Source organism: Sinohyriopsis cumingii, chromosome 6, assembly GCF_028554795.1.
Source record: "Sinohyriopsis cumingii isolate HCF-2022 chromosome 6, ASM2855479v2, whole genome shotgun sequence".
In the NCBI taxonomy this organism is placed as follows: domain Eukaryota; kingdom Metazoa; phylum Mollusca; class Bivalvia; order Unionida; family Unionidae; genus Sinohyriopsis; species Sinohyriopsis cumingii.
The window spans coordinates 145,731,155-146,019,512 of NC_142966.1; the positions used below are offsets into that span (position 1 = coordinate 145,731,155).

At 35.6% G+C, this 288,358-nt stretch overlaps 4 protein-coding genes across 5 annotated transcripts in view; 2 read left to right on the top strand and 2 right to left on the bottom strand.

The window, feature by feature from the left end:
- The first annotated feature begins 26,343 nt into the window (after positions 1 to 26,343).
- On the top strand, positions 26,344 to 182,329 carry LOC149798207 (protein inturned-like). The gene is made up of 20 exons (XM_089960852.1): positions 26,344 to 26,564; positions 32,716 to 32,781; positions 137,224 to 137,286; positions 142,242 to 143,086; positions 143,906 to 143,991; positions 149,892 to 150,113; positions 157,988 to 158,100; positions 159,255 to 159,344; positions 159,693 to 159,933; positions 162,159 to 162,212; positions 163,486 to 163,548; positions 167,821 to 168,045; positions 169,092 to 169,141; positions 169,738 to 169,839; positions 170,936 to 171,063; positions 172,838 to 172,944; positions 173,396 to 173,493; positions 179,509 to 179,692; positions 180,080 to 180,222; positions 181,999 to 182,329. The coding sequence occupies exons 1-20, from the start codon at positions 26,344 to 26,346 to the stop codon at positions 182,111 to 182,113; spliced, it is 3,216 nt and encodes a 1,071-aa protein (XP_089816978.1). The 3' UTR covers positions 182,114 to 182,329.
- Positions 182,330 to 188,473: 6,144 nt separating this feature from the next.
- LOC149798208 (cell adhesion molecule CEACAM2-like) lies at positions 188,474 to 203,447 on the bottom strand. 2 transcript variants are annotated; one of them, XM_089963293.1, is made up of 6 exons: positions 203,288 to 203,447; positions 201,827 to 202,099; positions 195,954 to 196,232; positions 193,564 to 193,863; positions 192,793 to 192,846; positions 188,474 to 192,374 (listed from the first exon to the last, which is right to left on the bottom strand). In XM_089963293.1, the coding sequence occupies exons 1-6, from the start codon at positions 203,340 to 203,342 to the stop codon at positions 192,280 to 192,282; spliced, it is 1,056 nt and encodes a 351-aa protein (XP_089819419.1). In that variant the 5' UTR covers positions 203,343 to 203,447; the 3' UTR covers positions 188,474 to 192,279. The 2 variants fall into 2 exon arrangements, with proteins under 2 accessions (XP_089819419.1, XP_089819418.1); XM_089963292.1 differs by having other exon boundaries at positions 201,827 to 202,135; positions 203,288 to 203,446.
- Positions 203,448 to 236,420: 32,973 nt separating this feature from the next.
- On the top strand, positions 236,421 to 279,950 carry LOC149798209 (uncharacterized). The gene is made up of 4 exons (XM_089963297.1): positions 236,421 to 236,524; positions 274,643 to 274,804; positions 275,404 to 275,448; positions 276,244 to 279,950. Exons 1-4 carry the CDS (start codon positions 236,487 to 236,489, stop codon positions 276,482 to 276,484), a joined length of 486 nt encoding a protein of 161 aa, XP_089819423.1. The 5' UTR covers positions 236,421 to 236,486; the 3' UTR covers positions 276,485 to 279,950.
- LOC149798210 (ran GTPase-activating protein 1-like) overlaps positions 279,873 to 288,358 on the bottom strand; it is a 110,902-nt gene continuing 102,416 nt past the window's right edge. The window contains exons 16-17 of the mRNA XM_089963296.1: positions 284,782 to 284,906; positions 279,873 to 281,979 (exon numbers count right to left, since the gene is read on the bottom strand). Coding sequence (XP_089819422.1) covers positions 281,910 to 281,979; positions 284,782 to 284,906 — 195 coding nt within the window. The 3' untranslated portion in view covers positions 279,873 to 281,909. The remainder of the gene's footprint in view (positions 281,980 to 284,781; positions 284,907 to 288,358) is intronic.

Consider the following 288,358-nt stretch of genomic DNA (forward strand, 5'->3'; position numbering starts at 1 on the left):
TGCATTACTACATCCACAACACGAAGAAAAGTTCTGGAACAGCGATATTTTACAATTTTACAAATTTAGCTTGTACACATCATGCCTGAAATTGTGTACTTTTTCAAAATAATTACTGTATTTGTACGCAAATGAAGAGATTTTTCTTTTTGTTATTACGATTATACGGTCCTACACTAAGAATCCAACAAGTTTTGCAAAATTCAACAAATAATTTATTTCCCTCGAATACAAAGTGGAAAATTTAAAAAGAACTTACAGTAACGCGAATTAAATCCCAAATAGCCCAAAATGTTATATCACCAGTCCTAATGAATAAAGTTCTAATTAAATTCCAGTGGTGTTAGATACGAAGGGATTAAATTTCCATGCAGATTTTGCGTGCATGTATGTGGTACCCTAAGCTGCTTGAAAAACGACATGAAACCCACTCACATCTATCTCTCTCTCTCATGAAATTTACTGCGCTCAATTCAGTGGAAAAACTGCAGCGTTCGATTATATCAGAACCTGGTGGAAAAAACATTCGGAAATTTACAGTGGTGCCACGAAAATTCAAAGTACTATATATTACCTACGCAAGCTTCGACTGGATGAACATTCCCGCTGATGCCTACCCAGAGGCTCGGGTTCAAGTTGCTGTTACGCTGTTGTTAAACATGATGGGTTGACTGAGCGGCCAGTGTTGTATCAAACCATTTGAGGTGTTCCTTAAATCGCACGAGGATAAAGATAAATCATTTTGACACCAGCTCTCCTCTCCTGCAGATATGATTATAACCTGTCATAGCACACGAGAGTTTTATTAGCTGCTCATTACCACACCTGTGAAGGAGATTTCGACTCCACCAATAATAAAGTACATGATCACTAATACATTAGTGGTGCGCACAGAGGAACCGTACACAACGCATGCGATATTCATTCGGGAATATCCAAATAAAACAAAAATCTCTGTGGTACTTCGTTACCTGCGTGGGTATGATGACCATCTAAATACTTAAGGGGTATCAGCAACATGAAATGCGCCATAAAGTGCAATCGTCAACAATATGTAAAAGTACATGACATTTAGACTGAAACAGCTGCAGTTCATTGTGTTGCTGCAGTTTTTCAATTCCAGCCTGTACAAACTCGTGACCATTCTTGAGAGAATGATAATGATCAATGTACAATCACAAGATTCAACGTTCAAGTTAATCACCCGCAAAGGAATCGATCCCTGTGAGTACATTAGCGACTTGAACAAGTTTGCTGAAACTCAGTTTGCAGCGATTTTGGCATTCCTTTCGGCGTTGTATTGCAAAGTATTTCTGCCAACGACTGCACTCCTGCCAAAAATGATTTGTAATATCTTGGCGAATATCACGACCTCTATTCGAGAACAGGTGTGCTAATGCTCGCGAATAAGTTTCAGACTTTCCGTGATACGGCAATGAGGGTATACAAGCTAGATCCAGCTCACTAGGGATGTCTTGGGAAGTACTTTAATAGAAAACAACGTCAGAAGCTGAAATTGTTAACGGATACTGATCAACATTTGTTCGTGCAACGTGTAATTTGAGGCCGGATTTCCATGGCAACCCATTGCTATGCTCACGTTTGTAATCCGCTCGTTGACGGATACGACTCAGATCAAACGTACAGTTACAGCATGTATCTTTTCGCAAACAATCGCTATGAATGGGTAACGATACAACCCATGCCGATAGAAGTTTTACATGGATCTCCCACGATTGTGGATATGCAAAAGTATATATATGGGTGCAATCATAACAGCGTCATCGGGTACGTTTATGAAGTTGATCTGGACAATCCAACTCTATTGTATCCTATACAGTTGCTGTCACCATACCAATGCAAAATCGTCAATGCAATCTGAATACGTCACGCTCTTCCTGAATCTGCGTTGCATGGTCAATTACGAAGTTCAAAATTCGAAACTTCCAGCTCTATTTATGGCTGGGAATGCATGTCAACAAAGCTATCGACAGAACGGCTGGATAGCCCCATACGCAGAGATAATCACGTATTTTCGTATTGCCGCATTTAATGAAGTTGAAAAAGACTTCTTTAAACTCACGAAGACACCGCGAAAGCCAATCTGCGAAGACCTTGCTCATAACAGCGAACACGATAAGCTTCACGTGCTTATTGCTGACCTTGCGTTCGAGTGCCGGAAGATTTTTTGTGGTAGACTCATTGCCGTGCTTAGTTAAAAAGGCCAAACCCGAGGCAAACGAATCTTATTTACGCCTGTTGGACTATATTAGACTTATCCAAATTACAAACGTACGAGTTTTCTTTCGAAGATAAACCGATGTACGGTGAAAAATAAAGATATTGTAAATGGACAAATACTAATTGTTAATGCATATCACAACCGTTGACGTGTAGGCAGATATGGCTGAACCAAGTCTGAAAAATGAATTTGATACCAACGAGTACCAGACAGACCACAAACTGTTCAGCAATGAAAAGTGTTTCAAAAAACTTTTAGGAAAATTCAAGGATGATTGTGCGGGTGGGCCTATCATGAATAAGTGAGGTTCGCCCCATGTGCATTCAATCGTGGTTGATTCAGGTAAACATTAAAATGGAAAGGAGCTCCACAGGTTGTTATCGCGACGGATCTCCGGCACGATATATATATATATATATATATATATATATATATATATATATATATATATATATATATATATATATATATATATATATATATATATATATATATATATATATATATATATATAGAAACATTGTATGGGCGTACACCCTTGCACCATGGTGAATTTGTTACCGCTTGATAGCAAACGATGGATTATTCCTGATGAAACACAATTTGCGTGACAGCAGAACTAGGCGGAAGTTCATTATCCCAGGAACGACTTGTAATACCTCCCAGACAAATGATATACATGGTGGCTTTGCCTAGTGGTCATCCTCAGGCACTAAATGGCGACGTGTTGATTTCCACGTAAAATTAATCCAGTCCGACATCAATAATGTACAGATGGATCATTTCCGGGTCAGTGGCACGATGTTGTCCGCCTTCAAGCCGAACGATATAGATTCCGGGTCGGTCTAACAGGGATGGTTGCAAAATCGTTTTATGCGCAACGATGACAATCTCTTGTCGAATTGCATCAGCGGGTTTTGTCTGTGTAGTTTCATTATTCAGCACTGATATGACTGACTAAAACCGTGTTCAAAACTCGCGAGATCGTTTTTCACGATTCAAAAAAAAATTTGCTGCGAGTACTGATGCCCAGATACCCGCACGGTTTAACATTTCCACAACAGCCTGCTCGCAGTCTATATTAACACGTCTAACATAAACCAGTATCTAATGTGTCGGCAAAATAAATCAACGACACCAACAAATTATTTGCCTGTGTTCATCTTCAACGTGTGGCCATGTTAGCGGTGAACGTGTGTACATACGTTTAGCTCGTCTGCGACATTTTCGGAATCTTCGACGTCAACAGTTCCATTTCCTTATATCTACTAGCAACATATACAATGGCTAATGCGTTCTTATATGTACGTCCAAGTACCCGATCAAGTGGAAGAAACGAAAGAACGGCCTGGTGAAACTCATTAGGGTTTCTCACGTTCAAACCTCCTATGATAATTCTTTATTGTGGCGGGCAGGTAAATCTACCACATTGCTTGTTTGGCTGAGCATGCTTGAGCAATTCTTTGGTGCCTTTTTCCACACTTGCTGACTTTTCAACGCCAGCTTCACCCTCGGAATGTAATATATCGCGCCTGGTTTCATAGTTTTGCCTCCAGTGAGCGGACTTTCTCTACCGAGTGCAATCTTAGCCTTCACATTTACTATGATGATCCATCTGGTGATTGTTTTCTCCAAGACCTCGCCCCGCTATCGCTCTCAAGTCCTAGCTGAGATCTACATCAGTACTTTGAAGAGCACGGAGATCACTTGCTTTCTCGGTAACATGCAGCATCTATGCGGTTTATAGGCTTTGTCCCAGCATTCGGTAGATTGTTATAATCCAGACGTATATCCATTCATGTCTCAACCCTGCAATAAGTGTATCCTATGATACGTTTTCAACAGGGTATCTGTTCCACAGTATTCCCGGTAGCTGCGCTAATGCATCATCGATATTACCGTCAACCTTTTTAGCCCACCCACCCCCCACCCCAGTGTGTGCCCGCCCATAAACACGAATCTCTGCGTATCATTTCAGATTGCGGATCCACCATTACGTAAATGAAACCACGTTAGATTTGCAGTACAAGTTTTCATTCGGAATCGCATATAATATGAATGCATGGTTATGTAATACAACAATTGATATTTAATATGTCATCACGAAAAAGAAAATCTGACTTTACCATCACTGAATTTTGTGCACAAGCAAAGCCCAGACAAAAATAACACGGTGACTTATTTCCAAACTTAGTTCGTGCGTTGAGTGTTGGCCAGGCTGGATCTGGGAAACCCAAATGGTGGTGAATCTAATCATACAATGGTTAACGATAGTACAGGATTGCACCATTGGCGGACGAACAACAGTGTTATGATGTACTCATATTTCACGAAAGCACGTGCGTCATCAAATACCTGGTCATCGTCCACAATTGAAGACACCGATGATTTATAATACACTGACTGTGAATTCTGAAGTGATCTTTTGCACAATCAACGCTGAGATGCACTGAGTTATTGCAATACAACTCCGAGAAATACCTCGATGATTATAATCTCTTCAAGGAAAGCACTCTTTACTGCATTATTTTTTCTAACGCCAATCCCGCGCCCTCTAGATCTTATTAGCATCTTTGCGCATTTGTCGTAACTGTCTTATCATCCCATCGACGCTGTTTTATGGTTTCAACGTTAATAACTCGCTAGTGTTCTCGTCGGACTCGTGGGGAATCTTACATGTTGTTGAAGTTCAAATGAACGCATACGAAATTGAATCAATCAACGATGAGATCCGTCGTAGGATCACATTAGTGACTGGCAGTGACCTTAAGGATTTCGTACGCGAACGTCAGCCCAGACTTAGTTCTGCCATCCCAGTTAAATGTCCAGTTATGAAGTTGATATTGCACAGTTGTTACTGAGAATAATCTGTCGCAGATTGTACAGCCAGGTGTAAAAACACTCAGGCACTCTAACTACAACGATGAGGTGAAGTTCATCCAAAAATCCATCTCAACTGCATCCCCGTTGATTACGTTGCACCAAGATTGACTAAAAACAAGAAGTGAAAATATTGACTGTTATTCCACAAGGACGCACAGATCCGTGTGACAGTTCTTGGACGAAGATGAGAACGATCATTTCAGACACATTCAATGTCGTGATCATTATTTTTCTAAGTGAATGTGGTACCAGGCCCCAAGGACGCGCAATCGCGGACGACTTCAATATTACCAAGGCAGATATATTACATGATCATATGACAGGTGTACCAGTTAAAAAAGGTCAACTTGTTGGAAGTTGAGTGTGCGTGTTGTTCCTGAAGAAGGCAAGCTTGTCGAGCAATTATACTTCGAGAGCACATTATTAATAGAAGAATTTTGATAAACCCTCAACATTATGGACGCGAAAAATAATCGAGGCATAACAACAGCTGTGACCGCCGTTAGCCCATTTTGATCTCGTTAACACCAGTCATTTCTGCAGTCAGGACTATTCGAATAGCTATCAATATTGCATGCAGTGCTGGTAAAATAATATCGTGACGTCATCGTTCGTGAATACGTGTTTTTTCGGAACTTATCGCGGCAGAGTAACACAGTATCAGTACAATTACCAAGATGTGCTCAACGGATATTGAGAATAAAAGCGACAAGCATTGCTGAGTTCGAAACCATGTTGTTGAAAAAAGAAAACTACCAACATCTCCGAGTACAGATACGTAACCGATGAGTTTGCAACCCAAAACAAGTAACTGATTTACAGGCAATGAAAATTGAATAAATGTTTACCAGTGTATATTAATTAATGATGTTTACGCCCGTTATAATAAGGCAACATAATAAATACCTGTATATTGTCAACTTACACCTTAAATAAAACTGGTAAGTAACGTTCAATTGCATAAACTAAAATTTCCTATTCCGAAATATGGAGTCAAAAACATAACTGAGATCGAACCAAAAATTATATTATATGATAGTAATCACACAAAAGGTCACAAATTGACGATTTATGTGTGTAAACGTTTCCATCTGTAGATACAACAAAATAGCAAAAGAACCTAATTCCTTGCATAATGTAGACAATTTATATGTTTGCCTGCGTAAGTCTAAAATGCCACTTGTTTAGCTTAGCCATTAACATTTATCTTTATTGGCAAAATGATGCAAAACAAAGGAATATAAAATTAGGCTTATCAACTTGGCATATTTCATATATACGGCTATATTCCGTCAAGCGCAAACTTGCACAAGCCCCGTGTGTATTACTGCACGGATGCGCGGATGCGTTAAGAAGTGGTGCGTGAATAATCCTTTACGTTTTACATGAGTTTTACTGGACACTGAAGACCAATATTTGCAATACAGCTTAAGATGTATGAACAACTGGAATGATCATGAGACAGGCTAATGGGTCATTTTATCTTAAACCACTTATCGGTGCAAAATGAAAAAGACATATAACACAGAAAGTCATCAGTTGATCACACCTGCAGATGTTTTCCTTGTATGTGTTGTTTAACTATTTTGCTTCTTTGGGTTTGCCTATCTGTGATACACCAAACTCAAATGCCTTCGACTCTTGTGACGGCGCTGACATGTGTCAATTTAAATAACGTTTAGAAAGAAACAAAATACCCCAAACATAGGTGTATTCTCTATAGATTATACTATGAATACCATTCTGGGATTGCAAACGCTTTATTGTCTAGTTTGTTGACTGAAACTGCCTTAAATACGGTTGTGTTCATCATTCCTCGTGCTCAGTTTCAATAGCTTGATCTACTAAGGACCTTCGTTACAAAAGACATTCTTAAGAAACCGACCAACCTTTAGGAATATGGTATATTTTCATTTCAATTTAAAAATAGAAATTAATGTTCATCGGGTCACTGAAAGATATATGTTTCCCGAACCTGTATACAAAGATAAAGTATAAATGTATTTGGATGTAACATTTTAAAGAATTACAAGTACATAATATAATTTTAAAAGCGCGTGATTCACCGTATTCTAAAATTGGTTAGGGTCGAATTATAAGATAAAAGATGAAGACATAGTAGATTTTTAAATATTTAAGGAACGTCAGTCAGATATTATTAATTCCGTGATTCCAAGACCGTAGAAATTAGTTTCAGACTCACTGGTTGCGAACCAGTAGGCTTGTACTATCCTGATTTACCATTATGTCCTCGTCGCACGTGATACTGCGCGACTAACAGATAAATAAACACAGTTCCGAGGAATTATATGAAAACAAGATGATCGTCAGAATTTTGAACAGTTTATTGAAACGACAATTAGAATCAGAAATAATATGTTGTATAATCGAGATCAGTACAAAACTGAAATAAAATAGAAGGAGATAAAGCATTCATTACACCTTTGAATACTGAGGGTATTTATATTTACACACGTGATAATATGTAATGTGTGAATACCTTTACAACCAGGTTGTAAAATATACAAATTTGTCTACGATGCGATATATTAGCACTTACTCATCTATACTGCTCTTCTAAAGTCTTGCATCACCATAGCATGTTTTACAACACGCTACAATTAACCAACAAATGAAACTACTAATATTACAGCAAATGCTATAAAGGCTTCTGTATGTAGCACAGAAACACATTATTTGCACATGTTCATAATTCATCTTTAAAATCATACCATTCAACTAAAACTTCATATTCGAATTGCAACCTTTAAATTGGAATGGCAAGCGTCCCATTTGAATGGCAAGCGTCCCATTTGAATGGCAAGCGTCACATATGAATGGCAAGCGTCACATATGAATGGCAAGCGTCACATTTGAATGGTTTTCTCCAGAATGTGTCCTTGCGAGAGCTACATGATATCCATTATGACTCAACTGTATTATACAAGTTCAATATGTTAATGTGTGTGTGAAAAAAACTATTGTAACCACATTAATAATAATAATAATAATAATAATAATAATAATAATAATAATAACAATATATTTTTACAGGGCTACAAAGAAAGCGGATCGAACAACAAAACGAGGCAGTTCAAATGTGAGCTCCCTATTTCATAGTAATTGCGGATTGAGTCTCTTTCTGACTACCAGCGATCACGTGACTTTTACTCTTAAAACAAGGTCAATAGGCACCAAATGCGTTATCTAGCAACGACCACCATTATGAAAATTAGAACATAACATTGTAAAAGACAGAACATCCGCATAAACCAAGCATTGGTCGCAGACCTGTAGGCTTCTTCTCTGGCCAGGTCCGTATAAACCAAGCATTTTTCTAAAATTTTGTTAGACATGCGAATATTTAAGTACTGTATCACAGTGCATCAACATAAACAAAAACGGAAATAAAAATATATTGCTGCAAACTGAATATTCAGATAAATACATGCTTTACTGCCAACTGACTTATAATTATTAATGTAATTATTAAATTTCCATAGACACATAATTATATATTTCCACTTATATATATGATGAAACATTTTAGCATTGAGTCTGGCACACACGAAGACAGTCTGCTCAATACGGCATATCTGGAGGATACTCCACACGCGTTTGATTTCGAATTTTGTTTTACCTCCCACATCCGAGGCGAACGCTCAAACCACTTAGTTCGATGTTATTTAATTAAGTTCCTTGAACAAATATATTTATATGCTCTAATGTCTTCATTTTCTGCCTTGGTCCAATTGTTATACAGATATTTTTTTTCTGTGTTTAATCGCATATACTTGGTTTCGCATCACATTATACCATCATTGAAATCCTATTCTAAAAGGGATTGCATTACTCGTGGTATATAAAGGTGAGCTCAATAACTAATTTTGTTGACTTCATGGGAAATATATTTATTTCTGGAAGCATGTATACTGCTACTGCTGCTGTAAAAAAAAAAGTTAAAATTATTAGAGACACTTAGTGACTTCTTTATCAGTGAATTCTATTCTGATGACCCTAATCATTGCATTTTGTGTTGGATTAGCTTCTAGCCTATTTATTTCTTTGTGACATTCTTCAAACTTTCATGTATAGGCCATCTACCTTTGAGACTGAAATGGGTGGGCGATTCCCCTACATTTCAAAGTATGAGAAATTTAAGGAATTTTAGCTAAATAAATAAATAAACAATTCTTGCATACGCAAATATGGATCCCATGTTAGTGTTGAAGTTCTGATCGATTTGAAAGTTGAAGAAGGTGAATATGTTAGGGATCGCTATATGGCAATCGAGTTAGAAATTATAAATAAGTGAAACAGTAAAATCTAAAATAGAGACAAACAGTCACATATACAATATTTTTATAACGGTTACACAACATATCAATTTTTTTATTAACATTTTATTTTATTTTATTTAGTGCCTAGTTATTAAGGAATTTAGGATACAAAGTATCTAATTTATGAATCCATTAACTTTATTGTATCAGTCTATTCATGTCTCCATATACAGTATATACTGACATGAAAGAAAAATAGAGCAAAGAGTAATTATTGGTATTAAAATGTGTTGAAATATTAGAGGAGAACTGAGGATCTCAACATTGTTTCAATGAAAGCGATTATTATTTATTCTCTTAGAAACTTGTTGAAGTGTTTGTCCAACATATTGCAAGTTACATTTTTTTACAGGTTATCAAATAAATTGCATGTTAGTGTTATAACGTAGAAAAAATACTTATTTTGTACTGGCGCTATTAAAATAAGTACTTTTTCTTATATTTGTACATTGAGAGCACCGATGTCTGTTACATTTAAATGACGAAAAATATCATTTTTAGTTTCTGTCTGTTTAGTTCTAATTAAAAAATTCTTGCAAATTCCTGGGTCTTCTATAAGGAAGGATTGGTTTATTTTTGCAAAGTGTTTTTACGCTGTTTGTATTTGATAAATTTCGCAGACTCTAATATTTATTAATTACAGGGCCTATATTAGGTAAAAAGGATTATATTGTATTGTGAAGTGAATTATGTGTTTTCTCTATTGTACATTTTGCTTTGTTTAAAGCCTCGTGTTGAGAACGATTATGGACTTTGTTCAGCGCAGAATCAATTATATGTATTGGATAATTTCTATTTTGGAAATATGTTTTTAATTCATTCATTTTTGCAATTGACAATCTTCTGAAAAAAATGCGTCGGTATCTATTGGCCTGGCTATATGGTATAACGTTTTTACACGACATGGGATGACATGAAGAATATTTTCCTCATATTGGTGGATATTAGTTTCCTTGACATGAACATTTGTAAAGAAAGTATTATCAATAATTTTTTTATTACATTTGCATCTAAAAACGATACATGCGTACTAGATGCAGTATAAGTAAATTTAATCGTCGGGTGAAACTGATTTAGACGATCAATGAAATTTTTTCAGTTCTTCTTCTGAATGGTTTTAGATCATAAAGATGTCATCTAAAAATCTAAACCAAACAGATGGATTAAACTTTTCGTTTTGAAGAAAAAAAATTCTAAATTAACCATGAAAAGGGAAACGTATGAAGGAGCCTTTACCATTGCCGTACCCTTTATTTGGATGTAATTTGTATTATTCAATTGGAACTAATTATTTTCCAAGATAAGTTTTGTTATTCTACAAACATCTTTACTAGATAGTGTGCTATTATTAGAATTGTTATCAAGAAAATATGTACACGCTTCAATACCATCTGTATGCGGTATGTTGGTATATAGTGATCTAATGATACCAGGATTGTGTTACCAGACAGCTGTGGAATAGACTTTAACTTTTTATTGAAATCATTAGTATTTTTAATGTATGAAGGAAGTGATTTCATTAAGGATTAAAAAAAAAACTATCAATAAATTTGGATAAGTTTTCAGTATTTGAATTAAAACCTGAAGTAATGGGTTGTCCTGTAGTTTGTATTGTTTTTATCCAAATAAATAAATTAATTAAATTAGTCAGTTTTGTGCATTTTTTAAACATCCTTGATGGTATGCCAAATACTCTCATGCTCAATTCCAGCTATAGACTGTCGAATACTCGATACTAGCCACGTGATTATCAAATACTTTCATACTCTATGCAAATATTCTTATACACGGTACTAGACGTGGCCTGTCAAATACTCGAATACTCAGTAATAATCACAGGACTATCAACCCTCTCATATTCAATATTAGTCACAGGACTGTCAACCCTCTCATATTCAATACTAGTCGTAGGGCTGTCAAACCCTCTCATATTCAAAACTAGTCATAGGACTGTCAACCCTCTCATATTCAATACTAGTCGTAGGGCTATCAAACCCTCAGATTCAGTACTAGTCACAGGACTGTCAACCCTCTCATATTCAATACTAGTCGTAAGGCTGTCAATCCTCTCATACTGAATACTAGTCGTAGAGCAGTCAACCCTCTCAGATTCAATACTAATCACAGGACTGTCAACCCTCTCATATTGTATACTAGTCGTAGGCTGTCAGTCCTCTCATACTCAATACTAGTCGTAGGGCAGTCAACCTTCTCAGATTCAATACTAGTCACAGGACTGCCAACCTTATCATATTCAATACTAGTCGTAGGGCTGTCAAACACTTTCATGCTCAGTGCTATTCATATGCTGTCACATATTCAAATACTCTATTATAGTCATAGATTTTCAAATACTCTCATTCTCTATGTTAGCCATAAGCCGAAATACTCTCATACTAAATAATAGCCATAGGCTGTCAAATACAATAATACTCTATACTAGCCATAGGCTGTCAAACACAATAATAATATATACTAGCCATAGGCTGTCAAATACTCTCATACTCAATACCAGCAATACGCTGTCATATACTCTCATACTCAATGTTAGCCATAGGCTGTCAAATACTCTCATACGCAATACTAGCCATAGGCTGTCAAATAATATCATATTCAATACTAGCCATAGGCTGTCAAATACAATAATAATATATACTAGTCATAGTCTGTCAATTACTATCATAATCGATACTAGCAATATGCTGTTAGATACTCTCATACTCGATAAACAATTTCTTTACCAAAGTGTGACTTCAGTCCACAATAAGTTTTAGCAGATCCTTTCAGTTTCTTATACGATAGTTATTTTCTAAACTAAATGAAATAAAAGGTTTTCTTATGATATATTTGGCCAAGAGATTTACTCGTACTTGTATTCACGAATTCTGTACTAACAAAAAGAAAAGTGCACCCATGCTGAGTTGAAACATTTGAGTAATAGTTTTTTTTCATGATGGGGTCAGAAATGTTAATTCATTGATTCACTGAATCACAAAAAGGAACATTCCAAATAACAATAATAATAATAATAATAATAATAATGATCCCCGTCCTTCAATGTTTTCGAACACGTAACTGTACATTCTTTGTCGTCGCATTGCACATCAAAACAAAACTCCGCATATACTTCGCATACACACATAGACTTCGAGATCGCTAACTGGATAATAATGTATTGGTAAAACGCATCACGTTCACATAACATTCCAACATGCATTGACAGTCTCTGTGAAATTCACAGTACCTGCAGATATCAGCATGTTGAAGTTTAATTTTCGGAGACTGATTTCGTGTAAATACACATTTTAAAGGTAAAGATGTCAAAAGTATTACATGTTAGCCATGCAAACAAGGAATTCCTTTATGGTGACTGCGGCCAAAATTTATACAAACGACAACGAATGGGGGGAATGATGCCAAAAGATGAGGCTCGGTCATTTAGGATATACCAGATGAAAAGGCTTTCTTAAGCATATCGAGAGACTGAAAGAGGTACAGAAACAACAACAGTTCATTTAATGACAGATCGATACGCTGTATAACATTTCCTATATACAGATCATGTTTGCATTACAATATGTACATGCATTAATATACACGCAGGCATATGTATATATTACAAATCTATCATCTTAAACTATATAAAAGAAAAGAGCGAAAGCCATCCAGTTTTGTAAAATTCAACAAAAAATTTATTTCCCTATTAAACAAAGTGAGAGAAAAAAATCCACGGCCGAGTCATACCAAAGACTTAAAAAATGGTACTAACAGTTGCCTCGCTTGGCGCTCAGCATTAAGAGGTTAGTGTTAGGACTGGTCGGCCTGGTGTCAAGATAATATGACTGGGTGGGTTATCATGCTGCTTGTCTGCGGCATGATGCCCTAGTGCTAGATATCACAACAAACAGTCACACTGCAGATATCGTAGAGATGTGACTGAACATTTGTTAAAGCTACGTTAAAAATCCAAATCACACACACACACACACACACACACACACACACACACACACACACACACGCAAAGTGAAATTGGAAACGAACTGAGAGTATTGTGAATTAAATCCCAAAAAGTCCTAAAAGTTCTGTCATAAGTTCAAATATATGAAGTTCCAATTGATTTCCAGTAGTATTACAAATAAATGTCTTTACTGTGTTAATGTGCTTTTAGTCTCGAACGTGCTAATGTGCCAATAGCCTGGAGTGTGTAGATGTTCTAATAGTATTTTGATGTATCACAATAATATATTCCAAAATGCCCTTGTCCGAATTCGCTATTATTCCAAATTAATGTTCTGCCCAATAAATATTATTGAGCGCATTGTAATTCCAGTGAATAATGCTTTGAACAAGTAATTCCACCTAAATTAATAACTGAACACATCAGTAAGAATGATGCTTCTTCGTATGTTAAGGCAAGAATCGCTAATCTCAGGTAAACAAGCTTATATACCCCTCTAAGTGACCTTGGTCGCAATAACCATTTTCTGAAAATACATTGTCAACTTAATGAAATATTACATTCTAGAAGTTTCTAAGGACAGAATCAAGATTATCATTTTACTTATATTCAGTTAAACATGTATACGTCAATAATGATCTGAATATTTAATCCACAATCATATAAAACATGTTAGCTTGGAATTATGTTGCCTACAAAATAAATGTTACTGGTCTGATACACCATGGACATGATTGTGGGCAACGTTAAGTACAAAATACGGATGTGCATAACACATAATCATTATGAAATCCAACAAATAATACAATGGATGGATAGATAGGTCAGTAAATATATTAAATAATAATTTTTAATTAGAATTCAGATTTGCTTTTGTTGTCGTTTAATGTCATATTTCAACGCGTATGCTATACAAGGCGGCAAGTATAAATGGTGCAGTATATATGGTGCAGCAAAACCCGAGAAAACACCGGGAAGATTCATCAAACACGGGAAACTACTGGCAGGCTTATTCATATACTCACGTTGGTCGAACCGAGACTCGAACTCAAGCTGACAGACGTGAGATGTGTGAGTGATCTGTAAAGGAGAGCGCCGTAGACCACTCGGCCACCAAATTCAGATATGCAAAGTTAAGAGAAGAATTGTGATATATATTTAGATAGATATTTGTTACATTTCTTTTCCTGAAAAGTTATATCTGAAACTTGATGGATTTTGTAAATATTCTGGCATTTGTTTCTTCAAACAACACTGGTAAGGATAAAAGCATTATAACAAGAAACACTATATGTTGGTGTGACAAGATAGATAATATGAATATAATGCGAAGCATAGCATCCAAGGCAGTGGCAACGAAGATTCGACTGTATGTAAGACGCTGGAAAAACAGTCAGGTTTAGCAGCATGGTGCTTGTAGTCTACATCTTCACGTCTACAGGAGTAAAGAACAATAACAAGAAACGTCAGAGCAACACGTCCAGGATTGCTGATAAGAAAGCATTGGAACAGATTCTCTCCTAGGTACTATTAGTGAACCTAAAATGTATCAATGAGAAAAGGTTGATGTTTTCTTTGTTCATTTTATGGTGTGTAACGGCATATCAATACACTGAAACACTATACGATCAGGGCCGTAGAGAGCGATCACAGGCCCTGGGCTAAGAAACACCCGGGCCTCTTCTAGTTCTTGCTCAAACAGAACAATTAATAAAATTAAAAAGTAATGTTTGGCCAGGGTCTCCTTACGGGATATATCCACGGTTGCCCCACCCCACCCCAGTGTGGGCCTGTGTATGGCGCCGAAACAATTTGAGTCAGTTGTCTTGCCCAGCCTGGTCTGCAGTTCTGACACATCTGGTAGATGCTCGTGAACTGGAGAGCAACGAAGTTCAGGGATAAGACGAAAAGAGCAGAATGGACGGAAAATATGACAGCGCGTTTGGTAATGTGGTCGTTTACACGTTTTCTGCGAAGCCAGAGAAGAGTGTACATCTCTAGTACACGTAAAAGTTGAGAGACATTAAGCAGGTTGATGAAATGGAAGAAACGTTGTTGGAGAGAGAAAAACTATCGACGAATGTTGACTTACCCAAGGGCCACAGCTATGCTGTCTGTAGTTTGGGCTATTACTTAGAAAACCGGGGCCAATAAACATATATAAGACTGCAATATACAACGTGCAGCAGATGGTGATCGCATTAGCGTGTTCGTCCCTACGTCATGTGAAGTATGGGCACTCTTTCCAACAGATTACAGAATTAAGCTGCCCTTAAAATTGCTGACTGAGAAGTTTACGGCTACAGTGACTAAGATATTCATAAACCATAGAGACTCAGTTGACCAGGTGGTCCCCTAGGATGACATCATTGCCACAGAGACTTAGCTGACCAAGTGGTGCTCTATGATGACATTTTTACCACAGAAGCTCAGTTGACCAAGTGGTCCCCTAGGATGACATCATTACCACAGAGACTTAGCTGACCAAGTGTTGCTCTAGAATGATATCATTACCACAGAAGTTCAGCTGACCAAGTGGTGCTCTAGGATGACATCATTACCACAGAGTTCAGCTGAACAAGTGGTGCCTTTGAATGACATCATTACTACAGAGAGTCTGCTGATCAAGCGGTGCCTTAGGATGATATCATTACCACAGAAGCTCAGCTGACCAAGTGGTGCTCTAGGATGACATCATTACCACAGAAGCTCAGCTGACCAAGTGGTGCTCTAGGATGACATCATTACCACAGAAGCTCAGTTGACCAAGTAGTGCATTGGGATGACATCATTACCACAGAGTCAGTTGACCAAGCGGTGCTCTAGTTTGATGTGCTGTATTGTGATGCGATATTTGGATTTTTAACGTAGCTTTAACAATTTTTCATTCATATCGCTACGATGTCTGCATTGTGGCAGTTTATAGTGATGTCTAGCACTGGGGCATCATGCCGCAGACATGTAGCATAATGTCCCACTCAGTCACATTATCCTGACACCAGGCCGACCAGTCCTAACACTAACCTCTTAAGGCTGAGCGCCAAACGAGGCCAAGCGAGGCAACTGTTAGTACCATTTTTGTAAGTCTTTGGTATGACTCGGCCGGGGATCGAACCCACGACCTCCTTCATCCGAGGCGGACGCCCTAACCACTAGGCCAAAATGTACAGAAATTTATCTGACGTCACGGTAGAAAGGGATTTCAGTATGTATACTGAACTGTCATGTAGTAATGTCAAACTGAAAAGTAAATGGAATATTTGCATGTTGAAATGGCAAGGTTATATTGGAGTTAAGAATACATTCATGCGTGAAAACTGAACATTTTTAATTTGCAATTTAACTTGATTCTATATACGAATTGTATACTTGTGAAAGAAAAACATTGGTAATGAGCTGTTGGCTCTCTTTTGGGTAACACGTAATACCATGAATTCATTTATTTTCGTGGTTTTATTGAAACTTACGTTTAGTCGAAACTTAAGTTTGTACATTGTTCAATAAGCCCCATGGTTGCCGCGGAAGAATTAAGGCTCGTGCGTTTTAAATTTGTCTTTGGTATCAGTCATGAAAACCACGAAAATTGGTACCGCTTGCAAATAAGCTTACAGTATTATTTTTCTTTCTTTATTATAGAATTTCTACGGTAGTCACAACCATTACATTGTAAAAAAAACTGCACTGAAATGACCCACACCATTCTGCAGTACAATAGACACTAACTGCCACAAAAGAAATATCATTTCACTAAAAACCATTTTTGTTTACCTTTCTTCTCAGGGTTATATCACCTTTTGCCTACAATATGTAAATGAGAAGGCAAGGTCTTAGTATCCAAAAAAAAAATAAATCACTTCGCACTACTTTTATATCTTAGGTTGATACCAACTGTAACAACATAGACTGCTGCATTTTTTTTTTTTTTTTTTTTTTTTTTTTGTATTCTGTTTGTTTTGCTTATTTCGTATTTGCTTAAACGTAGCAAATTTACCTTTTCTCAAGTGATCTGTTGTAAACGTATAATTTTTGTTGTTTTGTTTCTGGGTTCTTTTTTTTTTTAATGTTACAGCGATTTCTGACCTGAAAACCTCAAAGGTTAACAGTTTATGGCATGAATAAACTTCATAGGTTAAAGTTGTTTACTGTGGTGGAGCTGTTTGGTTGTTTGTTTATTTTTTAGCTTTATTCAAAAGACGATGTTAAAATGACATTTTGCAAACGAGATGAAACCCGTCGTTAATATCAATTCCATATCATAGCCATTAACGTCAGACAAGCTGGCGACGAGAGATTGCAAAACAGTAATGAAATATTATTCGTTTAAACTTAATGTGATAGACTATAACTACTCGTACGAAACTAAAATTAAAAAATTCAGCGAGTTAAAATATGAAGCAATGATATGCTCATCAAGTTCGTACATTTTTGGGCTGACTTTGCTTTCTCTAGTGTTATTAAAAGCTATATGTAATGTCGGTGTGGGACTATGACCACCATACCACTTTTGTAAGTTTCCTTCAATTGCACGTTTGACATGTTTTCACGTGTTTAATTGTTATTTCCATCTATTGAATGGAACATAATGACCAAGAATAAGTGATATGCTTTTGTATTCGTGTTTATTCGTCACAATATGCATGTAGTGAAGTTACTACATATACAGTGAGTCAACGTTTTTTAACTTCCAAATTTGACAGTATGTTCAAATATGAACGAAAAAATTAAACTGCATCAATTCAAAAACTAAAACAGTATTTACTTTATATTAATTGTGTAAAAGGTTCAAAAGATGTGCGATGTACTTTTTAATGGTTCTGATGCTGGTACAAATAGGCATCTTAAGATTCAAGAAAAACTAATAACCAGTCTTGATTAGCTGTCAAGTATTCTTACACGTGTTTGAACGGTGGATCCAGTCTATAACCAACTCTTCATGATGTTGTTTTCTACCTGTATATACAACCTTGACTTGTGTCCCAGGTGTATATGGCATATATCTCAGTCAATCAAGTTATTGCACATTTTGCAACCATCTGCATTGTGTTCTCTCAGTTATGTTTTTTTTTCTTTCTTTTTTTTCTTCTTCTTTTCATTTAATTGGGCAATATTATTAATCCATCTTAAGATAGCTACGTTTCATTGAATCATGGGAAATCAAAGCGAACAAACTCTCGTGAGCGCAAATAGAGAGTGGGTCAAACATAAATATGCCCACTTTTTATTTGACCTATTTTCATCTTTTTATGACATGCGTTACAAGAGGAGAGTCGAAATCAATAAACTAGGATGTAGTGTGGACAAAACTGGTAAAACATTATAACTGGGAAACTTATTCAGGAAAGGATAATGACAAAAAGAACCATGCATATCTTTTGCGCATTTTATAATTAATTTGAAAACAATGAAATTATGAATTATACAAGTGTGACGAACTGATCTATTTTATCGAGATCTTCTGTGCCGTCAGAAGCCCGCGCTGTTTGTCAAAAATCATATGCCACAGTAACAGACACGGAGGTTAAAGATGTCTCGAGATAATTTTTCTTGTCATGTTTGCTGAAGATAGCAACTTAGCATAGTGAGGTTGTAATTTGGATGTTCGGTTGATCTTACCTAGGGAGACCGGCTATATTTGAAGGAACTCCGTGTCTATTATGAAAGCACAAAACGAGACGGGGGTCTTTAAAACAAGTGAAACAAGTCGACTTTTTCGATGCTAGTGGTCAGGCCTTTCATCACACCATTGACATAATCAATACCCACCTCGCAAGATACTGGGAAACTATCACTAAAGTCAAGAGTGTTTTGTGTTATACCTTTGCACCAAGTCAATATCAAAGGCGATTTTATGTCTAAGAGCGTCTGATAAATTTGTAAATATTTGAAATGTGTAGATACAGGTAATAAATGGAGTGAGCAGGAGTCGATTAGATTTTATTATGTCAATCAAACGTTATTATTCCATTCATCGGCACATTTGAAAGGATATATTCAATACAGAAGGAAATAACTATAAGAACGTACATACGGTGGTGGGTTTCCTTTTGATGAAGTCTCTATTTCTACAGATATAATATGCCGTGCGTCTTACCGATAATGCAGCATTAATTGCGGTTCTAATGAGTAGGTTGGTCCAGGCAAAATGAACTGTGCTGTAATGCAAGAGACAGCTCTTCCTGCGTAACTGATTACTGAGACTAAGGTGTATGTCAAAACTACGTTGCCCATTTGATTTAAATGGGAGCTGTCAATCAAACAATTAGACATTTTTCAAATTGAGTACTTTATTTGTTTGTTTGTTTGATTGTTTGGTGGGGGTATTTGTTTGGTGGGGTTTTTTTCTGCTTGACTGGTATAAAGTTTGAGATATGTCGAGTCTCCAATCCATTATGAAAATTATTTATATACGAGTGTCAGTCCTAAATACATCGCCTCTAGTTAACTTGTCGAAGAAATTGTGTACATGACTCGCGCACGTAAAACTGTTGAAATCTTAGTAGCTGAGCGGAGATATAAAATCATACAGACTGTATAAAAGGAAGAAAAAGAGATATAAAACGATCATTTAGTCACTTACCCCATAAAAGTTGTTGAAGAAAGATCCTACCTGGAGATAATATCAAAACTGATAAACTGTCTATGATTGACAGATAGTATACACACTATGTAGCAAGATATATTTTGCCAAGTAATAAATATGTTTGTAAAGAATGTGTATGAAAAAATAATTAATACATCGGAAATATTGAGGAGTACAACATTCAGTGGAGTTTTCATTCCGACTTACAGATACATGAATGGACTCACTAAAATATAGATTTGAACTAAGAAGCCGGTAGAAAGAGTTTGATGACGTCCAAGTAATACTTAGGAACAGGTAAGTACATATCTTTTAATATATTAATAATGTTTATATATCCATACGTATGTCTGTGCATTTATGATTATGCAAGTATGTAAACGAATAGCGTAAAGTTTTAAAGTTTACTTCATTTCTATTCTTCTTTCCTTTGAACATTATTCATATATTTTTCCAGTTCTTTGTAAAAGAAAGCTGAAGCCTCATTCAGCGTAGATTTATATAATTTTGTTTATTTCTTAGAAATATATAATCACAAATACCAGTAATCCACAGCCAAAATTTAAGTATGCAAGAGTGATTTAAATTCAAGTAACTTTTGAACTGATGTCTGTTGCTTAGAACATCTCGAAACGGAAGCAAAATAGTGACTCAAGAGTTGTCGAAAACTTATTCATTTGAGAAGCATAACAAATAGCTAACCTTACGTAAAGATCAATCAATATTACTACTGTGTTAAAAGGAAGATTCTTTGCATAACAGAACTCGTATTAACTTTATTGAACATACTCTGTTATGTCGTTGAAATCACAACCAAAAGAGTAGATCCTGCGAGCTTGAACAAAATTGAATCGATATAAGATATACAAACTTCAGTTTAGCATAAGGAAGAATTAGTACTTATCAAAAACCGATAGAAATCCTACAATGGCCAAAACGTTGAAGAGTCTAAGATTATCTCCCTTGTCAACTTCTCTCGGGATGAGATGTTTTTATCTGAAATAAAACTTGTAATTTTGTTTTTATACTGAAACCATCGAAACTCTGTGAAATCAATTGCTAGTGTGTATTAAATATCCACCAAACAATACTGTCTTCTGAAGTTGTCTCAAACAAGTTTCAAGCCTAACTTAAAATTCTATTCAGACACAAAAGATGGAAGTTAGTGTAGATTCTAAGGTATTTGCATACTGTATCGATATGCTTACATTTGGTAGAAATTGGGCCATTATTCTTTGAAACGTTTCAGTACCAGCTTATATCAATACAGATGTAAATAGTTCCAAAATAGTTCCAAAACATCGATCCCTATGGTACAATACTCGAGAGTTATTTGGAAAGAAAAACAGGATGGTAAGACAATGTTGAGTTGTTTAGATCAGTTGTGAGAGGATTACAAACGTCAGTTAAATTTCTTAAAATGTATTTTAATTGATTTTTTGCAACAGATATTTAGGTCAAAGATACCCTGATAACTTAAGTAACTCTGGTACATTCAGAGATCGATTGAAATCAAGTGGCATTTATGAAACCTTGTAACAAACTGACATTACTCTGAGCGCTCTGTTAGCATTAAATGGGTGCATAACCGTAAACACTTCTGCCACAAATGCAAAATATATCCATGCAAATACAAAGCGAAGGTCTTTAAATTTAATAGTGAATCTTAAAGGTGTAAAATTTAAAATCTTATTCAGAGGTAAATAAATATTTAATGTATTTCTAAGTGCAATTACGATATATAGGAAACTTTACATTTTAAATTCCAGTCATGACTTGAAACATGCATTATTGACTACTGAGTCACATATCACAGTGTGAAAGCTTCTGTTGCTTTCGAAAAAAAAAACTGAGGTTGTTAAATTGAAAGGAATTAAAGCTGTATAAATTACTAATTATGTTAATTAACTTTTTTAATTACCTTTTGTCATTACAGTCACTGACTTTATTTACCGACGAATAAATTCAACAAATGAAGAAAAAAAATGTTAACTTCATTTCACGTTATGTTATTTTACATTGAAGCACACATGCATACGAATGGGTATCATTCTCCACCCACCAACCCACTCCAAACAAATCAGATATGATGAACGAAGAGAGTTCTTTCTTTTAGGAATATGTACTGTGAATTCACTTATTTTTCGTGAAAATAATTTTGCGTAGTTTTGTGATAAATTACATTTTCTTCAGCACCTAAATACGTGGATTATAGATGGTGTCCGCTACTTTCTAAAGAATGATAATCGTGCGTTGAGTCTGTGAATTCGTGAACTGCAACAACAATGAAATCCACGAAACTTTGTTCCAAAAAAAAATTTGCGAATTCACGGTACGTGTTATTAAACAAATTATATTGGTAATCGAAAAACTGTGATGATGCGCTTTATTTATTTTGTGAATTCAATTAAATTTAACTTGTAAATCTGTGTAAACAATATTCGTTTCTTTTAATTATATCACTGAGACATATTCAATGTGAAAAATATTGATCTGTTAGGGAAGGCCTATGTTCCACCAGTATAAAAATAACAAATTTATTTTCAATTCCACAATTAAAAATTTAAATCTTCTACATTTCAATGGAGTTATGATTGCTTTCCAAAACAAAATATAAATTAATATATCTACCCCTCTCTTTAAAATAACCTCAGGTCAAATATAAGAGCCTTATCACCAATTAAAGTCTATATAATTGGCTCGCAATGTCAAAGTCTCGCATCGCGTCAAAATGCCCGTAACAGCTTCCTTGGCGTCACCTTGAGAATGCATCTTTTCCGGTGTTTTTATCCCAATAGTGTCAGTTGCAACACATCAACAACAACAACAACAACAAAAATAAACAAAAAAATAAGTTGCATTGAACTCGGCGAAAGGTGATCACTCTTACACTAGCAAAACAGTTTATTGGAATACTTGTTTTCTTTAGCAATTTATCGTATTAATTCACTTCGGTTAAATTTCAAAGATAACTTACATGTATTTTGTCTAGTTTATTCCAGCATACACTGAATCTTGCATATTCCTGCCACGAGCAAAAGAAAATCTTTTGCAGTATAGTTTTCTTTGGGGGTTTATGTCATTTGTTACACATTTTACAACAGCTGCGTAGTCAAAGAGCCATGCATGTCGCATCTACAGTCACTACTAACTGTCAGACAGATTTAGATGCTGTTATCTAAGGATTCAATGGTTATTTTTGGTAAGATTTCACTGCAGTATAAACAGAAGAATGAAAGCTGTTCAAAACACTGTATGATCTGCGAACTGGGCTATACCTTTGCTTGCACGGCGTTTCTCGGCTGATGCTTCGATGAACGTACAATAAAAATATTGGAAAATCTTTATGATCAAATTTTGCATTCAATAATACCCCCCAAAATGAAAATTCTTTTCGATAGTGTTTCAAGAAGACCATTCTAACCTTGTTTATCAAGTCTATCCTTAAAGCTAAAGCAAGAGGACTGTTTGTGATTACTGTTAATAAAGATTGTTTTCTTAAACAACAACAAAAATCCTGTACGAGTCTCCACAATAAATTCCGATAAAGTGGCCACAATGCATTTTAGACGTACGTATTATGATCGAAAATATCCATGTGCGTTTGTGTGTGTCGACATATGTAGACATGTGTGTGTGTGTGTGTGAGAGAGAGAGAGAGAGAGAGAGAGAGAGAGAGAGAGAGAGAGAGAGAGAGAGAGAGAATATGACACTGGAAGGCTGCAAACTCGAAATAAGTATATTTTAACTTTATGAAAGATATTCTGCTCTTGTCTTGATCTCCACAGATCCATTCACCCAGTTCATATTTCACTTCCCTGCTGTATCTGGGTCTATCCATATTGAAATCTGTCCAAAACCACACTTACAAATAGATGCTTACTGTCTCTGTAAATCACAACGCCAGCTTCCGACATTCAGTTGCGAGGGCTCGTTGAATCGAAAAGTCATCAGTCCGAATAGGGCCCTGATGTTTAGTGGTTCGAATGTGCATTAGTCAGAAGGTTCATTATTTCGAAAGAAATGTTCAATAATTCGAAGGTACGTTAGTTCAAAGATTGAAATGGAATGAAAGAATGGTCAAGGTTTTGAATGTTGGAACCAATGAACCCATTTTCAAAACCTTCGGACCAATGAACCCAGTTTCAAATACCTTTGGAGCAAAGAGCCTTTCGACCTTTTCTTTCGAAGATACGAACCCTAGGATCAACGATCCTTCGGAATATCAAGCAGCAACCTTTTCTAATCGCGAGGCGAAATTAATCGTCTGTCCTGCCCCAAACATCGACTCATCCGGACCATTTGAGATGTTAAACTTTATATAATGTTCATGTACAGAGATAACATTAAGAAAAATTCGGAATGGCAAGTCTCTCTCTCTCTCATTTTCATCGATCCAGTTTTCAGATTTATATGTCCGAGTTTTAAAATTCGATTTGGGATTTTCTGTGGGTGGTGTGGAATATGTAATTCACAACATTGTTGTTGTATCTATTTTACAAATGCGTAAATGTGACCGTAAATGGGCGGTGGGATGGCGAAGGGGTCGTGTTATGACTGTATTTACCTGTACGTACCAGAATAAAAAGTATACTCCCGAACTTCTGTGTATTTTATCGGTTGAACTAAATAAGTATTAGTGAACTACATTCTTTACATTTATCATTTATCCAAGACTATTTCTTTCCAGATCTGATATCATCAATAAATAATTAAATGACACAGTGTAATAATTTTTGTTCCTGGGTAGTAAGTGTTATTTCCTAATTGCTTATGCCTCAAAAGTATAGAAAATGGATATTATTCCCCACAAACTTTGCTTCTGTGACAAAGACGGTGATATTTTTTTTATTTACCTATTTTCCAGAACATTCCAGATAGATTTAGGGCTGTGTAAACTTGGAGTAACGTCGAGAACTTTATAGAACTTTCCAGTAATATAAATAGTAGTATAAATACAGGGGATTTAAGCCCACCAGTTCAGTTTAGTTCCAGCTGCCTAAGTGGATACATATATATGTGAGGCCTACAAGGCATATTTCGGCGTGCCTGCCGGGGATCAAGACAAACCCTAGGCATCTCATTTCACCTGCAAGCACTGCACACACAAAATCCAGAAGGTAAGATGGACAATTGTTGCTCGGAATTTTATGTTATGACATTTTTAACATTTTTAAATTGTAAAAGTGTTTTATTTTTTGATGTTTTACAAGTTTCAATGTTATTGAAACAATATATTATATATGAAAACTGCTGAGAGAATCTCTTACATATTAGTCATAGAAGAAACAAATGTATTTTTATAGGATGGTACAGAGGGGAAAAGATAGCCATGAAGTTCGCTATCGCAAGAATTCGGCGGGAACCCATTGACCACTCAAGTAACTGCTACTTTTGCATGGTGGACCCTTCCAAACATCGGACTGGCAAGAATGCACCTGCTATCACGTATCCGTCCCTTCCTTCATCCATCATGCCGGTGCCACACTGCCCTGAGCTCCCCTGAGGAGAGAAACCCATACTACCCCAACCTAAAAGACCTCAACGACTTCATCAGAGATCTTGGTCTCACCAAATCCAATTTCGAACTTTTGACGTTTAGGCGCAATCAGTGGAACTTGTTGGATGAAAGTGCGCAAGTCGCAGATGTGAGGAAGCGTCACCAAGCTTTTTCCAGCTTCTTCATCCATCAAGATGGGCTCTGTTTCTGCCACAATGTAACCAGTCTGTTCGAGGCAATCGGAATCGCCTGTAACCAGAATGAGTGGCGCCTCTTCATTGATAGCTCATCCAGGAGCCTCAAAGCCGAACTGCTCCATAATGGGAACAAATACCCGTCTCTTCTCCTGGCTCACTTGGTGCACCTCAAAGAGGGTCACAACAGCATTAAGACCTTGATAGACGAATTGAAGTACAACGAGTACAGCTGGGAGGTCATCAGAGACTTCAAAATGGTGGCATTCGTGATGGGTCTTCGATGCGGTTTTACCAAGTTTCCCTGCTATCTTTGCCTTTGGGACAGCAGGGACACAAAGGCGTACTACCACAGTCGGGACTGGCCACAGTGGACCGAGCTCTCTTTGGGGAGGAACAACGTCAAGTGGGAGCTACTGGTGGACCCCCGGAAGGTGCTGAAGCCACCACCACTGCACATCACATTGAGCCTTATGAAAAAATTCGTCAGAGCTCTAGATAAGGAGTGGGCAGTCTTCGTGTACCTTCAAGACTTATTTCCTAAGCTGTCTGAGGCAAAGGTCAAAGCCGGTGCCTTCGTCGGACCATATAAAGACGATCCTGGAGTGCAATGAATTCCACAAGAAGCTCACTAGTAAGGAGAATGCGGCTTGGAACAGCTTTGTCGCAGTGGTTCGGGGCTTCCGGGGCAATCACAAGGCCGAAAACTATGTGGAGCTGGTTGAGACTGATGAAGAACTACGGCACAATTGGCTGCAGGATGTCCCTCAAAGTCCATGTCCTTGATGTTCATCTTGACTCGGAGGAGCAGGGCGAGCTCTTCCACCATGATATACTGGACTTTGAACGCTGCTACCAAGAACAGTAAAACAAGAACATGATGGGAGACTACGTTTGGGGGCTGATTCGTGAAAGTGATTAACAGTATAATTGTAAATCTCGAAAAACTACTCACTTCTAAATCTTTTGTGATCATTTTTGTATTACTTTAGTATAAATACATGTTAATTTGATTCATATGTTGTTGTTTTTATCTGAATTTATGTGAACGAAAAGACATCAATTCGTCCGTTTTCTCATTGGAAATAGGTAACTTTTAAAATATCAGTGTCCCGGTCACAGACGCAATGTTTGTGGGGTATAATAGCCATTTTCTATACTTTTTAGGCATAAGCAATTACAAACTAACACTTACTACCCAGGAACAAAAATTGTGTTTCATAGTGTGGTCGGCACAAAATGATAGTTCACATATTAACAAAATGTATCTCGTTGCCTGACACGATATTTAATGCGCCGGCTTGTTGCATGACATATAGATTTTTCTAACCGACGTCTTACTTCAATGACATTCATCATTTGTTTAGGTAGTTTAATATATTCAGTGTCATTCATGAGTATATCTTGTGTCAAGTCAGTCAATCCTGGCATTGTATCAGATAAATCGACATTTATCACACAGTTCAAACCACACGACCGATCAGATTTATGAATTGTGTCAACCGTTTGTCATAAAGGATGCTTGCCAATGATAATTAGAGACCATCATGTCTAAACAATTCAATAATTTTACTACAGCATGGTTACGTCACTTAGAGCGTGACTGAGGATTATGTAGATTCTCTCCTGTAAAGATTTAATGACCCTGGTGATAACACCTCTCCCCATGGGGGGAGGGGGCTCTCTTTCACATTCGCAAGGTTTGTGTACTAAACAGATGAATCAAAGGTTTTGAAAAAGGGAAAATAAAGAGTGAGAAGAAGAAAGTGGGCATTTAAATCATCAAAACAAATCAGAGAATAAAAAATGTTTTATTTAAATTTAAAATGTCGTACCTTATGGATATATAATACAAATGGTCCCATACAAAAAGTTTGCTTTTTGTATCATCCAAAGATAATTTAATCTTTTACTGCAGCCTGTTTTCAAGCTTGACGCTAAACTCTGGCGAGGAAAGCACCTGCCAAATCGTGATGAGTTGTTTATCCCAGCATTTAAAAATAAAATTCTTCTATATCAGTGCTATATTCATCGATGATAAATGTAAGACACAACTAGATCCATGTGTGTTTCTTTGAAAGTTTCCCATTTTCCAGCGTATATCTTTAGTACGCACAATAACAGTTAATCTTCAGTTCAGTTCTATACGCGTCATATCAAAATGAAAGTTAGAATGGTTTATACAATCTCCAAACTGGTACCTGGACACTTTCATCTTGGTTCAAAATATTAGAATGACTGAGAGGCTGTGAGATGTGAATAGCAACCTGATAGCATTATTGTCAACACCTTTCCCTTGGCCGATGTCAGTCATGACAGCGAGGTGATATGCTGACAGGAAGGAAGCCTGGATGATGTATTATAAGTATAAAACAGTTTGGAGCGTTTAATAATAAGAAAAGATCTCCCGTTTGGCGTTTGTAATTTTTGTTTCTTAATACAGTATTCCAGATTATGTGTTACTCCATGCTACTATCATATGTGCTACGGAAATAGTGCGTTTAAGGGAAGCTTGGAGATCTAATTATTCTCAATCGAGCATTTTAAATAAATTTAAACTTCACTAAATATAAATATGTCAATCGTTATTTATGTTATTTATAACGGTTTTTAAATATGACTTGTAAATGACACTGAAAACGGCCATTATGGTATAACGGTACCAATTGCGCAAGTCCAGGTGGGCGGAGCTTAAGGTGTATGGAACATTGTATTCAGAATTAAAGAACAAAACTAGCTGTGATTGGTGCATTATGTAAGACTTGTACTTTCTGTTTGGCTTAAAAAAAAGTTGAGCCTCTTGGCAACATGTGAGTTTGTGTTAATTTCTATCTAGATCATATTTTGTATTTTTTATGATTTTTTTAAAATATGGTACACATGCCTGAAAATGTGCTTGTTGTGACTAGATAACTCTTACCCCTGTCTAGTTCCAGTAGAGTTATCTCTCTTAAATGCAATGGAGTACCTGGTTATGTCATTGTCAAATTGACAATCTAGCATTGTTCTATATGACAGCGTGTGACATGCATGCCCAAGTAGGACAGAAAGTATATTTATTTCACAAAACATTAGCATTGAGGTATATGGAAAAACAATTGGTACCGTGATACCTAAAGGAAAGAATAGCCTCACAGTGTTTCCATAGAAACGCATACATGTGGGCGGCATTTATGAACTATACTAGTTTGATGTAGGAAAACAAATGTATGCTGAACACTTTTGGTCAAATATTGAAAGTTCTTTAAGAATAAAATGTATGAAATCTTTAGAAAATAGCACAAGATGGCTTTGGATGGGGACTTTTGATAACTATAGCTATGATAGATATAGACTTGTGTTACCTGATGCCTTTATGTATGTGCTGTTACCTCCTAGATTGGAATGCATGCAACAAAATAAGTTATGTAAACATAATATAGTTGATTTTGGCCAAATATTGGCTATTGTACCTGCAAAAGATGAAAAATCATGTGTACAAAAACAACTATCTTGTTCTTGTAAGGCATGCCATAAACCAGGATAGAGAACATTCTAAGTACACTTGTAGATAGATCACTTGTACCATGTGGGATGTTCTGGCATGAGTAATTTTTAGGTAATTTATTAAGGATTTGGTATTCCTTCCCATTTTGATTTGAATTGTCCTGCTCTAATTGTCCCTTTTTTTTTTTTACACTCTCCTGCTTTGAAATTGTTCATGTAGTTAGTTCAGTTCTCTTGCATTCCCTTTTGTTGAAGTAGCAGTGAATACCAACAAACAAGAACAGTTTCCTTAAGTCAGCATTTCCCATTGGCACTTGTATAAGCCCAATTATAATCTACTATTGACTTTCAATTAATCCTATTTCTTTCTGTCAAGCTGCTCCTGTGGAATTTCCATGTTTGGTCCAACATTACAGAATGATAACCATTTTAGTCACACAGTGCGTATTCATTCCATTCAAATCCACACTGTTCTTGAAACTTTGCATCCCATCGCAAGAATCCAAATTGGCATGAGATGATATCTGCATGGTTATGGAAGGCTGCACTCTACATGCCGGCATTGTAGAAAATATGAACTATGTGATATGAAAGAGCTGCGTCATCTTAGAAATTAAAATTACATGACTCTTGAGGTCTCCACTAAACATAGGAGTCTAAATGTTAGGTTCTCACTTTGTCAGTAATGTATTTTGAGATAATTTAATTGCAATGAAGTTAATACAGGTTGTTGATGAACTCATCTATATTACATGGATAATGTATTCAAGGTTACCACACCTTATGTGTATCATTCAGTTATCTCCCTTACACCAGTCATAACATTTCAAGGAAATAAAATCTCACATTTTCAGTGACTGATTATGAAAATAAAGAGAAGATTTGTGAAGTATTATATTAGCCCTCAATCTTGATGCAAATGTAAGTAGAAGCAATTTGATAATTTCTCACAGTAAAGTTTACAAGTTTAAAAACTGATAAGGTATGTTCTGCTTGGCTCTGAGATAAGTTTCTCTCTATCTTATGCCAATTATTATTAAATTCTTATGTAGAAGAAATATACTTTATATGTATCTATATTATCTAAATTATTCACCCTTTTATATTAGATGGAAATGAACACAACTTCACTTGAAATTTGGGTCCTGTAAGGGATGTTATAGCACAGTTGCCTTTGGGCTGTCCTTGGACCTGTTGGGCCCTGCCCCATATATTTGTCCAAGGTAAGGTCATCAAACTTTCACTTCTCATTTTTCGCATTGCTGATTTTGCCACCTTTAATTCCTTTATCATAAGCTACCTCTCCCTTTTAGATAAACACTTTCCTCCTGTTTTTAACTCCATTTGATGTGCTATACTTAGTGTTTATATTTGGCATTTTTCTGTATTTTATTCCCCTAATTTCACCTCCCAATCCAAACATAACCACTTAGAAGCTGCGATTTACTATATTTGGTGACTGACTGGCTTATTGAAACAATTTTATTCACATTACAAAGGAGGAAAGCTTACTATTTGTGTTACAAAGAGGATGGGTAGGTGGACCTTTGTGTGAGGACTGGTGGTTAGTAACCTCTTGTATTTGTAGATAGTGTAAAGTGGTCAAAGCTTATACTTTATAATAAGATTGGGTCATGTCCACCTGTCTCTGATGTTAAGTTCTGCACCTACCAAACAAATATAAATTCCTTTCTTTTAGGTGAATTGTACATTTTGAAGTAGGACAGGTGCATACTATTTGGTACATTGACCTTTGACCTAGTTATTACATAATATGATATAATGTGATTTATCCCATATCACCTATGTGAAGTTCAATAATTGCTGATATGAATAAGATACAACTCATAGTTGAAAGAATTCATTTTATTTCAAAAGATGATTTTGATGGTGAAGCAAAAGTATGAAAACAATAGTTCAAACAGCTCAATGACATTTCTATACACATTCATATAAGACATAGGTTAGTACCTCATCAAATTGTTTTTCACAAATGAGACTAAGTATATTTGTTACTTATACAGTCCCGAACTATTTCACAGATTATTGGAAAAATTAAGGTTTGCTATAGGTATAACGGTACCAATTGCGCAAGTCCAGGTGGGCGGAGCTTAAGGTGTATGGAACATTGTATTCAGAATTAAAGAACAAAACTAGCTGTGATTGGTGCATTATGTAAGACTTGTACTTTCTGTTTGGCTTAAAAAAAAGTTGAGCCTCTTGGCAACATGTGAGTTTGTGTTAATTTCTATCTAGATCATATTTTGTATTTTTTATGATTTTTTTAAAATATGGTACACATGCCTGAAAATGTGCTTGTTGTGACTAGATAACTCTTACCCCTGTCTAGTTCCAGTAGAGTTATCTCTCTTAAATGCAATGGAGTACCTGGTTATGTCATTGTCAAATTGACAATCTAGCATTGTTCTATATGACAGCGTGTGACATGCATGCCCAAGTAGGACAGAAAGTATATTTATTTCACAAAACATTAGCATTGAGGTACATGGAAAAACAATTGGTACCGTGATACCTTATCAATGCACTAATTGTTTGATGCGGGGGCCTAAAACTGAGACAAAATTGTTTTCCAAGATAGGTTCTTCGGCAATTTTCTATATGATTCTTTTGCACAAATAAGTCGTGTAGATAAATCGCTATATTTTCTCATTAACAGTTTAAACGAACGTTTGGATATTTCATTGATGTTTATTTGAGGATTTCGTTTCAAATAGGACACATAAGGGAAACAAAAGGGAATCAGCACGGACATTTTTTCCTTTAACAGGTATTTTTGTGACGGCACAGTCTGCCATTATCATTAAATCACAATTGACACTTTTCTTGAAGGTTTCTGCAGATATTGCATTATTTTTAATGTATTTTTTTTTGTTCTTTAGTCCTTAGGAAGCAATGATACTATATGATAACGCTTGCAAGCACTTTAGACGTTAGAGATAAATTTGAAATAACAACCATTTTTACGGAGTTATGTTGAATAGAGTGTGCATTGTATTGTACACACACAGTAAGTTCCTGAAATATAGATTGTATAAGTTTCAATTCTGGGGCAAATGTGAATAATGTTCATCATTCCTTTTCTTTGGAAAGGACTTGCGAAACGTTGATGCACCACTGTCTGTTCCCAATTCATGGAGGAAACGACCGTTTCCTTATAAAACTAAACACTATCAGAGAATTTGTCGACGGAACTGCGTTCAGTGTTCTGTCTGCATCTGCTCTTGTCCATTTTCTCACAGTTTGAGAATGATACGACATGAGTTTTGCATCGTATGGATTTATTCGTGCATTCATATTATTTAGACTTCGTTATTTTCACTACTTGTCACGTGACATTATGCTTCTTTCAAGGATATTTCTCTAAAAACCCAATTCACTAATAGGTTTTTGGATAGAAAAAAAAGACTATATTCGAAAAAACCTTCACGTTACCATTACTTATAGCGCTGAGATGTCATGAATGTGCCTATCAGCTAATTTCGTACTCAATAGATACTATTTTTTTCAGTTTGAAGACAGAACACACCTTTGTGCTGGAAGGCTGTCACGCCGCTGTGATAGATATGCTTTTCAGGTACGATTTGTATAATTGCTGAACTGTAAACGGCGCAGGTTTGACACCGATCACATTTTTAATAAAATCTCTCTTATGCTTACGATCGCATTTGCTATGCAGGCGAAACGTGTTGCTAAAAGGAAGATACTTCTATAACAATATTGAGACTTTCTTGACAGGAAATAGTTAATACGAGTTTTGTACTCAGTGAACCGACACGGATTGCCTGTGCTCCAAAGAATAACTTTGCTAGAGCCTTGTTATTAAGTTCATTTGTTCTCTACAGATCAACTACACATCAGAGTGACGTAAAATAATTACATCGCTCTTCAAATTAAAGCATATGAAACTATTCCCATAATATTTTCGGTGTAAGCCCAATAGGAAAACATCTTTTGGGCTTAATGGCGCTGGGAGGTGAATTTTCTGACTATTATTTGCCCCCAGTCTTGTACCGTAAGTTTCTTTGGCCATAGGATTAAAATTCCGAAACTATATACAAACTCGATTACTGATCTCTTGAAACAAAAATTGTAGAAAATGGTTTTTGACAACTTTAGGAAAAATGTTGTCTTTTCTTTCATTCAAAAAGTGACCGCCCATTTTAATTACAGCACACAGAAGAGGATTAAATAAATCTACTCGATATTGATAAGGAAGCCCCGAACTCTACCGATCTTAACCTATGGAAATTGTTGGTTCTTAAAGACTATATTCAAGTACAGATGAAGCTTTGCATTCTGTATGGGAAGGTATTATGGGGTGTGGTTGTTAAATAGGTACAATCAATAAGTAATTGATTATTTGAGATATATCGGCCCCTTGAAAGGACATGAAATCATTTTAAGGTTCGCAGGCAACAATATGTACCTTTCAAACTATATATTAAAAAGTTTTTGATCTGAATAATCAAGATTGCCTTAAGCGTAGTCTTTAAAAAATCCATATATATATATATATATATATATATATATATATATATATATATATATATATATATATATATATGTAAGCTTATAAGACGAGTCAGACTGCAAACAACAAAATTCATGATCAGCCGTAGTATAATGCGCCTGCAGATCTGGGTCTATATCCTATGTTCTGCTGATCACTTCTAACAAACTGCACAGACCCAGATAAGCAGGCGCATCAAGGACTTAGACTCCTTTTATAAGCAAGTATATACCGCATGTTATATCACATCCTCTCCCGTTAAGATCGGTTCACTAACATATCGAAGGTTAAATTACATAATATACTCCTTATCATAAATAATTGTTATTAATACATTAACATGTATATATTTACATACTAAAATAATAAAATAAAATAGGGACAGCCAGTCATGCATCTAATTATAGTGTTATAAAGGATATACAATTTATCAAATTTTATATATAAAAAATTATACTATTGTATATAGTGCATTGGTATTAAGACCATTAGGATATAAAGTATCTAAGTTATGAATCCAGTAAGTTTCTTTTATGAGTCTATTCATGTCACCATGCACAATATATATTGGCATGAAAGAAAACTCGAGTAGAGAGTGGTGTTTGGTGCTAAAGTTTGTTGAAATATTAGAAGAAAACTGAGGATCTCTATAAAATATTTATATGAAAGCGATGATTATTCGTTCTCTTAGAAACTTGTTGAAGTGTTTGTCCAGCATATTGCATGCTACATTATTTTACAGGTTATCAAATAAATCACATCAATTGATATGCATTTAGTGTTATCACGAAGAGAAAATACATCTTTTGTATTAGCGCTACTGAAAGAAGTACTTTCTCTTATGTTTGCACATTGAGAGCACAGGTGTCTGTTGCATTTAGATAACGAAAATTGTCTTTTTTCATTTTCTGTCTGTTTAGTTCTAATTAGAAAATCTTACAAATTCTTGGATCTTCTATAAGCAAGAATTAGTTTATTTTTGTAAAGTGATTTTACGCTGGTTTTATTTGATAAATTTAGGAGACTCCAATATTTATTAATTATAAGGTCTATATTAGATAATGAAGGATTATATTGCGTTGTGAAAGGAATTATATTTTTCTCTGTTTTACAGTTTGCTGTGTTTAAAGTCTCGTGTTGAGTAAGATTACGGGCTTTGTTCAGCGTAGAATAAATTGCATGTGTAGGATAATTTCTATTTTGGAAATATGTTTGTAATTTATTCATCCCATGTCACGTAAAAACGGTATACCATATAACCAGGCCAAAAGATACCGACGCATTATTTCTGATGATTGTTAATTACAAACTTCGTTGAATAAATTTTGCTCATTTAGTCATAGACCACAATTAACAAAAAGGAAGATGGTTTGGTACAGATATTGATGAACGAAAATGAAATCTATGTTTTTCGAAAGAGGTACGACACGAATGTCATTAATGTTTGATTGTTTTACTTTTTCCGCATAAAGAAAACAATGTATCCCCGAATTTTATTAAAAGATAAACGAATGTGTTACAAATGAGAGCCGTGTTTCAGAATAGTAGTAAGAAAGTGTTGGTAAACTAATGTAGATTCATAAAATTATAATAGAAAAATGTATTCCGCCGTCAAATGAGTACATTCATACATACATACATACATACATACATACATACATACATACATACATACATACATACAACAGTGTGTCATTCAGCAAATATGACTATATCAACCTTTGTGCCTACCGTGTATATTCATTTTTAGGTCCAGTCCAGCTGCAAATAACTTTGACACCGAGCTATAATGCGCCGGCATATCATGATCCATGTTGCTTGTTATACTGGCTATTTCTAACAAACGATACAGATCCAGATATGATGGTGCATTATATAATGTCAGATCTGGATCTTTATAATTTTAAGTTGGAATCCACTTATAAGTGAGTTTCATACAGAATGTAAGTAGATATTACGCCCTTAGAACTATTGATAATGTGTTGAAGAGGGGGCCATATACATGCTTGTTATCATTTACTTTGCATCTTTTCTCTCATGCATCATTTATATTGTCATAAGAGGAAATAAAGTCGACTGAAGCGAATAAAAATTGATATTCAAGCATTTAATTGATGAGGCTACTCGATAAATGCGTTTTTCTGCCTTTCTTTTGTTTATTTCTTCCTTCCTTCCACTCTTAAAATGTCACCACTAACAGTTGATCTCACGAAGCCCCTAATTTCTAACACATTCTAAATAATATTGTCACTATCGCAACATAATATAGTTCTACAACTTGTTCACTTTGTAATGATTCGCAGGGAACGACAAATTGGACATCATTTCATAGACACGTGCGTGCCTGTGTTGAGTAACGATGCCGACAGTTGTATTTATGTTCATATTCCATATATATGGAATGTAAATCTGACAATTAAAAACTAACCTAATTATCTCAGATGGACAATCGATCGTTGTAAACCTCCCATTATAATATTTGGTAGATTGCATTTGCATATGTACACGAGACAACAGGCAACGAAATGAAACGGTTGACGCAATCAGCGTTAACAGGAACGGATCCCAGGGCCTGCGAGATGGCAGAGCCAGCACGTTCTCCCCATCAGAACTAAAACAAATGTTTCGTTAAGTAAGCTTTTCCTGCAGTTAAAATGATTCACTGCAATAACAAACAAAAAAGAAGATTCATATGGCTTCCACGCCACCCAACCTCTACAGACCCTTCAATACCTGTTTACACCCAGTCTCAAAGATACTAAACAAATGAGGTTTTCTTTTTGAAAATGTGAAAATATTACTATCAAATAAAGGTTTATGGTAAATGCAGTTACTATTAATAAAATATGTGCATTCGATTGTAGATTTGTATTCACCTCTTATTTCACAAATAAGGGCATTCAGTTGTACCGTTATACTCATTTCTGATATTACACAAATAAGGGCATTCAATTGTACCGTTATACTCATTTCTGATATTACACAAATAAGGGCATTCAGTTGTACCGTTATACACATTTCTGATATTACACAAATAAGGGCATTCAATTATACCGTTATACTCGTTTCTGATATTACACAAATAAGGGCATTCAATTGTACCGTTATACTCGTTTCTGATATTACACAAATAAGGGCATTCAGCTGTACCGTTATACTCATTTCTGATATTACACAAATAAGGGCATTCAGTTGTACCGTTATACTCATTTCTGATATTACACAAATAAGGGCATTCAATTGTACCGTTATACTCATTTCTGATATTACACAACTAAGGGCATTCAACTGTACCGTTATACTCATTTCTGATATTACACAAATAAGGGCATTCAGCTGTACCGTTATACTCATTTCTGATATTACACAAATAAGGGCATTCAGTTGTACCGTTATACTCATTTCTGATATTACACAAATAAGGGCATTCAATTGTACCGTTATACTCGTTTCTGATATTACACAAATAAGGGCATTCAATTGTACCGTTATACTCATTTCTGATATTACACAAATAAGGGCATTCAGTTGTACCGTTATACTCATTTCTGATATTACACAAATAAGGGCATTAAATTATACCGTTATACTCGTTTCTGATATTACACAAATAAGGGCATTCAATTGTACCGTTATACTCGTTTCTGATATTACACAAATAAGGGCATTCAGCTGTACCGTTATACTCATTTCTGATATTACACAAATAAGGGCATTCAGTTGTACCGTTATACTCATTTCTGATATTACACAAATAAGGGCATTCAATTGTACCGTTATACTCGTTTCTGATATTACACAACTAAGGGCATTCAACTGTACCATTATACTCATTTCTGATATTACACAAATAAGGGCATTCAATTGTACCGTTATACTCATTTCTGATGTTACAAAAAAATGGCATTCAATTAGACAGTTATACTCATTTCTGATATTACACAAATAAGGGCATTCAATTGTACCGTTATACTCGTTTCTGATATTACACAAATAAGGGCATTCAATTGTACCGTTATACTCGTTTCTGATATTACACAAATAAGGGCATTCAATTGTACCGTTATACTCATTTCTGATATTACACAAATAAGGGCATTCAGTTGTACCGTTATACTCATTTCTGATATTACACAAATAAGGGCATTCAATTGTACCGTTATACTCATTTCTGATATTACACAACTAAGGGCATTCAACTGTACCGTTATACTCATTTCTGATATTACACAAATAAGGGCATTCAATTGTACCGTTATACTCATTTCTGATGTTACAAAAAAATGGCATTCAATTAGACAGTTATACTCATTTCTGATATTACACAAATAAGGGCATTCAATTGTACCGTTATACTCGTTTCTGATATTACACAAATAAGGGCATTCAATTGTACCGTTATACTCATTTCTGATATTACACAAATAAGGGCATTCAGTTGTACCGTTATACTCATTTCTGATATTACACAAATAAGGGCATTAAATTATACCGTTATACTCGTTTCTGATATTACACAAATAAGGGCATTCAATTGTACCGTTATACTCGTTTCTGATATTACACAAATAAGGGCATTCAGCTGTACCGTTATACTCATTTCTGATATTACACAAATAAGGGCATTCAGTTGTACCGTTATACTCATTTCTGATATTACACAAATAAGGGCATTCAATTGTACCGTTATACTCGTTTCTGATATTACACAACTAAGGGCATTCAACTGTACCGTTATACTCATTTCTGATATTACACAAATAAGGGCATTCAATTGTACCGTTATACTCATTTCTGATGTTACAAAAAAATGGCATTCAATTAGACAGTTATACTCATTTCTGATATTTCACAAATAAGGGCATTCAATTGTACCGTTATACTCGTTTCTGATATTACACAAATAAGGGCATTCAATTGTACCGTTATACTCATTTCTGATGTTACAAAAAATGGCATTCAATTAGACAGTTATACTCATTTCTGATATTACACAAATAAGGGCATTCAATTGTACCGTTATACTCGTTTCTGATATTACACAAATAAGGGCATTCAATTGTACCGTTATACTCATTTCTGATATTACACAAATAAGGGCATTCAATTGTACCGTTATACTCATTTCTGATGTTACAAAAAATGGCATTCAATTAGACAGTTATACTCATTTCTGATATTACACAAATAAGGGCATTCAATTGTACCGTTATACTCATTTCTGATATTACACAAATAAGGGCATTCAGTTGTACCGTTATACTCATTTCTGATATTACACAAATAAGGGCATTAAATTATACCGTTATACTCGTTTCTGATATTACACAAATAAGGGCATTCAATTGTACCGTTATACTCGTTTCTGATATTACACAAATAAGGGCATTCAGCTGTACCGTTATACTCATTTCTGATATTACACAAATAAGGGCATTCAGTTGTACCGTTATACTCATTTCTGATATTACTCAAATAAGGGCATTCAATTGTACCGTTATACTCGTTTCTGATATTACACAACTAAGGGCATTCAACTGTACCGTTATACTCATTTCTGATATTACACAAATAAGGGCATTCAATTGTACCGTTATACTCATTTCTGATGTTACAAAAAAATGGCATTCAATTAGACAGTTATACTCATTTCTGATATTTCACAAATAAGGGCATTCAATTGTACCGTTATACTCGTTTCTGATATTACACAAATAAGGGCATTCAATTGTACCGTTATACTCATTTCTGATGTTACAAAAAATGGCATTCAATTAGACAGTTATACTCATTTCTGATATTACACAACTAAGGGCATTCAATTGTACCGTTATACTCGTTTCTGATATTACACAACTAAGGGCATTCAACTGTACCGTTATACTCATTTCTGATATTACACAAATAAGGGCATTCAATTGTACCGTTATACTCATTTCTGATGTTACAAAAAAATGGCATTCAATTAGACAGTTATACTCATTTCTGATATTACACAAATAAGGGCATTCAATTGTACCGTTATACTCGTTTCTGATATTACACAAATAAGGGCATTCAATTGTACCGTTATACTCATTTCTGATGTTACAAAAAATGGCATTCAATTAGACAGTTATACTCATTTCTGATATTACACAAATAAGGGCATTCAATTGTACCGTTATACTCATTTCTGATATTACACAAATAAGGGCATTCAGTTGTACCGTTATACTCATTTCTGATATTACACAAATAAGGGCATTCAGTTGTACCGTTATACTCATTTCTGATATTACACAAATAAGGGCATTCAATTGTACCGTTATACTCATTTCTGATAGTACACAAATAAGGGCATTCAATTGTACCGTTATACTCATTTCTGATAGTACACAAATAAGGGCATTCAATTGTACCGTTATACTCATTTCTGATGTTACAAAAAAATGGCATTCAATTAGACAGTTATACTCTTCTCGGCCATTACCAAAATATGGTAATTCATTTGTTTATTTATAATCCAACAGTATTAGTTTTACAAAGCAAACCGACTATGTCTTACCCAGAAACATTCATCCGTTCACTAGTTTTAATGTGTGACTTTCTATTAGAACTCCTTAATTTAGACAGCTTTATACGATGACTATCTGGTGACTGTGATAAGTAGTTTTTTTAAAAAAAATTGTTATCCTGAAGGTCCTACCTTCAGAAGAATTCAAATTATCTGTCTTTCAGATGTATGTATGTATGCATGTATGTATGTATGTATGTATGTATGTATGTATGTACATATATGCATGCATATAAACATAGAAACATACATACATACATACATACATACGTACGTACGTACGTATATTTTAAAAGCATAAACAAATAAAGAATAATTGTTCCTTTCCACTTTCGCTATAAAGATGCGTGTCATATTTTCTACAGTAATGAAAACAAAAATACTATTGACATTGTGGAATTTGTCAATGTCCATACATTAAAATGAAAATAATAATAATGACATTGTAAAATGTGTCAATGTCCATTAATTAGAATGAAAATAATTATCTTGACATTGTTCAATTTGTCTACGTCCGTGCATGCAGAAACTATCAAAAAATAACAGAACATTTGCATTTTATCACTTAAGTTTAGAATGGGTTGCACATCTTTTTGAAATAATGCTATGTCCGTCCACAATTTAATTTCAAAATGAAGTTGTCACATAGCTCTGAGCCTTAATATAGTTTTGGCATGGATATCCCCCCCCCCACCTGTTTATCTAAGTACAGAATCGTACCTAGGGGAGTTTTCTTTTGTCGTGTGAACTTCCTTTTATATAATCATGTCCGTCAATATAAAAACTGATTGCAGTAATTCAGCACGATACTAAATACCGTATATACTCTCGTATAATAAGACTGAAACTGCAAACTGCACAGACCCAGCTCTGCCGTCGCATAACGCCCCGTCTGATCTGGATCTGTGCAGTTTGTTTGGAGAAAGCAGCAGAGCAAACAATGTAGACTTTGATTGTGTGCATTATTCGACGACAGATCATGATCTTTGTTATTTGCAGCTTGACTCAGCTTATAAGCAAGCATATACGGCACTTCAAAAATCAAACCTACAATCTCTCAAGGCTATAGATGTACCACGCTGAGTGATCATTACATTTTTGTAAGCTTCACACTCAGACAAAAAGACTCAGTACCATAAATTCAATACAATTTACGGGGAGTAGAACTTCCGTAGAAAGCTGATTTGAGTGTAAAAAAGGATTACTTCATGGCCGACCAAGCTTGATAAGTCTTTTAGGATGAATCTACCATCTGTACTCGCGTATAAGTCAATCTAACTGCAAACCGCATACACCTAGATCTTCCGTCGCAGATCTGGGTCTATGCAGTTTCTTAGGAGAAATCAGTAGAACAAACAATATAGATTCTGATCCAAACGTGTATTATGTACCATCAAAACCAGAGTTTGTGTTGCAGTTCGATCCGTCTTGCAATCGAATTCAATCGGTAATGATCGTTTTTGCTTATCTGCATATTTGCGTGCGGTGACCCGTGTTTTTAGTGCAGTGAGTTTAGAAATGTTTCGGAGAAGTTTAAGAGTAACTTCGTTCAAAATTTAAGTTTAAAAGAAATTTCTCTTACATGAAATGTACGTCTTTAAAACTGGGAAATATGATAGTATTATTGGTAGCAAAGATTTGCATTGTGTACTTTCAAATATAAATAATTATAAAGACTATTATTGGGTGGGGAAACGTGTATTTGGTGTGCGTACGTTTCTATTCTTAAATCGCACTTGCGCTTTTCGTCTTGATAATATATCATTTATTTTTTGCATAATGTTCAAAAAAGATCCGGACATGTGCATATTTTCAAGTTACCTCGTGCATTGAAGAACAATGCAAGATTGTATTCGATTTAAAACTTTACTTTCACCATTCTAAGTACGACAAAAAAAAATACATATCATTAAGTATAAAGTGGTTAGGAAATCAGCTTGAAATAGATTACAAAATGCATAAACAAGGACGTTCGCCCCATGTCACATTTGAAAATGTAATCTTTGTCCTATTTCTATATCGGAGGCGCTTTTATTTTGATCATAACTGCGATATGGAATGCATAACAGTGGTTTCGCTGTCTAAATGGGATCAAATTAATACAGATTTCTATCAAGTAGCAGATGAAAAGAATGAAAAAAAAAACAACTATGGAGCTATAGATTACTGTATTTCGAAACATAGACAAGACAAACAAATAAAACAGAAAAACGGCTATGTTTGCGAAACTGTACATGGCTGTTTCTACAGGAATTCAGCTTTGTAACTCTGTGTCAGCTAGTTTATTTCAGCTTGTTGCTGACACTGGAAAATATTTGTATTGACCTAGAAATTTAAGAGCAATAACGACATCTGTTATTTTATGTAAATTTATGTAAGCGTACATTATATCCCGGATATTTCATTGTTGTAGTAGTCGTAGTCTATTAAGCAAATTTAGAGAACTATTTAAAAGAAAATGTGTCGGCTGTAAAAGATAATTTTATTTGTGCATTGTTGTCTTTTCCTAGTCTTCTTGGTTTAAACCGCTCGGTTTCAATGTTCTAAGGTAGCGTATCCAGTAGGATTCCTTTTCTTTCCTGGTTTTGGGATTCCAGTTGGGGTTGTGAGTAATTGCAGTAAGTGTTATATTAGTGAAAGTGTGGCATGGGGAAGAGAAGTGTTCTGCGACCCGACTTCTATACAGCATTTTTTGTCATCCAATCAGATATATGAAGGTTGCTCCTTTTGTGTAGCTTTTCAGTTTCTCCGACATACTGAAGGCTACAGATCTTACATGTGATGATATAAACGACATTCTCTGTTTTGCTCGTTTTGTTTGGACCATGTGTGTTTAATTTTTCTCAAGTCACTGTGCTAGAAAATGTCCTGGTCTCTATCATATGCTGACAGGTTTTGCACCTTTTATCCCACAGGGGCTAGATTGACTAGGGTGGTCTTGATTAGTGATTGCCGTTAGCTTCGCCATGACTAGGTTGTTCTTGAGGTGTGTTGGTCTCCGGTAGGCGACTACAGTTTTGTTAGACAGGATTAACGTTAGTGCGTCCTACGATTTCACGATGAGCCAGTGTTTCCCGACGATTTTACCTACTTTTGGGTTGTCTGGATGGTAGTTCAGGATAAATGGTATCCTATCAGCCTTTTCCTTATTTCCACATTTTAGTAGGTCATCGCGGTTGTTTTGTCATTGTTTTGTATTTGCCTTTGAAAAAGACTGATTAAAGAGTCGAAAGCGCTCAGGCTAGCTACATACTAGCTTCGCACTGTTCGTTGTCAGTTTATTGCATATATATATATATATATATATATATATATATATATATATATATATATATATATATATATATATATATATATATATATATATATATATATATATTGTTGCAAGCCAGGGGTCTTTACTTGACCGAGCGGTAATTTCCAAAGACTTCTATACAACTTCAGTTGTAAATTAGAAAGCCCAACGTGTCCGTTTTATACATAAATGTTTAATCAATGCAAGACCACAGATAAAACAATCTGCCAAATATCTATCAACCGCACATCTGCATGGTTTCTCTTCATCAGGTTTCCGTACCACCAGCCGTTCACGCCGTAGAAACTATACGAGTATCCCCTAACACTGGGAACTATTTTAACTCCGCCATCTTAGGCCAGTCAATGTATGCTTTCATGCACATTTCGCCAGTATAACTGCACCACTTTTGTCACCATGGCGACATAAACGGTATATGCCGAGTCCCTTCTTATTTATTCCTTTGTGTAATTTACCGGTTTCCTGCCGTAAATACTGCCCCTGCAATAACACCACCAATGTACTCCACTAGATTTTAATATGACTATTTTACGACAGGGACATTCATTCGGTTTTGGCCTGAATTCACTACTAGTGAACCATGGCATCATGGAAACTCACTAATACTTCACTCCGTGACGTTTGCTCCTAGGAATTGGCTTATTATTTCGGGCAAAGGACTATCTCTATTTGCTCCGAATTCCAATAATCAGACAATCATAAAAATCTAAGAATTCCTTAAAACAGGGCGCTATAACCAAATGCGCATACTCCATTTATTACTATATATATATATATATATATATATATATATATATATATATATATATATATATATATATATATATATATTATCTTTACCTACTTTACCTTTTACAATACAAAATTTCTAGACATACACACACACACACAAATATATATATATATATATATATATATATATATATATATATATATATATATATATATATATATATATATATATATATATATATATATATATATATAATCTTTTTACCTGCTTTACCTTTTACAATATAAAACTTGTAAACATAAACACACTCGAGTGGATATATTACAAGACAATTTGTATATCTAAGTTTACAAACAGTTCATTATGACATAAAAGGGACATATAGATAGAAATATTTTCCATAAGGGTTTAGACGGGAGAACCTCCTACTGTTAAGAACAAATTTAATTCGAGAACAGATATTGTGTCGGTTCGGTGCTCGCTTTCATACTTAATGCAGCCAAGACTATATTCATTACAAAATGAGACACACAATTTGACGGTTTGGTACAGAATTGGGTTGAGGTACGTGGTGTTTTATTCACCGCTTAACTGTGAATGTTTCATTTACCAAAATCACCGATCTGGCATAGGTGAAAAGCAAAATCTATCTGTAAAATTTAAAGGGATTGCTTACGTTTGGTATCAATTCATAGTGTATTAAAATCTTGTATATGCATAACATCAAAAAAGAAGATCACTTTTAAATAGCACTGCTTTATAGAAATAACAAAGTACCTGTTTACCTGCGTATTCCGGTCATCCGCTCACATATATTTTTCAATCGTAGATCATAGGTTCACCGATATATATATATATATATATATATATATATATATATATATATATATATATATATATATATATATCACTACACATTGTACTTATGTTATGTACTAACTCGAAATCCATTGCAATACATATCAAAATCAGAATCCTACTTGTGTTATGTACTAACTCGAAATCCAATTCAATAGTTATAAGATCAAAAATCGCAAGGACTCCCTTGTGTAATGTACTAATTTAACCTATATAAAACAAATCAGCAAATTAGCATTTTCTAAAAATAACTAATATGAATGAAATTACTAGAATGTTTCGTGCAGATGACGTTTCCTAAACCGGTCGAGTTACGCATATTTATTTTTTCGTCAGAAACAAAATCCAATCAATCCAAGAGGTTGAACGCAATACATGCTATTTTTAATTAATTTTAAGTCTACATTCTATGTGAATGCAAAATATAAAAAAATAAAATAACTTGAAAGAAAGTCTCCAAGAAATAATCAGAGGATAAATGTTAACGAATCTCCTTGTTATTTTTTATTGTTAAAGAATTCTGAGTTTTGCCATTAGTAAAGACTAATAATACGAGGTGTTCTGATATTAGCATATAAAGGAATGATTTAAATAAAATAGAAGTTCATCATCACCATACCAAATATTGTTACAATATTAGTCCCTTCTCCCTGTCATTAATTTTCAACATTTAAATGTCATTCAGCCATAAAACAACTTGTTTAGAGGATGGTTTTGTGTATTTTGTACTAAAGAATTCACCGGGTGTACATGGGCGCCCGCAGCATTCGTTAAGGGGGGGGGGGGGTCACGGCAAGTTTAATCATGCAAATTAAGCTGAAAATATGTCAAAAGATTCTGTTCAAAACGCTTAGTAAATATTAGCTTTAGTTTCAAACCGCTTACTCACGGAACTACGCAAATAACTCTCCCGGCCGTGACTGACTGACCCCTCCTCCCGCAAAAAAAAAAAATCCGAGGGTGCCCATTGGTATGTATCTTGTAAAAAAAGTACAACCAGCCGTTTTACACCACGATACCAAATGATGTATGCCACCACATGCTGATAGAACTCCACTGCAAGTTGAAGGAACTGTGGTTCTGTCGAATTTCCTTCGGATAAGTAGCTACTCATTGCATATTCCACCCTTGCCTGATAAAGAGTGCTTTGAGGTGTCCATTTTAAGGGACCTTGTTAAAAGTACATATGTCCGAGTAAGTTAAACTATATATCCTGTAGAAACTGTGCACGGACAATCTAATTTGTAAATGGGTACTTTATGCGCGAGCGTCCAATCTGTGCGCCACAAAATAATTTCATTACTTTCATAACAAAAATTATTCTGAAATCTGATTGGCTGAACAGGTCACATTCGCTGAACAGTACTATAGCGCATTAGTTTCCACAAAGTGTCTTCAGCTACGAAAATCAACGTGTTTTTCTAATACGTACCAACTTGTAAAATTAATAAAACAGTAACGTTGATTTTATTTCGATCAAAACATTGTTTTATTGGGCTTTGAAGCATAGATACTGGTCTCCGCTTTGCGTCATCCAGTATCATATTTCACAATTCAATAAAGAGAGGATATTTGCTTGCTTCGAGATAATATAACCGATACATTTCATCGAGTGGATGAAAATACTGCAGTTTTTACCCACGAGATTACGTTATTTTACGCTCAAACCTATTGGCTAGTCATTTGTGTAATAGAGTGAAGTAGAAGATTTAGTACTGTATCCGGCGCGATAAAGTCAGCGGTTTACCGTTTTCATGTCCCGTTTTGTTTTGTGTATATACGCACAGAAAATATAAGTGGTAACACAATTCTCCATCCTAATTCAAGGTAAAACAGCACATAAAAAAATGTTGGATTTGAACCCGGATCGTCTGCATTGCGATTTACCACTTAAGCGTCTTTACATAGCTCCAAAGTTTCTTGGTCGTAGTATTACTAATAGTTATTTTAGGGCAGGGAAAATTATTTATCGCATTTCACTCCAGTGAATTGTCAAGATCATTTCTCTCTGAAAATGTAGTAATTCATGGCCTAACATGAAGTCAGATATTGAAGCTCAACAAAATCCCATATTTATACTCCACCCACCCACCCAAAATATAGTATTTGCACCCTTTACATTGCAATCCTTTCCATCAAAGGAATACCTTTTCAACGCCCAGCAGCGTACTAACGGGGAGGAGAGTGGGGGGGGGGGGAGCCGATGAGGGTGGTTGCCCCTGGTGCCACAGGTCACGGGGCGCCAAAATCCCGGGCGACAGAGGTTTCGGGGCACCAAAACCCCTTTGGTGCGTCATCGTCGCCCCGGGAGCAATTTAGCCTTAGTACGCCACTGTCAAAGCCCATGAGAGTACATGCAAAGGACAACATGAAACAGTTAGATACGACATAAATATGGATCCAAAATTTATTTACGAAATACATTGTTTAGACGAAATGTGTTCTTTACACCCCATGCCCCGCCCGAACATAACAAGGACCAATAGAAGATTCACGAACCTTATTGGAGCAAATCCTCTGCTGTAAGTTGAAATTCCGTTTAGTGAATACAGAGGAAACAAAGTTCTACATAATTTTTAAAGACGATGTCGACATTTTTTATACTTAACTCCCAGGATTCTTATAATCACTGTCTAACCCACTAAAAAGATAAACTTCTATTAATAAGTCAAGATTCCATGTTACAAAGTGTGCACCCTTATTTAGGAAACATTATTTTCTTGAACTGGATCTACTGTGAAATAAACTCGCGAGTACGCGCGGGCATTCCGCAGTTTAATCATGCTGTTATTTATGCAGCAGATCAAAGAAAAAATGCAATTGAAGTCATTGTATGTGTCTGCAAATATGTGTTAAAATATATATAAAAGACATATCAAGCACATTGTTTTTATACATTAATACTGCTACATTTAATGTCCTGCTTACAAGAAAGTAAATTCCCAAACATTTTGAATGATACACTGACAATTCTCTGATATTCTCAGTGACAGCCCTGAGAATAGTCACAATATTACGTATTACTCAAACAGACTCCAACATATAGTGCAAATTAGCATTTGACACGTATATATCTTTAACATATTTCAACAAATCAAATTGTCACGTTCCTCGTATACTCCTGTACGGATGCATATCCAGTATCTTCGACAGTATCAACAAAGAGTGCGTCCAAATAGATAATCGTCCTTTACAGTCAGTTTGATTCCTACTTTTTCGCTTTCTCAAAATTCACTTTGTGATGGTTTGAATACCACAATGGCTATTTTCAAATAGGCATACATGTAATAACTAATGTTTGCATGCTTTATTAATGATGTGAAACTTTAAAAATGTGTTTCCAGTCAACCATGTGAGTTGCCAAATTCCTAACACAGCCAAGTGTGACCTTGTACAGGTTGGTGTACACATACCGCGACTTTCGTCTTCTGTACTGGGACCCGACGTGTGAACGCTGTAATTCCCTGCAGTAATACAGTGCTTGGCTTGTGTTGAAGGCAAATCGACACCAGATATTAAATATTAATGTGGAAAATATATTTTCTTCTTCTTCATAATCCTTTTTCATTGTGCTCCCCTATATTGATTTATGCACGCAAATACAATGAGTGCATTTTACAACATGTTATTATCATCAGCCTCGTTTTTATAACTATATCTGTTAATTACCCTGTCTACTTTTGAAACGATTCCGACCATAAATAGTACAGTGTACTCATTAACCCAACTTGTTGCTGCTAAAAGAAGATAAATATTGACTGTTCAGAGAAGCAAACGTAACCCACGTAGACAAAAGGTATAAGTATTGTTAATTTAAATATAGATCACAAAGAAGGAATAGTGCGATATTATTTATGAAAAACATTCATAAATGTCCTGGCTAGATACATGTACTAACAGTAAGGACGTTGAGATCTATGAGACTTTACACTTCGACAAACTGATTAAATGTTAAATAATTGGCGTTTTATAGGAGTAAAACATTGGAATATAAAGTAGTACTGATTGATGTACGTGTCATTTAACTGGGCCCGTTTAGCCAGACAAAAGAATATCAGCGATTGAAAATTTCCAAAAACAAGTCTTTTGGTTTCATTACAGCGAATTTTTCTGTGCAGCGGGACAATGGAGTCGTTATATGTAATTTGTATATCAATAACATGGAAGGGAATACTGGAAAAGTAGTTTATAAAACACATATGTTAGAGTAAACGCAATTGTGGCTTTAAGTGTTATAAATGCCTTTGTTCCCGAACAGCTCTTTGGAATGAGTATATCGAACATATAGATTTCTTTGTTGCATATTCTGCTCCGATTTCTCAGGATCAATCAGCTGTTTCTGCCATTGTCACGTCCTGAGGTTTAAGTATACGTTTCATGTATCTGGGGAAAGAACGGTTTTCTTGCAAATTATTTAGGAATTGACGTTTTCGAAAATAGGTGACTTGTTGGTTCTTTGTAGATAAGTTGACACTGACAAGTTGGAATTATTTTCTAAAGTTACGATTTACACTACAATATCATTCTGAACGGATATAATTAATTAGGTTCACAGACATAAAGATAAATACCTCGTACTGTTTCAGTAATGTGTTTTACAGAGGAATAATTAGGATCCCGGTTGTGGTTGGGATATTTAATGTTATGGAACGAATAGAATCGTAGACATCTTCGTATTAACAATCCATTTTGTAATAGTCTTTACAGTTAGTTTGATATTCTTTTTATCTTGAGAACAATCAACACAAATAATTGCCTTATACAGTCTATTCCTCAAAAGAGGAACGAATTTATGTTCCTGGACACATAATAGGGTACGTTAAGTAAGGAATTTATAATCATGCAATTTATACTCCATCAGCGATATGGTTTTAAAGACACGTTTAATCACCACTGCAATTTTGTCAATATGCAAATTGCTTAGCTGCCTACAGAGCAATTTCCAAACTCCGTGTACTATGTTGACATGAAAATGTCTGCTCGAAATGAAGCATTGCATGTCATTCTTCGACCTCATAATGAAAGTAGTATCTAATTCATGCTTGTCTTTTTTTTTTTTTTGATGTTGATAATTTTGCACAAGAAATAGAACAATTAATTTAGAGGATGGGGTGGAACTCAGAGAAACAATATATCTTGACAGAAGCGGAGGTGTGTGTGTGTAAAGAAAAAGATCATAATCCGGCCGGAAGAAAATTACAGCCACCTCACCCCACCCGCACCCAACGAAATGGTCGGTCTCTAAGTGAGCTACGTACGTTGACAACATACCATTTAGAAACTGTACGCAAAGCATATCTGCTTTCTCCACTCGTGGGCAGGTGTTTTTAGGCGATGCATCCGAAGGTAAATGGTTGTCATTCTGAGAGAAAAAAAAAGATTTGCAATATGATAATTATAGCATATCATATACTAGCTTGTCAGGAACGGAGTTTGTTTTCTTTATTCTCCTAAAGTTTTTATAAGAATGGTATCAGTGTCTGTGCTAACTAAACAAATCTACTATCAGAAATATTAGTGATGCAAGAATCATTTTACTTTTTGGCACGTATATTCCATGCCAAAAGAAAGTTGTTTTGATCGAATGTTGCAAACGAAAGTCTTTATTGTCATCCAATCCAATCCAATCGGGTACTGGGACAAAATTCTTTGAAGGAGCAAAATTTATGCTGCACAGACTTGCGACTTACACAAATACTTGCCAAATCAAAGATGTTATAATATGATGCTGAATCTCAACAATTATAATGAATCCAAGTACAAAGCAGACAGTGTCTGATTGTTATAATTAAAATGTGTTCCAATGTAATGATTTCCAAATGTTTACATAGTGCCATCCATAGATCAGATAGCAAAGACTTGACCTGCTGTTATAAAACTCATTACAGTTTAGACTTTAATAAAATGCCTGAAATTATTTAGAAAACTGCCAAGTTATAGGAACATCATGAACTAAGGCTACCTTTCTGCAGTCACACAGTATGTTTCTCATTCAAAGCTTAATTTTTTATGTCAAAAATTAAATTTGGCTGTGGTGTGGCACATATTACGGTTTCATCTAATTCTTATAAATATGCGCTTACTCCTTTAGTTTAAGTCCAACCTTAATTTATAAAGCGTATCATCTTGATAGGCACACATTGAGAAGTACTGTAGTTATAAATAATGGTGTAAATACACAATGCCGTAGTGTTCAAATATGTACAACGTTTATGGTAATCATGTTATCCATTAGTGGATATTCAAACTACATTCCGACCCACTCTTTTTCTCTTTGTACTGAGCTAAATACAATTTTTAACTTCTCAGTTTTTAAGATATCAGCAGGAAGATTATTAAGGATCAAGTTCACGTCAAATCATTGACAACATTTTGAGAAAAGGCATTATCCTGAAAAGTCAAAATGGTTAAAAATATTTACAAATTCAAGAATCCGTGTTTTGTTTTGTTTGTTTTTATTTTTATTTCTTGTTGTTCGAATCAAATGTGTGGTCCCTCTTAGCACTGGCAAGGATATTTAATATATTTATTCATATCAGTTTTATGCTGTATTCGTGCTTCTCCATTTTTCGTTAAGCAGTCATTTTCCTTTACACTATACCGATTCATATGGTGTACTCATTTATACTGCGGATTCACTGAGTGTACTCCTTACACTATACAGACACATCAACAATATTCCTTTGCACTTACATATTCATACACTGTACGGATCCATAAGATGTTCTCATTTATTTATACTGGATTGATTCATTTTTATCTGTATATTCATTACACCATACAAACACATCACATATATGTACACTTTACGATTTTACAGCTGCACTCTATTACACTGGATTAATTCATTTGATATACTCTTTCCACTATACAAACACATCATATATTTATGCACTTTACGAGTTCACAGCTGTACTCCATTCCTTTGCACTTACATATTCATACACTGTACGGATCCATAAGATGTTCTCATTTATTTATACTGGATTGATTCATTTTTATCTGTATATTCATTACACTGTACAAAACACATCACATATATGTACACTTTACGATTTTACAGCTGCACTCTATTACACTGGATTAATTCACTTGCTATACTCTTTCCACAATACAAACAAATCACATATATGACTTTACATTGTACGGATTCATACGCTATACTTTTCCACTGTAGGGAATCATACGCTATACTCATTTGCAGCTTGCGGTTCAACCAGCGATACACTTTACCATTTTTTATGATTTTATATGTGTTACCATTATCTTTTAGTTTATATACATTGCACAGTCTTAATATATTTACCGTCTATATTTTATCTTGTACATTTCAATCTGACATTTTTCGAACTTAACCTTTAGCTGGCACCATATAGCCAGTAGTGTGCTAAGATGCTCCACAAACATACATACATACATACATACATACATACATACATACATACATACATGCATGAATACATACATACATACATACATACATACATACATACATACATACATACATACACTTTACTTATTCATCAGCTCTGCTGTGAATAAAACGTAAAATAACACCTTGAATCTTTACATTAAGAATCCATATAACAATGATGTATCTGGTACTCAGACAAAATATGAATTTAACCTAGTCATTCAAACACAGTCACGTCACGTTCCTGATTTTTGTTTTGTCCACTACGTCTGCAATTAATAATCACTTTAAACTCTAAATCTTCCCACACAATGATACATTTATAATCACTTTAAACTCTAAATCTTCCCACACAATGATAAGACACTCTTTACTTTATATTTGCATAAATATATTCAGCTGGACTCAGATGTGGGCTAGATATAATCAGAATCATATCACAAATCACAGACAAGACTTGAACAGCAAAGGTTAATGTGGTTAGATGTGACCGACGGATATGTCTGTAAACTTGATCTATAGAAGGTTGGACTTTAATATCGAAGCGAAATATCTCTTTTGTGATTTATAGTTGTCACGGTAATAATATAAATCCAATGTTATATACTGACCAATTATCATGTCTCATGTTAGTCATCTGATTTTCAACGTTGGTTATGAACTGTATTTAAAGGCATTAAGAAGAAACGGTTAAATATGTGTAATAAGTCAGTTGCCATCTACCACTGTTGATGTTCTCGGGACTTTCTTTGATCTTTTGGGGGGCTTACGATTTATTTTTGTTGGTTTTTATGTTATCGTGTGTGTGTGTGTGTGTGTGTGTGTGTGTGTGTGGGTGGTGCTGCTAATACGCATGCCTTTATTATTGTAACCGACACCATTTTTTCAGTAACGTTTGGCGAATTTACTCAGGTTTATAATTTCTTTTTTTAGAGTGAACTCATGTCAATATTAATTAATATAATTTACATTTACGAAAAATACAGTAATGCATTCAAAGCATAATGAAAAGAGAATATTGTATTCATAATTTTGGAAGTAAGACAATTCTGAGACCGATTCCTTCTCAGTTCATATTTCTGACAATATCTACAAATATTGCCAGATAGTATGATTTTGTTTTACCAGTATTCGATGGAATAAAAAGTGGGTGTGTGTTCGACTGATTGACTGGTTCGTGTTTGTTCTGTCGGTGATTGCAAAATAAGTTAACAGTTCTTTTGACAAACAGGCGCAATATGTTGACCATTTCATACCTTGTGGCCGTTTTCGTAACTATTCGAAATACATTTTTCTTCTCAACCCTGTATATTAATGGTTATTGTTAGAGGTGCGCAACATTACCAGTATAAACATTTACTGCGGTATTATTTTTCAGTAGTGTGTGTACCGTCAGTACGAATATTCAGAAATTCACGAGTAATCTTATTACGAATTGAATGACATTAACATGATGTTTTCTTTTTTACATGACAAAATAATTCAAAGCAATTTTTTTTTACAAAACTTTTGTATTTGCCACAGATTAATTTGAATGTTACAAATATAATTACCGGTATAGGTACGGTCCTTTAAAATAACTTGTTGGACACCTATCACGTAAGCGAACACGGTGGCCAAATGTTATGTTGTTTAAGATATTCCTGCCAAATCCGAATTGTTAGTTCTCTATTAACATATATTAATGTGTTAAATATACGTATTCCTATATAGAAATGTAAATCATCCTTAGATTTTTATCAGACCAGTTGATTTATTTTAACTCTATGTAAATTTTCAAGATCCAGAACTTTTTTGTGTCTTAGATAATTGTGTTATACCGTGGTACTATAGCAGTATCGGTCTACCGTGGTACGTACAGCATTATATTCAGAAATACAACGGTATACCATGGTACGTACAGCAGTATATTCAGAAATACAACGGTATACCGTGGTACGTACAGCAGAATATTCAGAAATACAACGGTATACCGTGATACAAAATTGTTCGTGTTACCCAGCTCTAGATAATGTCACTGAACGATATTTTTACTTATGTTGTAAATAACTGCTCACGTGCAAACAAGACTGTCAGAAATAATGTCATATTAATCGTTTCTGAAACGTAGCCACAATGTCACATAGTATATAGCGACTTTTTTCTTCTTTGTGTCTTTATTGCTTAATTTCAGTTATGGAACATAGGAAATCTGATCATCCATAAGTAATCAACCAATTTTTGTAAAATGTCTTTTTTAAACCTCGGGTCCATTTGATGATTGATCAGGCGTACCTGTCAATCATATCCAATGCATACAAATACACTATTCTTTAGACGGTATTTAAGTGCGTCAAATAAAATACTGTTAATTTAAAGCAGTCTTCTCTGTGTTCTCTCTTGGGTAAATTCCAGTATAGGCTGAAATTTTTGGAGTGCATTCCATTAAATAAATTTAACTTTTTTACCATTCTGTTGCATGCATTACTTAATAAAGAATGCCATTAAAGGAAGGAGAACTAGCTTGTCTCTCAACGATCATTATTACACATACATGATCAATCAACATATATCAAATTTCTTAAGAATGGTCCCTTTCGATTGAAAATTGTTTGTAACAACTATCCCTATGGACATGGACCATTCTTAAGAATAGTCCATGTCGATTGAGAATTGTTTGTAACAACTGTCCCTATGGACGTGGACAATTCTTAAGACATTTGATATATCTTGGTGCATCATACGATTAATTAATTTATATTTGGTCATTTAATTTGCAATTAGTTCAGAAAGCTCATAAATTATTTGGAAATGATGATGACAAGAAAAAGGCACTTCCCTTGAATTGATCTGCTGGAATAAAGAATATTTTACAACTTGTGAGGGTGAATGTAGACAAATATAACAGAATTCGACAATGGTTTCGGTGTGGTAAGAAAAATACTGTTGGGCTTCTTCACATGTTATGTTTCACAGGTTTGTTCATTCCGAAGGCAGATTTCCACATTCACCAGTATTCAGTATGTGAAATATTTGACTTGACACATAGTTGATGTCTGATACATATACAAATAAGTAGATCTGAAAACTCCCAGACTTTTATTTTGAGAGTAAGTTCAACATAAAATTCGAAGTTAGGGCGCATACTATATGGATTTAAGAATGAGCCTGGGAGTGTTCCCCTATTGGATGTAGTCTTGGCTTTGACACATTCGCATTAATCCTGCCCACTTTTTTACCAAATCCGAGTTTGTTTTACTATGTGACCGGTTTAGTGAAAAAGTCATTCAATTCGGGCCATTAACAAATCTTCAAAGAACGGAACAAGATTTATATGACCCTACTGAACTGGATCATTTTCTCTATCAAATAAAAGCGATTAAATTCCACAACAGGTTTGACATGTTGACATCATGGGGATTTTCTCAAGGGTTTTGTGGTATCTTATGGGTTGATAGTGAGTGCACACTGAAAACACCGGGTGACTGTAGCGGCTTTACGCTAATACCTTAGTGTCTTATTGATGGGCACAATATCGTTACTTCTTGGTCTCCCACATTGTAACAAATAGTAGATGTTAGTTTTAGGGAATACGAACTGTTCGCAACTGTAATGGTACTTTACAGTGTTCCTTCATCGTTCAAAGTTTGCTTTTTGTTCGGCTTATGACATTAAAAAATGCGAGTTTATGTTAACGTTAAAGCTGCCCAAAAACCCTGGAAAACTGTAAACATATCCATAATACACATGAACATTTGAAATTCCTTTGTCTTTGCCCTCAGCAGAATACGTATCTACTGAATATGTCCCCATTTATTTCCTACTGTACTTTATTTTTAAAAAGATTAAAATTGCGATGCATACTGAGAATTCATCTCTAATGATGTATCATTTCACACGGAAGAGGTCTCCCACCCAAATTTAACTGAGTTCATAAGTGTTTCCACCTCCGACCTTTGTAGCGTTAGACTTTATAAGAGGGGAAACAGGATAGAATAAATATACCATAACGGCACATTGATAGGGGAAAACCGGTTTTATACTACCAACTTGGTGAGTCTCTCACGATTATAGCTGCAAACAAATTAAGTGAGAGGCTTCATTTTTCCGTGCCACTCGGCAGATTAATATTAAAAACACTTCTACATTTAACAATGATTAGGTTTCAAAGATCTACAAGCATACAACGTTAGAATGATTATTTTTGCTAATTTGTTTAATTAAATTTGAATATTTGATCTCATTAATATAATCAATTTATTGTCAGATATGAATGGTACTTTTCATCAGTAAGTATACCAAGAGGTTTTCTTACATCAAAATTTTCTCAAAATATCCTTTACTCGTTGGAACGTACAAAAATATAATAAATATTTTGTTATTTCGCGTCATTTCGATGATGGCTTTTCTACTGTGTCTAAATGAATTGTCTTTATTTTTCCGGTAGTCAAAATATAGTTAGTGATTGAATTATTGCTTATTTTTATCCAAAATGTAGCAAAGTTCAGTAATAATAATAATAATAATTGTTTGACTCGTGTCAAGCTATTGTTAACTGGATCTTCGTTTTTACCACCCACTTAGTCCAAGTTGAATAAGACCTGAAAATGGTCGACAGCGGCGTTGATAGCTGTATTTCAGTGTTGTAATAAAAGGAGTTAAGTGACATCTAATTCCACTGGGTTTTGTTGATGTCAAGAAAAGTTCACACTAGTTACCAATGTAGGGACGTAAGTCTTTGATGTTCGGAGACTGGTAAGAGGTAAATATTTATCTAAAAGGTTAGGATGCCGAAAACACGATTCGTTTGCCATGCAAATAACAAACGCCTCTGTTTTGATGTTTGGTAAAAGGGTCGACAAATGATGAGCTTTGAGATGACGCCGTTTAGCAAGGTTCAAAATAAATTAACAAAGGGTCTTTGGGTTGCTTTGAAATTTAGATCACGTGGACGTTTCCTCTATATAGTGATGTCCCCATTTTAATCACAGTATGATGTGAATGACATAAAAGAATTATATAGAATACAGACATCTCACAAGCATAAGTACTGTCAGGTGATTTCGATTTCTTCATTTAAAGAAACAATAATTTTATCATTTCGGACCTACCTACACACATACATACATGCATACACACATACATACATACATACATACATACCCCCCACACACACACACACACATACATACATACATACATACCCCCACACACACATACATACATACATACATACATACATACATACATACATACATACATACATACATACATACATACATACATACATAGAACAGACCGGAACGGAACAGAACAGATCAAGCAATGATAAACAATTAATAACCTTATATCACTCTGTGAAGTATCATTGCATAAATATATTCTGAACTCTCGTTCCTTTTTGTATGGTTTAAGAAATGACTTTTGACTAATTATGATATAAAATATTAAAAACAGTAAACTCCAAAATGGTAATTTCTTCAGTGACGCTCTGTGATTTTATTAATTTATCTGAAAACATATTTTTATATTGGGAAAACATTATTATCGTAATTACTAGATCGTCTTGTTGTCAAAATAAAAAAATCCTGACCATGACTAGAAACGTCGCGTCTCATTACAATCCGAATTTTCTGACGCCAACAACAAGCATTCATCTAGCAAACATGATCGCATTATTGTCATAATAATATATTTGTATCTGATGGGTGTTAACATAAATTCGCATCCTGTTCTTTTTTAACGTTTCTCTCATTTCTTCGATCCACGTATCTATATTTAAAAATATTTCCTTATGAAACAATCACAACTCATTCAGCTATACGGTTATTGCTAAGATGATAGAATCCGAGGGTGGCCGAGTGGTCTAAAGCGCTCGCTTTTCTTGATCACTGCCATCTAACCTCTGTCCGCTTAGTTCAGGTCTCAGCCAATGTGGGTATGTGAGAAAGTTGCCAGTAGATTCTCGTGGGTCGCTGGTTCTTACCGTGGTTTTCCCCGGGTTCTTCATCCAAATATACTGGCCGCTATAGCCTATCTCGCGCTGCAAAATGGCGTTAAACCAAAAACAAAAACTAAAACAATGTAATCAAAAGCAAATAAAACCATGTTGTTATCATGATTTCACGGTGTGTATACAAGTAATTGATACGGTTTTGAACATCTTTAAGTTGCAACGTTCTCACACTAGTTTCTCTTTGTTTTTCTGTCCCTTTCTGCTTTATTCTGTTGATAACTCTTATCGTGTGTTATTTGTTTGAATGCATTTATGGCTTTTTTTATTGTCTTTTATTTCTTTTTGTTTCAACCTTTCTGATCCGAGAAATCAACAACAAATTTACAATGGTTGGTTGTCTGGAATTTAACGCCATTTTTCAGTACATTATAGTCTTCAAATGGAGGCCAGTATATTTGGTGAAGGAAGACCCCGGGAAAAACTGCCTAACGACAGGACGCTATCAACAAGCTTTCTCACACGTTGGTTGAACAGAGACTAGAACCAGGTGAGACATGAATGAGCTGTAAAGGCGAAAGCCTTCGGCTACACGACCACTCGTGACCACCCAGGACCCCTAACAAACAAAAAAACAACCAAATAAACACAAACCCTAACTTTGAACGTCATAACAGCCTTTTCCACCCGATGCACGTCTGTCATTTTGATGCTGTCGTATGCAAGCCGATTTTAAAGTTGTCTTCAAGCAGGTTCTTAAATGCCATTTTCGTATATGAATGATTGAATCACACAGAAAAATTCCTTACAAGGAATTGCCGGCGCCATAGAGGAGGAGCCGTTCTTTATGCGATCTTGTTGGCCGTAAAAAAGGGTCGTGTGGAAAGCTGTCTGTAAATATTTAATAAGGGTTTACATTGCGGTGTTTATAGCTGAATAAAGAATGGATCAATACAAAAATTATACTCTTTTAGTTCCACGTTGTTTCGACAAGGACACTTGAGAGCTTTTATGTTTGCCTGAAGTGGTTTTGAAGGACAAGAAAACCGGAATTCTGATGACAACGGATGACTTCAGACAGGAAACCACTCAATGTTGCATATGCGAAACCTAACACCAGCCTGAGACAGCTTCTCAAATTTTAAGTAAAGTGTAGCAATAATTAACTTGTGTGATTCGTCTTCCAGTAGATCAAGTAACCGTTAAGTTCGCCTTTTTTATCGTTTACATTTCCCTTACCTCTATAAATGTCCATTAGTTTTATGGTCAGTACCAGGCTTTTACAGTTGCTGCAGCATTCTCCACATCTACAACTGACATGCTTCTTCGACCCCTATTGTAAAAAATAACAGTGTTTTGGGTACAGAATCAGAAGCATAATATTATAATATTTCGAGGGAAGGTTACTGAATGGTATCATGGGACTAGTCGGCCCGGTGTCAGGATAATGAGACTGGGTGGGAAATGATGCTGTCATGTTTGTAGCATGGTGCCCCAGTGCAAGACATCACTGCAATGCTGCAAACATCATAGCGATGTGACTGAAGCACTGTTAAAGCTACGTTCAACCCAAAATACACACACACACACACACACACACACACACACACACACACACACACACTATTTACTTATCGGTTTCCTGTTAATTACCGCATAAACAACATATCATAAACACATCATGTGGGTGTTACATTTTCGGTTCATTGATCATGCTTTGAATGAATTTCTGCTGTTCAATCGTTTGTGACGAATGCCTTTAATTTCCGAAAACACCTGTAATTTCCACAAGTTAGGTTATTAACAATTAACACCTGACTCACCTAAAGACGACGACATGCATCACAGCAATCTGTATAATCGGCCAGCTAACAAATTACCTGAGGCTAGGTTAGGATCCTGAACTTCTACGAATCCCGTATTAGTACAAATATCACGATTATTATGTTGTTGATAAGTTAGAATACCAATGTGTATACCTTTTTTTTGACAAGTCTGGCTTCAATTAGTAATGAAACATGAACAAACGCAAAGTTAGTTTTTTTTAGTTACCCGTGGGTAAGTTACTTGGAAATTTGAACTTGTCCCGCGAGTCCGGTTGATTGGAAAACCTCTGGTATCTATGAATCTATAAAGAAAAGCATGTCAAGAATCGTGAGCAGGTAACGCAAGTTTTACACATTTTGATTTCAGTGCTAATGGTCAGTTTTTTCATTAAACCTTTGACATAATCGATATCCAGGTCATAAGAAATTTGACTAAAGTCAAGGGTGTTTTATGACATACCTGTTCTCTAAGTGCGTAACGAAAGCAGGTCAATATCCGATATTGTTTGATAGATTTGTAAATATATGGTATGTATAGAAAAGAGAAACTACGTAGAGTGAACGTGCTTTTATTAGATTTTATTGCAAGATGTTGGCCATTTATTGTTGGAAGTTTGTTGATATATATATATATATATATATATATATATATATATATATATATATATATATATATATATATATATATATATATTCCAGCATGATAAAAGAATTTGTTTTTTGATCACCTCTCCATTCTACTGCTATATAATACGTTAATCGCCCTAAAATATTTCCACATATCGAGTGATGCGCTCTATTTATGGAGGTTATTACCGTGTCAAGTTGTGTGTCTTAAAAATATGTAACCAGTTTAACTTCAAGGAGATTTATTGAATATGAGGGCTGTCAATCATTCCACTGTTCACGTTTCAGGTTATATCTTTTTTTCGTTATTCCTAAAAGAGAACAAGTGTGTCGGAATTCAGTTTATTTAAAATTTCTATTAGAGTGACAAGTCGGATGAACGGAAAAGGGAGCAGAACGTTTCTGTGACTGATTCCATGATTAAGATATACACTCGAACTTTAAGGAATGTTCGTACTTGGATCGATAAGAAAGATAAAACGGTTGATTCAGTAAAACTTAGCAAAGGAATATAAAATGATCAGTATTATCGGCCATTTGTCTTGGGTCAGTCAAAAGGAAAGAAGATTTTATAGAGACAAGAAGTAACAGAATGTCGACAACTGGCAGATGCTTTTACAACACTAAGTACATATCAGTATTAATGGTGGTTATCTAGTATTATATATATGTTATGTGTGTGGCCAAGAAGACTTTTTCATTTTAAACAAATGAACTTCACCTTCTAGATGTGGTTCTGACACTCAGATTTACAAGCATAAATTCTTCACAAATATTTTTGGATGAAAGGTGCTGATAAAGACGGAGTTTTACAATCTGGAATTTGATGGTGTACAGGAGATACTGTAGAACAGGTATGTCATTCTTATACTCTGAAATAGACTTAAATACTCTTGTCGTTCGGAGTCTTGCATATAACAATTACATGTGCAGGGTTTGCGGATGAATAGCTGCTGGGGGAGAGGGTCATGGTGGTATATGGAGAACTCGCCCTGGGAGAACTCGCCCAAACGTATCTGGAGAAGTCGCCCCAGAGTGGTTGGAGAAGTCGCCCCAAATGGTTGGAGAAGTCACCCCAAAACTTGTCATCCAGAAAACCTATTTAATAATTATCTTTGAAATAAATAAATTATTTAAAAGATAGAAATGTGTACCTTAGAACAATACTGTTAGCAACAAAGATGTCGCCACATGGTGTTTACCGCATTCTTTAAATACAGGAATGATGTATCTTATTATCTGGTATTGACTCTCCTGTAAAAGGAATAAAACTCTATACTTGTGAGACTCCAAATGGTTTCAAAAGGGAATCTGAAATAAATTCAGACCCGGAAAACAAGAAATACAACAAAAAAAAGGAACAATGTTTCGCTTCAGTTCATTGTTGAATAAATGTTCTAGATTATATGTTGCACTTGTATCCTAATTCTATTTTATTATTTTTGTCATTCCAACGTAATGGTACAAATGTCATCATAGCAAAGTGTATATTCCTTTTTGGTCATTTGGTAAATTTCGGTAAGTTCATAGATATATGTCGTGATATCAAAATTATTGTCAAATTTGCTGAGATCCTACGTTTCATCGGACATCTATTAAAACAACAGGAACACGACATCTACTAAAACAACAGGAACACTTGTTTAAAAATACAAAAAGTACATGCCGTCATTGTTTTTAACTTGGATATAAACATTTTTGCTCTTAACCCATTTCGACAAAATCTACATAAGTGCCATGCACAACTTGTTTAAATTAATTGATGTTCAAATAAAAGTAATTATTTTTTCAAACGTACTATTAAATAGTCACAGTCATTTTTGTAGAGGGTTCAGATGTCAGATATATCGTTGAATGCCTTTTCTTTGATTGAATATGTTCAGCGCCAATCCGAATACTTTTTTTTTTCGTTCTCTTAGACGATCCTACGCTTGGTACTGAATAATATGGGAAAGATTGCCGTTGTTTTCCATCAGTGTTCATCTCTGACAGTTAAACGGCAAAACTGTTTCAATATAGGTAGCAAAATGTATTCGTTTTGAAGTCCTTACTTTATATTGTTGCCGGACTCTGATAATTATATTGTAAAATTATATTAACACGGGTACTGGAACACTCCTCAATATTTTACTCATTTTTTCCCCATCTTTAAAAAGTATGAAATTATCTACCAATGAAATAACATTAAAGACATGTTTACGCTTTTTCATTCAATGTTTCCAACATCAGTTTATTATTCACCTTTGATTTTGTATGTAACTCCATCGGATGAATTTGCATTTTTCCTCCACGTTCTAGACTGTTTTCCACTCGTTCTATAATAAACCCTTCCTTCCCATTAATGTGGTAATTACTCTCAAACTCGGACCAGGCTGATTCGGTACAAATTACTGACTGATTCGGCCCAGATTTCTGGCTGATTCTCCAAACTTCCAAGCTGATTCGGACCGTGAAATATTATTCAGTTTAGTTCAGGATTTATTTAAATGTGACATTTAGATTTGGTTTTAAAGATGATCTTCTCCTTATGTCCCAAGCACGTCGAGAAGTTCAAATATGCATTTAAAAAACAAAATCTCGTTAGTACGCGTGATCATGATGTTGTTATATATAATAAAATTAACGAAATCTTGTTTATTTTGCTTCAGCAATTTAGTAGTGAGATATTTTTTTAACTTCTCGTTCAACTTTAAATATTTCGTTTTATTGAGAAATAATAAAATTACGAATACTGACAAAAAAGAAGAAATAAACTAAACGATGTGCGTAGTACATGTGAGCTTTCATAACACGTCCGAATTCTGCGAAAATCGCTCCGATTTCCTAGTGGTTAGAGCGTCCGCCTCGGAAGCGGGAGGTCGCGGGTTCGAACCACGGCCGAGTCATCCCAAAGATTTTTTTTTTAAAAATGGTTCTAACAGCTACTTCGCTAGGCGCACAGCATTAGGAGGTTAGTGTTAGGACTGGTCGGCCTGGTGTCAGGATAATGTGACTGGGTTGGACATCGTGCTACATGTATGCGACATGATGCCCCAGTGCTAGACATCACTATAAACTGTTACACTGCAGACATCGTAGCGATATGACTGAAAAACTGTTAACGCTGCGTTAAAACCCTAAATCACACACACACACACACACACACACACACACACACACACACACACAGAATGTTTGCGCATTAGCCATGATTTTGAACTCAGTAGCGACCGCATTTCCAGAGTAGGCGTCAATGATGCTTTTCATCGAGTTCAAGTCTCATTTGTCAATGGTTAGCAATCTCAATGAAAAATCAGATTAAATTGTTCAGTTAGAGAGATGATTCTATAACCCTTTGGCCTATTGACGGTCGGCACCAATTCAGTCGAGTTCGGGTTATAGAGGTCCATGCCATAAAGTCATCCCAGGATGACTTTGGTTATTAGATTGAAACCCTTTCATATATAATATCGCAGACATGCTTATACGCGCTCTATTTTTCCAAATAATATGCATCTAATGATTTGAAGAGCAGAGCGAAAGGGACAGATAACACTTCATTTTCGTTAAGAACAGAAGCGGAGTTGATCAAATGGAAAAGTTGAAAAGTTGCAAATTTTATAGATTTAATAAGTTAGTAATTTGAAGAAAAACAACAATAGATAAAGCCTTAACAACCATGTTGCGACATCTCAGAATTAGTATATATGATCCTTGGGGCGACTTCTCCCGACGCAGTGGGGCGACTTCTCCGACCACCATAGGGCGACTTCTCCTAACATCTGGGATGAGTTCTCCCAGGGCGAGTTCACCATCATTCGGTCATGGTGATCCCATTTTCTGAACCATTTTGTACCAGTACAAACCGATTCCTTCAAAAGAGCTGTGCTTGGACTATATAAGGAACTTTAGCAGGTTAAGGGATGGATAGGAACGAAGTGGCAATTATTATTATGTGGTATCCAAGTGAGAGCTCCTTCAAAGCTATTAATGGCATGGCGACAGCAAACATTTATATCACAAGTGGAAATGTGGATATTGAGAAACAAATAGTATGTCTTTTGATGATGGAAAGTAAATTAAACTGCATTTAACACAAAGGTAAATAAATCTTTCAGCTATCATATACTGCTTCCCAAAAAGGAGTTTACAAAAAAAATGTTAGTTTTTATAATAAATCTTAATGCAAATTAATGACCCTTGAAAACTGCTCACTTTGAACAACAATAACAATTTTCGAGCACACTCCGTCAATTGTTTATTGAAACAAAACATTCAATAGGAACTGTGATAAATCTGAGATCTTTACTGTTACAGTCTGTCCCTATATAGCTGGTACAAATTGTAATATTGATGTGAAATGTTGTTTACGCTAGTGACGATTTAGAAATAGGAAACTACAAGCTGAAAAAATACAAGAAACTTTTCAAGCTTGAAACACAAAGGCAAAAGTTTCAGTATCCTGTACAATAGTCAGATGGCGAAGTTTTCATATCTATGTATTCGCCGTTCTTTAAAATAATAGTGTGCTGTTAGACGGATCACACCCACCACCACCACACATGAAATATTAATACTTTTACATGAATCCAAAATGCACTTTCTCTCTTTCCAGAGAATAAGACAATGTCATCAACTTCATTTTTCAAATTAAAACTTCTTGATCAATATAATCGAGCATAATTCGTGACACAGAAGCTACCCTTTTGTGTGTGTGTGTGTGTGTGTGTGTGTGAGAGAGAGAGAGAGAGAGAGAGAGAGAATAAAATCTAGTTTAACATAATAAAAATTCTGCTTGGATGTACGTTGTAGTTTCACATAAATAATTATAACTGAGTTCCAATTTGGAATGAAGTAGGTCATTGAGTATATATATTGTAATGTTCCTCAACATTAATTAATTATTAGTTAATCATGTATACCTTATTAACAAACATATTTGCCGCACAGTGCCTAATTCTGTAGACGCATTACATTACACACTGTTAGTTATGGTAATGGAAGAAAACTCTCTCGATTTGATACTTAACTTGCAGGCTATAAATCATACATTCATGTTGATGGTGCAATATATAAATTAAGATTCATACATTTATCAATTTATTGTCTCATAGGATGTAATTTTGACATCGAAATTGATAAATTTATATGTACCTAATTCTAATTAGAAAACGAAATCCCTGACTGCCATTATTAGTGATGTCATTAGCCTAATTTTGCTAATGATTAACAAGTCAGTTAAAATCGCTTATAAGTAAAGTCCTACTCCAAACAACATATACTCTAATATGTCGTTCCATAATGTGTTTGTTGTACTGATTACTCCTAGCAAACTGCACAGACCCAGATCTGCCGGCGCATTGTGCGCCGGCAGATCTCGGTCTCTTCAGTTTGCAGTTGGAATCGAAATATAATCGAATATCTTCTGACAGTTATTCTACGCAATTTCAGAGTCTACATGTGTTGCGTCATGGTCTTCTGTAAGAAAAGGGTTAACATGTTATTCGAGACCGTTCCTGTGACCTAGTAGTTACAATGTCCGCCTCGGATGCGGGAGGTCGCGGGTTCGAGCCCCGGCCGAGTCATATCAAAGACTTATACAAATGGTACTAACAGCTGCCTTGCTAGGCGCTCAGCATTAGGAGGTCAGTGTTAGGACTGGTCTGCCTGGTGTCAGGATAATGTGACATCATGCTACATGTCTGCGGCATGATGCCGTAGTCCTAGACATCACTATAGGCATCGTAGCAATATGACTGAAAAATTATTAAAGCTACGTTATTAATCCAAATCACACACACACACACACACACACACACACACACACACACACAACGCGCGCACACACACACACACACACACACACACACACACACACACACACACACTATTGTACCTCTTGTATACTAATGATATTCATGTGTCTATCTAACACCTTGTATTTTGCAAGCACGTTTTCAAGGAGACATTGATTTCTTTTTTAAATCCATTTTTAATATTTGTTGCCACGAATCCCCCTGGTAGAGAAAATGAGTAATTGCCACGGTTCTCTTCCGTCTTTCATGAATTAAAAGCAATACTTGGGAAGCAACCCATGACGTGTTTTTCGTTAGTGTTCTAAACATAAGGACAAGATATGATGCCCTTGTAAGCCCTTGTAAGCCTGAGTATTTTAAAATAAATACCTATTCTTCTTCTTTTGCACACTGCACGAAGGAAACATTGATTTCGTATAATAAAGATTTCCTCATACACATTACAAGACGTCAATTACTGGAGCTATGTCATCAATTATTTAAATAACTCTTCAAGATAAATTTATTGAAACCGTTTTTCGATGATGGACTCACGTGTCGTCGTGGCAAAGTGTTTTGTTTCGTTACTTTTAACAACACTTTTAACGCATCATTTGCGATACCACGTCAACGTGGGAGTTAGGTATGTCTCCCACAGAAACAGCGAGGGAGCCGAACATCGCTCTCCTGAGCGAGTATTGAACACGCGCCACTTGCAATACGAGTCCAAGGCTACATCAAATGAGCTTCCAAGGCTCCCAACGCGTGGTATAGATCACAAGATGGTCAATATTTTTGGATATATTACATTTGGTGCCAAGTGGGGGGGGGGGGGGGGGCGTGTGCTCGCTTACAGTTTTATCCAGTTAAAGAGTAGTTAATGGCAGTTATATGAGAAATGTTGATCTTACACTCTATTGCAAAGAGCCCATTATGCATAATAGTATATCCTTATTGTGTGCCTCTACAAAGAGATATTCCATTAAATCATCATTACGGTGTAAATTCTGTGAAAAAATCCTCTCTCTTTGGGATTTTTTCTTATTATAATCTTCTGTAATATTAGAAAAAATGCGAATTTACCGTTCACTTTTGACAGAGACTATACTCAAAGGTTATTAATTTCACTTCTTCACGTACCAGATCTGCCTTTTTATCTGCCAGCTGTCATTCCGTTGTAATTGATACAGCCCTCAAGGTGGGTTTGTAGGATTTACTGACATGTGTGCAGTGCAGTTTTGACATAAATTGACATTTTGATTTAAAATCGATTCGTTGATCTTGATCCACATAGTCATGCAGGTTAAGACTCAAAATGGGTAGCATTCGCAACAAAATCAGTAAAACCTTCATGGAGAATAGTTTTAATATGAGGTATTGACCATCTAATACAATTTTACTGTATCAAATCTTTAGTCGAAATGAGATTGGGGGGGGGGTGTTTTTTTTTTAATTTAAATTTCCACAAGTCCACAGAAGATATTCACCATACAATAAAGTCACGTGACATTACGATAGTTTCTTGAACAGAAACAGATGAAATAATTATAACGCACTAGTTGATGCTAGGTAACCACGACAGCTTTCATGTTGTATTTTATTAGTCTGGTATAGGTATCCTTTATACAAGTAAATGTTCCAGCATGTATAAAAGACGTTTGCTACAACACATATATATTTTTCCTGATAACAAAATGTATTTCTTTACTTCAAAAATTTGGTACATTATACACATGTATAATGATATTATTACATTGATTTCTGTGTTACGAAAACATTGCTACTTCCAAGTCTGGAACTCAACTAACGTTAGTTATCATTTTGTTATATTTACGCTACAGTAAAATATGAAGGTTGGAGTAAATTGTTTTGCCCAGAGACACAAGACCATAGCCGGAATGGGCAGGGTGCATTCAAAACCCACGCTCCATCCGGAACAACCTAGGCTTTTTCTGAGACGAATATATTCATTAGATGTAGGTCAGCGCAGTAATTGACATAAAATTGGACGAAAATGTATCGGCAAAAAAAGAAACTTCAGTCTATTCGAACTGCCTTGGCTACTTCGACGACTAGATTGACTGTAAGATTTACCACGAAGTACGAATGAAAAAGAAAATAGTTCCGTACATTCCTAGCATTCCTAGGTTCTCGGACAATCATTCGTTTCGAAAATAGCAGAAGTGATCTGCATGGACCTATCGGGATAATTCAAGGTAGGATTGACCTCGAGATTCCGAATGCTCACACTCTTCCTCAGACATTTCCGTCAAGTCGAGAAATGGAATCGGGAATTAGTACTTCCAGTTCAGTACCCACGAATGTGGTTCTAGTCTATTTTTAGAACATTTTTTCCTCTCTCATTTTGGTGGTGATAGAAGAGTTTTATTTATGCATGTTTGGTAGGGATTTAAAGGTAATTGTTTATTCTTGAGAATATGAGCTCAGGATGTGGTTGTCCGTGTGTATTTCGGCGACAGTGCACAGTGAGTAATAAGGTCTTGGTCATGATCCGGAAGTGAAATCTGTGTTCTGTTTAAATGCTGCTCTGTTGACAGTCCAGCATCTCAAAAAAGAGCAGGTCAACCTTTGACAAGAACTTCACCGTGAAATCATCTTTGAAGGTATTTTAGATTGACATATGATTTGTATTGATTGTCACACAGTGGAAAGGCCAGTACTGAGAAACAAATGTAGAGAACATATAGTAAAATTAATTGTGTTATATGGCCAAATTACCTTGGATGTAGTTGTATGATTACAAATATATTTTATGCAATCACTTCAGGCGGACTGAACCACATATGTTATGACAGAAAGGACGACAAAAATCCAATTGTAACTTTGTCTCTTCCAGCCGCGATTATGTTCTCTGTGAATATAAGTAGTTCCGAATACAGTTTTTCAATGGCAACTAAGTTTTCTTTTTCGTTTGACGGAAAAGACAGAGATTATTCCGACTGACCCTTCCTGTCACGGGTTCGAGAATGTCAATTGATTATCCTATTCTCTCCGACCCGCCCGTTCTTAGCTGCCGCGAACAATAAATTTCACATGATGGAAGTTTTGATAGCTTACTGCAAGTGCCGATTTGTAATTAATTGTTTTATTATCTCGTTTTTACGTGCATGGTTGTTGGTTCTTTATCTGGTAATATGTTACAAATATGTTCGGATTGTAAGGGTGTGAATGTAACATAAACGAAACATTGATCAGATTCACGTTGATAATTACACTTTATCAAGTGAATAGCAAACATATCATATATCTTAGCATGAAATTACACGCGTTTTATTACATGTTTCTATCCATTGTGATAAGAATAAGTAAAAAAAATTAGTGAACAATTCCGCCATTAATCTTAAATTTAAAACATTTATAACATCTATAATATTTACATATATTTACTTCATTGATGGAAGATAATTTTGCAGACGAAAATTATTTTGCTATTTATTGTTGTAATCTAGCATTTGTTTTTCGTTCGCTCTTTTGCCAGCCATAATACTTAAACAGTTTATTTCTTTATCAATTATTGATTACATAAAATTCTCACTCACTCCGACACCCCGTATTATTTTCTAAACAATAATGCCTTTCTTCACTATCGATATGAAATGCAGTGAAATTCCGTTACTGGTTATGGCATCAAAAGCATGGTGTCATTATTTTGCTATATGATCTTAGTCATTTACCCGAATACAATACATTTTAAATATCGATGATTTTATTTTATTACGCATACATCATCTAATTTCCACCTACATAAAATAAATCCTGCTCAAATTAAAATCATTTCATTGCAATACGATGTATTGTCCAAAAGTTTTATGATTTTATAACTAATTAATTACCTTTAAATGTTACATAACAAATATAGCCAATCTCTCATTTTTATCATAGAAAGAACACAATATAAACTCGACAAGGTTTGCTGCTTCACTGAGGAGCAGTGTTCTCACACAAACTGGAAATGTACTTGATACACTCTGATGTTAATAATGCGTCATAACCCACCATTCAATTATAAATGTATTGAAAAGAGAATATAAGAATTCAATGTAGCAACAAAAAAATCGGACAATTTATAATTATTAGATCGGATGACATCGGTTTCATTTTCGTTCATCTCTAACCTTTGTCGTTTAATGTTTTGCATACTTTTCACACAAATAGCTATTGTATTGCATTTTCTTTAGGTTATATGAAATCCTAAAAGCATAAATTTGTTGTACCGAGTAACCGAAATCGACACCAGATTTGTGCTTTTCACTTTTCATGTGCGCACCTGATTTGGTATTTTTGCGTTGGGTTTAACGCCATTGTAGCACATAATAGCTTGTACACGGAAGACGAATACGAGAAGGCACACGGGAAGCTTCTGGCAAACTTTTTGACATGCCCACATTGAGCCTAGACTCGAATACACGCGTGCTGAGGTGAGATGTGTGTGTGATCTTGCAAACGCGAGCTCCTTAGACCATTCAACCATCCATACACAAATACATAAGACACCTGTTAGCACGTATGTTAAAACCACATGGAGTAAAGGTAAAGGGCTTGTCTACTCTTGTGAAAAACCGAAACAACTACTTTTTTAAAATTTACTCTCGTACTTTAATGGCATTCTGATGACAATAAAGTTATATTTGTGGTTAGTTTTGATTGCAGTGAGGTTGTTCTATTGATGGCCATGAAAATTAATTGCAGGCTTGTAGTGAACCCGTTCGTTAGAGTACTTTGTTTATATATTGCTTTTATGAAAATTGCAAATCATGTTTGTCTTATATTGTAAAACTGCATTATGATTACCTGTACGTTTTACAAAGATACATGACAAATAATAGTGAAAGAAGAATTACAATGTTGCGATAGTTGCAGTTCACTAGGCTCAAATTAGCTAAAACTGTCAAGAGACCATGCAACAGTTTCTATTCACTGATTTCTTATTAGAGTTGTTTGCTTTCATTTAAACATCAGCAATCCTGGATACAAAATCATTTAAAATGGTTATAAATACCCCATACCACTCTGATTATTGTCCGTGTTATTAGAAAAGTCACTGCACCTTAATTTTACGCGGAAACAGATTTGTAGTTCCTTTAGATGATTCTTCTGTCGGAACATGCTTTGAACTATCGAATATAAATGGTTTCAAGTAATCACAGTCTTTGGAAAGCATTAAAGCGCCACCCCCACCCCGTAACTTAAATACCACTCGTTTTAAGGGATCGCAGTATTAGAGAGCAATAGAAGCTTACCAGAACTCGAGTATGAATCGTTTGAAGGGTTCACAGCATTTTACAGAGCAATAAAGCTTCCTATAATTCGAGTATTAACGGTTTGAAGGGAGAGCAGTCTTCTGATATCAATAAAAGCTCCAATAAGTCGAATATGGATCATTTTATGGAAGCACAGCCTTTAGAGAGCAGCAAAGGTCCCAAGAATTTAATTGGAATCGGTATGCTTATAAGCCGAACCCAACGTAAAATGGCGAAAACCTTAATGTTTGTTCTTCTGATTACTCCTAACAAACTACATATGGCCAGATCTGTCAGCGCATTATGTGACGGCACATCTGGGTTTGCGGTGTTTGCCGTTGGACTCGACTTATAAGCGAGTATAGATGGTACGTTGGATGCTAGTTAGTGTCTTATAAAATTAAATTTGTAAATAATGCAAGATGAAGGTTTGCAACATCGATAGCAACCATAACCGGTCTGTAAATTTCAAGATAGTGTGTAATCAGCTATGCAGAGAAAGGGGTATGATCAGAGAGTATGTAGTATGAAGTAGCTAATCGCATATATAATTTGTAGGAGATCAAATGGCTTCCAGACCCTACTATTATCCGTAAGATACTAAAGATGCCGTCATTTTAGCCAATATGTATAACAGTTTACTATGAAGCGGGTCCAGACGATTTGTAATAATTAAACTTATTCTTTAGAAAATTTAATGAAATGTCCGAAACGTCGATGTGCATGAGAGTGAAAGAGAGACAGGGACATTAGGAGTATGGGCAGAGACAGACGGCGGTAAGGCAGACAAAAAGAGAGTTATGTTGGTGTATACCGGATATATTTGAGATTCTTTTTCATACATTACAAGTAATTTTCACTGTTTTCCTCCGTTTATATTGACGCCATCGATAATGGATATTTTCTTACGAGAGTTTGATAAGTAGGATATCTATTGCCAAACATAAATCTTTATTTGAATTCATAAATTAGAAACCATTGGATTGACATAATTTTGCACGTTTTTTCAATTTTCACTTATATTGGTCGATAAGTTTTGTTTCTTTTTTTACTAAACACGCTTTTATCTAACATGGCACTTTCGTAAATTCCTCAAGCTGGCGTTATTGGTTTCGAACAACTTCTAAGGAATTAAGAAATTAATTACTCCATCATCAGTAACAATGAATAAACTGCTTGAGTCGTCAGAGATGAGACCATTTTCAAAATTACATCTGCCCACCCGTTCATGTAGAATTTGTATTATCAATTCTACCGTGAAATGATATTTCTAGTTCTTTCTAGGTGTTCATTCAGAGAAAAATTTTAATCGTGACATAGTAATGGTTTCTTTATGTCTGTTGGATTGGATTTGTTCAGTGAACCGTGTTCTTTCTCCTAGTCCATGAATGGAACGATGAAGCAAGTCAAAATCGGATGTAGTGTCCATATTGTTCTATTTTTAAACTGAGAATAATCAATATTTCTGTTCCATGAGTTGACCATATCTTGGATCACGAGACTCCAGTTGAAAACATCAGTTCACGCTCCATGTTACCATGTCACCTTTTCTTGCTGCCGTGTGATACTTCCTTTATATCAGATTAGAGCAATATATATCTGATAAGCTGTGTGACCTGATAGTTAGGTCATTAACCTAGAAAGCCTTTTAATGCTTTGTAAAATTCGTTTGTGACTATACATTGTATTTATTGTCCAACAAAATACTTCTTCCCTGCCCTAAAAAGAAGTTAATACAACCTTAGATCTTTAAGAACAAATTGAACTTCAAGTCATTTTATTGTTTGAATGGGATCTCGAATTGTTATACTCGAGTTCTTTGTATCTTATTATATCACCTATCTAGCTGATTTGTTAGTATGTCTAATAGGCTAGAGGGGTCATACATTATATGCCTATTTGTCTATTTGTCACCGCTCCGGGTGCCTAGTGGTTAAGCGTCCACCTCCGTTGCGGGAGGTCGCGGATACGAACCCAGACTGAGTCATACCAAAGACTTATAAAAATGGTACTAACAGCTGCCTCGCTAGGCGCTCAGCATTAAGAGGTGTCAGTACTAAACATCACTATAAACTGCCATACTGCAGACATCGTAGCGATATCACTGAAAACTTGTTAAAGCTACTTTAAAAAATCCAAATATCTCTCTCTCTCTCTCTCTCTCTCTCTCTCTCTCTCTCTCTCTCTCTCTCTCTCTTATTGAAGTATTAACTACTTGGCTAAATAGATGTAGTTGAAGTATGTCTATTTGACAGGCTAGTGATTTGCCTCTGTACCCTATTTTTTTGTGGTCACCCTCAAAGCTTGTAGGAGAGACTATTCTTTATTATAAGTGACCGTGTCAGCCAGTAATAGATATAGAGGATTTGTTGCACTACATATTGGTATTTTTGGATTATCCAGATAGCTATCCATTTCAAAGTGATCAGTCGCTTTTTAAAAGATTTAATCCTGATAAATTACTCTCTGACCAGGACCAAGTGCGATTTAGAATGAATTAGTGCTACAAGGTTTTCATTGCATGATCGAATACAAAGGGTGTCGCATCAAGTCGATGCGATGATCTCGTTTTGAAAAACAAATGCCTGGTTGATTTACACAGAACAGAGAATATCCGATGTCGTTTGAACATAAGTTCCATGAAATGTTCGAATCATATGGCTTTGTTAAAGAACGACATAATCATGGTATACCCCAGCGTGCTACGTTTAGCAAAATGTATTTGTGCCTTTTTTGTTCGAGATATCGGGTTTCGAAGGTACGAGAACTAGACCTGTTGCAGTATAAGAAATGTGGTATGCTGGATGACGTTCAGGGGCCGCCCATATAGGCAAACTATGCGGTTGCCTAGGACGCCAAGCTAAATGTGCCGCCAAAATTTGAGAAGTGATGTGGGGGGGGGAGGTGCTGATTGCATGGTTCGCCTAGCGCGCCAGTTGCTAGCAGCTATTCAAGGGCCGCGCTTAATGGCGTTACATTACAGCGTGTAATAGGTGATATCGTCTCCACGATCATAACAACATGGATTGCATGTACAACATAATTAATCTGTTCAACGAAGTTTTAACCACGACTTTGTTTCCCCTTTCCTTCACCCTTTGAGATGTTCAGTTTGAACATTTTTCAAATTTTCAACATCTTGGACACATTATAAATTACTTTCTGTCGTGTACTTACAATACGCCAATAGGCAAGTTAAGTGATACATAGATTGATATAATGGAAGAGGTAAATAAAGACATATAAATCAATTAAATAAAATATTTTTCAAGAGAATAATACCTTACAAGAGAATATTTAGATAACCGAGAAACGCGTGGATTGTAAGAGGAAATTCGTGCGATGTTAGTTAAACTCATTATTTTCTATCTACGTTGGACAGAAATGATACTGATACGTAATGTCGTACCTTGGTACTGTACCCACCCATATCCATCCTGCTATTCACTTAACACAATCCCAAACAGAAAAAAATAAAAGTAAAATTTATTAAAGTACAAGACACCAAGAGCTTTGAGTAGATCTTTTTAAACTAGCTTTCATTAACTCAACTTTGAAGTTACTTGACAATTATTCCGAACTTTGTGAAAATTGTTTAATGTATTATTCATTTAACACATCAAAAAGCATGTAATTTAATTTTTTCAACACAGTTGTGCCTATTTCTGTGGTTAGCTTAATGAATGCCGCCTTCTTTAGTGTTTACTGTGGATGTATTTGCTGAATGCAGAAAAAATGTTAGTGTGCCGTCACATTATAAAGCAATGTTTATTTACCTTACGGTAAAGACCAAGTTGTGCGAAATCTACGATGCTATTACTTTACAACGTAAACCATATATAAGTTTTACGTATAAAAATATTGAATAGTTCATGTTATAGTTTGTAATTCAAGTTTCATTGTTGTTGTTTTTGTGGTTTTAACGCCGCTTTCCAGCCCACGATCTACATGGTGGTCAGCTAAAACTGGCGAAGGAAGAACCCTAGAAAACCCCGGCAAGAACCACCGACCCACGGGAAGCTACTGGCAAGCTGTCTTATATACCCACATGGACGAGCCCCAGACCAGAGCTATAAATATCAGCTTCTATAATCCGTAAAAACTTCATGCAGTGCAACAAGTCATGGGAAGGAAAATTATCAGTTCAACAAAAATCTAAATAAAACGTGTTTTTGAGCCAGACCTAATTTGAAATTGGTGCTCCAAACAAACTTCTTCCAAAATATTGTTAAAGCGTTCGGCCATGTTAATTATTTAGTGCAATAATTGACAATTTCTTCCATCGGTAATTACTATTATTGCCATTTTGACAACATCAGAAAAGTGTAATTAACTGATATTTCCATTTTGACACCAACAAAAGAATTAATTACTTATATTGCCATTTTGACACCATCAGGACAGTGCAACTGTTATTGCCGTTTTGGCAAGATTTAAAGAATGTAATTAATTTTATTGCCACTTTAACACCGTCAGAAGAGTGTAATTATTCTTGCAAATATATTGTTCATGTGACTAACTCAGTATTCTTATAAAAATAATGGTTATAAAAATAATGGTTATAGATATCGTGGTGGTGGTGACAAAAGAGCAGTAGGTTGATTCAGAGGAATGGGTGTTAACAATAAGATTGTATATTAACAGTCTTCACACTTTTTGTACTTTTATGAAATGGCAATATTTAAATATAATATAAATGGTGGATAAAAGGACTGTAATGAAAGATGAAAAATGGGAAGATCAGTGGCTCTCACAATAGGTAAACACACCACGATCTTATGAAAATTATGTTTTCTGATAATTGTAAATTGGTATTTCATGAAATAGGAGCAGCGGTAGCTAAGTTGACAGTGCGCCAGACTTGTAATATAAGGTTTACGAGTTCGATATTGTGCCATTGATTAAGGCACTTAGCTCCAGTTTTGCTGCATTATAAATACAATATAAAGATAATATTGTGTTGAATATGCCCTTAAAATCTTCACCAAAACGACAGGAACTGTATGAACTCATTCATATATCATTTTAGTTTTGGATGTATTGATAATTATCTGTAATAAATATCAATATGTGTTCCTTAATTTGCCATGTTTGTTCAGCACTCCTCTACTAAGAAGAATCAGAACAGGCATGTGGAACTTCTTCCAGGTCGAGAGACGAATAAGCAATATGTAAAGCCTCAACAAGTGATGGAAATAAGCGGATAAAACTAAGTCGCCGATCTAATTCGGTCCATGGATAGAAGGTTGTTGTTGTTGTTGTAGGGTTTAACGCCATTTTTCAGCACACGATAGGCTATACATGGCGGCCAGTATTAATGGGGGAGGAAGAACCCGGGAAAACCCCGGAAAGAACCACCGACCCACGAGAAGCTACTGGCAATGGACAAAAGGTTGCACATGCATGGATTAGAACAAATATTCTTTTTTTTAAATATTATATTTTTACGTAATCTGCAAAGGGGTCTCTTTACCGAGTAAATCCAACACTTTATTTTCAAGGACTTTTCGACAATCACCGTTGTCTACTGGAAGTTCTTATAAAGTGCCAAGACTATAAATAGTTTTTCTCTAATCAATGAATGACTGCAAAATATCCCAAATTCACATTTGCATCACAATTTCACAGCTGCATGGAACCCTCACAAGTGCATGGTTTTTCCTTGTTAGATTTCCATAAAGTAGCGAACGTACTTAAATACCATAGAATACCAATCACGACTCAAACACCATATACAGGGAAATATTTTATATCATCTTATGTTTACCAGGTAAGCATGGAGCGCGTCTGTGATGACGTTAGTACGGGGGGTGTTATTAATGACAAAAAATTATATTTAGGAGTTGGAGAATTGAGCATGGCAAAAAACATAAAAAACAGTTAGCTGTGGCAAAGCAGCGGCGTAACTAAAGAGCATTGTCCCCAGACGCCTTAATAGCCGGTCGCCCCAAGCTCTATCACCTCCAGCCCTCCGCTGCAGTTCACTCCTTAAAGATTCCGACCCTTTGTATCGTAGAAACAAAACTAGCATAGAGGACATATAATTATACATACATACATACATACATACATACATACATACATACATACTGTTTCCTGGACCTCGATCAATATAATTTACTCATGGTTCTTTTATGTAAATTGAATTTGCCTGATTTGTTGGATTTTTTTATTCATTATATGTTATGGATAATTGTATTTTGTTCTTGACCTAGTCCAAAATCAAGTTCATTTTCTTCCTGAACTGAGTCATTTATTTTTTATTCTGTAAACAACTAATACGTAGCTAATATTTTCTCTATGATTATGGGTCTAATATTAGGACCATTATTAATAGAAGTAAACACATTTATCTTGGTCTGGGTCAAGGATATCATGTTCTCCATGTTCTTTACTATAATTTTAGTAACATAAGTTCTAATTACACCTAAGGTTTTGTCTTGCAAATATATAGAACCTTCCAGGATGAAATTTTTCATTAGGTTATAGGTTGGTATTTTTTTTTATTTATTAATTGTGACCTGAGGTCAAGAAGAAGACTATGTGATCTTTTTTTTCTAGAAATTATCACTTCGTATTTTAAGATCTAAACAAGAATCAGCTGTATTGTTGTTGTTCCAGTATTTCATTTGGCTGGAATTTATTTATTCAAATTAAAAAGTGATTGTCTTCTGGAAATAAAAGGTACTAAACAAATAACAGTCTTGGAAATAGAGACTTGGATTCATAGTGAAATTCAGTTAAAGATATATTCTTGGATTGTATTATTGTGATTCGACCAAAGACTGTTGGACTATCACTACGACACAGACCACTGACACACTTAGAGCGTTATTTTAGAATACCACTCAAGTTTGTTCAGAACTGTAATCATTAGAACTTATGTTTGAAAATCTAGGATTACTTGGAATTTATTTTGCAATACCGTAAGTTCGTTTTAGATTTTTCAATTTGTATTCAATGGAAATAAATTATTTCATGAATTTTACAAAACATGTTGCTTCTTACTCTTTTATTTATTTCTTTTAACACCATAGAGTCGTAATAGTGCTTATCTAACCGAATTTATATTAGAAGTAACAAGAATAATCAACACAAAGAATCAATTCAGTGATTTTGAGAAACTTTTAATACGATATGGCAAATACCCTGCATAAGGTTCATTACATCTTCATACACCATGCCTCAGAAATTACTGACACTTGTTACACCACGACAAAAAATTCAAAATGCGATAAATTGGAGGACCGGTGAACTTAGAAACTCTTATTTTGAATTGAAAATGCATTTAAATAAAAGCAGTATGGAAGGGGGAACAATACGTATGTTTAATTTCGTGCGTTAAATGAAGTATTTTTCAATTTATATTTCCATTTGATATCTAAGCTGCCCAACACAAATTCATATAAACCATTGAAAAGCATTAATAAACTATGGCCTCATTTTATCTAACATTTAATAACATAACATTTCTTTCTTTCTTACGGGTTACAAGGGGAGTCACACGAATCGCTTGATAATAAACTGCATTAAAACAACTCGCATCTTGCTGTATTGGAATACAATCCAAGGACAAAGGAAGTAGCAGTTCACCAAAAGCTATCATTTGCTCACTTTTCACTCCGGGGTTATTTTAAACATCTTACTCACAGTGGGTTTTGAATTTGTTCTGTACTGCAAATAAGACTTCAAATTAATTATTATGACCCACGTAAAGAAAGTGTTACAAAAGAGATTGCTGAATCGCCTGTTTTATGTTTATTTTCTCCTGTTTTGTATTTCAGCGGGGAATTATACAATATCATAGTAAACAAGACACGTTCGAAGAAATTGTAATGAAGTTTACGTATATGATATGTTCCTATTTTTACGATCTAAAAAAATCAAAATATAGGATGTACAGTATAAATACCGTTTGAAATTTATCAAAGTGTAGGCCTACCATAATGTTGAAAATGGGCTTGGGACATAAATGGTATAAACGAGACAAATATGTATGGGTGTGTGTTCTTAATATCGAGATCCTTTCTTTTACAACCAAGCATCAAAGCTAGCTTTACAGTGCTTCGATTTATATTCCTTCAGATCACGTCAATATATTGACCATTTGAATGACCGTTCATGTCGGACCATCTGTGACTATACAAAAAAAAAGCAGGTATGGAAGTCACTTAGTGTTTGTTTTTGTGGCACACTATGGCAAAACGGGATGAAGCCTAGCAAATGAGTAAAACTGTATCTCAGTTAAAGGAAATTGGTGTCCTCGCAAACGCTAATCAATTTATGAACTTGAAAAGTTAGCAGCTTTTCATTGTCCCTTCTGTATGTCAATTCTCTACTGCGACATTATCGTCAAGTCCATGGTAAAGGTCAATAAAATAATATCCAAAATGTCATTTTCTCATATGACTTATCAATGACACTGACTCAGTATCAAGCTTTGCGCATACCGTCCAAAAGGTAGAGTTATTCCTGCAATCATGTTGGCAGTAAAACGGTGATGTAAAAAAATTTTTAAGGAAATACCTGATAAGGGTTCGCAGTGCCCCGTTTACAATTCGATAAAGAAAGAATCAATGCACGCAAATTAAATTATATATGTTTCACATTGTTTCGACAAGTCTGTTAACAGCCTTTTACATCTGCGTGATGTGAGGTGAAGCAAACAAGACAGAGGTTTAAAGCCGCTGACGTCGGAAAAAAACCACTTCGTCATGCATATGTGCAACCTAAAGTAAGCGAAATGTAGAAATCAGTATTGTTTATGGTGTCTCTTTTAACAGATCAAATATATTAATGGATCACAACATTTCTTTTTACTGTATTTACACTTAGTTTTTCCGTACATCTTTGCATTCTTGTGGATTTTTTGATCCGCATGATATTTTAAAAACCAGTTACACTATACGGCTCAGATGCAAATATCTAGATAGTTGGTTGAGCACACAAGAATGACGATGCTCGTGTGAGACCTGTGTAAAATAACAAATGTTACAAAGAGCCGCTGTAGCTCATTGGTTAGCATGCCGGGGACTTAAAATTAAAAAATAAAAATAAAAAAGCATGCCGGACTCACAACCGAAAGGGTACCGGTTCGAATTCGATCATCGGACCAGCTTGTATCAGCTACCGTGTAGTGTCCTTAGGCAAGGCTCTTTATTCCAATCAGCTCGGCACTAAGTAACCAAGCTGTGTTGCTGTGGCAAACCAAATTTTGCTATTTTTAGTACAAGCTCAGAAACAAAATTTTACCATTATTTGAAAAATATCAAAAATACAAGAAAAGACGTGATAATATTACGACACAAAAGAAGATCACACTCCTCTTATACGCGTTTTAAACTAATTATGAGTAATTTGACCATAATAAACATATATTACTTCGCATTGGTGAAGATGATTGATAATTTGTGATATCATGCACATAAATTATTGCATAGAGCACGCATGCGCATAAATTATCGCTAGAGTACGCATGGACGTAAATTATTGCTAGAACACACATGAACGTAAATTATTTTGCTAGAGCACGCATGGACGTAAATTATTGCTAGACCACGCACTGATGTAAAGTATTGCTAGAGCACGCATTGATTTAAATTATTGCTAGAGCACGCATGGACTAAAATTATTGCATGAGCACGCATGCACGTAAGTTATTGTTAGTGCATGCATACACGTAAATTATTGCTAGAGCACGCCTGGACGTTAATTATTGCTAGAGCACACATGAACGTAAATTATTGCTAGAGCACGCATGGATGTAAATTATTGCTAGACCACGTATTGACTTAAAGTATTGCTAGAGCACGCATTGATTTAAATTATTGCTAGAGCACGCATGGACTAAAATTATTGCTAGAGCACGCTTACACGTAAATTATTGCTAGAGCACGCATGGACATAAATTATTGCTAGAGCACGCCTGGACGTAAATTATTGGTAGACCACGCGGTATCTTCAGAGAAGTTTAAATCAAAGAATTCTTGAGATCATTTTTCTTGTCAAATCTTGTGATGAGAAATACTTAGCATGAAAACACTGAAATCTAGATATTCAAGCTACCTGATCCATAGCAACCAATTATACGTGCAGGAACTAAGATCTATCACAAAAGCATACAACGCAATGGGGCAAGTGAAAGAAGCCCCACATATTTCGATTTCGTTGTCACTGGTCGGGGCTTTTATTGAACCTTGACAAAATCGATGCCCAGGTCGCGAGACATCGAGAAACTACATTTATTACTAAAGTCAAGAGTGTTTTGTGATATACCTATCTTTCAAGTGTATACCAAAGGTAAGTCTATGCCAAAGACTGTTTGATAAATTTGTAAATACTGGAAATGTATAGAAAAGATAAACTAAATAGAGTGAACGGGATTCGATTAGATTTTATTCATGTTAATCAAATTTTGGCAACCTATTCATCGAACGTTGTTGGGATATATACTACAAGGAATGAGTCTATAATAATATATATATACATAATCCTGCATACTCGTTTTAATGAGCTCTCCATTTCTACCGCTATAATACGCTACCCGCCTTACCTATGAAACAGCGTCATTAATTGCAGTACGGACTTGCGGAAAAGTTCAGGTAAATTAAATGTTGCCATAATTCGAGTAACGCTCTCTGCTTGTGAGTTCATAACGAGCTAAGTTCAGTGTCTGAAAAAATGTGTAACCAGTTTTACTTAGAGGAGAATTATTATGTTTGAGAGCTGTCAAACAGTATACTGTTCTCTTGTCAAGTTCAATATTTTACCTTTCTCGATAGATATGGAGCTATTAAAGGTGTGTCAGTCTTCAGTTCATTAAGGATTTCCATGCGAGTGGCAAGTTAGCTATGCAATATAGAAGCATTGGAGGAGAGGAAAGTATTTGTGACCAGTTACATACTTTATATATGTACTTGATACTGAATGAATCTTCGTGCCTGAGTGGACGAGGAAAAGATAAATGGATTGATTATATGAAAAATAATCAATGTAATAGAAATTGATCCATTTTATCAGCCATTTGCCTCGGGTCGTTAGAAGACGGGAAAAAGGAAATGATTCTAGGCAGCGATACGGAATAATGGGCTGCGGATAATTGAAAGTTGTTTTTGCACACTAATGATGCATCATGATTAATGCACACACTTATGAGATGTTGTGGACATATTTATGACGAAGAAGTATTCATGTGGAAATAAGAAAGTAGTGAAGTCCATCGTCAAAAGGAGCATTGACCCGAATTAGAGATAGACAACAATACATTTGCATTCAATGTTCCAGCAAAGAAGACGTTTGAACGCACTGGGGTTCGAAGGCGTCAGAGAGATATTTAGAAACAGGTAACTTCTGCCGTACATTTCATTGATCTTGTCATTCGTTATCCAATTTTCTTAAGGTGAAGAAGCAGTCATCTAAATAGTCATCTAAATAATTGCGATCAGCGTACAGTGGTCATGTTTACATTAATTTTAAAAAACTCGTCTGATTAGACGGATTAAACGTGTTGTTTTCAAACGATTCTTCCGTATTATATTTAATATTTGAACTTGGCAGACCATGTGGGATACCTATATCTACCACACTTTAATGAAGAGGCTTCTCTTTTGATTTTTTTAAAAATATCTCAACATCAATCCATTTTGTTAAGTGTTATGTTCTGGTTGCTCAGAAAGTAACGACTAATTGACGAACTCTAATGACATTTTTCACAGCAGTTTTAAAACAAGGGATTTTCTATTCAAGATGCAAAAAGGTCATTTTAGTTTATATTTCTGGAAGCATTTTGTAACGCTAAAAACAATTATTTTAAAGGGAGGTATGTGCTAGAAATTATATCTAGATTTTTTTGGGAATGTTAAGGGACGTATCCGAATCAAGTGGTAATCAAGTGGTAACAAATTTAGTATTCCATTCAAAGCGCTCAATGGCAATAAACAACAAACACTTGTATGACAAGAATAAATAGGTTTTTAGTGACAAATAAACATGTTCACGTCTCTGCACTTTCGATACGTAGTTTGTAGTAAATTAATATAAACACAATACAATAGTTAATAAATATTCAAGAATCAGGTAGTGCTATCCAAAAATGGCAAATTATGTTTTCAAGTTCGGTCATACATTTTAGTTCAAATTAATGACCCTTGAAATAGCACAGTTTGAATATATGCTATAATTTCGAGCACACTTGGTCCATTCTAATTTGAAAGAAAGTGTTTTATGGGTACCCTTACGACAGTATATCTTAACTGTTATAGAAAATTACCATAAGTATTTCATCGGACATCCTTTGCTACTATGGAAACTGTTGTTTGCGTTAGTTCCAGTTTGAGAGATATTCTTTGGGTCTTTATATTCGTAGATTGTAGCAACCACAAGAGTAACGAAAATTCATATCTCACGATAAATATTAAATGTCTTATGTAATAATTAAAATTTGACGTATAAAAGTGCATCTGTATCCTTTACAATATCTCACTGGGTATTCATCGTTCTTTTAACACATAGAGGACATAGTGGTGTTGTATTTTGTGCAAATATAAGAAAATTAAGAAAATATTTCACAAGTGAAATGAAAACTTGTATTTTCAGGAGTGCGATTAACGACTGCTTTACTAGATCGAAAAAAAGAAGCTCAGAAATTCCACACTAATTTTGGGGCACGAATTTGTACAAAGTTAAATTGTACACCTAAAGCTTAAATTTTTTTATTTTTGCAAAATTAATAACTTTTTTAATACGAAAGCAACTTAGTTTGAGCCGAATGAGACAGAGAACTTTGCTGGGGTATGGGTGCTGTAGAAACACGACAAAAACAAGTTCAACAAACTTCGGAGTGTAACATCATTTAATAACAGATTTTATCGATTGAATGTTTAGTTTTAAGGGTAAGGTTTCTGTTTTCTTTTAATTTCTCCATTTCGACGAGAATTTTTGCGTGCTGGCATGCTTGCAGTTTATTTAAGTAGTATACACTACACCTAAATTTCGATTGTCACTTAATTTCTGTTTGCAATCGACACTAATCAATGACTGATTTCTCCATCGTTTTCAGGCATGATTATGATTGTGATGACAGTAACAATCGCTATTTAAATAATGTTACTGCTATATGTAATCGAGAGTCTTTCTTAGAAATGCGTAACATTTGTCCTTGTATGTGAGATGTAAACGATACCGTACGGATAACACTTACTATTTAATAGCAATAGGTCAGGTAAGTTCTGTCACTGATAATGCGCAAGATTCATATGGAAAACTAATTACATTTTTTTTTACTTCATACCTATGTGTTGTTGTTTGGTGTTGATGTCTACGACTTCTTGGCGTGGAGCCTTCTCTTTCATTATATAAACAAGTACTAGAGGGTCAACAGTCTTGACACGCGTTAAGATCTATTGATTTAGAGAGAGAGAGAGAGAGAGAGAGAGAGATTTGGCTTTTTAACGTAGCTTTAACAATTTTTAAGTCATATCGCTACGATGTATGCAGTGTGGCAGTTTATAGCAATGCCTAGCACTGGGGCATCATGCCTCAGACATGAAGTATCATTTCCACCCGGTCATATTGTCCTGACACCAGCCCGACCAGTCAGTCATAACGCTAACCTCTTAATTCTGAGCGCCTAGCGAGGCAGCTTGAGTACCATTTTCATGTCTTTGGCATGACTCGACCGAGGGTTAGAACTCGCGAGCTGCCGCATCTGTGGCGGACGCTATAACCACTAGGCCACCGGAGCGGTCGATCGATCGATAGATCGAGGGGGGGGGGGAATAAGCACAAGTGTGGAAATACACGTCCGAATTATATAAATAAGGCAAAGCTAAATGGAAAAAGATAGTTCCAAAAGTGACATCGCCACTGTGGCGATAAAAAGCGATGCTGTTTGTCCCACTGATACATTATAATGACTGATTATGAAATATATGATACAAAATCATATTATGTTGAAGAACATCATATTACCTATAACTATATACATTAATACCAGGTTTATATTAACCCTAATTAAATGCTTTTCCCCTTTGGAAAGTATAAAGCAATATCATCGATTTCACGTCTAAACATATAATCTTCCACAATTATACGTGTGCATAGCTTGGGAATAGAAATGTTTTTGCACGTGTCAAGATTTCATTCAAAATATCTATGTTGGTTGTCTCACATAAATAAGCATAATTGATTTACGGTATAAATCAAGTATTGCATTGAGTTTATACACATACACACACACACACACTTACAAACTTTTGAACAACTATACGATTTGCACAAAATGAATACGGAGGCTACTGACTCTTTAATAAACCTCCTTCCATTGTATACTTTCCTGATAGACAATAATAAAAAGGCAACATTAATCAATTACTTGTGTCATACGAGGGACACCTACAAAATTTAGAATTTTGGTGCGCCGTCCAACAACGTTCTTTATTAGAGAAACGTACCGAAGTACATCATCTCAAAGTACTCCCTATGCCCTACTAGATACTTTCTCAGCCTGGTCATCCAGTTGTTATATGCCCTGTATTTCGATATTTGTTATCTTGTTCACACGTTGCAAAAACTATACTGTCATCCATCGCATGGCATCTTTTAGACCGTCTGCACATTAGCAATCTCTCGAAACGGGATTCAGCAAAAATTAATTTGGAGCTAAATCATGACTGTATGGAGGATTTGTCATAGTCTGTGCTCCTTCTGGAAGTCTGTCAAGGCGGCAGATTAATGCGCCGACGCGTTGTCATTGAGTTGATGCATTGGGACACCGATGCGCGGACAGGTGGTTCGGATATGTTCCACGCGTAAAATCATTTCGCAAATCTTTTCATTGATAAAGAATGTCCAGCGACACTAGCACAGTCAGGCACAGTTAACTGGGTGATTGTGTCTTTTGAATCGAAAATTAATGCGTGTAAAATTATCTTGATAGTCCGGCTATGTCGAGCAATGTGTGGTCTCTACTCATATCCTCCGATCAAAACTTTATTTCTTTTCTCTTGAGTCGGGTTTACAAAGTTAAGTCCATGCTTCATAATCTGTGACAATCTCATTAAAACGTTTCTAAGCACTCTTTTGATAGTTGTCGAGTAGTATGGCAATTTTAACACATATCTATTTTTTACCAGTAGTAAAAAAAATGCGGGACCCATGTTGCACACACCTTTATGGGCATCAAATTACTCTTAAGTATATTACAAACAGCAGACGAATTAATGCCTGTATGTTAGAAATATCTTCCATTGTGTATCGAGTATATTCATTGCGTGCCCATTTCATAGCAGCCACTTCATGCTTACCAATCGCAGACACTTCCAGAACATTAATCAACTTGGACAAATTTGCAACCATCTTTAAAATTATAGGATAGGACAGAGAACTGTATGACATATGTAAATGATTATTATTATTGGTGTTTTGTTGCCTAGTTTTTGTGCCAATTATCAATAAATAAATTTCTCTTTAACTGTACAAGGCAGGTTTTTACTTGATCATGCTAATGACACAAGTACTCTGTGTTTTTGTTGAAGTCCAAAAGTGCTATATACATATGACTTCATTTTTATCGTCAAATTATACAAAACTTTTGTTGTGTTGTACAAGTACTTTTTGACAATGGCTCTGGTGCCTTATTGTTGTCAATTTATCAGAGAAAGAGTGTGATACATAATGCTGATATTGGTGGCGGCACCGACTCATTTTTAAAGATTTCGTGCAAGCCAATATTATCTTTAAATGTCAAGATAATAAATCCGAATAAGACCTAATATAGCTTTCGGTTGAACCATCTACGACTTTATTTTTGCTATAAAGACCCATGTAGGAGACAAAGAGTAATTGTCGCGGTTCCGTTATTTCTTTGGCATAGTCTATAACAACACCTGGAAAAATGGCAACAATCGTGACATATGTTTTTCTCTGATTTTCTGAAGAAAAAATGTCAAGATTTGATGTCTTTTCGTGCATTAGTATATTGTATTTGATAGCTGTTTTAGTACGATATAGAAAAGATATCTTAGTACGATATAGGATAAATATCTTATTATGATATAGGACAGTGCTGTTGCTTTTCAGTTTAATGCTGCGGCCCTCGGCTTCAAGAAAAACATTTTTCAGTGGCCCATGGTGTCAAAGATGTTGGACAGCACTGATATAGGATAAATATCTTAGTATGATATATGATAAATATCTTAGTATAATATATGATAAATATCTTAGTATGATATAGGATAAATATCTTAGTACGATATAGGATAAATATCTTAGTATGATATAGGATATATATGTTAGCATGATATATGATAAATATCTTAGTACCATAAAGAATATATCTTAATATGATCTATGATAAATATCTTAGTACGATAAAGGATATATAACTTAATATGATATATGATAAATATCTTAGTATAATATAGGATAAATATCTTAGTATGATATAGGATAAATATCTTAGTACGATATAGGATAAATATCTTAGTATGATATAGGATAAATATTTTAGTACGATATAGGATAAATATCTTAGTATATGATATAGGATATATATCTTAGTATGATATATGAGAGATATCTTCATATGATATATGATAAATATCTTAGTACGATAAAGGATATATATCTTAATATGATATATGATAAATATCTTAGTATGATATAGGATAAATATCTTAGTATGATATAGGATATATATCTTAGTATGATATATGAGAGATATCTTAATATGATATATGATAAATATCTTAGTATGATATTGGATAGATATCTTAGTATAATATAGGATATATATCTTAATACGATATAGGAGATATATCTTAGTATGATATAGGATAGATATCTTAGTATGATATAGGATATATATATCTTAGTATGATATATGATAAATATCTCAGTATGATAGAGGATAGATATCATAGTACGATAAAGGATATATATCTTAGCATGATATAGGATAGATATCTTAGTACGATATAGGATAGATATCTTAGTATAATATAGGATATATATATCTTAGTATGATATATAATAAATATCTCAGTATGATATAGGATATATATCATAGTACGATAAACGATATATGTCTTAGCATGATATAGGATAGATATCTTAGTACGATATAGGATAAATATCTTAGTACGATATAGGATATATATCTTAGTACGATATAGGATAGATATCTTAGTATGGTATATGATAGTTATTTACGTATGATATAGGATAGATATCTTACTATGATAAAGGATAGATATCTTTGTATGACAGGATTGATTCTTAATATGGTATAGGATAGTTAGTTATCTATATGATATAAGATATATATCTTAGTATGAAGTAGGAGAGATATCTTTGTATCATATACCAATTTTCCTTTCTTGTCAGCACAATGCACGATGGAAATTTGTTCGTTGTTGCTGCAATTAAGGCTCACGCAAATTAAGCAAGTTCTTCAATTACTGGCGCAAAGTAAGCACTTATTTAAATCCGACTTTTGAACACTGTGGATACATTTTAAGTTTAAAGCTCTCTTTGCTGTCATTGCTAGCATTTTTGTGTCCTCCAGTTACGGTATAAAAATTATGTACTAAACCTATTTTTACACCCAAACCAACTCCATGTTGACGGTAAGAATTTGTCTTTGTTATATGACGCCATGAGTTTCTCAATTCCTCAAACGAATTTCCTGTATTTTTAAAACAAGGTGATCTTTGTTCAAGGGAATGTTAATTAATTATATCTATTATTGAATAATTGACGATTTATCTTTCACCTTTGACAGCATCTGTACTTTTTCAGAACTCATATTTGCCATCTAATCGGAGAACTGTCATGCTGTCATAATTAAAGCAACCCCCTAGTACGATTCATAGGAGTTTCTGACATGTGTGGTGCAATCCTGACACCAACTGCCATTTTGAAATAATATTGATTGCGAGTTTGGGGTCTTCTTTTCTGCAGGTACAACAAAACGAGGGGGAGGGGTCCAAAAGCCAAGGGACCCACCGCAGATGTAATATTGAATTTTACAGACATTTTTCATTGCATCGTTAACATGTTTCCCGTGCCTTTTTAGTGATATTGCTAAGTCCGATTGGTGTAGATTTTTACTTGCCAATTAAAACTCCTCCATATGAATCAAAGTAATGTAAAATATTAATATTTGACTCTCAAACAAAACAGGTAAACACTGTTCTCATGTTACTTCTATGGCGAGCCTGACTATAAAGTCTTCATGGTTCAATGGCCATAGGAAATAAAGACCTGCCGAATATTTCTTCACAGCTACGCATGTTGACCATTAAGAAAGAATTACAATTTTAAAAACTCTAAAATACCTGCTCGATTATTTTTTTTTACAAAACTTCCATAATGGTGGATGCATATGTGTGTGCGCTTATGCGCGCGCTTACATCGGTTAAGAATTTAAACTATCAGTAAGGAAAAAAGATTGTTGACAAATGTTTCCCAGAGTACCTCTTCCTCCTTTAACATTTTAAGAAGTTTTCTTTTTATTACCAAAATAGAAAAGAATCATCCGAATATATATATATATATATATATATATATATATATATATATATATATATATATATATATATATATATATATATATATATATATATATATATATATATCACTGCCACAGTTTCTAAAAGCCTTTTCTTTGATCCGTTGAATTAATAGAATGTAACTTACACCCAGCTCTCGTATTATCCTCCCGGCAGTAATCGTTTTCTTTCTATTCAAACCCAATATTGTGAAATTGCATCAGTTGTTAATACATCAAAGCAAGCCATCATTAATGTCGTATGTAATTTTTGCATTGTAAATGCTGAGTGAAATCGAGTATGATGAATTAGAGATCTAGATTAGCTTTAAATGCACCTAATGCATGGACTATACACCCAGGTAAAACACGTCTGCTCACATTAACAACGTTTCGTTGAAATATTATATACTGTTGAAAAACTACGTGACAAAAAATCAGTGTAATTACAGTTACCTGTTATTTTGTAATAACACTAGCACTATTTATATCACAGAAAAACAACACTATATATTAGAAATTAGGTTGAATTCTTACACGTAGATAACACAGCATGTAGACAAAATATCATGACTGCTCTAAATACACAATCTTAAAATATGACAGTTCAGTTGACTTGAAGTATGTGGCAAACATCATTCGAACCCAGCTGAATAACAAAGTCGTATCTTATTTTTTATTCATCCCGTATATAATTGGTGATGGTGGTGGTGGTGGTGTGTGTGTGTGTGTGTGTGTGTGTGTGTGTGAAAATCATACAGAATTTGTATCAAAGGTCTGTCTACTGTCATGTAATTTATTGAATGCATGTTTTGTTTCTTTCCCGCCTCTCCCTTTAGTATTATTTTGACGACTATGAAGTTATGTTTTTCCTGTTTAGAGATTGTAGATAAAATTCTGCTGGTGCGATAAACTCGATGAAATATTTATAAGGAAATTCATAAGGAACCTGTTTGCAGAAGTACCTTATTTACATATAAATTAACATTAATAGGAGTTTCAGAGAAGATGGAATCAATGTCTTGTTATCTTTAAAATGCTAAAATTAAATATGAATCAGATGATATTTGGAAAACCATTTAATGTCAGAAGAATATGTAATTAATCTTTTCATGTGTAATGATAGCAATAATTTTTCAAAATGTATGCAGATTTACTTATTTAGTCTTCATGAGGAAAGACTACTTCCTGAAAGATGAAGATGCGCATATTTAAATGGATACGATTTAACAGCCTAATAATGACTAAATATAAAGTTGTGTACTTTTTAACCTTCTGCAGTATTTTCTGTTGTATGTAAATTGTCGTTTAAGTTTGAATAATGTTTATCAGAAGCTGAAATATCAATCGTTGTAAATGACATGATTCAAAGACTATATAACACATTTGACTATATTGTTGGGGTAAAGAAACATGGAAATACCGGTGTACTCGCTCATTAGTCGAACCCACCTGTAAATTGCACAGTTGTATGAGGCTTTGGGGGGTGCGTGGCCTGGGCCTGACGTCCCGCTTGCCAAAGGAAAGTGAAGCGTCTCTCATAGCCTCTCCTTCCCAGGTGTAGTGATCTCCGCAGGACCACTGTCTCGCTCTGCGGGGCAGGAGGTTACTTGCATATGGCCTCTCCTACACTATTGTGTCCACAGCAGCACCTTCACGCGGTGCCCCCTGTTTTAACAGAGCCTGCTGTGTGGCGCGACCGAGTACCCGGCGGTATAACTGGGTGGGCAGACTGGGCTCATTAGCCTTGGCAGGCAACCAGTCTAAGAGAAGGGAAACTCTGACCCCAAACCCGGGCAGATGAAGCTCGTTAGCCTTGTCAGGCAGTTCATCTAGGAGAAGGAAACTCTGATTCAAAACCAACCAAGTCCCATCCATTGGATTATGGCTCCACTGCCTTGTGGATATCTTCGGGAGAAGGAAAGGCTACGGGAGTAAACCCAGACAGAAAATCAGGAGTGGAGCCCCTAAGGCGGCTGGGGGTCGACTACGACCTCCTTCCGGCAGCTCCTGCATCCAAACTGGTGCCAAATGTCATGCTCAGCATTCCTTTGGACCCCACCAGCAAGGACGAGAGGGGGATCCTGACGTCTGGGCAGCCCAGGATCTCCATATTCCACGCCCAGGCTTGCGCCCTGGAGAGGACACTCCAGTCTCGCTACTGAGTGAGGAAACAACACGGAAGCTGACAGTTTACGGGTTATAAGTCCCACCCGATTGGCGTAGGGAAGGGGCGCCACGGGTCAGCTTTGACGGTGGGAGGGATCATAGTGTCCCACTGGCCAACTATCGCCCGCCTCAAGCCGGGCAGCCCCCGGTCAATAAGGTGTTGACCCGCCATCGTCTGCCTGCTCCAGTGGGTGTCTGGAGCTCAGTGTGTTGTTCAGCATGACAAGCAGACGGTAATTCCACACCAGACAAAAGAAACAAGAAACCAATAAAGAAGACTCCAACTCTTCGATTTGCAAGCTGGAATGTGCGCACCATGTGTACAGGCATCTCCGACGACCTCAGAGAAGTGGACGACACCAGAAAGACGGCCATCATCGATAGAGAACTCACCAGACTAAATATCAGCATAGCTGCCCTCCAGGAAACCAGGCTCGCCTCTAGTGGCTCCCTCAGAGAGGAAAACTACACCTTCTTCTGGAAGGGTCGAGAACCTGAGGAGCCCCGTCAGCACGGAGTTGGCTTTGCCATCAAAAACAATCTCCTGGCCTCGGTTGAACCTCCAACAGGGGGCACTGAGCGTCTCTTGTCCATCCGCCTCACCACTACTTCAGGTCCTGTCAACATCATCAGTGTCTACGACCCAACCCTCACGTCATCAGAAGACGTGAAGGATCAGTTCTATGGGCAGCTGGACGAACAGATCAAAGGATGCCCCAAAAATGAACCACTATTCCTCCTCGGCGACTTTAATGCCAGAGTAGGTGCGGACCATGAGTCCTGGCCTACCTGCCTCGGATATCATGGCACTGGAAAGACCAGCGAAAACGGCCAGAGACTGCTGGAGCTATGCACCTACCATGGCCTGTGCATCACAAACACCTTCTTCAAGTGTAAGCCACAACACAAAGTGTCATGGAAACACCCCAGATCTCATCACTGGCACCAACTCGACTTGGTCATCACCAGGCGCTCTGCCCTTAACAGCGTCCTCTCCACCAGAACCTACCACAGTGCAAACTGTGACTCCGACCATGCCCTTGTGAGCAGCAGAGTGCGACTACAGTCACACGTGGTACACCGCACAAAACCAAAAGGATGTCCTCGCATAAACACTGCACTGATGTCAGTCCCTGCCAAGGTGGAGGAGTATGTGTCTGCCCTGAACAAGGCTCTCCAGGACCTGCCTGAGTATGACGCTACAGCCAAGTGGAACGCCATGAAGGGTGCCATCTACAGTACAGCTATGTCAACGTTTGGCAAGAAGGAACGACCCAGCCAGGACTGGTTCAATGCACACCTATCAAGGATGGAACCACAAATCGAGGAGAAACGAAAAGCCTTCATAGCTTACAAAAAATGCCCTAATGAACGGACGCTTGCTGCTCTCAGAAGTGCCCGAAGTAACACCCAACGCATTGCTAGACAGTGTGCGAACGAGTACTGGCAACAACTGTGTGAAGGGATCCAGCGCAGTGCCGAGTCCGGACACATCCAAGGCATGTACAGTGGCATCAAGAAGGCTCTAGGCCCTACAGTGAAAGGGGTCGCTCCCCTGAAATCCCTGACGGGAGAGAAGATCACAGACCGTGGGCAACAGATGGCCAGATGGGTGGAGCACTACTCAGAACTATACTCCAGAGAAACGTCAGTCACTGATGCAGCCCTCAGCAGCATAAAGAATCTGCCCACCATGGAAGAGCTCGACAAAGTGCCAACCTTAGAGGAGCTCAGCAAAGCAATCGACTGCCTTCCAAACGACAAAGCACCAGGTAGTGACAGCATCCCGCCCGAAGCTATCAAACGTGGAAAACCAGCATTGATTAAACCACTGCACGAGCTACTTTGCCGCTGCTGGGAGGAAGGAGTAGTCCCCCAAGACATGCGTGATGCCACAATTGTGACCCTTTACAAAAACAAGGGCGACCGCAGTGACTGTAATAATTACAGAGGGATCTCGCTCTTGAGTATTGTTGGTAAAGTGTACGCCCGCATCATACTCAACAGGCTGCAGTTGCTGGCAGACCGTGTGTACCCGGAATCACAGTGCGGCTTCAGAGCAGGCAGGTCGACGACAGACATGATCTTCTCCCTACGACAACTCCAAGAGAAGAGCAGAGAGCAAGGTCAACCACTCTACATGATGTTCATCGACCTCACCAAGGCCTTTGACTTGGTCAGCAGGAAGGGCCTTTTTGAACTTCTGAGTAAGATCGGTTGCCCCCCAAAACTCCTCAGCATGATAATCTCTTTCCATGCAGATATGAAGGGAACAGTCCTGTATGATGGATCATCCTCAACTTCCTTCCCAATTAACAGTGGTGTGAAGCAGGGCTGCGTGCTGGCACCAACACTTTTTGGGATCTTCTTCTCCCTGCTCCTGTCCTACGCCTTCGACACGTCCACGGATGGCATATATCTACACACCAGGTCTGATGGGAGCCTGTTCAACCTGGCACGACTGCGCTCAAAGACCAAAGTGAGAGCTGTGCTCATCAGGGAGATGCTTTTTGCAGATGACGCAGCACTTGTGGCCCACACCGAGGAAGCCCTCCAGAGACTGGGAGACCGTTTTGATGTTGCCTGCACGCACTTTGGTCTCACAATCAGCTTGGAAAAAACAAATGTCAGCGTGCAAGATACCACCATTGCCCCTTCAATCAAAATCAACGGTTTCACCCTGGAAGCAGTCAACAACTTTACCTACCTAGGGTCAACCATCAGCAACACTCTCTCGATTGATATGGAGCTGGACAGAAGGTTTGGAAAGGCAAACACCATCATGGCTCGATTAACAAAGAGGGTTTGGGAAAACAACGCGCTGACAGAGCACACCAAGGTCCGAGTCTACCAGGCCTGCGTTCTCAGCACCCTTCTATATGGAAGTGAGACGTGGAGTACCTACATGAGGCAAGAACGCCGGCTCAACTCCTTCCATATACGGTGCCTAAAACGCACCCTGAAAATCAGCTGGCAAGACCGTGTTCCACACAGCGAGATCCTGCAGCGTGCAAGTACCCCCAGCATGTACTCCCTGCTAATTAAACGCCGCCTTCGATGGCTGGGTCACGTCCGACGCATGGAGGATGGAAGGCTGCCAAAGGACATCTTATATGGACAGCTGGCCACTGGCATGAGAAGAGTCGGATGCCCCTCACTCCGTTTCAAAGATGTGTGCAAGAGGGACATGAAGGCATGCAACATTTCACCCTATGGCTGGGAAGAGCTGGCTGAGGACCGAGGCACCTGGAGACTGGTGGTAAACAATGGCATATCAGTCGCTGATGCGAGGAGAGGCCAGTTGGTGGCAGAGAAACGTAAGAGAAAGAAGAACGCAACAGCAACCACAGTAATGCAGACTTCCCAGTATGTCTGTACCAACTGCAGTAGGGACTGTCACTCACGTATAGGCCTGCACAGCCACAGCAGACGTTGCCAACAGAGACAGGCAACACCCCAAGGGCGCTATTCGCATGGTCTTTCGAGACCGAGTCGCCAATGATGATGATGAGGCTTATACTTGAGTATATACGCTTGCACGTTTTGTCTTCCATTTATAACGAAACACCTTCTTACGTGATTATTATAAAAGTAATAAGAAGAATAATAGCAACACTAAGGGAAATACTTGGTCTCAGCTAAGTTCAACCTGTTAATCCTGCATCAGGGTGCTAAAAATGAAAAGAAAAACCTAGTTCTGAGTAAATATTTTAAACATTAATAATCCTGTATGCTGCTTAATTTCAAACTGACTGCTACACAGCTCAGATCATTCGTTAGAAAAGACACAGCCTCCTCCATTTTACGTGGTCGAAGATTTGCAGTTACCTTCGGAATCTAATCTACATTTCGAACCTATCAGAAACTTTTGGCTATATAAAATACCTGTAATTGTGAATACATTATTGATTCTTTATTCATTAAGGCAGATCATCACGAGTAAGAATGCTTGGAAATGGCCGGTTGTCACAGTCACTGCCATATTTGGCAACATTTACTCCTAAATTATCGATTATTGACTGTTATCAGCAGTCATTCTCTCACAATTAAATATAGCTTCCACATGCTCTTAAAATATAGACTTCAGGTTGGAAAAATACATTACCAATGTGTGTGTGTGTGTGTGTGTGTGTGTGTGCGTGTGTGTGTGTGTTAAATATGTCCGTCGTTGTGAGATTAATAAAGAATGAGTAAAACAATAAAATGCTAAATTGAAGAAAAAATGCATGCATTGTGAATATCTGCAATTATATGAATTTATACGAGAGAGAGAGAGAGAGAGATGGGGGATTGGAATAAAACACTTGCGTAGTGTATTGCAAAAGAGAGAAGCAAAGAAACCTTAAAAACTACAAGACAGTTGTAAATTATTGGTGTATTAGCATTCAAATAATTCAAATAGATTTATTTATATTGAAACTTGGTATTTTCATGCAATCTTTTCACAACAGTTATGTAGCTACTGCATCACCAATTAGAAAAAAGTCGCAGAAATCACTGATTGTAGTACATTGTCTTATTAACGGAGGGTATCCGAGTAAAAGCATTTCCGTCGAATTCTCACGTGTTTCCCGTTTGTTAAATGTTTTGATTTCTATTAATCAGTTCTGACCGCAAAGATCATAATTTGTTTTTACAAAGAAATTAAAATTAAAATTAGTAATTATATACTTCTATTATGCAACTTCTCGCAAGAATAGTTCAAAAGGATCAGTCATTAAGGAGTAACTAAAGATCCCGAGGGCGAGTGACCAAGTGGTCTAAAGCACTCTCCGTTACGGATCAATGCCATCTCACCTCTGTCTGCGTGGGTTCGAGTCTCGGATTCGGCTAATGTGGGTATGTGAGAAAGCTTACCAGTAGCTTCTCGTGGGTCGGTAGTTCTTTCCGGTTTTTTTCCTTTTCGGTTCCTTTTCGGTTCTTTCTCCACCATTAATACTATACTGGCAGCCACGGATAGCGATCGTGTGCTGAAAAAATGGCGTTAAACCCTACAGCAACAACAACTACTGTCCAGTAGGTAACAAAACGGTCCATAATTCTTCCCTGTATGTTACAGATTTTAATGTAATGACTGGAGATGTGTGTGTGTGTGTGTGTGTGTGTGTGTGTGTGTGTGTGTGTGTCTGTCTGTGTGTGTGCACTAAATTGATTGGTTAGTTTTAACGGCGATTTCAGTACATTATTGTTCATATGATGCGTTAATGTTGAAACTTTATCAGAAAAATGCTGTCAGAGACAACTGTCAAAACGGGAGAATTATGCATGAGCATTCCAAAACTATTGGAAAATCAAGTATATCTTTTACAAGTAACTTTCTGTTTAAACAAGCCATCTTCTGATAGCATTATGTTTCGTAGGAGAGTTTAAATACATATTCAAAAATATAAATTATGGCATGCATTCATGAAATGTAAACAATTTAATTAGTAGTTTTGTTATTCCTATACATTGGTACTATTATTTTTTTTCTGTTTTCACTTTACGAAATATACACCAAGTAAATGCTGAACTAAAATGTAAACACGCCTCTCGTGTTGCATTTTTCTATTTACTTTAAACTATTGTTGGTCATATTCATAAAGGCACGATGTTACAAGTTGAAGAAACTAAATAATCTTTCATTAATAACATCGAATACGCTGCTTGAAACACTAGACAAGATCTGATTTTCAAAATTATTAACATTAGCCTGCCTGCTAATTGTAATACAAATAAGTTCGTTGACTTGTCATTTCTAGCTTTTGTTTGTGGCCCTTTTATACCTTATGTGTCAATGGTTTCTTTCGGACCCCCCGATTGGATACGCTCTATGAACCTTATTCATATATCCTGTCCATGAAAGGACCGACAAAGAAAGTCAAAATCCGATGGAGTGGTATGTGTTGTATTTCTAAGCAAACGTGATTATTTTATCTCTGCATCGTCATCTCGCCCATATCTTTTTCCGTATTTCTTACCCTAATCCCTGTGACTGCAGTAGAGAACATCATCTGACACATCGCGACACCTTTTCTCCTTGCACTATAGTGCTACTTCAGCAATTATCCACGACGATATCGACGACCTTCATTCCTCTGATGCACTTTTATGCCATACTTGCATACGAGGATAGAGTTCAATTCAGTACAATGGCTGACTACGCTATGCTCGTTTTGATAAAAATTTTACCTCCATTTTTTAATTGACCAGACTCTGTCTCTGTCTCTGTCTCTGTCTCTCTCTCTCTCTCTCTCTCTCGTTATATATAAGCGAAAAGGTTAGATTCGAGCCATTAACAATCGATGATCGGTATGCTGTGTTTAGGGCTAGAAAGGATACGTGCCATGGAAGAATAATGTTTAAAGGTTGCTGTTTTCATCCTATCAGTATATTCAGCCCCGTCATTAGCAAACGCAGGGCTCGATTTGGATCATTTTGGCAGGCCCCCTTGGATTTATGCGCGGGGGCCTCTGCGAGCACGGCATTTGGAAAAATGGACTTTTAAACATGCTTTATATGATATTGAACTTAAAATATTCTTCCATCGCTTTAAAATTACTTTCAATCTATGAAAAAATTACTATTGCGCTGGGTCCCTGTGAGCGAGAGGCCCGATTTCGGCCAAATCGGTCCAATCGGCCTGAGGCCGACACTGAGTTCATTAATGGCAATATACTCCTAACATTATCTATCGTACTCGATCGCGATGTGAAAAGCTTGGAGCACAAATCAAACTTCAGATCATTAAGCTCATAAATTATAATAAAACCGATCATCCAGCCAGCATGCTATCCATCATTGCTTTAAATTTGTTAAACATGGCGAGAAAAAACTCACACCCATAAGCTCCAAATGAATTTAATGGTAATACAGATCGTATATTTTATATATCGAATGCTAAATACATTTGATTTAACCGTGAAAAAAAAAACACAGTCTGGCCCTGACCATATTGGACTTAGTAGGACCTGAAGTTCGGTTTGTGCTTAAAGCTTTTCACACTATGGTCCAATTAGATGGTTATAGCTACCAGTTAATAAGATGACATCATTCTGGATCAATTATGTGTTCGATTTCTTTAGAGTAAGCAAGTGCCCGTTTTCTTTCATCGATCGCATGATAAAAATTCACAGAAATGACATGATCACATGATTTGGCTTCGTTCTCGTACCTCGCGTATTTGAGGTATGAAACCTCGTGTATCTGAGACGAGGATTCACCCAGTTATTTAACTGAAGAAAGGCGATATATTGAATGGCGTTGCCGATATATCGTGCTAAAGGCGATCGCAGCTGGATAACATGCAGGCATTAACTGAATGTAGAATCAGCTGACCTAACATTCTGATCGTGACTAAATTTCCCATTTTGTATCACTTACATATCCGTTCGATATTTTCTTAAAATTTTCAACATCTTAGGACCATTATAATTTGCTTCCTGTCATAAATTTCCAATGTACATGTGGGCACAATAAGAATATAGGCTGGTAAGATGTCAGAAGTTCATACAAGGCGTAAAATACAGATGAAACAGCTTTCTAATTTTTCTCTCATTAGAATCATACTTTAGAATGCGTTATTTGGATAATCAAGAAAAGTGTAAAATGTAAAGAGAAATTTGTACGATGTCAGTTACATTCAACGCTATCATTCATTTCTGTTTTTGTGGGATGGAAATAGTATCGATACACAATGTCGTACTTTGGTACTGTACTCTCCCATCACCATGTAGTTATTTGGTTTATCGTAATCAATGACAGAAATGAACAAAAGTTAAATTAATTAAAGTACACGGCAACACTTGCGTCAAACGCCTCTTGAACAGGTGTTTATTTGCATGTTTTAATTGACTAAACTTTGAAGTTATTTTACAATTTGCTAGAACGGTACGAAATTTAATTAGTTTATATTATTCATGTAACAAATAAAGAAAAATCTAACTTAAATCCATTCAAACACATATGTGCATTTGTGTGACTACATTATCGAATGCGTCCTTTCTTTCATCAGGACATGTTTTTCAAAGGTTATTCACTAATAGCAGCAAGAATCGCTAGGGTCTCTACATGCGATACAGCAAGGGTTATTACACTAGTTTGATCTTCAACTACTTTAGTTCCAGAACTTAAAATGCGCATGTCTGCTCGACCCATTTGAACGAACCGTTAACTGTAGTCTCCAGTCGCTTCAAAATAGCAAAATCGAATCAGTTACTTTTTGGTGCTGTGTTTTCCTCTTTCTGAAAGAAGCTGCGTTACAATTATTTGAACTAAATTTTATTTCATATAGCGCTTGTGCCATTTTCCTTAACTTTTATAATTTACATGATCGGAATTTGTGATCTTGGGATATGTTACTTTGTAAATGTTCTTATGTAAGACAGGAAAATCGAAATTTATTTAATCCTAAATTTGCATTTTCATAATATTCCATGAAGTTCTGTACAAATACGTAAGGTTTTACATAAGATTTTGTCGCATCCGCCAAATTTGAAACACCCCCCCCCAAAAAAAAACCCACATGTTTAAGCCATATTTTTTTTATGACATCACTCTATCAAGAGCGAGTTCGGCCACATTCTAGCCCTACCGCAGACTCTGTGGTTAGGTTATCCACATGTAGGCCAAGGAATACCGCGTGTACTATGCTATTAAACTCCTTAAACTGAGCACGTTGTATTTTGTAAATTAAGAGTATTGATCATGACCAGTGCTTTTGTTTATACAATACAATGTAAAGGTTCGTTAACCCTAAAACGTTATACAATACAAATAAGCAGCGAATGACATAAAGCCGTTCAAATATACTGTTTGATTAATTGTATTAACGTGAAATGATTGGTTGGTTAGTTTAGTGTTTAACGGCACATCAACACATAGCAGGTTCTCGTATGCCGAGGCAATTTGATTTAAGTGCCTTTTCTCAAGGACACAACATGGAAGCTAGACCTGCCTGGTCCGGACAGGATTCGAACTCGCACACTTTTTTTCATGAGTCTGGCACGTTGACTATGTGCACTGGGCCACTGCAGTCCATACTTTGGATAATTAGGAAGGTTTACGTATCTGCTTTACAGTGAGCTTCACGAAATACGAGTTGTTGCTGAAAAATAAGCATCAGAAGCAAATATGTGTTGAAGATTGGATGGGCCAATGAATTTTGATGCCATAGCCCTTGTATAATTTTGTTAGAATCCTAAACCTCCCCAAACACACGCACGCACACACGCACACACACACACATATACACACACACCAAACATAAAAATATTCTATGATTCTTTTCCAAACAAAATATTCTCAAAACCAGACCTAGTGTGGCATTAGTATCTTAAACAAAATTGTTGCAAATACATGTAGTGTTAATGCAAGCATCCAATCATACAACCATGTACAATAAACTGTTCTTGTAACTGTATGTGTTTATTTATTTAGCGGTGCTCTTCAGTCCTGTCATAACACAATTTGCATTGATTTGTGAATTATGTTTTCAACCTCAAATCTTTATTTCCTCTAATCACTGTTTCTGTAATTATTTGCCCCAAATATTTCCAGAATCAGGTGTTGGGAGAGAACATTATTGACCAAGCCTATTGCCCAACCTCAGACTAATTAAAGACTAAAATGTATATTGGAGACTCGAACTAGTAAATATTACACAATCACATTTTAACATTTTATATAAAAGAAAACTTTTATTAATAACAAAAGGATGAGAATTACACTTGTAAACAATCGTTAATTGTGGCGCAAAAATTAAGCCATTGTTTAAAAATGTACAACAGTCACATGGTCTATTTTCAGTACTTCCTAGACGCAGAAATGCCCCTCATTTCTTTACCTGTGTAAAGAGTTTATAGTTTTTGTATAAGTCCCCGTATGTTTGTAACCCCTACCGATTTCAATGACAAAAACCTGCGAGCGAGTCTATTCTCCTCACACAACAAAGTGTGTTAATCGTTTAGTCCACATAAATTAATTTTATGTCCATCTCTAGTTTTCTTATCAATATATGTTATCATCGAATAAATGTCAACGAAGGATTAAATAGTCTATTGATTCGTTTGATTCGAATCATTCCACGCAAGTCTAGATGTACGACCAGATAAATTCATAGATTCTAGAAACTGATCGTATTCATAAAGTAATCATAAAGTTTCCACTACGAATATGCTATGATATTCACAGCTAATAGTTCGAAGGCCATCAGGGGATGTTTATATTAAGTTCATCATTCACAGAGATCAATCATTATTCTGCGCTCTTTTGGGTCATTATAATTAAAACAAATAAAACCAGCGTTGCGCGTATCAACACAAAACAAAAAGGGACTAAAGATAGACAGGACACTTGTCGTGGTCTATCCTGCAACGCCAATTAATTTATTTTTACCGGTAATATTTGACGGTCATATACAACGGAGAACCTTAATTTACTATGCATACCATCACTCTTATGAATTTTTTCCATTTCCCTACATGTATTATTGTGAAAAATGTCTAAGTTTGAGCTTAATTAATATTTTGATGATGTTTTAGGAAAACGGTGTATTGTAATATCCCTTTTCATACACTTCATATTTCTTTACAAATAATATGTAAATGTTACAAAGTGGTCGTAACATTGTGAATTTTGTAGACGCTCTCTCAGCGCATTTCTGCGGTACGTGTGACAAGTAAAAAATTAAATTGACGAATGTGTCTAGGTACCGTGTTAACTCGCTATACTGCTTTTGTTTTAATAACCATGTTTGGAACTTGATTGATTATAATTAAGGATCGTTCGATAACGTCAGACAGATGGACAAGCAAGGCCAATATGGGGCAAAATACAGGAGAAATGACCGAGTTGACATGATGCAGAGACACTGCTTGTACCAGCTGAAATAAGTGTCATAAAATGAAACTTTCAAGAAATCGCATTTTTAAGAAAGAGCGGAAATTTGAGGAGTTACTAAAACCTCGATAGGCGTGTGTTCATTTTCGGCAGTTAGATAAATTTAATCCTGATTGTCTAAGATAAATAATGGGGGGAGGGCGGGTGTTTCCCAGTCGAAATTCAACTTTTTATGTATTCTCCCTCTCAAAATTAGTCAGCCTAAGCTTCTGCGGGAAGGCAAGTAGGTCATAGCTCCGGGAGAGCAGCATGTTATATTTCGTTACAAATTGTCCATGGGATATGTGTCTTGAAGATTGAGAGACACGGAACCTAAAGGTACAGAAAGATGCTGCTACGATAGAACCGAGCGAGTCCAGAAAGCACAAGGGAAATAGGTCCATATATTTCCATATACAGAGAGGGCGGAAGCAAACAGTCAAATGACTGTTGATAACCCGAAATAAGCTGGAAGATAGAGAGGGGGGATAAAAAGGAATATGACGACTCCATCCTGCCACCAACGTTGAATTTCAAGTGATCGGCAAGCAACTGGGTTATGCAGATATGCTGTACAACTGAGTTCGATCGCTGACTCGATGTCATGATGAAATTTTTCTTATGGGTATAAACAAACAAGTAGTTGTATGTTTATTAACTTGGTGACTATTTCTAAGAGAAGTGTCTCGTTCAAATGTCTTTTAAATTTCATTTTGTTTATATAATTAGCTAACTTGTAGTGTTTTGCATATCGATGATGGGCTCATATTGCTCAGTTATATACCTCATCTCAGGTTTTCATTTATTCCATTCGTAAATTTTTGGTTTCATTTTATTATTTGCTCGATCAGGGCATTTACATTGTGACTGACCATCCTATAGATAACAATAAACAACCCAACCACCAAGTCATAGTGGTCTCTACCAACTGATCTATTAATTGTACAAAACCATTTTTGGAGGAAAAGTACTGGTTATAAAAATGAATTCCTGATCTTCAATAGTATTTTAATCGTTCAGCAGTATTGGTAGGTATAGCTGTGTCTATATTTTGCTGGAATGGAAACAATTACATTATGAAGAAAAAAATTGTTGATTCAAAGAATGCATTCAAATGCAAATCATCGTGAGTTTAATTGATTGAGGATTTTCTCTTTTTCTACAGCTTGTTGGGAGAAAGCATGATATTCAAGCATAAGCTAAAAACAATGTCAGTATTGACTATTTTGAAACAATAAGCGAGTGGCCTAGAGTAGGACCTTGACGAGCTCCTTTAATCGAGAAAAATGATTAATGGTGCGTACGCTTTACTTTTATTCACCTAGTACAATGAATGTGATAACCTCTCGGGAGTTTTCGATAGCAAGGAAATTATCTATGCTCATCTTGTGTTGAGGAAGGCCGTATATAATTTCTGTTTCTTGTGGGGTTTTATGATTTGTTTCTTTATTTTGTTTCTTTATGTTTCGTTTGTTGCTATTTATGTTGCTTGTCATTTTTTTTTTTTTTTTTTTTTTATTCTTTGGGTTTTTTTTGGGGAGTTGGGGTGGTTTACACACTGTTTTATATCTCGATAACTCTAATGAATATGTATTTGCCAGTTATCAGAATGAACATCATAATGTTTATAAAAAACGAATATTTGGTTTTAAAATCGTCTAATCTATATAGACTATTTACTTCAGAAATTTATTACTGAGCAAACGATATTCCCATATATTAATGCTGACGATTTAATATTCCAAACCTGCAAACTAGCAGTATACAAACTCGGTTCTATGCTACTAAAGAACACCGAATCTCTAATTGTCATATACATTATTTTGTAATATATTGATCTTTAAAAACAACTTTATTCTGAGATACACACACATATTCGATCACCCATCCCTAACTTAGCTTGACACACATTTATTGATCTGAATAACATTAAACTGTTTTTTTTTTCTTTCTCATATACATTTTTCCGTAGACACACATTTATTGATCTGAATAAAATTTATAAAACTTTTTGTCTCATATATATTTTTCAGTAAATGATGATATAAATATTCCATACGCCCTTTTCTTTTGTCGAAGACTAAAACAAAATAAATTGCCCCGGTATCGTACAATGAAAAATTTAAAAAATATAGCATGATTGATGCCTGCCTCTCTCTCTCTCTCTCTCTCTCTCTCTCTCTCTCTCTCTCTCTCATGTCTGTTTAATATGACAGGTACGTAGCAGATAATGACAATAAATTATGTTCGTTAGTGTATGTTCCATTTCGTAATAAGATTTTACAAATCTATCATGCTGACGGAAGAATATGTAACACGTTGTCGTCAATATGATCAGAAGGGCATTCGTTAACATAGTGATGTCAATTTAGACAGAATGGCATTCGTTAACATAGTGATGTCAATATAGACAGAATGGCATTCATTAACATAGTGATGTCAATATAGACAGAATGGCATTCATTAACATAGTGATGTCAATATAGACAGAATGGCATTCATTAACATAGTGATGTCAATATAGACAGAATGGCATTCATTAACATAGTGATGTCAATATAGACAGAATGGCATTCATTAACATAGTGATGTCAATATAGGCAGAATGGCATTCATTAACATAGTGATGTCAATATAGACAGAATGGCATTCGTTAACATAGTGATGTCAATATAGACAGAATGGCATTCATTAACATTGTAGCGTTATGAGATTGTCCTGCGTTCATGAAAAGATAAAACTAATTATAACGATTCCGTACACTGATTTGCTAAAGCGGTTTATTATTTGCAATTGTGGACAATGTCGTCTTTTCTCGGCATAGCGTAATTACTCCTCATATACTTTTGACACCAGCAAGACGGTATAATTATATTTATTCCAACACTCCCTTCATGACGGCATGTTTTAAGTTGTTATTCTTTTCAGTTTAAACTTACAGGTTACTTGCTAATATATTGATTATGTGATTATCTAGTATTCTTATATGAATTATGTTTATAGACATTTGTGGTGGTGGTAACAAAAGAAAGGTAGGCTGATTTAGAAGAAAGATTGAAAACAATAGAAATTCATGCTTGTAGATTGGCCAATTTTTGGCCTGATAGCAGAAAAACTTTAATTAGTGATAAATGTTTTCGTTACTGAATAACGTAATTCCGGACATTCGGACGGACGAAAGGGAATCTAATCCACAGTGCGTGATAATTCACTCTATGATGTAAGTATTTAAAAGAAACGTGTTACGTGCATTTGTTTTACACCATGACATCTTTCATCCCTGTGCCTTCTGATCTTTGTCTTCAATATATTTCAGCTGTTCTCTTTAACAAAAGTACTAAACAGTACTGTATATTTACATAAGCACGGAAACATAGTAGTAGTAGTTCGTGTAGTAGTAGTAGTAGTAGTAGTAAAAACAAGGATGATGATGATGATGATGATGATGATGATGATTTATCCAAAACCTGTCTGCAGTAAACAATGGTAAAGTTTTTCCTTACCAAAACCTTGTATCGTAAGGAGACTATGTGTGTGTGTGTGTGTGTGTGTGTCTGTGTGTCTGTATGTGTGTGTATGTGTGTGTGTGTGTGTGTGTGTGTTGGATTCTTAACGTAGCTTTAACTATTTTGCAGTCATATCGCTACGATGTCTGCAGTGTGGCAGTTTATAGTGATTTCTAGCACTGGGAAATCATGCCGCAGACATATAGCATGATGTCCCACCCAGTCGCATTATCCTGACACCAGGTCGACCAGTCCTAACACTAAACTCTTAATGCTGAGCGCCTAGCGAGGCAGCTGTTAGTACCATTTTTATAAGTCTTTGGTATGACTCGGTCGGGGTTCAAACCCACGACCTCCCGCATCTGAGGCGGACACTTAATAGACCACCGGAGCGGTCGTAAGGAGACTATTATATCACTATCAGACACGCGTCTGTATGAATGGATGGATGGATGGATGGATGGATGATGGGTGGATGGATGAATGGATGGATGAATGGATGGATACATCCATGTCCGTCCATATGAACGTTTGCATATTTGCATGTATATGTTTGTCGATGAAAATCATATCTAATCAAATTAGTAGACAATGATGTGAAATTTGCTGTCTAAAAAACTTTTTTATCGTTACATTTATGAACCCTAAAGTTACTCTGCAAAATTAGTCCTAAATGACTAGTTTCCTATTTGAGTTTCTCGTAAGCGAAAAATATTTTATTTAGATTTTGTGCAAAGAGGTAGAAACCAAGTTCTGCATGTTCAATTAACATAACATGAGAACTACACTTGTAGTTCTAAAAATTTGGGAGAAAGATGATCCTGTTGTGGCTATGATGTGATACAAATTAACTTGAATTGTTGGAAATGATACAACGCTTTTTGTCTAGGAGAGCTTTTTCACTAAGGGGCCTCGAGTGGTCAAGTAGTCTAAAGCCCCGAGTGGTCAAGTAGTCTAACGCCCCGAGTGGTCAAGTAGTCTAAAACCCAGGGTGGTCAAGTAGTCTAAAGCCCCGAATGGTCAAGTAGTCTAAAGCCCCCAGTGGTCAAATAGTCTAAAGCCCCGAGTGGTCACGTAGTCTAAAGCCCCCAGTGGTCAACTAGTCTAAAGCCCCGAGTGGTCAAGTAGTCTAAAGCCCAGGGTGGTTAAGTTGTATAAAGCCCCGAATGGTCAAGTAGTCTAAACCCCAGGGTGGTCAAGTAGTCTAAACCCCCGAATGGTCAAGTAGTCTAGAGCCCGGAGTCGCCAAGTAGTCTAAAGCCCAGGGTGGTCAAGTAGCCTAAAGCCCCGAGTGGTCAAGTAGTCTAAAACCTGAGTGGTCAAGTGGTCTAAGGTGATCGCCTTTGCAGATCACTAACATCTCACCTCTGTCCGCGTGGGTTCGAGTCTCTGACTCGGCAAGCGTGGGTATGTGAGAATGCTAGCCAGTAGCTTCAGCTAGGATGGTGGTTCTTCCTAGGGTTTTCCCGGGTTTTCCTCTCCAAAATATACTGGCCACCATATATAGCCTATCACGTGCTGAAAAATGGCGTTCAACCCCACACAACAAAACAAACTTTTTTCTCTCTCGTTTTTCTGAATCATACATGCCATTGTCTCTACCCATATCTCGTCTCCTGTCGGTCCCTCCTGACATGTAGCATGAAAATGTCACGCATAGGATCCATTTGGGCTCCACACGTCATCCTTTTTACGCTGCCTTTCTATAAGTAGTATACTACATTACTGATATGTGCATGCTCGCATCTTTTTTCGGAGTGGGTTGGTGTGGGTGGGGAGGGGAATTCTCTAGAAATGAGTACACGATGAAAGGATGCGTTGGGTAAAACGAGTAAGTTTGATGAAAAAGACCCCCAGAAAACACCAATAATTTCCGGACCAGAGATTATGTAATCTTTATGAAACGTCACGACGACTGTAGTGAGCGAGTTCCCACATAACATAAAATCATTTGACTGAAACTATCAATAGTTTCAAATTACGAATACGCCAAGAAATAGTTTTATAATAACTACAAATAAGTTCAAAAAGAACACTAAAACTCCGACTGAAAACCATGGTATTGTAGAAGAAGAGCAGCCACATTTTCTTTCAAATATGTCAGAACACAGACTCCGTTGGCCTAGTAGTTAGAGCGTCCGACTCGGATGCAGGAGGTCGCGGGTTCGAACCCCTGCCGAGTCATAACAAAGACTTATAAAAATGGTACTAGCAGCTGCCTCGTTAATCGCTCAGCATTAAGAGGTCAGTGTTAGGACTGTTTGGCCTGGTGTCAGGATAATGTGACAGGGTGGGACATCATAATACATGTCTGCGACACGATGCCTCAGCGCTAGACATCACTATAAACTTGTCACACTGCAGACATCGCAGCGATATGACTGAATTTATTTTAAAGCTACGTTAAAAATCCAAATCTCTCTCCCTTTCTCTCTCTCTCTCTCTCTCTCTCTCTCTCTCTCTCTCTCTCTCTCTCACACACACACACACACACACACACACACACACACACACACACAGAGAACAAGGAAATGCCACCTCGACCTTCTTGCATTTAGAAATCATCATTTTCTCTCCTTACCCATTTTGTTTATAAATTTTCTCGATAGACATTGCAATGCTGGCTAAACGAGAACGTCATTTTGGTGAATCAAAACTATACGGTGTATGATTACAGTATGTAATTTGGGTTATAGATTACACTGGTCAACAGTGAAATCATTACTGACTTGAAAAGGCCCTAATCTGTAGTATTTTGGTGTGCCGAACACGAATATAACCGTGAAAAATTTGTATTGGCTCTCGTTTTGAAGATATTCATATACCTCATTTTCTATGTTTCACTGTGTAAATTTCTCCAGTAGGACTGCAGCAACATCCGGAATAATGATGTAACATTGCATAATACCATCATGCTCACATCATCCACAGTTGATTGCATCATTTTCTGATGCAATGCAATACTAATGCCATGCGGCTGCTGAAGTAAGTTGACGTCAGCAGTGTACTATACATGTGTAGGCCTATTATACTAATGCCAGGCGGCTGCTGAAGCTGACGTAAGCAGTGTACTATATAAAGCCCAATCAGATAGGTTCAGCATTTAAAATATTTTAGACGTTGTGCGAGACAGTTCAAGCTACTGTTACATAAAACTTATTATTTTATCCATTTACGTACAATAAAGAACAGTAATGCCTCGAAAGTGTGTTAATACCGCGGACAATTTTTGCTATATTTGTGGGGAAGTGACATTTGCCAACCAGAAGAAAAGTATCAATTCTCAAGTGAAGAAGGCATATCATCTTTACTTCGGATGCAAGGTTGGTGACCAAGACACGCCTTGGGCTCCGCATATATGCTGTGCTACATGTACAACACAGCTTTCACAGTGGCTGAATTGCAAAAGGTCATCAATGCCGTTTGCAGTCCCAATGGTGTGGAGAGAGCCAAGTAACCACCTAAATGACTGTTACTTCTGCTTGGTTCCTCCTCTTTCCGGCGGAATAACGAAGCGAAAGAAGTCGAGAATAGTCTACCCAAACATTCCGTCTGCATTGAGACCAGTTCCACATGGTGAGGGACTTCCTATTCCAGAACCTCCAGCAGAATATTCTCTTGATTCATCTGACGAAGACAAAGGTGAGTCGACCTGTTCTTCTCCTGGTCCATCAGCATGCAGTGATCCAGATTTTCACTGTGGTGCATCATCAACCCCACACAGAATAACAGACGAAGAACTAAATGACCTGATTCGTGATTTGGACTTATCAAAGAACAAGGCAGAATTGCTAGGATCAAGACTCCAACAATGGAATCTTCTAGAAGAAGATGTCACAATTACTGCATATCGAAAGCGCCACCAGCAATTGGAGCCTTTCTTCAGAAAGGAAAGTAATCTGATATTCTGTTCCGATATTGAGGGCCTCATGAATGCTTTAAAAATCACTCATGACCCACAAGAATGGAGACTATTTGTGGACTCTTCGAAACTGAGTCTCAAGGCTGTGCTTTTGCACAATGGAAACATTCTTCCATCTATTCCAGTAGCGTATGCTGTCCACATGAAAGAGACATACGATAACTTAAGGCACTGCTGAATTCCATTGAGTATAACAAGTACAGCTGGCACCTCTGTGGTGATTTGAAGGTAGTTGCCCTTTTAATGGGACTGCAGCAAGGATATACAAAATACATGTGTTTCTTATGCGAGTGGGATAGCCGAGCAAGGGAAATGCACTACATGAGGAAGGAATGGACTCACAGGCAGAATGTAGCCATTGGAGAGAAGAATATCCAACACCCAGCTCTGGTTGAGGCTCAGAAAATCTTGCTACCACCCCTTCACATCAAACTAGGTTTGATGAAGAACTTCGTGAAAGCCATTGACCGGACTTTGCCAGCATTCCGATACCTGCATGAAAAATTCCCTCGACTCAGCGAAGCAAAGATTAAAGAGGGAGTTTTTGTGGGTCCTCAGATTCGAGAGCTTTTCAAAGATGACCGGTTCAACAACTTGCTGGAAGGTGACGCGAAACAAGCATGGAATGCTTTTCGCCTAGTTTCTACAAACTTCCTCGGAAATGTTAGGGCAGAAAACTATAAGGAACTAGTAGAAGACATGTTGATGAAGTATAAGAAACTTGGCTGCAATATGTCTCTAAAGATTCACTTCCTTCATTCCCATTTGGATTTCTTTCCTAGCAACTGTGGTATTGTTAGTGATGAACACGGCGAACGTTTTCATCAAGATATCGCAACAATGGAACAAAGATACCAGGGAAAATGGTCCACTACAATGCTGGCTGACTACTGCTGGACACTCCTCAGAGATGCTCCCGAACAGCTGTACAAGAGACAGGCGAAGAAATCTAAGATGTAGTCAATGACTTGATTTTTTATAGGTAGGCTATTACAGTTGACCTTTTACTATTGGAATGCATTTCGTTATGTAAACATTAATTTCTTGCAGATTACAAAAAAACTAGAGCCAATTTTGCAATTTGACTGTCATATTCGTGTTCAGCACATAAAAATTGATAAGAATTGACTAATTTTATTTCAGTAACATGACTTTTGTAAAAATTTGTTGTCCAGTGTTATAACGGGTGACCTTACTTCAGCTGTGCACCTATTAAAAAAATTGCTTGTTCCAATTGGTTATTTTCGCGTCCTGGACTTCAAAGGCGCTCTGCACCATTGATGCTAAGTAAGAACTCAGATCACAATTCTTTTTCCTGTATTTTCTCTACATTGTGTCTCAGTACTGAACTTTTCCCAATGTCCAAATCCTAATAAATCATAGTTTGATTTAAAATACCTTCAAAAATGAACTCATGGTGCATTTCTTTTCATAGGTTATCGGGCGTTTTCTTGCGAGGCTGGACTGCAATGGGTTAAAGATTTCACTTCCGGGTCAGCATTAATGCCTCATTACTTATTGTGTACGATCGTCGAAATACATATAGACAACCACATCATAATGTTCATATTATAAAGAATAAACAATTACATTTAAATTAATACCAAGAATGTATAAATCTATCTCTTGTATCACCACCAAAATAAGTGAGGAAAAAAATGACATAAAATTTGCCTTTGCCTTTAATCGTGAGTTTTGAACTGAAAGTAATAATTGTGACCTGAGTCTGTAACCACCTTTGACGATTTCTATCCAACATTGGATATTATTCCTACTCGGAGGTCACGTCTGTATGTTAAGAGGGGCAATATAGTTCCAGACAGACGGCCCCATTACTTTGCTTATTTTATGATCTGCAAGGGTCAGTCTATTATATCTCTTGATTGTAATTTAAACCCTAGCACAGTTCTTTGTTTAAAAAATATGTTAACCAATGTTTTTGCATAACGTAAAATTACCCATGCTTATTGGAGCAATTCCGCTGTAAAATCTTCAGTTTCGGAGATGCGTAGTTTTGTACATTGTTAAGCTCTTTAATTTCAGAGGTAATTCAATACTGCATGTAATCCGCAATCCTATAATGCCTGAATAGAAGTGATTGGTTTTTAAATACATCGGAAAGTATGAAGTTTGAATCAAAGGTAAATTGTAAATACCGATAAAAATGTAACTTTTACATATTTTGAAACTCATTCATCGCACTTTCCAAATTTGGTATTGCATACTCTGGCAAAGTTCGTTTTCTTTATTTAATCACCTGCAAAAGTAAGTGCCCTTTGGACTAGTTCAGGCTTATTTGTCGAGGAAATGGGAGATGGGCAGTCATTTTGATCAGATTTGTAGTTAGATCAGGCACGATTTCCACAGCTACAAAAAGGTAAAGAAATTTCAGCCACAGTACATTACAGTAGTACAGAGGTCTGCCAACAATTTTTCCGTGAGTATACTGCAAATGCAAGCAACTTCGCCTTAACACCTGTCACTGTCAGAAGTGCATGCTATCTGTGGAGCTCCCCTTTAGGTCTCAAAAGTCAGTTGACACTGAACGACAAACATTCCCGTGGTATGCTAGACACTGTTGAACAATTTCTTTTAGACTTTTAAGTGTAGCAGTGCATGTTTCTGATATATCGGCATTACTAATGGGACACCCCTTGCTATCGATTGATGATAACCAAAGGATATTTAGCGCGGTCCGGAAAATTATAACAGCTCCAACGAATTCACAAACATCATTTCAATTACCGCTATTTTACGATCTAATCCTGATTAAATGTTTTTGCATGTTTGTATTCTACATTTAGCCACCCCTACCCACCAGCACCAATAATAAAATATGCACTTTTTACATCACTATATATTTAAACCAAAACATTTCACATTTTCACATTTTATCATTATTCGAAAAGTTTTAAATCTCGCCTGCGTATCAAGCATTTAAAGAATATGGCTAAAAAGAAGAATTGTTGCACATCCATATATATATATATATATATATATATATAATCTAAGAATTGGTGGATCATGATACTCAAAAGAAAAATTATAAACCAATTTAAACCCATAGCTTTAGTGTACGTGTCTTGATCCACGGGGATTCCATACTTAATAAAGCACAACGCTTTGAACTCACTTACGCTTGTTTTACCAAAATTAAATTACTGCAGTTATAAATCAAGAGATTGGACAATATCTATTGAAAATCAAAAATCCTATTTTAATTCTATATAAACGTGATGTACGAGCTTTGTATAAAGGTGAAATTTAATTGAACTTTCGTGCAATACTACCGATCTGTGAATTCTTTATATGTTTATGACATTATAACGATATAAGATTGGCGAGAATATTTTCAATGCCAAAGGAGAGGCATGTCTTTACTTTAAAGTTCGATTTGGTTATCGAGCCTACGTACGAACATTTAGATCAATAATTTACAAAACTTAATATAAAACCTTACTGATCCATAATATATAACATTTAAATAACGCACGGCCTTCTTTTGTTTGTTATGGAATTTGAAAAGGATTGTATGAATTACTGAATAATATAGTGAACCGAGATAACTCGCACCATGTTGTATTTAAATATGTTCACAGGACAAATGGAGTAGCTATTCACCATTCACAACTATTTGTTCAGCTTTTCTCTGAGGATAATGTTTATCTCCAGCACGCAATGAGTTCAACATTTCAGAATATGTGAATGACTTCTAATCTAAATAGGATTTTGCACCAATTGTCATATTTTTGATTCTACATAAAGACTGGAATAAAAACTCTGTATTGCCAGTCTTCTGTTTATTTTTCTTAACTTAAACATCTTTGCAGTAATACTGGTAATCTATACTCAAGTTTTAAAAAATGTTGGCAACTGTTCCCTCGCAGTTTATCGCATGCCTTTTAATGAGATCGGGACAAAAGAAATTGCATTGTACAAAAAGTAGAAGAAAACAGCACAATGAGATGAATGCGATGTAATGACCGATAATGTGTGACCACCTATACCAACTGTGGAATGCTTTTCATTTGGGTTTTCCTTCAACAGAAAAAGGTAACAGTTGTTAATTAATAAAAAGAAAACTCGATTTTGGTCAAAGATAATTGCGTCCTCGCTTATTTCATCCATTAACCGCAGACAATGACTTCACTGACATTTTATGAATTGTACATCTGTCAGTTTGACATGCGTATCGATACCACGGCTTTAATATGATTTTCAAAAGCCGTTTTTCACGTATGGCTCGTAAAGCGGCACATGAAAATAGTTGGTAAAGACATGCTCATGTCATAGAAGTTATCTGTTTACAGATATGGCAAATTAACTAGTAATGTAAAGTTGGTCAAAGGTCATTTGTTGTGTATTGAAAGAAGACTATGTATATGGGGTTTTTCAGCATTATGTGCATTGTTCTTTCTAGCTGTGGACACACAAAGTGATAATCCGGGAGCGCAGATTTTTCAACTGTTGGAAATGACATTATTTAACTTGATATTTATTTTGAAATCTTGCATTTATGGTTTATATTTATATTCAATATTTATTTAGCAATCGAAAATATTACGAGCCATAATACTTGTAGTATACTACTTTTATTATATTTTTACCGAATTTGTTTTTATTAGCTTTCTAGAAATGCGGAAATTTTTCCTTAAATGCGGGGAGGGGTGCAGGGTGCGGATTTTTCTCATAATGTGTCTAATCGGTCCATATTATTTGCATTCAGTCGGAACTTGGAGAGGAAGCTGACAACACATATAAAACCAATATTATGACAAATTTAAAATGGGAGGATCACAGATCAGAGTCAAGAGTAAATATGTAGTTCATAGTAAATACTAATGTATTAGCCATTATTATTGGGTACAGTGGTACACCAATCAGATCATGCAAAGCTTTTGAATTTTCACGAAATTTACTTCAACAAATTATATATATATATATATATATATATATATATATATATATATATATATATATATATATATATATATATATATATATATATATATATAAAGAAACCTAGACGGGAATTTGAAATACTCAATACTTTGACTTTGCTAGTGGTCCGGCCTTTCGTGTAAAAAAAAACCCGGTCTCATAAAACATTTGGATGCTAACACTAAAGTCTTGTCTGTGTGTTCAAAGTTCGTATAATAATCAAGAAAATGCCACAGACGGTTTAAATTGTTTGTCGTAAATATCTTAAATGGATATATGTGAGGAACCCAGTACAATTAAGATGGTCATTTAAAATATAGTCAATCAATCAAAGATGGTATTGTATTCTTCAAGCATTTGAAGGGTATCAACTGCATGAAGCTAGTATATGGTATGCGATGTATGTAATAGCATGTACTGAGATAATTTTTTTAAGGAGCTCCACGTTTCTACCTGTAGAATACCCTACTCGTTTTACCTATAAAATCGCTTCGTTAGTTGATGCACAGACCAGTAGAAACGTTCTGGAAAATAAAATGGTGCCACTATTTGAGTGACGCGCTGTAATTGGAGAGTTGATAATGAACAGTGCGTGTGTATGTCAAAATATATGTTACAAATTGTATTCAGGGACAGTTCTTGATTCCGCAAGCTGTCAGTCAAACTATTGTGACAATTTAAATTGAATATTTTACTTTTCTTTGGTAGATTGACATAGAGTCTCGAAGAGAGTGGAGGTGTGTCGGTGCTCCCATTCACTAAGAATTTCCCTAGGAGTGAGAGACAAACATACATCGAAGCAAGTCAACCAATCCAAGGAAAATAGAGAGAAATGCAGTTATAAAAAATGTTTAAGTAATGAATTGAGTACTTTTAAAATACACGTGAGATTGAACCAAAACGATCAATGTTACAAAGTGCCTCAGGCAAGTCACAGAAGAACCATGATTCTACCTGCAGATATTAATTGATGAGCTGTCAATAAATGACAGTTATTTTGCACGCTACTGATATATCAAGATGACCTGTATTGATATATTATAATTGATGTGTTCGGGAGGAATTGAAAACAACAACAATAAAAAGATCTTGTGAAGATTGGAAAGGTTGCTTAATTTTCCTTGCGACTTTCGGATTCACTTTAAAATATGTTTGGATTAAAAGTCCCAGTCAAGAAGGATTTGAGAACCCCAGGGTTTGATGGTGTACAAGCAATCTTTAGGAACAGGTATGTAACATTTACCTATGAGATAAATATTTTTTTACTGTTGTATCAGAATATGGTATTTGTAAAAATAAGCAGCAATCAGCTACAAAATCTCTAAGTGGAATAGTGCTGTTGGACAAGTTGACGTTGGCTATCTCACTATCCAACTGTCCATATATCACGTGGTCTAATGTAAGTAGGCATGTTGGTATCTGTTTAGGTAAGTGTGAAGGTCGATTATTAGGTATGTAGGAAGCCATATAGGCAGATATATTATCTTTATTCATTCCAAGAGCATAAGCAGGCTGTGTGGATACAGTGTATTCGATTAATTTAATTTAATTGAATGGTGTATAGCACCATATACATCAATGAATAATCATGTATTGTGGTCAATATACAAAGAAAACATTATATGAAATAACGAAATTACTTATGCATGCAGATACAGATCAAGGCAAATGAAATAAGCAGATTAGTAGGTAGAAAGGGAGATCTACTTTATTAAGGTTAATACTATGAAAATAAAATCAGAAGTTATATTAATGTTTAATTAATGGTCAGTCAAACATGATTACAAGATACCTCAATATACGACTCTATTTCCATGATTAAAATCTTTATAAATGTAAGTAGCCAAATTTAAAAACAAAATAGTATATATGGTTCTTCGATCTTTAAATAACGAGCATCTTCAAGGAGATTTATAAAGAGAACAAAGTCTCCCATAATTTGATTTATACGCTCTCTTCCATCTACCGACGTCAACTTTGATTCTGCGAGAGGATAATCTAAGTTAGCAATTCCATTCTATATTTCAAAGAATATATGCTTTAGAGGGAAAGTTTTGATCCGACATTTGCAATATTTACATAAAATAATGATCGATTACTGTTTCTAAAATGATCCATCCTATTTCGGAAATAATTGTCCGATAGCCTTAATTTTTCAAAACTGTATTAAACAAAATATGTTGGTGTTACGACCCCTTGATTAATCCAAACTTCATATAATCTTAATTTTGGCAATAAATCTTTAACTAAACATGTCCTTTTTTGATTTTTTGGGGTAGAGCTTATAAATCGTTCAACATCATTTGGTATGTGTATTTTACATATGTGTCATCTTTTGCATCTAATTTCGAAAGCCAGTACTTCACAAAGTAATAAAATATATTTGCTTTCATTGTCGTACGCCCTAACTTTCCATAAATAAAATCATCATGTGTTGTCTTCTTCACTTCTAATATCTTTGTTTGCAGAAATGTAAGTGCAATCTTTCAATGCAATATGCAGGAATATAGCCCCAAACTTGGCAACAATAGGTTAGGATAGGTTTTATCAGGACCAAAGTAAGATCCATGACATGGCTTGCTTTTAAGAAGGTAAACTTATAAGCTTACTTCTTAATGTAAAAATATTCCCCGTTTCTGCTTGCCCCGCCATTGTCGTCCGTGTTACGGTAAATGAAAATTTGTAACATACCAATATCCATACCTTCCAAACCAATCAGAACAGCTCTTCCTCTAAAAGTCATTTACAAATAATGAAAAAAGAAATGGTGAAGTACAATCACCTTGCCGGACACCAACAATACAAAAGAACTCATCACTTAACATATTATTATGTTTAACTCTCTACTTTATATTTTATTATATTTAGAATATCTCCCTTAAACCAAGCTTTATCAGTTTATATCATACGTTATCCCTAACCATGTAATCAAACGCTTTGGTGAAATGAATGAACGCACACATGTTTTTACCTTGATTAATAATTTATGAGATAAGCCCATGTAAAATAAGAATATTGTCAACTGTATTCATGTTTTCTTTTCCTTCTAAATCCTGCTCGTGCTTCAATAAAGATAGGACAATTTTCTGCGCAGTCGTGAAGTCTAGTATTGAGTATACGTGTCAATAATTTATATATTCAATTCAGAAGCGTTATACCTCTATAATTATGAACATCTAAATTGCCCTTTCTATGCAACGGTATAACTACTCCTTCAGACCAAATTTCTGGAAAGTGACCACTTTCAAATATGCGTGCATGAGTAGATCCGTAGTTTTACGCGACGAAAATGTTTGCTTATTGGTCTAATTGGATAGGTTATATTACACTTTGTAACCAGTCAACGATAGGCTTACATACTCAACCATAACACAGGTGTATCTTTGTACTGTGTGGGCTATATATTTTGAGCAATTACTGAAATTTTCCCTCTGGTCATATACGTTTGAGTCTTTTTCATCAATAAATGTACCTCTTTTTAATCTCACATACTACTACTACTGCTGCTGCTACTACTACTACTGCCATCTTTATTTATCAATAAATATAATATCTGAAATTGTCTATAAAATGGCTTATGTATGGACCCACGTTAGTAGCTATAATCCATTCTTTGTTTTTCTGCAAAATCAGTAAAATTACATGAATGCTTTGTAACCATATTATCCCAGATACAAATAGTATTAGACATAGGGTTTGCAGAAAAATCATCGCTAGTGGTTATCTTCGTACTTTTCCGTTTAGAAATTTATGTCTGTAAGTTTGATGTTAAATTATATTACTGTTGTTTACTTTCTTTCATCTGCGCTTGTATATATGAGAGAGAGAGAGAGAGAGAGAGAGAGAGAGAGAGAGAGAGAGGTGCTATTAGAGTTGTAGATTTCACTTTATTAATCCCATCACTAAAAGACGGGGTCTCGCCCACTTGTGACCATATAATTCTTTTGTCAGAAAACACTCTCGTTCTCACGTTCCAATGTCCCCTGAAGAAACCTGTTATAATCTCTTTGTCAGCGCCTTCAGAAGTTAACCATCGTCGCATGCCCAGGGTGATAATCCGCTACGCTCCTTTATCGCCCGTAGATGCCTTTGCTGAGATTTCCTCTTTTTTTCTCCATGAGTATGCACGAACAAAAATATATCATCATCAACAACACACTGTATCAATATACTAAACGTCAATGAATGTGCCGGTTTTATCGATCGATAAGTGACTGTGCTTGAAAGAGAAATTCCGATTGGTTCAATTAAACAGCGTGAACGGTCACGTTGGGTTACAATGGCGAGAAAGATTGCAGTTATTGGTGAAGCATGCTTTTGCATTATCACGAGAAACCTCCTCTCAGGCGCCCACTGGTGATAAAGGAGCGTAGCGGATTATCGCCTGTGGCTTGCAACGGCAGTGAAAATTTCCCAGGAAACGTTTTCCCAGCGTAGCAAGTACAATCCACCTACAAAGATTTCTTTACATTTTCACAGACTAGTGAAAGACTTGGTGTTACAATGGTAATGCGCACCACTGATTTAATATTTAGATCACGAAAAGACTGTCATTCTTGTTTTTGTATTGTCACTTATTCTCGATACGATGCCAATCACGATACAGAGATCTAGATACGATGCATATCACTGATACATATCCTATGATGCTTTGTGTTAACAACTTAAAGTGAATTTTACTTGTTATAAACTTATTTTATTGCATGAATCATAGACTGACTTTATCATCTCAACATTTTCTCTCCAAACACTTCAATCAGTTTTTAAGTGTTTGTTGTGAAAGCTAACTGTAATAATGGCCTATTGAAAACAAATAAAGATCAAAGCAATATACAAATGTAAAACAGGCTGCAAATTTAATCATATTATTATTGTATTACATTCCAGTCTTCGTGTTCTTGTATCGCTTGACAGAAGTGCTGTACGTACGATATTTCTTACATAAATATATTGATTGATTGATATCCCTGATACATATCGCTGTAGACACACACACACAAACACACACACGCATACATTCATACATACATACATACATACATACAAACGTACATACATACATACTGTAACGTCGCCCTCTTAGTAAGAGGGGTGGTTAAATGGATTTGACTGGCGTTATCTAGAGGATGACCCCCCTCGATATTACAGCCCAGTGGGAGTGGAAAGATAGAATTCAAACAGAGAACTGAGCAAGAATATTGGAAAGAAATGATACAATACGAACCATCTTAGACAAGAAAAATAACAAATTTAATCAAAACAAATTAATAGCGGCAATTCAAATTCAGTCTAAATTATCTCAACAGAATTTAAGAGCAGTGTCTAATTTTGGATTTATTTCATTATAATAACGAGTGGTGAAAAGAACACAATGTTCACGACTGATTACATCACCTTCCTGCCGTGACCGTGTATCAACGTCTTCCTGTCTCCTCGAGCCTTCCTATTCTCTACGCTTCACCCCTTCCTGGATTTCCTAGTCCTTTATTCTGAACTCTTCACTTCTTTTCCTTGGACTTCCGTCTTCGGTCTCCCCCAGAAAGATGTTCCTTAATGTTGCTCTCTTTCAAAAATGGTGCATCCTAACACTGAACCCTGTCTTTTCTTACAAGACAGCCACATCGTCCCCTTTTCTTGTTTAACGATTAAACACTATTCTTTCTAGGCTTCCTCGGAGTAAAACTACTCTCTGGATTTTTAGACTAAAGAATTTCAATTAAGGTCGTCACTTTAAATTTACATTACTTCTAAAGTGTACGCCTTAATTTACTCTGGCCAATCGTAAGCAGCGGTTTCTAATTTTTTTCCACAAGATAGTCATTTCTTCCGTCAGGTTTCAGACAGCATAGACTCTGTGAAGTAAGGGGCATATCAACTTCCCTTTGAAAATGATAAATTGACACGGGATCCTAACAGGCGGTTATGGTTGGTAGCTCAAATGCTTACTTTCTCAGGACAGCGTAGCAAGGCCCTGTCGAATCTGACTTAGTCATACATTCTAGCCTTTCAAGTTTAAACACTGACATGGGCAGAAAATGAAGAAAGGTCGAAATGACCCTTCACTAAGACTATATATATATATATATATATATATATATATATATATATATATATATATATATATATATATATATATATATATATATATATATATATTCCTACAAGTTTCTGACCTGTACGTATGACGCGAGTTGTTCAAACGTTTATGAAAGTAAGGGTCAGAATAGTAATATAACTTGTTCATAGCTTCTCAGAGAGTTTAAAGAAACAAATAAGCTTTTGTTTGAAAGAACATCATTGAAATTCGCCGAAGGACTGATTTTTGACTAACATAAAATTGATAGCAGGTATGTCCGTATATGTTCGTGGTTCAGATTTTTGGTCCCAGCATATAACGCCACGGCTGATCAGGGTCTATGCTGTTTGCAGTTGGACTCGAGTAATAAGCGAGTAAGGACGGTGCGTTACACTCTACCAAGATGGATCACTTCAGTTAAGAATAAAAATAATATATATTTTTTGCTTGTAAACATAAGTCGTTACAACTATTTTAAAGCTATGTTACTGAGATGCATTTTTCATGTAAAGCAATATATCAAAATCACTTTCATGTACAATAGTAGCCTAAAGTAATGCCCTTTCCTCGTGCTCCATTCTCGATTATTATCAAACAATCTCTTCCTTTATATGTTAGTTTTTTTATGCAATTAATATTTTGCAAATTTGCAAGTGTTCTGTTAGTTTTAATCAAGGATGAACCTCCGTCTGCAGGCTTCTACAGATTCGGTTTAATTCCACCAAAGCGACAGTTCGCAGTTCTCTATTCTTTTCTTCTGTATTGGAAAATACGTTGATCTGAACGAGAGTATACAAAAAAGCATACAACAACATTCACACAAGTTTTAGACTAATTTAACTCAACATGCACTTACTACAAACCTTAGGGAAAAAAGAAAGAAAAACTGCTGACATCAAACAAGGATCAAAAACGCATCACAATTGTCCCAATCGTTTTCCATTATCATGGAAATGTGCATGCAAATGTCATGGAAATTTGCATGAAAATGTCATGGAAATTTGCATGCAAATGTCATGGAAATACTCGGACCAACACGTTGGTTCCACAGAGAACATGATTTATTCACGCCTATGTTTCCCTAAACAAATGAACAGAATAAAGCCCGAGTGTTCAAAGTGTTCTCCGTGTAATTATGAAACCTACCTACCTTCACCAACCTCGAATCATACTCCTTAAAAATCATTTACCGTAACAATCACTGAGAGTATTACGTTCAATAACAAAAAATATTATGTTTAATAACAAAAGGGGTGTTGCAAACTGTTGATACATTTATTGCTTTGTTCATGACCGCAATTTCACGGTGTATAACACGCGTTTAGCATCACCATCGACTTTAGAAAGAAAACAGAGTTTAACTACCGCGTGAAATGATGCTATCGCAAACGAGTTTACTTGACAAAAACTGATGTTATATACCAGTTGGAAGCGGTCCGAGCGAGCGATTTGTCCTAGAACAAATCGGAATTTCAATCTAAGTGCAATTTGGAATTTTCCTGGATTACATTCAATCATGGAACACAGTTTATTTAAAGAGCAAACAATATATACACATCATAAAAACGCAACGCAAATTTTACCTTTGCATCATGCTGTGCTATATAACTATACATGTGCATAATTTCGGATTTTTAAAAAAAAGGCTCTTTACGTGTGTCAAGGTGTCGTTCAGTTAAATACTACTGTAATCTTATATTAATAAATATTACCAAATTAACGGTATTTGCTAAATTAAGGCATAGAACACACACACACACGGAACATTTCGGTCTGCATCGTTGCAGGTGGATGCGCAATGCATACGAATACGTGTGGTAATCATTTAATCATTCATTCCGACAGTCGGACAAACACCCTTTTATATAGTGGCCAATTCTTGCGGAATACAAGTCTATTTTGACGTTGAAATTAAAACCTTTTCGCTAATGTTGAATGTGATACGGAAATACCCAGTATAAAAGGATGTAATAACTCGAACCATAACTTCACTTATTATCCCTGGATCACTGCAATTTTCAAATATGAAGTCTTTGAGCGCGTGCGTCTTTAAATGGGGAGGGAAAAATACCCAAGACTAAACCAAACGATCACTGTGACGCAGTTATACTGTGTTGTGTCACAATTAACAAGAAGAATGTTGCTGGTTTTTTTAATTGTTTTCCTTCCTGTTTTTCCCCATTATTACATCCATCAAAGTAGCTGTCATATGTCATGAGAACTTAACCCCATAATGAGTAGTTTAACGTCTGACATGCTTGTGTTTACCGAATTCCTCTTTCAAACAGATAAGGGGTGGGGTGGGAGCGTTATAGGTGGAAAGTTCAACGCGAACGGTTCTCCCTTTTCTTTGTTTTATTTTGATAGTATTGTTTAAAATAGAATGCTTTCCCCATTACAAATGTTTTCTTCCGTTTTTCTGGTAACGAAACTTGTATGTCCATTTACACACACACGCGCGCGCGCGCGCAATTGGTAATTTACTTTCTTTCGTAATGGAGTCAGGAGTCGAAGAGAATCTACGGTTACCGTTCTGTATGCGTGACCGTAACAGTGCGGATTTGAATCCTACTATCGGATTACCCCAGGACCACGCTCCTCGCATAAGGCCTTTTATTAAAATTGCATCAGTACTAATTAATATATTTGTTTTACCATAGAACACCAAACCTTTGTTTTGTAGGAAGAGATTTGCAATGCATGGATGCATGGTCCTATCTCAAATCACATAAATAATGATGGTTTTCTTATTAAACAAAACAACTCGCCAGCATTTTAGACGATATTGAGTTGAATGTCTTTGCGGGATACCGTGTAATACTTTTATCCGGCTACAGAACGAAAAGCAGAAAGAACAAATAATAAACATACCTAAATTGTTGGCTAACTTAATACTGATTTTAGGCTGGTTCGTTGTAATAGATCCACAGTAATTCCCTTCATCTTTTTTTCTTCAATTTACCACAAATTTGTTGGATTTATTTAGATACAGAATACGTCTTGTGTTCGAGGGGAAAATATATTATCGTCGCTTACAGTATCTAGTAACTGCAGACATTTCTTCACCAGTGACACAATTTATGCTCAAAGATTGTTAATTTTATATTTTCAAATACTACCCTTGCCTACAATTCGGAAGACTGTCGTGTCATTTTCATTCATACAGTTCTCCAGTAGGCTTCCGATTATTTTTTTTTTTTTTGGGGGGGTGGTCACCAGACAGATGACCCCCCCCCCGCCAAAGAGTAGAAATTGTTTATGTTTTTATGTTTCCCCCAAATGTACGTTGTGTGTATTTTTGTAAAGAGAATTTGAAATAAAAATTTTAATTTAGTAATTTTAATGGGGTATTTTATTTGTAAATGGTCCCTAGTGTTTCTATAGGGTTGTACATCCGAGAATGATTTCTATTACCTTCTCGGAATTCCTTCCCTAGTTCTTTTTTAGTTGACCTTGCTAATGGTCACCTATGTCCCGTGTATGCTATGTGTGTGCTATATGTTGTGATTGCTATATTTTGTTTCTATGTTGGGACAGCAGATTATAGTCAAATTCAGAACCCAGTTGTCCTATATTCTCCCCACTGGGAGAATTTTGTTATTTTGAATTTAGGCGAGATAGCGTTGTACTGTTATGAAATTAAAACCCTATTGGTTTATATGTGTGCTATTTGGTGTCGCTCTCGCATTATCCGATAAGATTAACTGTGCTCGAGGTGGGGTCCATACTTTATTTATTTCATGTATTTATCCCCTCTCGAGCAGGTTATCTTTTATTTATTTATTTGCCAAAGGTTCCGAAAGGTTGTTTGAAAATAGAATGGAAAAAAGAAAATAGAAAAGAAAAAGGAGCTTGCAATAGTGGATACTAGTCGATGTGTAAATCCAGATGTATGTGTATTTGTTTATATATTCCTATATGGAGTATTTTCTTATCTCTTCCACAGGCCTGTTCACTTCGCGTAGCGCCTTGTGATATAGCCACGTGGCTTCATTGATAGTACTTGCTCCATATAGGGCCCTGTCCCTCCCCATTTTTAAAACCCCATGTTATCTATAAAGAGAAAGTGTTTCGCGGAGAGTTTGTCTGTTCAGTCTCTTCTAATCTTAATAACCTGTCCGCATTCTCTCATTGTGTCTACTATATAGTTTGTAATTGTGTATAAAATTATTTTTTGTCAAAGTTTCCGTCTAGGTATAGGATGTTCTGTGTCTTATATATGTCTTTACGCTTAATTTCATCAATTACTTTTTGTCTTTGGGTCCTTCTTTTATCACATAATAGTATAGTGTGCAGGGCTGGCGCCAGACCCGGCCAGACTGTCTGCCGCCCTAGGCAAGGTTAGATTCTGGCGCCCCCCCCCCCCCCCCCGAAAATATCAATTTCAAGATTTATAAACAATTAATTTTTTTTAAAAATGCGCCCCCCTGAAATCAGCGCCCTAGGCGGCTGCCTAGTTTGCCTATATGGTAGCGCCGGCTCTGATGGTGTGGGTTTTGCTAAAGTTGCATTTTGTACACAGTGGGCATTTTGGCGGTACTGTGACCATATGCCGCCTCACTGCGACGATATTTTTCGTGCTGTGCAGTTTGTCAGCGAATGACCTTTTGAAATAAAATCGAGATATAAGCTGTGGTACGCACACATATACGTACTGTTGTTCCAGTGACTGATTTTAGCAAGAAAACCAATAGAACCTTCTCGAATGCTATGTTTAAAATAAGTGTTCAAAATGACAGTTTTCCTTTGCATGCTCTGAAGATAGTATCTATGCTTATTTTCCTTGATCGAAACATTTTTGTTCTAGATATTTTACTTGATTTCTGTCCACGTTACAGTGTGATAATTGATGTATGATTACCTAGCAAATAGCAAAACCTACAACCACAGGGGCTCGATGATTACCTAGCAAATAGCAAAACCTACAACCACAGGGGCTCGATGATTTTACCTAGCAAATAGCAAAACCTACAACCACAGGGGCTCGATGATTACCTAGCAAATAGCAAAACCTACAACCACAGGGGCTCGATGATTAACTAGCAAATAGCAAAACCTACAACCACAGGGGCTCGATGATTACCTAGCAAATAGCAAAACCTACAACCACAGGGGCTCGTTTTTTGTTTTGTTTTTATAATGGTCATCTGTTCCTACAGTCATTCAGTCTCAACAGTTGATCGTGTTGATCATGTATTAGCACTGTGTGACGGCAATTTGCAAAAGAAGCAAACAAGGTATAACTATACAACGATGAATTATTTTAAAGAGCACAACAATAAACCTGCCAAATGACCTGTAATTATAATTGCACCCATGTTTAGGGTAACCATAGCGTCAACATTCTGAAAAATGACATTGGTAACAATATTGCCATTTCTATTAATTGCCACTCTGGTGCCCTTGAATATAAGGATATATTTTTCACGTGAAAATATAGGAATAGATAATTTTCTCTATTTTACACATAAGCATATAATAAAAAGTCATATTAAAGTACGACAAGCAGTCAACACTTCCCATGGAAATATATATTTGTAGTTCTGATTTCGGTCTAACTTTGAATTGTACACGTTTACATTAAGAAATAACTGAATCATCGACTGTGTGCTTGAATTGTCTTCAGTATTTTTGCACTATTCGCACGTTGCGTCGAAAGGCGACCTGTACGATCTACAAGTGAATAAATAATTTATTGTCCCCACATTCTACAGAAGTAATCGAAAGATTAGAGTCTCATGCTCAGCCAACATGGGTATGTAAGAAAGCTTACCAGTAGCCTAGCTGGGGTATTCCGGGTTCTTCTTCCATAAGATATTCTGGGCGGCATGGATAAGCCTATCATGCACTGAAAAGTGAAGTCAAACCTTTAACATTTCAAGAATATTCGAACAGGCAAAGCTGATATTCGTTTCAGCGCTGTTTAAATTTGTCGGAAGCCGTGGTACAATCAAAGAAACGTCATATGAGACAAACTCAATGTTCGGCAAACAGAAGCACGTGGAACTATTATAATGGTACTTTCGGATCGAGCCAGACGCAACAATGGCTCGATTGATCAAACGGTCAATGGCTGTGAGAAATAAATTTGGGTTCAACAATTCTTAACAGATCTTTACCTTTCATTTAATCGAGAAGAAAAGGAAATTGGTTGGTGAACTGAAGTCATTATAAAATGACAAAAAATGAAATGTTAGGTAAATATTTCCCGTTTCTTAGACTCTTTTAAAGTCCTTCATATGTATATTATGGGACTAGATAAATAGCAGTAGGATCTCCCAGGTCTGCAAACTCGACCAGCATTGACGTTTATAAACCACGAGAAAACAACACAAGCAGTGTCAATCACTCATTCACTGACTCGTAGAATAAAAGAAGTTGTCAACGAACAGGCTATGGTATTTTTAAACATTAATTGTCCTAGCAGCAGTGCTACTATTGCATTTCTATCCATTTCGGGATTCACGTTCCCTCATCCAAGCTGCTCGATTCTTACGTTCAATCAGTACGAAAATGTTTTATAGCTGAAAAGAACAAGATCCCAGTTGGAAGCCAGTGTCACAGTCCACATAAGGGACAATATCGTCTTTTCTTTGGACGAAATACCGGTTAGATGCGCGCACGATCGCTCGTCGAAAAAATTACGTTCTTTCTCGGTTTCAAAACTTATTTTGGCATTAAACCTATCTTTCGCTTTCGATCGAATCTTAGTATCCTCAGTCTTGAAAAAAATGAGCGTTATCTTTGCCTTCTTTTGTTAAATTAGATTTGTGTGCCTTGCTAGGTAAATGTACTTTACTTAATTGCATCCACCTTTTATCGTAACAGTGCTTGGGTTACTATCATCTTCCTTTTGTAAGTTCGCTCATAACTACTCCTCTCGCCAACAACTAGTTGTCGACCCATCTTTAACTCTCACTCTTGGGCACTAGAAACTGAGCGGCGGTCTTGGATCCCTATAAAAACGTTACTTTCCCCCTCTCTGGTTCCTGCTTAGAACAAAATTGAGACTACATTAAGATCCTCTATTCTGCTCCGATCACTCTAGGATTTGATGTTCACCACCATAGTTGGTGGCTAAAACGGGACCGGTTTCTGACCTGAGCTGCAATTCACAACCCAACCCCATCCCTTTCTTTAAACCAACGCATAAAATTGGGTTGGACACTCGCCTGCAGGTAGATGACATAATGCTTCAGAGGTTTTCGTCCCGGGAAGAAGCGATCCTTCATATAAACAATTTTGAATACATGTAGTGTTTCTAGATACAGAGAAATGTGTCAATTTCATAACAAGTCACTGCGTGATCATCGCCTTGGATAATACCTTGCGTGGAATTTTGGAACCTCGTCCGTTGGAGACCCTTTTAGGAGATCACACTCTGAATCCACCATATTCTCAGCAACTCAAATATCTTTGCGGACAGTCTGTCCAGAAAAAGTCTTTTTGCCTCAATGAATGGTTTCTGTACCAGTCTGTAGCAGGGTCACTTTTCCAACTGTGGTGGTAAGACCCTTGATTGACTTATTCGCGACGATAATGAACAACAAAAGTCCCCGTTATATCTCCCCTGTCCAACAGCAGAGAGCATGGACAGTGTGCGCCTTAACTCTAAACAGGAATCGTCTGTTCGCGTACGCTTTCCCACCAAGTCAGAACTCCCACTTCATTGCTCATCCTGGGAACGCACTGCTTTTCAAAAGGTTGTGATTCAGCGACCTTTTCGAATTGTTGATAGACAAACCCAGGCGATTACCACAGAAGATGAAATTATTGTCGCAGCACAGGGTGTCTTTGCTCCACAACAGCCAGCAGATTTCCCACTATCGCGCATAGTTCATATTGAGCGATCAATCCGCCAAGACCAGTTTTCGAGCAAGACTACAAGATGCATGACCAGGCTATAAGGGAGTTCAGTTCCAAGGTCTACGGTGCAAAGTGGAGAATCTTCTGTGATTGGTTCAGCAGGAAACGCGTAGATCCTAGCAGTCCCGCTTTGAGCGCAGTTTCAGATTTTCTTCTTTTTCTGTTCGAAGCAAGGGATTGTATGGTGTTCATTATTAAGAGCTTTATCGCCTCCCTTCAAAACACACGTACGTTCACTATGGGTGTCGTCACTGTGATAGACCCCCCCCCCATTTCTGATCTCATTGGGTATCTTGAGCTTCAGAGATAGGTTCCTCTCTCACTACTGTCTGGATGGAATCTCTTGTGCGTTCTTCGGGCATTGTCAAACGCCCCTTATGAACCGTTGATTAAGTTTCCTTCGAAAGCATTATCCATAAGACTTTTCCTACTCTCAGTAATGTCTGCAAGGGCAATGAGCGAGTTTCATGCCTTGTCTGTTAAAAGGGTTGTTTATATGGCAGCCATAATTGTGAGCTGGTTTCTCTTTTTTGATATAATCCGTGTCGTGTAGCTGAAATACGCACCCTTGATTCTAAGAATCAGTTGCCTTCCGTAGCTCCACTTCCTAATGAGATTCCGATTCTTAGGTGTATCTGTAAAGGCGATGCTCAAGCTAGATTCTTTTGCCCAGATAAGGTCCTAAGGTTTTATTTTGGCTTACTCTGAGGTGGAGAGGGGGTTCGGAAGTGTCTCTTCTTACCTATTAAGGGTTCACCGGATATTTAGACATCTACTGTTTCCTGGTGGATTGTCATCACTCTCTTGGGGGAGCTTATCAGTCCCTCTTTGAGAGGAAAGTTACTTTTATAATTATTAAAACCAGTGGATTTGTGTTATTGCTACTTATTGAGCCTGTTTAAACCACTCATCTCTGGATGATGTTATAAGAGCCACATTCTGACGGTCTCTTACTACCTTCGCCTAATTTTACCTTTGATCTCAGGGGCACCAGAGCGAAAGCATTTAATCGATTGTTGCGACAAGTGGCCCAACCTTCAACAGTGTACACTCCTACCATAATGGTAAGTATGGTATATATTTACCAAGTCTGTTGCGGTTAATAGCATCCTTCCTAACTGGTAAATTCAGCAGTGCAGTAATAATAGGTAATACATTATTCCTATTAAAATGTTTGGGGGGGGGGGGGTGTTGAGAGGGGTGTAAACTAACTTACCTGCTGAGACCATGGAGTCAAACTGGGATCTATTCTTTTCAATGATAAAATCTTCTAACACTAAACCATGTAGCTTTGATGAGGGTCTATGAGTCCAGGGAACGAAAACAGTGCAATATTAGCAGGTAATAATTATATAATTAAAATTAGCCACAAACCTCAAAAGTAACAAAAAAATATATCTTCTGTAAGTATATGCATTTGATTATTATTTGTTGGACGACGGGCTTTTAAGGTCGTCAATTTCGATAAGGATTGTGCACTGGCGTGCTCATTTCATACAAAATTTCTAATTAATGTCTACTAAAAAACAGATTTTTTTAATTATATTATTTTGAAGGCAAGTCCGTCCATTTCCATCGATTTATAGTCATTCATTGCCAATGTAAATAACGGCTACATTGATAAAAATATTCCTACATTTTACAAAAGTGTTAAAAATTAGCTCCTACATAAAATATTTTAGGCTGTCAAACAAATGACTGTTCACAAGGAAATGAAGACATTTTAATTTTCGTTAATACATTTATTCTTACATTGAATATATTCTTAGGTGAGGTTACTGTAAAATCGTCACGCTACGGTCGTATTCGGCAAGCTTCTGTGTGAAACACCTTGAAACAACAGATTTTACTGAGTGTGAGTTTACCGAAAAGGAGTTTAATTTTTTTAAATTTTGTTTATTTTTGCATCCAAACGTGACTATTTTGTAGTCTCGAAAACCTTGTAGTCTAGTTGCTCAGAAACTGCGCCCTAATTTCGATTGTCACTTAATTTCACTTTGCAATCAACACTCATCTGTCCTTGGTTCATCCATCGTTTTCAGATACAATTGTGAGTTTGATGAAAGTTATTTAACTAAGAGTCCACCCCCACTCCACCTCATCCCAAAAACAAACAAAAACAAATTATGCTGGTTGTCGTAGAGAGCAACGGGTATTATATACAGGTGACACCTGTATAATATAAGTGACACCTAATATCAGTTAGACACAGATCACGTGACAGTTTGCACGATTCATGTGGAAAGTTATTACTTTAAAACTACTTTTTGTTGCTTGCGGTTCGTTTTTAGACAGTTTGATGGCCCTCCTCGTTACTTACATACATGTACAGATCTTACATTTTTCAACCAGTTAAGTATGTGTCGTGATAGAGAAAGGAAGCAAGGAAGAGGGAGAGAAAGTAAACAAAAAAATAAAATAGTCCTAAATTTGGAAATATAAGTTTCAATAACATCCGTTTGGTCAAATATATTTTTAACTGTAAAAAGAGAGTCCCAATAGGGATATCCCGCTGCGGCGATATAAATTTTAACTGTAAAAGGAGAGTACCAATAGGGATATCCCACTGTGGCGATATACATTTTAACTGTAAAAAGAGAGTCCCAATAGGGATATCCCACTGTGACGATATACATTTTAACTGTAAAAGGAGAGTCCCAATAGGGATATCCCACTGTGGCGATATAAATTTTAACTGTAAAAAGAGAGTCCCGATAGGGATATCCCACTCTGGCGATATACATTTTCTCCTCATTGATACTTTTCGGTATAATACATAATTGATACAACGGTGTAAAAACAAGCCTTTCTTGGGTAGTATACTGTACCACATTTTGATATAATTGTTCATGTAACTCAAATGAAATATGTGATCTGAAATATCTGTGTAATATATCCCCACTTCAAAGTGAGCGATCTTCTTAGCTTATTATCAGTACTAATTAGTCAGATAAGCTTGATTGTACCCAATATCAGGGTAATTATAATGTCATCACCAATGCTAAAGCATTGACATGTATGCCCTTCACATCAATTGGGTTATGAGCATGTAAATATATATTCCTCTCATTTTATATTAAAAGTTGTCCCTTCCCATTTTGTTCGACCTAAAAGCACACTTGATGAGATCGATAACCCACTTCCACTTTGTCCGCATTCATTGAATTTGTTTTCAAACGATAAGATTTTCCCTTGAAAACCTTATTGCAGTAAATATATTAATATGGTTCATTTCTCCTTTAATATACAGTATTATACCTTTTATTTTAATTGTAATAGAACGCTATGGGACCACGGTGGTAGACAAATATAGAAAAAGAGCCCGATTTAGCTCCACAGTTTTTATCTCAGGTACATGCAAAGGTTAATATGTGGGCCTTATTTTGAGGCAGTAGCTTAATTCTCACCTTTTAAGATGCTGCCCATTTTATTTCACAGCAATACTCAGCTAAAAATACTTTCAGCTGACTTTATCATTCACCTAACAGGAAAATGATTATTGTGTGTTGAAATAATATACAGCTTTAAGTACAAAGACGTGATTCTGTTGCATTGTGGGTATTAGATATGCAATGAACGTTATATCCTTATATTAACACACACACACACATGTAGTGTACCCGTCTTAAGGGGCCCCCGGGTTGCCGAGTGGTCTAGGGCGTTCGCCTTTACAGATCAGTTCTCAAATCGAATGAGTCGATAGTGTACCCACTGACGGAATTCACTACAATGGGCAATCATATGCACACGCGTAAAAAATTATCACGTTAAAAAGGGAACAGATTCGCTGTACACCGGGTTATTCGGTTTTATATAAATAAAACAAACAGACGAATGGCCACTCTATATATCCGCATGGGTTCGAATCTCGGCTCAACAAACGTGAGTATGTGCGAACGCTTGACAGTTTACCGTGGGTCAGTAGCTATTCCCTGGTTCTATTCCACCAAATATAAAGGCTGTCAGGAATTGCTGGAAAATGGCTTTAAACCCCACAAAACCCAAACAATTAGCCGTTTTAAGACCATTTATCATTTCCCCCCATTTTTTAAAATATATTTCACTTTAGTTTAATGCAGGAGCCATGAATTTATATTAGCTTTTGTGTTTAGTGTTTTGTTTTGTGGATATAAGTTGTTTCTTCCCTACAAGAGGAACTTGTTTATCTCGAAACGTTGTGAAACTTTTGTCTTTGCGCCGTTATCAATGTCCGTGTCATCACACATACACACACACCACCGTCACCACCACCAGGGCGAAAAATAGCGATATGGTCCTTTACCGTTATAGGACAGTAACGTTGCGGAACGACGCTGTAGTTTTGCGACCTTACCTGATACCGAAAATGAGCTGGGCAGCTTCGAAACGACGATTTATCGCAATCTGAAGTGGAACACACACAGATACTCTCATACAAATACACTCACACAGACATAGACATATATGTATTTGAGGAAAATGCGAACCGTTAACATAATTTTTTTAATAATTAAATAACCGAATACTATTATTAAAATATGCCCTTGAGTGACTGGGAACGTATCGATGAACTTTAAAAGAGGTGTTCCATATTTTGGTACTAGGCTCACCCATTTCTATTTATCCGTTTCACTAAATGTACTTGGTGACATGAAAGGATAAAAAATTAATTGAAGTAATGTACAGTAGTTGCGATAATAATGGGTTCAGATCTAGAAATAGGTTTTTGTTGACTCAACTTTGAAATTAGACAGTCTGGAGGACAATATGCAGTTTCGAAATTAGCCGTATAATTCGTATGGAAACTTGTATTTAAAATTAACTGAATCGTTACATTTAAGAGCTATGTTTTGAAATTACGAAGTTTTGGAGTTCTTAACACTGCTCTCTTACGTTCTATCGTCAGCTACCACACATTAAGTTGTTGACTGGATTGACACATTTGCATCATCGCTGCAATCTCTGTATCTTATTGGTTGGCTGAAACACTGCACTCTGGTTTAACGATAACGTCTGAGGGCGCTAACAATTGGGGATATTACACTTGTGTATTCACTGTATAGACGTTATTTTCTGTCTTGCTAATAGATGGCAGATGGGGAACTGGTGCTCGGTTCTCTGTCTTTATTATTCTAATTGTAACACTTCTTTCTGAAAACTCATCAATTATCATTTTTCATATTAATATAATTTTTTTAAAAAGTAAATATCGTTCAAGGATTACGAGCGCAAACTTTAGACGCGGATGAATCGAAGTAACCAACTTGGCGTTCTTCTTGACTTTGGTCAATGTCATTATTTCTACTGTAATAATATAAACTCGAAACATGTCCTTGAATGGTTTTGTTACTGGATTAATTCAGAAAATTTAACATTATTTGAACGAAACGAAGGAAACTTAACGAAGTAAAGTATGGACCGACTATTCACTTCCCGAAGTGGAATTCCCATCGTTTTGAACTGTTAATATAAAGGCCATCGACTAACATGTTTCCATGTCGCAAGACCTACAGTCTCAATATTGATATTTATTTCTTTACATCACAGACTTCTGCCACCGCTCAAGAAACAAGCAGAGAGAGCGAGCAGATCTGATAATGCTCCACGAGTTAGCATGGGGGGGGGGGTAAGATGCTTTGACCAAGTTTGTTATGGGATTATAAAAAAAATGGTACAACGTAAGAATAAGTAAATTTTGTGAGGTGTCCATCCCCACCCCCGATCATTAGAAGAAATTACAATTTAAGAATTTACCGAATATTTTCATGTAGGTTTGCATGCTATTCTTTTTCTGAATGCTATGAAATTCTCAAAACTCAGAGAACCGTATGTTTGGTTATGGACATGAGTGCGTATATGGAAAATTGACACTTGTTATATTAATCCTAAAGCAGCCCGCACCCTATCTATATTGGTGAATTAGTGAATAACTTCTGTATCGGTTTTGCAAAAGGTAAATAGAGATATTATTCCGTGATTTAAAAAAAATCTGTATGTAAAAACATAAAAGTGTCTTTACTTTCTTTACCGTGTCTGTATTGGTACCAGAATGTCATTATAATAAGTGAGTGTATTGTATTGATATTCTGGCCTATTTAGTTGTCAGTTAGTTAGTTCAACAATGGGGACAAGTTATTAAACCTTGCGGAATTAAATTCCACAAAATTGACGACTTAATAGCTTCATTATTTTGCCAACAATTAAAAGGTACCCATACGAACAAACCATCGTATATTAAATATTGGCATGTAATATGGATATCGAAATCCCATTACAGAATTTTGGCCAGTAGCGACAGAAAATAAACTCAGTGCCTATTGATGTAAAAGGAAACTTGTTTTGAATGAAAATGGATCTTTGTTCGAATGTTGCGAAGTTTAAACAGTGTCACAGGGGGTATTGGGTATCATAATGGACATACAAGTACTCATCCGGGAACTTGAAATTAAGACTCAACCTATTTTGAGTATATGTTGTCGATTAAGCCATATATATATATATATATATATATATATATATATATATATATATATATATATATATATATATATATATATAAGAGCCCCGAGTGGCCGAGTGGTCTTAAGCGCTCTCCGTTACAGATCATTGCCATCTCACCTCTGTCTGCGTGGGTTCGAGTCTCGGATTCAGCCAATGTGGGTATGTGAGAAAGCTTGCCAGTAGCTTCTCATGGGTCGGTGGTTCTTTCCGGGGTTTTCCCTGGTTCTTCCTCCACCATTAATACTGGCCGCTATGTATGGCCTATCGTGTGCTGAAAAATGGCGTTAAACCCTAAAACAACGACAAACTAATCCCGTTATAACACGATTCTGTATAATGCGATACTGCTTATACTGCAGCATGGCTCCCATTTTTTAAATTTAAGGTGACATGTCTTTTAACATCCTGCATACATTCTTTCGGTAAAGCCGATTATTCGTATCCCTAGCAGATTATAGGATCAAGAGGTTAGTTAAAACTGATATTGAAATTTCAATACACATTGAATCTTTAGAAGCTCTAAGCGCTTTACAGCATTAGACAACACCTATAAGATAAAAAACAATAATATTATTACAAAAACAAACAACATGAAATTAGAAAAGCATAAAAAAATAATTAAATTTAAAAAAAATAAAATCAGGATTCAGACTGGTGACATAAGTATAACATATTCATTTAATAATGCAGATAAATGATTTTAAAAAATCAGCGCACGAAATAACGTTAGAAATACGGTAAATAAAGCTTTGTAGACTACCCTGTCTCAGCATGTCCTACTTCTACCGGGTTCGGGACAGTATGGTGCTTATTAGGCTGTGACATCGGTAAATGCCCGGATGACAAACTAACAGGAAGTTGAAAGCTTCAGTGGCAACACGGCGGTTCTTTTCACTGAATTATTTGATGTAAGTGACGCTTCTACCATGTATGATAAATCCGATTACTACGAAGGATAGATGTATCACATTTGACTTGGATTTGGAGCAAGATGATGACGTTTTATCATTTAATACACCAGTCTAGCTAAGTGACTAATAGTCTGAATATAACTCGCCATGTGTTTGTACTCCCTCTCCACCAATTTCAGTAACGGAAATCTTTAATGTGATAAACAGTGCACAGAACTTAATCAATTCATTAATTGATTCATAATTTCTAGCCTGACTGTGGCCAGGTTGGCGCTAACACTGGCACTCGCTGCGCCTTTCATGCTTAACGGGCTTTCCATACTAACACGGCGCCTTGTTGCGCACACTATGGGTGAGTTGATTTCCTCAGACAACATTGTGACGTAGTTCATCATATTCAGTAACTACCGGATAATTCCGTACATTACCATAATGTTGAGAGTTTAGAGTTAAATCCCTTTGCACATATGTACATAGAAATTACACTGCTTGCTAAATCCTTGTGAAAGGCAAATTTGTTGTTGTCATTCTTTTTCTTTGCGCGATTGGACATTGTAAATAATGGAAGCAGATGACATTATTTTCCTTCTGTGTAGATACATGTGTAGTTGTGTAAACACCCCTTCTCTGAAAATGGACTTATCCAGGAACTGGAAATGACTGGCAAACAGGGTTGTCTTTAGCTACAGTGTCATAGCCTCAACTTGATTTGTTGTGGTTGAAGCTATGAACTGATAACATATCATGTAATGGAGCCAAAAAAATCATCACTGACCTCCGGAAAAACAAACAGTGTAGAAATCTACTACTTAAGTATAATCATGTTGTGAAAGAAGTTTGGCTTATTTTGAATTTATTATGCCCTTACACAATAAAATGAATTGGCATGGTTACCCTAACCTCACTGTGTCTGCCATGACAGATAATGCGAGATTCTCGCCATGACCCTTTTCTATGTAAGGCTTGCCAGGCCATTTTTGGATATTCTGTGCTATGTTATTATCATTCAGGTGGCAAATAATGGCTTCTTGGTGAAATTTCAAAGTTGCAGAGAAACCGTATTTACTTTTAGTGCGCAGAATTTCTGACTCAAGCTGCGCCATATTTTTACTATGATTTGTTTTTACGTTTCCAAATAAGGCCTCAATGCCCTTATATGGCACACAAACAAACGAGGCTGAGAACATAAGATTTCATTATTTGAACTAATATAGCGGATCTAAACAAAAATATCAGATAAAAAAAGGTAATCGAGATTTTACAACTATTTCTACAATGATTTGCGATTTTTCCGGCATTAAATAAGAGGACTACTGAATTTATAGCATTATATGCAAGGAATATGTTCAGATTGTTGATATTAGGCTGAAAGAGTGCTGGGTGTGAATCTCATCCGGCTTGCTCCATTGACACATATATGCTCATGTTAGCACCCCGTCCACGAGGAACGAGTAGGAGTACTAATATTAGTACTAGGTTGTCCTTTACAATGAAACCTTCTGTCTGGAATGAAACATGCAGACGATAACTGTGTTAGGGTCCCTCCTGGTTATAATTAGGTTTGAAATTATAAATCAATAAATGAACTGACTAAATTCTGTGCATCATTTATCTCATTTGTGCTTTTTCTTTAAAAATTAGAAGGGGGTACAAAGAAAGAGGAAGCTATATTCAGTCTAGATTATAGTATGTTACTATATCCTGTTACAGTGATACTTGTGGATTCCAAGAACCACTTATGTCATGCAAATAAATTGATATAGAGAATGTCTTTCCTGACATCAAGTACACATTTGATTTCATGTTGTCATAACATTTTACATTAAGTGAGATTTTGGATAATGTTATATGACTTTCTTTTGGGTATGTTTTTTTTTTTAAAGTATCCTGGACTACCCAGATTTAATGCACTTAAGCACTTACTTTCACCTTTTCAGAAATATACTTTTTTCATAGTGATAACTCATTACTTTGGAAACATTAGTTACTTTAGCAAAGTTTGGTTAAGAAATAACTGATATATTCCCTGATACTCTTCTTTACATGCTTTCATCCAGTCAACCCCTTGTCATAAGGATCATGTAGTATGTCTCCCATTTTGACGCACCTCACAGAAGTCTATTGTTTTCCTGTGACACTATTGTATCCAATATGAGACTGAAGTTTTCAGTGTAACATTGAGCCTACTCATGGTCATTTGTCCATTTCCTGGATATAATGATATACATAGAAGGCAAACACTGTCATCTGCATCCAGTATTTGTAATTTGTAGTCAGTTATCCCTGCCCCCACTCCCCCCAAAAATAGGGAAAATATAGAAAGGGAAAAATAATCCATTTGCTTTTAAAATCTGACAAACTGTCAGGGTGTTTGGCAGATAGTATAGTACTTCAAAATGTTTCATAATAACAGATTATTGATACTTTTTACATTCTTTGCCAAGAATATGTAAATACATCTTTAGAAAAGATGGTGAATCAAATTTTAATAATAATTAATAATTGCAATTGTAAATAGCTACTTAGAGCTTTACTTTTTTTCACTGTGGTTTTCCTCCCATTACAGACATACATCATAGCTTTGACACAAACATGTTTTTGTAGAGTCAGACGTGCATTATATAATAAGAAACATAAGTTCATGAGAGCTGTTTAATGACTTTAAACAATAAAATAACACTTAAACAATCAAACATATTATATGCATCATGGATTATGGAAAATCCTAACTGCCATGGTGGAAATTAATCTGTTCTTGCTGTTTCCATAATGGATCAGATTTGGTTTTCATCATAGCACATAGTGGATGGATTAAGTTTTATTCCCCCAATTATCACTGTCTCAAAATACAATCTCTACTAGTCCAGCCTCTGTTTAGTACTTGCAACAACAAATGTACATGTCCTTGTGAGATATTTTCTCAGGAGCAATGCAGGTGTCTACTTTTACCATAGGCCTACTGTTTTTATGCAGAATCTGTGAAGCATGTGATACTGCAATCTGTAACCAACAGCTTAACAAATATAGATAGGCTTGCTGGTTTTGTTATCTGACAAGTTTAATATTACTGAATGGACCAATGAAACTGAAGACGTAGCATAATCATTTAATTATTTTTGTGTAGGAGAAAAACTTGTATGTATTATTTTTAGTTGATGCAGAGACAGTTGATCAGTTTAGTTACTAATTCATTACATTTTGACTCAATTAACCATATATGAAGTTGACCTGAATACAAATAGAACATTCTTTTTCCAAATAACATGTACAAAATGCATATTTTTTTAGGGTTTAGCAATTAGACTAACAATTTGAAATTGCTGAAATTATGTCCATAATTGTCCAGATTGCACTGAATCTTTTGGAACCAAGGCTTAACTTATAGTCATAGTCTATAATGATCAATGACTCTTTCTGGGTTTACTATAAAAGCTGCTTGTAATGTTGATCAAAAGTTATGGTGCATAACCTCTCTCTCTCTCTCTCTCTCTCTCTCTTTCTCTCTCTCTCTCTCTCTCTCTCTCTTCTCTCTCTCTCTCTCTCTCTCTCTCTCTCTCATTTTTGCATACAAGTAAGCTTTAATTATAAAGAAAGATGTATTTCTTTTAAAAAAAGAAAGCCTATAGTGTAAAAGAGCTTTTGTAAACATGTCGTAACTTTGTGCTTCTGTGATAGACCTGTATGTGCTGCATGGAAAGATTAATGGGGAGAAGACAATTGCTATAGGAGTTGTTTTATATAACACTAGAAACCAATTTTACATGTAAAAATCACAATTCAACCTTGCCATATTACAAGTCCAAAAATCATTTTTTTCTTCAACAAAAAAAAATCATTTTAAAGTAATGCTTATTGTGAAACATCTATGCTAAAAGTTACTTTAAAGCTTGACACATTTCTGGTTGAGCATTGTTAACAAGCTTAGTGATTGACTTGAAAGTAAAAATATTACTTACTGGCTGGTGCTTTATGATAGATTCATCCAATAAATAACAAACAAAATAACCTTTTTCATGAAAATCACTTTGTTTATGATATGAACAGCCATTGGAGAGAGGGCTGCCTTGAATACAGTGTAAACAAATTCAGTGCATTTAAAAATTGTCATTCTCTCAAATAATCTGTGTCATTTTCTAAGTCTAAAGCTGAGGTACAGCAGAACATTTTCTAGCGTAGATCACATAACTTATTTTGTATTATATCAATTTGCTACTCCAGTGGCCAAATGTTTAGATTGTCCACCTTGGATGCAGGAGGCTGTGAGTTCGATCCCCAGCCAAGTCATACCACAGACTTATAAAAGTGGTACTAACATCTAGGCATTCAGCATTAAGAGGTTAATGTTAGGCCTGGTCGGCCTGGTGTCAGGATAATTAGGTGGGACATTATGCTACATGTCTGCTGCATGATACCCCAGTGCTAGACATTGCTATACACTGTCACACTGCAGACATCATAGTGATATGTTAAAGCTATTTTTTAAAATCCAAATCACACACACACATTATATCAATAAATGAAGCTATGTTATTCTTACTAAGCAGACTCGAGAAATAATAATGCATCTCATTGTATTCCTTGTGGTTCATCATGCATGTATGCTATACATTCAAATAATTGTTGTTGTTGTGGGGTTTAACGCCATTTTTCAGCACACGATAGGCTATGCATGGCGGCCAGTGTTAGTGGTGGAGGAAGAATACTGGCTGCCATGTATAACTACTACCTCAACCTCCAAACTAGTTTCAGTATTTACCATTTTGTTTACCCATTACATCAAGTCATATTTTGTAAGATGCTCCATTTTATAAAATTGCTTTTATCTCATATGGAAGGGACCATGCACTTGGATGAGAACAGTAAAATATTTAGTATACAAGTATTTTTCTTATTGTATCACCATGCTACATCATCATTAATATCATAATGATTTTCTTTCCATATTTTTCCAGTGGTCTCAGGGAATCTTCCCCATGGAATGCAAAGGTGAATGAAAGAGGACAAATTTTTTTTCTGGAGATCGAAGAGAATATACATGATGTGAGCCAGGAATCCATATGTCACTTGGAAAAAGACTGTTTCTGCACTTGCAGTGATTGTGCTACTGATGACACCGGCTATAGTACTGACTCAGACCAGATTTCCACTAAGAAAGAAGAAGAAAACACATTTCACTGTCAAAACCCAATCAGTATCAAATCAGATAAGCTTGAAACTTTTGTGGATTGTTCTAAACAGATCAATGATTTATTTAACTCTGCTATTTGTGACTATAAAACTATAGAAGAATGTGTTGATGATCTTTTTAGAAGTAAGAGTGGTAGAATAGAATCGGATGTAACGGATGATATTAATTTAATTCATGATGACATTAGCAGAATATTTGGAACCAAACTGAACCAAAACTGTGTTAATGTTCTAAAGAGAGATGTGGCAGAAGTCTTTTGTGATAAAAGTGGTGAGAGATTTTCAAATTCGAATAAATCTAGGACTCGATCAAGGGTTTCTGTTGAGCTTGAAGACAGGACAAAGTGTAAGTGTGATAAGAGAAAAGAAAGAGACACAGCAGAGATGGAGGATGAGAGAACCTTTGTGATGAAATTGAAATCATTGAGGAATAAAAATGAGGGCTGCTCTGCTGTTGAGCTTTGTGAGAAAATTCTAGGAGTCATACCAGGTTATTTCCACCACAATGGGTTTGGCAGTGGCAGGAGGGGTAAGAGGAAAGATCAGCGTGTTAGAGTAAGAGGACTTGTTCCAATAGGGATAGCTGCAAGACAGTCAAATGTTTGTGTTGGTAGGTATTTGCACCGCCATCAGTTTCACGTCTCTATCAGCATTCTGTTCTCCATGTCCAACTTTTCATCTCATATGCACATTGGAATGTTCGAAACCTATGCAGCTACTCCTTCAGACACCCATCTGGAGATAAACCATATATTGCAAACTTATATAATACTATTTTATGTACATTTATGTCATCAACAAAAAAAATTGTACTTAATGGAGGTCCCTTGCATCAGTCATTCTTAAAGAAGCTTTCCCACATTTTTCCTCCACAATTAATACCAGCTGCCATGTATAGCCTATCATGCGCTGAAAAATGGTGTTAAACCCAAAAGATTAACAATGATAACATAATGGAGGGATATTTTCTTTTTGGTTGCCAGTAGTTTCATGATACTTGTTTATTTATCACATTTTTAAATTTTGAAATTGCAATCAAAGTGAGATAAATATTTCACAGATAAATGATACACAAATGAAGTGATACACAATGCTCAAAATTTACTTGGAAATCAGACTCAGAGTATTGCTTAGCATTTCTTTCAGAGATCAGATTTAGATATTAAGATCATCTACATGTACAAAAAAAATGTCACAGTTTTTACCAATATCATTAAGCCAAGGTCTGAAAGTCTTGTAGAGCTGTAGAGAATTGACTTTGACATTAATATCTTATATCTGTGTTTAATATCTGCCATTTTAATATTTTTATGTCTTATATCTGTTATTTATACTGTCCATTTTAATACTATGCCATATCTGTTATTAGTATTTTATATTCTAATGTTATGTCTTATATCTGTTATAGTATTAATATTTTCCATTGTAGGTGACTGGTTGAAGTCTATAAATGATCAAGATGTAACTTGGGAAAATTTGAACAGTGTTTTACAAGAGCTACTCTATCAGAAACAGGTAATGTAACCTGTTATCATATCACTTTCCTTAGTTGATAAATTCATATTTTTGACTGTATGTTGAGACTTCCAGTTATTTGTCATGTGATACATTCAACAATCTCTCATACATGAAACTATGGAATACTATGTCAGAGGTCTCGTAAACGCTTAATCATATGTATTTGGATGCCATTTTTTTTCTGGGATGCAGAAAATCACTTAGACAAGAGTTTTCTGTAAGCATTTAATAGGTGGGCGGCAAAATTCAAAGACTTGCCAGTCCTGCTTCAGCCACCTGCTTTGTGGGAAAATGTGTTGATCAGTTAGCTTTGCTGATATTTACAATGACAGAATCCAATGGCTGAAAGAACCCATTGATGTACATGTTGTCATTATAAGAGTACATCAAAAGAACATGGTACAATAACTGGGCAGCAAGTTCAAATGCTTTGACTGGTGACTGGGTGGGAAAATATACTGATATTTACAATGATTGAATTCAGAGGCAGAAAGACCCAGAGATGTACATGTGGTCATTTATAAGAGTATATCAAATAAACAACGTTAGCTTTCATTATTGTGTTCATTTCTGAGTGTAGTGGAATAAGCAGTGCACATGACCTTGGAATCAAGACATGTTGAGACTTAGACAAAATGCCATTCACAAATTTGGAAAGTATTTTGGAGTAAAATGGCAAACTGGCAAAGATTGTATTAAGATTCAGAAAAGAGCTAAAATTGCTAGAACTGAAAGTTCAGATGGGACATTAGCCAAATGTGAGAAAAGTGTGTGATGCCTAGCTTAGTACTTGGAATAAGACCTTTCCTTGGATTGACAAAATTCATTCTCACTGTGATGGACATACAAGAGCTGTGTCAATGTTATAAAGAATGTTGAAATTAAACTCAATGGCAACCAATAGTTCTTCTAATTTGCATAGTTTTCTGGGAGGGGACTGCATCTTTTGCTGGTGGGACTCCTGTTTTTACCAAAATTGGAGTCCTGGACTCCTAGTTTTAAAATCCTAGCGAGACCTCTGCTATGTGTTTGGACACTTTATGGATTCCAGACATTTCAAAGAATTTATGTACTGTTTTCTGACTTGGCTGTAGTTCTGCAATGATGATAAGGCAAGAGAGGCAGTGTGATTTTAAAAAGTAGGGAATGGTTTGCTTCTCATTATAAACAGTTTTGACGTGTTGTCAAAATTTGACAACCATTATAATCAAAACCTTTATAAAATTTTCTTGAATGCTTCCACTTTGGATAGGACTAAAATCAGCACCCAGTGACACACCAGTTGCCTCCATAGGAATTAAAGTAGCTTTAGTGGATAATAGTGCATTTGTTTCAACATAATCTAGAAAAAATAAATCCTTATTTCATGTGTTTTATGTATTGTTATTGGAATGTAATTTTGATTGCTTTTGGCTTTTGTAAGTGTCTGTACAAGGCTGAGTTAATTATTCCTCTTAATACACCTTTCCCTTAATAACTTGTGCACAAGAGGATCCAAAAACATAGACTGTGCTATAAGCAAGTACATGAGTTCCAAGTGACCTATGAAAAATCACAAAAGGAGTACCATTCCAGCTAGATATCAAGAAGACTGTGGAGGAGCAGTGAGGCACTGCTTAATGGCTGAATACTCATTTTATAATCACATCAGGAATAATTGTCAATAAACAGCCTTTTCTAATGAAATTAGTCACTTTTCAGTATATTCATTTTAAAGATGACTAATTTCCTAAATATTATGAAAAACTTAACTGTAAGCTTTGAATTGACTGGGTACTCATTTTACCTGATTGTCATGCTATCTTTGATCATATTTGTGATTGGCTAGGTTAAGTTAAGGTAGTTTAATATTTATTTACACAATAATATTTATAATGGTGTACTAGTGGTCAATTGAAATGAGTTGATCTGACACACAGATGTGACTTCTAGCTATTACACAGGTAGCATGCATTTTAATTTTTTTGTCCATTCCTTTTATTTGATTCAATACAAAAGACATAATTACCCTGATAATAAAAAGCAGATCTGCTTTTGATTGAGTGTAATAATGCGATAGATACACAAATTGGAGATCAAAATAATAGGGTTCTCACAGAAAAGCTTGCAGACATACATGTGACAGTAGATTAACATTTTTCATGTTTGAATATAAGAGAGCATGTTGCATTTATGATAATTACACTGAAACCAAAGTAAAATATATGACTAAAACACAAAATTTCACTTGTCAGAACTTATATCATTGCTATTTATGTCTTAAAGTGTTGCAATCAGTAGGCATTAGTGCCATTTTTCACTGATTACATTTTTTATCAAAGATTTTATTTCAGTATACTGAGAATTTTTCGGGAAAAGAAAATGTTACAAAATGTAGGATTTATTTTAAGTTGAGAATTTCATGATGTCAATTGAAATTTCCTGATACTAGCTGCTGTTTTTGATAATAAAACGAGCAATATATCAGGGCTTTGTTTACCAATTTTGATTGTGATATTCTTCAAGTTCATGAAATAAAGGTTGATTCTTTTGGCATTGCTTGATAGAAGCAAAAAATGGGATCCACACCTGCCTCTGTGTTACAAGCAGGTTTGCGAGTTAACCTGGCACAAGTTATTGAGAGATTGGTGTATTTAAGACTGACCTTCTGCTCTCTCTCTGCTTTTCCACTAATTTAACTATCTGGAATAATAATTGTCCAGTCATACCTAATATTTTTGTATTTATGTGCAAACTCTAACCAAGATGAGGTATATTTATGCAGATTTTCATGGCTGATAGATGATGGTAAGCGATATAAACCTGGCAGATTATTTTGCTTCATGTGAAGATTTGTTTTTGAATATGCTTGCATTTTCTTGCTGGCTGAAAAAAACACAGGCAGAACTAGGCAAGTAATGTCAGTTTTCATTCATTAATGTATGTCTAAAGTGTCATTACTTTGCAGTGTGATTTAATGTATGTATGCAAGTGTGATTACTTTGCCTGGTGACTTAATGTATGTTTAAAGTGTGATTACTTTGCAGTGTAATTTAATGTATGTGTGCAAATGTGATTACATTGCTGTGTGACTCAATGTATGTTTAAAGTGTGATTACTTTGCTGTGTGACTTAATGTATGTGTGCAAATGTGATTACATTGCTGTGTGACTCAATGTATGTTTAAAGTGTGATTACTTTGCTGTGTGACTTAATGTATGTATGCAAGTGTGATTACTTTGCTGTGTGACTTAATGTATGTATGCAAGTGTGATTACTTTGCCTTGTGACTTAATGTATGTTTAAAGTGTCATTACTTTGCAGTGTGACTTAATGTATGTATGCAAGTGTTTACTTTGTGGTGTGACTTAATGTATGTTTAAAGTGTGATTATTTTGCAGTGTGACTTAATGTATGTTTAAAGTGTGATTACTTTGCTGTATGACTTTATGTATGCAAGTGTGATTACTTTGCTGTGTGAATTAATGTATGTTTAAAGTATGATTACTTTTCTGTGTGACTTAATGTATGTGTGCAAGTATGATTACTTTGCTGTATGACTTAATATATGTTTAAAGTGTGATTACTTTGCTCTGTAACTTTATGTATGCAAGTGTGATTACTTTGCTGTGTGACCTAATGGTTAGCATAATATTTTACTATATATATTCTCTTATAAGTTGAGTCAAACTGCAAACAAGAAAGATCCTGATCTGTCATAGCATAATGTGCCTGTAGATCAATGTGTATCTTGTTGGTTTTACTGATTACTCCTAACAAACTGCACAGACCCATATATGTTGGTACATTATGTGACGTCAGATCTGGTTCTGTACAGTTTGAAATTGGACTCACATTATAAGAAAGTATATACTGTATGTGTGGGTTTGGTTGCTTAGGCTTGGAATTTTCTTTAACTTGTGTTTGAATACTGAATGGACTATGTTTTTAATGTTTTTGGAGAGACAAAAACTTAGTATTGTTTGCAGTCCCAAAACATGCAGAAAATCTGGTATTTCATATAATTTGTAATTAACTTTAAAGTTGTACAGTATCTTTTCATTTTGGTATTTTAAGGTAATTTGTAATTGACTTTAAAGTTGTATTCATGCATTTTGGCATTTCAATGTAATTTGTAATTGACTTCAGAGTTGTATCCATACATTTTAGTATTTCATGGTGATTTGTAATTGACTTTAAAGTTATATCCATACATTTTAGTATTTCAAGGTAATTTGTAATTGACTTTAAAGTTGTATTCATGCATTTTGGTATTTCACTGTAATTTGTAATTGACTTTAAAGTTGTATCCATACATTTTAGTATTTCAGGGTAATTTGTGATTGACTTTAAAGTTGTATTCATGCATTTTTGGTATTTCACTGTAATTTGTAATTGACTTTAAAGTTGTATTCGTGCATTTTGGTATTTAACAAGACTTAATTATCTCTCATAACTCATAATTTTAAATGCCTGATAAATAAAGACAGTCATCATTAGTATCATCTTTGATTATTTCTGATGTAGTCGTAACAAATTGTTATCAGATAGGTATTTGCTCTCTTACAAAATTATTTTGAGATAGATGTACTGGGAAGTAATTGTAGGTATTCATCATTATTTACTAACTTGCATGCTAATGGTATAATTCTTGATCATGTCCGATGTTTTGCTCCTAAATGAATTAATTCATTGACATGTATTTTACATAATGAGGGAGCAACAGTACAGTGTGGTTTAGTTGGTGGAGCATAATCCAAGGGTTGTGGGTTTGATACCCACCCAGGCTATCCATGGTGTGTATTTGGGAAAGTCTCTTAGCTGTCATATCCTTGGCTTGTTATATTCAGTGTTAAAAAGTGCCATTAAAACCAATAGATTTTTTAAAATACATATTAACATACACTGATAATGTTCTCACATTACTATATGTGTATTTTCCAGTGTAGACCTTTGGTGGATGGTATCTATCTTTCATCATGTGACTGCTGTTTTAGATCACATGACCTTCTGGTGCATGAAAATTAACAAAAACTCCTTGATTTCCATCATTACTTGAGCATTCTTTCACAAAATTCATGATAAAAACTTATTACAACACAAAATGATCAGCAGTTGCAGTCCCACTTTTATGATGTTTAGCACTGATCATTCTATCTGCATGTACATCATCTGTTATCAGGTGTAGAACAGAAAAGGCCATTGTTTTAACTGTTGTTTTTAAAATTACATATTTTCTGTTTTAATTATGAAAGGGGAAATCAATTTGCAATCAAAGTTGAATTAAGGACTATGTCATTATCTTTTTTTTTGGTCTCAGTTAAGTTTTTCTTGTTCATACTTGTATAATTATGCAAGCACTATGGAGTACACAGTTCAGTTTCTGTGTATTACAAGAACTTTAACAGTCTCAAACACTTTTCTTTGAACACTGATATTTGTTTATACATGGTTTAAAGTTTAAACTGAAGTTTTCAGTGTAAACTAACTTTTTACACTATCTTAAGATAAGGAAATTTGTTTTGCTATCTTAGAGTTGTATTTATATTCACAATATGCCATGTTGATTTTTACCCTCACTTTTCTTTCAGAAATATGAGAAATGTAACCCCTCATTATACATCAATGTACGATAATTCCACTCTAAGGATCCAAACTTAGTGTCCAATATATGGCTTTGAAATCTTTCCCCTAAGTGGAATTTTTCTATCCTATGCTGATGTAACACAAGGCTTTAAATTTTTACTCATTAGTGGATTGACCTTTCCTACACCAGTGCAACACATGGCTTTAAGTTGTTACGTTTTAGTGGAATTTACCTGTTGTTTATTGATGCATGTGAAGGATTCTATTTATCTGTTTGTTTTTGTGGATATAATTCCCTCCTTTTAGTTCAGTTTTCTTCATCTCTTTTGCAGGCAAAGATAACAGTCCTTCATGCCAAAAGACAATCAGAAAATGGTTCCACCATCTTAATGAAGAAGGGTCAGTTAGTACCAGACCATCTTGTGCAGTTGATTACTAGCTCCAATGATGACAGCTGTGAGGTCAATGGGATTGTGGAAGACACCCAGGATCCTTTCTATGGAGTGCTTTACCTGTCTTTAGAAGGACTTAAGTCAGAGGATCTGAAGGGAAAGGTGATTTTTATTGAACCCAAATTCTTCTGGCCATTTGTGCATAAAATATAACACATGATATATATATATATATATATATATATATATATATATATATATATATATATATATATATATATATATATATATATATAAGGAAGCTATATTTGTTTTCCCTGGCATTGCTGACATTATTCATCAGTTATTATCCATACATATTGCAATATGTTTTTTATTTTTTTACTCTGGGATACACAGATAAAATTAGAATTTTTTTTCTGTTTTACTAATTTGTATAATTTTATTTGTCTTATTACCTTGGACTAACTAAATCATATTTGCCACAGTGCAAATGTTAATTATGCAGCTATACTGACTAGAGTAAAATTGATATAATGATGATAATTTGATGTTTAAATTGTTAATTTTTATTCAATCTGTTTCATTTTGACATTAAAGTGGGTATGTGAGAAAGCTTTCCAGTAGCTTCGCATGAAGCAGTGGTTCTTTCTGGGGTTTTCCTGGGTTCTTCCTCCACTAGTTATTCTGGATGCTGTCTATAGCTATCTTGTGCTGAGATATAGTGTTAAACCCCATAACAACAATAACAATGTAATTTTGGCATTAGGGATGATTTTTATAACTCTTATAGGATACATGTACTCGTAAGAAGTTTGAAGTACACATCTTCTACACCTTGCTCAAATACATTCCATTTTGGAGGCCTTTGTATCTCTTACAGTCATGGATGACTTGGTTGTATTAATTAGGACTGCCAGTTGGCTCCAGTTTTCATTAATGGCACCAGAATCTGAAATATACCAGTTTAAAGTTAGTATTCTCTTGCTTACTAGAAATCTTCCCTCATTCTGTTTATATCCGTAATGTGTTACTAGATGGGACTGTAATTTTGCTTTTTTCCTTACCTGGAATTTATCATAATCATACAAAAGCTTGACATTGCTTTTTGAGTACATTTTATTGCAAGAAGCCAGGTTCCAAATTGGACTCTAAGTTTAAGTGAAATTTCCACTCTCTATCTGTCTCTCTCTTGCCTGATTGGGACAAAGTTGACAAAAATAGGGAGTTTATATATGGTTATGTAGGGATCATACTGGGCTTCGTCACAAATTGCGAATTATTTTCCTTATTGGTGACAAAATATACCATCTAGTGATTTTTTGGGTGACAGCCTTTTGGGCTGTTTAATTTGTACGTGCAGTCATGGATTTGGAGTGGAAACATTCAAAGGGACGTTGAAAGGAAGCCACAGACTTGGATGCACAATGCACTGCAATCTGTTACATAACCAAATCCTTTGTTCATATTGACAAACCCATCTTTTACAGTACATTATTACATCATAATCTGCTTATGCTGACATCTGGCCTGAGTACTGTATGCTGTGATACACTCAGTTATGCTACGGGACTATACCTACAATCAATCGACCTCTGAAGACGCGAACAGAAACAGCTACAATTAATTGAATGACGGCTAATCCTTCTGTTTTTTTTAAATGTACCAATAAAATAGTTTTGCTGAGACTTCAGAGAAAACTGATTACCTTTGAAGTAGCAATTGCTTTGTATAAATACAAAGCAAATGGAAAAAATCTCAGTCAGAATTATATACTGTCAACAGTGCAACTTTATCATGGGTAAACAAAAGTTTACCGTTGTGTGTTCATCATCTCATCCTAGAGTAAGTTGACAAAATTAACAGCATTTGAATTTAGTGCAAATTCATCAGACAACACACACAATCACTGAACCTGATGTTATACCTGACAGACTCAACAACTCGAGACGCCATGAAACAAAATGTTTAGATACAAGTTTAAAAAATGTATGGAAATGGGAATTGCAGGAGCAAAAAGTTGAAGGAAATGTAGTTGGTTAGTTTATAAGAAAACTGAACACTAGAGGACTGGCATTTTGTGACCTCTGCAAGAAAAATCTTAGTTTAGGTAATCACGGTTAGAAGAGTTTGGAACAGCACCTGCAAAAGAAGCTGCATACAGAAAAATTGAAGCTCAGAAGGCAACTGGAAAAAGTGCAATTAATTACTGTAAGAAGAAAGATTTCTTGCATGAGAGAACAGATGTAGCCCTCTGTCAGAATATGTGTACTGCATGTCGCCAATACAAGCACCAGCTTGAAAGAAAAAAGACTCTTGTTGAGAAGGAAAAGAAATAATTGCATATTGAGCCAAAAAAGTCAGTGGTGACAAAAAGGAAGGCTAAAGAAATCTTTGCCAAAGCCGCAAAAAGTCTTAGACTGATACATCGACAGGTTGTGTCCAGTGGATAAAAAAAAAACAAGTGAATGTATGGGATTATTTGTATATAGTTGATGTACTTGGGTGTTTATTTTACAGATGAAAAGAGAGATGTATCATATGTTTGCTGCAAAAATTAACTGAATTACGATGTGAACCCTGACGTGCACATGAAATAACTTCAGCATCAATAGTTTTGGAGAACAAATTCATGTGACAATAAATATTGTGAAATTATTGAAGTCAAGTTGAACATTTTTGGTAAATTTATTAGTTTTTCAAATGATTGTTTTCAGAGATCTTGGAAATGCTTAATTATGTGTATTTGGATGCCAAATTTTGATCTGCAGAAAATCACTGAGGCAGGAGTCCTCTGTACGCATGTAATAGGTGTGCAGCAAAATTCAAAGACTTGCCAGTCCTGCTTCAGCCACCTGCTTTGTGGGAAAATGTGTTGATCAATTAGCTGTGCTGATATTAACAATGACAGAATTCAGTGACTGAAAGACACCATTATAAGAGTAAATCAAAAAGAACACGATGCAATAGCTGGGCGGCAAGATCAAAGGCTTTGACTGGTGAACAGATGCGAAAATGTACTTATATTTACAGTGATGGAATTCAGAGTGAGAAAGACCCAGTGATGTACATGGTCATTTATAAAAGTATATCAAATAAACAACTTCAGCTTTCGTTTTTGTGTTCGTTTCCGAATGTATCGGAATAAGTAGTGCACGAGAATCAAGACATGTTGAGACTTAGACAAAATGCCATTCGTAATTTGGATAAGTATTTTGGGGTTAAACGGCAAACTTACGAAGATTGTAACGAGGTTAAGAAGAGTGCTAAAGCTGCTAGAATTGATAGTTCAGATAGGACAGTAGCTAAGTGTAAGAAAGTGTGTGATGCCTAGCTTAGTGTTTGGAACAAGTCCTTACATGGATTGACAAATATTCAGTAACCCTCTGATGGACAAACAAGAGCTATTTAGAAGGTACAATGACTGACCATACTTTTTTTAAAAATGCCCCTCGCCTTAGCCCAGTTAGTTCTAATGTTGTAGCGAAATGTATTCATCAAGATATCAGTAGCTAGGCCTAGTTTTGATATCAGTTATGTTGACAAACAAAGGCTTGCCCATTCACAAGCATATGTTTTGATAGCTGATTGACCATTAACCTTTTTCCGAGTAAGGCAGCAACTATCAATTTCTTGCATGATATCCTTTGATGATAAAACATACAAACGTGTTTTAAGATCAGAATCGGTGATCTGGATATATATTAACTGCCTCTTGTACACTATTTTGTCATAAAATTAGTTTGAAACTGTAAGTGAACCAGTAGGCCTAACGGGCAATAATAGCAGACTTCGCTAAGTCTGGGATGTACCAGTTTATTAGATTGTCTGTTTTTTGTAAATCATCGGGCAAATATTTTCAGAAACATATCCAGATCATTGAAAGCAAAGCCAAGGTATTATTTTATTAAAGATTTAATTTTAAAATGCAACTTATGTAGGTCAGAAATGTATTGGACAATGCTATGTTGTGGAATTTGCGAGATGCGCTTTACAGTCTAAGATGTTTTCCAACCTAGCACGTATTTGCGAAAATACAGGGGGAAAAAACAGCAAATCAGATACTATTTAACCATTTTAGTCTGGTTTACTACAGTTTACAAACGACACCATATACTTCACAAAACTGGTAGCTAGCCAATTTTAATAAAAAAAATACCTTATTAGAACAATCTTTACTATTTATGCAGTCTTTGTTACAAAGGATTAAATGATGGATAATGGAGTTTATCTCACTATATGGTTGTTCAGCTGTAGTGTTATTTAATGTGCACTTTGTTTGCATACAACATGTATCCTGGGCTCTTGTGTTTACAGAGGATTTAGTCAAGGTCACTTGTGTCGATCTGTTTTTTTTGCAATGTGGTCATTCATAGCATTGTCAAAATGCATATTTTGCCAAGACATCATGGTCGCTGGTCATGTTCAGCAGGTGGTCGCTCATAACAGCACTTATATAATAAAATCAATCCGTGCATTACGATTGTGGTTGGAAATGCCAGGTGGTCGCTTATGGCAGAGGTCGCTCATAACAGTTTTTACTGTATTTCATACATTCTATATAATTATTGAGCATCTCTGCTCCAATAACACCTGTAGGTAACGTAACAAATATAATTATTATATTGCAGCCTAAATTTATATCATGGTAGATGAATAAAATTCTGGGATATTCAATCTGTGCTGTAAAAAGCTGTTTTTTATATCCAGAACACAGCAATAACAGCAGCTTCTATCACTACTGTTTAAAAAAGCCACTTCCCTGCAGACAATTGTGAAATTGTATATTTTTTTGTATGGTATATACAAACCCTTATACAGTAATATTTATATTTTAATCTTTTATTAAGGGGCATCTGAAAACAAATTGCACTCAAAATTATGAGCTATGAGGGATAATAGTTTGAAACCATAGGCTTTTTGGGAGGTTAAAAATTTCAGGAAATAAACACTTTGCAATAACAAATGTCCCAATTCTGGGGATGGGAGCAACAGAGTTGTTGGAAAATCCCTGGCAGTATTAACAGGTCTAAAGCTTAAGTGGTTTTAAGACTTTGTGAGCTCATAGAATGGACCTACTTCTGGTGTGATTGTCCTTTGTTTGTTGATCATCATTCGTCATTTGAAACTTCTCAAATGCCTCCCAACAAAGTTAAATTAAACTTATCATGAATGTTTATCAGGACAAGCCTGACCATTAGATTTATGCCGTATAGAATATTTCTTGGGATTTGATCTATCAAAATTGTGTCTGGAGTGATTCCTCAAGCAGTTGTGTGATCTCGGTAGCATACCAGGTAGGAATTTTTTTTGAATTCTTTAGAATGGCTGTACCATTTTTTTTCATCGGTTGAAATGTGTCACAAGACATGCTTTACCAGAAATGTGTTGGGGATTCAGTTTTGATTGAGTTCAGTAGGAATGTTCCTTGTGATATCTTGTGCTTGAATATTGTATGAGGTGGCTCCCATATAAAAGGTGTTGCTTCCATAACAACCAGGTGGAAACCTACAAGTGCTACTCATCTCTCATCAATTATGGCTGTTGTGTGTATATATATATATATACAGTGTGACCCCACTATAACATGCTGGTTGGGAGCCATAGAATCCAACCATGTTACAGATTGAACCGTGTTATAAGCAGCCAGGTCAGTTAGCTGAAGAAAATGATGCATGTACCCCAAAAAGTTTGTGGGGGGGTAGGTAATAAATACATGCGGTAAAATACGTGCTTCATTGGCACAGTTACCATCTTAAATCAATGCGTATTAAATGAGAAATACACCTGTAGTGAAAACATAGAAGGCATATATAATAGTTTACTTTATTTAGAGAACCACAAATTGGTATGTATACATGAATACTGTTTATATATACATGTCTAATGTATAGCATGAATAGAATATCAACACTGTGTACTCACCCGCGAATCTCATCATATACATTGAATCCACGATACAAGTGATTCCATCAAAATTATAAACACGTACACATTTAAAATATTAAGTAATTTTGTCACAGGTCATATTAGTCTAAATTCAGTGGAAAAACATAGCACTGTCAGGTAATGAATGACAAAGCACGTTTACTTTTCAGTACGTCCAAAGTTGGTAGAAGTTAGTTAGCATTTTAAGCCACCGTTGGTAGCATTTGTAAGCATAAACTTTTTTCCTGCAAAAAGGAGACTTTCACAGCACAGTTAACATGTTCCAGTCACATTGGAAAATGCGAAAATTCATCAGATTCCATTACTTTTATTTAAGTTTGATACTGACTTACTTTGAAGAAAAGTTCTTTGTTTTTATTAAAGATTGTAGCTGGTTTACTTTGATGAAGGGCGCATGCATTATTGAAGTTATCTCCATTTGCCGAGTACGTTTTCATAACAATTGATGCTTCCAAGATAATCTGTTTCCTTTGAAATTTCTGCAAACTATTTTATCTGGGTACATTTTTAAAATGGAATTGGCCATCGTTTGGTCTGTTCTAGTTAATGTTCCTCCCTGCCTATTGAATAAACCAATAAGTAAGCTGTGTTTTTTTTTTTGTTTTTTTTTTTACATTTATGGTAGCAACATGAAGCTGCCTTCCACGTGTGTGTCAGAAATTTAACAAAGGGGTGTTCTGAAGGATTTATTTCTGACTCAAAAGAAGAGGAAATTTTCTCACCATCCACATACAAATGTCAGTCTTTGTAAATATATTAATTACTAGCAAGCGGACAAAAATCTGATGAAAGATAGATTAGAGATAATGCCTCATCCGGTTGATCGCCGTTACCAGAAATGTCAACAACAAAAAGCAGATATCTCACAACATATAGTACTCATGCTAAATGTCAAGATAAGCGGATTATGATATAACAATGCACCGTTTAGATGGTTTGTCAATATGGACAAAGAATTTGTTTATGTAACATTAGATAAATTTCAGTGCATTTTATATCCAGTTTGTGGCTTCCTTTCATGGGGCTTCTGAATTTCTCCACTCCAAACCAATAGTTGTATATACAAGTTTAAACAGCCAACAATGTCACCAATAAAAAAAAAATTGCCAGATGGTATATTTTGCTGCCAGTAAGGGGAAAAAATCCAAGTTTGTGACATAGGCGAAGCCCTACACAATCCCAGAATAAACTTTTTTCCACGTTATTTTTCGTACATTTAAGAAGAAAAACTACTTTTTCTTGTACAAGAAAAATACATATAAAATTGCAGGAGCCATGCCACGATCATCTTGTATTATTCAAATACGATTCAATCCCCCAAAATGATAATCAAATTTTAACTTTTTTCTCTCATACTTTTAAGATAAATATATTTCATGTACAAGAAAAATACATGTATATAAAGTTTCAGGAGCCACACCACAACCATGTTATATCCAAATTTGTGTTCTAACAGCGTGCTGTAGCAGGGTCACACTGTGTATATAATTCTTGTATACAAAAGATTTTCTATCCACAGCTGCCATACATACCAAATTTATTAGCGTCCCAGCTTGAACACCTTTCAGTTTCATACAAAAGGTGCCATTTTGCTATCTAGTCTAGCTGAAATTACAGTTGTAAGACAGTTGAACAACATGTAAAATATCACCATTTTCAAACAAATTTAAAATTAAGGCATCTACTTTATGGCAACAATGTTACATTTTAGACCAGAGCAGTGTATGTCACATGAGCAATGCTATTTTTAATTGCTATAAAGTAGTTTTGAAGCAAAAGTGGATGATTTAAGTTTTTTTTGTTACATATTAAAGAACCCAAAATTAATGAAATAAGACATGTAAATGTTTGTTTGGTAAGGTTTTCCATGGGGGCTAAACCCATACAGTTTTGTAGCATCGCATACAAAATATAATCCGTAACATTCACTGATTCAGTCTGAATTCTTGAGGAGCATAGCACACGTTGAATATGTCAGTTTCACTTCTGTGTTTTTTTAAATAGGATATTTACATGAAGAAACATCAGTTTATTTTATATCTATTACTTGTACATTTCTCAAAAATAATTTAAATTGTTTTCTTCAGGAGGATGTTTTATACCAGTTTCCTACAAAAGACAACAAAATTACAGATATACGTGGTCTTTTTATGACTCTTGTCAATATTATGGATGATGTCTCGGACTCTTCTGTGCAATGGTAAGCCCAGAGAAATATCTGTATATCTGTTTTTGTATGGTATAGTGAGGTAGTTGCCACAATGTTGTCAATACTTATTCTCTGATTGTTATCTTCGTTGTCCCAAAAAGTACTAAAAATTGAGTTCTTTATCTTCCATTTGGTCGATTTCTTTGTTGCCAGTCAACTTCATTCATTAGGCTCTATATTGAAGTTCAATAGAGAATGGGAAATTCATAGTGGTTGTTAGACTAACAGGTCTTTGTTGAAGTTCCTTTCAGTCGGTCTTTGTATCTATATTTTAGAGACCTATTCTTTACCTGTTCTCTTTCTGTTTGTTTAATGATGCTTTGAAAGAAATGTGTTAATATTTGCTCAGAAGAATACAATACATTATTTTATCTATGACTTTAGCAGGGGGTAGTATAGATAACAGATTCAACAATTTGTTACATAGTACATTGTTTGGACAGAAGAACAGAAATGTTGCCAGAATTTTTAAAGAAAAATGCTTGAAAGAATGTTTTTTATGAATCCAGTGATAAGTTGTTGCTTGTTGACAAACCTACTTCTCACATTTATGAAATATGGGCCAGTTTTTCAAAAATTTAGATTTACCTAACAATATCTTTATCAGATAATAAACATACTCAAGCTTTTTATCTCTATACATGTTTAAAAAGTGTCAGGGATCTTAAGATGCTGTCTGTCTGTCTATCTGTCTGTCTCTGATCTTGTCCATCCATCTTGCTGTCTGTTACCACATGTCCTCCAGAACTACTGGGAGGAACTTCTCAAAACTTTGTTGTTATATGGCTCTGGTATTTACCAGAAGAGTGAATTTTCACCTCCTGTCCCAGAAATTGTAAGTCAGATTTTAAAAAATTACACTTGCAAGGACATTTTCAAAATATTTTGTAACCAGTTGTTATATATGTAATTTTAACTGGAAGATGCATCATGTGTATGATGGATTTCATATTAGGACCCTTGGGTCACTGTCAGGAAAATGAAGGTACATGGAGAGGATAGGTGGATGGAGGATTTGGAATGCACAATGTATAGCTTAGGGATTTGAGATGGCAAGTTAATGTAGTTGAAGATTGGCCTCCTGGCATTATTGTAGAAGAAATACGCTAGATTGATTTCAGCCATAAACCCAATTTCAATTTCAGCTCTTCTGTGATTTATGATGATACCCAGGTCCATGTCGCTTACCACAGGGAGGGATCCAGTGTATTCCTTATCACAGCTCCTGAAAATAGGTGTGCATTGTTAGCATGATACAAAATTTTCAGTTTAAAATAGGAATGAAAGTTTAAATATTTATAAAATCACAAATAATATTTACAAAGATTTGTCATCACATTTTTAAAGGCTAATTATTTATGTAACAAGAAAAATAAAATGGATCTTGCCTATAAGATATTGATTCTTGCTTATGTATTTTTAAAATTATTGTAGAAATTATCATAATAACTTAAACCTGATATGCTATACAATTTATTGAAATAGTAGAAATTATTACTTCTTCTCAATAACATACTTTGAATACACCACTCTCTCACTTTGTAATTTTAATGAAATTTAACCAACTTCATTTGTCTTTTTAGATTTGATACCTTTACCCTGTCTTCCCTAGTCAAGGATATTGTTCGGTTGTTCCTAGTGATGTATGGGTCATTCCATAATGCATTTAAACAGTCAACCAATCACAAGCAGCTTCACTCACTCTTTACAATTATCTATCAGTGCCATACAAGTCAATTGCATGACAACAGGCTTTCAGGGTTGAAGAAAGTGAATGAAGTTTCCCAGTCAGTTCAATGTCTTCCGCTACCTTGTGAAATTAAGGTAAGATATGTAAAAATAAAAATACATTGTAATTTGTAATATACAAATGTATATTTTTTTATACCCACTTATGTGTCAAGTCTAACTGCAAATTTTGTAAACCCAGATCTGCCATTGCATAATGTACCAGCACCAGTATATCTGGGTTTATGTTGTTTGTGTTAGGAGTAATCAGTAAAACAAAGAACATAGACCCTGATCTTCTGTTGCCTAATTCATCAGCAGATCAGTGTCTGTGTTGTTTGGACCTGACTTTTTAAGTGAGAATGTATGGTAATAGCTGGGGCATTTCATACAATTGAAAGAAGCAGGTACAGATTTTTGAGGATTGGGGGTGATGGGGGTCGGCAGCAAAGGTAGCTGGGTGCTCTGGCAGATATTAGGTTGTAAATCACCTGTCTAGAATGTGTTATAGTGTAGTCTTTTTAGAATATATAATAATTATATAATAAATTAGAATTTCTTGTGTTGTTTAAGGTAAGTTCAAAAGATCATCTTAATTAGATTTCATCTGACCCAATTTTGATTTTGATTTTTTTTACCTCGGGTCCACTTGTTTATTTTTATGACAAAAATTATTATTGCAGATTTTAACTGTACTTGATGGACAAGGCAGATGAAGAAAATCTTAAGAAAACTACAATTCAATCAAACCTGACATGATTATTGAAACCATCCTGTAAAAAGTGTCATCCTGTGGTTGTTACGAGCCTGTGAATATTGTAAAAATGACCCATACCATCACAGTGGTTAGTCTTCCACTTCAGCAAAACTTTTTTTTGTCATGTAAAATCAAGCCTTCACACAGAGTGAAACAAGTTTTAAAATTGTTTTTACAATTTGTATCTTTGTGCTTCTCTGATTTGATTCACACCCAAAAGTTCGAACCTCTTCGGTAGGTCCCTAAATGTAAGAACTGCCCCTGGAGAAAGTGTAAGTTTCATTTGTTCATGTTTTTCATGTTTTGTCTCAGTAATTGTATATATAGTTATTGGGCAAGCAACTCAATAGTTTCTGAGTTATGACACAGGAACTAAGTACCATGGGTAGAGCTGGACCCTAGAACCATAGTTGAACTCAATAGTTTCTGAGTTATGACACAGGAACTAAGTATCATGGGTAGAGATGGACCCTAGAACCATAGTTGAACTCAATACTTTCTGAGTTATGACACAGGAACTAAGTATCATGGGTAGAGATGGACCCTAGAACCATAGTTGAACTCAATACTTTCTGAGTTATGACACAGGAACTAAGTACCATGGGTAGAGATGGACCCTAGAACCATAGTCAGCAATATGTTTAAATTTGTCTTTTCATGCCAGGCAGCACATGTGTGGTTATAAGATGGAGATTTTAATACATTACAGGTTATGACCCAAGTATACATACATAGGGTTGGATCACTCTGTCAATGTCAGTTGCATGCATGAGTTTGCCTTTTAATGCCTGTTAAACATATATAGGGTGGGGGTCTTAATAGTTTCCATGCCTTAACCCAAGGGCTATGTTTTAGGGTGTGGGAGGATGAAGGCAAAACCCTGGGGCATTACCCAGTCTGATATTAGCTGGTGTTTGTGTCATTGGATGATATGTGCTGGTTCTCAGACATGTGAGAGATGCATCTCAGGAGTTTATTGAAATTTGTGTGAAATCACCTCTACTCCTATCATCCATTCACAACTGTTATTGACATCTACATAAGAAAATCCCTTGACTTTGCTGATCTGCCATCAAATATAGTTGACATTTTAAATATTACAAACATGATTGCAGAACTTTATCTAAAACAACTGCCAAAAAGAAATTTTACCAACTTTGAAACAAAGAACCTGACAGAAAGACATTTCATTATTGGACAAATGATGATATGTGCCATCACATATGGATGAAAACATACAACAGTCTTAAAACATTTGTTTTCATAATATATATATATATATATATATATATATATATATATATATATATATATATATATATATATATATATATATATATATATATGCAGTCAACAGCATTGCTAAAAAAAAATCTTTACATAAAGCATCCTGCTGATATAGATTTCTTTAAGAACTGCTATTTGCATTTGGCTGTTGGGCTGTCAACCATGTGAACAATCTCTGGCCCACTTTGGCCTCTTGTTTTTTTTATTTTTATTTCTCAGATTTTAGAATTTTATTTTATGGTGAGTCATTATATATTCTGTTTTTTCATTGTTACAGAGTGAGGTTGGTAGGACATTGGAAGACTTTGAAGCTGCTGATTTTGGGGATATGGTACGTAGATGAGAATTTTCCTTTTAGCTTGAATACATAGAGTCCTCGATAACTTTTTGAAAATGGAGAATCAGTCACAAATAGATTATTGCCAATTTCTTTTTGTTTATTTTGCCCCAGAATGATTTTGTCATTGTGCACATTGTAAAGTGATGAATTATATGCTCCCTATTTATGACTCCCTATTTATGACATTGCTGTTTTTATTATCTGGAGACAATTAAAACAGTTTTAAAAAATCATTTTTTTTTATGACTGTTTAGTTTTTGAAACAGAAAGACTGTAATATGTATGATACATTATATTTAATAGTGTTTCTACTGTTGGTCACCATTTTGCTTTTGCATTTGCTTATTTTATCACTTTCATTTAAAAAATGAATGAAAATCTAATAAAATTAAAGAAAATATTTGAATACATAGAGGATTAGATAGAAATTCAATTCTTAAATATTAATGTGTCAGTGTAAATGTATATGAGCTGTCAGTGGAATTAAATATTTGTCAGATTTTATTTGTGTTGAATGCTTAGTAATTGTATTCACAGCTGGCCATTACAATTTACTCACTTCCCTTATGAAGTGTATAACATATTTTGCACTGAAGCAGTCATTTCTTACTGTTATCTGCTCATTGTACAAAAGACCATGTTGTTTTGGTCTTCTAATGGACTATATCTGCTTTTAAATTAAAATGTAAGTTTTTTCATTGTCCTGGTCAACATATTATATTGTCCATTTATTGTGCTGTTTGTAGGGTTTGAAAATTAAGATCCATTACCACAATGGAAGAAAAAAAATAGTAGTAGAGGGGAGATAATTAAGTTGAAAATCATTGTGTCAATAACCATTGGTTGAATTAATGACATTCTTCTATAGTTGATCTTTAACCTTTCTTAAGACCTCGTGATGATATTTGTCAACAGCTTATTATGCTTCAGAATTCCTAATTGCTCATGCACAGGTACACTATATATATATATATATATAAAGAATACAAATCATATGGCAAATAACAATCCTTTCAAGTGTACTGGATCCAGCAAGAGATCACGTATGTGTGAGGGATTGATTAAGATAAATGCAATAAACTGACCACAAACAATGCAAAACTAGTATCTAGCTAGCCTGTTCGTTTTCAGATATATATATATATATATATATATATATATATATATATATATATATATATATATATATATATATATATATATATGCATATTTATTGTTGCACAGATTTATACTTGCACATAATCATTACTTATTGGTTTTCAGTCGGACAGTTTTTATGGCTGTAGAAGATCATACTCTATTCTTGGCTCATGTATATTCTTCAAGGTAAGGAATTGTATTTCCTCCTTCTTTTGAACCTTAATTACATATCTTGTTAGTTAATGAACCCAAGAAAAATGTCTATTTAAAGCATCAAAATTATTGTTTAATTTTAACCATTTATTTCATACACAGCTTCAAATTTCACTGGCAAAATGTTTTGTACAGCAATTTTATTATATCTACACTGAATCAGGTTTTATTTAAAAAACACTTCATGTTACCTTTCTTTTGATTTTGGTAGAATAAAAGGAAGAGCCTTAGTAAGGGAAGGAATTGATCCTGTAACAATTAGTTTCAGTTGTAAGGCTATTTCTGCCCTACAGTTTATCCATAATTAATCAGTATTGAAATTATTATAAATCACATTTGACATAAAATAATTACTGATTTTAAATTTCGAATATGTTAGGAACAAACAATTTTTTTCTTTACACGTCAGCAGATTTCTGTTTAACTACTACTATTTGCCATACGGTCAGGTTAGATTATAGTATGGTCCTGTCTCTGTCATCTGTCAGATTACAGTATGGTCCAGTCTCTGTCGTCTGTCAGATTATTGTATGGTCCTGTCTCTGTCATCTGTCAGATTATAGTATGGTCCTGACTGTCATCTGTCAGGTTATAGTATGGTCCTGTCTGTCATCTATCAGATTATAGTATGGTCCTGTCTCTATCATCTGTCAGATTATAGTATGGTCCTGTCTGTGTCATCTGTCAGATTTGTGCAACATGATGCCAGTCTGTCATCAAATATGGCTACCATTACTAAAAGTAGAAAAACTTTTAAAATATGAAAGTATTTGCCTAAATTTGACAGAAAGCATTCTTGCTAAGGTACTTTAGGTTATATAATTGATACCAATCCACTTTCAAATATGGTCAGTTACTACAAATGGAAAAAAAACTTGAAATATCTTCTCAGAGTCTACTAAACACAGTTTCACCAAATTTAATAGAAAGTATCCTTTCTAGGAGGGCCTTCGAATATATATAGAAATGGTCACTATAACTAAAATTTAAAAAAAATGGTTTTAAATGACTTCTTTTTTAAAATGCCACTTAAAAGAATTTGAACAAAATTTAATAGAACACATTGTGGCATGAAGGACTTTTGTACATATGCTGATCAACCATACAAATATAGTCGCCATTCCTAAAAATAGAAACTTTTACAAAGAACTTTGTATTTTAGCAAAAGTATGAACACAGTTTGCCCAACTTTGACAGAAAGAATCTTGGCATAAAGACCTTTGTAAAAATGCTGCTGCTGTGATTTTAAATATTGAATAGTGAAACAATAAGAAAACTGCTTTCTTAACATATGCATTCAGAAGTATTGGACGAAATTTGTAGAGGAAGCATCCTAGTGACCCTGATTCTTTTCCAGGTTCCCAAGCTTTTTGTTATATGATGGATGTCGAACAGTTGAACGATCTCAGACCCACTTATGCCTCTTGTTCCTTTTTAAGGCAGCAGTGTTTGCAAAAATGTACACAGTATGCAGTAACTAAATGCCATAAAACTGAACTAATTTGAAACTTGCCCATTTACTTGATCTTCACTTAAAGGTTACAGATGACATCTGTTTGAACGTAAACCAGTAACATGCATCAGATAGTTTCATTTTCTTTATGCCTTTTGCCACCTATCAATGTATCATGATATTATTTCATACTGCTATATACATGTACATAATAAAAAACAAATAATGCAACCAGGCATACTGTCTGGACATGTACATAAGATGCATTTGCAGGACCTACACTGACTAGGAAGCTGCAAGAGCCTATAAACTTGAAATAGTGTTTCTTTAAAATAAAACGTTTCTCATCATGTCTTTAAAAGGTAAATGTTTATATTGATAGTTTTTCAGTAAGGTCAGTAAATCAGCATAATGTGTAATGTTGTATAATGTGCAGTACAAGCAGTTCTCATCAAATTTGGCTCTTTACTTGATGTGCTATATCGGATATGAAAATTATCCATGCACAAAGGAAAGAATTATGAGGGGGAAAAAACCATATGAAGCACACCTCTTAGTAAGAGATGTTGAATTGCATCATTTAATTGTAATGGGTAGTTCCTGCATCACTGACAACCACTTGCTTGTTCATTTAGATGGTTACTAATTTTGTAAACATTAAAATGCAGTAAACCAAATTAAGCCAATACAAATTGCAGCCTTATTCCTTTCATGTATTCTTTTTCTCTTTTTTTTGTACATATTTTCGTGAATATTTAATGTACTAAACAATTGCTAAAATACTGTGCTTACCATAACGCATAACCCTACTAATATATATTAGGTTGGGATTTATAGTAATCCATGTATTCTTCCATTCATTCATCTGTCTTTCCTTCCATCTGGTACTTTTTAGTTCTTCTAGTCCTTTAGTTTTGATGAATAATATAGTCATTGCCTGAAGATGTGCCTATTGACAAATCTCGTTGCTCTTACAGTTGATGTTATTAGAGTTCTTGCCCTTTCTTATACCAGCACATGATACCATCTCATCAGTGCAAATAGAGCAGCAGCTTTTGAAGGATTGCCATGAAAGTTGTTAAGGGTAATGATCAAGACCTAGACATGCACATATTAATAACACAACTAGTTCTAGTCATTTGCGGCTTGTTTTGTGAAACTTAGTAAATGTGATGGTAATCTTACATTTTTAGAACTTGACTTTTATTAATACCATATAGCCAGTGTTGTGTTCATATGCTGTCAGCTACTACTACTGCTACTACTACTGCTGCTGCTGCTGCTACTAATACTAATACTACTACTACTACTACTACTAATACTAAAGATGCACATGACAAATCTTTGTTCTTCCTTGACTTTTGTGAGAGTTATTGCCCATTTCAGATTAATTCAGTGTATGACAGAATGTTGTAAATGTAACTAAACTTTAAGTTGTTTTGTTCATTGCTGTGAAGTTTAGTACATGTTATGGTCGTCATCAAAAGATCTGCATGTCGACAAATCATTTGACTTGCAATAGTTTCAGAAGAGCCATGCACATATGTTTCCCATTAATCTTCATGATGGGATGGGCATAGGATGCATGGTAAGCAGGAGGGTATATTTGGGTGAGAAGATTGCTTGCTGTTCCCATTGTGTCATTTGCAGTACATTAAAACATACTTGACTGCACAAAAATAAATTTCTGTTTCTATTTACTGTGTGAATAATGGATATTTGTTGCATATATGCAGACTGCATTCCTGGTTTGCATGGAGCACTTAGTTCTTGTCTCTGTATTTCAGAACTAGGACCTTATTTTTATCAGTTTTCTTTCAATGCTGCTTTGCATTTGCAAGAATGACTAATATTTTAAATTCCATTAGATTTTGTTTTTGGTGATACCACTTTTTGATAACGATTTATATTCATATGATTTCATTAAACAGAAATCAAAAGCAAATAATCCTGTCAGTAAGTACATTTTGATTATGCTGCCTGTTTTCTTTCATATGTACCAGTACATTAAATGTCTGCATTGTGGATTTTTAGCCTGTCTGACAGGAATGCAGGTGAGCTAATGCAATATTCCCAATGTCCTAGACATCTATAGAGAGCAGTATTTGCAGATACACACCTTTTATATCAATACCTTGGATAAAGTTGCATCTACAGTTATTTATGTTTATATGTGCATATAGCCTGATGAGTTTTATACCACCATATCGAAAGCAGGGCACTGAGACCTAATTTTCATTGTCAAGTGATCTCATATACATTTCATGATTAGGTCAGTTTATCAGAGTTGCTTGTACATCATGAGAACTACTACTCACCATACCCAAAGTAGATCACATTGATATAGTGTTCATGATCCAATGATAATTGGTAATTTAAGGTTTTATGTTCAGATCAGCTTTTGGAATTGTTCCTTGTACAATCTTGAAACTTTGTATGTGCATACATCCTGAGAAGAACTGTATCATTAAATTAGGTCACCATGACCTACTTTTGATATTTTTTACACTTGAGTGATTGTATACATGTTCGGTAATTAGTTGAGTTTCCTGAAGCATGCTTCATATAGTCTTCAAACTGGATACAAGTATACATCCTTGTAATTAAAACATTATTTCAACTTACATCAGCCTGTTGGTTTGTCTTCATCATCCTCAAGTATTTATCATACTCTGTGTTTACAAATAAAAGCTCTTATTTCAGAATAAATGTGTACAAGTTAGCTTTCATGACTTAAGACGGCTTCATTTTTTGTTATGGATAATAAACTATTTTTTTGGTGTATTTTTCAGGACCAGCTGATGTGTAGTCACTTACCCAAAGAAGACCTAATGGATATTTGCTTGTATTTGAAGTATCACTCCCTGTTTGATTTATCAGTAAACCAGTCTCTTGGACAGCTAGTCATATGGAGGGAGATTTTCCCCACACGACAGTGTCATGATGTTCCAGAGGAGCAGTCATTTGGCTACTCAGAACCACTTAGTGCTAGATGGTTTTGGCTTGTTGTGGGCTATGTAAGTATTTAGCACACTTCAGAATGGTTTTGGCTTGTTAAGGTCTTTGATAATATTTTGCACACTGCAAGATGGTTTTGGCTTGTTATGGGCTGTGTAAATATTCAGCAAACTGCAGGATGATTTTGGCTTGCTTACCACACTTATCTCTGTTAACATCTTTATCAATTCAAACCCTGAAAACTCATTCAAAGAAAATAGTGTCTAGCTGTTTAGATTCTGCACTTCAGATCAGGTCATGTTTTCACTTAAATCATAACTTTTCTTCCACATATTGAGATTTGTGAATTGTTTTTTATACACATGCTTATAAGTTGCACACAGCATAGACCCCAACCTGCCATCATATAATGTGCCAGTGGATAAGGGTCTTTGTTGGTTTTTTTTACTGAGTACTCCTACCAAACTGCTTTCTTGTGAGTAAATTTAAGAGTTGCCATAACGATCAGAAATTACTGGAGAACTCAGAACTTCTTACAGCACAATCCAAAAGTTTAAAGGATTATTTAAAACATTTTCTTCTACCTCTGCCTGTGGAAAAAAAATGTTGTGAATATTTTCACATGTGTTCTAATATATGATGTCAGTTTGAGAGAAATTTTAACCTTTATATTGGAGCTGAGGTCACTGTATCAGTTTACTTTGCCTCAAAACTGCTAATGCAAAACCAATAAAATTAACAGTTAGACAGGATTCTTCTGTTGTGAGTTGCTTTATGCGCAGGAAGTTAGCTTAGGATCTTGATGTATGAAATATTTTTAATGTTATGGATTAAGTCATGTTTCCTAGTTTCACAATTTCTGCCAGAAATTTTAAGTGTTTGTTTAAATTTGTGCGATTTATATGATTTCACTAATCTTTGAGGATTTTTTCTTCTTCAACACAATATATTTTCTATCGTAAGTCTGTCTTAGATTACATAATAATTTAAAAATTATATTAATTTATACATATTCTAATCAAAATGAAAACATTCACAGTTTTGTGGATTTTTTTTCTCCATTTTTTATTATCTTTTCTGTTATTGTGTGTATAATTTTTTTCAGAAACATATGATGTTATGTGCATTACTGGAAGCTGGAGGTTGCACAGTGTTGTAAGTTTAACATTAGAGATACCGTAACACAAAAATATATAAATGTAAATATAAAATCTTATGTAATTAATTACCTAAAAAATTATTTTTTTAAACTATCAAATATTTACGATCAGAAAAAGTTTTTTGCCAATTTGTTTATTGGGAGGTGGGCATTTTTTTTAATGTTCTTATTTTATTTACAGTTTACTTTGATGAAAGTTGTAGCTTTTGTTGTTTAATTCATAATTATATAAAGGAACAGCTGGAAATATATTGGTTAATTCATTCATTTGACATTATTTTAGATGTATATGGTATGCCAAAAAATACAAAGCATATAGAAAAAAAAACTTGTTTTAAAATTTTTATGATCAATTTAAAATTGCATTTTCAAATACTGTATTTTGAAACACACACACACACACACACACACACATATTCATTGCTTTGCTTGAATTAGAGGAGAGACAGAAACATCAAAATCTGAAGAAAGATTTTCATCAAGGAATCAACATCTAGTTTTTAATGTTTTACAGTGTTATTATAGTTTGTGTTCATATGCCTTTATTTATTTATTTTCTTTGTTTTGTTTATATTTATTTATTTATTTGTAGGAAAACTGGTCATTCCACACCAGACCCCTTCCTAATAGATCAGGCCAAGGTAGTTCTCATGCATCTTGATAACCTGGGCATAACAAGTCAGTGTGAAAATAGGTATTTAATATTCTGTATTGATTGAGTAAATGCTAGAACAGTTCTAATAAAGAAGTCTAAATGCTTAAACCTTCATTTATTCCCTCTCCCCTGGCCATTATAATGAAAGGAATATACTAAATAATTGCCATTTTCTGCACCCTTTTTATATTTAAAAAAATAAATTTTGATTGCAAGACCTTTTATGTCAGTGTGTCATTAAATATGCAGATCAGACTGACTTACAGTCATTTAGATCTCTAATTAGTACAGAAATATATAATGGAACATGGGTGGTGTATTGGAAATTGCAGAAACTATGCTCAGTTCATCAACTTCAAAGTTGGAATTTTATAAGTGGAGGCTGGCTCCACAAAGACATTTTGGCCCATATTGTTTCTGTGATGGTTAAAAGCAAACCTGTATTCAAATTATTGTCATGTAAAGACTAAAGCACTAACACTTGTTACTATTCAGAAGTGGCATTTTGTTGCTGGGGTATCATATCCACCCCTGAGTTAGGAAACCACAAGTTAAAAAAGGTAACCGCTCAGTTCATCAACTTCAAACTTGTAATTTACAACAACTGTCATATTTTGTAGGATAGTCAAATCGACTAAAACAAGTCTTAATGTTCCTAAGGTGTTTCAGAGCTGAATTTCAATTATTTTGACCAAACATAAGCTAAGACACGGAGGTTCTTTTACATAAAGATTTTGCTGATCATTGCTACTTTAAACAAAAGGAACCTTTAAAATTATCTTTTTTGTACTTACATATGTAAAAATTGATTCGGCTTGCATGGCTACTAATTGTAAAATCTCTTATTTTAACTTTACAAAATTTTGCATCAGAGTTTTGTCATTAAGTTGATATTCACTTGTAAATATATTGTCAGTGGTTATCATCAAAATGTTTTCCTAACTAAAAGAAAATACAGAAGTCCATAGAAGATAAAGGATCTAAGGCAACAGTGCAATATGAACTTGATTGCAACAAGCAGTTGTACATTAAGGCAACTTATGTGCGCTTTTCTTTGCTTGTTTTTTGATTGAGTGATTGTTTCTTGATTGATTGACTGGTTATTCATTGGAATGATTGATAACATTTTTTCCAGTCGAGCAGCATCGGGTTTTGTTTCCCAAGTGTGTCCTGATGATGTCCATCATACCAGTAGTAGATTTGATGTTCTGAAGAAATCCTTCAAAAAGGCTCCAGTGAAAGAATATTCTAGTCATTTGGAAGGTATGAAGTTGTCTTTATATAAAAATCTATCTAATTTTTGTTTTAATCTGATAATTCCGATTGTCCAAATTTTTACCCAAGATCACAATTTTTATAAATGCCAAAAATATCTTTGATTCACAATGGCTGCACCTTGTTCAGAAAGAGCAAAATTGAGCAGAAATTCTGAAAATGACTGTGTTAATTGAATTAATGCTAAATATCATCATGAAAGATGCAATGGAAAAATGGTGTGACAGTAGCATACATTGTTCACGTTAAGTAAATAGCATAAGATGGCAGAGATGTAAGTTTCTTCATAACATTTTTATTAATATATGGTCTCAAACACTGATCCTGTTGTTTTTCTCTAAATTCCATTTTTTTTCTCTTTTGGCATCCTGATTTTCGTTCCACTCATGGTGCCAGGTCTGTATTATGTATGTGAAATTTGGTCAGTTAGCTCCTAATTGAAGTGATATCCTGTTCAGACTGGCCCCTTTGTAAACTGGCATCCTGTTCAGATTGACCCATTTGCAAATTGATTTCCTCTAAAGTCAATTAGCTCCTAAGTAAACTGAAATCCTGTTCAGACTGACTGCTTTGTAAACTGACATGCCCTTCAGGCTGTGACCGTCCTGAAAATCTTAGTGCTACTCCTCCCTGTCCCAGTTGGATGGTCATTCCATAATGGGGTTTTACTAATAGACTTCATATGATATCTGGTTCGTCCTGAATGAAAATGGTGCCACTCAGTCATCCAATATGACCACTACAGTGACCATCTTGAAAATCTTTTCCCTACTTCTCCTGCACAAATGGTCATATCTATATGTGGTTTTAACTGAAAGATATCTTGTGATGTCAAGTTGGTTCTATTTGAAAATGGTGCTGATCTGATCTCCAATATGGCAACCACAACATCCATCTTATCACTACTTCCTCAAAATCGATGGTTATATCAACATTGTGTTTTCACCAGGGGACATCCTGTCATGTATATCTGGCCCTAAATAGAAATGGTGCGAAACAGATATCAAGAATAGCGACCATCGAAGCCATCTTGTAAACTTTTGTTATCATTAATACTCTAAAATGAAAAGTCATGTCAGTATGAGGTTTTCCCATGAAGATCTCTTATAACATGTCATTGGTTTTTAATTAAAATGTCTGCGTGGGTTCGAGTCCAAGGCTCGGCTAATGTTGGTACGTGGGAAAGCCTGCCAGTAGCTTCTCGTGGGTCGGTGGTTCTTCCCTGGGTTTTCCAGGGTTCTTCCTCCACCAGTTATATTGGCCGCCATGTATAGCCTATCTTGTGCTGAAAAAATGGCGATAAACCCTAGAACAAAAAATTTAATTAAAATGGTACCAATATAACATCCAAGATGGCCACCATGTCAACCATCTTGGAAATCTGAGAGACATTTTTTGTCACTGCCAAGATTTACTACAGAATATAAGAGTGTGTTCAATTTGGTAATGAGAGATAAAAGTTGAGATTGGTCATTTGTCAGTGCGTTCATGAGCAGTGAATGTAACTAAAAGAACGACCAAGAACACAACATGAGGATCATAGATGGCCTTCTTGCAACTTGCACATTGTTTTTGGTTTTTCCTGCAGTCTTGATTACATCATGATCTTGGCTGCTGTTGAGAAGATGGACAGTACATTCTAGATCTAGATATGCAGCCAGAATGTTGTGCTCTAGGTATTCGATTAGAAAACTCAACCCTGTCATTATAACTCTATGTCAAATGGAATGCAGCCTTATTCATTATGCAATATGTGTTGTAGGTGGAAGTGACTCAGTGGTGTTGCCTAGAAGAATCTCACACTCGAGGAAGGATTCTCTAGGGTCTGAAGGATCAAGTGAAAGTGGTGGCAGTGACTCGTTCTTCAAGGTAAGTTACACAAACAGGCAATTGTAAATATTTGAATACTTATCAAAACCATGATGAATTATTTATTCTAATTGAACTAATGTAATAATATGACTTTAGAATCTGACTTAGCATATATGCTGACTTATAAGTTATGTTCAAATAGAAATAACCTAGATCCTGATCTTCCATTGCATAATGAACTTATAAGGAATGGTAATTTGTATCTTATTATTGATTAATCAATATTCATCATATAGAATTATGTGTCTGATGGCATAATGTTGTTTCAAAAGAAAAATATCCCACACAATGGCATAACAAGAAATTCTAAGAAAATTTCTGTACAATTGAAAAACATTAAAATCAGAAGGCTTGGAAGGTTATTTTAGAGAGGAAAGTCCCTCAGAAAATGAAATGGTGTGTAAATATTTACATATTCTGGTGAATTATTTTCTGGTTTTTTTTGTAGATATCTAGGAAAGGAAGGCTGTTTCCTGATTCGTCTGTATCAGTACATGATATTATTGAACATAGACCAGAGGTCTTTCCTGTTTCTTTACAAAGAAAGTAAGTTGTATGATCCCTGTATTAGCTTCAGCCATTTCACCTCCAGTTTATTCCACAAAGTATTTTTCTTATCTGTTTTTGTTTTTGCTTTTCATAGGAAGTAGGTAACATTTGTAATTATCTGTTATAAAGTATCTGCATCATTTCTTTTGGAAGGCAGAAATTACAAATGGTTTCTTGTCTAAAAGCTATAGTGGCCTCATAACATTGTTTTGAAATATGGGCATGCTGTAGGTAGATGGGACTGTTGGTTATTGCATAAGGATTTGGGCATGTTGTGGATAGATTGAACCATTTGGTTATTGCATGAGGATATGGGCATGTTGTAGATAGATTGAACCATTTGGTTATTGCATGAGGATATGGGCATGTTGTAGATAGATTTAACCATTTGGTTATTGCATGAGGATATGGGCATGTTGTACATAGATTGAACCATTTGGTTATTGCATGAGGATATGGGCATGCTGTAGATAGATTGAACCATTTGGTTAGTGCATGAGGATATGGGCATGTTGTAGATAGATTGAACCATTTGGTTATTGCATGAGGATATGGGCATGTTGTACATAGATTGAACCATTTGGTTATTGCATAAGGATATGGGCATGCTGTAGATAGATTGAACCATTTGGTTATTGCATGAGGATATGGGCATGTTGTAGATAGATTGAACCATTTGGTTATTGCATGGAGATATGGGCATGCTGTAGATAGATTGAACCATTTATTTATTGCATGAGGATATGGGCATGTTGTAGATAGATTGAACCATTTGGTTATTGCATGAGGATATGGGCATGATGTAGATAGATTGAACCATTTGGTTATTGCATAAGGATTTGGGCATGCTGTAGATAGATTGAACCATTTGGTTAGTGCATGAGGATATGGGCATGTTGTAGATAGATTGAACCATTTGGTTATTGCATGAGGATATGGGCATGCTGTAGATAGATTGAACCATTTGGTTATTGCATGAGGATATGGGCATGCTGTAGATAGATTGAACCATTTGGTTATTGCATGAGGATATGGGCATGCTGTAGATAGATTGAACCATTTGGTTATTGCATGAGGATATGGGCATGTTGTAGATAGATTGAACCATTTGGTTATTGCATGAGGATATGGGCATGCTGTAGATAGATTGAACCATTTGGTTATTGCATGAGGATATGGGCATGTTGTACATAGATTGAACCATTTGGTTATTCCATGAGGATATGGGCATGCTGTAGATAGATTGAACCATTTGGTTATTGCATAAGGATTTGGGCATGTTGTAGATAGATTGAACCATTTGGTTATTGCATGAGGATATGGGCATGTTGTACATAGATTGAACCATTTGGTTATTCCATGAGGATATGGGCGTGCTGTAGATAGATTGAACCATTTGTTTAGTGCATGAGGACATGGGCATGTTGTAGATAGATTGAACCATTTGGTTATTGCATGAGGATATGGGCATGCTGTACATAGATTGAACCATTTGGTTATTGCATAAGGATTTGGGCATGTTGTAGATAGATTGAACTATTTGGTTATTGCATGAGGACATGGGCATGCTGTACATAGATTGAACCGTTTGGTTATTGCATGAGGATATGGGCATGCTGTAGATAGATTGAACCATTTGGTTATTGCATGAGGATATGGGCATGTTGTACATAGATTGAACCATTTGGTTATTGCATGAGGATGTGGGCATGATGTAGATAGATTGAATCGTTTGGTTATTGAATAATGCTCTGTGAGACATCTTAAACACAAGATAATTATGTTAATAACTTTGCACCCTTATTGCATGTGAAAAATGTAATTTAGGACTTCTTTCTATTTTAAACAAAAACTGCTAGAGCAATTACAGGAGCTGTTATCTTTTTTCTTCAGATTTTCCCATTTTGAATATTTTCCTTCCAAAATTTAGAGCTCCTAAAGATTAAGTAAATAAGTGTGTTTTGACATCCATTGCATGCGACAAGTTATTGCTTTATCATTGATAGTATAAGACGACTTAGTGCTTAGGCATTCATTGTTTAAGACGATTTAGTGCCAAGTGGTCCATAGCATGAGATAACTTAGTGCTTAGACAACCATAGCATAAGATGAACTTAGTGTTTAGACAACCATAGCATAAGATGAACTTGGTGCTTAGACATACGTAATATAAGATGACTCAGTGGTAAGACATCCATAGTATAAGACGACTTAGTGTTTAGACAACCATAGCATAAGATGAACTTAGTGTTTAGACAACCATAGTATAAGATGAACTTAGTGTTTAGACAACCATAGCATAAGATACACTTAGTGTTTAGACATCCATAGCATAAGATGAACTTAGTGTTTAGACAACCATAGCATAAGACGAACTTAGTGTTTGGACATCCATAGCATAAGATGAACTTAGTGTTTGGACAACCATAGCATAAGATGAACTTAGTGTTTAGACAACCATAGCATAAGATGAACTTAGTGTCTAGACATACATAGCATAAGATGAACTTAGTTTTTAGACATACATAGCATAAGATGAACTTAGTGTTTAGACAACCATAGCATAAGATGAACTTAGTGTTTAGACAACCATAGCATAAGATAAACTTAGTGTTTAGACATCCATAGCATAAGATGAACTTAGTGTTTGGACAACCATAGTATACGATGAACTTAGTGTTTGGACATCCATAGCATAAGATGAACTTAGTGTTTGGACAACCATAGCATAAGATGAACTTAGTGTTTAGACATCCATAGCATAAGATAACTTAGTGCTTAGACAACCATAGCATAAGATAACTTAGTGTTTAGACATCCATAGCATAAGATGAACTTAGTGTTTAGACAACCATAGCATAAGATGAACTTAGTGTTTAGACATCCATAGCATAAGATGAACTTAGTGTTTAGACAACCATAGCATAAGATAACTTAGTGTTTAGACGTCCATAGCATAAGATAACTTAGTGCTTAGACAACCATGGCATAAGATAACTTAGTGCTTAGACAACCATAGCATAAGATGAACTTAGTGTTTAGACATCCATAGCATAAGATGAACTTAGTGTTTAGACATCCATAGCATAAGATGAACTTAGTGTTTAGACAACCGTAGCATAAGATGAACTTGGTGCTTAGACATACATAATATAAGATGACTCAGTGGTAAGACATCCATAGTATAAGATGACTTAGTGCTTAGGCATTCATTGTTTTAAGACGATTTAGTGCCAAGTGGTCCATAGCATAAGATGAACTTAGTGTTTAGACATCCATAGCATAAGATGAACTTAGTGTTTAGACGTCCATAGCATAAGATAACTTAGTGCTTAGACAACCATGGCATAAGATAACTTAGTGCTTAGACAACCATAGCATAAGATGAACTTAGTGTTTAGACATCCATAGCATAAGATGAACTTAGTGTTTAGACATCCATAGCATAAGATGAACTTAGTGTTTAGACAACCGTAGCATAAGATGAACTTGGTGCTTAGACATACATAATATAAGATGACTCAGTGGTAAGACATCCATAGTATAAGATGACTTAGTGCTTAGGCATTCATTGTTTTAAGACGATTTAGTGCCAAGTGGTCCATAGCATAAGATGAACTTAGTGTTTAGACATCCATAGCATAAGATGAACTTAGTGTTTAGACATCCATAGCATAATATTACCTTGGTGCTTAGACATACATAATATAAGATGACTCAGTGGTAAGACATCCATAGCATAAGATGACTTAGAACTCAACATTTATAATATAAGATGACTCAGAGCTAAGACATCCAGTGTAAGATGACTTATCAATTAAACATTCATAGCATAAAATGACTTAATGCTAAGGTGTATGACATTAGAAAAATCTGACTGGTTTCCCAGATTGTTTAGATTCATTAATTTTTGGTTGACAGAATCATACAAATAACAAGTACAGTGTGACCTAGCTATAGCACATTCCGTTATAACACGAATTCGGATATAACATGGTCATGGTGTGGCTCCTGAAATTTCATATACATGTATTTATCTTGTACACAAAAAAATTCTTTATTAAAAGTACGAAAAAAAACGTAAAAACTTTATTATCATTTTGGGGAAGAGAACGCATATGAATAATACAAGATGATCGTGGCGTGGCTGCTGAAATTTTGTATGTATTTTTCTCGTACACAAAAAAGTAGTTTTTTCTTCTTAAAAGTACAAAAATTAACGCATAAAAAGTTTATTCTGGGATCGCATAGGTCTTTGCCAGTGTCGCAAACTTGGATTTGTTTTCCTTATTGGTGGCAAAACATGCTATGTGGCGATTTTTTTTTATTGGCGACGTTGTTGGCTGTTTAAACTTTTATATACAACCATTGGTTTGGAGTGCAGAAATTCAGAGGCCCCATGAAAGGAAGCCGCAAACTCAATATAAAATGCACTGAAATTTATCTATTGTTACATAAACAATTTCTTTGTCCATATTGACAAACCATTAAAACAGTGCATTGTTATATCATAATCCACTTATCATGACATCTACCATGAGTACTGCATGTTGTGAAATATCCGCTTTTTTGTTGTTGACATTACTGGTAACGGACATCTACCAGATGAGGTATTATCTCGTAATCTATCTTTCATCGGATTTTCGGCCGCTCACTAGTAATTAATATATTTACAAAGACTGACATTTGTATGTGAATGGTAAGTAAAATTCCTCTTCTTTTCACTCAGAATTAAATCCTTCAGAACACTCACATTTTCTGTAATAATCCCTGTCATCAAACCAGAACACCTGCATCTCTATTGTCTGTTGACCCTTTGTTAATTTTCAGACGGATGCATGAAAGGCAGCATCACGCTGCTACCACAAATGTGAAAAAAACCCAAAAAACTACATCTTACTTATTAATTTATACAGTAGGCATGGAGGGACAGTAACTAGAATAGTACAAACGAAAGTTTTCTTTTTTTAGCGAAAAAGTTTCTGCGTATGAATGCTACCAACAGTGGCTTAAAACGCAAACTAACTTTTACCGACTTGGGACGTACTGAATAGTAAATGTGCTTCATCATTCATTACGTGGTTGTGCTACATTTTCCCACTGAATTCAGACCAATATGACCTGTGACAAAATTATTGAATATTTTAAAGCTGTGTGTGTGCATATTTTCGATGGAATCACTTGTGGATTCAATGTATATGATGAGGTTCGCGGGTGAGTACACAGTGTTGATACTATTCATGCTATACATTAGACATGTATATATAAACAGTATTTACATATATGTACCAATTCGTGGTTCTCTAAAATAAAGTAAAATATGATATATATATATATATGTCTTCTCTGTTTTCACTACAGGTGTATTTCTCATTTAATATGTATTGATTTAAGATGGTAACTGTGCCGACGAAGCACATGTTTTACTGCCCTCATTTATTACCTACACCCCCTCTCCGCATTTTTTTTGGGGTGCATGCATAATTTTCTTCACCTAACTGACCTGGTTGCTTATAACATGGTTCGGTCTACAATGCAGTCGGGTTCTATGGCTCCCAACTACCGTGTTATAGCAGGGTCACACTGTACCATCAATAAATTCTGTTGCAGTATAAACACAAGGAATGGGTTTATTGCCTTTGTAGGACTCTTGTACCTGGGTGGGACATATCTATTGACTGATTCAGCCTAACAGTCAATAATGCTTGGGTCTGTGCATTATCGGCAATTGAATTTTAAAAAAAAATCATAACACTCTTGTGTCATGATATTTTGGAAAATCAAACTGTGGAGTTTATTGCTGTTTATGTGTTATTTTAATGATTCTAGGATGTAAGCAGTCTGAGAATCCAGTAAGATTTTAATGATTCTAGGATGTAAGCAGTCTGAGAATCCAGTAAGATTTTAATGATTCTAGGATGTAAGCAATCTGAGAATCCAGTAAGATTTTAATGATTCTTGATATTTGATTTCTTTATCCTGATACAAATATTTATGTTTGTTTAACTTCAGGTTGACAGTTGGAGCTGAGAACTGTCTCTTTCACTTCCTGTATTTTGACCATCTTGAAGGTGTGGTTATTTCAACCAATCCGAAACTTGAAAATTCTTGTCACCTTGCCAGAGAAATATATCAAAACTTTCACCATTGTTGCTGTCAAATGAAGAAGTCCTTCGACAATGCTAGGAGCAAAAAGGTATGAATAGAAATTGAGTTTTAAGAAGAAATTAATGGTGTATATATGTGGTCAAATGCAATATAATGTTTGCTGTTGACAAGTTGTTTTGTTTTAGGAAGTAACACACAATTAGAATACTGTTAAAGACAATCATGAAAAGTCCAAGGGACTTGCAAAATTTTCATTAAACCATTGTTCATGTTATGTTATTTGTTTTGACTTGCATGAAATAAATTGCCAACTCCAATATCAATCAAAACTCTTTAACCTGACCATCCTTATAAAACTGCCAAAATGTTTGGTACTGATTGCATCTGCCTGAGGGATATTTTACTGTATATACATCATTAAGCTATCACATTCTTATATCTGCCACATTCAGCATAACTTTGGTTTATTCCTTAGGTTATGATCAAGGAGGACAAGGTTGGTAGATATGGTATTGATGACACCTTTCTGACAGTGAGAGAGGAGGCTGTTCTGTTTACATGCACAGTATCATCTACAGACAAGAATCCCCAAAAAACACTGTCATACTGGGTTGTTGGGTGAGTGCTATTGTATCACTTGCATGTTTACTTGGTTTTACCATCTCATCTCTATTTATGCAGGTTTGAGTCTTGAGTATGGACACCAGGGGAATGTGAGAAGGCTTACCAATAGCTTCTGTTCAAATGGTGGTTCTTATCAAGGTTTTCCCGGTTTCTTCCTCCACCAGTTTTACTGGCCATCATGTATAGTCTATCTTGCACTGGGAACTGGCATTAAACCCCAAAACAACGCCTTGAATTTACTGAACATTTTTCAACAAGATTTACCATTGATGCATGTTTAATTTAAATTTGTCAAGCTGGTACTAAGTAGCCAAAATTTCCTCTGACTTATTTAGAAAGTTGTGATGATATGGATGTTTACAGTGCATTTTTTATTGAAAACATGGAATCTGAAGAGACATGGGAGTAGCATCATCAGGGGTTTAATCATGGGCTTGAAAATGTAAGCAAGTTTGTATTGGACCCTACCTGTTGATAGTTTGCTTTGTCCCCTAATTAACTGACAATTTATTTGCCAATATAAATTGTTTACAAACTGGAGAGAATACTTTGCCATTTCTTATATAGCATGGTCATGTAACTTAAAATTTTTAGCTGATGTCAGAGATCAAAGAATCACATGGTATAAACATCCCATGCTGGGAAAAATCCATTTGCAATACTGATGCTGTGAGAGTTGGAAATCTTCTGACTAAGCAGTGTTGCATACAAGAGTATATTGTTCATAAATACTGGATAATCTGCTTTCTTACATCAGTTAAAGTTACAAATTATTTGCTAATTTTTATGTCTGAGTTGGTATAATAGTCTGCCCACTGATTTCAGGCAGGTAAAGTTCAATGCAAAGTTTCTTAGCTATGGCAGCCCTTGCACAAATCAACTACCCTATGCCACCATGGAGGTTCTGCAAATACCGTTTCAGAAAGGGGTGTAGTCAGACATGCTACCCCAATACAATTATCCAGATTTTTCAAAATGGTGTCAAAGGAAACTCAGACTAGTACTGAGATGCTCCAGTAAATTAAAATATATGAATATTTAATTTAATTTTAAAATGGAATAAACTTTAAAACTTGACACATCTTCATGCAGCTTAGACCTTAATAGGGCACATCATGATTCGCCACTTTAAAGGTGGGACTATAATCCATGTCCATGCATCCATTTATACACCAGATTTGCAATCCATAAGTTTTGAATGACTTTGCATATTAATGTTAGGGTTGGTGTGGAACTCAATATAATGAAAGAATAGGTTAAGTCAAATTTTCACCATTTTAAAAAATAATTTGATCCCCGTTGGAATTTGTACATTTAATTTTACTCGATAACTTTTGAAGGACTTGAATTCAAATCAGATTAGACAAGGGGTTTCAAGTAAAAGAAAATCAAGACCTGAGTGTGATGTCTGTGTTATGGCCCTATTAAGAAGTTTGTTTTGCATTTTGAACCAATGATTCTTCCAATATTCCATTTTAGTAAGGATGTCCATGGCTTTGCAGACATTTCTGATTGATACTTCTTATGCTCTTGAGTTGGATTCCATTGTAGTAATTTTTCCTAATATTTATTTCCTCAGAGTTTTACCATTTTTTTTACGTACCCAAATTTGCTGAGAAAACTTCTTTGAGATTTGTTTACAGAACTGTTTGGTTTTGCCACCTGCCATGCTGGTTTTTTTTATTTCTCTAGTCAAGGTGCTGTACATGCATTTTAAGAAGAAACCAAAATGGTCAGATAATAATCTATATATTGTTTCTCCATTTTCAGACGGTGCTTATCCCGGTCCATGAAGAAAGAAGTTTTTCTCTGTTTTCATGAGTCTGCACCTCAAACAGTGATAGAACTAGCCTATAAACTTGCCCTTGGTTTTAATCCTTCCTGATATCAGGTCACCTGGGTACAATGAAATCTGTCTATAAAGGACACTCAAAAAAAATTCTTTGCTGGTTGATGTCCTTAATATAGAGGTTGAAACATGGTCCTCACAGCTCATACTCATTTAGAATATTTCACTGCCATAAAGCTGTTTGGACCTCTGGATCACCTATATATTAGTATGATGTCAGTGCACATCAATATACAGGTACATTGACTGGATCTCACCGGATCTCACCTTACTTCTTTTATCACAGATTAGAAATCAAAGAAAAAGAACCAGACTATGCATGGTAGCTCAGATGCACTGCATTGTGGTGTCTTCAGTATATTGTAATATCTGCTGCATGCAGCATCAGTACAAGTAAAGAATTCTGGACATTTCCCCCCACATATCAGGGCAAAATATTCACATTGTGCACTGAAACGAGTGCAAAGAAGACTTAATAGCGAAAATGCAATCTAAAACTGAGCATGAAAATTGAGTGTTGTGGTTGTGCATTATCATACCAAAGGGAGGTAACCCATTGAGGTGCACGAGATTGAACATGAAAACGTTTGAGAAAAGTGGATGCAGACATGTTATCCTTATGAAAATTTGTTTGTTGTACAGAGGTTCCAGTTGATCAGGTTACACTATAGTTATTGAAATCCTAAACATTAATGTATGGTTACTGTTTATGGAGTTTGGACCATGTATACATTGATAATTTTGCAATGTTTTATACATTATCACACTTATAGATCTTTATTAATTGTTATTACATATTAATTCATTTTTCGCTGAAGGTAGATCAGTGAACATAAAGTATATGATATAGTACAGGATTTTGTACATTTTCATATGTACACTGTTCTGCATTTGTACAGATTTGTACAGATCTTCATAGATTAATTCATGACTCAGAACCAAGACTGAGACATTGTAAAACATGCTTGTCTTTGTATTTTACAAGTTTGGTGGTTACCACAACATCATGCAATAACATAACAGTAAAGCACCAACGATTAGAGATGCTCTTCTTGCTGAAAAAGTCTTTTGAATTAATCAGATTTCTTATTTTGCATTTATTTAATAATATTGAGGAAGTTTCAAGTCCTCAATAATATTTAGCTTCCTCAGACTCATTAAAGATAACAATTCGTTGATTTGTACACATGTTACAATTTGATTAAAAACTCAGATGTCATTTTATATTCTTAAAATTATCCATAGAAGACATGGTGTATGCATGCATTTATTGGTATAAAGATTTTTATATTTGAATGTGTTTTGTTTACTTATATATTGTATCTATAGGCACTTTACACAGCCATTTAATGTTAAATATTTGTCATCATTTCAACAAAGTTTCAGAGAACTATGTCTTTAGATAATGCGATTTACCTCGTATTTTGTGTCTAGGGCAAAATACGTTTGCATTTCAAATGCCAGTTCAACATTATTCACTTTCTTGTTATAATTTTCTTTATGTCCAAACCAGCTGGAGTTTCTCCTAGCAACCATTTGAAAGTCAAAACTTATGCAATTTTTGCTATACAAGATTACCTCAATCATTTTTGTTCATGTGCTTTTGCAATAATATACAAGATGTATTTTTTGTTAAAAATCCTTAATTTGTTCCATCATTTCACATTTGGTATACTTATCTCCCCTTTCATGACTGACTACTAATGCATCACATTTGTATGAATCCTTTCTAATAGGTAATAATAAATATTAATAATGAACATAACAGTCTTGGGGAAATATTGATTTATAATAGTTTTGAATGGAATAAATGGATTACACCTCACTTAAAATTCTTTTCATTTATTTCATATATACTGTACTGTAAAGCTTGATAGTGTAATAATGACAGTGTCACAAGTTGTTATTTTATATATACAGTTCTTAATTTAATCCTTACAAGAAAATAACTAAATTTAATTTTTAAGAGAAAACCAGTCAGTCAATGAAACAGTCTCTTAATCATGTGCAGAATGCAATCAAATCATGAATGTTACTTGGGTGCTTGGACCATACCATTTAAAGATAAACACAGGGTGTCAGGTTTAAAAATACCTTTTTCTACTTTAGCAATTAATTGGATCTAAAACGATTTTTCAAAGTCCATTTTATTCAATATTTTCTTTTCCTTGTCCAGGATTTCACGATAAGCTTGAAGTTACAAGACTCAATAATGTTATGACAGGTCATACTGTAAGATATATATTGCATAAAATTTGTTTCTTGAAGTTGGACTGAGTTAAACTTATAATACACAACTAACTGTGAACAGCATAGGTCTTGGTCGGCCAATGCATAATGTGTTGGCATGTCAGGGTTGACATTGTTTATCCTACATTCAAAAAAAGGAAAAAGCCCAGACTCTGATCTGCGGTAGATTAGTTGAGGTCAGGTTTTTGTCAATCCTTAGTACAGTTTGTATTGAAGCTATATGTTATGTATTCATCAAAGTGGAAAAGAAAGAATTGTATGCAAACTCGTCACTTTGGGGTTTTTTTGGGCTGAAACGTTTTCCTGGTTTCATATGGAATGAAACGTATTCTTTTTTTTTTATTGCAGCCTTCGCTGTCTTGACAATATTGCCAGCTTGGCATAGAAAAAGTTAGGCAACATTTCCCCATGTTTTCATTTTAACACTCGTTTATGAATCAAAAAACATTACATTAGCTACATTGAGCACTAAGAATTTAACTTTTTTCACTTGATGAATCTACTAATGATGTTTAAATAACATGGATACATTTTGGAGGAGGTGTATTTAACCAAGAAGATTATTTAGTTGTCTCATTTTGAAAGTTTTGCAGCATTTTCTTGTATTCAAAAGGCAGTGAAACTTGTCATATATACTTGCTTACAAGTTGGTCCAGCTGCAAACTGGATAGATCAGGATATACCATAGCTTAATGGGCCAGATGATTATGGTCCATGCAGTTTGTTAGGAGTAATCATTAAAACAAGCACGTTACATTATTGCTGTATAAATGATTCATCCAGAACATGTTAATTTTATGTATTTTTTTTCTGATTTTTTTTTCTTCTTCTTGATGAAGTTTCAGTACATCTTGAGATAGTAGAAGTGTTTTGATTGACATTTTGGCTATGTATATTGGAAGAAGTCAATACAAAGTCCCACCAAAAAAGAAAGATAAATGTAAAGAGTTCACTAAAGCAAACATTTTTTTAAAAGTTCTCCAGTTAGTGTCTGAATAGATTACTCATACTGAAGTTGGCAATGTTTACACGTGGAAAAAGCTTGGCTTAGTTTGCTGCCCCTAAATGTTTAACAAATCAGTAACTTTGTAAATGAGTATGCATGGGGCTGTCAGTCATCCAGTTAAGTACAATTTCCAATCAAATGTAACCTTTCCATATCTCTGCATAATTGGACAGTTTGGTAGATTTTCTCTTCATTCTTTTCTGAAAGTATGCATAATTTTCAAATAGAATGTGGCAATTGCTAGGAATTAGTCAAAATTGACAATAATTGGTCACCACACATTACACTTCAGGTTGGTTTATGCGAGTATTGCTGCTGTTGATGTGTTAAATTCTTGCATTTAGTTCTGTTTCTCTGTCATTGTTTTATACACAATCACCATGGGCAAAAGTAAATCACAGTGACTTACTTTTCATGCCCCAGTGAATATTTGAAGTTTTCCCATTTAGCAGTTTCTCTGACATTGTATATACAGTCATGAAACTTGATGGGTGTATTTAGTTTGGAAGTCATATCATGAGCAATAACCTTGTCTCAGTGACCTACTTTTTGTACTCTGTTGATTACATTAGTTTTTTCTTTTTCATTCAGCCCTATTTACCTGATGCCGTTGTATGTTAAGTCATAAATGTTTTGGCTATATTCATCTGTGAGGGTGCTACTCGCCATGTTCAGAGATACATCATAATGACCTACTTTTTATGTAATAGTAATAGTGGTAAAATATTTGCATAGCATCTCTTTTTCTGACACAGTTGTATGTTAATGAATCTTGATTTGTATTTTCTCTAACTTATTGTACCAGCAGGTCTTGATCTGTGCAGTTTGTATCAGTAGAACAAAGAAAATAGACCCTGATCTGCCAGAATGTTATGCAATGGCAGATCAGGTCTTTGTTGTTTGCAGTAGGACACAACCCATAATTAAGTATGTATGATATATAAGAGCTAAGTGTAGATGTAAACCTTTTTTATATTTCCTTGTAGCAATTTTTCATTAGAAGTTAGCAAGAAGATGGCTTTCGATCAAAATAAATGACATTACTTGAAATATAATTTCCTTCCACTACTGTCAGATCAACATTATTGCCACTTGCAAAAGTTTTAATTCTGGGTAAATGCCTTCGCTCTCTTTTATTTTAGCAGTTTCGGACATAAGGTTGCTCTTCGTGACAATGACCTTGTGTTAGACATATTGATGCAGTATCCATGTTTTTTATTCTGAAGTGCAGGATGAAGACTGGTAACTCTTTTTGTTTGATTTTATTCAGCTGATTTCACTGCAGAATGAATTAAAAAATGGTTTAAAATATAGAAGGCAACCGCTGTACATCAAAGATTTGATAAGTAGACCCATAACAATAAAGAATATTACTTACAAAAAAGTCTGTTAGTGTTTTACTGGAAAAGATGCAATATGTAATGGTTATGCAATTTGAAACTTCTGTACCCAAGAGTATTTATTTATTTTCATATGCAGCATTATGAAATTGTAATGGGGAGGGGGCATTTTTATGCAATTTGTTGACAATAAATAAATTTTTAAGTATTTGAATTTTGTTTTCCTTTCTTGATTTCTAAAATATAGAATTAAATAATCCATTAGTAATTTTGTTTTCATATGCTTGTTCAGAACAGACACTTCTTTTGAGTATATCTATCTATCCCCATGACAAAATGACCTTGAACTTTGCAATGACAATGTTATTCTTGTAGGACTTTGCTTTGTACATAAATTTAATCCAGTTTCAAACTGACATCACCTGTAAATCAAGTTTGCCAGTTGCCTGATGTTAAATTGTTCAGCCCCTGGGTGGCTGAGTGGTCTAAAGTGCTTGCTTTTACTGATCACTGTGGGTTCAAGTTTCAGGCTCAGCCAGTGTGGGTATGTGAGAAAGCTTGCCAGTAGCTTCCTATGGGAATGGCATCAAACCAATAATGACACTAATTTTAAAACCAGTGAAAAAGACATTGACACTTCTTGTTTACCAGTCAAGTTGTTGCCAGCTAAATCTAGTCCAGATGATGGAGCCTGTGGACGTGTTGTTTTGTTTTCATTTAGTCCATATAAACAGGTCACATATTTGACCTTGTTGTTTTAATGAGGTATTTGTATTGCTGACGACTAAATATACCAATGAAGCAATCAAAAATAAAATAAAAGTCTTTAGAATTAACTAAATTTTAAATAATAATACCAAAATAATAATATCATTTGAAAATGTCAGTATTTTCCATTTTATTTTTATTGATCTTAATTTTATTTTTTTGAATTTGGTCTTAAATTTGCTTTGATTTTGATAATTGATATTATTTTAATACCTTAAGTCAATAGTGTACATCTTTTTTAATCATGTAACTCGGATGAAAATGTGCATGATGTTTTTGCAAGTTCTTTACATTTATAGAATGTATTTGAAATTGAGCTGGTAATAAGTTTTGCATTTGAACACTTGTTAAAAATTATAAAGTTCTAACCTTTCTCTTACGCTCTTTTTGATGCAATTTATCTCCATACAGAAGTCTATTTGTTTTTTTTTGCGCTTGAAACATTGTTACTATAGTGCCCAGATTTATTAAGGAAATTCCATGTGATGTGTATACTTTGGCTAAAAAAAAGTGCACTGGCTTCACCAGCACTAGATCTAGCAGGACATAATTTAACTGGAAAGTGTTCAGGCCTGTCAAGGGTTGCAATGTAGCTTACACTGACTTTGAAATTACTGCCATGGGAGGAAAGATGTGTATGAAGTTTGTTTGACAGGGTATGTCAGTTTGATGCTTGAAAAGTCGTAAGGAAATTTATTTACATTGCAACATCCTGAATTGATGTATTGACATTACCATGTTCTGAGGTCATATTGACATGGGTTTATGTATGTATGTATGGATGGATGGATGCATGCATGCATGCATGCACATGAGTAAATATGTATGTATTTATGTATGTATGCATGTATGCACACAAGTATGTATGTATGTATGTATTTATGTATATATGTATGTATTCATGTATGCACACAAGTATGTATATATGTATGTATGTATGTATGTATGTATGTATGTATATTTGTATGCAGGTATGTATGTATGTATCCATTCATCTATATATTGAGAGGCAGAGAAACACACACGGCCAACTGGTTTTTCTGGAGCTACATATTTTTTAGTTTATTTATGAAAGTGTAATATAAAACAAAAACAAAAAGCAACAGTGATGCACATTATAAAAATGAAACTAATAATAATTTTATTTCAGACTTAAGTTCATTAGCAACTGCACACATGAACAAAACGATATAAATACAACAATTTCCTCTAACGATCTGTGAATGTGAGTCATATTGTTTTCTGTTTTCGTTTTAACTAATGTACACATCGAGTGGGGCCCCATGTGGCCGAGCGGTCTAAGGGATCCGAGTTTACAGAACACTCTCACATTCCACCTGTCCGCCATAATTTTTTAAAACGTTTTCATTAAGAGTAACGACATAGTTTATGCTGGTTGATTTATCTGTTTTAAAGAATCGAATAATCATTATAGTTAGATATGATTTTGGACGTAACTGCTAAATTTTGGCTGATATTGAAAAGCATTTCGTCGCCACCTATATTTTGTGTGAATTGTAATACTGTTCAATTACATCATTATTTATCTCTCCATCTATCTGACTGATTAAAAATCATCAGCGATTCTTATGTCAATAATACCAGTAATATCCATATCTAAAGAATTAATTTGTAACAGCTTTTGATCAAATTTTATATCAAACTTACAGCTTTGGACACACATATTCTGTCCTTTTTCTATATCTGTTTCCGTTTATTAATCCGTCCAACTGTTGTGAGCTCTATTTTTTCTTTAACAGTATTTATAATTAGTGAAGGTCTCTAAACATTGAAGAAGAATAGGCAATGCAATGGAAGCGAAAGAAAATGCATGTGGTTTTTTTTTTCTTCTTCTAGAATGACATCTATATGAATGAAGTCATGACCTGACTGCAGCGACGTGAACCAGTTAGTTTTATGAAATTTCCAACTTAGTGCCACCTTCTGAAAACTCGTGTAATCACGAATTCGAACTCGACTCTGAGCTTACTTTCAGTCACTCGGATATTCTTTAATTCCGCACAAGAAAGTTAAAAAGTCGGAAAACTTTTAATTCTGTTTCAAACCATAACTTTGATTCATTTTAATTTTGGAGTGGGTGGGTAAAGCAATAATAAATGTACAAATTCTTTTGTGCCACTTTTGGTCAACATTAATACATCTTTCGACCTAGTAATGATTGAGTACGAGTTTCCATGACATATACATACATATATAATAAAAAATGAAAGTTAGGTCTTGTACAATGTAGGATTCAGTTTGATACAATATCACACGTCATATCATACATCTATATTTCCCAATTTTGTGCATCTCGTATAACTACTTGTATTTTAATAATCTTTATAAAGCATCGCATATTAATTTTAATGTTTAAAATTTCATAATGTTCTGCAAATTACTAACGGAAAAAATGCAGATATTATTATTATTATTATTATTATTATTATTAAAATAATTTTATTTATATAATAAAGCAATGGAGAAATTAACATGGTCCGAAATTCTGGCACATAAATTTCAATAGCTGACTATTGGAGATCCGTTTCTCGGCGTAGGACTTTCACGGTGCCATCACGCGACCCTGGCTCTTAATCGTCTGTTTACGTTGGTATCTCCTAAGTTTACCCTTGGATACCATCATAACTTGAATTATCACCGTTTGTTTGTTACTTTGTATGATCATTGCATCTGTAATTAATTTATCTGACGACGAATTGGCCAAATCCATTTTACCAACGCCGCTATAATTAAAGTACTTTTGATGTTATTTGCCATTTTACTGAATTTAATGCCATTCTAGAACACAAAATATAATGTTCACTTAAATGACAGATAATTGATTACATTAAAGTGTTATTATATGTGTTAATATAAAAGTATATATTCAGAAATAATTATTTATTGGAGTTAATAAGTGCTTTAAATTAAATAATTTCAAATGTTTCAAAGGTTAGAATGAAAATAAGTTGGTTCAGCTGGAGAATTTACTCAAAAGACAATAATTAGCTATAACACTAGATAAAAATTTAATGATAGCATCGAAATACGTTATATTATCAATTTATTCATCAATGACTCTTTATACATGGGGGGGTAAATATAATGCAGAGAAAGCACGATTCGCATGCGAAATCAATAAATACATTAGGTCATTTCATATGCATTACTGTTTGATAGTATTGATACTGGACTGATTTATGAAAAATTAACTTTTATATTTCTTTTATTGAAATATGAGAACAGTTATTTTGGTTTAAAACATCCAAATGCGATATCTCATATCAGTTTTGATCTGATTTCGGCTAGAAATTTGCTAAAAGCTATCCGATGTAAATTTAAAAAGCCGAAAATCAACCTTTTATATTCTCTTACTATGCTTACGAAATCAGCAATAATAAATAAAATTAATCAGGTATGTATATTCCATTGTTTTTCTTTTAATATTTACATGGTCTGAATCAGCCTGTAATTTGGGCCGAATCAGCTACGGTCCGAATTAGCCATGGTCTGAATCAGCCAGAAATCCAGTCTACCGAAAACTATACGCTATAATATATTTTGTATAGACTCAAATGGTAGGCATGCCAATAGTTCGTCGATGAGTTGCTCCTAGAGACGAAACTTTCATACTCATAAGTCCAGATGGGTGACATCAAGTTAAACTTCGTCTGGATTGGCAATAGTTACACCGTAATCATCAAATCAGTAAACTACGATTATTCCTATAAAAGTTTGATTTAATGAGTAATTATCTACACATAGTCACTCCACCCTGATAAAGATGCATAGCAAATATCAGTAATAAACCAACACAATCTTCGTACATAAATAGAACATACAATTATTTTCGAGCAAAAAAATCCAATAATTGACAATGAATAAAAATATTTTATTGTACACGACATTCCTCGTTGAGGAGACTTGTAATGAGAGAAAGAGACAGAGAGAGTATTGAAACAAGATATATGTTTACATCAATGTTCATTGTATTGTTTCACTGGTCACGAATTACCACAAGAAACGTCACTGCCTTGTTGTCATTCGAATAATACGGTCTTAAGGTGGCAGGGTCCAATTTCGTAAATTGGCCCCATGGCAAATTTCTTAAGGCTATGGGGTGCCTTTTTCAGCTATTACTGTTTACTATTTGAAGAAATGGATATATTTGTGAAATGGGTATTTCGGGCTTGTGTTGTTCTTGAAATTGATGTCAGGCATATACACCTTCCTCACAGGGGTTCGTTACAAAGAAAATTTGGAGTATCTGTCCTTGAATCAATCGATGGGGGGTTCTAACCTGTAACAATATAGCACTATATTGTTACATGTTAGAACCCCCATCCCTTGATTCAAGGGCGGATACTCCAAGTTTTCTTTGTAACGAACCCCTGTGCACCTTCCATAGTAACTCTGCAGTATGTTGAGAGTGAAATACCAATAGTCGGCTAGGAAGAAGAGCTAGCCTCCCATAGCAGTAAACACATGGGTTTGGGGCAAGTAGAATATCTCAAAAATGGCTTGGATGACAACTATTTTCAATTGCATCAGCCTGTTTAGTACACACTGTTTTACAGAACTGTCATCTAGGAAAAGGGCTTGTATTTGCACCGTGAGCATCACATGGTGTCAAAAATGACCTTCGGACATGAAAATTACAAGTAGAAATTTGGGGTTGGGGTGCATAAACTTCTGATATGAACTGCCATTGACTTCTTTGGTCAAGTGGATTATATTCTTATGTTTTGTTCTAATATAGGTATCCAAAATATGGACCTTTTTGACCTCACTTGGGTGTTTGATTTTTTATGACTTTTTTAATACCGATGATTGCGGCATTAAATTTGTACATAAAAATTGACCCCTGCCCCCTTAAGACACGATATGATAATCACCAGGATCATGTAGAAGAGCGCAGGCAGATTGATTTCCCCTGAAAAAAGAAATGAGAAATATTTACACAAACATTAGACATGCCTTAAGATAATAAAAGTTGATGAGAATAATAATAAAGACTAATTTACAAGGAATAAATTGGGACTTTCAATAAAAAAGCTTTATTGTAAATCAGTGTAGAAATGATGTAATCTACATAAAAACTAAATTATGTGATTTACTACCTTGGCTCAGATTTTAAAGGGGTTTGCATAATCACTCATGTTTCTCTTTTAAAATTCTATACGGCGTGATGCTCGGAATAGAGAATTTAAAATATTTTCTCTCATTAGGCAGTTATAACAAATCACAACAAGTGCACTTTATAATATTCAACATGTTAAGAATATTTTCAAATTGAAAAATTTATGCAGGAGAGAGAATCAGAGACAGAGATTCGGGGGTAGGGGTATTACTTGATCTTCCACCAGATGACTGTCCTGCTACGTCACCGTCTTCTTGGCTTGTGTCTTAAAGGATATCCGTGGGAAAAAACTGTTATAATTTTTACAATATGCACTGTATTTGTAATATGTTCATTAAAGTAAGTAAATACAGTAAATAAAGTAAGTAAATACAGTAACCGTTGAAGATGAAGCTACATGCAGAGCAATTTGTATGGATTTCAAATAAATGTACCTCAGAAAGATCGGCAGGAAAACAAGATGACTACATGAAATAGGAAAATGAATTATCATACCGTTTGAATATCACTGTAGCCGCTACATAACTGGAACATGGATTCAAAGAAAATGCCTTCAGACACCAAGGCATGATTCTAAAAGACCAAATGTTTCAGCGCTTTGTTTAACTAGAAGGTCTTGAAAATAATTCCTTACAAATTTTGTATAGCTACAAAACATTTGTCATATGTAAACAGGGCATCAGGAATAACAATACTGTCAGCTTTTCTTGGTGTGAAAATTTTGCTGCTAAAAATTCTAATAATTTAAAGTATTTCTTGTCATCCCATTTGTCCTCTCAGCAGCCTTCAAACACACTGTAACGATTGTGCATTACGAAAATAGTGACATCAGATACTGTTTTGAATCCATTTTCTGGCAAAACAGCCTGAGATAATGGCTATGATATCAATGTTTTTGACATTGAATACTTTCTGTCCAAAATTTCAAACGAATATGTTGTACAATAGTGAAATTATGCATCATTGGATATTTTATATTTACCTTTAGTGGACTCTGTTATTTTAATGGTCTCAGTGACTTGTTTCCCTGAGTTTAGATCAACAGAATGACCCTTTCTTTTGTTAACAGATTTCGGATTGGTGGCTGTGCACGTGTATTGGCCAATCTGATTTGACGTCATATATTGTACCTTAAGTGATGCCCCCGTCGCATTAACTGGGCCAGACCATTGGAAGTGACAAGGTGGGTGACACGTAGCATCACAGATCAGAGTTATCGACTTGCCATCTTCCACGGCAAAATCAGGTGGTTCACTTGTAATTTTGATATTGTCAGGTCCATCTGCAATAATAATAATAATAATAATAATGACAAGTCTTCGTTCTTCCTCTCCTTCAGAATACTTTCTCGCCAGTACCGATAGAGGAGCTCATCATCACCCTTCCTAACATATCTCAGTAAGCTTGTCTTCCTTTCCGCGCCATAATCATCCATGGTAATATATATATATTAATAGAACACTTTCTTCATTCTTCTCAGGACGGTACAGAGTTTTAACATCAGCTCTTACAGTGGCATTTGTACCTGAAGAGTATTCTCTATTTCTTTGCATTCTGGTACAGTCATTTTTCGGTCTTCGATGCCAAAGTTCTTTGAACATGATTTACCGTTGAAATTGTGCTGATTTTGCAACTATATTAGTACATGTAAGTTTTGAGCCCAGACTTCCGTAAACCACAACTTTCTGCAGTATCAATATGCCCTGATTTATGATGGAAGTCGCGCATCTTTCCATTTCCAGTTATATAATCTGCATGTTTCAATTCTTTATCCTTATTGTTTAGAAACCATTCGCCCAACATAGTGTGCATAGAGCATGTGATAGATATTTGTTAAATTTAACGTGCCGAATAATCTGCTCAAGGCCCGGGGCCCCGGGTATTCTGCTCAAGGCCCAGGGCCCCAGGTATTCGAGTGGTGAAAGGCGCTCGCTATTATAGATCACTCACACATCTCACCTGTGTACGCGTGGGTTCAAGTCTCGACTCGGCCAACATGAGAATGGTCCTTCCTGGGGTTTTCCCGGGTTCTTCCTCCACCAAATATACTACCCACTATGTTTAGCTTCTCACCATCATCAGACAGTATCTGTGACTACAATTTCTCACCATCGAGTCTTCTTATTGTTTTGCATAACCTTGACTTTGCGATGTCTTATCAGCCACTCTTTGAGACACATACTTAGAGTTGACCCATTAGTTTTCGCAAATGATGTAACGTACCCAACCCCAGATCCATTGACCTTGTCTGAATCTGTTGCTTTTAAGCTCAGCATGTTTTAACAAATCTATTTTGTTACTGAAGCTATTGTTAAGATTAAACATCACAACTATCATATTTGACTCTCCACAGCTTTTCCGAACCGCTTTAATGGATGGTTGGTTTGACCCATATGTCCACTCAAATTTTTGACTTCTTATCTATCGGACATAAGGATAATATCATTTCTGCATCCCCGTTCATCACACAGTAGGTTTTGTGCGTGTTTACCCGACTTATATTTTACTGCTTCACTCTGTCTTTGTCTTTTGTTTTTTTGCTGAGATAACCTATTTATTGATAGGGCCAACGGAAAGGAAAATGCATTTCATGAGACCTATAAAAATAATATGAGCCGTGAGAACCACAGAATGAAACGACGATATAACCAATGTTCAGTCGAATCTGATACAAGGGATTAGAATGGTGAATATAAATGTGCATACAAAGTTTATGCGTTATATGTAGCGAAGAGACAGCCGTGGGACAGCCATGGTACCTTTTTAACAAATGCAACGAATTCACAAAGGATGAGTCCAAACAGCGTCACAACTAATGCCTGTCTCCGAAATATGGGATTAAGTGTTCAGACAAATGAAAAGAGTTTAAATGCAGCAAAGTGAAAAGAACATCATCAATACGAGGTCAATGTTTAGACGAAGCACAAACTAGGGAAGAGTTTATAAAAAGGACCATTTGGCAAAGTGGGCTGACATAACTTGCACCGAAACAGTATAAGGAAACTTCTACCCGAAATAGAACAGAAAAGAACAAAATAAGCAGAATTCGCAGAAAGACATGGATATGGTGTAACCCAACGAGCGCGTAATAACTTAGTAGCTTTACATACTTCCAAAGGGTATAACCTCACAGGAAGAGGAGATAAAAAAGGAAGGAAAGAAGGGTCCGTTACGCACACACACACACACACACACACATATATATATATATATATATATATATATATATATATATATATATATATATATATATATATATATATATATATATATATATATATATATATATATATATATATATATATATATATAAAAGTTAATATAGAAAGTACTGTATCATATATATGCTACACTAAATGCAGTTTTACTTACACCATACATCTACAGAGAAGACAGTGCTGTTATTGGAATGAATGTCATCCGTGATGCCTAGAACACAGGTCAGGTTTGTACTATCCTCTGGTTTAATGTTCCTTATTGTCAGCTTGCTACCGGTAACAGTATACCGTATGTTCGGTGTTAGCAGTTGACCTCCCTTGTACCATATGTATTTTGAAACTCCGAATGAGTCGCCAGAGCAGTTTAACTGATAGTCTTGTCCAGCCCATGGGGGGCTTGAATCTTTAATGACTGGATTCGCAGGTAGTCGTTCTGAAAACACAATAAATAATCAAATAAATAAATAAATAACTATGTCATCGATTGACGTTTTGAAAACAAATTCAGATTTTCGAGGCATCGTTGAATGCTACGATGTGGTTGAATTAGAACTTTTGAATAATTGCGACAGTTTGACCGGAGGTTGGACAAATGCGACACGTTTGTTGTAAAAAGCAGACGAATTTCTACTACAAGAACACTCAGACAAAATTATGCTTGCCATTACGAAAATAAGATATCAGCGCCTGCCAATTCCCTAGTGAGTATCTTTGAGATGAGAAATCCTATTATTTAAGTTTTCAACATCTCGTCGATACGATCTGGAATGTCTTCAACTATCAGTTTTGCAAGGCATTCAATAAACCTGTGCTGACTGATTATCACGCATAATGTCATCATCAATAAAATGGATTTTCCTCCAAGGAAAACACGCTCCATTAATTTTTCTCTAAGTTTGATTGCTTTTCTGAGTGGAAACACGAAAATAGCTCTGCAGTCGAAAGACATCGACATCAACATCGACAAAAACTCCTTTAAGTATTTTTGATACCCCACTGATCTGAACGAAGGGCTCAATGTGATAAATACAGCTGCTTAGTTCTTGAGAGTTTGTCACTTAAAAGTGATTTCTGCCACTTATAGCAGCGATGACCCCCCCCCCCCAAACAAAATAGAAAACGCTTATAACGATCGCCGAAAATTTGTGTAACGTCATTAATTTTCTCTTTCTAACTATTACGTTGACAGTGTAAATGAAAAAAAGATCGCTGACAGAATGTACTTCAAAGAAAATGTCATGGTGAAACTTTATTTTCGAAAACGATTTTCGACTGAACTTAGTTAAACTGTCTTTTGTACCGAGGAACAGCTTGACAGCGACGACATGGATTCATGATTATTGAACATACTCATCGAAATGGCCTTTAAAACTGCAGCAATTGTCTTGAAACTTATGGTCTCCTATAAACTGAATTCACGCTCCTGTCGAAGCCATTGATTCATCAACCATACAGCATCAGCAGCAATAAATATGAAGAAAGAGACCACACAAAAAACAAACAATTAAGACATATTACACACAATTGATGTACTGAACTTGTCACAAATGAGTTAAGACAGAACTAGATCTACTTGTCATTCCCCCTACGATGATGACAAGTCAAGACTCCCAGTGTATAGAATTATATCATGTGTTGTCTCTGACTATATAAGCTCCCTTCGAATTTCAAATCAAGGCAAACCGGAGATTACATCAATTTGAATAACAGTAACTTGTACCCGAAACTCATCAAAGCCAACACCAACCAAAACCAACACCAGTCCAAACATCGATTTTCTAGTGGCTCCCGGCGAAAAATAACTTGGTAATGCCTTAGAACAATTTTGTGCTATTATTTTCTTAGATGCGTACAGCGTTACCTAGTGTATTTATCTATTCTTTCTTTTCTTTTTTCTTTCTTCTAATGGAGACTGAGTATTACATGTATCTCATCGTAGGTCGCTCGCAGCGATATGTCCATATATTACAACGTGCACGGGTTCTTTATCCGGTACTTGCACGTTTTTGATCATCTATTGGAGGCATATTGTCATATACAGGCCCAGTGATCGCCTGGATCTTGTCAGGGCGTGTCTATAGTACACGACTTTTTACGGTCGGGATTCATTAATCATTGGGGTGTAGGACAATGGAACCGAAGAGGTGCTGCCTCTTGAGCATGGCCCAGGAGGTTTGGTCATGAAAGCGAGTGTGACTAACAAAAAATCCTTCTCAGGGCTAAACCCAATGACTCTTTTCAAAGCCAACACAATCTTTCAGAAGCCGAGATAATACTTCTATATTGCTAACACTCTTATGTTATCTATTAATTTGTCTATATTTATTCTCTACAAAATGAGTAAATACATACACCCTTCTGTATTTTAGTGTGCGATAGTACAAGTGTTGGTGTATGATCGTATATTTGTATGACTGTGTAAGACCTCACTTTGGCTACATGGAATTGTAGGAGTAATAGGGCTTGTAATTTTGTTTTCAAGCGTTGTAGGGGTTACAAGGTTGCAGGGTTTTAGATCTGTTTATATGAGTTTGGTTGGCATTTACTTTTCCACCTTTGCTATAATCATACCTTACACCTGTTAGTGGATGTGGATGTTGATTAGTAAGTATGAGTGCAGTCAGTATATGTGGGTGTTGGTAAATAAGACTGTGTTGATCAATCAGGATGTGTATATGTCAAAAATGCCAATGTTAAACGTTTTTGACCACATACCAGTCCCACCAAGTAAATATTAGACTTTCTCTCGCATTACATTTTTCATTTGACCTCGTAAAGTCCAGCATGTAAACCCTATGGAGGTTTTAAACATTATAATAAATCTTGAGCCCATAAGGCTAAACCAAGGAACTTTTATTTAATTCACACTGAGCAAACAATAAGCCCAATCCAATAACTGCAAGGTAACCCCATACGCTGCTAATAACAATTGTGCTAGCAGTAAGAAGAAAAGCAACATTGCAGACGAGATAATTTGAAAGCGATTTGGGAAGCAAGAAGAATGAAGCAAATAGGCACAATAGGTGAACATAGCCAGAATAAAGACCATAAGTGAGTAGAACCTTTGGTATATCAAATACTAATTTGTTAAATGTAAACATTGTGGATACATCCGTGAATGTAAATGTCAAGTACATAAGCGTAATCGAGGACAGAGTGTACTTTCGAGGATATATATTGAAGGTACATGAGTAGTCGTATTTTTGCAATTTAAATCTCGTATGCCTAAAAAATAATATTTCTGAATCAATGACTATATTAAAAGAATTAACCTCTAAATATTTTAAGCTCTATTAGGGTATGTAAAATCGTTTAAATTTTATACCAATACTGTTGCAGAAACAGCACAAAATATTTATTAACAAATGGTTTTATCACGTAGACGTCATGGACAGAAATTTATATGAAAACATTGCTTTAACATTTTTTAGGCACTTAGACCGATAAAACGCAAAACTTATGATATTCACATAAACATATAAAAACATTTCTATTCAATAAATATGTTATATTAGTATGAGAGATCTCGTGAACTATACGGTTACAGATGGCGAAGCTCGCGATCTCAAAATGCGTGACAATGAAATGGCTTGGAGAAAGTTCTCAAAATGATGAATACATATGTATTTCGTAAACAAATAGAACATCACAGGAAGAAAAAAACATTGAAAACTTTTACATAGGAAAACATCTTCGTTTCAAATGCCAGAAAGATTTACCATTTGAAAGATAAATTATTGTTAGCCAGTCTGAAAAACAAGAAAATCAAACTAGTCATCCCAGTTTAGGGTGGGTTTGCAGTATTAAAACTAACCAAATTGTTGACGCTTGAAATCTATATTGATGCGTTAAAAATAAAATAATTGAGTAATAGAAAACTAATGGCTGATACTAATTCTTATGCATGACCGTTGAGACAGGAACTTATCCAACGAAATGACAGAAAATATCAAGTTCTATGACACTAGTGACCATCCCAAGAAAAATATCTTTGTTGTACTATAAATGAATAAAACGTTCCTGAAGTTTCCAAGGAAAAGCTTAATAGTGTTTAAATCAACCTCTTTTCAATTAAGATCTTTATTTAATTTAAGACTGTCAAATGAAAACACTTGCAAAGAAATTTAATAAAAGTTTAATAAAAACAATTTAAAATTTGAGATACACAAATATTGCTTATCTAATCACAATGAAAATTGCTAGGATATGAATTTACTCAGATTGTACTAGCACAATGCATTGTTGTTTTGTTTTTTGTTTCAGATTCTCGGCTTTCTGTATTGTTTAATTTCTTTTTATTGCACTTTATAAACCTCGTTATGTCTGTTGTACTCATCGATGAACAAAGTGAACTCTTCTTAGTTGATTTCACTGCTCCCGCTTGCTTTGCTTATGATATCGTCGATACCGTTCAAAATATTGAAATGTACTATTGCCTCACCTTTCTAACTTTTGTTGCATACCAGTCTTTCCTTAATGACTATATCTACCAGTGTTGTAATAAGACCAGCAAAAGCCAAAGAAACAATTATGTATGTTACTATTACTGCTAAACCCAACTCAACTGCAGAGATACATATACCGGCAAAACTGTTTCCGTCCCTGCCTCAACCGAATTCAAACATTTGTAAGTTATTTCTGTAAGTACGCAACGAAAGTGTTTGAAATCTGATTAAATCATTTTAATATCAGTAATTATATACAGTCCATAGACAGTGTAAGATATCGACATTTATTAGAAACGGCTAAATCTAGACCAAACTTATGTTGTCAGTGTATACGGCTAACATATTAATCATTTCATTTCATATATATAACAGTATCTGACATCAGACAACCAACACAAGTTCATGAGGAAATGTTGATGCAAGATTTCCGTCGTACAAGACTACAGCTTAGAAAGAAATTTATACAATTGGAATTTGAAATAGAAGAATTGCCTGATAAAGGTCAAATCGAAACAAAGACATTTTGTCCAAATGTTATTCACCATACAAAAATAATAAGTAACGAACGGATATAACTTGCCATTGAAATCGAAGCCTAAAAATTACAAGTTTTGATAATTTAACTGAAACGTTATGACAAACAGATATAAAATAATTCAATAAAAATACTTAAGTTTACACCAATGGATTACCTCTTGCCTGATTTTAAATATCTTTCAGCAAAATTAGACAGGTTTACCTTTGCAAAGATTCTTTTTTTGTTTATATAGACACTTCATGTTTTAATCGTTTATTTAAATTAGGTTTTCCAAAATGTGTATGTTATCAGGTAATCGGATTAATACTGTAGTTTGATTTGTATTTCATATCTGCAATAGAACATCTAATGTCAGCAGGTGTTGTTCTTAAACAAACGAATGCAAACGAATGCATCCGACAAAGCAGATGAACATGTGAACCTTAGTGCACGTGCAAAAGTTGAAATATCGGATTTTTTAATTTTTAATTATTGTTAATATGAAGGTGAACAAATGCAAATAGACTGACACAGTTGCATGATAATAATAACAAATGTATGCCTGTTAATAAATGTGCCCATTCAATGCAGCAGTAAAGTACACGTGTAAGAGTAAGTATTTAAATTACCAATCAACCCAATAAGATGTATGTACACCACCTGTGCCACCGGTTTTTGGCCTCTCGAAATAATCGATGACTTTCATTTCAGTGGAGGGAGTGACTTAGAACATTACTGATATGAACAGATAGATCGGCATCAAACGTCGTTAAGCAATTGCCCGCAGTGGGAAACTGATAGAGCAAGTAAAGACACATATTAACAACTATATCCTTGTATTTTCCTTATAAACACAAAAAGAGCATTGTATTTTATAATATATGTACTGTATTTTGAAACAAACGAGAATTAACAGCAGTTATGTCAAAAAAATATCAGTAAAACTAATTCCGTTCAAATTTCATAGGAGATGAAAATTATGTATTGAGCAATTACTATATTGCGATATGCTTATGCTCTCTCTCTCTCTCTCTCTCTCTCTCTCTCTCTCTCTCTCCTTACCTAGGACATGAACACGCCAGAGTTTCAGAATTTTTTCAGTAGTTACTTCCGACATGGTTATGCTACCATTATAACTTGAATTCACATTCTTTATGGTTACCAAAACTTGATTTGTTTCATGTATGTACTTGACATCTATTCCGTCTTGTTTGGAAAAACTTATCTTCACGTCAGTGGGCTTCTTTTGTATGGATGCCAGCATCATTCCAGATTTTTGGATATTAATGCTATTCCAGTTTAGGTTATATTCAAAGTAGAGTTTTGTTTCTTTGTCTACGAGAGAGTAAACATCCTCTTCCACAATACAGTCTGAAAAATATAATTCAAAGCATTTCTTTACTGTTATGGTATTATAAAGGATATGTTGCCAAAATTCTGACAAATTGTCATTGTGCATTATGAGACGGTTTCATATTTAGTTTTATTTGCCATCTCAATAGACAATCGTTATTCAATTTCTAATTGAAAACAGAATCGAACATCACACATACCTGCAATAAATATTCCTCGATGTAAAATGAAAGGTACATGAATTAAATATAAATAACTCCTTACCTATGGTATGACAAATTGAATATAGTACAGGATAATGGCTGTGTACCTGCTGACTTTCAAAAGTTCTGTTATAGTTTCTAAATGTATGATGATGTACCTTTCTCCGACTGTTTTCGCTACACTTAGGACATAATTTGCAATTAGGTAATTCACATTTATATAGTTTTTATTTATATTGCATATAATTAGGCTCGAAAAGAAATGTTACAAGGCGTAAATATTTTTATGCAATCTTTGAACATTGTTATATATGACTGATTCAGTCAACAGTTTTTGTAATTACATGGATTTGATAGAGAAAAATTAATCATAAAACTACCAAAAACTGGTTGCTTTACTGTTACTGATTTCCATTACGTTTTTTGTTAATCAACTAGAATTTATTGTTTTTTTTAACTGCCTCGACACAATATAAACAAAATCAGCTTCTAGCAGAGGTGATATATAAATGACAGGATCCAATATTGTCTCCAGTTGTAATGGGCTCTATGAAATGATTAGAAATGACTTCCATATATTGCCTTCACTTTGAAACTATATCAAAAATGCTGATAATATTAGGTTAAAATCCTTGAATCTTTATTACGATCTTTTATATTAAATAGATTATCTTAGAAGATAACTGAAGAGTACCTTCCATTTTGGATTCAGAAAGTCTGTAAGGTAAAATACTTATTCGTAATTAGCTTCGTCTATCTTTATATGTAGGTATTACAATGAAACCTGTCATTACTGATATCTCTATATAATGAACACCTGCACATACATGACGATATGTAATAATACGTTCTTAATTGCCTTATGTTTCACCTGTATTTAAAGAAATACATGTTCATAAAGGGCAACATTTGTTTCCCTGTGTGTCCGTTCTAGACATGTTTCATTATAGTTGTACACGTTTCTTACCGCTCAGCATCCAAGTACACGTGAAAAGCAACAGAAGTGAAGTGGTGAAAATCATTGTGTTCTGGTCGTCTTTCAGAATATTAGTCTTCTATGGAGGAAAGCCTTTTACATGCTGATCCGTGCTGTTAACCTTACATTATAATTTGCATTTAAATGTGTTAAAATATGAGTAATGCTATTCTATACACTGATTCATCAAAAGCTGTGTAACCATATATAGATATTCATCTAGAAATCCGTAATAAACAGGACACGCAACGTAATCGTCTTTCCCTCTGCTGTATCATTATCACCGGGAAAACAGGAGAGAGTGGGGCTAGACGTAGTGAAGCAAGCGAAACATCTTTTCTTAACAAACGAGGGGATTTTATGAGAAGACTGCTAACTAGAATACAGAGCAAGAATTTGCAAATGGATTTAAAAAGTTAATGAAAATTGTTTAAAAGAGCATTAAAGCTTTTGATTTTAAATGTAATTTATTGATTATCATGTAACGATTTAGAATTGTACATGAATTAATACAATTCTTTAATATCCTCCCCCCCTTAAAAATATATATATAAATAAAAAAAATAAAAAATACAGTTATTTTATTTTCTGTAGGGCAAATGGGAATTAGATTAACCTTCTAAATACATTAACATTGTAAACACGAATAAACTCTGACCTCAAATATAAACATTGTTGAGGAAAAAGAAGCAATTAAAAGGAATAATTAAAGAGAAAATTAGAAATTTGTCATAGTTTGCCTAGATTTGAAAGAAATTTAGATAACTGTAAATGTAATTAGGATTGATTTAAAGATGAGAAAGAAGAAATTATTTAGGTACACAAACTTCAACCTGTTTCTTATTGCACATAAAACAAAACAGGACAGTATAAATTAACAAGTAGGCAGATAACTGAGGGTATGAGAAAAAATAATAGTAATAAAAAATCTAGCAAGTTTAAATCGTGTGCAATTCTCTCCCAACCAGCCGGTGCTTTGTGATCTGCTTAAAAATGTACGATTATGTCATGCACTAAGATTTTCATCCCGTTTCAGGAGTAAATTTGTATTATTTTTTTCCTTGTGTTGTTGTGAAATTGATCGAAATGAGAAGCTCAGCAGGAATACATATTGTGTACAGCAACAGAAAAAAAGAAAATTTCTGCAGTTTCCTCAGCAGTTGTATATGCATAAAAGAGTACATAAAGGTATTGCGATAGCTTATTGTTACCAATCACACTGTTCAGCTACACGTATAAGCGTGTGGGTGGATGCGCCACTGTTAAAAATATTAATTGCACAAAATCAAATTCGCTGGTCATATATCAATGACACTGTGTAACTATTTAATTACATTAGCAATTGAAAATCGTATTTTGACTTATACTGTGAGGGTGCGTCAGAGCTGATATACACAAAACTTAAGAGGAAATGGAAAAGAGAAGAATAAGTTATGGATGGATGTACATGTAAGTTAAGATGTGACCGTATATATGGCCATTATCACATTGTGAAAATCATTGACTACGAAACATTTGAATATAAATGTAGGCAGACAATACAATTTGATCCATTCTGCATGGTTACAAAACCCAATGTCCACAAGTATAAATGGGAAGAAATTCAAAAAACCGCAGAGGTCAAACGACTGAGAATAGCAAGGAGAGATTTCATGTGGAAAGTATGCAGCAGAGAGAATCGAACAATAGCCATATATCTTAGCAATATGATATGGTATATCATTTGACTGGCTTCAAAATAGTTGTGCACTTATTTAAATATGGAACTTTATATTCAAAGGACAAACAAGCAGTACTACTTATCAGTTTCTTGCGACTCAGTTTATGGATCAAGCAAAACAAATTATAATCAACGTTTCTAACGTTATAAATTCTTCGATACATTATTTAATTATTTATCTCTTACAAATCTTTGAACACGTCCGGTGTGTGCACCTTAAACTTGACAGTAATATTTCAATAAAAAGAGACAAAATACCATATGATATAAAATTCTGCCAGAATCAACTTAATTGAGATGTATGGGAGACAATAGCTGAATGTGGACTTTCATATTGCTATTTAAAGATCTAAGTACACCAGAACTAACGAAATCAGTAAACAAGTTTCTTACTTATTTCCAGATACAAAAACTGTTATTTGAATGTGGAATACCATTTCATCATCATCAAGTTTTTTTTAAAATGTGACTTACAACAAAATAGATCTGAACCAGTTAATATAATTTGTAATAACTTAAAGGTTCTTAATTTATCATGCCAAGATACACACACACACGCACACGCACACACACACACACACATAGATATATATGTGTCTGATGAAGCATTAAAGCGAAACCGGTCACACATTCTACGTGTTGGTGTTGTTTATTTTATAATTTATATATATATATATATATATATATATATATATATATATATATATATATATATATATATATATATATATATATATATATATATATAAAAATTGAAGAAACCGAAACAATTTCTTAATTGTTAATGGACAATAGATCATAAACCGGGTGGAATAGAGTTTTGTAGTGTCTACATAAGCTGATGTGTATTACGAATCCACGGTCGTAAAAGAAGTAATAGAAAAGAGTGATAAGAAACAAGCTTTGTAAAATTCAACCAATAATTTGTTTCTCTAAAATAAAAAGTGAAAATGTAAAACCAACTATAGTATTAGGACTCAAATCACAAATATTTCTAGAATTTCTAAGTCCTAATGAGTACATTTCTGAATAATTTTTAGTGGTATTCCAAATAATTTTCAACGTTGAAGGTGTTGATGTGCCTCTAGTGACCGGTAGTCATAGTTACTAATTCTAAGTCTCTCTCTCCAAGAATACTATAATAGAGCACTTTTTATTTCCAGAGAGTAATAAATAATTTCAGCCAAATCAAAATCTGTCCAGATGTTACCGCAGGAAAAGTAAATTTTCTGGTAAACAAAATTGTATACTCCTCTACCTCTAAAAACATATTACCTAATGGAAAATTTCATTCTAGTACATTCAAAATGTTTACAAGATTAAATATGTTACTGAATTTATAATACAGAAAGTGGTAAACCCAATGTCCTTGCTTCAGACCAAAATAAATGTTTACTTCTGTTGATAATGAGCTCAATATTAAACCCAAATCATACAGAAAATATTAGCTATTTATTAGCTGTGTACAGAATTTTTTAAAAATCAATGCTTTCCGGTCAGGTACACAATGAACGTGATTTTAGACAAGGTCAGCTACAAGATACAGTTTTACAGACTCCATAGCATATAATGAATAACTAATAAAAAAAAACTAAGAAATAATGCAGATAAAAAATTAAGCAATAATGCAAATTATGTATACTGAGAATATATCCACTTATGCTGCATATACTGACATTTGAAATCAGTCGTTAGACATATTTATAAACCAGTATATATCACATTGTATCGGTGCATGTTTTTGTTTGACATAGTCATGCTTATATCCTGGATTTTCAAATGTCTAATCATAAAACATCTGTACCACTTATTTGCCATTTTCACCCAATTTAGAATGATTAACAAAAAATAAAATATAAAATAATTACATCTCTCGACATATATTATAGCAGAAGCCTTTATCCTTCGGAAATTGAAGAATATACATACCAAAATGTTATTGTTATTGTGGGGTTTAACGCCATTTTTCAGCACACGATAGGCTATGCGTGGCGGCCAGTATTAATGGTGGAGGAAGAACCCAGGAAAACCCCGGGAAGAACCACCGACCCACGAGAAGCTACTGGAAGCTTTCTCACATACCCACATTAGCCGAATCCTAGACTCGAACCAACGCAGACAGAGGTGAGATGGCAGTGATCCGTAACGGAGAACGCTTTAGACCACTCGGCCACTAGGGCCCCTACATACCAAAATAAAGTAGTATATGAAATATCAAGAACGAACGGAAACCTTTATGTTATGGGTCTGTACTTGACATATGGAAATAAGCATAAGGAATAAAAATAATCTATTTTAAATCAATGCCACTAATATCGTCGGGTTTTGCAGATTGCAGCAATGGACCATAAAAATCAATACATGGAATGCAACATAAATTTATGTTATATTGGATGCCTCTTGAGGCTGAGGATGTTCAAATTATTACAACTTAAACTAAAACTTTGATCATAGTTGTATTTTATACTCATAAGAAGAGCTGTTACAGAAAGATTTAAACGATGAAATCTAACAAAACGATGAAATCTAACAAAACAATCAAAAGATTTAAATGATAATGAATAATTTCAAAACTGGTGCTACTAACATTAATAGCAAAATAACACTATTTACACTAATTTCATTCTTAGAGCTGCAAATATCATTTATTTAACTAAAATGGACAGAAAGGAGAGAGAGAAAGAGAAACGACAAAAAGACTACATTAGAAATTTATTGATTTTTCGATTACTGGTTTGAACGATAAGAGATTTGATCTTTTAACCAACTTTTTCATCAAGCTACTTGTTGAGTTATAGCAATGAAAAAGAGACGCGAAAGAAGATAATAATGTTATGAATAGATTGGTACATAATAGGGTAAAATTAATGAATTATGCAAATTGATACAACGTATGAAATAAAAAATTATGCAACAAACACAAAAATTGATTTTGTTTTAAATTCTTGCACTATAAGTGGTAACATATGTACATTAAAAATTAAGGTAGATATAGAAACATGCAAACACGGCAAATGGCATAAATATTACTGCATACAGGTTTAGAACAGATGCATTAAAAGAGTAAATCCATAAATACGAATAAGGTTTGAAGAGAAAATAAAAGGAATGCCTCAATATATAGTGCGTTTTTATTAATGTATCAAGTTTGGATTCTCCAGATGTTGTCATTATGCATGCAAGAAGAGACACCTTGTCTGCTGGATGTGGGTTGGGTTTGGATGGATTACTTCAGATAGTTGGCTGTATACTTTCAAGTCAAAAATTATACTTAAACAACTGGATCAAGCCTATGAATTTAACTGTCCTAAATTAACATTTGCGGAATACACATTACAACTGATAGATTGTTCCCAGCAACGACATACCATTAAAATGAAGTACTTAAGTTCATGTACAAGTTTTATAAACTGGTACATTTAAAATAAAAAGCACATTGAATTGTATATTAAGAGACAGGTAAAGAAACAACTGTTTGCTTACATAATCGATGTCTCAAAGGATTATGATCTGTACAGTATAAATGACTCACGCACTTATTAAGTAAAAAAATCCATAAACATATTAATATACAAGGTGCAGAATTAAACTTTCTCTTATGTTTAATCAAATCTAGCAGAGGTATTCAAATATGCTTAGCTAATGTCTTATTCTTCAATTTTTGTTGCTGTTGCTGTAGGGTTTAACGCCATTTGTCAGCACAAGATAGGCCATACATGACGGCCAGAATCAATGATGGAGGAAGAACCATGGAAAAATCCCGGAAAGAACCACAGACCTACGAGAAACTACTGGCAAGCTTTCTCACATACCTACAATCTGAGACTCGAACCCACGCAGACATATGTGAGATGGCAGTGATCCGTAACGGAGAGCGCTTAAGACCACTCGGCCACTCTGGGTCCCTTTCTTCCATGGTAACAGCAGCAGTAATATGGATATATAATAGTTAGATAAAGGGCGAGTCAAGGCTTATAACCGGAAGGTAGATTTACAAGCTAAAACTGCAATGTTCAAAGAAAGTGGTGCAAAATCGATACCTGAATGAAAGCTTAAGATAACAAGGACCGGTAACCCAGTACTAGAATAATTTGTTTAATGTGTTTACTATTTGTTATTGCACTCATCCTGGTGCTATTTTACATAAACCTTGACGAATTGCATTTCGTGATGTTAACAGCCTTTGGATGAGTACTTAAGTGAGAGCATATATTTGTTGCTTTTGTAATTGGCTTACTGTTTTGTTGGCTACACATTCTATAAAACCTTGCTAGTTTTTCTGGCTGTTAAATAGAAAGGATGGCAGCGTGTAGTAAATACATAACTCCTTACAATTAGGAGAAAGCACAACAGGATTTTATAAATCTAAATCAAAGACATCATGGTATAACATATATTACTAGTACTAACAATCCTATGCAGAATTTATAATTAGCAAAACATAGCTGGGGCCTGGTGTTTTTATTGAGTCGGGTAGCTGCCTTGTGTTGTTTGATATAAAGGTTAAAAAAGGTGCTAAGAATACAGAAGTGTATAAATAGGGGAATATGCTAGTTTAAGGCCTACCATTTTTCAGGGTAGTGACGATCGTTTCAAGGTGAATGGCGATGACATGTTCATCACATACAAGAATTGGTTCTGTGGGAAAAGATAAAGAATAGAGCATACCACCTATACAGTTTGCTGGAGAAAGGTTTATAATATCACTTAACTTTCAGTTATTGTTTCATATTGTCGATTATATCGTTTTGTTAATCCTTAGCATTTGATATTTAATATTATACTGGCAAAAGCTGTGGAGATTATGGAAGGTGGCAACCAAGTCTACGAACTCTAATAAATCCGTCTCCTTTCTTCTAAGACTACATCACACGAGAGAGGTTTATTGATATGGCATCTACTGCAACCGTTACAAATTCTACATGTGATTCATCAATAAATTAGTTTTGAAATGGTTTTGATATTTTGCAAGAGAGATTGGGAAATTATTCCAGAAAATTTTCAATCCACTTTTATTCTTGCCGTAAAATATTGCAGTGATATATTGCGGTGATATATAGAGGTAGCAGTTTACAGACGCAACAAAATATTTCTTCTAGAATCAAACTAAAAAGCATACAACTTTGTGATGTAAGCGTCAATGCATTTTATACGGATCATCTTTATGTTCGGCTTTATTCGAGAACTACACCTGACAATTGGTTACATGATACAGGTGATAAGAATGTTCAACAATGTATACACCTTCAGACAGACAGAAAAAGAGAAAGTAGATGCACATTAAATGTATATTTATTTTGTTTCCAATGGCCGCGAATATATCCAGAATAACCAAATCAAATATTTAATAATTAAAAATGAATGGATGTAGTAAGTGCAGATGACAGTATTGTCGGTAGGTGCACAAAAGTATTTCGAATGATATAAATTAGCAAGAGTGTGTAAGAATAGGTGTGAAATGTGACCTTGAACTCATAACTAAGCCTGAAGGAACTAGAACTGTCCCGATGAAATAGTGGATACTGTTGCTAGAGCGATTAAAACTTATAACCTAACATGATCCGACGTTAATGTCTACTACCTTTGTAACATACTAAACCAGAATTGTAACATGAAGTATTATAAATTGGTGGAGGAGATTCGGAAAGTTATTTTATGCTGCACGTGTACGCGTGTAATCTTTAACACTTAATCGATTTCCGCAAATGCCGCCTCTCGTCTTTTTATTCTATGGTCAGTCATTTCTTAAGGTTCTGATGATCTGACTGCAGCCAGGAACAGGAATGTCACCATTTCTTATGCTGAGTTGGAAGATCTAATGTGTTTCACAGTTTCACGTGCGCATTAATCCAAGTAACGTTAATTATCTTTGATTCAAGTCATCCATTATCTCGTCGATTCTTTGCCAGGTGTGACAAGCATTGGGCTTGTTACACCTGGCAAAGAATCAACGAGAGAACGCAGATGCAATCAGCTGATTAAGATGGAAATTCCCTTAGTTACTGTTAAACTCACCTTTAATTTTTTCAGAAGAATGTGATTCATTTCAATACTTTTTTTGTCAAAGGTCTAAAGAGCATAATGCCATTTTGATCTTTTTTAATGATAAGAGATACAATAGTTTGTATTTTTAAATCTTTAGATATTCCAATTTGGGTTTCTTTTAGAATCAAGTAATAGAAATAAAATAACCATAAGTCGGCTGTGCTAGGATAGACAACATGTATGCTATTCAAAAGTGAATCAACATAAAATCTTAACCAACCAAATGTAGAGCTACACATTGCGGTACCGCTGAATTTTGAAGAAAATCAAGATCTCCGATATGAAATTTGCATATAATTATTAGAAAAAGTGTCTGCTATAAATTGTGACATACTTCCCCTTGATAATACCAAATCGAAACAAATCGTGTAATTGTACTTATTGTACTTTAGATTTCCTTACTCTGAACATAAACAATGAATGAACATGATACATTGGAAATAGAACTAAATAACTTTAATGTCCGGCTTCTCATCTGAAACAGAAACTGGTGAATCAACAGCATTGTCTTTAACTAAATTGTGACCATTACTAATAAAAATATCAGTTGTATCGTATGCAAATATTTTATCACAAGGGGAAGAGAAACAGAATTTATTTAAATGAATAATAAAAATGTCTTTTTATGATTTCAACAAACAAATCCATATATGGACATGAAAATGTTTGAATAATTTTCTGTTCATAGTCGATCTTCAATACTCATTGACGTTTTGTAAAAATTATTTCCGTGGGGTGGGGTCCGTAAAATAAATGACATGGGATGCAACATTATTCAACATGAACAGACATTACTGTTATTTTAAATCGTTTTTCTCAAATGTTTCTAAGTGGAATTCACCACAATCGGGACTGATAAATATAAGTCACTTTGTCAATTGTGAATTTTTAAGATCATTTTTATATTTGTTTTGCGACTGCTTGTCCTGAGGCATTGCAGATTTCCTTTCCTATTAACGCTTCTTGGTTCCTTTCTTCTTCTTCTTTCTCTTACCGTCTTCTATATTTGGTTTCTGTGCTATTATTTCGTTGTCGGAGCCTGGGTGGCAGAGTGGTCTAAAGCGCTTGCCTTGACCAGTCTTTGCCAATTTCACCTCTGTCCGTGTGAGTTTGAGTCTCAGGCACGGCCAATGTGGGCTTGTGAAAAAGGTTGCCAGTAGCTTCTCGTGGGTCATTGGTTCCTACCAGGATTTTCCAGTGTTCTTCCTCCACCAGTTATACTGCCATGTAAAGCTTTTCATGTGCTGAAAATGGCACTAAAACGGCATCTTCAACATTATTTCGGTGTCTTAATACTGTCTTTTGAAAGGTATTTTGTTTTAATTACTGCATGTTTAAGGACCGCCTATCCAAATTAGATGTATATTAATAATACCTGTAAAGATAATGACCCTTGATAACTTACAAAAACTTGTAGTCAAGTCCCACTGTTCTTCTATACTTTAAAGACAATACAATTATTTAAACGATGCGCTTTACATTATATTCATTTACATGAACTAAGAGTAATAATTTCTGAAGAAACGAATTGAATTGGGATATTACGCATTGTTTTCCGTTAATCTATCGACCTGGGCTTTTAGTTTAGAAAAATGAAAATAATATTGACTTCTGAACGCTGAATTCATCAATAAGTAACATCATTTAGCAGTTCCAACTAGGGAAAGATTGAACGATTTTAAATGGCATGTAGAGTAGAGTTACACACTACGTGCGAAATATTTTAGCTACTTGAGATATTTAGATACCGGTGTAACGGTAAATTGTACATGCTGAATCCCTCTTACGCACATAGTGACTTACACAATGTAGAAAACAGATTAGAATACTTTATTACGTGTATCTGTACTTTCAAAGTACAAACTTGCTCGCTATCAAACTGTACCCATGTTGGTCTTCCCTCACACTATTTAGATCAACACCGGAGAGAGAGAGAGAGAGAGAGAGAGAGAGAGAGAGTTGGGGGGGGATGTGTTTAGGTGATTTTTTAAAATTCTGAATGGAGTGACTGTTTACAATAATTTCAAACGACTACTCAGAAATGTTGCATGTGCAAAAAGATTAGACTTTTAAAAAATAAAGCTATTCCGTACGTTAGATTATTGGGCCAACCGACTAAATGAAAGCATGAAATGTACTTATTCAAGGTTTGACGTAGACGGATGGACAGAGAATATTGGAGCTTGAATTAGGAAAAATTACTTGGAAGAAAACAATTTTGGTACAACGTAGATATTGAATCATAAAGCTTATAGACAAATGGCAATGTGTATGGAAATCAGTGGGTGGGCTAGACTATACTCATTTTTAAATAATTGCTTCATTACTTTTAAATCGAGTTTTTGAATGGACACTTCAAAGCAAAGAACAATTGTTCCTGAGAAGATAAAAAAAATAAAGTGGGAATTATGGCAAATAGCAACTCACTCCTCCAAACTCACCAAAGAAAGAATTTAGATTTAATAAAATATTCATTCAAAATTTCACCATAAATGCCAAAAAGATCATAATTTGATTGAAAGAACAAATTTATCTTTGCAAAAACGTTAAGTTTAAAGTTTAAAAACTTCGTTAGTTTACTTGCCACAAGCATCATGTTGTTTAAGACAGAAGTCACGATAGATTATCGGCATGCTGTAATGAAATGGGACAAAGTTCTTGTACAATTATTCCATGTATTAAAGTTACAAGTTTTTGGTCAATATTGTTTTTCTGGTTAAGGGATGATTACAAGTATAGGAGGTTCTTGCTCACACATATTGCTGTATATCATCATCTCATAACAGGATACAAAAACGATAACATCTAAGATTAAAAAATGACTTTTCCGGTCGGATTTTAAGGTATTAATTCACCGATAAAAATGTCTGACGCTTATATTTGTATGTATCACGGTCTCATATAAGGATACAACAAAACTAAAAATTAAAATAATAATATGAAAGTTTTGGTTCATCTCATATAAATGGATAGGAGAACTTTTAAAATAACATTTAAAAAATCGGACATAACTTTGTGAATTTAAGGTATTTTGAGAAAAATTAAAAATTGATAGCGCATTAGTCAAACTCTTGACTTAAAAGTGTTTAATTGCAACCATTTACAAATTACTAGACCAGTCAAGTGTTCATAATAAACAGAAATCAGCAGATGTATCTTAAGGGTCAGCCTTGCTGATTTGTATAGGTTAAATGGCATTACTGATATGTTGCACAGAGTAATTTATATCATCTATCACATTTTGGGCAAAAATGTCATTGCCTCCGTTTTCTTCATGGCAGTGTCCTAGGCAGTAAAAGATTGAAAATAATTAATGCTTGATAGTGGTTGTATGTATTATGAATTACATGACATTACACCTTTTGCAAGATATAAAACGTTGCACATATTGCAAACAAGATTACAGAAGAAAAAAAAACTAGAACTGAAAGACTTTGAGCCTAAATGTGCTTATCCTATGGAACTATTTTTTCTGGCAGCTGTCTGTGCACTATTAAATAGTCTCAAGATAAAATTTGACAGAGCCAAAGGCAGTAGCACTTTATAAAACAACTCCAGTGAGGACAGCGGCCCTATCTTGTAACATATTTTTTAATCAATATGATAAATAGACTGTAAAAAATGGTATCTAATGACGCGTGGTGACATTTACTATATATTTTGTCTTGAATATTGGATTTACATCTGTACTGGAATTACCATGAATAAATATTAAGATATTTTGGGATTATATCATAGTAATTTCCTTTGTACTGTTGACACAGCAGTAGATTACTGACTATAATTCGGAATACCATTGGAATTCATTCGGATTACTCGAAACATTTGGAATTCATAAAACATTTAGCATTGTAGGATTCAATTCACTGTACTGTAAATTGTTTATAATTCTTTCACTTTGCATTTTAGGGAAGTTAATTAATATTTTCAATTTTGCATAATTTGTTGGTTTTGCTCTTTCTTGCTATGTAGTGTAAGACCGTAGAATCGCAACACTGGTCATTGAATGGAGTCCCATTTTAACTGTGAACAGAATGCAAACCAACCCTGCGATATTTGTAACCCTTGATGTGGATGAAAAGATGTTAAATATAAACCAAGCAATAAACGCAAGTAATGTTGTCATCAACTGTGAGGAAAGTTCCAGACAGTTAAGAAGTGATACCGGGTACCTACTACAATTCGCTACATATGTAAAAAAAAAAAAAATGTAGGATAGCTTAAAGACAGGTACTTGTCTTAAAGGGCATTGATAAAGTCTAATAAAACACAAATTACTGATTATTTTACATTCCTTTATCCTTTCCGATTCCAACTTCTGTCACTTAGATTGGTACTTCTGTAACGATAAAACACTGCTAAACTTAAAGAAGAAAAAAAAAAAAGAAAAGAAAGTCAAGCGTGTGCTGAGATTTTATATGATGATAATACCATTATGTATCATTATCTCGTACGTAGGCTTCATAGACCTTTCAAATTCAGCATGGCAGTGCTTCTAAATGTGTGAGTGATCTGCCATGTTTGAAAAGCAAGAACTAAAACTTTTAGATTCTCAGATATTTTAGATGTCCCAAAAGTTAAAACTTCAACATATGCCAACTATTTGAAAGGTTTGCAGCTGCCATTATGTGAATCAAGTTAGCAAATAATTTTTAGAGGAAAATCAAAGTTCCGTTCATTTATTCATTGATTATATCTTGTAATCGTAGAGACCATAAATGCAATATCTTTAAAGAATCCACACACTCTTCCCTAACTCTCCTAGGAATGATGACAACTTATATTTATTTCCATCTGTATGACTGTTTCATCTTATGTACCGTCAATTCCATAACTATTTGCTTAATTTTCTTTCGTTTCTAGACTTAATACTAACAGGTGCTTCTTTTGTATACGTAGAAACTAATTTCACATTTAAATACTCTTTTAAAGCACTTTGCTTGTTTTCGTAACGTTCTCTGCATTGTTATTTGTCTTGTATTGTAATTGTGTGTTGTACTACGTTTTTGTGTCTTTTAAATCAAGATATTTAATATTTTTATATTTCCTGTAATCTAGTTAAAAGATAAAGGTTCGTTACAACTTTTGCTTAATTGTTGTTTAAATCATTCAGATTCTAAAGAAATATTGTCTTTTATATATTTTATATCTGTAATGTTTAAGTGTTTGACTTTGCCGATTAGAAATTCGCTGTTCGAATTTCAGTGCATTTGATAATATAATAAAGGAAATACTACATCAAAGTGATATACAAACAAAAAGTAGCAAATAAAGAAGATACAGCAAAAACACAATAGTGATTTTTTTTATAAATAAATAAATAAATAAATAAATAAATAAATAAATAAATAAATAAAGAAGGACTGTGATTCAGGCAAATATGGATATCACAAATTTACCGGATAAGTTATCGGCATCTGTGGGATTCCACTACAGTGCGCACCGCACGAAAGAAATATACTATCTGGCAGACCTCTTTTTGACCTCACTTGCTGCTGACTATATGTTTTAGACCCCAATTAAACCATGCAAGATATGAAATTCTTCAAATTAACATTAATAAGCTTGATCAAAAATCAAAAATAAGGCCAACTGTAATATAATGAAAATGATAAGGAAAACGATCTCATAAAATTAGTATGTAATATTCAGTGGGAAGAAATTCTTTAGAAAATTTCAGTCACATATTTAGGCATGGCAGTTACTAGCAATCTGAAACAGAACCTCCGTATTCAGAAATATGTACCTCGGCAAATCATGCTTTATAACTTACCCTCTTTTCGAAAACATGTCAAAGGATTATCTTTGAAAGAAGTTGATCCATTTTATAATGTGTCTATGCAGTTTTGCCCATTCCCTCCCCCCATTCCAAATTATTAAAAGATAAACTTGACAAAGTTCAGAAGCAAGCAGCCTGATTTATAACTTTATATTGAATAACTTGACTTGGAAGACCGTAAATCAACATAATTGTACGTGGGGTGTGATTTTTTTTATTTTTAACGTAGCTTTCACAATATTTCAGTCATATCGTTACGATGTCTGTAGTGTGTCAGTTTCTAGTTATGTCTAGCTCTGGAGCATCATGCCACAGAAATGTGGCTTCACGTCCCACCCAGACACACTATCCTGACACCAGGCCGACCAGCCCTAACACTAACCTCTAATTGCCGTGCGCCCAGTAAGGCAGCTGTTAGTACCATTTTCATAAGTCATTGGTATGACTCGGCCAGAGTTCCAACCCGCATCTGAAGCAGACATTCTAACCACAAAGCCACCGGAGGCGTCAAATCAATCTAATTTGAAAGTGGATTAATATATCTTTCAAAAAGGCCTTAAAAAAAACCAGAGGGAAAGTTACTGGGACAAGTTGAACACATCAAAACAATTATGTTAATGTCATTATAATGTATCACTGAACTAATTCAGTATTCAAAATGTCATCATAACGACATTTTATTACTGTATGCATCGTAAATAATAAAAATTAAGTAGATAATGCATACAGTTAGTATACTAAACACAAAGCATTGCTAAACACAAGGCTTTGCTGTATTTTGATTAGCAACAATATGCCAGGTATGTTAAGTTGTCTACATTGCTAAGTAGTCTTTTGTGTTTAGACAATCCATCTGACGTATATAAAATGTTCAATTATTGTTATAGACATGTTTCTGTCAGTGATAATCAAGTCTGTCTGTCATAATGACAATCATGAACACAGTTTTATTCCAATGGAATGGTACCTTCCATTTTTTGCAGTAATTATGACAACCATATTGAAATACAATTAACTTGTCTAATTCTTTCTAGTTCACGTATATGAATATTTGGTGTGGTTTTTCTCAGCTGCACACACGGTGCACATTGCATCTCCTGTGCACATTGCTTTTGGTTGTTTTTGGCATAGTTCTGCTGCCACCCCACCCCCCAGCACAGATATATCAAAATCATTTTCAAATCTTCTAATGTCATATACTTTTAACATAATCTATCAGACCAGTTGTGTATCTAAATTATATTTTGATGGTTAGTTTATATGATCACTTGATGTATTCAGTACAGACTCTCAATCAACCGTTTTTTTTTTGTTTGTTTTTTTTTTTTTGTTTTTTTTTTTTGAACATTCATACAGGGGCTCCGAGCTACCGAGTGGTGGTGTGGCACTCACCTTTGGAAACACTGGTCAACAGTGAAATCATTACTGACTTGAAAAGGCCCTAATCTGTAGTATTTTGGTGTGCCGAACACGAATATAACCGTGAAAAATTTGTATTGGCTCTCGTTTTGAAGATATTCATATACCTCATTTTCTATGTTTCACTGTGTAAATTTCTCCAGTAGGACTGCAGAAACATCCGGAATAATGATGTAACATTGCATAATACCATCATGCTCACATCATCCACAGTTGATTGCATCATTTTCTGATGCAATGCAATACTAATGCCATGCGGCTGCTGAAGTAAGTAGACGTCAGCAGTGTACTATACATGTGTAGGCCTATTATACTAATGCCAGGCGGCTGCTGAAGCTGACGTAAGCAGTGTACTATATAAAGCCCAATCAGATAGGTTCAGCATTTAAAATATTTTAGACATTGTGCGAGACAGTTCAAGCTACTGTTACATAAAACTTATTATTTTATCCATTTACGTACAATAAAGAACAGTAATGCCTCGAAAGTGTGTTAATACCGCGGACAATTTTTGCTATATTTGTGGGGAAGTGACATTTGCCAACCAGAAGAAAAGTATCAATTCTCAAGTGAAGAAGGCATATCATCTTTACTTCGGATGCAAGGTTGGTGACCAAGACAAGCCTTGGGCTCCGCATATATGCTGTGCTACATGTACAACACAGCTTTCACAGTGGTTGAATTGCAAAAGGTCATCAATGCCGTTTGCAGTCCCAATGGTGTGGAGAGAGCCAAGCAACCACCTAAATGACTGTTACTTCTGCTTGGTTCCTCCTCTTTCCGGCGGAATAACGAAGCGAAAGAAGTCGAGAATAGTCTACCCAAACATTCCGTCTGCATTGAGACCAGTTCCACATGGTGAGGGACTTCCTATTCCAGAACCTCCAGCAGAATATTCTCTTGATTCATCTGACGAAGACAAAGGTGAGTCGACCTGTTCTTCTCCTGGTCCATCAGCATGCAGTGATCCAGATTTTCACTGTGGTGCATCATCAACCCCACACAGAATAACACAGGAAGAACTAAATGACCTGATTCGTGATTTGGACTTATCAAAGAACAAGGCAGAATTGCTAGGATCAAGACTCCAACAATGGAATCTTCTAGAAGAAGATGTCACAATTACTGCATATCGAAAGCGCCACCAGCAATTGGAGCCTTTCTACAGAAAGGAAAGTAATCTGATATTCTGTTCCGATATTGAGGGCCTCATGAATGCTTTAAAAATCACTCATGACCCACAAGAATGGAGACTATTTGTGGACTCTTCGAAACTGAGTCTCAAGGCTGTGCTTTTGCACAATGGAAACATTCTTCCATCTATTCCAGTAGCGTATGCTGTCCACATGAAAGAGACATACGATAACTTAAGGCAGCTACTGAATTCCATTGAGTATAACAAGTACAGCTGGCACCTCTGTGGTGATTTGAAGGTAGTTGCCCTTTTAATGGGACTGCAGCAAGGATATACAAAATACATGTGTTTCTTATGCGAGTGGGATAGCCGAGCAAGGGAAATGCACTACATGAGGAAGGAATGGACTCACAGGCAGAATGTAGCCATTGGAGAGAAGAATATCCAACACCCAGCTCTGGTTGAGGCTCAGAAAATCTTGCTACCACCCCTTCACATCAAACTAGGTTTGATGAAGAACTTCGTGAAAGCCATTGACCGGACTTTGCCAGCATTCCGATACCTGCATGAAAAATTCCCTCGACTCAGCGAAGCAAAGATTAAAGAGGGAGTTTTTGTGGGTCCTCAGATTCGAGAGCTTTTCAAAGATGACCGGTTCAACAACTTGCTGGAAGGTGACGCGAAACAAGCATGGAATGCTTTTCGCCTAGTTTCTACAAACTTCCTCGGAAATGTTAGGGCAGAAAACTATAAGGAACTAGTAGAAGACATGTTGATGAAGTATAAGAAACTTGGCTGCAATATGTCTCTAAAGATTCACTTCCTTCATTCCCATTTGGATTTCTTTCCTAGCAACTGTGGTATTGTTAGTGATGAACACGGCGAACGTTTTCATCAAGATATCGCAACAATGGAACAAAGATACCAGGGAAAATGGTCCACTACAATGCTGGCTGACTACTGCTGGACACTCCTCAGAGATGCTCCCGAACAGCTGTACAAGAGACAGGCGAAGAAATCTAAGATGTAGTCAATGACTTGATTTTTTATAGCTAGGCTATTACAGTTGACCTTTTACTATTGGAATGCATTTCGTTATGTAAACATTAATTTCTTGCAGATTACAAAAAAACTAGAGCCAATTTTGCAATTTGACTGTCATATTCGTGTTCAGCACATAAAAATTGATAAGAATTGACTAATTTTATTTCAGTAACATGACTTTTGTAAAAATTTGTTGTCCAGTGAAATCACTTATATCTCATGTCCACGTTGATTCGAATCTTGGTTCGTCCAAAGGGTGTATGTGAGAAAGCTTGCCATTAGCTTCGCGAGGGATGGAGATCGTTCCTGTATTAAATATAGTGGCTGCCATGTATAGCATGCCATTGGTTGGAAAATAGCGCTAAACCCACAAAACCAAAACGTTGAACATTGATACATGCTGTTTATTTTTAAGACATGTTTACGAGCCTCCACTGAGCGGCTGATGTCTCTCAGTTTTGAATCTACATTGTAATCCGTTGTTAATCAAATACCAAACTGATGGTGGTCCCACATGAACTGTCAATTTACGGACATCATACTTGTCATATCTCGCATATTTCTCCGAAGATTTCAAGACAAAAATCATAAAAGAATTAGGGTGAGTTAGACTTGTTAACAAATAAGGACAATCTTTCATATTTATTTCCCAGTATTATACCTTCCATTGTGTTCAAATCCAAAAAAGTTATACATTAAAATTATTCTCGGAATAGAAAGGAACTAATTCCGCTATCATTGTTAGGTTAGTTCTTTCAGTTGAGAAATGTTCATCAGAATAGAAAAGGCTTTTATCTTTGAAGGACAAAAAAAAAAAAAAAAAAAAAAAAAAAAAAATGGCCGAAAATATTGATGTTAAGTTTAAATGAATTTGATTGTTGCAGGCTTCTTTCTAACATCCGTAATTTAGAAAAACTAGAAATGTTCGACTGTAAAAGAAATCAAGACCATTTTAAGTATAATTTATTTTGTTTAATTCTTTTTATTGTAAATACCCTTTTCAATAATATAGATCTATAATTTATTCGTTGAGTTAACCTGAAACGTTTGTGCTGCAAACTAAGCGATTTTTCGATAAAAATTAGAAAAGCAGTAGTAGTAGTAGTAAATAGTGGCAGTAGCAGCAGCAACAGTTTGTCTGTGTGATTTGGATTATTAACGTAGCTTTAACAATTTTTCGGGTGGGGGCGGGACCAATTGGCTGAGTGGTCTAAAGTGCTCACCGTTACGGATCACTTCCATCTCATCTCTGTCTGCGTGGGTTCAAGTCTCTGGTTAAGCCTATGTGGTTATTTGAGAAAGCTTGCCAGTATCTTCTCGTGTGTCTGTGGTTCTTTCCGGGGCTTTCCCAGGTTCTTCTCCCACAACAACAACAACAAAAATTTTTCAGTCGTATCGTTACGATGTCTGCAGTGTGCCAGTTTATAGTGATGTCTTACACCAATTCACATTATCCTGACACCAGGCCGACCAGTCCTAACACTGACCTCTTAATGATGAGCGCCTAGAGGGCAGCTTCTCGTACCATTTTTATAAATCTTTGGTATGACTCAGCCAAGGTTCGAACCCGCGACCTACCGCATCCGGGGCAGACCCTCTATCCACTAGGCCACCGGAGCGGTTCAGCAGCTTGTATGAATGACATCAATGTATTTGATTCTTACCATCATATTGCTATTAATAAACTAATTCTCAGGAGACCATATCCACACTAATGATGTCTTTTCGCTGGGGAGGGGGCGGTTGCCCTTGGCGCCAGAGGTCTTGGGGCACCAACAACATGGGCGCCAGAGATCTTGGGGCACCAAAAACCCTTTGGACCATCATCATCGCCCCGGGTACCATTTACCCATAGTACGCCACTGATACTGCCACATGTGCGAAAGAGACACAAGGATAAAATAAACACCAGATGTGACAGAATAAATAAAATATGACATTTTTTGCATAAATTCCCATTTGTTTGTACTCCCCTATCGATTTCAATAACGAAAATCTTTAATGTGATAAAAATGCACAGAGCTTTGTCATTTCAATCATTGATTTATAATTTCTAACCTGACTGTGACAAGGGTGGCCATAACACATGCACATGGGCGAGTCAGTTTTCGTCATACAACAGACTGACGTAGTTCATCCAGTTCGGTAACTGCCCTATTATTCCGTAATTTACAATAATAGAGAGTTGCTTCCCTTTGCACATGTTAAATGGACCTGAAAGGCAAATTTTAAGTTGTCATTCTTTTCCTTTGCATATTGTAAATATCGGAAGCGGACGACGTACTTTTAACCTTGTATGTACACACATGCGTAGTTGTTCATTCACTCATTCGCTGAAAAAGGGACTTGTCGAGGAACTGGAAATGACCGGCTAGCAGAGTCTCTTTTACCCTAAAAACTTTCGTTTGGTATGAATCTCGCAGACAGTTGTTGTTGTAGGGTTTAACGCCATTTTTCTGCACAAGATAGGCTATACATGGCGGCCAGAATTAATGGTGGAGGAAAAACCCGGGAAAACCTCAGAAAGAACCACCGACCCACGAGAAGTTACTGGCAAGCTTTCTCACATACCCACATTGGCTGAATTCGAGACTCGAACCCACGCAGAGGTGAGATGGCAGTGATCAGTAACTGAGAGCGCTTTAGACCACTCGGCCGCTCGCAGACAGTATCAGATCACAATTATTAGTTCTAGTTCAGTACCCACGAATGTAGTCCCAGTTTTATAGCTTTTTTCTGTCTCCTTTTGGTGGTTATACAAGAGTTAGATTTAAGCATTCTTGGTATGGATTTAAAGGTTATTGTTTATTCTTTAGAATATGAGCATATGGTGTGGTTGTCTGTGTGTGTGTTTCGGCGACAGTGTACAGTGAGTAATAAGGTCTTGGGGATGATCCAGAAGTTAAATCTGTATTTCGCTGCACATTGCTTTGTTTACAGTCCAGCCTCTCTAAGAAATTCGGGTGAACCTATGACAAGAACTTCACTGTGACTACATCTTTAAGGTACATTACAATGAGATATGATTTATTATCATTGGGATACAAGGAAAGTTCAGTACTAAGCAACAAATATAGAGATTATATAGGAAAATTAATTGTGTTCTGGGTCCTGTTCAGTGCGGCGTTGATTAAAGTTTAAATTGGTATAAAATGTTTATTATTAATGATAGACACATGTAATTGTATTTTGTGTATATTGACTTAGGAAACAGAAGAACGAAACTAAAAGTTAAAAAGTTAATTTAATGTTTTCTCCCCAATAATGCACAGATATAATATTTTTGGGGGATTATATTAAATATTATCAGCATGTATGTATTCCTACACCATATACAAGCTGCAATGATTGATATTTGTCAATTTTTGTCAGAGAAAATAGCTTTGAATGTCAAATTGAGAGCATTATTAAAAAATACATTAAGCAGTTTTATAGGATATTTTTGCTTTCAATCAATCAAACTATATATTATGGGTCCACGCAGTTGATTTATGTGTTTTTGGTGGAGAAACTTCATAAGTAACACATGTCAGCTTGTACAGATGTCATTAATTGTTTAGTAATATAGTTATATGGTATTTATTGAGAGGACAAAAATGAAAACTTTTTTTGTAGAACCTACTAAGTTGTCTACTAAAGCAATTTAAACTGTCAGAGATTTACGTACAGGTCAAAGAGATAAAATACACATTCCCCAGGTATATGTATGCTTGGATGTAAGAAAATAGCAAAATGAAAGACATTTTGACATACTGCGTCACTGTGGCCTAAATTGATATTATAGGAATTCTAATTAAACATTTTAATTTATAATAATTGTTAACTTACACCATACAGATTACATCAGAAATATTCAAACAGATTATTCGAAATTAACTTTTTAAAACTGTTCCCAACATCCTTGCATATCCCATACTTACCTATAGTGGATCTGTAAGGCACATATCTGGCTCTGTGCACTTTAAAAATGTTATGTTCGTGATGAATATGCACATGTATGGTAACATATTTCAGTTTAGTACTTTGACAGAGGGCGGTATTGTAGCATCGGCTGATATCAAATTCCAATGAATCATTCAACTTAATAATAGTTAACCAACTGTTATGTATATTTGGTATAATTTATATCTGATTTAATTGTTTGTAAGTTTTAAAATCTTTTTTCTTTTTTAATTTCATTATATGTCAAAATAATGTAGTTCTGTTTACTAGGAACTCGATACTTTTCCAGAAAATAGTTTGACCTTAACTGTTCATTTTTGTAAACATAATGCTGACCTCGTTCCCGACCTTAATTCAAAATTAATAACAGCCACGGGAATAAGTTATTTTTAAGTTATTTTTATTGTGGGAATAATAAGGTTGAGATCTAGGCTGTGTTGGATACGTGACCTTCGACTTGTAAATAGTTTTTAGTGAAGTAAACAACTTTTATTCTCGGAATAAAATGATTGGTTCTTATCAAGGACATACAGGGGCTACGTGATTTTATTAATACGTAAACATGATTACGTGACCCTTATCCGGGCATCTGTTTTGCGTAAAATTCCAGTTTTAAACCATCGTTTTAGAGAAATAATCAGTGGGGCTTCTAAACACTGAGACGTAAAGGTGTTTCTTTTGTTGTGTCATTTTGGGAATTACATTTTAATGTTTATTCAAATTATTTGGATTCAAAAGGATTATTTCGCTTCTCTGGAAATATTTTTGAGCGCTCATACAGAATTCTTGAACAAAGAGATTTCGTAAAGTATTACTTCTTGTATTTCTACAAGGAACTGTAGACCATAACACAAGTGTTAAAAATCCTTCTCTCCCTATCCTTGCGATTAATCTTGAAATGGATGAAGAAATGGAGTTTCCTTCTACGAAATCGGCTGCAAAATATTTTAATAGTGAGCATCGTTCCGTAAGATTTGTTGCTGATGGTACTACAAAATCAGCTACATCCAAGCGACTTAACCAGAGAATCAGTTTTCGTTATTTGTAATTTTAAATGAGACCAAGCTCTTTTAATGCCTCATCGGCCTCATCGGTCTCCTGCTCTGTCGCCGTTTTCTTGTACCCATTAGCATCGGCGCACCAGCGTTTGTCGTCATAATTACACAACCTAACTTTGTTTACGATATTAGTTTCAGTCTTGTGTTTATGCGATCTTATTGTCATCATCAGAACATAATCACGTCGCACATTAAGCGATTCGAGATAATCGCCAAATTTGATTACGCTGTTTACAATATTTTTTAGTTCCTTTGCTCCATTTTTCTCTTTCTCATTTGCTATCTTAATTGCGCATATTTTTTTAATCTTAAAATAAGAAACTCTGCCAATGACACAAAGTTTGTTTTGCCCTTAAAATTTCTAGTGACTTTTTTATTATCAGCATAATGGAAGCCGCCATCACATGGATAATCTGATTGGTCAGATAGGCCCGTATTAGAAAACATCTCAGCATAAATATCGTGAGCGTAAATGCCATAAAAGAGACATATGTGTCAGTCAATTAAAGCTCAGCAAAGCTAATAATTCCTTTTGATCTAAAATTGCAGCACCCACTTACACCGGCTTGTTAGTTTTAGATTTTTCTTTCCTGATTCAACGGCGACTAAATTTTCACTAAATATTCGCATGGTTAAAAATCTGTCGCTGGCGAGAACTTTATTACACCACGCTACATTATTTATAATGTCAATATTCTTGCACTTTCTTATATTTTCCATAGTATAATCAAATACCGGTTTGTTCATCAGCTTGAAAAAGTCTTTTTCAAAATCCGTATTTGCAATAGTCCTCTGTTTGTGTTAACTTTTTAGTGCTGATCCAATGAAACCCACATAAGGACATATGCTGTCACATAACCCAGCTATAAAATATAATAGAGTTTAGATAACTGATATAATTTGATGGCTTATCACGATTATAGTTTGGTATATATTTGTTGTTTTGATAAATCTAAGTTTGCAAAGAGTAACTGACATATACTTTTCAAAATTGTTTGCAATGCGTTTTACACGCTCGCCGAGGATCTCTGGATCGTCAAACGATTCAACAATTATATGCGCATGGTAGCCTCGGAAATCGTGAAAAACAACCGGAATAACTATAGGCATCGCACAATTAAGATTGCCCTTGTCTTATATGGCGGATTTGTATGTTCCGGTCACATGACAGTGATCTTTTACTCTGTCGTGGCCGAGCTCTTTGTTGACGATGTGGCAGATGGTTTCTAAAATAAAATTTTGTCTGGTCTAGCTGTTAATGGCAGCATCGCACGTTAAGGCCTAATATTATGTAGGTTTCAGTGCGAAGATTTTTTAGCAGCTATGCAACTGGGTTAGCTCCACGATAAATAGTTATTGGAACTGATAAGTTGCTGCCAACCGAAGAAACAAATTATATGCAATGACAGATGGATTATGAATATGTGTCTTTACTCTCCAAGATTGATATTTGTACGCAGCGACGACCTGCGACTGCTCGCCGGCAAGCAGCGATTAGAAGTCGGCATAAATTATAAACGGATACTTCATTTGATGCTGGTAGTTTTTTAAATTTTAATATGGAATCTTTCTTAGGATGCATTGAAAACACCCGAACACTCTTGCAATAAATAAAATGCTGATCCAGCAGTGACGCAGAAGTGCGGCCGTGCAAACAAATTATATACAAATATTTTTTTGATTTACATTTCTTGTACTGACCTCCAACAAGACCATTCAAATTTTAATCTAGCAATAGTACCCTTTGTAAAACAGCAGATTAATTGTACTCTGATTAGCAATATGTACCGCGGATAGATTTTGTCATTGCTGTTTATCCCATATACGTTTACGGTAATACCAAGATTCTGCGCCTAAAACCGTGGCATCTGCTGTTCTTCCACAGAAACATAAATTGAAACTCGTTCGACATGTTTGGCTACAGGATTTTCAGCGTTTTTTAAATTAATAACAAAGTTGCTGTTTTTTATTCGCGCTGGCAGCTCAGTGGGCGCCGACCATCACAGTGGATTATACTTAATGGTGTACAAAAATACAGCAACGATTTTTTCTAGGATCCAACCCGAACCGAGTTTGGAAAGTTTTCAATTTTGGGATTTATCTCCAGTAAAATCTCATTTACTAATGTCTTAAGATCGGTTCCAACTCATAATATAAAGATTATCTGTCACTACATCATTAGCAGCGACAACTAACCTTTAAATAGGACTTTATACTGCACTATTAATTTTAGACCGCTATGCAATGGCAGCTCGCGTAGAAAATTCTAGAAACAGTATTTGATAAAGATCGTTTGGTGTCAGCGTTTTCTTTCTTATGTCAGCCTTAAATGCTTTGTCGAATCAGGTAAATGCTGCTGCTATCTGTTGAGGAAAGATTTTGTCTGCAGCAAGTAATTCCAGATAAAATTTGATCTGTTTTTCTTGGTGGCAGTTTCTTTATTGCGGTTTCACGTACTCGCGTTTTTGCTGTCGCGGTTTCTCGCGGGCCCTGTTTCAGTCTCCTTGCAAACTTTGCTTTTATATAATATAATGGATTAAAATATCTCTGATTGACGGATCCTAGCCCACGTTTGTGTCGTGGCTACGGTAAATTAGAGAGCGAACATATTAGTATAAATGGTGACAAAAACCAGTGCGCTGCTAAAATCTTGGTTCAACATCACATGGATCGGCGGTATGATCAGTATGCTGAACATTTGACAGGTGTTATCGTCAGTGTTGTTGCAGGTCATCCTAGTGCAGGGTCACATCAGCTGGACTAAAAGGCAATGTTAAAGGAAAGGACGACGCTCAATTTACCGACGTGTTTTTGCACGATTTCATCTGATAGGTATTTTACGGTCAAATTTCGGATGGCAAGCGAGTATATCACAAAAACGGAGTTGTCACTGACAACTATTTGCAGGATAATGACAGTGGCTACATCAGAAACTGTGAAACTAAACAGTCAGAACAGTTGATGGCAGAACAGGCTATTTAGAGTCGGATAATATAACACAAAATATGCTCGTTACAGATCACACAAATTTGTTGACGAGGTGTTTAACAGCATGTTAGCGAAAGGATTAGGAAGTGACCACATTAACAGCTGAAAAATAGACTCGAAAATTCGAAAGATGTATCGCAGCAGGATATTTATAAGCGGGGTAAGGCGGTAGGGGCTTGAAGTTTAGAAATTCACCTCGTTCAGTTCTTGCAAAAATTCTTGAAACCGACGAGGAAATGGAATTTCCGTCAATAACAGCGGCTTCAAAATTTTATAATATCGACAGCCGTTCGGTTCGATTTTCAGCCGATGCCACTACTAATTCCGCCTTATCCAAGAAATTAAATGAAACAAATATGATTTCATTATTATTGATGGCGATCGCGGGCCAATTATCCACACAATAATATAGAGATGCCCTTTTTTGGATTTTAACAAAGAAATTTATTTCTTGGGTGAAATCGAAATACAAAGCCAAAACAAATAATACAAGAGCTTGAACCATAGCCAGAACCAATTAAGACTTATATCCCAGATCCAATTGATGAAAACGATATCGGCCTTATTTTAGAAACGCATGCTTATTACTATCAGCCATGATTACTATTATCACCTATGATTACTACTATCAGCCATGATTATTACTATCAGCCATAATTACTACTATCAGCCATGATTACTACTGTCAGCCATGATCAGCCATGATTACTACTATCAGCCAAGCAAGCCAAAAATGCTATAAAACGTTAAGTACCATTCAGCACAAATAATAAAGAAACATAATTTTACTGATGAGGAAAAAAAACTGAATTTTATATTTATCTTAGACTGTTTATGTACGTCATCATTCCAAACCAACAAAATATTTAAGTTTGATTTCATATTTGCTAGGATATTTGGATTTATGTCGATAAGAAATAGCAGAGATATTGTTTATTTGTTTTTTTTAAAACCTGTTAAATGCAAAGCTGTGCTAATAAAACGTGAGAAAATATTTTCTGAAAGTATAGCTTGTGCTCAGTCGATGCATTTGGAACCCAACTATTGAAACTATCAGAATAACCTCTCCACTTAACAAACTCTGCGACCGTCCATGCGGCCCACCATTGGTTTTAATACTCGTTCAATGACAAATACATCCTGGTTAGTTTTTCGAAGTTCTTGTTCATAAAAAGATCCTGTTATTACTTCGCCGTTGAGATCTTTTAGTGTGTAGCAGGAATTACATGCAGCTCTTTATTAGCTACAAATACTTCTTCTGACCGTTTAGGTGTTGCTCCTTTTTCAAATACTTTCTTTGTTAGTGAAATTCTAACTCGGCCTCCAATACTAAATTTATGTCTGCGTTATAAGTTTAATTTGCCAAGATCGGATAATTAATAGCCTCATTCGGGGTCATACCAATTGTTCTGTGTTTTGAGTTATTGTAGTATGATACTATCTCCTGCAAATTATCAATGTAGTTGTTTGTGTTGTTAACTTATTCTTGAACGTGCGATTATCTGCAATAGCACTATTGCCTTCGTTTCCAGTAGTGTCCTTGTTTAACAGTATGCCGCTTTAGCCAGTTTTCAAACTGTGCATTATAAAATTCAGCTCCATGATCAGTCCAAATCTTATTAGGCTGCCTGCCAATGTTTACTATAATATGCTCAAACGCTTTTGTTATTGTGCTGCCCATGTATTTTATACTGGCTGACTAAAAGCATAGCAACTTTGAACATCAGCTGCATTTAATAAAAACTTATTACCGTTATTGTCATCTGCAACATGCGACATATAATATAATTCTGCTGCCAAATCAAAGGCGTTTGTTACCAAGCCCGAGTTTATACGTTCCCCCAAGTATTCCTTGAACTAATCGGTGATCAGTTTTTCTCTCATACCATGCGGAGACATTGCACTTAGTTCATTCAACATTGCCTTATCTCAGCCGTGTGTCGCCTGGGCTATCTCTAAACAAATATGCTAGATTGCATTAGCGTCAACGGCGTTACAAGGTTCTTGCACCGCCAGCGACTTGTCATTGTCGTCTAGCTATTTTTCAAGAGGGTTCCAGAGTCCAGTCTATTAGTGATTTGGTAGTGTCCTGCCGCATTTAGGACGTGGCAGCTTGGTAATTAGCTTTTGGATGGCAATTGCCCCGCCAATAATCTAGCGGTTATTACACTGTGTGCAATATGTTACGCTTGTATCGTGCTTGATGCAGATATTATGATCTTTTCGGCACTAGAAACATCTCATTATAATACTTTTATTTGATACATTTTTTCAACATTAACTATCTGGCCTCATAACCACAATTGGAATGCTGCCTCCATCGCGTTGGTGGCTCAGCATTTTCTCTTTATACTACGCTTTCACACTAAATTTATTATCAAGCAACCGTTTTGCAAGTCAAAAAGTATTACTTGTTCTTGGCCAAACAAAATTGCAGCGCAATTTATTCATTGTTTGTATTAGGTCAGGGATCAAATTGCAAAATAAAATCAACAAAACTAATTCTACTGGAAATTTCCGCAATAAACATAACACTGTAATAGCCGCATGTTGTTGATCCGATTGTCTGCCGCTGCTTAGAATTATAATTAATTACTTTGCCCTTTTCACGCTCGTATCTTTTAACGGCCTCGGATGGAGGTAGACCATAAGAGTCGGAGTAATTGACGTTGCCGATCATCTGGTCCTGCAAAGAGTAACCCAGTGTATTAAATTTCAGTAATGAAAATGTTAGATATTAATTACTACGGATCTGGCCGCTGTCGGCCAGTTGATCCTTTGAAAATACTCCAATAAAACATTTAATTTGTTTAGGTTTTTTTGCATTTCAAAATTGCTAAGTGGTGGTAGCGTTGGCATCATGTCTTCCTTGTTCCTGGGAGCGTCATACCCTTGCCATCGCCAAACGGATTTCTCAAGAGGCCTGGCGGCATCCTGTTGGCTGATCATTTTAGGAAAGGTACCAGTGGATAAAATCCTCTCTATCGATTCCCGCTGCGACTCGTAGTCGATCTGAGTTATTTTGTCTTAGTCATTTTTTTGTGTTGTTGTGCTCTTGCGTTGTGACATATTTTATACAATGATTTCAGATACAATAACAAAATTAGCTACACCTGTTTTATTCCAATGACCTCCTTACCCATTGATTTTTCTATTGCGCTTGATATCATATTGGCCGCTACTATCGCTCCAATACCACCAAGCAGTGGAAGCAGTTTTGGGCCCAAGGTCGACACAATAACCGAAAACGCTGGGGCCCAGGAAACCCACTATCCCGCTTTAGTTCATGAGTCACTATTGTCAGTTGTGTTTTAGAAAGTTTAAGAACGAATGCTTGTCGCTTATAGTGTTAAAGCTACCGTGTTTGTTTTAACAGCAGCTTTGGCTTATGATCGACATCTTTGAAACCTAGTTTGATCTAACAGGATTTGACTCTGCAATAGCTTGTCAAAACAAATTCAGGAACTATAAAACAGAAGCTTGACGTATTCATATCCTTGTGCATTTACTAGAGATATGGCAAAGAAATCTCTTGAGAATGATCTTGATCAGGAAAGCGTTAATTTAGCTGAAACATATATTAGTCAGGCTTCTGATAAGGTCACTTTCACTCCTCGTTTGAATCAATCAATGGGTATTGATCACAGTGATCCTCTTTAAACGATTCATTCTCTTTATTCTAATCAGGGTGACAGATGACAATCACCTGTCGTCAAACAGGAAAAAGATCCTAAGATCTCCTGTATGTTTCAGAAGGCCATTAGTGAAACTGAAGCCATATAAGTATATGTTTGTTATTTCGTTAAAAATGGAACTCTTATGAGAAAATGGACACAACCTAAGGTACCTGCTGATGATGAGTGGTCATTGAGCTATCAAATTGCAATCCCAAAATCGTACTGACAGGCAATTCTTAGTCTGGCCCATGAAACTCTTTTGGCTGGTCATTTAGGGATTAATAAGATTTATCACAAGATTTTGACACACATCTATTGGCCACAAATTCAAGGGGATATTTGTAAATACTGCAGATCATGTCACACTTGTCAAATGGTAGGAAAACCCAATCAGAAGATACCTATGGTTCATCAGCAATATATTCCTGCATTTGACCAGTCATATAGCAGAATAATGTTAAAGTGTGTCGGTCACTTACCTAAGACCAAGTCAGGTAACCAATACTTATTTTTTATACTCAGTTTGGCTTTCTCATATCTTTCCAATCTGATCAAGGCACAAATTTTATGTCTGGAATCTTTCAGCAAGTTATGTACGAATTATGCATCCAACAATTCAAGTATTCTGCCTATCACCTTGAGAGTCAAGGAGCGTTAGAAAGATTTCATCAAACTGTAAAATATAAGATTCGGTCATATTGTTATGATTTCGGTAAAGACTGGGATGAAGGCGTTCATTTACTATTGTTTGCTGTTAGGGAATCAGTTCAAGAATCTTTAGGATACAGACCCTTTGAACTAGTTTTTGGACATGCTGTGCGTGTATCATTCAAGTTGTTAAAAGAGAAACTTCTTTATATTAATCTTCTCGATTATGTTTCCAATTTTAAGTATAAGTTGTCAAAGGCTTGTGAAGTTGCAAGAGCAAATCTGCACTCTACTCAGTCAAAAATGAAATTAAGGAATGATGAAAATACAAAGGAAAGTAGTTTTCAGCCTTGTAATAGAGTTCTGACTCTCTTGCCAATACCACAAACTCCTATTCGGCTAAGTATTATGGTCCTTACCCAGTTGAAAAGTAAAGTAAATGATTTAAATCATTTCATAAATAATCATGTGAGGCGAAAACACAAACAACTTTGCCATATAAATATGTTAAAGGAGAATGTTGAGAGAAATAGCCAAGTTAATCATGCAATTAAGTTAGTTGTACCTTTCCCACACACTGAGATGTAAGTGATGGAATGCAGTCGGATTCTATTGATTGTGGAGTAACAAATCTTCAAAATTCAGAAATTATAAATAATCTGGAACAGAAACTTTCACACTTGCGACAACAAGAAAAGAATGAATTAAAGCATTTATTACTTGAATGTGAGCACTTATTTCCAAATGTTCCTACAAGAAAAACTTCAATCTTCCATGACGCTGAATTTGCAAATTCCACACCTGTAAAACAACACCCGTACAGGATGAATCGTCTCACACATAAATGTTTGAAAAAATAAATTCAATATTTGCTGGAGAATGATTTCATAGAACCGAGTAAAAGTGACTGGAGTTCAACATGCATACTTGCTCCGAAACCAGATAATACTTTCCGCATGTACACTGATTATAGAAAGGTGAACATTGTGACTCAAACAGAAATACAAAGTATGTCACCAAATTTGACCTTCTGAAAGGAGTTTGGCAAATACCACTGACGGAAAGGGCAAAGGAAATTTCGGGATTCGTGACTTCAGATGGACTTTATCAATATAAAGTGATGCTGTTGGGGATGAAAGGTTCGCCTAGTATTTTTAAACGTTTAATGAATATGATTACATGTTGTCTAGATAATTGTGATGCTTACGTCGATGATGTCGTTATCTACAATGATACCTGGAAAGATCATTTATTGACAATTCGGAAATCCTTTGACAGACCCACTGATGCGAATTTGACAATTAATTTATCTTAAAGTAAGTTTTGCCGTGCTTGTGTAACATTTCTTGGACATATCGTGGGACAAGTTAAACCTGTATATGCTAATGTCAAGGCTATCTGAATTTCCTGTGCCTATCAGTAAAAAGCAGCTGATGCGATCTTTAGGTATGGCTGGATACTATCGGAAATTTTGTTCCAATTTTTCCATAATTGCTTAACCCATGACAAATTTGTTGAGCAAGAAAAGCAACTTATATTGGCCTGAAACATGTCAGGAGGTTTTTGATAAATTAATGTCATACTTATAAGTGCATCAGTTCTTACAGCTTCTTACAGCTCCAAATTTTTGTCAATCATTTAAACTGTCTGTCAATGCAAGTGATGTTTGGGTTGGAGCAGTATTGATTCAAGAAGACAAAAATGATGTTGATCATCCAGTGTGCTATTTATCTAACAAATTAAATAAGCATCAGAGAAATTATACCACAACCGAGAAGGAATGTTTAGCTCTAATATTGGCATTACAACACTTTGAAATCTACATTAGTTCAGCTCCTTCTCCGATTATTGTGTTTAGTGATCACAATACTCTTTTATTTCATCGGCAAGATGAAAAACGAAAATCAGAGATTATTGTTGTTGCAAGAATATAATATTGATATAAGGCACGTCAATGGAAAAGACAATTTAATAGCAGATACGCTTTCAAGTGTATAGAAATATATTGTTTCATAATATTTTATCTTATGTTTTCATTAACCACACCTCTATTTGATTTATAGTAAAAAGAAAGCTTTATTGTATACATCTTTCTCTTTTATCATGAGGGGAAGTGTTATGTATATTTAATTTCATTGTTTGTTTGTTAGCTTTAAAAAAATTTTTTATTTCATTACATGCTATTGTAGTGTAACATTGTATGCTGGACTTGACCTTGTCCAAAACAGAGTTAATATCTGCTTGACCTGACTGATTTTTTCCCCCATTTATTTTAAAATTTAAATCAACAGCTAATACATAGCTAAATTATTCTCTTTGTTTCTGAGCTTAATATCAGAATTATTATTAATAGACGAAACAATTATATTTATTTCGGTCAGGGTTTTGGACTTTCCGAAGTGAATTTTACTGGTTATGGTTTTGATTTTGTAAACATCATGATCATTCTCGATTATTTTCCATTAGGTAATGTGTTATTTAGAAAATGCTAAGTGTGACCTGAGGTCAGGTAGAGAGCTATACAATCTTGTAATTGTGATGACTTGGTCATTCGTGCTTAAACATCTAGCACTTTCAAGTTGTATTATGTTGTGACCAGTTGGGTTGAATTTTTTTTCTTCCTTCAAATTATTGAATTCAAGTGATTATTTTCTCTGGAAATACAAATGTGCTGTGATAAAATTCTTGTATAAAGGCGTTTACTGGAATTTATACTGAATTCAAACCTGGAATTATATTACTGTGATCAACAAAAGACTGTTGACACATCAACACTTTAAAAACTACCGCAGACACGTCATCGTTTCAGTTTTTGGATTTCTTCGGGACTTTTACTGACTTTTTTCAGGACCTAAAATTATTTAGACTTGTGTGTGTAATTCTTGGTTTATTTTGGGAAATTCTTTCCCTCAATCGTACGTTCTTTTTTTTTTCTTATTTTTACTTTTTATCCTGGGGAAATAAATTGTTTGTTAAATTTTACAAAGCTTGTTGTCCTGCACTCTTTTCTGTTACTAATTTTAAGGGCATAGACTCGTAACACGTGTGTTTTCTTTTTAGATACTTAGACATTAAAGGTTTATGTTAATTTTTTGTATACTTAATTGATATCTTAGAATGTTTTTAGGCTAACAGATGCTTCTTTTGTGATCCCAAGAAACTAAGTTCACATTTAAATACTCTTTTAAATCACATTGCTTGTTTTCGTTAAGTTCTATGTATTGCTGTTTGTCCTGTATTGTAATTGTGTATTATATATACTACGTTTTAGTGTCTTGTAAATCAAGATATTTAATATTTTTATATTTCCTGTAATCTAGTTAAAAGATAAAGATTCAGTAAAGTTTGCTTAATTGTTATTAAAATTATTTTGATTCCACAAAAATCTTGTCTTATATTTAGTTTAGATGTGTGATGTTTAAGTGTTTGACTTTGCCGATTAGAATTTCGCAGTGCGAATTTCAGTGCATTTGATAATATAATAAAGAAATTCATACATGAAAGTGAAATATAAAAGTGAAAGAAACATATAAGAAGATACAGCAAAATTTAAAAGTGATTGTTAAAACATGAATAAATAAATAAATAAATAAATAAATAAATAAATATGGATATCACAAATTTACCGGAAATGTTACCGGCTTTTGTGAGATTCCACTACAGTGCGCACCGCATCGGAGTTTTGGTTTAGATAAGTGATTCCCACTTGAACCGAAGACATAGAGTGAACGAAGGATGGCAGCCTCAGCAAAGCCTTCGTTTTTCAAGAAAAAGTGAGTTTCCAAGGTTGTTAATCCTGTAGCTGTGAAAAATGTAACCTAAGACTTGTCAGTGATATTTGTTTTCACTTTCCATTGAGACATTCTTCAGCAGAAAGATGACCTTTATCATTGCTTGTTGAGATGACCCATTTTTCGACAGTTTCAATATATAACCATTTTTTATTATTGCAAAAGCACACCCATTTACGATCCTAAATATACACAAGTATAGAAGGGTATTTTTAGTTCATCAAAAAGTTAGCTACTTTTGCATTATCCGTTTCCTTTTCTGTAATAATATGGTGTTATCATTAACTTAGAGGGCACCTTGTACCAATAATATTTATATCTTGTATTCATAGTCCTACAATGTAAGACGTTCATCTTGATATGTTTGCTTGGTTGCGATGTCTTACATCCCGCACAAATAATGTTGAGTAGCATGTTCCCCAGTGACGTGAACTAGAGGCCAAATTTTCAAGAATATCTTACACACTTGATGGCCCATATTGACATTGCTCCACAGATTAAAGTTAATTGTTTTTGTTGGAGTATTCTTACTCTGGTGTCTTTCTGAATCTGGATCTGAATGTGTCTAGTGCAGGTCTAGTTAAGGTATGTAAATACGAATGTGTACAGGGCAGGGCCGGTTACGGCATAAATCTGAATGTGTACAGTGCAGGGCCAGTTACGGCATAAATCTGAATGTATACAGTGCATGACCAGTTATGGCATAAATCTGAATGTGCACAGGGCAGGGCCAAGTTACAGCATAAATCTGAATGATACAGTGCATGACCAGTTATGGAATAAATCAATGTGCACAGTGCAGGGTCAAGTTACAGCATAAATCTGAATGTGCACAGTGCAGGGCCAAGTTACAGCATAAATCTGAATGTGTACAGTGCAGGGCCAAGTTACAGCGTAAATCTGAATGTGCACAGTGCAGGGCCAAGTTACAGCATAAATTTGCACCAGAAGAGAGAGCCAACTAGAAAGTTAGTATTATTGTTCAAGAGCTATTTTGAAGCTCTCCACTGATCGCGCACACACAACACTGTCAATCAGATGATTCAAGTCAACAGTTGCTTTTACAACGAAAGAATTTCTAAATTGTTCTGTTCTACATCATTCAACTACAAAACAGCTGCTATTATTTGATATTAGTTTTTCTAGTGTTTATACACTCAAAATTTGGAAAAGATTTGGCTTTAATCTGGTGTTTTTGTCTTAATGGTTTTAAAAATATATTTGGTGAGAGCCAGCATATACCCATTGACTACTTTATAGAGATATGTTAAATGAATCCTACTATGCCTGTCATAAAGTGTTGGTAGACCCAGGTCTGTAAACAGTTTGGTGACGCATCCTGTTTCTCAGGTTTTATAGTCACCTGATATAAATCTTGCTGTCTAGTGTTGAACCTTCTTGATTTCATCAACATCCTTAATGTAATATGGATCCAAGACTACACAACCATATTCTAACACAGATCTGATTACCGGTAGTGCTAGATAGGCAGTTCATCTGCCAACATTGTCTGTGGTTTCTAATGCTAGTGTTGTGATTAATTTCGTGGTCGATTTGATAATATGCTATTCCCACTTGAAGTACTCAGTGTTAGTCCAAGATAGGGGTCTTCACTGACATGTTGTAGTATGTGGTTGTTGACGGTTCAGAAGTGAGATGATTTTGTTGCTTTACTGGTCATACTTATGAGACAACATTTAGTGGCATTAAAAGTCATACCTACAACAATATCCCATTTTTTAAGGGCTATGAGATCATTATGGTGGTTATGGTGGTCACTCAGGGTGCTCACTCCGGATTTAAATTGTTCTGTAAAGGAGACAGTCACCTGCAAACAGCCTGACCTGAGATTTCACAGTCTGGAAGGTCATTAATATGGCAAAAGAAAAGTTATGGTTCCAAGAGGGACACACAGAATCAACAGTGACTGCTTCAGATGATTCTCCATCCACCACCACTTGCATGTGTCACTTTGTCAAGAACATCTCTAGCCAAAAGGTAGTGACCTAGTGATTCCATAGTTTTCCAATTTTAACAGTAATTTATGATGTGGCACATTAACATGCTTTTAAAAACTCTAACTCCACCAGGTTGGTTTGTATTCCTTTGTCATTGTTTTGAAGTAGATCATGCATTGTTGTGAGGCGTTTGCATTTCGCAGAAGTAAAGCCATGGTTCAGTTGAGTTAGAATATTATTATTTCCCAAGTGGTTAACAAGATGTATACAAATTATGAGAAGTTTACATGTGACTGATTTAAGGGAAACTGATCAGTAATTTTATGCACTGTGTACTTCTTTTTTGAATACATGGGCTACATTTGCATTTGGCCAGTCTGTTGGTAAACTTCAAGAGTCATCTGCCAGTTGGTAAATAGCTCACGTTGCAGGAGCTAGTTGGTGTGCACAATCTTTTAGGATTAAGTTGGCAGTGTCATTTGGTTTGCTCGCTTTGGATGTATTTATATTTGACAAAAGTTTTTCAAAGCTTCTGTTGTTATGGTAAGGTATGGTAAGTTATATTTGTAAGATTTTTTTCATTTTTGGCATAGTGTTGGAAATGGCTTTTGTGAAAACTAATTTAAATTGGTCAACAAGTATTTTAGCTTTTCCATTGCTGTCATTTTCTTTTATGATGGTATGCCAAAATTTTGTTTTCTTGATTTTATATCTCTCTTGAATGGTTTAGTGTTTTTATTATCAAATCCTTTTTGGATGGTCTTATTTATGTGGTTTATCGTTGTTAGTTTGAATTTCTTTTTGTACTGTTTCTGAAATAATTTGTATTCAGTCCACTGATTTTTCTTTTTAGCTCGGTTGTAAAGCCTTGATTTACATTTTACCATTCTCATAAGTTTGTGATTAAACCATGGCACATATTTTCATGTTGTTTGCAGCTTTTTGTTTTTTGATGGAATGAAAGCCTGACACAAGCAAGTGGATGCATTTTGCATGGTTTTGCTTGTACCATGGAGGGAAAGCAGACACTGCATTTCATTGAACCTACAACAGTCTCACTGACACAGTGTGGTTCTCCATCAGAGGGTGCATGTGTCCATCAAGAAAGATGTAACTTTTAATGGCTGTTTATATAATTTTTTTGTAACCCATATTTGCGTGGATTTTATGTTGGACTTTCCGTTTGGTTACCTTTAAAGTAATTTGGAATTTTGAATAAACCATAATTGTTGTGTTCTTACAAATTTTTTAATTCATGACTAAATATATTTTACATGAACTATATTTACTTGCATCCAAAATTTCCCAGGTCCTATCAACATAAAAAGTCATTGTAGGTAATAATGTCTCCTTACTGGCTCATATGGAGACATCTTGGTGAAGGACATTCATTTTTAAGTCATCTTGCATCACTTTTACCTCAGATTGAGTGTAAAAAGAGAATTTCAATAATTAGAGCTGTCATTATTTGGCACTTAGTTTTTTTTTAATGGTAACAAAACTGGCAGTCACAATCAAACATAATTTTGTTGACACTTCAAACATGGATAGTATAAGAACCTAGCATTAGCATTGGCTTTGGCAGGTGATATCAAACTCAGTCCCATTCCTAATAATGACTGTTGCTGAGAATGCATAGGTCTCACTAGGATTTTAAAACTAGGAGTCCAGGACTCCTAATTTGGGAAAAATAGGGAGTCCCACCAGCAAAAGTTAGTCTCCTACCATACTGGGCATACGTGAAGTGGCTAAATTTCCAAATGAGAAGAACCATTGGTTGCCATTTAGTTTAATTTTCTAACTTCTTGACACCACTGACATAGTGCTCTTGTTTGTCCATTAGAGTGAGACTGGATTATGTCAGACCAAGGAAAGGTCTTATTCCAAGCACTAAGCTAGGCATGACACACTTTCTTACATCTGGCGAATTACCTTAATACCCAAGGCCAGCATGCATACAATTTTGGGCAACCATTTGAATATTGGTAGTTTAGAATCACCAACTGATGTTCTTAAAAGCAGAGACTATCACTGCAGAGATCTGTCATTTATGTGTATTTATGCATTTGAGTTAGATTTGTTAACAAATTAGGTTACTCTTTCCTTTACATATTTTTCCCAATATTATACTTTCTGTTGTGTTCAAATCCAAATAAATTATACATTAAAAATATAAGAATAGATAGGGACTAATTTCGTTACCAGTGTGAGTTTAATTCTTTCAGTTGAGAAATTTTCATCTTAATAGAAACGGCTTTTATCTTTAATGAAAGAAACAAATTCCTGAAATATTGATGTAAAGTTTCAATGAATTTGATAGTTGCGGGCTTCTTTCTAACGCCTTTGATTTAAAAAAACAAGAAATGTTCGACTGTTTAAAAAATCAAGAGAATTTAAAGAATAATTTATTTTACTTAATTCTTTTTATTGCAAACACCCCGTTTAGGAAATATCGATCTAAAATGTATTCATGGAGTTAACATGAAACGTTTGAACTGCAAACCGATGGTCATTCTAAGAGCAGCAGGGAAGTTTAACAGACCTTTTTTCCCAGACCAAATAAACGTTTCTACGAGAACTTTTCCTGTAGAAGCCTCAGAAATCAAAAATAAAGCCTTCTACAAGGATCAATTTTCGTACATTTCAGACCCAATGCATCAAGGTACCTCAATTGTGTATCACAAAAATATAACAATCCAGGCAGAAAAATAAAATTTTCTCTCGGGAATGATCTCACTCTAGGTCATTCGGGTGATTCTCGCTAAGGTGGGGATATTTTTTTTGGTTATTGTTTTTTGTTGTTACTTGGGGCTGCATTTTTCATGAGTAAATTTGATCAAGACCGATACGATACCGACCACGTGGATCATGCAGATTTATCGTGATGAAACCATGTGGCGTCATCTGAGCATGGCTAAACAAATTTCTAAATTTATTTATATCCATGTCACCATTGCACCAGGTCTGATGGATATTTCTCAGCATGTGTGTGTCCACGCTGTTGAATACCGATAAAATATTACAATTATCCCTGATCACCTTCGGAATTTGCGTATATCTCTGTGTCACGTAAATCACATCGGTATTCTTGTGTCTGCCACGCGAGAATATTCTGGCCGGGTTGGTTTGTTTATCTAGCATAACATCGTCGTACACAACAAGATTATTAGTATCACCGTCCAAGTTTTCCACGGAAGGAGCTTCGTTGATATCTGTGATGAATTCGATCGTGCCTTCGTCGGTATTGTCATTAAATTCCTTTAGTACCTGATAACAACGCTGATCTTCAACGGATGGTGCAACCAAGTACAACCTATCCCATTTTAGCCATCTCATGATCAGATTCAGCAACAATTGCGTCTTACCCGATCCTGACGGGCCGATGATTATCATTCTGATCGAATTTGGCAATGCCGCATGATGTTTCACTTGCTCGCGTCGTTTCGTGGCCGAAAAATCAATTACATTCATGTTATTAAAATACATGGATCTATATTGTATTAAGTGTCGCACGCACACAGCTACGATAAATCCGACCGAAATCGTCACACGCAACAACAGGAACGCAATTGCAGGAGAGTGCGAAGTTTGCAAGACACGCAAATTTAGATTCACAAAAAAAAAACTAGAACCGGAGGAGACATCGCAGCCTCCTTGAAAAATCTACCTGGATTACCCTGGGCAAAATATCCCGGAGAGAAGCATCTACCTGGATACAATTACTGCGGACCCGGAACGAGACTCGATATCAGACTCGATAAAAATAAACGACCAAAACAAAACGAAAATCCGATAAACGCCATCGATGGAGCTTGTTACGACCACGACCTCGCATATTACAGCGGAGATCTACAACAAAGGCATCTCGCTGATATCAAGCTAATTCACGCATTAAACGCGATTCCCAACAAAAATTTCAAAGAACAGTTAGCATCCTGGCTGATCAAAGGCGCGATGAAAGGCAAATTAGTGTTCGGTGCTGGTAAATAATATGGAACAGATATATTATTCTCCGCAAGGATTCTGGCGAGGAAAATCAGCAATCGCCAAACTCGCCAAAGCCGCATCGGTAAAAAGATCTGTTGCTGAATCGTGGTTATCAAAACAGGCAATTTGGCAAATATATCTCCCTCCGCCTAAAAAAATACCATACGCGAGTTTCACTGTCAGCGTCCCTAATGAGGTCCATCAAGCGGACTTGATGTTTCTTCCTCACGATACCGTCGACGGCGTCACATACAAATATGTCCTGACCATCGTTGATATCGCTAGCAGGTATAAGGAAGCAGAGCCATTATCGAATAAAACATCGACGGAAATTGCTAAGGCATTCAGCGAAGTTTATTCTCGATCCCCATTAACATGGCCGAATCTTCTTCAGATTGATCCAGGTCGAGAATTCCTCGGTGCGGTTACCTCATTGATGAAAAAAAATAACGTTAAAATCCGTCGCGGTCTTGTAGGTGTTCATCGCAATCAAGCTATCGTCGAAAGATTCAACAAAACGCTCGCAGAACGATTATTCGGATACCAGTACGCGCGTGAATTTATTCAAGATAATCGATCTCACGATTGGGTATCAAGATTGCCTCACGTAATTAACGCGCTAAATAACGAGACGACTCGAACAATATCAATGAAACCTGCAATTGCTATCACAAAATCGAATATACCCCTAAAGCGAGATTCCACAATTCAGCCTGTACTAGGTAGTGTCACAGTCAGATATTTGTATAAGGAAGGCGAAGCTGAAGGAGGAAGAAAAAGAGCAACCGACCCAATCTGGAGCGTCACAACGCACAAAATATCCGCCGTAACAAGATCATCAGGAAGACCGGCAATTTATATTTTAGATTCGTTAGCGCCACAACGCGGATTCACCAAGGAGGAATTACAAATAGTCCCCGAAGATACTCAACTACCACCAGCGTCACTAAGATAATTTACTCGAATTCGTCCTAACTGAGATAGCTTTCTTACTCTCGACACGGCCAAATACACTAAATTTGACCAGGAGATTCTATCATCGACGATCCAAACTTTACCATCTACGGTCAATCCCTGCGATGAATTTATCGTTGTTGCGTAACCTAATTTCCACGGTGATTTTTCTGCACTCAACGCGTCATCGACAAGATTAATATCAACAAAGATAATATCATTCAGGACTAAGTTTTTTTCCTCTCCGCACGGCAGAGTAACGCTGATATTTTGTCGCCGAGTATTAGCGGGCCTATAGCACAACGGTACCTGTAACGTAGGAAATTTCTCACAATGTAGCTTGAATAACATTTCCTGGATAATATCGCGAATAATTTTTCTGCTAGCGACGATCAAATGATCAGGACGCCACAAATTTAGAAAATCGCTCATCGGAGTCTCGTCGATTATTTTTCTCATGACGTCACACTGAATCTTATTCGGTTGTAATCGAATTAATTTTTTGAATTCGGTCAGTAAATTATCTGTCGATCTATGATCAGCGTCAATTTCCTCATAATAATCAACGAAGCTTCTGAGCCACTCGTGAGGCGATTCACCATCAATTGGATTAGGTTGGCCATGATCGCCGCACATTATCACGGCGGTATTTTTCTCTCCCAGCCAAGCCAGGAACGATTTTAATATATCTAAATTCACCGTGCAAATTTCATCGAAAATTATAATTTTGTTGATATATTTATCGCCCATGCGCATTGAGTCCCATGATCCGCCACTGTACTTGAAATAGCTATGGTACGTGCAAGAATTAACGCCACGCTGCCTTATTTCTCGCGCTAATCTGTGCGTCGGAGTCAACACGATCATATCAGAATTTGCAAATAAATTTATTACTCGCGTTGTTTTACCGCTACCGCCAGGTCCATTCAGGTAAACGAGTTTACTGCGTGAAATTGGGTCGAACGCAGATGCAGCCATCGAAGATTCCAAAATCGAAGATTCTTCAAATCTACCTCGGTGAAATTCATCGCAATCTTCAACGTCGGCGTCTTCACAATATCCTAGAATATCCTCGTTTTTTATTCTCCAAGTTCCCCATGAACTACCGTCGGTAATTAAATTTTCCAACCTATCCTGGTATTTTTATCGATATAGAACGAATCCGTCGCGACTCTTACTGCGATATCGGAAAATTTGTTTATCATCGAGAGTAAATTTATACTCACGTAGGCGAGCATCGACGATCGTAAATGCGTATATTGCGCTGATTCTCCATCAAGATAGCTAATTACGGTACCTAACTTTGCTCCATCAGCGATAATATTCTCCCTATTGCAAAATATTCCTCGTGACGCTGTGTCCGCGATTATAAAATCCATCTTAGCGTCATTGATGAATAATCTGGCGTGTCGATGTTTATGATCAACGGATCCACCCTGAGTAAATTTACCGATTATTTTTCTTCCGATATCATTCGCGTTATCACAATCCGTCGGCAACCACACATCGGTCTGTTTCCTATACGATATAATCGCCTCACTCACCGTCAACGACACTAACATCGACGAATCCAGCATATATCTCAACAACACTGTAGGAACCCAACGACGCTGAGAGAAATGCCTACCGAACCAAATGTAGCAAATTTTATGTAAATTTTCAGCAAATTCGAACGACGTAACATAAGCGAATCCTGTCATGACAAAATCAGGTGACGGTCCGTTAATTGCCACTCTTGTCATTTCGTTGGTAGGATGACCGAATTTATCAAAATACTCTGCACAATCGCCATATCCGAGGAAACTTCCAGGATAACATGCGCTCATGTCAACGGAAATCATATCCTCGTACTCGTATCTGGTATTCCACAGTCCACCATGACCGTATTCGATACAGCTACGTTGAATATCAGCGAGAAATTCGTTTCTTGTCGGCCTCCACGAGTTTCTTTCTCTAGCGGCATGAGCAGCAACAGACGAAATTGTAAAGCAATTCGTCAGTAACTGATCGGGATTCGACGAATATCTCACCGCGAGTTTTCTCATCGATTCATGTAATATTTCGTTTCTGTAAATATCACCACATGGCAGAATAAACTGATCGTATCTTTCCTCGCTCGAAAATAACCATATCGATATCGGATCCGATGCGCTTAATTTTTTTATAAATCTAAACATATCATCGGAATTATTCTCTATGGTATCTACAGGATAAAATTTGACCACACGATTTCGCGGAAATATCATTACCGAATGCGACCACGCGTGGGAGTTATGATCGATGATCTCGATTGGTGCTCCTCGGGATCTATACGGCGACGAGTATAATATTTCTCCTGATAACGTTTTTACCGTAATTGGAAATTTTAATTTTTTACTCAATACAGCTACGTCATCTACCGATGCACCATCAGCGACGGTCTTCGCCCACGCATTAATTTTATCCAGCCTCGATTGAGTCAAACCAGATCCACGTCGAGCGTTTTTCATGTGTTCGATTACGCGCTCAGCCACGCAGTTTATTATCGACGATTCTTTCATCGCAGGCAAGTTTTTTATGTCCGGATTGTTATTTAACCGATAAATTCCGTAAACAACAGCACTAGCCGGATACGACCTAGCATAATAAGGGCCATCGATTCCCAATAACAATCCTGGTCGTGAATTTTTATCAAGAATAACATTTTTCTTACCGCCACGCACTGGATCTCGCTTATCGCGAATAATCCAAGTATCGTCAGGCATTTGTGCGATAAATTTTATTCCAAAAATAAATCGCTCCTCGGGATGTTCGGTCTTTATATGCTCGATTATTTTCTTAGCTCGCTCCAAGTTCATCGTAGCATCGATGGAATTTGTTTTCCAGGTCGACCAAGTGTGAACCGCTCCATCGTCGAAGAACTCTTTTTTCGCACGATCAACCTCAGGGATTATGTATTCTGCTTCATCAAGATCAAATGCATCCATGATTATATTTTAGACAAATATCTAAATAATATGAATCAATGCAAATGGCTATTAATCGGCTCAGTAAATTTCTGTGACAAATCCTGCAGAAATGATTATTGCGGCGCTCATATATATGCGATTCGAAATGGCAGTAAAGGACCACAGCGATGTTTACTTTGCCAGGTTGGCACGCGAGGGAAAACTCGATTATGCCTGAAGTGTGGAGGAAAAAATTATCGGGAATTAAGGCGATATTACGAAAAAAAATCTTCGTCCGTTATAACATGCGAAGAAGATTATATTAATCGATTTCGAGCTAATAACGATTTAGACAAACAGAATATCTTATATGAGTCAAAAATCAGCGATTCCTGAATCAGAGATTCCAGAGAAAATGATTTCCGAGTTTAAATCTCATCCTACAATTATCGGATACGAGGCGTCACTGGATGGTATCGTTAGGCATATCAAAACAAGAAATCATGTCGGTAGAGCTGATAAATTTGGATATCTCAAATTTACCATCAACAAAAACAAGAAAAGAAGATCCACAAGTTATTCCAACCATAAGTTTATATTCGAATGTTTCCACGAGCCAATCAAAATCGGTCTTGTTATCGACCATATCGACGGAAATAAGCTAAATAACAAATTATCCAATCTTCGAGCGGTAACTCCGAGTGAAAATTCAATTTGTGGTAATACCGGTAAACATCCGAAATATGCCAAGGCAGTCAAATCGATAAATCGAAAAACAAGCGAGGAAATTGTATTCACGTCGATGAGTGCCGCTGCAAGGTATTTCGGTGTTCATTCAGCCTCAGTAATGCGAGCGGCAGAAAAAATAATCAACGCAGCATTTTCCTATAAATTTGACGAATGGATCGAATTTTGTTATATTCCGATAATATCAGATTAAAAATCGAAAGATTTTCTAAATTTAATTAAATATTACAAAATATAATATAAATGAACGAGGAAAATATAAATAACATCATCGAAGCCATCGAGGATTTGAAAAATAAAAATATAAATTTATCTTCAGATTTGGACGCAGATAAAATCCGGTCCGAATTTGAAACGATCGTCCAAGGGAAACTCGAATACAGATATACGCTACCATCCGAATACAAATTTATAAAGAAAATCCAAACTGGAATGTATCAATCGCTTGCGTCTGTCAGTGAATTATCGACGCTGGTAGAAAAAGTAAGGTCGAGTTTATCCGACGAGTATGAATCAAGAAAAATTACTAGCTCGCGTGTCAGGCAGCTAAAAAAGCTAGTCGAGGAAAGCAAAAATTGAAATTTCCGCCACAAAAAAAAACAAAAATTAAAAAATTTACTAAAATACAACGAAATTGCTCAATTTTCTTGATTTTGACTACCAACTACCCCGTCAAAAATAAGAAAAAATTGATATTTATTTTACAAAATACAAGAAAAATGTACAATTTTCTTCATTTTGACTATCAACTACCCCATCAAAATCAAGAAAATTCTAACTTTGTCAAATTGTTTTTATTTTTCACAAATAAATTTTATTTATTAAGAATATTAATTTTACTGAAATTTTATTTTTTTTTACTAAATAACAACGAAATTACTCAATTTTCTTGATTTTGACTACCAACTACCCCGTCAAAAATAAGAAAATTGCTCAATTTTCTTTGATTTTGACTACCAACTACCCCGTCAAAATCAAGTAATTTGTGCATTTTTCTTGATTTTAGTAAAAAATAAATTTTCAGTAAAAATAATATTCTTAATAAATAAAATTTATTTGTGAAAAATAAAAACACTTTGACAAAGTTAGAATTTTCTTGATTTTGACTACCAACTACCCCGTCAAAATCAAGTAATTTGTATATTTTTCTTGTATTTTGTAAAATAAATATTAATTTTTTCTTATTTCTGACGGGGTAGTTGGTAGTCAAAATCGCGTATTTGTAAAAAAATATTATTTTTTCCCGATTTTTATTTATTTTTTTTTTTTGCCATTTTTCTCTGGTGGACAGATTTAAAAATCTTGAGAATCGGAGATTATTTATTTTTACGATCTCACCAGCAAATTGATACTAAGTGTTTCCTCGCTTATATCAAGTAAATTCCCATTCTGGTCCGTCAGTTTGAAATTTATCTTCGACAATAATCGATTATGGCATCGGAGATAAAACGGATTTACTGGCTCTTTTATTATCAAAAAACCCGGAGAGGCGCTTGGTGAAAACGAATATAAGATGAATCCCTGCTGTGCCTGTTCTGACACAGACGAATCTGCGTTGTAACTACCTTCGACGACATCCGCGTGAAGATTAATCGCGATAACCTCCGTTATGTTAACGATACCCGGCGAGATATGCCGTCCCCCTCCGGTTGAATCATTATTGTGTTTGAGAATTGATTCTGATTGTAATTTTTTAGTCCATGCGGCATGTAATTTCGGAAATAACTCGTCAATGGTATCAGTGACGGATTTTCTCATTTCATCGACGTCATAATCAGGAAATTTGAAATTTGGTAGCGTTTCCTCGGTTAATCCGAATACTGTCATAAATTTTTGTTTTTCCCCTGAATTTTTGATCAACTTGAAGCTGCTGATAGGAAGATCGTAATCGGCAATTGATATATCATCAATTATCGCCCGAATGAACATATCGTGATAAGATTCAATATCATACGCGAGTTGATTTAAAATCTTCACACGTTCGATAATTTCGCTGCATGAGCCTGATTCATTTAAGATACATTCCCGAAAGAATTTTCGTTGTAAATTTAATTGTAATTTGTGTTCCTGATTAAATTCGTCGATGGTTCTTTTCATCAAGATACCGTCTATAGGGGCTATTATCCTGTTAATTTTGGAAGCGTCGAAGATTTCGACACCTGGAGGGATTTTAGGAAGAGGCAACCACGAGAGAATTTTTTTGTTTTTAAAAGTAAAAGCAAGCATCGTCAGGTTAAATTTGTAGTTGTTCATGAGATTGATGGCATTGTGGATTAGAGGTTTGTGTCTGATAGTTCCGTACCATCCTTCATCGGTAATAAAATCGGATTTTTTTGGCTCCGGTGGCTCTGGAGGGGCTTCTTCGGACCAACCTGGAATAATAAAATCAGATTTTTCTGGTTTTGCCGGAGGTGCGGTTTCGGGCCAACCTAGCACTGTCCTAATCGATGATTGGTAAATATCGACGATATATGGCGATTTTACCTCAATGATCGATGACAGCGTTGGTTCGTGCGCGGATATTTTTATTCCTGGCTTAGCATCGCCGGTTATATTCGATATTCTACCAGTGAGTTCCTTGTCGATTTGCTCAATTTCGTAACTGCCTGTTGGTATGCCAACGACGATCCAATCGGGAGTTCCATCGGGACGGTTTTTATTAGCAAAAACAAGCGAATTATTCGATAATAATCTACCGAATGATTTCGATCTAACATTGGGCCAGCTGTTATAGACGCGTAACTGTGACAGCGCAATTTCTTTAACGCTAATTGGGACTGGAAAATCGATACTAAATTCGGGTTTGGTTGAGCTTACCGATATCAGCGTTGTTATCGGCGGCGTTGTGTTTGTCACGATTTGAGCTAGTTCCGACATTATTGATATTCATCTGTTCAGTCTCGGAGTAGATTTTTATCATCATGGAGAATTCGAGATCGGATATAACTCCGTCATTGAGACTCTCAGAAAGCAACGATGATAATTTCGAATACGCTTCGTTGACCTGGGATAGTTTACTCGTGTACAGAGATAATTTTTCACTCGTGCATGAGGATATTTTTTTGCGATAATATTAAGAACACCTGCGATTGTCGTTGTTGATGAGATTATTATCGTTGCTGCGATTGGCGCGATTGTTGTCACCGCGGATAAGATTATTCCTGCGCCGGCGATGATTGCGCTTGCCGCGTACACAGCAACATCGATGGTAACTAATCTGCGTTGATATTTTTTTATTTTTGTTTGATATTCGTCGAGGAGTTTTTTTAACGAATCCTGCCATGAACGCGCCTGATTGTATCGATAATCCGACGCGGTCATTTATTAATTAGCTTATCTAACCAATTGGATGTATTCCGGATAAGTATTCGAAAATCACATAATATTCAATTAGTGTTGTTATGGTTCTATCTGGCGGGGATAGTTCGAATATTTCCTCGGAATCTTCATGTAGAAAAATAATTAAAAATCCGGGATAATATTCATCGAAGTGACGGTGACTGGTTGTTACCTTGAATATTATCCCGGAGATAAAATATACTCGATATACGCCAGTAATTGGCGCGGTAAAGCTAGATGTGTTATTCTCGGGTGTCCATCTGCCATTTTGTGTCTTTAACACAAATGGTATGCTACCGGCAATATTTTTCCTTTTTACATCCGCCAGTATGATGATATGATCTAATTTTTCAAGTTTCACTGACGATATTTTTGTGCTAATATCGTTAATTTTTGTGGTTGCGTCGAGAAGTTTCGCATTCAAATCTCGAATTTCTCCGTCGTACAGCGATACATCGACCTTTTGACGCGCCAAATCACGCGTCGCGGAAATTTCCTCGTTAATTTTAATAATATCCTCGTTGATTTTTCTTGTTTTCTCGTCAAGGTAATGGTGCGATGTTTTATCGCTTTTCTGACTCATTACGGTATTTATTTCGGTAATATCGGCGAAGATATTAGTAATGTCCCTGTTGATTTTTCCTACCTTCTCGCTGAGATCGTCGTGTGATGCTTGATCGGTTTTTTTCTTTGCTAGTTCGTGCGCGGCGGAGGAATTATCGCCAGATATTTTTATATCTTCCTCAAATTTTTTGCTAAATTTAACTAAGGCATCGTCGAGTTTTTTAAGGTCGTTATTTAGCCTGTTAAATCTTTTTGTCACTCTATCTTGAAGATTGTCGTGTAATGTTTTATCGACCTTCAGAAGCAAGGTTGCTGATAATTCGTTATCCTTCTTTTCCATATCTGCGATATCGGCCTTCAGGGGCAACTTCGCTGCAAGATCGATAATATCAGCGATGGATTTTGATACCGATTCTGATAGGCGAGTAAAATGATCAATGCGATCGTTATATTCGTCTCGTTTGATTATATCGGTTATTTTCACGTTACTTGTTCGCAATTTCCCTTCTTTGTCCTGAAAAATAGCAACTTCGTTAGGGTCTATTTCTGATAGCGATAGAAGATTATTAATATCCTCTTTGGTGGCGTATTTTGATAGATCGACGTCGGTTACTTCCTTCTTCCTGTAGAGGAATCTTCCGTAAATATCAACCATGATACTTATCTACGGCATATTCAAATACGATTCTATGATATGGACCGGATGATTTTGAAATTGCGTCGAGAACGTTAATCGATTCAGGGCCGCATATCGGTGGATCCATTAGGGTCTGCGTTGGAAGTGTCGAATACCAAATTGGAATATTTAATTTTGACACGTAATTGATGAATTCGTTTGGTGGCGCTAATCCGTACGAGTCAAAATAAACGACTTCGCAAGGATTAATCGCGTAGGCGACCCAGTGTGTGCCAGGACCGGTATTTGAATCGAGATTTATTATTCCTGTCTCGGTAGAATTTGGTTTTTCTGGTAGTTGATCCCGCATAAATACGCCCCTGAAAAATTTTATTTTTTTATTTTTTGCTTCGTTGGATAGATCTAAATTTGAATAGGGCGCGCTAATCTTAGGCCGGATCCGTATGGGGGAGGTCGTCTTAGATAAAGGCCGCTTCCCTTTTTTTTTACCGTATCGCCCTCCCGTTGCTTTTTGCATTAATTTTTTACCTACGAATCCAGCCGCGCCTGATGCTAGACCAGTTGCTATCGCCGGAGCAGCCGCGGCTAATAATCCAGGAATGGCAGCTAGTAGAGGGAAAATTCCGCCTGTTTTGACCATATCTTTGATGGCACCTGGACTAAGATTCACATGAACACCGGAATTTGCTGATTTGGCTTTGATAAAACGTCCATGTTGATTCTTAGTTAGCGATAGTTTGTTAGGCCCGCCCTGAATTTGATCATTTTTCAGGGTCAATTTCACGCCGCATCGCTTCGTTATCGCTGACTGGAGTTTTTTTATCTGACCCGGGGTCAGAGTTACGCTGATGTGTTCGTATGGCATATTTAATATCGTTTTAATCTAAATTTGGAAACCTTCGATGTTACATTTTTTCGACAGGTGCGTCGATGACTCTCATTCTGCCACTAATTCCTTCCAGGATCATTGTTCTATCGCTAAGAATCACCGCGATTGCTTTATATAAATTATTTCCCGTGTTAATTCTGGCTTTGAAATGGATATCAACAACAGATTGCTTTACCAGATCAAGATGCTCCAGGGAAAAGTAATAGATAGGATAAAGTTTATTAAAATCTAGCTGTGATATTTGCAATCCGGTATCGATATTTTGATCACGACCCATGAAACTTAACAAGCGATGATACGCACGAGCCGTCGAATGATTTTCAAAATCAATTGATATTTCCTCGGATGGTTCTTGTTGGCCATTTACTCTCAACGACACATTTGTTGCTCCAATGTGATCAAATATCATGTGACTGTATAATTGATGATATCTTCTGGTATGCAAAAAAGCGATAAAGATATGCCTAGGTGCAGAGGTACCTTGCTGCGATGCAATACGCCAGGTAAAATCACCGTTAATATCGGTATTTGTGGAATCTGTTGTCGTTGTCAGCCATGACATGACAGATTTACCACCTTGGTTCATAAACGACAACAATTTTTCTTCCTCGATTATTGATGGAGTTATCGCTGGCATCCACAAGGTAAATTTAGTTAATTTTACCATACCGATATTTGCGGCATCGCCGGCATTTATCACGCCGGTAACGTAATCGATATTACCTTCTCGCCAGATAGCATCGTCGCTATTTCCCTTTCTGACAAACGTAAAGGTATGTTTTGCTCCGTAGATGATTTTCCTGAAATGTCTGCAAAATCCGAATATATGGGATAGCGGAATGGCGCAAGAAAATCTTCTACGACCTCCTGTTAGCATATGTTTTCGCGTGGTAAATCCGAGATTGTAATCAGGATAAGTATTAATGATCATATTTTAGACATCAGCGTCATTAGCAGGATTAGCATGTTCTTTCGGTCGTCTGATGTTGAATTGTCTGCTTTCGGGACGATCAGTATTATCTTTGGCAAACATCATGCTAGGACCAGCTGATCTAGTAAAATCATCCGAGTATCTAGCTAGACCTATAATCGTCGTTGCTAAGTCAACATCATTGGTAATTGATTCAATTTCTCTTCCATCGATCATGTAAGTGGCACTTTTGAATAATGCCATAATGCCGTTGTTAACAAATCCGACTCTAAAATCTGCTCCATAAGCGGTATTATCCGCCTTAACAATTTCCCCGACAACTTCGATATATGCCTCAGATGGAAGAAAATATCTTGTCGTATCGTGAACTTGAATTTCTAAACGATTAGGTGTGTTTGGTTCAACTGCGTCGTATGAGTAATACTGGAAATCACGCACGGATGTGTCCTTGCCTACAGGTTCGTCCATGTCGAATACCTCATTTGACACTTGTGCGAACATTTATTATTAAAATTATCATCTAAAACGAAGACCGCTACCCGATATGAAACTTGTATTTACAGCTTCCTTTGCTAGATCATTTATTTTTTTATTTGCTGCGTCATTTATAACTTTACTAACGCTGGTAGGCATTTCGCTGGTGCTAGGTAATTTGATAGGCTGATTTTTTTTACGTATTAAGTTTGATATTTTGCTTTTGACAACATCGAAGCCTTTACTGGCCAAATTACCAACGCCAGAGATGACAGTCTCGCCGATCTTTCCTATTGCCTTTGATGCAATTTGCTTGGCCACAGGTCCGATTTTAGGGACTACTCTTGTAACGAGACTTCCAACGATGTCGCCGAATCCGTTGCCGTGGATGTATTTGTATACTGGCAATCGAGAGTTAGGCACGCGGACCTGTCTAGGCCTGCGTTGATGCTTGTGAACGATCATGTTATTTCAAGTATATTGTTTTAATCGATGAGTTCGTCGACGAGCTCTTTGTAAATGTAGGAATTAATAATACCGCCGCGAAATAATCGCTGACAAATATCGGAGGCTTCGTTGATTATTTCGGAGGAATTGTTTCCGGCTCGTTTTCCCCCGATTAATACTTCGAGGCGAGATACGTCGTTGACAACGCTGTCAGGACAAATGGTATATCCGCTTCCTGTTTTAGGTTTTGGTGTTGATGGCGATGATAATCGTCCCATTAGTTTTTTGTGATCATCGACCTCTTTTAAAAATTTTAAATATTCGTGATCGTACAAATTCATTGGTTTCTTTATACTACCAAAATAAATTAATGCCGGCCACGTTCCTGGCCCGATCGAAGTAACATATTTCTTCTGTATATACCTTCCTCTATTTCTTGAGGAATATTCCGAAGCAACATCTAATCTTGTGAAATCATTTTTGAGTTCATTGATGTGTTCTTCTCTCAAATAATGATCGGCAGTTGGACCACTGGGATCGAATATTTCTTCCAAAGAAGCTGCGGGATATCTTTTCTTAAACTTAATTAATTCTTCTTCCTGTGGTTGAATTTCTTCTTCTGGTACTGGTCCTGGGTCACCCTTATTTCTTTTTTTTCTTAGCATTTCTCCTCTTGTCCGAGGTTGAGCTTTTTCCTTCGGTATTGTTTCTAATTCCTGTGGTTGAATTTCTTCTTCTTCTGGTATTGGTTCTAGGTCGCTCTTATCTTTTTTCTTTTTTGATTTTTTTCCTTTTTTCCGAGGTTGACTTCTTTCTTTTGGTCTAGCTCCTAATTCCCGTGGTTGAATTTCTTCTTCCAATTCCTGTGGTTGAATTCTTGCTCCTGATCCCTGCGGTTGAATTTCTTCTTCCAATTCCTGTGGTTGAATTATTGCTTCCAATTCCTGTGGTTGAATTATTGCTTCCAATTCCTGTGGTTGAATTTCTTCTTTCAATTCCTGTGGTTGAATTTTTTCTTTTGATTTTGATTTTTTCCGTGAAGATTTAGGCTTTTTTAATGATTCCGCCTGTTCCTTATTATATTTCGATTTTTCAATCGCACTTGATAAATATAAATTATAAATCGGATCTTTTTTACTTACCTGTGTTAATCCAAATCTAGCTCTAGATAGCGTATTAATCCAAGTTTCGCGCTTTTTTAATTTTTCTAATCCTATCTCTGTTAAAAAATCTCCTCTTTTACGGTAGGAATCTTCAGCAAACGCACCAAAATATATAAGGTCATCGGAAGTTTGAATCGGCATTTTTATTATCGTATTCCAACCACCATCGGTAAAGTTTTTCCTCATTTCCTCGAGAATAATTTTTTTTCTTGTAATAATATTTCCTGAACTTTGCGCCCTTGGTGGTCTTTGCGGTATTTGTGCTGGAAGATCCGGCAATATTCGAGTATGTTCCTCAATGTCTCTCAACACGGGAAGAATTCCGCGTTTTCTGATATCCGGATCTTTTACGTCACCAAGTAAGACTCGCTCGGTTACTTCCGTGACTGGCTTTAATAATTTCGACGATAATTCAGTAAATCCCTGCTCTGCGTCCTCGTATTCACGTACATTTTTCTTAAATAATTCTTTCGTGGGAATAAATTTCCTTATTGCTGCTAATTGTTCTCGCGCTAATCTAGCAGAATGCGGTTCTCCAACTACGCTGGTACTCGAACTCATATTATTTTTAAAATATATTATTTTAATGTGACGTAAAATGGACCAATGCAGCCAACCATGCAACAAAAAACAATAACCAAAAAAATATCCCCACCTCGGCGAGACCCACCCGAATGACCTAGATTGAAATCGCCGAGAGAGAAAATTTTATTTTTCTGCCTGGATTGTTATATTTTTGTGATACACAATTGAGGTACCTTGATGCATTGGGTCCGAAATGTACGAAAATTGATCCTCGTAGAAGGCTTTATTTTTGATTTCTGAGGCTTCTACGGGAAAAGTTCTCGTAGAAACGTTTATTTGGTCTGGGAAAAAAGGTCTGTTAAACTTCCCTGCTGCTTTCTAAGCGATTTTTGATTTACCTTAGAGAGTAGTAGCTGCAGCCGTAGCAACAGCAACAGCTTGTATGAATGGCATCATTGTATTTTATTCTTACTACTTAATACTACCAATAAATTAATTCTCTGCCGGAGACCATATCCACGCTAATGATGTATTTTCACTATTTAATACTGCCTAGTAGTGTACTGGTTGGGGTGATTGCCTCGAGGTCTTAGAACGCCACAACCCCTTTGGGCCATCGTCGCCCCGGGAGCCATTTACCCTTCGTACACCACTGATACTGACACATGTGCGGAAGAGACATAAGGATAAAATAAACACCAGCGGTGGCAGAATAAATAAAACATTATATAAAGTTAAAATGTGTTTTATTGGCTCAGGCCTCTTGGTAGGAGTTCAGCTTGTTCTAAGTTTGTTGTGTACAGTCGAAGGCGACGAATTAATATAATTGTTGTTTGTTTTTTTTAATCGTCAAATGAACATGCTAAATCCTTATTCAAAAGTATCATCCCTCGTTCTTGTAATTTATCCCCGAACGACTTTATTTCACCTCGTGGATATTCTCGTTTGTTTTTGCAATCGTATATTTATACTTCTACTATTTGTATCTTTTTTTCCATTGAAATATGTGATACAAAATAAATAAAGCGTTAGCGCGTGGTGATCATTAAATTTGCTCTCTTGTGTCCACTGTGGCCAAGTGATCGAAAGCACTCGCCTTTGCTGGCTACTCCCATCTCATATGTCGAACTGTGTTCGAGTCTCTGGCACGACCAATGTAAGGATATGAGAAAGCTTACCAGTAGCTTATCGCGAATCGCTGGTTCTTACCAGGGAATTTCCGGATTCTTCAGCCTCCATTAATATATTGTCTACCATAGATAGCCTATCGTGTGCTGAAAATGGCGTTAATCACACATACACAGCAACTCTCTCTCTCTCTCTCTCTCTCTCTCTCTTAAACATATTTTCCCCATATTAAACAATGTATCTGTTAGCCTTCATTTTAGAATTGATCAAGATGCGGCGTTAAGCCTAGTGCCTGATACTTTTGACAGACAGACAGGCATACATATAAATTCTGAATTTATGTTTCCAGTGTTATTGCTTATTATTATTTTTAATTATTATGCAAATGCAGAAATATCTCTACTGTCACCGTAAGTTAATGTCGTTCCTGCAGCTTTGCATACAAAAAATTGAAGAAATCAGCCGTTTTCAGACAATTCTCTGCAACTATTGCACAAGTTGTTATTGATGACATATCATCTCTATATTGTGACGTTATAATAACCACGGGTTGGAGGGCAGTTCATAATGACCATTATTTACGTCTGAGGTTTTGTTCTAGCATGCGACGGATAAGGTCGAGGATGTCCCGATTGAAATCATACCTTACCAAAGAATTAAACAGTACCCAAACACCTAAATAATGTTCTTTTTATATCAAAATTTAGTGAGCCATTTTTTACGAAGAAAGTATATTCTGGCAAATACGTTCAACACATAATTATATGGTACACTGCAAGCATTGCCAATCATTTAATAGCAATTTTTTTATTTTGATTTTGTAGCGAATATGCAAAATAAATGGTTATCGCTAACCAATACTGACCAAAAATAATTATTTACATTTGATTTATTACAAGAAATTGGTTCTTCCATCTAAAGAGCATAGTCTCCATAAAAGGCACTACGGTATGTAAATGCGATTTTTATTCCCAGACCCTTGAAAGAAAATGTGAATTTGACACTATTTCTACAAGGAGACAGATATAATGTTTTCCTGATATACGTCTTGGATTATCTAAATCACCACCCGAGATGTTTTCGCACTCTTTGAAGCACAGCGGTGGATAAGAAGTTATCATATTGAACATTTGAAAGAATAACACATATTACTAGACTTTGAACTCAGAATCCCCATAATGCAAACTGGATATTCTGTCAATGAATTTTTCGGATCCCATAATTCAGGGTGTAGTACTTGCGATTTTAGGAAATACTCAACATATAATAGAACAACGGTTATTCAGATTGTCACTATTAATGGAACAGCAACAAAAATAGGTTATTTTGTATCGTGGCAGTTGAAATAAAGTGCCTTTCCCAAGGACATCGCTTGGCGCTCAGCATTAAGGGGTTAGTGTTAGGACTGGTCGGCCTGGTGTCTGGATAATGTGACTGGGTGGGACATCATGCTACATGTCTGCGGCATGATGCCCCAGTGCTAGACATCACTTTAAACTGCCATATTGCAGACATCGTGGCGATGTGACTGGAAAATTGTTAAAGCTACGTTAAAAAAAAAATCCAAACCACACACCTTTCCCCAAGGATACGCCACAGTAACCGAACCACGCTTATCCGATGGCAGATTCGAATCCACATCATTTTGGTCACGAGTCCGGCACGCAGATGACTGACTGACAGCGGCTCCACGCTGGATTAGTATAGCAATTAATTCGCTGGTAATTAAGAGCGCTGGATCCTATGGTACTTTTAGTAGGAGTCGTTATAAAGAGGTGGACAGGGGAGGATATGTCGATGACTCTTGTTTTTCCCCAGAGGCTGATGGTACTGAAAATCGCCATGTTTCTTTGATAATTATTTCAGGTCAAAATTTTTATTATTTTCTGATATACTTCTTATCAGGAATGGCGTTAATCCATCAAGTTTATTTTGGCATCAGCAATGCTGCAAGTGCCTGATATTAGCTAGTCTTACCGCAGCGAATTTCAGTATTAACTCCACTCACATCAGGAGTTGTGGACAAGCAGTACAGGGTGTTTATCATAGGTTGTCATGGAAATGAATAGAATCTATAGTAGCATCAGCGGCTAAAGCCTTGGGTTTATATCTTGTGATTAAATTGTTGAGGGAAGAGGTGTTCACGTTTACAGTTACGTAAGTATATATTTTCAGTACTGTACGGCTCGATTTTGGCGAAACAGCTGATAATTTTTGGTCGATTGTATAGATCACACTTTTCACATGATTCAGTATTTGTAGGGATTGCAAAGGTGACGAGTGGATGAACCTAGCATATAACATATTGTTTTATTTTGGTTCGTCTCTTTTTGTACGTGTTTATGTTTTATTTTGGTTCGTCTCTTTTTGTACGTGTTAAATTTATCTCGTTTGCAGTTAACGTCACGGAAAGCGAGACCTGGATTCGATAATATCAGCGGTGAACTTTTGTTTTGTTTTAATGTTGTTGTTTTTTTTTTTAAATATCCTGTTTGCATCAGAAGAGTTATCGTAAATTGCCTACAACGACAGGGAGTGAAGGATGGGCCTGTAACGTCCAATGAGATTGAAGGCCCACGCCATCAAATGTAAAGGTTAAAAGGGAATTTGAGGTAGAAAGGTTAGATGTCACAGTTGTCAGTTAAAGTTTGTTTGCTTGCTTGCTTTTATGAAGGAAAACATACGTTGTTTATAAACTTGTTTCAAAATTTGAACCACGTTCACCGTGTATATGGATGATCCTTGAGGATGACAGAGTAAAGGGTTAAAGGTCAGAGTCACAGCTTGAATTGTTTTCAGCATTTTAGGTAATTTTCCGAAAATACTGAGGTGAGTATACCTTCTGTTTCCGATCAGATTGTTAATCAGATTTGGCATACAAATAGATGGAACAGACCTTGCAATAAATGCTACAAAGTTAAACTTCAAGGTCGTGGGGTTGTTTGTTCGTGTCTTACAAAGGCAAGCATCAGCATAGTTGCAGACAACAAAATAAATGTAAATATTTTTTCTATTCCAGTTTTGTTCATTAAAATTAGGTTACATTCCAAGGCAAAGATGTGAATTTGAATGTTCATCAACATAATCATCAGTTTTTGCTTTTGGCATTATCCATATATATCTTGCAGAAAATCCTATTTTTTTTTATTGAGTTTCTTATGATTGGCTGAGCAGTAGATTGGAACTGGATCGATCGTTGAGGAACTGCTTTGATTAGCAGGGACAAGAAGGAATATTCTCGTAATGGTGGATTTTTAGTTTTTAACTTGTATTAGAGTCCAGAAATAGTGTGTCTGAAGAAAATAATAAATGAGCGTGTAGTCCGAGTTTCCATTCGCCATCGAAAAGTTGGAATTCGCCGACACCATTTGGTGTGGGCATGGGGTAGCCGGCCCAGCAAACTTGAACGACCTTTCGTCGAGATATAGCTGCATGAAATCGATAGGAATATGATTTTTTCTTAGAAATTGCGTTCATAACATTCGTTATGTCTTTAACCCGCTGACAGACGAGACGAAAGTACATCGTGGCTGAAATTTGACCTGGATCTGGCTATTTCCGTTCTTAGTCACGTGACTACACAACTAGCAACCATTATGTCAGAGGTCATACAGTCACGTGATATCAGCAATAAACGATTTCTAGTGTTGCTGTAGGAAAACAAATCGAACATATAAATGAAAGTCACGTAATATTTTTTATAGAAAAAATAAAAAATCAAACTTCTCAGAATATTTATTATGAAAACAACGACCGAAAATCTGTAAATTTTGCAGCAATTTGAAGAAGACCAGATTCACTACGCAGAGAGCACATGTCAATGTGGTAGTGACCTGATACCAACAACACCATCGCTGACACGTGCTCGTGACTTCTTGAAAATGGTTTTCACAACCCTGCTGCGATACCGACAGGTTTCTGGTCGTTGTTCTCAGAATACATATATTGAGAATTAAGTGTGCATTATATTTATTTACAATCACTAAGTGACTTCTATATAATATTTCCAAATTATATGACCAGCAACTTTGGAAATTTGTTTATTGTTGATATCATGTGACTATATGACCTCTGATGTCATTGACATGTTGGTTGCAAGATTTGTATATTCATGTGACTCGAGATGCTAATGGCCAGAACCAGGTCAAATTTAAGCAACGACGTACTTTCAACGTCTGTCAGCGGATTAAAGACATGACGAATGCTATGCTCACGATTTTTGGGAAAATAAATCATATTCCTATTGATTTCATGCAGGTATGTCTCGATGAAAGGTCGTTCAAGTTTGCTGGGCTGGTTAGTAAGCGGCTACCCCATGCCGATCCAAATGGTGTCGGCGAAGTCCAACTTTTCGAAGGGAGTGAACTCTGACCCTACACAACAACATATATATCCAAATATTAAAAATGGGGTGACAAGGGTCACAGGAAACTTAGATTAATGAGCGTGTTGATCGATCGTTTTGCCATCAGTGCACTATGATCTTATTTAAATAAACACCTATTAAAATGGTTCATTCCGTTTTATTCCAGTTCAAACGTGTGTTAATGGATAATGATACTTTTGATTATTTGATCGTTAAGTGTGGATGAATTTGAACCTTTGCTACATAACGAAACCACTTGTATAAAGTACGTCTGACTGGGGGGGATTTTTGTTGTGTGGTTTAACGCCATTTTTCATCACACGATAGGCTATGCATGGCGGCCAGCATTAATGGTGGAGGAAGAACCCGGAAAGAACCACCGACCCACGAGAAGCTACTGGCAAGCTTTCTCACATACCCACATTGGCCGAATCCTAGACTTGAACCCACGTAGACAGGTGAGATGGCAGTGATCCGTAACGGAGAGCGCTTTAGACCACTAGGCCACTCGGAACCCCGACTGTGGGCGGAAAATGACGCATGAATATCGAGTTAGTTTTATGTTAACGAGGGAGGGGGTAGGGAGAGGGAGAAAAGAACTACCATTACATACGTACATTTCTCTATAACAGCGGTTGTTTGGCATTTTATCAGTGGCGGTTGCTTTTGGAAGAACATACATCATTTCAAACGCACTCCCTGTAGTTAGTTGTCTAAAGTTTAGGCTGACCATAGATTATTTTAGATTGTCTGATATAGGTACATGTGTAGTTGATTCAGCTCAACTTTATTTTAAATATTGTAGTTGTTCCTCATTAAATGGAAAATAAATTTAAAAAAATATTAGCCTATAGCAGATATATTCTATTATTAGTAAATGGAACAGTAAAATATCATACTTTTTATCATGTTACAAGTTGAAATTTATTCCTTACATTCTGTTATATTATAACCACCGATCATGTGAACAAAATTAATGTTACTTATTCCTGATGACTGACGGTTTGAGTATCTTTTAGTCTTTAATGCCATACCACACATGTTGTAGGGACATGTAGTTTCACCCATGTGAGTCTGTATGTCCAGTGTAGGCAATCTGGTTGAGCATTCGTGTGTCGAGACTATTTTAAATTTTTGTTGAGCCCATGTTAGTGGAAATCGAGATATAGCATCACCTTTATGATGGTGAATGCTATTGGAGCCAAGATTACTGTAACATCAAACTGAGTTAATGTTTTGGTTTAAGTTTTCTTTTTGGTTTAATTATATTTCCTAAACACCTCAATGTATTCTCATCATATCCTACAAGAATTATAATAAAGCCAAGATAGTTCATTCTTCGACACGCTTGCCCCTATAACCTTGTGGTTAAGTTCACAACCGTATAAAATTTACGATAAGGTTATGGTTAAAGTTTCCTTTTTAATTTGCTTTTGCTTGCTTCATGCATTGTATAAATCAAAATCATTAATTCTGCTGACAGGCTAGCTCAGCCATTGACCATTTTGATCTCATTGTCATGGTCACACGTTTTATTTCAATAATGTCATCGTGGCTTAGACATGCAGGCCTGACAAACTGGCTGTTTCAGTTTAATGTTTTATTCGAACGATTTGTGTATTTTTAAATATTTCCTGTAACACAAATTATGGTGTTGGCATATACGTTATGAATCAGGTTGTATGTACATGTATGCCTTGTATTCGTCAGAGTTTCAGGTAGTCTTCTTGACCATTGCCGCGGCCAGCTGAAAAATTCTGGTGTAAAAATACTAGTGCTGATACCATCGAAATCGATCGAACACTTGTGATTCTCTTCTCACGAAAATAAAAGTTCTTTAGTAGAGACTTCGTTTGCTGCCACAGGCTGCTATATGCTTTCGTATAAACGATTGATAACAGTAAAGGCGTGGGGTATGAACGATTTACCAGTTTACCTGGTATTTGTTTCCGATGGTACGTATCACGGTGCTTTTTCAATGTACAAATAATTCGGTAGTTTCTGTCAGTAGGGAATTCACCGAAGTTCCGGAGTAATCTTGTTATGAATTTAATACTAAAAGCATGCCTTTAGTTTTTATGACAAAATAATTGCAAAAAGTTTTTTTTTTCTTCTATATAATTTATGTATTTGTCACAAATTAATTTCGAATATTACAAATATAATTATGGTTACGACCGTTTATTATATGTCTGACGCCTGACATGTATGCCAGCATGGCAGCCGAATCGGTTGTGAAACATATTCGGACCACATCCAGCTTTTGCCCAAAAACTTGATATAAAATGCAGGGAAATTAAAATGTTAATGTTTTAGGTATTAGTAGCCTATGTTAATATGTTAGGTACATGTTTTCATTTCTCATATGGCGAATCACCATAAGATTTTCAGGAAAGCACATGTTATCAGTTTGAATTTTATGCAATTTTTCATGTCCACTAAATATTATTGTAATAAATTTGGATCAGGCGCATTATGTTATAGCGTCCTGTTTTAAGGAATTCTTAGAATTTGTGATTCCTTGTTTGATTATTGAAACTCGGTGCAGTAGAAATATTCCTTAGCCCGAAACAATTAGCCAATTACTTGGTGAAGTGTTAGTGAGTTTCCATGATGCCATGGTTCACTTTTAGTGAATTCAGGTTAGGGCCGCATGAGTGTCCCTGTCGTACCATAGTCCCTATTAAAACCTAATGGTGTACATTGGTGATGTCACTGAAGTGGCAGTATTTACGGTAGAGACCGTTAAATTACACAATGGAATAAACAAGAAGGGACATGGCAGATACCGTTCATGTCGCCATGTGATGCAGTTTTACAGACGAAATTTAGCCCTAAACCATGATTCGACTGGCCTAAGTGACGTAATAAAAATATTTACCTGTTTTAAGGGATAGCTGTATAGTTTCTACGGCGTGAACTGCTGACGATAAGGAAAGTTGTTGAAGAGAAACCATGCAGACGTGTGGTTGATACTAGGAAAGTGGTGAGATCTGTTGTCTTGCATTGATTAGAGTGAAATTTACGTATAGAATGGACACATCGGGGTTTCTAATTTGCAACTGATGTTGCGTGGAAGTCTTTGCAAATTTGGGGTAAACTTATGACTTCTAGCGGAATCGCGCTAGGGTTTGGCACCGCTCGGTCAAGCAAATACCCATGGCTTGTAACATTATCTTGTTTTCGTGAGTCACATTTTTTTAATGTTTACTGACACTATCTGATACTTTTCTTGCCAGGATGTTAACATCGCCACTCAGTTTTCTTGCCGATTATATGAACAATGTAGCTGTTAAACTATGCTTTGTCAGCACTGTCCATTTTTATCAACAAGGTTTCTAATATCAGCAGTGTTTTTACAGGGTGTCATCTATAGTATAAACTTAATCATACCACTTCAGTTTTCATATGGCAACTTACACAGCAGTTATTATAGATACAGCAAATTCATGCACTAGGAGGTACTGTCCATTTTGTTTTATTACCTTTTATGTCGACATATTTATTTCAAATAATATAATTGATATACTATGGTGTTATTTTTCCAAGAATTGGAACAAGATAATTTATCAAGATGTCCTTGATACAGAAATTGTAAAAGAAATCACAGGCCCCTGCCCCAGAAAATTAAAGTGTAGATCCCAAAAATATAATTACGGTTTATCGCGGTAGGTTCAGAAATAACCGCAGTACAGCGTGTTTCGTGGTGCCCGGTTCTAGAAAGTATATGACCAATTTCAGTGCACAGATCACAACGTTTCTTGGTGCTGAATTTTTGCCAGATTAAACAGTCACTTAACCGTAGTCTTCATCAGACGGCTGTGTTCATTAAAGACAGATCAATTTTTAGTATACTTGAAATGAGCTATTAAATTATTACTTTTATAATCGAAAACCAAAGCGATAAATGATGTCGATTCACGGAAAGAAATTGTTCAATTTCCTATAGTTAAGGATTGCTTTATATTATTTCATACTCTGTGAATATCATTGGTGGAATTGGTGGCGAATTACATTGAAATTCCCTGCAATAATTCAGTCATGGTTTGTCAGTTGTTTTTGCTGGCCTTGGAATGATGGACATGTTAGTATTATTATTCGCAAGCTGCGCAGTATTACTGGTATAAAGGTTTGCCGTGGTATTTTTGTTTCCGGTTGTACGTACCACGGTACTTTTTCACTGTACCGGTACTCTGGTTGGTAGAGTCCGTCCGTATGGAATGTACGGAAATTCGCCTGTATTCTTATTACAAATTTAATTTGGTTTACATGTTTTCATGACAAAATGATTCCAAAGGTTATTATATTTTTATGCAAAACAGTTGCATTTGTCACAAACTGCTGGCCCTCTCCGATACACATCTTGCCCGGGTGTTGGTATCCCACTGAATTTCCCTGCCCGGGTGTTGGTATCCCACTGAATTTCCCTGCCTTTTATATCAATACTGTTAGTAAATTGTAGGTTTCAGTGTCAATACTTCCTATTTTTTTATCAGCTAGTTCTCCGTTGTCAACATATTTTTTTGAGTAAGGTTAATTTAACTTAATCATCCCACATAAGATACACCTATTAACACAGCGAATTCTTCTACTATGAGGAACTGACCATTTCATGGGGAGGGCCGAGGGGTCAATTTTCGTACACCTTTAGGAAGAGAAATCCTTCCATATAGATGTAAACATTAATTACAAAAAGATAATATAGAAAACATAACGATGTAAGCATTCCGTACAATACAATTAAAATAGAAGATAAAAGTAACTCATCAAATTCTTACAGCAAATGTTTTTCTGTTTTGTTTTTGTTTTGTTAGACCGTATTCCCCGTAAAAGTTCAAGACTTGTTGGGTGGTTTCATCATCTTAAAGTTTACGTGCAGTTTACGTCAAAATACTTCAGGCTTAGAGTGGAAGTCGGCACATTCGACAACAATGTGTTCCTCTGTCGAGTGACGTGCCATCTGGTCGATGTTCACCCTTCAGGGGGTATTCCAGAGTCAGGTATGCGTGTCAGATACACGATTGGCACAGTGCGTCTCCTCTCTACGATTTATTCCATACTACGGATGCCACTCTGGTGTTTCCTTGTGATTATTGTTTTAGAGGTTTCATTGTAATTGAAAGCTTTTAGCATGTCTGTCATTTCCGCAGTAAAAAGTGCGGCTTCATCCGGTAGCCGGCTCGAGATGGTGTCATGGGGTGTTGCATTGACATTTCCAGCTTCGTCTTCATATTTTGAATCGTCTCTATACATGGCTACGATAAGGGGCTCTGATTCACTTGATTTACGTTCAAAAAAGAGATGTAATTTGTAGAGACTTTTTAAATTTACAAAGATAAAATATAATTTTTGTGTTGTGTTCATAACCATGGTGGTATTTTGCATTATTCGCAACATTGATTTTTGTTGCTTCTAATTAGCGATGACAGTTTCGTATGCCAAAAGGTGGAATTAAATTTAGTTTCTGAGCATAGTGTTTGGTATTTGGGCCTGAAAATCATGTCATGTGCAGACTAGATAGATAATCATAGTTTGGTCTTTGGGCCTGAAGATCACGTCATGTGCAGACTAGATAGATAATCATAGTTTGGTATTTGGGCCTGATGATCACGTCATGTGCAGACTAGATAGATGATGATTGTTTGATATTTGGGCCTGATGATCACATCATGTGCAGACTCGATAAATGATGATAGTTTGGTATTTGGGCCTGAAGATCACGTAATGTGCAGACTAGATAGATAACCATAGTTTGGTATTTGGGCCTGAAGATCACGTCATGTGCAGACTAGATAAATGATGATAGTTTGGTATTTGGGCCTGATGATCACATCATGTGCAGACTAGATAGATGATGATAGTATGGCATTTGAACCTGACGATCACGTCATGTGCAGACAGGATAGACGATGATAGTTTGGTATTTGTACCTGATTAATCACGTCATGTGCAGACTAGATAGATGATGATAGTGTAGTAAATTTAGAGTATGTGCACGTGGTTGTAGTGCCCCGTTTTAAGCAATTCTTAGATTTGTGTGATTACTTGTTTGATTATTGGAATTCGGCGCCATGGAAATATTCCTGACCCGAACTAATGAGCTAATTAATAGGAGCAAACGTCACGGAGTGAAGTGTTAGTGTGTTTCCATGATGTCCTGGTTCACTAGTAGTGAATTCCGACCAAAACCGAATGAATGTCCCTGGAGTAAAATAGTACATATTAAAATTTAGTGGTATACATTGGTAGCGTGACTGCAAGGACAGCACTTACGGTATTAAACCGGTAAATTACACAAGGGCATAAATAAAAAGGGACTTGGCAGAAACCGTTTATGTCGCCATGCGGGCGAATATGGTGCAGTTATATCGGCGAAATGTGCCTGGAAAGCATACATTGACTGGCCTAAGGTGGCGGAGTTAAAATAGTTCCCATTGTTAGGGAGTACTCATATATGTTCTAAGGCGTGAACGGTTGGTGGTACGGAAACATAATGAAGCCAAAACACGCAGATGTACGGTTGATAGATAGTTGACAGTTTGGTTTATCTGTGGTCTTGCATTAATTAGAGGAAAATTTAGGTATAGAATGGACACGTCGGGCTTTCTGATTTACAACTGAGGTTGTATGGAAGTCTTTGGAAAGTCGGGGAAACTTATGACTTCTAGCGAGAATCGCGCCAGGGTTTGACAACCGCTCGGTCAAGTAAATACCCGTGTGCGTGCAACAATAGTATGGTATTTGGACCTGATTGATCACGTCATGTGCAGACTAGATAGACGATGATAGTTTGGTATTTGGACATGAAGATCACGTCATGTGCAGACTAGATAGATGATCATAGTTTGGTATTTGGGCCTGATGATCACGTCATGTGCAGACTAGATAGACGATGATAGTTTGGTATCATAATGAAGAGTCGGTTTCGTTGGTCGGAGAAAAAATAATTGCTCATCATAGAGGCGTTCTGAAAGGAACTTTCTAAATGTACGAAGAGTCTGAGTCCCTGATTGTGTATCGGTCATTCATCTGCATATAAGATTCGCAAGATGATACGTACACACAAGATGATACGTACACACAAGATGATACGTATACACTGGAACCATGATCAGAATTAGACTTTATGATCGGAGCAAAACATCCTGATCACCCAATCAGTATATGCCACGATTAAATCCACTGCTTATTGACATTTGTCCCAGACGATTCTAATTATATACCGAAGTAAAGTTGGTTTACAGTCGATAACAATTCGGTCTCCTCCACAAACAATAATAAGATAGCCTTGAAGATTGAGTTATGTGTCAAAATGATTTCTGTGTAATTGACAGGAGTGTATACTAACAATTTTAGAACTGGAAAATTTGAACACATTGTCTTCTTACCATTTCAAAACTCTATTTAAACATGTATGTAGTTGACGTTAAATATTCCTTGATCGATACCAGATAAAGAAATCGTCGTCGTATTCTGACATATCAGTTCTGCGTTACGGCATTTCATAACACTGTTCATTTTGATGTTGACAGTGTGACTGACGGTATGCTGACCTGCGACACGGTCATATCCAGAGGATAGCTTTCACAAAGGAGACTGCTTTGCCTTAATTCTGAAATTTCTATCAATCAAAATATGGAAGATAAAGTAAGTTTGATAAATGGCCTTTAAACCTAGGTTGAATAGGTTATTCCTGGTGTCGTACTTCATTTTTATCGTAAAGCTTTCTCAGCCCTAGTCAATAAAGACGGCAACTGTTCGTTCTTTCTTTATTAAAGCTTCTCTAATAAATCTTTCGAGTCTGACAAGAAGCTTTATTGTGCTTCTCAGGCGTCTGAATCCACATTGAACTTTTGATAATAGCTTGTTGCATTCGAGATACCAGAGTGAGTATGCTACCATATATCATTCGTTCCATGGTTTTGCGAGTACGTCATGTTAATGTAGTGTGAAGGGTTAGTTTGGACTTTTCCAGAGTTTTGTAGCCTTATCACCGTTTCTTCTCCGCAAGACTGACAAAAGTCGTCATTTGACCAAATTTTATTGAAAATGTTGAGCAATGTATTGATGGCTGTATCAGGTGTTTCAAAACTTGGTAGTGAATAGCATTTGTTCACCTTTAAGAGTCGTGCGCTTTAAGAAGAGAGTCTTGTAATTCTGAAAACAAAAGGTTTATTGTCATCGTTAGCATTTTCAGATTTGTAGTTGAAGGGAGCCTTTTCTTTCAGGTTTTTTTTACACGGCGCATGTTTTTCAGAATGATTCTCGTGATTTTCTTTCCTTCGGAGTGTGTTTGAGATTTCTGGTATGGTTGTGATAATTTCATCACATTTATTGAAATGTTTGACGCAGCTTTTGTTTTTGCCAACGAATTTTCGTACTATATTTCATACTGATTTAATATACTGACGAGAGTTCAGGCTAGAGTTGTAGGATTTCCTTGTTTTCGTCTTACTCTCCCAAATTATATAAGGAGTTTTTAGTTTGGTATATACGGTATTGATTGAGATCTTCAGTTGTTGGATTGGCATTGAAATGTTTAAGGACTTTTTCTGTTCCCAGAAGGTGTCTTTGCATGCATCATCAAACAGTGGCTTGTTGACACGCTTTGGAGTCGACGAAATGCTTAGCATTGTATCCTAATACTTTGTTAATTTCTTTGTGGATTACGCTTTATTGGTTAGTCAGTGTTATAACAAAGAAGTAAATAATGTGTACTGACTGTCACGCTCTTTTCTTATCCGTCTTTAAAAATCAGTGATCCATACTTAGCGTAAAACGAATTTGATCTTATTAGTGGTTATAACATAATCTATAACGCATTCAGCAGGAGTTGCGAGTTCGGACTCCGTCGCATTTTCATTCTTTTTTTATATTATTACATGCGTTGGAAATGTGTATGCCTCATGTAGTAATTGTCTTGTAAGTATGGAGTAATTAAGTCTAGAATCATGATGTTATAAACTCGTCTACTGATAATGAAATTTTGTAGATGCTTTTTGTACTAATAAAACAAATCGATATTCGTAAATACCCTCTCAGTATTCGGCTTGTTAAGACTGCTGTTGGACGTTAAGTAAAGAGTGGAGGAGATTTTACCAAATGTTGCTAAGCAGTGGCAATTTAGTTTATATAAGTGTATGTACTTTTTTATTTTAGTACTGCATCATCAGTATTTGTGGTTGGTATGGTGAAATTCTCATGGTAGAAACGATGCATTTGTTGGTGGGATGGACGTTGTTGTTTTTTGGTTTAACGCCATTTCTCAGCGCAGGATAGGCTATACATGGTAACTCGAGGAAAAGACCCGGGAAAACCACCTACGCAAGGGACGCTACTGGCAAGCTTTCTCCAATACCCACATTTGCCAAGCCCGAGACTCGAACCAACGCGGAGAGAGGCAAAATGGTAGTAATCGGTAAAGGCGAGTGCTTTAGACTATTCGGTCTGGGTGGGATGTAGGTATGAACAACTGTTAAAGAAAATGAACATGACTCGTATTGCTCCGCTCAGTATTCTTGGTTTAAGCTTATGTTTGCGTCAAAGAATAGTTGATTTTGTCGTCATAACATGATTTGCATTAGATGGTGAATTTGTAATAACAATGTCTAATTGTCTGCAATAGTTTTCCAGCTTTTTGCATGGCGTAAATAAAAATGGATTTTATTCGTCGGAATTCACCTTCAGATGCCCTTTAACGGTGTAGAGGAAAACTTAAGTTCAGTTTGCTCATAAATTATGGCGAGAATTGTTTAAAGGAACTAGAATATATTTTTCCCTTACATTATTATGAAATAAATGTAAAGATATGGTGATAGAACCGTAAAAATATGAAGTAAACAAATTGGGAGATCTAAACCAAGTGATCTGAATAATCAGGTGTCCAGTGCATCGTGTTAAAGTCATTGTACCCAGATCCCTTGCAATGTAGGGTCTTTAATGGTGCATTGACAAATGAAAATACTGGTCGGAACTCCCCTCTTTATCACAAGACGAATAAATTTGGCAAAATATACTTCGATTTCCGTGGTGTGTCTGTCGGTAAGGCTCTTTTGCCATGACTGATCTAGACTTTCTTTTGTGCTGTGGACACCAGTTAGTCAAATAATCATTTCTGCATAGTACTTTTTGGGCATGATTTGGTTTTTTATGGATGAAAGTTCTAGGCGTAATGAACACATTTCCTCGTTCGTTTTTTTTCTTCTTCTTCTGAAAAAGTGAAATTCAGAGATTAAAGTTTGACCGTAACTGGTCTTGATGAAGAGCCAAACTCAGAAAGTATGCTTGCGTGGTATTCTAGTAGATTGTCTGGTACTAACATTATTTTAGCTTTGTGACACATCAGTTACTATCTAATCTCTTTCATGCCGAACAGGCAGTATTTCCAATCACCTGATGGCATGGCCTTGTCTTCCAAGTAGTACACCACCGTGTAATGTTGACCTGAATCAAAAGGAGTAGAGATAACAATATTGTCAAGATAAGACTTTCCATTCAGGACTAGCAATAGCAAGATCTTCAACATGGTTGTTTAGGCGGCCATGTTTGTCACCATATCAGCACCGTTTTCATTAAAGACCAACTAGACATCATAGGAAGTCATCTGGTTTGAAAGCCTCATTTCAGTATGATTTTGTGTTTAAGTAGAGGTGTTATAACAAGATTTTTTGAGATGGCTGACATATTGTCAGATCCACACTATCCAAAGAGTAGCATTTACACTTGGCCTGATGTAGACATAATAAGAAATCTTTTGTTGACAACCTCATATTGATATTACCACCCATACAGGAAAAATTGTGATAGTGATAATTAGATTTTCAAGAAGGCCAAAGTGGTGGCCATATTGGACTTCAGATCAGCACCATTTTTATTTTAGGACCAGCTAGACATCATAACAAGTGTTGGTGAAAACCCCATGTTGACAACACCATGCAGTTAGAAGGACTAGCGATAAAGAAATTTCATGATGGCCACTGTGGCTGGCTACACATGACCGCCAGTATATTTGGTTGAGGAATAATCCTGGAAGACCCAGGGAAGAACCACACACCCACAGAAAGCTACTGGCAAGCATTCTCACATACCCACACTGCACAGACAAAAGACATGCAACAAGAAAAGGAACAGCCCATAAACTCTTCTGATCTGTAACTGCTATAAAGCATAACATGTGTAGAGACTGTTAACTTGAATTATTTTTAATACAGAGATCAAATTGGCTATATATATGTGTGTGTGTGTGTGTGTGACATCTTTTTAAGAAGAAAAATCCATAATTAATTTGCTCACAAATTATGCAAGGTAGCTTTGAATAGAGACTGTTAATGGCATTTTGATTGCGATGTACAGGGCATGTTAGAATCGATGTTATATCTAATGAATAAGAAGTAACAAGGTAAATAATATAACCAGATAATAAAATTAACATCAGTTTAATCATCGCTGTAGAAGCCCAGGTATTACTTCTGTTCAGCATGGTGCCTTTTAGAGTTAGCAAAAGTCTAATGTCCATATTCTTATAGCCTTGTTGAACAAACATCACAAGAGAAGACCGGATTGTTCCAAATCGATATCTTACATCTAGAATATGGCTGCAGCCGACGAGGTTTGCCCAGTTGTTAATACATTTTAGCACTACTGGTCATATACCAGAAGAGCTTATGGGATGGTTTCTTGTTTGTTGTCAGTCCATCAGTTAGCAAAAGTTTGAAATTGCTACTTCCTAAACTGTTTGCCTCGAATGTCACACACACATTCATCCCATAGTCTACATGGTCTAAATGAAAATGGTGCTGATCGGACATCCAGTATGGCCACCACAAAGGCCATCTTGAAATTCTTGTTATCGTTGTCCTAAATGGATGGTCATATCAACATGCGCTTTACACTAAAAGACTTCAGATGATGTTTTGTTATGATAATGGTGCTGATCTGAAGTCCAATATGTCCAACACATTGGCCTAATTGGAAATCTTGTTATTGCTACTCCTTCTGAATAGATGGTCATATCAACATGGGGTTTTCACTAAAAGACTTCTCATGATGTCTAGTTGGCCCTATATGAAAACGGTGTCGATCTAGTATGGTTGAAAATCTTATTGCTGCTCCTGAATGGATGGTCATATCTTGAAAGTGTTATCATCTCTACTCCTCTCCAAATAGATGGCTGTATCATCCAACTTTTAAGATACCTAATTTTTCCTGAATTAAGTTGGTTGCAATCATTCATCATTTATGGCTACCATGATGACTGTTTTAAAAACCTTGTTATCACTACTCCATCTAAATGTGTAACACAGCGGCTAATTGAAATCATGTTAATGCTGAAGATAGTATCAACACTCGATATGTAAAAGGAAGGAATGTTTTTATCTTGAACGCCTGGAAATTCTTTTTGCCCAGTAGAGCATCAATCCCATTTCGAGGGTATTTTGTTTACTGTTTGGCTATACCTATCTATTTCATAACAGTGGCATGCACACAACAGATGTGCAGAGAGGTGGGATGTCTCTCAGCAAATACAATGCCAGAAGTATTCATGGGATTAAATCAAATCAAGGTGCAAAACATATTATGTATGATACAAGTCTGGACTTTGGGTTTTTGGTCTGCAGCAGAATATCACCACAGTGTTGGATATGAATGGTTGGTGATAGTTTGTTGATATTAATTACTGTTGTAGCATTGTAATGCACCAGGGTACAGGCAGGGGTGGGGGTGGAAGTGGGTGATATAACAAATGGTATAGAAAAACTAATTGTATACTTTGCAGCATGTTTATTGAACAATTCCTGATCAATACTTCGTTGAATGACATCAAAACTCTTTTAGCACATAGAATCACCCTTGAGAAAAGTAAGATCTCAGCTGGTCCATAGGGCATGTTTGATGGTTGGGATCAAGGCAGCAAGCTTTTGAGGTTATAAATTTATTACAAATTTAAAATGGCAACCATGTTTTGTGGGGCTGGTGTAAACTAATTTGAGTACATACCTTTTGTAGTGGTGTTTTGTGGAATATACTCTGACAGATGTTAACAAACATTAATTTTTTGTTCTTAGCCAACCCTCTGCAGAGAATTACACCTGCCAAAAGTGTCTTCAGAAGGGACATTTCACATTTGAGTGCACAGGAAAGAGGAAATATGTTTATCGACCCTCACGCACAAAGGAAATGGTAAAGAGATTAAAGAAAGAGGAAGAGGATAAAAAGTTAGAAGTCTTGTAAGTATATATTCTTTTGTTTATATGTGTGTATGTGTTTTCACTTCTTTGCAAGATTGTGTTGGTACAAAATTTTAAGTCTTAACAGTGGCAAATTGATAGAGTGATCACTTGCTTCATTTACATAGCCTTGATTTATTGGTCAATGGAAAGATTTCATAGTTCATTGAAACAACTGAGTGTCAAGATTAATGATTATAAATATAGTGTTTGTGCACAGAGTTGGACAGTCTATAAGTCTACCTAATGAATTACTTCTATAACTTGTACAATTAATTTCAATGAAAAGTGTTCCTTACTCATATTGAATGGTCAGTTATAGAATGCCTTGTAATTTCTTAAAAAGATTAAATTTTACAAATCTTTCCCTATTGATCCACCATTAAAGAAGATTTTATGACCATCTTGCATGCCCAAATAGAAACTGTTTATATTGAACATAATTGCTTCTGCTGGAGGTATTTAATTCTTTTTGATAAATTGCATATAGCATCTATTGTTATCCCGTCTGCAGGGATAGTGATAGAGATCTTGCTTTCTGCTAATGCAAGTGAGAAAAAACTTGAGCATGAATGTCTAATTTTCTTTGTAATTTTTAGAGAAAAAGCCACAAGCTTGAAAGAGAAGAAGAAAACAAAGAGAAGGTAATGACAGTTTTATGAAAAATATTCTCAACAGCAGTGTTTTTTCACTTCGCTATATGCACAAGTTTTGATTCCTTGGAAATGATAAAGGTTTGCATTCATCCCATGTACTATGTTCTTGTTAATTGAATAAATACCTTATGAGGTAAGTGGGAAAAGCTACAGTTATTGTGAAGGGTGTCTTTAGATGTTTTGTTGTTGAAGAGAAGCAAATATTAAACTATTTAACAAGAACTGTTTTTGTAGAACATATTTTCGTGCTTCCCAAGTTTGACCTCAATCCTGAAGTTTGAACCTCTTGGATAAGAACTCTCAAAGACTAATCAGTTTGAACATTGGTTTTGTGCATTTGTTTATTCCTGCTCAGTTAGTATGTACATCGTCACTGGGTGTAGATCTCAAGGATTTCCATGCTGTGTTCTGTAAGCTCAGCCCTTTGGAAAAGGGGGGGGGTAAGGATAGACCAACGACCATTGTCAGTTGCATGTATAAATCTTTTTTTAATTACCAGATAGCACATATATGGTTATAGGGTGGAGATTTCAATTGCTTCCTAGATATAACACAGGGGTCAAGTCCAGAGTGGGGGGGGGGGGAGATGGACCTGGAGGGTAAATATTTTCATGCCTATTAAGTGTTCCCTATTGTTTGGTTATGCCATCTTGCAAATAATGAGTAACAGTAAAACTTTGAATTTTTAATGGCAGTAGATTTCTCAAAGTGCAGTTCTATTGTTTTAAGCCCTTAAATTACATTGTAAATATGTAATCTAATAAAGTGCACACTGAATTGTAGATCTGATGGTTCCAGTTCCTCATCATCAGACTCAGACAGTGATTCCAGTTCAAGTTCTGACAGCAGCTCATCCTCTTCTTCATCCAGCTCTTCTTCTTCTTCATCCTCAAGTTCAGACAGCTCTACTTCTGACAGCTCAAGCTCCTCTTCCTCTTCTTCATCAGAATCCTCAGAAGTGGAGAGTGAGGAACTTGATAAAAAGTCCAGAAAGAAGAAGTCCAAGAAAAGCAGAAGCAAATGATAATCTCTTATAATAACCATGGAGAATACATGACAAAGCTACACAAGTCTAAGACCTCAAAAAGCCACAGGTCTGAGCTGACAGTGCTCTGAGACCTAACAAGTTCAGCAAGATGTTTTAATGACTAAAATATCTTTAAGAAGTAAAATTATGCTGACCAGTTATTCAAACAATTGTAAATGTGGTTTAGAGATGTACTTAATTGCCTGTATGCCCTGTATTATGCCATTGTGATTATAACAAACAATGTTTCCCTCACAAGCCATATGTAATCATATCAGATGTTTTAAAGTACTGACACTGGTTTGTTATCACATGAAGCTTGGGGCAATCATGACTGCTTGATTGATCTTGTTTAAGTTAAATCCCTTGCAATCGGTGAGGGGTTGAGATTGATTAATCAAGTGATATAACTGTACATGAAATGTAATGGTTGCTTATACCAGTTACCCTTGACTAATACTCTCATGTTCCAATATCACAGTAATTGCTGTAACCTGTATAATATGAGTGATTGGCAAAACACTGTTGCATATGATTAGATCTACCTTCTGTTGGGAATTAGGAATTATGAAATTGTTACTAAGTTTCATATTTATATCTGGCAGTGTTATATAAATATCAAACTTCATTAACAAATTTAGCCATTTCATAAAAGAGCAAATAGAAATTCCTTATTTATTGAATACATACAATTATAAGTATTTGTGAATATGTGTGCATGCAAGCAGCACAGTAATATGCCATACTCGCTCATAAGATGAGTTCAACTGCAAACTGTACAGACCCAGATCTGCTGTTGCATAATGCACCAGCAGATCTGAGTCTCTGCAGTTTGTTAGGAATCATTAGAACAAACAACATAGACCCTAATCAGGGGGTGCATTTTGCTAAAGCAGGATATTTCTTGTTTGCAGTTGACTTAGAAGTGGGTACCTAAATCTTAATTGTAGATACATGTTAGGTTTCCAAAGAATGGATCTCTTTATATAGCTCCCAATACACGAATTGTATTGCTGGAAATTGCTGATGTTGCAAAAGTTTTTCACCAGAAAAGCTCAGCATCCTAAAGTACATTCAAGTTTAAAATCCATCTTTTTTAATACCATCTTTGTAATTGCTCTACACAAAAATCTTATGTAAAATATCTTTTTAAAAAATATCACACAATTTGTAATTATGAATTAGGTTTAAGTCTATCAATTTTTGAGGGACTTAGTTCCCTTCTCCTATAAGAATTTAAGGAGTTTTTTGGGGGTAAAGTTCATGCCTGCTACACACCCAACTTGTGTTATTATTGATTTCTCAACTGACTGACAGATCACAAATTAAAGGCAGAAAATAAAATAAAGGAAGAATAACTTTCCCCCTTTTTTTAAATTGCAGTAACAGTTGATAACAGCATACTGCTATGTTGGATGACATATTAACTGCTTCATTCATGCATAACACATTTTTAATGACAACTACAACGGACAAGAATGAAAGTTGATGCTAATGCTTAGAGATCACACAAACATTGAATGAGAGAATACATGCTGAATGTCACTGTATGACAGGGTTCCTGTCCCAAAATGCTAATTTTCCAGGAAATTTTAAGGAGAAAACGACTAAGAGTCCTTTTTAAATTCTGATACTTTTATTAAAGATACATTACTGCAGTTAAGATAAATTTCTTATGATCATATACATATATAATAAACTGATAAAAATTATTCCATAAATCAAACAAGACTTTTCAGAAACTCACTGCACATAGGTGCCTACTGTCGACCTATTTCTTTCTTTGCCTCAATTCTGTTTCAAGTTTATTTAAGAGCTTCTTTCTTGTCTTTAGCAGCATCTCAAGACATTTGACTATTAAATATTTACGAGACTTAGTGTTCTCTGCAAGTGTATCTACAATATCATAAGGTGAGTGTATGTTCTTTCTAGCCTTATCTTCTTTGCTATTAAACATTCCGGTTCAGCAAATTCATCATTTCTTTTCCTTTTCTCTTCTGCTGCCATCTCCTCCAGATGAGCCCTCCATCTGGACCATGCACTTGGAGCTGCCATAAGCATGCCACTTGTAACTGATATTCTGTAGTCCTTCAGTACTATTTAAATGGTCACATATAGACCTCTTTGCAACAAGGCTCTTCTCTTGGCATGTTGGTAGTCATTGTCTCTTTTTTTTACATTAAAACCTTTTTCAACCCGAGTTTGCTCCACGAGAAAGTAACAAGACAGTTTTTGATGACTGACAAGTTTCACATTATATCAAAAGCTGCCTGATTTCATCACCAAAACATGTATCTAAGCATTACTAGGTGGTGGTGTTGATGTCAAAATTAGAGTTTCTTTTACCAGATTTAGTTGCGCACACATATTGAACAAAGAAACAACAGAGTCAGTTTCCCGCTCTGTAAGATTTTTTCTTGTGCATCTCTGATTTCTTATGTCAAGGTGGACTATCTCATGTAGGAAATGTTGATATACTTTGAACACATTTCAAGGAACACTTTAAATTTCAAAAAGGTTACTCACTTAAGCCATCCTTGAAAACACTCATCTTCAAAGCATGCATTGTTGAACAATGTTTTATAGTCTGTAATTTAAAATTATTATTAAAAAATTCGGAATGAAAGAATAGTTAGTCTTGCCTCAGTAGATGGTACACGTCAGACCATGCGAATAAACTTCCAGTGCAGAAAAAGGAAATTTATGACTGTACATGCATACAAAAAATGATTAGGTACATGTGCAGAAATCTCTTATTTACCAGACTCAACCATGGCTACCAACATATGACCATTTGAAAATCATTCACTGCAAAGTTGCAGTAGAAAAATAACATTTTCTCAAACAAAATTTTCGTTTAGCTTTTTAACTGAAATATGCGAATTTTGAAGTGTTTTACAGCAAAATCAAACAAGCAATGGAATCTGTGTTTGACGATAACCATATTGTTCCTGATAAAAAGAAAAAAGAAAGTGGAGATACTTTTTCTAAACGAAACAAAATAAAGTGTTTAGAGTTTCCATTTAATTACAACGTTTTTGTGCCAATGCTACACATTACTAACCCTTTTGCAGTTGAATTCCAGGACCTCCTAAACGAATCAGGAGGGCGTGGGAACCCTGTTTATGTGAATACGTGGAGAATGTCACTTTATAAAATAGTCGGCTCCACTTAAATGCATATCGCTTAATTGCATAGATCGCTTAAGTGCATAGTGAAAGTATGATCCCATTTTTCATTGTAAATATACATGAATCCCGCTTAAATGCATACTCCATTTATATGCATAGCTTGGGTCCAGTCCCAAGGCTATGCATATAAGCGGAGTTGACTGTACATGGAGAATGTCATATTTCACCAACAACAAAAGAAGTAAAAGAAAATGTAATAATACTGTACTTCATTTATTTTCAAATCCTTTTTATTCTAGCGATGTTACATACAATAAAATAAATCCTTGTGAGATATGTTTACTCTTGCTTTTTAATGAACACTTTATGAAAATAAAGCACATGTTTGCCATGTTATACAAAGAAAAGAATAGTTACAAAATGTCTTGGTACTCAAATAACTGAAGATGATACATTGTAATCCCACTCTGAAAATACAGCTAGTCCATTCTGCACTGAATCTAGCAATTACGAAAACTTGGATACAGCACTCACTCTCCATCCTGAAGGAACATTCAGTTGATTAAAAACTGCATTATTACAAATTAATAAATAAAATGTTCAAAACTATAGGAACTATAATCAACTATCATGGTGAAGGATAATTACATTTGCAATGAACTCTAGCCTCCAGTATTTTCATTGTTCATTATAACACTGATGGTACTGGACTTGTACAAGGCACTCTTATTCATCAATAGCCACTTGTACTGAGAATTTTAAACAAATATATTTTCTATTACCTTCTAGATTCTTTGAATAAGCGCCAATTTAACTTGTATTAAAGATTCACTCAACTGCCAATGGTATAAGCTCTGATGTGCCATTGCCTGATGTGCCTCCAGATCCATGCAGTCTCTTCTTTATTTCCAGCAAAAACTTCTCATTTTGCATGCTGGAGGGGGGAACTGCAGTAGTTCAGTTGGCATAGCATCAGACTTGATGATTCAAGGGTCATGAGTTTGATACCAACCTGGATCAGCTCTTTGGAAAGACACTTAGATAGTATTTACTCTATATGATATAGCCCAGGCATGTGAAACTTCCTCTAGGGCACAGGCAGGATAAGCAATTTTTATAAAGATGAAACCTATGATGTAAATAAGCATCGAGCTTGCATGCCATAGGATGCACATGCCTGATTTAGCCAATAATATGTTTAAAAGTGCCATTAAAACCAACAAAACAAATTTATAAGCTGGTCAATTTGGCAAATCTGCATCTAAGCTGCCTGTAGTCTAGTGCATGTTATATGTAGTTAAAGTTAGTAAGGTTAAAATCGTTAATCTCACAGGTTTGATCACAATTACAGGAGTTAAAAAAACTAGTGTACACATTCAGATGTTTGTGCATCTCTTCAATTCATATCCTGAATTGGACACACATTAGCAGCTGCTGACAAAACAAATGTTTAAGACCAATTCGTTAAGACATCAACCAAATGTTAAATTTATAAAGCATTGTTGAGCTCCAAGATTACTGGCAGCAATTTGGAAATTTCATGATTTTTCATCAGATAGCAATATTTACGGAGTCTACTGCTGCAAACCAATGAACCAATTATCCTTCTGTAGAAACGGTCTGCCTTACCCAGTTGCTAAATTTAAGACCTAATGAATTTTTTTTTTAAGTCCATGAAAATTGATACCAACAAAAAAATTATTAAAGTTACAATGCTCTAAATGAACTGTAATTGCAAGAGCCCTGTTTTATTCCGGCCACCATCATGCTGGAGGATGAAAAGCAAGAAATGTATTATAAAATTCTGTCTGAGGTCTACAAAATGTCCCAAATTGTCTGCCTTTCTGAAACCATGTGAACAATGGAACTGACACTTACTTCCACTGTCATTACATTAACTAATGTTCAATAATGAAAAAAGTTTATGTACAGGGTTTGACACATCAGCATAATCCTGGCTTTATAATGCCAATTAAAAGTTAAGTTCCAAAACAATAAAGGTTAAAATTGCAAAAAATCCAAGACCAGGTTTACAGGATCATGAAGTTGTAAAAATCATCAGTTGTAAGCAAGGTCCTACCTCTTCCTGCACATCATTTCTTTTAGTTTTTCACTGCCTAAATAGATGTAAGAACTGCCCATAGAACAATGTACATGACATAGGCAAAGAAAAACTGTCACCCCATCCTGCATATAAATTTATAGCACTGTTTATGTGGAACATTTGCACAGGATCACATAGTCATGAGTACGAATCTAAACAAGGAATTAATACACAATCCAATGTCGTCTTAGATAGAGTAGAGTGTTTGAAGAATTTTGTGTCTAGCTGCTGAAGCCTTTTCTAACAGTGGGTGAGGTCTGAAAAAAAAATACAGCAATTAAGTTTCTTAAAAGTGTAAAATGTCTCAACACCTATCAAGCAATATCATTACTACTGTTCATGAACCATTCATTTCTATAACATATTTTGCTTAAACTCAATAAACCAAAGCTGGGGGATGCTTTGACAATATTCTGCTGAAAAACCTTTAAGTTACAATTCAACGTTGTGATGGTGAGGTCAAATTACATAGAAGAGTTTATTTTGTTCAGGGAGAATATGCAGGGCTAGTAATATTGTTTGCTGTTGGTAGCAGGTGCATTTTAGTGACTACCTCATTTAGCCCTAGCTTTCGTCAACACCTACCCAGTCCAACTTGGGTTAGTTGCCATAACGTGCTTCTGGGAAAGGCACTTGAGATGCTTAGCTCCCAGTTCCTCATCATGATATAGCCAGTAATGGTTAAAAGTGAAAGTAAACCAAACCAAGCATCCTTGCTGCCCTCATGAACTGGCTATCATTTTGGTTAACTCCGCTTCTGTTCTTCTGTTCCCATTAGGTACTTCGGTATCCCACTACTACAGCCTTCTTTGAAGCTGCCCCTACATATTTAGGTTGTCTCGGCTTCTATTCCCATTCCGTACGTATCCCACTGCTGCCTTCTTTGGAACTGCCCCTACATATTTAGGCATTCTTGACTTCTATTCCAATTAAGTACTTAGGTACCCCACTACAGCCTTCTCTGGAACTATCCCAACATACATAGGTTTGTATTACATTTATGTATTATATACATCTTAGTTTGACTGACATGGAAACAAATGAACTTTATGACCAGTAGTTTCAAATGTGATCATGGTCTTTTGTACAAAATGTACATGGTACATTCATTAATTTTGCCTTCGACCTCTCCATCAAATTGTTGCTAAATAGTGCAAGTTTGCAATGAACGAAGGAAAGAATGATTTGTTCAGAAAAATGAACAAACTGTCATAAAATTATCTATAACTAATTAGCATGACCAGTCAAAGAGAGACAATCATATAAAAGTAATCATACATGCGAAATCCTTGAAGGGACCAAAGTTCAACTGGCTATAAAGCATTTACAGGAATTCATGGAAAGCTCCTTTCTTTCCTCATTCATTTTAACTGCCAAGTATTGAAACTGATATCAGATTTATTTTAGAAAGACCAATATACCATGTCCTTTGACCTTGAATGTGATATCAATGAACTTGTTTCAGATTCTGTTAAGATATCCACATTCTAAGTTTGGTTAAATCCACAATATTTTTAACTAAACTGGCATCATTCAAGGTATTTTTCAGAATTTATTCACAAACTGGTTTTGATAAAATCCCATTGTACTTGTATGTGCTATTATGCTTATATGCCATCACAAATCCTTCTGGCCCCCACCCCCCATGTCAGAATGCTATCAACTTACTTAATATAAATCAATACAAAGTCCGATAAAAATTAATTTGTGCAGGTACAACTTATAAACTTGGTGAGATGTAAATATAAAAATAAGTATCTCTGACTTGGCTACTTATTTGTTGCCCCAGTCTGCCATGAAATCTGCTGGCATAGGACTGGTGGTCATTTTGCATTGTATGCTGATACTAACTGGATACTATAAAAGGTCTTTATCTGAAAATTCCCAAGTTAATAAAATCATTCTTTCAGGATGAGTAGCAATAACAAAATTGTGAAGATGGTCACATTGGTGTCAATGTTAATTGTCGGCTCATCACCATTTTCATTTGGGACTGTCTACATCATTTTTAAGTGTTTTGGTAAGAACCCTGTATCACACCATCAGGAGGAGCACAGTTTTAAGATTGTTATGGTCAATGAAACCTATTGTGGAACCAATTTTATTCTTCAAAACAAATTTATCTTTGAACCATGACAACAGACATTTACGTTTTTAATGCAATTTTTAAAAAATTTCACTGCAAGCCCTTCACAAGCTATTTTCAAGGTATATGTTTAGAACTAAAGGTTATATATAAAAAAGATTTGTCTTCTTTCAGTCAGTCAGTGACTATGACCTCTGAACATTTGACCCCAAAATCAATAAGCTTGTTCTTTACCCCAAGCAGAAATCATCCATACAATTTTTGGTCCAGGTCTGCAATGAAGAATTAGTGTTACTGTGCAGAAACCATTTTTTCTTTCGGTTGCAGTGATGATGAACTTTCACCATTTGACCCAAAATCAATCTGCTTCTTCCCTACCCATGTGCAAGCCATCCAAAGTTTGGTCCAGGTCTATGATGTAGAACTAATGTTATTGTTCAAAAACCATTTTTCTTCTTTCAGTCATAATGACCTTAATCTTTGACATTTTAAACCCAAAATAACAGGCTCCTCCCATAGCCCATGTTCAAGCCATCCACAAGTTTGGTCCAGGTCTACCATGTAGAACTGGTGTAGAAACCATTTTTATCCTTTCATTCAAAGGACCATGATAGACTACTTCCTTGGCCCAAGTACAAGCCATCCAAAGTTTGTTAACTGTAGATGTTGGAGAACTAGAGTAATTGTGCCAAAATTTGAGATTGATGGCTGAGGTAGGGGTGGGGACAACATCTAAAACAAAACACATTGCACCTTGTGGTGTTCATATAATCCAAGACCATAAACTGGGGGTCCTGGAATCAGGGACTCTCACAACCTAAGTCAAACTACATGTCTGAAGATTGTTTCTGGACAACTTGTCCACATTTTACTTCTTTCCTGACAAAAAGAAAGAACTATAATGTGATAGAAGGGGGTGGGTAAACTAAATTTTTAAAAATGCACTAAACATAAAATATATTACCACACTTACTTTGATATAAACACCTGTAATATTTCTTTAGCAAGTTTAGGAAAATATTGCTGCTGCACACAGTGTTCTAGTACAAAAAGAGGTCCCGATATATCACTTGGAGGTCTGTACTTCTTGTCTTCACCCTGAAACAACAAATTGCAATGAAAATGAAGTGTAGACTCATTCTATACTGGCGACTTTATCTGCATTTATAAGTTCCAAAGGCACTCTGTTGGTTGGAAATGGCTAGTTTGTGTCCATGTGAACCATGTGAGTCGCACATTTCCCTCCCAAAGGTAAGAATTGGCACAAAAAAATGAGGCAGGTAATATGTTTCATTAAGTGCAGAGAAAAAAATTAATGGATTATATACTTAAGTAACAAAAATTTTATTAAATAAAGTCGTGAAAACCCTTTTTAAAGAAATGGGTATCAATAAAGTGTATTGAAGTATACAATAATGCATAATACACCCCTCCATCAGTAACTAGTGCACAATAGGGTCTAAAAGCATAGACTGCAGAGTTACAGAGGTACCTCTGAAAAAACGGAGAATGGATGGACATCGATAGTGAAAAGGGGGAGCAATGGTTAAATACTTGTTTCATAATTGCATTTGAAATAACTGTTATAAAACAGTTTTTATTCTAATGAAGCTGTTCACTTTCATCAATGATTAACTATATTTTCAAGACAACCACTCTTTAAAAGATTGTTAAAAAAAAATTCTCCAAGAAGTTTTAACACTCATCATGTGTACCAGTGAAAACATTGGTGCATTACATCACTGCTTTTTGCATGTGATACATGTGGATACATTCTAGTGTCATTGTTGATTCAGATTAGTTAGGGCTGTTAAAATAAAAAATATATGGTACCCAGGAAAGGCAGTTTTTGAAAAATATATTCCAGGATACTTTGATTTCACAGAGTTCTTATTAAAATGATACAAAATTTTAAATTGCATCTATAAGTGAGTACCCCACTTTACAAGTGCCTTCGCTGGGTCCCATGTATTTTTTTTTACCAACAGCCCTTACAGAATCTTTTTAAAAAATGAACATTTATTCAGCAAAAAAAGCACAGAAACTCATTGTGCTATCAATTAAGACATTGATACTGTTACTTTATTGCCATTAATTGTGTAACTTCTGCTCATCCATGAGCATACGTCCATGAACTAAATTGAATCTTGCCTCTCTATAATGAACACTGTATTTGAACTAAGCTTTGCACTCACAAAGTTATGACTTTAGCTTGGTTCCCATGCTATCCTTGACCAATTTTGCAAATGAGTAGGAAAAACCACTGATTAATGTTTGATACATAATTTTGTTACTTATCTATTATTATTTAAAACGGTCTTTGATTGGTCAGTTGAAATGAATTGACAAACAACCAAGACTTTTAGCTCTTATACAGGTAGGATCAGCATGCCTTTAAAATGTTCATTTTATCTCCATTATCTGATATAAAATATTAATTAACATAATAATACAAAGCAGGTCTGCTTTTAATTTGGTTGTAACAATGCAAACACTTCCACAAATCAGATCAAAAGTTGGTACTTGATTATTTTTTCATCAAACTGTTCGTGGCATGACACTTTGTTGATTGACACTTAAAACTGAAATACAAATTTCCTTTGGTAAGTCGTATTTAACTGATATTTATTTCTTAAAGTCTTGCCACCAATAGCCACTACCAACAAAAACAACAACTAATAAGCACTGCCAACATTTTCACTGACTGATCGTTCTTCATAGTTATTTACAGTACATTGATAATTTTTGCAAAAGGAAACATGATAAAATATTACTTGATAAGAATTGCTAAATTCATCATTGCCGATTCCAACTTTCTGTGCACTAACTTCATTTTTGATGATAAAATCAAGGTTTCATCTGTAAATTTTGACTGTAAATACTAGGGAAATAGGCCCATCTGACATGCATGTCAAAGTCAGGTTTTATAGTGGGGAAAATGGCTGGCCTGACACGCATGTCAGTCAGGTTTTATAGTGGGGAAAATGGCTGGCCTGACATAAATGTCAAAGTCAGCTTTTACAGTGTGGAAAATGACTGGCCTGACATGCAAGTCAAAGTCAGGTTTCATTGTGGGAAAATGGCTGGTATTACATGCATGTCAAAGTCAGGTTTTATAGTGAGGAAAATGGCTGGTATTACATGCATGTCAAAGTCAGGTTTTATAGTGGGAAAATGGCTGGCCTTACATGCATGTCAAAGTCAGGTTTCATAGTAGGGAAAATGGCTGGCCTTACATGCATGTCAAAGTCAGGTTTTATAGTGGGGAAAATGGCTGGCCTGAAATGTGTGTCAAAATCAGGTTTTATAGTGAGGAAAATGGCTGGCCTGACATGCAAGTCAAAGTCAGGTTTTATAGTGGGAAAATGGCTGGTATTACATGCATGTCAAAGTCAGGTTTTATAGTAGGGAAAATGGCTGGCCTGATGCATTTCAAAGTCAGGTTTTATAGTGGGAAAATGGCTGGCCTTACATGCATGTCAAAGTCAGGTTTTATAGTGGGGAAAATGGCTGGCCTGATGCATTTCAAAGTCAGGTTTTATAGTGGGAAAATGGCTGGTATTACATGCATGTCAAAGTCAGGTTTTATAGTAGGGAAAATGGCTGGCCTTACATGCATGTCAAAGTCAGGTTTCATAGTAGGGAAAATGGCTGGCCTTACATGCATGTCAAAGTCAGGTTTTATAGTGGGGAAAATGGCTGGCCTGAAATGTGTGTCAAAATCAGGTTTTATAGTGAGGAAAATGGCTGGCCCGACAAACATGTCAAGGTCAGGTTTTACTGCAGAGAAAATTGCTGGCCTGACATGCAAGTCAAATTTAGGTTTTATAGTGGGGAAAATGGCTGACCTGACATTCATGTCAAAATCAGGTTTTATAATCAACAACCGCCTTTTCTTTCTTTGCATATATAAACCATAATGTTTATTATGCTGAAGAATGATCCCAGAAACAATTATTTTCAGCTCCTACAAGATATATTTGCAGGACAAAAGCCTGCTTTTATCTCGGCACTATCTGCATTATACTTATATGAATTTGTCAATAAATTTATTTATGTCTGCATTAATTCAGAAATTTTATCTACTCCTTTTTCCAAAAGTTTAATTTATTTGCATTTTTTAATTTTTCATATTTTAAAATGTGTTCCTGTGTATGTGAGATGCTTATTTAAATTCACAAATTCAGTGATATAATATATTCATATTAAAGCAGTCTCACTACCATGTGGTATACTCCATGGTTGCCATGGAAAGTATAATTTTGTTGATGTATTTGGGATTAATGCAATTTCTCAGTGTAAGATAGGCTATACATGGCGGCCAGTATAACTGGAAGAAGAACCCGGGGAACCATCGACCCTTGGGAAGCTACTGATAGCTTTCTCACATACTCACACTAGCTGAGCCAAAGACTTGAACCAATGAAGGCAGAGGTGAGATGTGATCAGCAAAGGTAAACGCTTTCAAACCACTTGACCACACGAGGCCCCAGAATAGTGTTATAATGTATAATGTATTTCACTATAAGGCAGTCTCGCTATAAGGTGGT

Bases quoted from the DNA above. Each gene is read 5' to 3' on its own strand.
- LOC149798208 (XM_089963292.1), bottom strand. From the start codon at position 203,342: ATGATTTTCACCACTTCACTTCTGTTGCTTTTCACGTGTACTTGGATG. The intron at 192,847-193,563 runs GTAAATATAAAA...ATATCCTTTAAG, and splicing joins AATAACAGAGTCCACTAAAG to ACACAAGCCAAGAAGACGGT. The intron at 192,375-192,792 runs GTAATACCCCTA...TTCTTTTTTCAG, and splicing joins GTCATCTGGTGGAAGATCAA to GGGAAATCAATCTGCCTGCG.
- LOC149798207 (XM_089960852.1), top strand. From the start codon at position 26,344: ATGCGGCTTGGAACAGCTTTGTCGCAGTGGTTCGGGGCTTCCGGGGCA. The intron at 163,549-167,820 runs GTAAGGAATTGT...TGTATTTTTCAG, and splicing joins GCTCATGTATATTCTTCAAG to GACCAGCTGATGTGTAGTCA. The intron at 169,840-170,935 runs GTATTTAATATT...CATTTTTTCCAG, and splicing joins ACAAGTCAGTGTGAAAATAG to TCGAGCAGCATCGGGTTTTG.
- LOC149798209 (XM_089963297.1), top strand. From the start codon at position 236,487: ATGGCAGCCTCAGCAAAGCCTTCGTTTTTCAAGAAAAA. The intron at 236,525-274,642 runs GTGAGTTTCCAA...TTTTGTTCTTAG, and splicing joins CCTTCGTTTTTCAAGAAAAA to CCAACCCTCTGCAGAGAATT. The intron at 274,805-275,403 runs GTAAGTATATAT...TGTAATTTTTAG, and splicing joins GATAAAAAGTTAGAAGTCTT to AGAAAAAGCCACAAGCTTGA.